Below are 288,358 nucleotides of genomic sequence, written 5' to 3'. Positions count from 1 at the left end.
TCAAAAAATACAAATGACTTATTTGGACTAAAATGCATATTTTCTGGGATTTGTGATGTCACAAATATCGACGAATGGGACGATACCTGGATGAGCTGCACTAGAAAAGGCATCACTATGTCGAAGACACGCTAGCTTTCCCAAGGCAGACAAGTTTACAGTGGTTGCAATCATCCGGGTTTAAATCATGCTCAAATTTATTTGATTTTGACGCAATATTTTTTACTGAAGCTGGCAGGCGGCGATGGTAAAGGGGCATGACATCTCCCGACCAGGCACAGAGTGGAGCCAATCACAACACAGACTGGCCTGGCTAAACAATCACAGAACATTTCGTATTTCAGAAGGTGGGCCTTCATTTGATACAGGAACTATTAGAGCCATTCATGCCAGACTGGGGAGAGAGGTTATGTAATAATGTAAAATATTTATTTCTATATTTTTCGAACAACCTAGTATGAGAACCTGTTTAAGTACACCCCCAAAACTAAATCAAAACTTTGTAAAACAGCAAAATAGGATCCCTTTAATTATATATGGCTGCATCTCTCTAGTAGTAGTAACGCTGTGGGATTTAGTTAAGAAACCTAGGCTTGAACTTTTCAGATTCTAAGTTATTTTGAGATCACAAAACAGTTTTGACAGTACATTTCCTCACTGAATGATTCTGTGCGCGTGTGATCTGTGCGTGACCTACCAGCTCTCTGTAGCCTATGTGTGTGCCTTAAAGTGAAGCAGCGAATTAGATTAGAACAGCAATTAACTTACTGGTACAATAAGCTGTTTAGAATGTGCATTCTCCCGTTCAATTTCGAGCATCCAGTACTAAAATCACACGTCTTGTGGAGGTTTCGGAGTAAACATTTATTTGTCATTTTAACTGTTTGGAAACGGAGCGTAAATGTGGAAGTCCTTCAAAAATGTATTATTCTGTTGCGCCCTACAGAGACTGGTTGAAGTTAAGCTTAAAGTGTCTTGGGAGCGCATTGAAGTCGATTGGTCTGTGCTACCTCTAGTGCAAACTAACAACCAAGGCTTATCATAAAGAAGCTATTAAATTATTATTATTGAACAAGTGTAACTAGAAACCTAATTTGCATGCGTTGTGCATATTTCTAGTCACCTTCCTCCAAGTCTCTACCAGCTGATGTGTGGCTTGGCTGGTTTCAATACTTACCATTTACTGTTTACAGTTTCAGTACTTACTATTTTTTGTGTGGTTTAGAGGAAAAGCATCTCTTTATGTCATTTAATCACTTTTTAATGTTGTCGAAATCGTAATTTCTCCTACTTCTAACCTCTCTTTCTTAGTGGTCCCCAGCTCCCAAAACACACGCTAGCATGTGGCTGCTTCTGCTAGCCATGCAGGCTGCACAGGCTCTTTAGCATTTTCCTCCAAATATCACAAGCCCCGTGGACTACAGCTACAGCAGCTGAAACAAGCGCAAAGCTGCTTACGCTTGCAACACATGCTCTCACATCTCAGTCTTTTCCTCCTGTTACTTTAAATCCTTTTCCTTTTCAGCGGCTTCCAGCTCCAATGGCAGATGCTAGCATGACGCAGGTACAAGACACAGCAGGCCGTCAGCAAGTTTGGGCCACGCCCCAGAGTCGGCTGCTCCTCACACTGCATTGCCTCACTCCTCTTTTCAACCAAACACTGTGGCCTTATCAGCTACAGCGCCACATGCAATGTTGCCCGCTGGCGTGGCTCCCTAAACTCCTATCCTTGCCACTCCCTTTCTTCTACCTCTGGCGGCAGACTTTAGTAGTTTCCTTCTCCCTCTTCCTATGAGCTTACCTAAGCACCAGATGCTAATCTGTGCACAGTGTTGTGCAAGTTACTTACAAACTGTAATACATTATAGATTACTTGTTACTGTCATTTAAAAGTAATTCCTTCCCTTACAATATTACTGTCTCAGAATTGTAATGCGTTACATGACTCCTTACTTTCACCAAAATACCTACAGCAGTAGAACTTAACATTTTGAAATGTACTGCAGAGCATTTTACATCCAAAAGAGGGTGATATGGTGTAGCATAATGACTGTGGGCTAACCAGGGCAGGCTACTAACAATATAGCTTATAATTGGCAAAGTGAAGGCTCAAGACAATGCAAGAAAAAATGACTAACTAATGAATCACAAACTATTCAAGTCTGTTAAAAGTATGGTAGAGGTAAAGCGATTTATCTGGCAATATCTGTAAATTGCTTGGGTCCATTCATATGAAAGACAACAGGACTATATGTAAACTCTAATGCCATAAGCTATTGTAAAATGACAAGATGTGCATACGTCCATCTCGCAAATGTACATTCTTCTGCCATCTTCACCCATTAGCCACTTTTATCGGGCGGAGCTAATAGCCTCGGACCTCAAGCACAGAGGCCGAAATCATGTCGCGTCATGCCAGTATCCCCGTGGCACTCCTGTAAAACCCACCCTAAACTCGCCTTCACTGGACTATATCACACAATACAAAGTTCCACCAGCGAGAGAAAAAAATCACAAAAAAATTATATCAGAGGTGGACACCACACGCAGCTATTGACTGACCACAAACAGGAAATACAACTTATTTGCTGCATTTTTTAATCATTAATGTCTTGCGGTCTTGCTGTTTTTTAATTTTCTTTGAACAATTATATTTTGGGCAAAAAATGTGTTGTAACGCAAGCTTTACTGAACATGTACAGAATAAAATATTACTGAAAATTGATTAGTATTGCCTTAAACTACTGCGTTACAGCAAAAAGTAATATGTTACTGTAATGCATTACTTTTGTAATGCGTTACTCCCAACACTGTCCGTGCGTGAGGCTGCCTCCCCAAAGTTTATGGCCCCTCCTTATCTTCCTTCTCTCTTCCTTTATGTGCTTGACAGCAGAACTATCTCCTATTTCATCAAACAAAGTAAATCAGATCAGGAAAAAGGTCACCTTGCTACATTTTTAAACTCCTGCCTCCAATCCAATCGTATCAGGCCCCTTGTTTCATTACCTCCAATTCAGAAGCGGAGCCCTCCCTCCTGCACGCCAAATATGCTACTTATTGTTCTACCATATTATATGTTAGTGATGTTTTATTCGGGAGGAGCACGATCAGATAATCAAACAGTCTGACCCAGCTAGGGATGGGTACCGAAACCAGGTATTAAAATGGCCCCGGGGCTAAATTATGAAAGACCGTAGTATCAGTAAGATCTGACGGTATCGGTTCTGCTTTCGTTACTGGAGGGAAAAAATTTAATGTACTATGTATTTTTGCTTAATAATGTTATCGTGCACATTTTATCTCACCAAACATTTCTAATGTGCGATCATATTAAGACGTTTGTCTGTGAGATCTGCGAGATCTCTCATGCGCGCCCTGGAGGCTGTCTGTCAGTCACACACACACAACAACGAGCGCGGCGCACGCACAGACATAACAGTATGAAAACTCCCGCTTAATAATAAAGAGTGATGATGGCGAAGAGATTTGCTTAATAATGTCATAGTGCACATTTTATCTTACCAAACATTTCTAATGTGCGATCATATTAAGATGTTTGTCTGTGAAATCTGCGAGATCTCTCATGCGCGCCGCGGAGGCTGTCTGTCAGTCACACACACACACAACAAGAACGAGTGTGGCGCACACACACGCATAAAGGGCCGTTCACATATTGTGTCCTTTGCGCACTCAAGTTCGTTATTTCAAATGTAGGCGTACGGTATGCGCGCTCATAATGGAAGCGACGCGGTCGCGATGCACACGCGGTGCTACGAGCTCGTTTTTTCCAGACGCGTCCGCACCGCATCAAGTTAAAAACATTTGAACTTTTCAGAATGCCGCAAGCGCACCGCAGGTCATGTTACTTCCTCACCTTTTCCGTAACGTTGAAAGCTCAGCCAAGATGAAGAAATAGCTGATAGATGTATGTGGATTTTTTAATTAATTTAGTAGCAGTGCTAATGCAAGCAGTTTTTAGTGCTGCAAATCCATTTATCCATTGCTGAAATTTCCGCGTCTTCATGGAGAGAGCAGGTCATGGTTGCTTAGCAACGGCAGACTCCTCAGGAGCGCAAGTGCCCGAAGGCTTTGGGGGAAAAAATCAGAAAGCGGCGTGCCTAGCGTTTTCCACGCATTTTTAGACGCAATATGTGAACGGCCCCTTACAGTACGAAAACTCCTGCTTAATACAAAGAGTGACGATGGGGGAGACAGTAAAACGTTCCAAAGTGCGGTTATACTTCACTAGAGTTGATGCAGACAATGCTGGTTGTCATAAGTGCAACAAAATTTTTGCATGTAAGGGCGGAAACACAAGCAATTTGCAAAGCATCTTTCAAAAGTGCATTATGTGCAGACAGAGAAATGCAAAGTTTTCTGCCTAACACAACACAAAGTAACACAACACAAAGTACCGATAAGAATACAGTTAAAGTACCAGACTGTTAAGCAGCATCGGTGAGAGTAGTAATACCGTTAAAACCTTAACGATACCCATCCCTAGACCCAGCTGAAGTCCGTCAGCTAAGTACCTTAACAAGCACAATGCGGGTACATATACAGCCAATTTACCTCTCTTCCACAACAGTCTTCCAACATCCTGCCTCCACCCGAATACCTCACTCTTAATCTAATTTCATCCCATTCTTGAGCTTCCATCCTAAGCTTGGAGCCCTCCCTCCGGACAGCATGCCAAATATGCTACTAATTGTTCTACCATATTATATGTTAGTGCGAACTCGTGAAACAATAGTCTGCACACCTAAAACTTGTTTGATGCGACTCACCGGGGACTTAACAGGAAAGGTTACAGTAACACCACAAAGGGACAACCACCTGAAGAAGAGAAGCTTATCTCAGACTGCCACAATCTACCCACATCTGCGTATCATCGCCCCAACTTAAGGTATCCCACCAGAACAGCATAAGGCTAGTTATTAAGCAGAGGTTCTGAGGGGAGAGATGCAGAGCAAATGGGTTAATCAGCGTTCCAGAAACTGAAGGGATATAGCTCCCGTAATGACTGCTCCTTCTGTGTCTTTCTGAGATTTGACGGATAATGACTTCGACAAAGACTGGCGGGAGACAGCTTTGAGGTTCGGGTGAGTGAGTCATAAGTAAGGAATAGCGTAGTGAACTCCAGAACAGACAAAGTGCAATTGCAGTGACTGGATATTTGAGCTAGTGTTGAATTTTTATTAACTTAAAACTAACGCAAACTAGTCCAGAGAATGAAGCTATGAAAAGAGTCAGTTAACCACCTGAGTAAAACCATCAGCGCCATTTATAACGGGGATCTATAGCTTATACTAAACCTCTGTTTTGTTTAGTTAAATGTATGATACTTGCATTTTGTTGGCCTGGAATGAGCGTCTGGATGCAAAGTCTTGATAGTTTGGAGGTTCGGTGGTATAGGAGTTGCGATCACGTTCTTCTGGTTTTGAAGAGTGATGAATTCCAAAGATGTTTTTCTATGAATTAATAATTAAGAGTCCATTTTTAGCAGTAATATAGCAGAGAACTATCCACATACTCTTAGGTCGTAAAAGTTATCTTGTCTTGCTGAGGTGTTGTGGTTGCTATGGTAATCAGGGGTCTGGAGTCATTCGCAGACATCCTGACACCTAGTATGTTTATTGGCTGAGGGTTCTGTGACCATTTGTTGATGTAATGAATAATTGATTTGTTAAATCGAATGAAAATGCTCTCGATGGCGCCGCACACGGCTGCTTCAGTGCTTGGCTCTCCAGTGTTTGTACTGTTTTTGTTCGTTTTTCCTTTTTTATGTTTAACAAACATGATCAGTTTCACCAGAGATGAAATGCTTAATATTCGGCAGAACACACCAGAAAATCTTTTACCGGATTTTAATTATTCTGACATTTTACTGAATGTAGTTGTCGCCGGAGCAGCGGCGTTGATCAAACGCTTCAAGATGCGCAGACGGGGGAATCAAGCCGGTGCGCTCGTCAGACTCAGGAAGCGTGGATTTCGAATGCTGTTGCCTAGCACCCATCTGGCAAATCTCCGCTCTCTACGCAACAAAATGGACAAACTCCTTTTGTTCTCTCATAACAATTAAGGATTTCTCACTCTCTGCTGCTCTGTGTTTCATTGAAACCTGGCTGAATGACGCCATTCCAGACAGCGCACTCCATCTACCGGAGCTGTTAAGAGCCGATCGCGATGCAGAATCAACAGGGAAATCGTTCAGCATTGGGACATGCTTTTACATCAATGAACAGTGGTGTACATATGTAACTGTGTTAAAGAAGATGTGCTGTTCAGATCTAGAGGTGCTCTTTGTTAACTGCAAGCCGTTCTATTCGCCGAGGGAGTTTCACTTGTTCATTCTGGTGAGTGTTTCCATTCCTCCGCAAGTGCACATAAGCCTGGCTTTACAGAAACTCGTTGATCAGATCACAGAGACAGAACAACAACACCCGGACTCTGTTTTAATCATTCTTGGGGACTTAATAAAGCCAATCTCTCCCATGAACCGCCAATAATACAGACACCATGTTACATGTCCCACCAGAGACAGTAATATATTGGATCACTGTTACACCACAATAAAGGATGCATATCACTCTGCTAAACCTTTAGTAAAGACTGTGAAGAGATGCACCAGCGAAACAGAGAAGGACTTACAAGCTTGTTTTGACCCCACTGATTGGAGTGTTTTTGAAGCTGATCTGATCTGGACGAACTCACAGAGACTGTGACATCCTATATTAGTTTTTTTGAGGATATATGCATTCCTACCAGGACTTATTTAACATTCAACAATGATAAGCCATGGTTTACAGCAAAATAAGCCATCTTCGTCAGGCCAAAGAGGATGCATACAGAAATGGGGACAGAGTCTTGTACAATGTAGCATATGAGCAGTTCATTCATTCATTGGTTCTGAATTAATGAATCATGGCTCGTTGAATCTAAAACAATGCACATTCCTTATGGAACCCAAAGCTTTAAGCCTCTGTACTCATGCATGTAAATCAAACTCTCAGCTATATGACTGGTCTGGTGCCAGCATGGCTGGGTTTTAATTGCTTATGACACCCCGGAGTGTTAACAGACATTCCACACGAGTCACGTGAGCAGCTCCAGAGAGATTACAAACTCTCTCTGCACCTTTACACACACACACACACACACACACACAACGTTCCTTTACACTCATCATGTAAGTCATTACTAAGATGTATTTGATAGGTTTGTGCGTTGCATGACTGGTTAGCCCTGTTATGCAATGGTTATGATTTTCTGATTTGTAACTTGGAAATGTTTCTCCTAATTAATGTTCTCAAATAGAGTCATGGTTTTGTAACCCTACCTATGACCAGGTCATAAAACTTTATGATCCAACTGGGAGAAATAGGAGAGCCCAGCTCGCTAGGAATCCTTGTAAGGAAAAAGGAAATTACCTTTTAAATGCATTAACTGTATTTCCTTTTTGTGCTTAGATGTCTTCCCATATCAAATTGGAGTATCTGCAATTTTATCGACGAAATCTGAATCATTTCTTTGGTAACTCCACGTTCGGTGAACGTTTAAAACTTTGCACGAATCTGCTCACCCCTGAAGACACGAGAGAACATGCCCAGCTCCAAAAGAACAACACACGCACGCTAGTCTTTTGCAGTCACAAAGAGAACCACATGCAAGTATTATTTTCTATAGAGATTTAAATGCTGCTTAAGGTTGTCTATTCCCTTTTTCAAGGTGATCTGATTCCTTGCTGTCTTTCAAAAGGTTATTGTCTTTGATTTTGCCATACTGGGCTATTCCACTTTCAATTCCTCTCGCTTACCCTTTTATCATCTCTCTCTCTCTTATCTGTATTGTTTTCACTGTTTTTATTGTTATACGCATATTTACTCTGTGTGAATCGTAGTTCGATGTATTATTAGTTCAGTTATTAAAATCCAATATATATTCCTGATTGCCTCTGTCTAAAATGCTCACATCACAAAGTCAATGAAATGTTTGATCTTAGCTACAAAGCTTATTTGTTACTTTTCAGTAACCTAAATTTTATAAGGACAGGAGAATGGTTTCATGGCAAGAAACAATTTTTCCTGGAATTATAAGAAGTGATAACTTTATTGAAAGTTGATAAGATAATCTTTCGGCCGCAGGACAAACCACTGTTCGATTTGCATTAATTCCCAGTAAAAGATATCACGATAATTGATATGAAGAATGGAATATTTTCATATTAATGAGTAAATTACAGTGCCTTGTAATGAGTTATTGATATATACAATTGACCTATTTTTCATCTTCAATCATTTTAATGTAACTTTAATATGCGATATATATATTAATCATATCCCTGTTTAATTATTCAAATTCCTTATATATCATTTGAGCTAACGTTAATGTACTGTCACGGTTGGTAAACCATGGCCTCGGGTTTTGCACTATGTGGTGGAGTGTGTGTGACTGATTGTTTCATGTGGGCATCTCCGTTAATTATTCATTATCACCAGCTGCTACTCATTACCCGATCCCTACATATTGCCCTGTCTTTCGTCTTGTGTTTGTCAGAGTGTTGAATGCAGTCCCAGTGTTATATCCTGATCTCTCGTTCCTGTTTCATGTTTCTTCTCGTCGCTGGATTGTCTTCATGCTCGGAACCCCATCCACTCCTCACCTTCCATGGACTTCACACTTCACGTTCACGGCTCGCTCACCGCATTTCCTGTGTCATGCTCTCCTGCTGCCTACACACCACCACGCCCTGCATCACCTTTGAACATTGTCACTCCCCGGAGCGCTACAAGACCTACAGCACTCACCCAGCTTCCTGTCTCCTTGTTATTTGTTTGTATGACTGTTTATTAAATATAATCTTTAACTCGCACTTGCTTCCTCCCATCCTTCCAGTAGTTACATGTACTACCCAGTGCGGTTACAACAATCAGGTCAGGAACACACTGAACAAAGAGATAAGAGTGGATAAAAGGACCTAAGCTAAAAAGTTGGAAGACCAGTTTACTTCCAATGACTCAACTTCAGTGTGGAAAGGGCTGAGAGCCATCACAAACTACAAGACACCATCCCCCTGCACTGAGGCAAATCAACAACTTGCTAACAACCTGAATGCGTTTTATTGTAGATTTGAAACCCCCCACACCCATTCTGACCATCTCCATACACAACCGTTAACACCTCCTGCAATCCCCCTCTCCCCCCTTCCTGCACTTCAAATCTGTGAGGATGATGTACGCCAGGTCTTCAGGAAGAACAAAAGAAGAAAAGTACCAGGTCCAGATGGCGTTACACCAGCTTGTCTGAGAACCTGTGCTGGCCAGCTGGCCCCAATCTTTTCACAGATCTTTAACAGATCTATGGAGTTGTGTGAAGTGCCTTCCTGCTTCAAATGCTCCACCATCATCCCCGTTCCAAAGAAACCCAAGATAACAGGACTCGACTACAGACCTGTGGCTCTAACATCTGTCATCATAAAGTCAGTTGAAAAATAATTCTGGCTTATCTGGACCCCCTGCAGTTTGCTTAATGAGCAAACAGGTCTGTGGATGATGCAATCAACATGGTATTGCACTTCATCCTGCAACATCTGGACAAAACAGGGACTTATGTTAGGATCCTGTTTGGCTTTCAACACCATCATCCCAACAGGCCTCCAGACCAAACTGACCCAGCTTTCTGTTCCTAGTTCTATCTGTCAGTGGATCACCAGCTTTCTGACAGATAGGCAACAGCTAGTGAGACTGGGGAAATGCATGTCCAACAGTTGCTCCACCAACACTGGTGCCCCCAGGGATGTGTTCTCTTCCTACTGCTCTTCTCCCTTTACAACAACAACTGCACCTCAAAAGACCCCTCTGTCAAGCTCTAAGAAGTTTAGACAACACTGGGGTCATTGGTCTCATCCAGGACGGTGACGAGTCTGCTTACAGACAAGAGGTTGAGCAGCTGGCTTTCTGGTGCAGTCTTAACAACCTGGAGCTGAACACTCTCAAAACAGTGGAGATGATAGTGGACTTCAGGAGAAACCTCCCTGCACTCCCCCCACTCACCATCATAGATAGCACTGTGGCTGTATTGGAGTCATTCAGATTCCTGGGAACCACCATCTCTGACTTGAAGGGGGACAATCACATTGACTCCATTGTTAAAAAAGCCCAACAAAGGTTGTACTTCCTTCACCAGCTTAGGAAGTTTAACCTGCCACAGGAGCTGCTGAAACAGTTCAATTCAGCCATCATTGAGTCTGTCCTGTGTACTTCAATAACTGTCTGGTTTAGTTCAGCTACGAAATTGGACATCAGAAGACTACAGAGAACGTTTCGGACTGCTGAAACGATCATTGGTGCTCCCCTGCCCACCCTTCAAAAACTGTATACATCCAGAGTGAGGAAAAGGGCTCAGAAAATCACTCTGGATCCCTCTTATCCAAGTTACCCCCAAGTTACAGCCAAGGAGGCTTGCAGGCAGCTGGCGGCTCTCATAACAGAGGTGGAGAATTCTTGCCCGGACTCTGTGGTTTTAATTTTAGGTGATTTTAATCACGTGGACTTAAAGAAATCACTACCTAAGTTCAAGCAGCAGATTCATACTACTACCAGGGGTGAAAAGACACTAGATGAATGCTATTGTGTAATTTCTAATGCATATCATTCTATTGCGTGGCCCCCTTTGGGGCGGTCAGATCATAACACTATCTTCCTCATCCCTCGATATCGTCAGAAACTGAAATATACTAAGCCGACAAAAAAAGTGATCAAACAATGGTCCATACAAGCACAAAACGAATTAAAAGAATGCCTTCATACTACTGACTGGTCTGTCTTCAGGGATGAGTTTACTACCCTGGACGAATACTGCGATGCTGTTACTTCATATATTCACTTTGCTGAAAATGTATGTTTTCCCTCTAAAACTGTGACTGTTTATAGCAATAACAAGCCATCGTTTAGTAAGGATATTAGAATATTGTATCTGGAGAGAAAAAGTGCTTTTCAGAGTGGAGATATCTGTCAGTATTCTCTGGCTAAATATGCATTTGAAAGAGCTGTTAGAAAGGCTAAAGCTGACTATACGGCCAAGCTTGAAGCTAAGCTTGGTGTCCATGATAACAGGGGTGTTTGGCAAAGCCTTCAACAGATTACTAATTATAAAAATAATCACACAGTTTTTGATGATGACCCTTCGCTACCTAATAAACTAAATGAATTTTATTGTAGATTTGAATGCAACTCTGAATGTTCAGTCAGTTCTAATTTTTTCAATGATATAGGCCCTCTCAAACAACCTTTTCTGATAGAAGAAACAGAAGTCAGATCTCTGTCGAGGAAACAGAATTGTAGGAAGGCATCAGGCCCCGACAAGGTCTCTGCTGCCACTATTAAATGGTGTGCCAATGAGTTGTCGTATGTCTTCACTGACATTTTTAATTGGTCCCTTAGATTATGTAAAGTCCCAGCATGTTCATGTTGTTTGACAAACTCCTGGGTCTGGGGGTTAAGGAGTCCATATGTAAGTGGATTCTTGATTTTTTAACTGATAGATCTCAAGTGGTTAGGGTTAATAACCTTTTTCAAAATCAATGTCCACCAGCATTGGCGCCCCCCAGGGGTGTGTTCTGTCTCCCCTTTTATACTCTTTTTATAACAATGACTGTTTTTCTCATCATGACTCAGTCAAAATTTTTAAATTTGCAGATGATAGCACTGTGGTAGGCCTCATTACTAACGATGATGAATCGGCCTACAGAACAGAAGTATCCTCTCTGGCTGAGTGGTGCACAATTAACAACTTGTCCCTTAACATCTCCACAACCAAGGAGATGGTTGCTACCTGGAAGAAGCTGAATATGACAACTGTGTGAGTATTTGTAGCCTGGGACTGCTCTTGATGCAGAATTGGTCCAAGCAGGGATAGAGAGGTGCGAAGTCTTGCAGATGCGTGCTGTGGAAGCAGGTGGGCTGGCTTCCATGGAAGCACAGGGGAGTACTCCAATTTGGCCCGGCTATTCTAAAGAGCAATTGGCCACATTTCACAGTCAAGATCCAGTGTTGAAGGAGTTCAGGATCTTTTGGGATCAGAAACGTAAACCTGCAGGCAGTGCTTTAAGTGGCCCAAAAGAGGTGCCGGGACTCTATTATAGCTTATATATATATATATATATATATATATATATATATATATATATATATATATATATATATATATTCAATTCAAGCTTCCTAATTCATCCCACCGAGAGCAGAGACTACATTACCCATACACCCTTGAGTTTTACAAGTAAAAAGCGAATGCGTCGTTTTTGCCGCTATCAGTAACAACTCAACGTGGCCGGAAAGGGTGTATGAAACGCGCACACTCTGCTCGGTAGAAATTCAAATACTGTGAACAACATTTATTATGCTCTCCTGGCTTCAGACTCTGAGTACTAAAACAACACGGTCAGGATCAGTTGACTCGCTGGCTGACACCCCACCAAGCCTGAATGATAACGCTACCAGTCAGACGCAAGCTAATAGAGATCGCTAATGTGTCGTCATCATGACATATTCCCAGTGGTGAACGCAAAGCATTTTGGGAATCCACGGCACAAACATTTGGCGCCAGACTTCTTTGCATGGAGGGAAGAACGCAGTGTTCAAGATGCCGTTTACTTGCTGTGTTATAAACTGCAATAGTCGTTCTCACGATAGAAGTGGCATAAAGCTTAAGAACGGAATATCCTTTTATCGTTTTCCAGTGTGGAAAAGTAATAGTACAAGCCATGTGTCAGAGGTGACAAAAAGGTGACGAATGGCATGGATAGCAGAGGTAAGGAGGCCAAGATTACCTTCGATAACACTCCACCACACATGATGGTGTGTTCAAAGCATTTTAACAAAGGTAAGTTACAATTACTCTCTGTAAATGTAAACTGTTAACTAGCATGAAATGGCTAGAAAATGAGCTTACGTTACCAATGTACTAAAGCGTAACGTTAATCAGTTTTAAATGTACAGTCATGGCCAAAAGTTTTGAGAATTACATAAATATTAGTTTTCAAAAGGTTTGCTGCTAAACTGCTTTTAGATCTTTGTTTCAGTTGTTTCTGTGATGTACTGAAATATACGTACTGAAATTCATACGTTTCAAAGGCTTTTATCGACAATTACATGAAATTTATGCAAAGAGTCAGTATTTGCAGTGTTGGCCCTTCTTTTTCAGGACCTCTGCAATTCGACTGGGCATGCTCTCAATCAACTTCTGGGCCAAATCCTGACTGATAGCAACCCATTCTTTCATAATCACTTCTTGGAGTTTGTCAGAATTAGTGGGTTTTTGTTTGTCCACCCGCCTCTTGAGGATTGACCACAAGTTCTCAATGGGATTAAGATCTGGGGAGTTTCCAGGCCATGGACCCAAAATTTCAACATTCTGGTCCCCGAGCCACTTAGTTATCACTTTTGCCTTATGGCACGGTGCTCCATCGTGCTGGAAAAAGCATTGTTCTTCACCAAACTGTTGTTGGATTGTTGGAAGAAGTTGCTGTTGGAGGGTGTTTTGGTACCATTCTTTATTCATGGCTGTGTTTTTGGGCAGAATTGTGAGTGAGCCCACTCCCTTGGATGAGAAGCAACCCCACACATGAATGGTGTCAGGATGCTTTACTGTTGGCATGACACAGGACTGATGGTAGCACTCACCTTTTCTTCTCCGGACAAGCCTTTTTCCAGATGCCCCAAACAATCGGAAAGGGGCTTCATCGGAGAATATGACTTTGCCCCAGTCCTCAGCAGTCCATTCACTATACTTTCTGCAGAAGATCAATCTGTCCCTGATGTTTTTTTTTGGAGAGAAGTGGCTTCTTTGCTGCCCTTTGTTGATTGTTGATTTAGGTGCAATCTTAGTCAAGTCAAGTCACCTTTATTTATATAGCGCTTTAAACAAAATACATTGCGTCAAAGCAACTGAACAACATTCATTAGGAAAACAGTGTGTCAATAATGCAAAATGATAGTTAAAGGCAGTTCATCATTGAATTCAGTGATGTCATCTCTGTTCAGTTAAATAGTGTCTGTGCATTTATTTGCAATCAAGTAAACGATATCGCTGTAGATGAAGTGACCCCACCTAAGCAAGCCAGAGGCGACAGCGGCAAGGAACCGAAACTCCATCGGTGACAGAATGGAGAAAAAAACCTTGGGAGAAACCAGGCTCAGTTGGGGGGCCAGTTCTCCTCTGACCAGACGAAACCAGTAGTTCAATTCCAGGCTGCAGCAAAGTCAGATTGTGCAGAAGAATCATCTGTTTCCTGTGGTCTTGTCCTGGTGGTCCTCTGAGACAAGGTCTTTACAGGGGATCTGTATCTGGGGCTCTAGTTGTCCTGGTCTCCGCTGTCTTTCAGGGCAAAGAGGTCCTTTCTAGGTGCTGATCCACCATCTGGTCTGGATACGTACTGGATCCGGGTGACTGCAGTGACCCTCTGATCTGGATACAGACTGGATCTGGTGGCTACGGTGACCTCGGAATAAGAGAGAAACAGACAAATATTAGTGTAGATGCCATTCTTCTAATGATGTAGCAAGTACATAGGGTGTTATGGGAGGTGTTTCCGGTTTACCTAATTAATGCAGCCTAAAAATCCTTTAACGGATTTGAATATTAAAAGCATATTAGTATGTTATGTGTAAGCCAGGTTAAAGAGATGGGTCTTTAATCTAGATTTAAACTGCAAGAGTGTGTCTGCCTCCCGAACAATGTTAGGTAGGTTATTCCAGAGTTTAGGCGCCAAATAGGAAAAGGATCTGCCGCCCGCAGTTGATTTTGATATTCTAGGTACAACCCGAAATCCGGAAAAGTTGGGACGATTTTTAAATTTTAATAAAATGAAAACTAAAGGAATTTCAAATCACATGAGCCAATATTTTATTCACAATAGAACATAGATAACGTAGCAAATGTTTAAACTGAGAAATTTTACACTTTTATCCACTTAATTAGCTCATTTAAAGTTTAATGCCTGCTACAGGTCTCAAAAAAGTTGGCACGGGGGCAACAAATGGCTAAAAAAGCAAGCAGTTTTGAAAAGATTCAGCTGGGAGAACATCTAGTGATTAATTAAGTTAATTGATATCAGGTCTGTAACATGATTAGCTATAAAAGCTTTGTCTTAGAGAAGCAGAGTCTCTCAGAAGTAAAGATGGGCAGAGGCTCTCCAATCTGTGAAAGACTGCGTAAAAAAATTGTGGAAAACTTTAAAAACAATGTTCCTCAACGTCAAATTGCAAAGGCTTTGCAAATCTCATCATCTACAGTGCATAACATCATCAAAAGATTCAGAGAAACTGGAGAAATCTCTGTGCGTAAGGGACAAGGCCGGAGACCTTTATTGGATGCCCGTGGTCTTCGGGCTCTCAGACGACACTGCATCACTCATAGGCATGATTGTGTCAATGACATTACTAAATGGGCCCAGGAATACTTTCAGATACCACTGTCGGTAAACACAATCCGCCGTGCCATCAGCAGATGCCAACTAAAGCTCTATCATGCAAAAAGGAAGACATATGTGAACATGGTCCAGAAGCGCCGTCGTGTCCTGTGGGCCAAGGCTCATTTGAAATTGACTATTTCAAAGTGGAATAGTGTTTTATGGTCAGACGAGTCCAAATTTGACATTCCTGTTGGAAATCACGGACGCCGTGTCCTCCGGGCTAAAGAGGAGGGAGACCTTCCAGCATGTTATCAGCGTTCAGTTCAAAAGCCAGCATCTCTGATGGTATGGGGGTGCATAAGTGCATACGGTATGGGCAGCTTGCATGTTTTGGAAGGCTCTGTGAATGCTGAAAGGTATATAAAGGTTTTAGAGCAACATATGCTTCCCTCCAAACAACGTCTATTTCAGGGAAGGCCTTGTTTATTTCAGCAGGACAATGCAAAACCACATACTGCAGCTATAACAACAGCATGGCTTCGTCGTAGAAGAGTCCGGGTGCTAACCTGGCCTGCCTGCAGTCCAGATCTTTCACCTATAGAGAACATTTGGCGCATCATTAAACGAAAAATACGTCAAAGACGACCACGAACTCTTCAGCAGCTGGAAATCTATATAAGGCAAGAATGGGACCAAATTCCAACAGCAAAACTCCAGCAACTCATAGCCTCAATGCCCAGACGTCTTCAAACTGTTTTGAAAAGAAAAGGAGATGCTACACCATGGTAAACATGCCCCGTCCCAACTATTTTGAGACCTGTAGCAGAAATCAAAATTGAAATGAGCTCATTTTGTGCATAAAATTGTAAACTTTCTCAGTTTAAACATTTGCTATGTTATCTATGTTCTATTGTGAATAAAATATTGACTCATGTGATTTGAAAGTCTTTTAGTTTTCATTTTATTAAAATTTAAAAAACTTCCCAACTTTTCCGGAATTCGGGTTGTATTATCAAATTGCCTGAGTTTTTAGAACGTAGCGGACATAGAGGATTATAATGTAAAAGGAGCTCATTCAAATACTGAGGTGCTAAACCATTCAGGGCTTTATAAGTAATAAGTAATATTTTAAAATCTATACTATGTTTGATAGGGAGCCAGTGCAGTGTTGACAGGACCGGGCTAATATGGTCATACTTCCTGGTTCTAGTAAGAACTCTTGCTGCTGCATTTTGGACTAGGTGTAGTTTGTTTACTAAGCGTGCAGAACAACCACCCAATAAAGCATTACAATAATCTAACCTTGAGGTCATAAATGCATGGATTAACATTTCTGCATTTGACATTGAGAGCATAGGCCGTAATTTAGATATATTTTTGAGATGGAAAAATGCAGTTTTACAAATGCTAGAAACGTGGCTTTCTAAGGAAAGATTGTGATCAAATAGCACACCTAGGTTCCTAACTGATGACATGACGAAGAATTGACAGAGCAACCATCAAGTCTTAGACAGTGTTCTAGGTTATTACAAGCGGAGTTTTTAGGTCCTATAATAAACACCTCTGTTTTTTCAGAATTTAGCAGTAAGAAATTACTCGTCATCCAGTTTTTTATATCGACTATGCATTCCATTAGTTTTTCAAATTGGTGTGTTTCACCGGGCCGCGAAGAAATATAGAGCTGAGTATCATCAGCATAACAGTGAAAGCTAACACCATGTTTCTTGATGATATCTCCCAAGGGTAACATATAAAGCGTGAAGAGTAGCGGCCCTAGTACTGAGCCTTGAGGTACTCCATACTGCACTTGTGATCGATATGATACATCTTCATTCACTGCTACGAACTGATGGCAGTCATATAAGTACGATTTAAACCATGCTAATGCACTTCCACTGATGCCAACAAAGTGTTCAAGTCTATGCAAAAGAATGTTGTGGTCAATTTGTTGACAAAGTTGTGTCAAACGCAGCATTAAGATCCAATAAAACTAATAGAGAGATACACCCACGATCAGATGATAAGAGCAGATCATTTGTAACTCTAAGGAGAGCAATCTCAGTACTATGATACGGTCTAAATCCTGACTGGAAATCCTCACATATACCATTTTTCTCTAAGAAGGAATATAATTGTAAGGATACCACCTTTTCTAGTATCTTGGACAGAAAAGGGAGATTCGAGATTGGTCTATAATTAACTAGTTCTTTGGGGTCAAGTTGTGGTTTTTTGATGAGAGGCTTAATAACAGCCAGTTTGAAGGTTTTGGGGACATATCCTAATGACAATGAGGAATTAATAATAGTCAGAAGAGGATCTATGACTTCTGGAAGCACCTCTTTTAGGAGCTTAGATGTTATAGGGTCTAAAATACATGTTGTTTTTTTATTTGATTTAACAAGTTTATACAATTCTTCCTCTCCTATAGTAGAGAATGAGTGGAACTGTTCCTCAGGGGGTCTATAGTGCACTGTCTGATGTGATACTGTAGCTGACGGCTGAATGGTTGCAATTTTATCTCTAATAGTATCGATTTCAAAAGTAAAGTAGTTCATAAAGTCATTACTGCTGTGGTGTTGGGAAATGTCAACACTTGTTGAGGCTTTATTTTTCGTTAATTTAGCCATTGTATTGCATAAATACCTGGGGTTATGTTTGTTTTCTTCTAAAAGAGAAGAAAAGTAATCGGATCTAGCAGTTTTTAATGCTTTTCTGTAGGATAGGTTACTTTCCCGCCAAGCAATACGAAATACCTCTAGTTTGATTTTCCTCCAGCTGCGCTCCATTTTTCGGGCTGCTCTCTTTAGGGTGCGAGTATGCTGATTATACCATGGTGTCAAACTGTTTTCCTTAACCTTCCTTAAGCGTAAAGGAGCAACTTTATTTAAAGTGCTAAAAAAGAGAGAGTCCATAGTTTCTGTTACATCATCAAGTTGTTCTGAGGTTTTGGATATGCTAAGGAATTTGGATACATCAGGAAGATAACTTAAGAAGCAGTCTTTTTGTGGTAGAAGTGATGGTTCTTCTATACTTGTAACAAGAAGTAGAATTTACAATTTTGGCTATATGAAGTTTGCACAGAACTAAATAATGATCTGAGATATCATCACTTGGCTGAATAATTTCAACACTATCAACATCAATTCCATGTGACAGTATTAAATCTAGAGTATGATTTCGACAATGAGTAGGTCCTGAAACATGTTGTCTAACACCAATAGAGTTCAGAATGTCTATAAATGCTGATCCCAATGCATCTTTTTCATTATCAACATGGATATTAAAATCACCAACTATTAAAACTTTATCTGCAGCCAGAACTAACTCGGATGTAAAATCACCAAACTCTTTAATAAAGTCTGTATGGTGCCCTGGTGGCCTGTATACAGTAGCCAGTACAAACATAACAGGGGATTTATCATTAACATTTTTTCTCTTGATAATGATATATGAAGCACCATTACTTCAAACGAGTTATACTTGAAGCCTGCCCTCTGAGAAATCCTGAAAACGTTGTTATAAATTGAAGCAACACCTCCACCTTTGCCTTTTAGACGCGGCTCATGTTTATAACAGTAATCTTGGGGGGTGGACTCATTTAAAATAATGTAATCATCAGGTTTTAGCCAGGTTTCTGTCAAACAGAGTACATCTATATTATGATCAGTGATCATATTATTTACAAAAAGTGTTTTCGTAGAAAGGGATCTGATATTCAATAAGCCAAGCTTTATCATTTGTTTATCCATATTGCCTCTGTTTTTTATTTGTTGAACCTCAATTAAATTGTTAATCTTAACTTGGTTTGGACGTTTTTTGTATTTTCTAGTTCGGGGAACAGACACAGTCTCTATAGTGTAATATCTATGTGAAAGAGTCTCTATGTGCTGAGAATTAACTGACCTCTGTGACGGGAGGCAGCTAGCAGACGGTCGGTTTAGCCAGTTTGTCTGCTTCCTGAACTTGGCCCCAGTTAGTCAAGTATAAACACTAAGACTATTTGCCATATTTCTAGAGAGAAGAGTGGCGCCACCCCAGGAGGGATGAAGACCATCTCTTTTCAACAGGTCAGGTCTGCCCCAAAAGCTCGTCCAATTGTCTATGAAACCTATGTAATTCTGTGGGCACCACTTAGACATCCAGCCAATGAGTGATGACAATCTGCTATGAATCTCGTCACCACGGTAAGCAGGGAGGGGACCAGAGCATATTACAGTGACTGACATTATGCTTGCAAGTTCACACACCTCTTTAATGTTATTTTTAGTGATCTCCGACTGGCGAAGTCGAACATCATTAGCGCCGGCATGAATAACAATCTTACTGTATTTACGTTTAGCATTAGCCAGCACTTTTAAATTTGCCAAGATGTCAGGCGCTCTGGCTCCCAGTAAACATTTGACTATGGTGGCTGATGTCTTTATATTCACGTTCCGTACAATAGAATCACCAATAACTAGAGCACTTTCATCAGGTTTCTCAGTGGGTGCATCACTGAGTGGGGAGAACCTGTTTAATGTTTTGATCGGAACAGAAGTGCGGTGTTTTGACCCACGACTACGCTGCCTCACCGTCACCCAATTGCCCTGCTGCAGGGGCTCTGTTTCCGGAACCGAACAATGTACAGGAATCCCTGAGCTAAATGCATCCAAAGCCGTATCTAGAGCCCTAACATTCTTACTGTCTTCAATAAAAGTTTGGATGCGTGTCTCTAATTCTGAAATCTTCTCTGTCAGCCTAACTATTTCCCTGCATTTATCTCATGTGAATCCCTCATCAGCGATGGAGATAGATAAACTGTACATGTGGCAAGAGGTGCAAATAACAATAGCAGGAGAAGCCATTACATTTACATTTACATTTAATCATTTAGCAGACGCTTTTATCCAAAGCGACTTACAAATGAGAACAATAGAAGCAGTCAGGTCAACAAGAGAACAACAACAGTATACAAGTGCCATGACAAGTCTCAGTTAGTCTAGTATAGAACGCATAGGTAGTTTTTTATTTTTAATTTTTTTTTATAAAATTAAAAGACAAGAAAAGGAAAAGTGCTAGTGTTAGTTGGTTAAGTGCAGGCGAAAAAGATGAGTTTTTAGCTGTTTCTTGAAAATGAGTAAAGACTCAGCTGTATGAATTGAGATTGGGAGGTCATTCCACCAGCTGGGCACAGTCCAGGAAAAGGTCCGTGAGAGTGATTTTGAACTTCTTTGGGATGGTACCACAAGGCGTCGATCACTTGCAGAGCGCAAACTTCTGGAGGGCACATAAGATTTAACTAATGAGTTTAGGTAAGTTGGTGCCGTGCCAGTGGTTGTCTTGTAGGCTAGCATCAGTACCTTGAATTTGACGCGAGCAGCTACTGGTAGCCAGTGTAACCTGATGAGGAGAGGAGTAACGTGAGCTTTTTTTGGCTCATTGAAGACAACCCTCGCTGCTGCATTCTGGATCAATTGCAGAGGCTTGACAGTACATGCAGGAAGGCCCGCCAGGAGAGCATTACAATAGTCCAGTCTGGAGAGAACAAGAGCTTGGACAAGAAGTTGGGTTGCTTGCTCTGACAGGAAGGGTCTAATCTTCCTAATGTTGTATAAGGCAAACCTGCAGGACCGGGTAGTTGTAGCAATGTGGTCGGTGAAGCTTAACTGATGATCCATCACAACTCCTAGGTTTCTAGCTGTCCTCGAAGGAGTAATGGTTAATGAGCCCAGCTGTATAGAGAAGTTGTGATGAAGCAATGGGTTGGCTGGAATCACCAGGAGTTCTGTCTTCGTAAGGTTAAGCTGAAGGTGATGGTCATTCATCCAGCTAGAGATGTCACTCAGACAGGCTGAAATGCGAGCAGCTACCGTCGGGTCATCTGGTTGGAATGAGAGGTAGAGTTGGGTGTCATCAGCGTAGCAGTGATAAGAAAAGCCATGCTTCTGAATGACAGATCCTAATGATGTCATGTAGATGGAGAAGAGAAGTGGTCCAAGTACTGAGCCTTGAGGAACCCCAGTAGCAAGGTGGTGTGACTTTGAAACATCACCCCTCCAAGACACACTGAAGGATCGGTCAGATAGGTAGGACTTAACCCACAGGAGTGCTGTTCCAGAGATGCCCATCTTTCTGAGGGTGGACAGGAGAATCTGGTGATTAACAGTGTCAAAAGCAGCAGAAAGGTCCAGTAAGATGAGTACAGAGGATTTTGAAGCTGCTCTTGCTAGTCGCAGGGCTTCAGTAACCAAGAGCAGAGCAGTCTCAGTTGAGTGGCCACTTTTGAAGCCAGATTGGTTGCTGTCCAGGAGGTTATTCTGTACAAGGAACATAGAAAACTGGTTGAACACAGCTCGCTCAAGTGTCTTTGCAATGAATGGAAGAAGGGATACCGGTCTGTAGTTTTGAAGAAGCGCTGGATTTAGAGATGGTTTCTTGAGCAGTGGGCTTACCCGAGCCTGCTTGAATGCTGAGGGAAATGTTCCAGACTGAAGAGAGGAGTTGATAATGTGAGTAAGCGAAGGTATGACTGAAGAAGAGATCGCTTGAAGGAGGTGAGTGGGGATCGGATCAAGCGGACAAGTAGTAGGATGATTGGACAGGAGAAGTTTGGAGACGTCCATCTCTGAGAGTGGGGAGAAGGAGGAGAAAGAGTGTGCGTCTGTCATTTTGAAGTTGTCCTCAGTCTGCGGTGTGGAGAATTGGTCACTGATGGATCTTGTCTTATTTTTGAAGAAAACTGCAAAGTCGTCCGCTGTAAGAGTCGATGGAGGAGGTGGTGGCGGCGGATTAAGAAGAGAAGAGTAAGTCTTGAAGAGTGTCCGAGCATCACAACAGCTGTTAATTTTGTTGTGGTAGTAGGATGTTTTAGCCGTGAAGACATTTGCAGAGAGTAATGTGCAGAGATTATAATTCGCTATTATAAAAACTGAAGCAGCAACTTTTCTAATTTCCAATATTTATGTAATTCTCAAAACTTTTGGCCACGACTGTACATCTAGGCTACATTGCAATTTATTTGGTGACTGTGTTTGCAGGCAAACCTGCCTATGAAATGTTAAAATATATTAAAATAGAAAAGTCATTTTAAATTGTCATAATATTTCACAATATTACTGTTTTTATTATTTATTTATTTTTATCAAATAAATGCAGCCTTGGTGAGCAGAAGATGCTTCTTTTAAAAACATTTTAAAAATCTCGCTGACCCCAAACTTTTGAACGGTAGTGTATGTTGTGTGTATCCTATGTATAGCTAATCTGGATTCCTTAGGAATAGAGGTTGTGATATGACACAATTTCTTTATATTGTTACCTTCAGACACTACACCTGCACCTGAGATGGAAGGTCCATACCACTCATGAGACTGAGCTGAAGACTTTGCTGGATAAAATTGTGGTTGTGTGCTGTGCTTTGACCAATGTGTCCAAGTATTGTTGTGAAGGCACCAAGTTAGAATTATACACCATGCTCACATCTAATATGTAAATGTTTTTTTGTTTTCCAAAAGATTTTGTAATGTCTCTTCTCACATGTAATGTTTTTTAGCTATGTCTGTAAATAAAATACACAAAGATTGAATGAAATTCTGCCTCTTTTATCTGTATTAAGGAAGAATTGTGCAAAATCAGTGTTCTTTGGTTGCAAACACAATTACATAACTTAAATAGTCGTAACAACCAACTTAATTTCAGTTTCTTTACATATTTAACATGTAAATACATTTAGATGAATACATTAACATTATAGAGTCCATAGAAATGATGAGAAACTGGAAATGTATGAGAAAGATAAGAACTGGAAATGCATGAGGTAGGTTTGTGGGTGATAAGTCATAGACATCTGCAAGCATCGCATTGCCATGACTCTTCTCTGGCTGGTGCGCTGCTGACAATGTTTTCTTTAGGATTATATTCTGTTTTTCACGCTAATTTTTCATTATTTTCATGCCAGAACACTAGCCTGCTATGCCAGACCCATAGACAGTAAAAGAAATGGACACAGCTACCCAATTGGATTCAACGGAGAAAAATAAAGTCAATTAGAAGCAAGAACTTCTTGGGGGTCGGGCGTACTGCGCAGACTCAAACTGAGCTTGATGACATAGATGTCACGTGAGCAACATGTAAGTCTTCTAATCGCTGTGCCAAGAGAAATCTGAATCACCCACCGAATCTTCAAGAGAAGGCGAGCGTGAACAGGAGCAAATTTTGGTAAGTATTCTGATTAATTATCTCCCTTGACTTTATACCTCCACGTCCCCCCTATAGCTTCATAGACAGTAAAAGATTGCCTGCGAGCTTCTCCTCCTGTCCATACGGTAATTTCTCTACTGTGCGTCAGAGAGTCGCTGGTTATGACTCAATCGTTAGCCTATTTTTTACAAAAACTGCTTCTACGGGAACATAACGTAAGGTAATGGAGCCTTTTATACATTTTCGTGTTTCTTTGGAAATAATTAATGGAAAATGGAGTCTTTAAACGCCTCAGATGCAAAGTTATTCGCTGTCAAAGTGACGCCAAAATGAATGGGAGTCAATGGAATGCTAATAGCAGGTGGGGGTCCGATAGCCAATGGCAGCGCCCAGGGGTGCTTCAATAAAATATGAAACCCTGCCCCCCTGGCCAGACCATGTTAACTGGCCAAACATACCCATGACTGTTTGCATTCTGATGACGTTGCCGCACAGCTGGTCACATGTGTTAGTGATCTCTATGAAGTAATGCAGTAGCTCTTTCAGGTAGGGTGACCAGACGTTCCGAAAAATTTGGGACAGTCCCGAAATCTAAACTGTTGTCCCGAATCTGGCCCTAATTGTCCCGAAAATTATACTAAAGGAAAATCTTGAGTAGTTATTGTCTGAAAAACATTAAAAACTGTCTGCGGAGGTTGAGTCGTCCTGCAATCAGCCCCGGCCGGTTGCTCATTGGCTGCAGCATCTTTTTTCTAAGTTCTAAAAAAATACCGTAAGCGGCTAGGCATGAATTTAGATATTCATTTATCAAATTAATCTATATGCACAAAGACAGTACGACATTTTGGCCCCTTTTTGTTATAAAGCTTGATGAAGCGAGCGCAAGTTGCTGCAGCTGCGAGGAGGACAGTGATGCACGCCTACAGGAGTGATTGACAGTTTGCGACACTGTGTACAAAAAAATAAGTTTAAGCTCATTAGCGTTAGCTTTACAGAAAGGTCTGATTTACGCACTGTTACAACAGTCATTGTTTTTTTTTGTTTTAGTTTTTTTTTACAATGACATTTGAGTTCATGATTTTAATGTTGTTGTTTCTTGTGGCAGACTAAAGAGTAATGACAGACGGTTGATCTGTGAATAAAAATGTGTTTAGTTAAGGTTTGAAAGTCTAATATCATAAGCCCCCATCCCGTCACCCAGGACCGCAGACACCCCCCTTACCCCCCACCCCTTCCCAAATTTAAGCCAATCTCATCTCGTCACCCTATTCTAAGGGTATTTTTTCAAAATACTTTTGCACATTTTATTTATGTTCAGTAGCTCTTTCTAGCTCAAGCAAATCCACAAACTAATAAAAGGATCTATTATTTTTTATAAGGTCGTCTGTTGAGTGCTGTATATAAAACCCCTTCAATAAAGTTGTTGTTACCTCAGGGGATGAGGGGAGTCATCAAAAAAAAAAAAAAAAAAAGAAAAAGCACTGGTAATTATATTCATACACTGACTTCCCATCGCCTATCATGTTTCCCAGGTGGACTGCTTTTGAGTCATGAAATGCTAATGCAGTTCTATTAACGGCTACAAAGCTTAGCCTGATGTGATGCACCTGGTGTTAAATATGAAGGGAGGCATGGTGATGAATAGACACACACACACACACCTAAACACTGAGGTGTTGTGACAAGAAAACACAGGTGTTTTTGTTTTGTATCAGGGTAAAGTCACCACTTGATGCAACAGTCAACTATGGATCAGTTACAGACGGAGCATTTTGAGCACCTGTACATTTAACCTGAAACCACACACCTGCTCAGGTGTGAAACGTCCACAATATGACTCCAGTCCATCAATTAACATCTTGTGAAGTGAAAAGCTGCGTGCGACATCTCATCTGAATCAGGAGAGACATAGGAACAGGTCAAGCACCGTTTCCAAGTGAAAACAGTCCAAAACAATTCTAAACAAATATGTTGATGGTTTCTTAATGTGGCTTTTCCACAAGATGAAGTTTATGGAATATGGCATTTTGGCCAGAAATGGCAGTTTAAAGAAAAAAGAAAAATATCTTGATGTTTTTTTAATTTTTTATTACAAGCTTTTCGCTTCACAAGATGTTAATTGATGGACTGGAGTCGTGTTGTGATGTTTTTATCAGCTATCTGGACTCTCATTCTGACGGCACCCATTCATCCACTGGGTCTTTTGGGTGAACTACTCCTTTAATGATGCATCCTCTAATAGACCTATAATGTAAAAAAAGAGATGTTTGTACAAATTGTCAGTTTGTCACATTTATTTGATGAGACAAATATAAACAATGACACTTGAGGTTGAGGGGTTAGAATAGAGAGAACATAAAATACAAAATACTGCAGAACATTTCTTCATCTGACGTCAGCCACAATCATATAACCTTGTATTTATAATGTTGCACATCCATACTGTAATACTATTAAACGTACAGTATGGCATTTTTGGCCACCAGCGGTCACTCAATCAAAATAATAACAAAAGACGTACTTTGATGACGTCGGGAAAGCGCGTAGGCTCATGGGAGTTGTTGTTCATTGGAACACGCGCTCTGTTGCTCCCCACATTCCTCACTCATTCTAACTTAGTATTTTGACAATCACGTCTTTTCGAACGGAGAGATATATGAATTATCAGACCCCTATCAAATCAATATTCCATCTAGCTAGTAGTGATATATGTTAAAAAAAACACAGTAGTCTTTCTTTAATAATTATAATTACGTTTATACTATGATATTGAACAAGATAGTGAACTGCATTTGAAGCTACTTTATCCAGCTAGATATAGAACAAATGTGGATTTACATTATACTATACATGAGAGCTAGTCCGTCTGCGTTTTACACAAGACATCATCATTTCACAAAATATACGGATAGATGCAGTTAGCTGAATGGATGCATACCTGTTTATTAGAATGCACGCGACTTCAGCATCTCTCTGTAGTTTCAGCTTGTCACGAAGCTCTCTCTATCTTGGAAATGCAACTCCAATATTTACCTGTGTCTTGTTTCTTCTCTTGTCCCAAAACCTTCTTGGGTCATTTATTTCACCCATACTTTGCACTTCACAGAACGTGCAGGCAAAGCATAATCATGATCCGTAACTAAGTTATTGATTGAGGTATAAATACTAATATAAACAATATAAATATAAAATATAATAGTCTCGATCAAGGCTAGCTACTACTTTTTCTTCTTCGTCTCTTCTTTGTAGTGATGTGTCGTTCGTGAACGAATCGTTCTTTTTGAATGAATCTTTTAGGTGAACGAATCGTTCTCGTTCACGTAATCCACTGACTCATATTTCTCGTTCACTGAAGTTCCTCCCTTCACAGCAGCGCGGCGCTATAAGCAGCGCATGCGCAGCTCAATGAACTAGGTAACAACCATTTCATCCTGTCAAAGAATTACTCAACCTCGAGCCAATAGCCTTCGAGTATGAGATGTATGAGTATTTGATTTGTTGAATGTAGTGAACGAATACGCCCTTCAATGAACGAGTTTCATATGAGTCTGAACTAGATCTAGAGATCTTATCGTTTGTGAACGAAATGACTGAACTGGTACCTATGTCATTCGTGCATGAGTTGAATGATTTAGTACATCTCATTTGTGAATGAAATGACTGAACTGATACAGATGTCATTCGTGAACGAGTTCAATGAACGGATACATGTCGTTCGTGAATGAAATGAACTGGTATAGCTTATCTTGTTCGTGAACGAAATGAATGAGAGTAAACCGGGTTAGTCTGCCATTTAGCATTTCAATCTCGCAAAATGCAAAGCGCAGTTACAGGTACTGTGCACATACGCTTGTTTTGATATTTAGCAACTCCACGTTTAATCCCCGATTTATGAATGTGAATATATAATATACAAACTGTCTGACCAAACAATTAAAATGCTAATTAGGAAAGAAAACCTTGTGCTTTGTTCATCTAAACGACTTAATTAGACTTTATATATTGAATGCGATTATACACACATTTTAATAAAGTCAGATCAGTTTTTGTAACCAATGAATACGTTCGTTGACTAAAGACATAACACATAATACACTCTTTTTTTGCCACCTGCTGGCATATTTTGTGTAATACGAAGAAATTATCACTGAACGAATCAGTGAACGATTCTGAACGAATCATTTTGGTGAACAAACTGAAAATGAACGAATCTCTAGAAAAAATCATAATTTCCACCACTACTTCTTTGCTTCTGTTCACCTTTGTATTTGGCGGTTCTGCCGGGTTCCGCAGGAAGTTAGATAAACTAGAGGGGTCAGAGGTTATATGACGCCATAGACGTCCGTGTCGTGTCTTCTAATTAAACTATAATTTTCTCTGGATTTGAAAGTTCGTGGAAACTGTTGGGATAATGTAAGTACACAACTAAAAAATATAAATAACATAGATATAGTGATTTCTGCTATTTTTAAAGCAGAAAAATTACATATTGTGCCTTTAAATAGGGATCATACAACAAATATACAATAAAATCAAACAGCGTGCTCAATAGTATGTCACAAGAAGTTCAAAACAGAATAAAGCTGAAAACAGTTTTGTTTAATGTTAAGATTTATACTGATCTGAAAGCAGCCATTTTCTGGAACTTGAATACAGCAAGAGACAATTGATTTGTGATTGAATGTGTTGTTTACTTTCAGTGACAAAGTGAACAGGACAAGACAGAGACACTGGAAAAGTCATAGCATTTATTGATACACACAATACTGAAACGGGAGGATTACAGACGCAAAGGTACAGTATAAATACACCTTGAATGCTGATGTTTTAATGTACATAAAAATAATAATAAAAAAACGGCACAATTAGGCACAGGTCGTTTCTGCCATTAGTTATGATTTGTTTTTTTCTTTTTTCTGAATGCCTTTATATTAGACACGTCTTGCCATGCTATGCAGAATGTTAAACAACCGAATAAACTGGACTAAACAACAAAATAAATAAATGTGCTCATAATGACTACAAAATAATTACATAAAATTATATTTTATTATAATTATATAATTATATCACTTTAATTATGTAAAACATCAAAACATGCATTAACACTTTACAATAAACAACAGACATTTTATTTACAGTTATTGTTTTTTTTTATTTAACCTTAACATCTGTTTATTATGAACAAACAAACAGTGGTATAATATATATAATACCAACATACTGTAAATATTTAGTACCATTGTTAGTACCCTACACCACAGAGAATAAGCTTCTTTCACAATAATCATCTGAATTAAAATATTTTCTGAAAGGTATATCAAATATAAACACCGAGATAGAGAATCAAACTCATTTTTCAAGCTTAAATACATATTAACTTAGCAGCATCCCGTTCAAACTAAATTATATGCAACACAATTTTATGCAATAATTTAACCTTCACTATTACTTGTTCTGCAGAAATTCAGTCATTAAAATTTTCACCCTTAAACAGAAATGAGCTGCATTTGAAAGTTTGAAACGACTACCGGTTTCAGATCTCTTTGTAGTATGATCTAGCAGTATGATTTAAGTGTATTAAACTCCACAGTGAGGCTGATGTGTGTCATTTATTTTGCAGATGTGCATTTGAGAGTACAATGACTGCTACAGTGACTTACCTAAAGATATAACAGGTTTGTTGTCACCAAAATAACCTGAAATGAAACAGTCAAAACATTTAGATTCAGATGATTCAGTATAGGAAAACAAATAATTTAGATAAAATAATTTATTGTGGTCAAAACAAATACAACTTAATGCACGATAACCTAAATGTATTAATTTAAAGACTTCATAGTGAATGTTTCACATGACAAAAAAATGTTCATAGACATTTAGGGCTCAATATTATAATTTTTTTAACTTTTTGTTATAGGCTGCATCCGAAAGCCTAGGCAGCTGACTTGATGCCTCGTTGCATTATGAGGCAATGATTTTGCAAGCAGCTTTTTTTCACGAAGGCACCTCATGTAACTGATTTCGGATAGGCTTCTGAGGCAGTGTAATGGTTTAACGATCTATGACAAAATAGAACGTATTTCGGTGATAACTAAAGAAATATTTTATTACTGTAATACTGATTTCTCGCAAGAAATAACATCAAAATATTTGTCAGAAAAATATCCTTCATGGAGTGGAACGCACAGGATTGTGGGATATAGAAGGCAGTGAAGAATACATCTATGCTGCCTTCAAAATTCAATCAGAAGAAGATACCTCCGGAGACAGGAAGTAAATCAGAATTTTGATCCGGATGTTCCTTGATGCTTTCCCGCCATGGAATGCTGCCTCAAAAGGCTTTTGGACGCAGCCATATTCTTTTAGCTATATATAGCTTTATAGCTGAATACATTTGTTTTTAATCTTCCTGACCCCAAACCTTTGATGTTGTTTAGATAAAAAATAGAAAGTAAACTTAGTTTTTTTTGTCTCTTTTGTTGACCTCCCTATTCCGTGTTTTAAATAAAGAGGCCACTGTCTATTTGTTAACACTGTTGAGACACTGTTGTTCATCTCATCCCACGTCTTTCTAACTTATACGGTTAACTCATCAAAGTCTGACACCTCAATCTCGCCCTCATGCTCTGTGGTTATTGCAGATGGGGTGCTGGTGGCCATACAGGTGAAGGCGTTAGTCTCTATACTGGCTGCGGTCTCTGCACTGGTTATTGTTCCAGTGCTGGTGCTCTCTATGCCCCCAGTGTGAACACAGCTGCCACAGTTTCCCCAGAAGCAAGGCAGAAATTGAGGCATATCCTTGTAGAGCTCTTTGCAGCGCAGGCCAAACACCACGGGGCTCAGGGACTGTGCAAAACTGAAGAGGATAAAAATCGACACTGCTATGGGGAGCGCCTCCTGATGTCGGGAAATGATGATGAGAGAGGGAAGAATGTGCAGACTCATCTGCAGGCTGTGGATGAGAATGGTGCGGCGGCCTTTACTGTTGGATTGTGTGAAATGGCCAGCACGTCTGCCTTCCATATAAATCACCACGTAGCTTATAATGATAAGCAGCACCAGCAATAACAGCAATGCTAAAGCGCTGGCGATGCATGCGGTGCCCTCCAAAGCCGTGGAGCACTCGGTGTCCAGCCCAACCACATAGTCCCACGGAAAGCGCACACAGGCTAGGACAGTGAACACTACGGGGTTGATTAAGGCGAGAATGCAAGCCACCAAAGCGACCCAGCGGTACAATCGCTGGACCAGAACGGGGTAGCGGAGTGGCATGCAAATGGACAGACAAGTGCTGATGGACATCAGTGTGAGGGTGATCATCAAACCTCGTGCCATTACCACCTGCAGGTCGAAGAGGATCCAACAGGTGATTCGAGAGATTGGCCAACGTAGGCTGCGAAGACCGTGTACAACTGTGCCCATAATGTTGAAGCCGGTCAGACAGATGCAGTGCTGACACAATAGGACATATCGAGGGTTCTGATGCAGCTCCTGGTTGTTCCGCACTGTTGCTATGATGAGGTAGGTAAAGAGACCAGTGACAATGAAAGCTCCAAAGTGAACAAATGATTTTATGGTCTCCAAAAGCCTATTGCTGTCAGCTAGATTGGAGCTGGTCACTTGAGAAAATGAAAAAGTAAAAAAAAAAAACAATGTGAGCTAGATGGAGATCAAGAACATGGAGTCACAAATCTACAGAAGCAGATGATCATGTTGTGTTCAAGAAAACACTAGAACGCTGACCAACACAACTTTTTGGATATTTTACAGTTTAGTGTGAGAAAACTAGAAATCCACTCACCTGTTTGAAGCACAAAAGCCAAATCCATTCGATCACTGGTGTTAGTCATTTTTGATCTGTCACTTGTTACTCGATTAATAAACTGTTCAATCTCAGAAACACCTTCTTCCTCAGCTTGTTTGGATCCTAAATGAACAACTTTGCCTTTCAGTATCCTTCCCTGTGATATTTGTCATGCTTATTCACAGATGTAAAGTGTCCGAGTCTCACCTGCAGCCAACTGTCTATTCACAGCATCTCAGGTTCCCAACATCCCCCCCACGCATGGTCTTTTACTGTGTAGTGACACATTGCCACACAACAGTAATCTACTGAGCGTATGAGGGGTGTGTTTTAACCACATGCCCATAAATAACTCAAGTCTTACTATCTCATGCATACAATTTAAAATGATCAAGGAGAAGTGAGGTGATAAATAGGCAATTCTGCAATAAGAATAATTGTGATATGATTGTTCTTGACAGGTTTAATGACTGTAAAAGCTCATTCTGAATTGCCATTGATCTAGTTATGGTTCAAAGGAATCCAGCAACAGATGAGCTTTGAAATAATTGGATTGGAAATATTTTTTTTTAAGAATATATTATTGAAATGTGCTATTTTTTTAATGAACAAAACAGGACCGTTTTTTTGCAACGACATAACATAAAAAAATTCTACGTTTTAGGTTTTTATTCACAAAAATTGGCATCTGACAGGACAATACTGTTATTATGTGTTATATAGAACTGTGTTATGTTTGGTAAAGTAGAGGAAACACATGCTGGCATAATCTCAGTCTTTGGATATGTATTAAAATAACCTCAAAGACTGCAATAACTATGCCAGAAAATCAGCTATTATGTGTTTATTTTACAAGTTGTGAAATACAGCATAAATATATATTTCACCTAAAACTGGTTCTTTGGCTCAAAAACATTTTAGATTTGAGCAATTTTCAGTTGGATTAGTTTTGAGTGAATCTTCAATACAAGCAAAAATAGTGTTTTGTGAAATAAAGTCTTAATCAGACTTAAAATAGGCTTTGTAAACAGTCTTCAGTCATTTACTCCAAAGGTACTGAAGAAGGACTTGGCTGGTTTTTATCCTCACAGGGCTGATTTTCCTTCTGCTTCCGGCGACTAATCTGCATCTGCAGCTGCAGCTTGTTGGTAAAGAAAATTGTCCTCCAGCCAACCTCCTCAGCTAAAGCCTCCACTGTTGGTGTCACAGTGTCACAATGTTTCCTCACTGTCTGCTCCCAGAAATCCTCAGAGTTACAAAGCTGGAGAGAAAAAAAGCCCACAACGGAGTTTCCATGTAACCATTTAACTCACAGCAAACTCCTAAAGTAATTATAAAATTGGAATAATGTCAAAATTTTAAGATTTCATGTGAAATGTTTTGCTTGAAATATGTGCTTGAGTTATTTTATTTAAAATAAAAGCCATTTGGATTTGTTAAACGACACATTTAAAAGCAAAGGGATTACAATAGGCCTTACCTCTTTAAACCTACGGCAGGTGTGTGAAACAACTGAAATGTCTTCAAGGTCCAGATGTGCCATGATGTTGAAAAGTAAAGCATTGGGGAGACGGACAATGTAATCATAGTGTCCCTGGCATAAATTTTGGGAGTATTGCAAGATGTGAGGACCAAATACCACTCTCACTTGATCTGGATGAGACAGATCAGATTGTTCGGTGAATGAGCCACAGTTTACATTACACTTCATTTGAAATTTAGCTTAAAAATATGAAGTGTATGCATGTCTGTAATAGTAAGAATAACAATGATATACAGGTGCATCTCAAAAAATTTGAATGTCATTGAAAAGTTCATTTCAGTAATTCAACTCAAATTGTGTAACTTGTGTATTAAATAAAATGTATTAAAAAGTGTTCCTGTAGCTATAGGTAGAGTGGTTGGTAGAGCGCAAGGTTGGGGGTTCGAATCCCAGGGAACACATGTTAGGAGAAAATTGTTAGCTTGAATGCAATATAAGTCGCTTTGGATAAAAGCATCTGCTAAATGCATACATTGAATTTAATTTTAATTAAAAAGAAATTCAGTGCACACAGACTTAAGTAGTTTAAGTCTTTGGTTTTTTTAAATGCGATGATTTTGGCTCACATTTAACAAAAACCAAACAAATCTCAACAAATTAGAATATGGTGACATTCCAACCACCTAATCAACTCAAAACACCTGCAAATGTTTCCTGAGCCTTCAAAATGGTCTCTCAGTTTGAGTCACTAGACTACACAATCATGGGGAAGACTGCTGATCTGACTGTTGTCCAGAAGACAATCATTGACACCCTTTACAAGGAGGGTAAGCCACAAACATTCATTCCCAAACAAGCTGGCTGTTCACAGAGGGCTGTATCCAAGCATGTTAACAGAAAGTTGAGTGGAAGGAAAAAGTGTGGAAGAAAAAGATGCACAACCAACCGAGAGAACGGCAGCCTTATGAGGACTTTCAAGCAAAACCGATTCAAGAATTTGAGTGAACTTCACAAGTGATAAAGGTCAAGGCCTGTCCGATCGCTACCATTTTGTTTACTTAAATGGGGTGTCATCTCATTTATCATCAGTAAAATATGGAGTGCCACAAGGATCCGTCCTAGGTCCCCTTCTATTTTCAATATACATGTTGCCCCTTGGTAATATTATTAGAAAATACGGAATAAGCTTCCACTGTTATGCTGATGATACTCAGCTATATATTTCAACGAGACCAGATGAAACTTCCCAATTATCTAAGCTAACAGAGTGTGTTAAAAATGTAAAAGATTGGATGACAAATAATTTTCTCCAATTAAATTCAGATAAGACAGAGATATTAATTATTGGACCAAAAAACACCACACAGAATCTTGTAGATTACAATCTGCAACTAGACGGATGTACTGTTACTTCCTCTACAGTCAGAAATCTGGGTGTTATATTAGACAGCAATTTGTCTTTTGAAAATCATATTTCCAATGTTACAAAAACTGCATTCTTCCATCTTAGAAACATTGCCAAGCTACGAAACATGTTATCTGTTTCTGATGCAGAAAAGCTAGTTCATGCATTCATGACCTCTAGACTGGACTATTGTAATGCACTTCTAGGTGGTTGTCCTGCTTCGTCAATAAACAAGCTACAGGTAGTCCAAAATGCAGCAGCTAGAGTCCTTACCAGGTCAAGAAAATATGATCATATTACCCCAATTTTACAGTCTCTGCACTGGCTACCTATTAAGTTCCGTATCTGTTACAAATTATCATTACTTACCTATAAGGCCCTAAATGGTTTAGCTCCTGCGTACCTAACTAGCCTTCTACCACGCTACAACCCATCACGCACCCTAAGGTCACAAAACGCTGGACTTTTGGTAGTTCCTAGGATAGCAAAGTCCACTAAAGGAGGTAGAGCTTTTTCACATTTGGCTCCCAAACTCTGGAATAGCCTTCCTGATAATGTTCGGGGTTCAGACACACTCTCTCTGTTTAAATCTAGATTAAAAACGCATCTCTTTCGCCAAGCATTCGAATAATGTATCTCTTAAATTGTGAGTGTAGTTGCATCTGCATTTTTATTCTTTAGCTTGGGTTAAACTAATTTTACTTTGTTGGATCAGCAGCTATGCTAATGATGTCTCTATCTTGTTTCTATGTTTTGCCACGGGATGTATTTACACAAGCTCCAGTCTGGATCCAGAACACCTGAGAAGAGATGATGCTGACCCTCAGAGGACCCCAGATGATCCTAACCTTGAATCAACAAACAGAACTAACAATTATTGCTACATGTGTGACTGCATCATATAATTACTATTAATTAATAATATTGATAGTTCATCATCTAGCTGACTACGTCTTGTATTATTATTATTATTTTTAATTTTCTGTAAAGTTGCTTTGTAACGATTTGTATTGTAAAAAGCGCTATACAAATAAACTTGAATTGAATTGAATTGAAGGCATACAGCCGTGTCAAGGAATTTGGCTACAGTTGTCGTATTCCTCTTGTTAAGCCACTCCTGACCACCTCAGCAGGGCCAAATGTTTTTTTTTTACTGGTCTTATGAAATATAATTGGTTGAGATAGTGAATTGGTTGGTTTTTGTTAAATGTGAGCCAAAATCATCACAATTAAAAGAACCAAAGACTTAAACTACTTCAGTCTGTATGCACCGAATTTATTTAATACATGAGTTTGTGAGTTGATTTACTTAAATAAATGAACTTTTCCACGACATTCAAATTTACTGAGATGCACTTGTATACTAACATGGACTGAATAACTCACTTTGCAGACGTTTGTCTTCTAAAAAGTCTTCATGTGATTCTCTCAGTTGTCCTGGTGGTGTGTTTCTGCAGTCTGACCTCAAAGAGATCTTCCACCAGCTCCAAATTACCTGCAGTTTGTAATTGTGATAAATAATATCGAACAATAAAGACCTGAACGTTCTTTTCCATATTATATCTTGTAGGATCTTAAGTAGAAATCAGTAACTAGCGTCTTTATGTAAAATATCTCCAATTTAAATTTTTACACTTCAGTGTGATAATTAAAGCTAGTAAAGTCTACAAGCCCAGACGTGATGAAGACACGCATGTATTAATCTCGTTCTCTATCACCAGGCTATTTGGTTACATTTGTGATTTGTAAATTACAATTTAGCATTGCGTTTGGAAGCTCTAGAAGAGAAGAGATAAACAAACAGCAAACTTTTGGTCATGTAACGTTGGCAGCCGCTAACTTGTGTTAACAATATAATCAACTCGACAAACCTGGGATTTTGTTATTGCAAAGTGGAAATAGTCCTTTATTGGTGCAGGACCTTGTCCACTGATCTCAAACAGAGTTTCTCCCAGTAAACTCGCCATTCCCGGATTCCGTTGACGCGTTACCAGGACAACAGAAACTCCACAGCCTGCGTCAGCCAAAGCATGGGCGTCGCCAGAGCCATTGTGTTTATAAGATTTTTTTTACAATTTTTTAAAACAATATAATTAGAAGAAGAATAAGACAAATAATAAGTTACTAGTCATATGAAATTAGTATTTTAGTGTAGATGTGAACAATTAAAATGTGAAAAAAGTAAACTGTTTGAATATATATAATTTTGAATTAATAAATATTGAATTTATGATTCTACTATTTAAACCATTAAAATAACCCCATATTTGGTAACAAAAAATAAAATGGATGATTTCATCTGGCAGCTTTAACAGAATAATAAATGTAGAAATCATCCACTTTTGGTCATAGGTAAATGCGTTAATTAAAATGTTCTAAAGAACATTTGATGAATGTTAATGCAAGATCAGAGGGGTTTAAGTAGTTGATGAAAAAAGAAAGAAAGAAAAAAAACAGCTGTCTCTCAGTCTGTTGGTCAATTTGATTAATTAGTTCCATCTGTTTTTTATTTGCTCCAGTAGTTATAAACGCAGCCTAAGATGAATCAAATTTTTCAGCATTAAATATTTCTCTTCTTTGCGATTATTTACATTCCTGATTGAAATAACACTGCCAGCTATAAGTTTACATTATATATTTTTTTACGTCATGCATGCTCACCACTGCATTTACTTAACAGAAATAAAGACAGTAATATTGTGAAATATTATTAAAATTCAATTTTCTATTTTAAAATATTTTAAAACATAATTTATTCCTGTTTGGCAAAGCTGTATTTTCAGCAGCCATTACTCCAGGCTTCAGTGTGACATAATCATTCTAATATGCTGATTGGGTGCTGAAGAAACATTTCATATTATCACTGTTAAAAACAGTAGTGCTGCCAAATAGTTCAAACCCTTTTTGTTTAAAACCATTAAAAATATTCGTAATTATTCCAATCTATTGTCCAGCAGGGTAAGTGGGAGATATTAACATTACAACCATGCATATCACATAGTTAGAACAAACTAAAAACTCAAGCAATGCTCCAGGAAGTACTAAAAAAAAAAAAAATTAAATAAGACACAAACAGATGCATGTAACACAGTAGTTAAAAATCATTTAATATTTTATACATATATTTATATATGTACACATTAACTTGTATACCTGTAATGGTAACTTTTGATGTTGTCAACAATCCATTAACGGAGATCACTGCAGGTCAGACCTGCCAATTTCCCAAGTTGCAGCAATAAAGACCCAGAGGGGAGATCATAGAAATGTGAAATCTACCACTTACATCTACTTCGGTCCTTTTGTGCTGTAGAAACCTGCTTTATCTACATAGCCACTTGTGCTGAGCTCCAATGCCCTTACAACAGATGTCAGGTTTTAATCCAAACCATATTTTCTTACCTCCTTGAGACGATTATTGGCATCTATTCCTCACATGTGTTTTGGCCTCAACAGAACGTAACATTTCTGCTAGAGCAGGTGCTAAGGACAAACTAAGTTGTTTGTAAAAGCTAATCACAGCATCCATAGACACCACTGTGTTCTGCTGTTCGGTCACAGTTCCTCTTTGTGAATAACATGGTTTTAAAAGGATTACAAATGCTGATATGCACAAGGAGCTTACTTTCTAGGCATAAAACATGAGTCGAAGGCATAAATGAGGAGGGACAAACGAGTTTGGAGTTTTGTCCAGAATACAGAGATGGGTGGGGAAGACCGTCACCTGTGTATCCTCAGCTCTTTCTCTTGAAATGTCGAAGACTCAGTGCAGTAAATATAAAATCTGAATACTTTCAGATTCTTGAAGACAATGTTTTAGAGCATTGGTGATGTGGAATGTGTGCATGACGCTGTGGAGATGTGGGGTAAAAAGCGCTTTAAAGAAAGGGGTTTGTGGAGGAACCTCCTGTGGGGTACGGTCCTGCTGGACCTCCGCCCTGAATAGAAGACAAGACGAGACAGTGTCACCATCAGAGTTGATGAAGAAACATTGTTCTGAAGGTGTCATTCATAGCTTCGGTGCAATGTGCAAATTAAAGGACAAATGAAAAATATAGTGAATGCACTACAGAATGCAACATCAATTTTTGTGGAATGTGGGACACATTTTAAGTTTAAGCACTGGCAACAAAATTATATCTAAAAAGTGCAGTGAAGATTAAAGTGTTTTCAGACCTGTAGTTTGTTTACTTTGCAGTTACTTTTGGGGACAGCATTGTTACATGGTTGCAAAAAAAAAGGGGGCTCCAGGGTTTAGTTCACAGAAGCATTTTTGCATTTCAAGATAACTTCTGTCATCTTTCGATTAATCGCCATTTCAGTTTTAAACAAAAATAGTTTTCTTATTTGTCCAATTAATTTCTTTACTCTTGAATATTTCCTTTATTTTAGGTTAGTAACTATAGATTTTACCACATTACAGACTACAGCTCTTACCAGTTTTAGAGCTCAACCACAACCGCTCAACTCTCTAAAGAAAAAAAGTTAACTAGCAACTTTGTCAAAATTACAGCTGAGGTAACAAGAAAACTTTATATTGGAAGGCCTTTAAAGGGCTCATGAACTGAGAAATAAATATTCCCTTGATCTTTTGACATGTAAGGGGACATTGTGCTATAAAAACCTTCTGTATGTTTCAGAAATCAGAACTTTGTCTCTAGTCTAAAAACAGCTTATTTTGAAGGCAGTCTGCTAAAAATCATGTAATAGTGTGGTTGAACCCCGCCTCCGCCGAAGATCAACACCTGCTTCTATATCACTGCCAGTTTAGCCCCACCCACCGATCCATGCACATAGTGGGTAAATAACAAGAGGCGCAAATGCAGGTCTACGCAGAAACCAAAAGGACAAAGATGTTCTGAAGACATTTGCATTGCGTTCCTTCTGATCCCAATGTTGAGAAAGAGTGGATGAACTTTGAAGATCCAGACCACATCAGTAAGAACTTGGTCCTTTGTTTACTTGGACTCGTTTACAAACAATGCACAATTCGACGCAGGATCTTCAGAAAGATTGAAACTAAAATACGATGCTGTGCCGACTATATTGAATCGGACAGTAATGTCGCACCACAAAAGTGCGAGTAAGTGTTTTTATTACATGGTCACTATTGGTTTGTCTCTTCTTACAGATCGATTGATATGTATTATGTATTTATGCGTTCCATCTATGAAGGATGTGGAATATTCCCAACTGTTAGCCTATCATAGCAATGGCCATTTACTTCAGTCTACAATCCACCAAGCCTAATAAAACAGATGAGGGGCATTAAATCAGGACAAGAAATAGCCTAGTACTTCTAAAATATGATTGTTTTTTATTGATGTCCACTTAAAAAAACAAGGCAGTTCATGACCCCTTTAAATATAATGTTGGATTATGCGGGGATGGGGCGCTTTGAATATTTTGTTGGACTATGAGGGGCCTTTGAATATTGTGTTGGATTATGGGGAATGAGTAAAAAGTTTGAGAACCATCGTTTTTAGAACAATTAATAAAGAATATCTATGATACTTCGTATTTACATTCTAGCCACTGGCTTGCTTACCATGAATGGGTTGCTGGAGATGCCAGGTCCTGTGACCGCCTGCCCATAGTTGCCCATAGGTTTGGCCTGTCCATAGGCTGGAAAGCCCCCTGAGGAGGACCATAAAAGAAGAACAGCTATGGAGCTTATGTATTACACTGAGAGACAATGCTAAAGCACTGAACCTGCTACTCCATCACATGCAACACCAAAAATCAAAGCACGGAAATCAAAAAGAGCTGATGCTTAATAAAATACAAACCAAGCTTTTCTCATGACTTATAGGAGTATGCATAAAAGAATAGAGAGTATGCATAAGCCACTGGGGGATTGGGCCACCTCACACTCACAAAGACACAAATATAGTCTCACATACCATTGGGCTGTTGGTGGTAGGCTGCAGGTGGGGGAAAGGGACCTTGGCCAGGGAATTGCTGCTGGAAGGTCCCACTAAAACTGGTTGGCAGGCAGTAACTGGATGTGTTCCCAAAGCCAGCTGGCATGCTCATAGAGCCAGAGCCAAATGAGGCTAAAGTAAATAAAAGGAGACCAGAGGAGGAGTAGCATGTTTCACCTGCTCATTCCTTAAATGGACACACACATAACGGGCATGCTGAGCTCGACCAAAGCTAGGTTTTACCCGAGACTGCTGCTCTTCCATTGGTTTGGAATGGATTTGTGGACATGGGCTCCTGAACCATCCCAGCAGCCACAAATGGGTTTGTGGAGGGGGCAGCTGCACAATAAAACAGTTGAGTTCAGTTAAAAAGATTAAATGTTAAAACTAACTTACTTAAAAGAATCTTAAAAGCTCCACCTGCAAAACTCTGTTGCATGTTGGGTAGTCCTGGCTGAGGTGGATGTGCAGGAGCTCCTGGGACGCCTCCAAACACACTTTGGTGCATACACACACAAAAAGATATACATGAGCACATAAAAAAGATTAAAGCCTAAAAAGTAAGGTGGATTGTGCAGCAAGTAATACAGTAATCTCTCACCCTTGTACGCTTGCACTTGTAGTGGTTGAACTGAGGGCACTGTCAAGCTCAGCCAGGGCAGCGTAACGGTCCTCTGCTGATAAACTGCTCTGAGGCGGGACAGGAGCCATACTGGGTAGTGGAGGAATGGACATGCCTCCACCTGAATGGGAAAAATTATCTTTAGCCTAAATTTATTAATAAACACATATGGGTCAACAACAAAACAGTTTTCACAAAAAAAAACAAAAAAACGATATATTGATAAAGGATGTACTCTTTGTATTCATGTTGGTTTGTTATCATGGCTTTTATGCCATTTTCAAGATAATGACGTGTTAAGTTTAGGGTATTGGGTAGGATTATGGATGTCATGAATTATATGTACTTTATAAGCACTAATAAACAGCCAATATGTTAATAATAGACATGCTAATAAGCAACTAGTTATTAGTGTGAATTTGACCCTATACTAAAGTGTTACCAAAGCTTTTACAAATTGTTGCCTGTGCAATTTACTAATATACTAAAATAACTTAAATACAAAGCAAAATAGAAATATAAAAACAAAATAATATAAAAGGAAAGCACATAACTAACATTCCTCAAATTAAAATGAGGACTGAAAACACAAATTTCATTCAAAATCTTAATACTGTAATAGTATATAAATAATACTGAAACAACACAATTTACTTTTAATGTGAGTTGCTCCACATGACATTAACAACCTGAATTTACCTTGCCTTGTCACACAGTTCTACAGGGGTCCTCTCTAGGATATATTTCCCTATTTTATGCTTAATTGATGTTAATTAATTAATTTTTTACTCATGTACTTTGGTCGCACCACATGACTTTTGCTTCTAACAAAGGTTTTTCAAATATTAATACACAGTTTTATTTAATTATTTTTCCCCTAGCAAACTTTAAGTTAAGATTATGTCCTTCTAAAACTTTTTACTACTTAAATTTTTTTTCAATAATGATTTTATTGATTTTTGAAAATGATAATTTCTTCATTATCAGGACAGTTGTATTAACCTGACATTTCTGACTTTATACCCCCCAAAAATGTAATTAAAAACCATGCTCATTACAGTAGATGTGTTTGAAGTCATTCTATGTATGAACTGCATTTTAAATGTATTATTAAATAAATCAATAAACAAAGATAATAAATAACTAAAAAAAGGAGTCAATTCACTGACTCATCCTCTTCCTTAAATGACAACAGCACAGATGTGACATTTAGCTAATTACATTCTGTAATAGCCATGACAGGAAATGGAAATAACCGTGAGCGTAACAAACAATGGATAGGGCAGGGCAGGGTACCTGTGTGGGGTTGTTGAAGGGAAGGCTTTGATGGGGGTGATGTGCCAAAATGTGATGGTACACTAGCATTTCCAAACGAATCAAAGTTGGCAAAGTCTGTGGTGGAATTATTTTGTGCTACAGATGGCACAGGGTGAACAAAATACATGAATGAACAGGACTGATGAGGAAAATTAAGTGACAGTGTGAAATCATGGTTCTGACATAAATTTAGACAACCAAAAGCAAAACGGTGTGGTGACTGACATAATATACAAATGGTTGAAGAGTAGGATAGTTGAAATCATTTAATAGGATTGTTCATCCAGAATGAAAATGCTGTTTTCATTTACTCAACCTCATCTCAACTGCTTTTATACCTATAATAATAAACAAAATTTCCCCCACATAATTTTTTGTGTAACTCAGAAGAACGCAAGCCATGCAGATTTGGAACAACACGAGAGTGAGCAAATGAACACTATTTTCATTTTTGGATGAACTTTACCTTTAAATGAATGACAGAAAGCTACAAAATGATTAATAGTGGCGAAACAATTAAAGGAACTTGTTATCAGCCACAGCATCTAAATAAGCTCTTCACCTTAAACACAAATTAGAGCTGTCAATCTATTAAAAAATTGTTACCTGAGGGCCTGTTAAAATGTGCAAAATTAGCAAAGTTTGAGGAGCTGGAAGTTTGAGCTTGAGGGGCAGCAAAAATATCTCCACCCAAGTCAGAGAGGAGGTCAAACTTCTTCTCCTGGCCTGCAGCCTGGGCCTGAACACGACTGGTCACTGGGGACTGAGAGACAAATGTGGGGGAGACATGAAGAGGAAAACAGGGCATAACCTGGTTTCGCGAAGAAAAACGTTCTGTGGTTCCAAATGAAGGTACAAATGTAAAGGAGGTTATACGTCGTTACCTGGTTGGATGGAGTCTTGGTAAGATGCAGGGTTTTGAGGGGCTGGGGAAGAACCTCTGGGGTGCTACTGGTACTGCTAGCAGATGAACCAGATATTGAGGCCTGCACAGTGGCGATCACCTTGGCTTGTTCTGGGGGAACATACCTGCAAGTAACAGAGCTGTCAATTAGTAGGCCAACCAGGAAAGCTAATTTGCCACGGGTGCCCTCGGGAGTTTTTAGAATAAAGATTTTTTTTTTTTAAACAAGGACTATGTCTTGTTAAGAAGACTTGAAGAGCTTTGTTTTATAACATAATTAGCACAATTTGCAGTCATACACTACCATTCAAAAGTTTGGGGTCAGTAAGACTTCTTTTTATGTTTTCCCTTATGCTCATCAAGGCTGCATTTAACTGTAATAAATACAGTTTATTACAAGGATGTTGGGGTTTCCATCAGAATTTACTAAATCATTTATTTGAAAACCTCTTTATAAATCTGAACAGCTTTATAGCACTACAATAACAATAATGCCAGCTAAAACGATGAAACTGCATAATTTCAGAAGCATCTGTCTCATCAGACACGTGTACAAAGTAGGGATGTACATTTTAATTTTAGAAATTAATCAGTTACAGTAAATGGTTTACTGTTTAAAAGTCATTTATTTATTTTCAGTAATTTATCAAAATATTTAAGTTTTGCTGCATTGTTAAAATAGGCTACACATAAATGTTGTTGTTTTTTAGAGAGAAAAAAAAACAAGTCGCGTAGCCTATTAATAAGTCGCATTTTATTATTACATTCAGAAATAAGCCTAATGCCGATGCAAACTGTTTACAAACATTATAACAAACACTGTAAACATAGGTATGCTATTTTAGTTACCCTCACTCCACAACAAATCCTTTCAATTAACAGTAGCATATTTAAAAAAGAACAATAAAAAGTAGCCTATAAGAACTTATAGTAACATATCATTCATCAATCATTCATATAGGCTAAAACGAAACTGAAACCAATTTTGGGTCTCTCATTCGACACAAAATCAAATGTTTCCATATTCGTGATGTATTTGAATGCTAAATTATTATTTATTATAGCCTACTTCACTCACGTTCCAATATTCCATGTAAAAGAAAAATAGGATGCCGCTTTCTGCCATCGGTTTCCTTTCATGCAGCACAAAAATGAATGTAATTTATTATTCAAGAAAAAATATATTTATTGTATAGGCCTATTTATTCGTAATATATAGCCTAGCTTTATTATGTTTTTCTCTGCTCGCAGAAGCGCTGCAAGTGCGTTATGTTATATGAAGAACGTGAATCCTCATGTTCTGTTTTTTGTTGCTTTTTGCGCATGTAAAATTAATCCCCAGGAAACAAATGTTAGTATTTTTAACGGGACCATTCTCCCTTCTTATTTAATTAAATTCTAATTTACAATACCGTATTTTTCGGACTATAAGTCGCACCTGAGTATAAGTCGCATCAGTCCAAAAATACGTCATGATGAGGAAAAAAACATAAGTCGCACTGGACTATAAGTCGCATTCATTTAGAACCAAGAGATTACGGTCTACAGCCGCGAGAGGGCGCTCTATGCTCTATAGACGGTATTGTTTTCTCTTGGTTCATTTCTCTCGGTTCATGTCAAATTAATTTTGATAAATAAGTCGCACCTGACTATAAGTCGCAGTACGAGCCAAACTATAAAAAAAAAGTGCGACTTATAGTCCGGAAAATACGGTAATCTTGTCTGTTAACGGTTAACGAGCATCGGTTGTCGGTTAGGAAAAATAACTGAGATGAACATCCTAGTACAAAGCAAAAAGCAACATGCTACACAAAAACACACAACACAAAAGAGGGATGGATCTGACCAGACTCCTTACCATCTTTTCTTCTCGTATTTCTCCTGAAGAAACTCTTTGACTTTCTGAGGTTCACGGAAATCTGGTATCACAGAGCTCTTGTCATCATACAATCCCAGCCAGATGTGCTTGCAGACCTGAGCACAAAAGAAAAAAAAGAAAAAGAGACTGAACCTCATTATGTGTATAAATTGTAATGTGCCCTTTGTGGAAACGCGGGTTGTACCTCATTGCTGTGTTTTTCTAAGAACTCGATTTCCTGTTGGGTGAAAGTTGTCATAGAGATGGACTTCACTCTGTGTGGAGGGTTGAGGCCTCGTCTGGGGTACAAATCAAATGACATAAGCATCACAGATTGGTCACGGCACAGACAATACTAAACTTCGAAAGCCCTACTTCTACCACTCATACATTATTAGTGGTGCTTATATTTGTTATTCTTCTAGACAAACTTTCTTCGCACTTTAAGCGCAAATGATACCTCAAAACATATTCTTTTTTTTTTCCAAGAGAGATTTTCTATAACGTTTCTAAATGATCAGACGTAAGTTTTTTGTTATAAGCCAATCATTATTATTTGTTGATTTTTGGCATTGTTAGTTAATAACTAAATTATACATACTATTAACATGTAAAATACATTTGAAATAATTTTAATTATGAATAAATTCTTTCTTACAAAAATGGGGACCCCATAAAATCAATATATCAACATGCCATGGCTGTATAAATGAACCACAAGGGTGGGCTCTGTTGACACGAGTGGTGTACTGAAGCACCGTTAAGACCCCTAAGGCTTTGTTTGTGGTCTCTTTCCTATATAGTATTATCTCAGCATCAGAATACAACCCGAATTCCGGAAAAGTTGGGACGTTTTTTAAATTTTAATAAAATGAAAACTCAAGGAATTTCAAATCACATGAGCCAATATTTTATTCACAATAGAACATAGATAACGTAGCAAATGTTTAAACTGAGAAATTTTACACTTTTATCCACTTAATTAGCTCATTTAAAATTTAATGCCTGCTACAGGTCTCAAAAAAGTTGGCACGGGGGCAACAAATGGCTAAAAAAGCAAGCAGTTTTGAAAAGATTCAGCTGGGAGAACATCTAGTGATTAATTAAGTTAATTGATATCAGGTCTGTAACATGATTAGCTATAAAAGCTTTGTCTTAGACTTAGAGAATCAGAGTCTCTCAGAAGTAAAGATGGGCAGAGGCTCTCCAATCTGTGAAAGACTGCGTAAAAAAATTGTGGAAAACTTTAAAAACAATGTTCCTCAACGTCAAATTGCAAAGGCTTTGCAAATCTCATCATCTACAGTGCATAACATCATCAAAAGATTCAGAGAAACTGGAGAAATCTCTGTGCGTAAGGGACAAGGCCGGAGACCTTTATTGGATGCCCGTGGTCTTCAGGCTCTCAGACGACACTGCATCACTCATCGGCATGATTGTGTCAATGACATTACTAAATGGGCCCAGGAATACTTTCAGAAACCACTGTCGGTAAACACAATCCGCCGTGCCATCAGCAGATGCCAACTAAAGCTCTATCATGCAAAAAGGAAGCCATATGTGAACATGGTCCAGAAGCGCCGTCGTGTCCTGTGGGCCAAGGCTCATTTAAAATGGACTATTTCAAAGTGGAATAGTGTTTTATGGTCAGAGTCCAAATTTGACATTCTTGTTGGAAATCACGGACGCCGTGTCCTCTGGGCTAAAGAGGAGGGAGACCTTCCAGCATGTTATCAGCGTTCAGTTCAAAACCCAGCATCTCTGATGGTATGGGGGTGCATAAGTGCATACGGTATGGGCAGCTTGCATGTTTTGGAAGGCTCTGTGAATGCTGAAAGGTATATAAAGGTTTTAGAGCAACATATGCTTCCCTCCAAACAACGTCTATTTCAGGGAAGGCCTTGTTTATTTCAGCAGGACAATGCAAAACCACATACTGCAACTATAACAACAGCATGGCTTCGTCGTAGAAGAGTCCGGGTGCTAACCTGGCCTGCCTGCAGTCCAGATCTTTCACCTATAGAGAACATTTGGCGCATCATTAAACGAAAAATAAGTCAAAGACGACCACGAATTCTTCAGCAGCTGGAAATCTATATAAGGCAAGAATGGGACCAAATTCCAACAGCAAAACTCCAGCAACTCATAGCCTCAATGCCCAGACGTCTTCAAACTGTTTTGAAAAGAAAAGGAGATGCTACACCATGGTAAACATGCCCCGTCCCAACTATTTTGAGACCTGTAGCAGAAATCAAAATTGAAAGGAGCTCATTTTGTGCATAAAATTGTAAACTTTCTCAGTTTAAACATTTGCTATGTTATCTATGTTCTATTGTGAATAAAATATTGGCTCATGTGATTTGAAAGTCTTTTAGTTTTCATTTTATTAAAATTTAAAAAACGTCCCAACTTTTCCGGAATTCGGGTTGTATAATAAAGACACTTAAAGCCCTTAAAGGCCCTTGTGGGTCCCGGTCATATTAAGTCATATCCCTGCACCAGAATACCATAAAGACACTGACCACAATGGTGGCTCTTTTGACGTAGGACACTAAACTGAGGCCCTGCATGGAGCCTCAAAGCCCTCTGGGGGCCCCTGTCTTACTTAGTCACATCACTGAACCAGAATTTCATGAAGAAATTGAGTTGAGGAGGGCTTTTTTGTCTTAGGACCCCAAATTGGGGCCCCAAACCCAGCACCACAATATCATACAGACATTTTCATATGTGGCACTGTCTGTAAGTTCAAAACCACTCACATTTTCTTCAATTCATCCAGTTATCGACATAATCTGTGCACAAGCGGCTGACGTGTTTAAACATGGGTGTGTCAAACGTTGATACAATACTTTCCGAACACACACAATTAACACCAACGTCACACGGCCTTATTTGAATAGGAGCCGGTCCTCTTTGAAAAGCTCGGCTCCCCCGGTGCTGAATCTCGTGCTATTTTTGTGAAAGCTGATGTTATGATGATGTTAGCAGCTGGGACACATTCTGCAGATGATCTCTCAGATGGGAGGGGTTGTTAGGCGTCTGCCCGTGCAGACTCTTGGGGAAAACAACAAGTTAATACGCCATCTGTGTGGATATGAGGGGCTTCGTTAAAAACTTACAGTATTCCGGAACAGGTGGTGCACACAAACGAGCCCACTGTCATGTTGGCGTAGGTCGGGCCGCGCTGATCGCAGTCAAAGCATTTCCTATTGGGAGGCTGGCTGGTCATCTCCCGAAGCATCTTCAAGTGTTTCTCCTCCTGTTTTCGTTTGGCACTCGCCGCCATCACGAAATAATAAAGCTGTCGAGTCTAGTGCAGGTGGAGCTGTGAGTTCTTGGTAAATCTAGTGCATAAACACGCCCGGCAGCGCTGGAAAATCGTTCCACATAGGACAGCCAGGAATAGCCATAAACGTCTGGTTCTTCACTGGACTGATGTGGAGCGCTAGAAGCTGTGCATGTCAATACTGCCACCTACTGCACCGGCGAGGAACGTCTCTGCTGGCACACGTTCAGAAACACCGGCGAAAGCGCCTTAAAGGGTTAGTTCACCCAAAAATCTAAATTATGTAATTAAAGAGTAACTAAACCCTAAACCAACTTTTTTTAGTTAATGATCTGTAAGAATGGGGTTTTATAAGTGCTGTTCATTGATTTGAGTAACTTTTTTGACATTTGAGTATAAAGTGTTTTATTTCTACAATATATGGTGTAAAAACATCTGAGTGCTGCCCTCTTCAGGTTGAACGGTGGCTCCTGCAGTTGATTTTTCCTATTGGATGTTGCGGTGACAAGTGACGTAAGCGGTGCCAGGTGACGTAAGCAGTTTCCAGCTCACCACGCCCCTTGGTACGAGCTACCACGCCTTGTTCCGCCTTGGCAGTATAAAACCATCTTGTTCCGTCAAAATTACTGTAGTGAGTCAGGAGTTGGAATTGCGAGTATTGAAAACGACCAGGATAGAGTATTATAGCATCTATTTAGCATACCATTTAAATAGTTATTTATATTATTTTGTGTAGCCTATCTAGATAATTAGCATAGTTGTTAGTGTAATGTATTGTTAGAAGCATAGTTAGTTAGTTGCATAGTATTGCATCAGTTAGGATAGCTTCAAGTTAGCGTAGATTTATTTACAGTGGTCAAGATGGTACGTGCTGGTTGCTGGTTGCAACAGCATGGACCGTATAGTTTTCCAGCAGACTTGAAAATTAGGCGCTGGAAGACCGCGAGTTCCCGCCTAAAGGTAGAGTGTGCAAACTGCATTTTTTTAGGAGGTAAGAGCGCAGTTTGAGCCAGCGGTTCGAATTAATATGGCTCAGGCCACAGACACCTCGACATCCTCCACTTCAGGTGAAGGTGGGGGAGAAAAGTCCTCTACTTCAAATGAACGTTCTGTTGCAAAGCTACTTGCGTCACTACAGTCATACCCACTACTCTCCATTTTAGCGACTCTGACATCAGCTGTCAATCAATCCGTCACTGCGGGTCTCAGATTCACGCCCCACGCGCTCAGCCCTGCCCTCGGTTCATCCCCTCTATCTCCGCTGTGCTCTGCCTGCTTTTCAGCATTTTTCAAATATTGCCAGTGGGTGGAGTCAGGCTCTGACCAGGGGTTTAGTTACCCTTTAATAACTCACCCTCATGTCGTTCCAAACCAGTGAGACTTTCCGTTCATTCCGTTTTACGTTTATCTTCGGAACACAGTTTAAGATATTTTAGATTTTGTCCGAGAGCTCTCAGTCCCTCCATTGAAACTGTGTGTACGGTATACTGTCCATGTCCAGAAAGGTAGGAAAAACATAATCAAAGTAGTCCATGTGACATCAAAGGGTTTGTTTGAACTCAGAGGGAGTGTCAAAATTTTTTAACTGACCCTCTGATGTCACATGGACTACTTTGATTATGTTTTTCTTACCTTTCTGGACATGGACAGTATACCGTACACACAGTCTAAGTCTAAAATATCTTAAACTGTGTTAAAGCATTAAAGATGTCTTTACAAACTATAAAAAAATGAACTATTTTGTTATCGATCATAATTTCTCAATTTGTTAAATAAAAGAAATATCACATGTGTTTGTGTAATAGCTTTGTGAAGAATTGTTCTAACTGTACTCTGTCTACAAGTGTTACTACTGTCTAATAAGTGTTACTGTTTCTCGATTATGGACTCATATTTTGGCCGGAAGCAATGGTTTAAAGTTAAAATGCTTTAGAGATGGCTTAGTTACGTGTAAATATTTAGCTTATCACTTCAAAAGATTGGTTAACTGGTATTGATTACTTGTAGGTTATTGTGATGTTTTTTTTTATCAGCTCTAATTCTGACGGCACCCATTCACTGCAGAGGATCCACTGATGAGCAACTGATGTAGTGCTACTGTAAATTCCTGTTGCGACAAGGAAACAAACTAAATCTTGGATAGCCCATGGGTGAGGAAATGTTCAGCTAATTTTCATCTTTGGCTGAACTATTAGTTTTAACACAAACCACACTACAACTGCAACAATGAAACACAGTATACTTTTAGAAATAAAAAGAAGTTTACTGTAATTTAATACAGGCTCCCAAACATTTTTTGTAGGCTACATGATACAAAAACATTAAAAATATATCTTTTCTTGGCACTGGTTTTACATTATGTGGCATTTGAGCAAAATAAAAACTTAGTAAAATAAGCATCTAAAACAGATCCATGCCATTACAACATCTGACTCTTCCACATGATGCTTTGATCAACACTTTTAGATTCATGATTCAAAAGGGTCCTTCTTATTTAATTTTTGATCGCTTTCTCCCACCGGATGCTTCCACAGCTGCAGACACAGCCTAGATACGGAAGATAAGATTGTTTGTAATAATTTTCAATCAAGCAATCAATTAACAAAACTTCTTCATTGATATCTGACCTTTCTCTTCCGTGTCGCAGCGAAAAATTCTTCAAGACGTGACTGTCTAGTTGGGCCTATTTTCTCATGCGCCTCCCTCTGCTTCCTTCTCTTTAAGAGAGACTCACGAAACTTCTTCATGCGTCCCCGCACCCTTTCTTCACTTAAAACAGCGAATAAGGTCACATACCCAAAGAAAGGTGCACAACAAATGCACAACAACGAAAAAAAAAGAATAATATTAAATAACGTCAGTTAACATCTCACTCTTGATCAAGTAATATGAGATATTATTAAATACTAGAACACAGATATGTACTTCACAGTCCTCTCTCTGCACAGGAACTGCACCAGACCCTCTTCATCAGGCTCACTCCAGGCCAGGACAGGGTCGTCGATTTTTGGAGTTTCAAAAAACAGCTTACGGGCATCCTTGTATTGCCAGTTTGGGGGGATGGGGTGTGTCTGGAAGAATTGAGAGCCAAAGTTCCCATTTATTTTGATGTATGAACAACCTGAACATTCTTTTGAACATCTATTTTTGTGTTCCACAGAAGAAAGAAAATACAGTTTTAAAAGCACTTTAGGATGAACAGATGATGTCAAAGCTATCAGAATGTTTCCTTCTACAGACTTCTAAAGCCATGATGAAATCAAAAAGGATAATTCAGATATACATCACAAAAGATGAAAACAATACCCGCCAACTTTAGCAGTGCTTGATTTCTTTGGCTTATATATTTTTTTTTCTGAAAAGCACCTTTCTGTTGACATGTTCCATCACACCCTCTATTGTACGATGTTGTTTAATAAGCTTCAGTGCTCGACTCGGCCCAAGACCCCCAATCTTATCGCAGTAGTCACAGCCCAGCAAGATACACAGGTCAACAAACTATGAAAGAGACACAGGAAGACGATTAAGCAAATCAAGACACATCATTAAAACTCTGGTTCTTTTGAGTTTTCAGCTATTTTAACAATAACAATCCAATTCTAATGGTACTCAAAATCTAAATTAATTTAAAACCACTACATTCAGAATTTATGCCAATTTCATCGAGACATTTCAGATTTAGCAGCTATTGACATTCAGGCACTGGGATTTGTTTCAAAAATACAGAACAAGTGTCAGCAATCTAGTAAAAAGAAAGCAAGTAAACACTGAAAATACCTCTTCATATGTCAGCTGTAGAGCTTCCAACAGCTTTGGTAAGGAGTACTCTGTGACCTCACTATGAAAGAAATTATTTAAGGACATAACAGTGATAGTTATTGGTGCAAATATTGCTGCAATAGACAATTAAACAGAAGGCAATTAATAAAAATCCTTTATCTCTATGTCAATTTAACATTCAGAGTAACCAAAGCATGTTTTATACTTTAATGTGGAAATTAAAACAATTTCATTGCTAATGTTCACCGGCAAGATCTCCAATCAGACTACTTTTTCACCTGTCTCTCTTTGCATTGAGCTGGCGGAGCAGAAAGGTCCCTCCAAACGCCAGCGTGTCCATATCCTCTGAAGCTACAGCATTAACTGTGCCACTTTTGACCAGGTGGGCACACAGCGCCTCTGCTTCACCTGGAGCCTGACATTCACGGTGATGAGAAAGTCCAAATAAATCAACCAAAATCCTCTCAAATTAATACGACTGAGGATTCATTTGTATACATGTAACTAAATTAAAATACCTTGATGCATGGCACACCCATGAGCTGCAGGAGACGCAGGCATTCCTGTTTAAAGTTGGACACTAAAGTACAAAACAGTAAACATAAAAAATGACATATTCACCAGCACACTAAAAATAATGATTAGCTGAGACGGTATGAAACAATACAATACAGAAAACTTCCAATGACAGAAAAGGCATTTATAATGTCGCAAAAGATTTCTACTTCAAATAAATGCTATTCTTTTGAACTTTCCCTTCAATAGTCATGAAAAAGTATCACTTCTCACAAAAATATGAACTGTTTTCGACACTGGTAATAATAAGAAATGTTTCATGAGCAGCATGTTAGAATGATTTCTGAGAGATCATGTGACGCTGACGTCTGGAGAAATGGCTGCTGAAAATTAAGCTTTACAATCAAAGTAATAAATTGCATATAAAATATTAAAATTATATATAATATAAAACATTACATATTATATCATATAAAATATATACATAACAAATATACACATAACACACATATATTATGTAAACCGCGATTAATCATTCAAAATAAAAGTTTTTGTTTACATAATATATGTGTGTTATGTGTATATTTGTTATGTATATATTTTATATGATATAATATGGAGTTAATGATTAGTGCTGTATGATTAACGGCGATTAATCATACAGCACTAATTAAAATAGAAAAAAAGTAAAATATTTCACAATTTTGTGAAACTGGATTTTTTTTTATCACATATTTACAATATAACTGCACACACCTGTGTTGGAGCTCTTTAAGCTGTTCCAGCCTGTGCTTTCAGCTCTTTTCTCCAGCTAGAGGGATTCAAATGAGAGATATATAATTATATACAAAAACAATTACACAATTAGTATACGTATATGATTACTAAATAATTGTATTATTCTCACCACAGCTCTCTTTTGATTAGGTGGTCTGCCATCAAGTACAAAGACAGGCTTGATGCCATGCTCCAGGAAAGTAAGAGTGCGGTAAAACAAGCCTGTGAAAGGGCTGCAACATCACATTCATATTATAAGGCAACACAACTATACCCGAAAACTCATCATATTTACAAAAGACACTGATTTTAATGTATTTGAAGAAGCTCTGTGAACTGACCTTAGCTGCAGATGACTGGGGAGAGCCGAGCGAAACTGATTCACCACAATAGATGTATCCAGTGCAATGATCTTTCCTGAATCACAGATTTATGACTATAAGTAGAGAATTAATCAAAAAAAAAAAGAAGATACTTACATTCATATTTAGTCATTTAACAGACGTTTTTTGTTCAAAGCGACATACAAATGAGGACAATAGAAGCAATCAAAACCAACAAAAAAGCAATAATATACAAGTGCTATGACAAGTCTACACACACACACACACACACACACACACATATAACAAAAAAAAGCAAGTAACAGTTAACGTTAGAATATACAAAGCATAAAGAAAGCTAAGTCATTGTTAGAGGTCTTTCTGAGTAACGTTGGATAAGTATTAATAACAATCTAACTCTGAAGAGTACGTTAGATTCGAGATTTTTATATAATTGGATGCATTATTTTACTTTAGCAATTAACTTAGCTGTTCTCTTACATTTTTAACAGTGATATATTGATCTTACCAGAATAATCGCCGATCTCTTTTTTGCGTATAGACTCTGACGCGTCATCATCAATTAGTTTCGCTAACTTTGTAATCCCCATATTGAATTAAAACCGACTTTAAATAGCGCATGTACGACTGTTGTTGTTCTCATTCATCACACAGCTTCGTTTCCGTGTTGTGTTACAGCTCTCGAGTGGTTGCCGCGGTAACAGAGCGCTGATAGGCCACCGCGACTCTCACGTCACCAACTCGTTTCGCCACTGCTGCAAACGTACGGCTAGCACTTTTTTCCAGGGATTTCAGAACAGCGAAACAAATATTGCGTCATCGGGCAGGCGTGGCCTATTTGATAATTTGCATAGGTCATGGAAGGAAAGCCGTTCGCTAAAATTGCTTCAAATAGCGTTACTTCTCCGAGATCGTGGGTGTTTTTCATATTATATTCATACTGTTACAACTAAAGGTAACCTTTCCGCGATCGAGGGTGTTTCATATGTCAAATTACATTCATACAGTTATGGCTTCAGATTCAGAACCCTGTCCTGATCTCAGGTGTTTCGTGTAAAATTACATTAATAGTTATAACTTCAGATATCTGTCCTGATCTCAGTTGTTTCATGTAAAATGTAATTTAATACAGTTATGGCTTCAGATCCCTATCCTGTTCTCAGTTGTTTCATGTAAAATGTAAATTAATACCATTATGGCTTCAGATACCTCTCCTGATCTCAGGTGTTTCGTGTAAAATGTAAATTAATACAGTTATGGCTTCAGATACCTGTCCTGATCTCAGGTGTTTCGTGTAAAATGTAAATTAATACAGTTATGGCTTCAGACCCCTGTCCTGATCTCAAGTGTTTCATGTCATATTACATTAATACAGATATAACTTCAGATACCTGTCCTGATCTGAGGTGTTTCGTGTAAAATGTAAATTAATACAGTTATGGCTTCAGATCCCTATCCTGTTCTCAGTTGTTTCATGTAAAATGTAAATTAATACAGTTATGGCTTCAGATACCTCTCCTGATCTCAGGTGTTTCGTGTAAAATGTAAATTAATACAGTTATGGCTTCAGATACCTGTCCTGATCTCAGGTGTTTCGTGTAAAATGTAAATTAATACAGTTATGGCTTCAGACCCCTGTCCTGATCTCAAGTGTTTCATGTCATATTACATTAATACAGATATAACTTCAGATACCTGTTCTGATCTGAGGTGTTTCGTGTAAAATGTAAATTAATACAGTTATGGCTTCAGATACCTGTCCTGATCTCAGGTGTTTCATGTCAAATTACATTAATACAGTTATGGCTTCAGATACCTGTCCTGATCTCAGGTGTTTCATGTCAAATTATATAAATACAGTTATAACTTCAGATCCCTGTCATGATCTCAGGTGTTTTGTGTAAAATGTAAATTAATACAGTTATGGCTTCAGATCCCTGTCCTGATCTCAGGTGTTTCATGTCAAATTACATTCATACAGTTATAACTTCAGATCCCTTTCCTGATCTCAGGTGTTTCATGTCAAATTATATAAATACAGTTATGACTTCAGATACCTGTCCTGATCTCAGGTGTTTCATGTCAAATTATGTAAATACAGTTTATAACTTCAGACCCCTGTCCTGATCGTTTCATGTTCACAATATACTATTCAGTTATGTTATACCTATTTCACTTCAATAAGTTTACTGACTTTACATCCATTCTATCATGATTTCTATCACACAAGACAAGTCTGCAGTTAAACCTCAGATTTTATTCATCTCAGTACTTTTCCAAAGCCCACTGCTTGTAAAGAAAACCCATGTAACTATTCATAATTCTGTCCTAAATTGAATTTACACAGAAAGAACATAAGATGTTTGAAAATGTTTGAAGGACTGGTTGGTTCAGGGCTTACAGGATCTTCTGATGTATTATCTCCCAAACCATCACTTTTCTGAAGAGTGGACTGTCACACTACAGAGAAAGAAATAAATGAAAAAAATAAAATGTTTGAGGGTTAAAATGTGAGAAAGGGAAAACTGTTGTACCTGTCTGATTGTGAGTGGCTTATCAAACACATGATTAAATATTTTGTGATTAGCATGAACTTCAATAACCATGTATGGTTTGTATTAAAACTTACAGTAAAACATAAGTAGAGTACTAACGTTACATTTTTTGGTTGTTTATTTGTTTTCGAAAATAGCTTAACTGATAATAAAACATAATAGATATGAAATACAGTATAATATCTACCTGTATGACTGTTTTCTCCATTGTAGGTATGATTTTATTTATCCTTCATTATCCATCTGTGTTGATCCTAGGATTAAAAAATGCCCGCTCAAAAAAAAAAAAAAAAAAAAAAGCCTCTTTTTGCGCATGATCGGTGACCTTTTCTTTTTTTTTTGTTTGAAAGAGGGCGTTTAACCAAGATCTGCAGAAACGCCCATTTTACGTCGTGGTAATGAAAACCCCTGTGTCCGGTTGCATGAAACTCCTTAAGCTAAGAAATCCCTTAGATATAAGGTTAAGGGTACCCTTAGTGAAACTTGGGTTGCAAGAAAAAAACCCTAAGGGTTTCCTTAAGGAACTTAAGGCTGTTGTTAAGTTTTTCCCCTTATTTATCTAAGTGTTCCCTTAAGCGTTGCTACAAAGTCCTTAGTGACCATTTCACCTTAATAAATTTAAGGGACCAAAACAGCTCCCTTAAGTCAACTTAAACTCAAAATAAGATGGCTGATTTAGTGTTAATTGAAGAGGAGGAAATACCAAGGCGTGTTTTTAAAGATCGTGATAATCCCTTGGAGACGATGAATAATACTATTATTAGTTATTGAGAGAGTATCGGTTTGACCGCCAGTCAATCCTTCGTCTCACCGCAACACTTGAACATGACTGTGTCGGATAGGTCTTGTGGCGGTGGCCCTCCTCCTTTACACAGCAAAATAATAACATTGTTTCATACCAAGAGCGATACCTTTTTGATACAATTTATCAGGCACGAGCATGAACGTTACTCTTTCCGGATTCTTTTTTATTGTTTGCTATTTCTTTTCTTGAACTCACCACTGTTTTCATACTTTTTCATAAATTCTTCTACTGTTCGCTTGACAGCAAGATTTCTTGAATTTATTTTTTCTGTTATCTCCTGCCAAGGTTTCGATTTGTGCGAATGAGTGACTGATGGGTTATAGCGGCTTTGGAGAATGTATTTTCTTTTTGTGAATTCTTCTAAAAGAATAGCCTTTTCGTCCTCTGTCCAGTTTGGTTTACGGTTTTTGTTTTCTGTTATATTTGTACTCTCCATAGCACAAATATATTATTACAAGTGTGATCTAAGCAAGGGTTTGGCTTTGTGGTTCGTTATGTTCTGTTTACTGTTAGAGGTAGTAACTATAGCAACCGCGGCGATCTTTGCCGTTTGTTGTCAGAAACTACTGTGAAACGCTTAGTATAAACACTTAGGTAAGGGTGACAGTTAAGAAGTTTCTTGCAACGCTCTTCATGAAATCCCTTACCTCAGGGATTTTTTCTCCCTCAGGGAAACCCTCACTTAAGGAGTTTCATGCAACCGGGCACAGGAATTTAGTGCATGCCGCAAACGGACTGACACAACTCGCTTGTCGTAGACAAACCTCTAGTGAGAAAAATACATTTGAAAGTGATACGCGTGTGAAAAACAGATGACAGACAGACAGACTTTGAGTCTGAACGTTTGTGTAAATGTTTTATTAGGTCAGTTCGGACTAAAAATATATTTTTCTGTATATAGTAAACGCAGATGTCAGCAATGATTCCTACATTGCAAGAACTGGCCAGGTAACACCAATGGCTGCTAATAACAATATGTTCTCTTGGAAAATCCTCAACATAAATATAAAAAAATAAAGCGCACACTAGGCCTTTCATTTCTTTTCCAGTGCAACGGGTGAGTAGGCTACAACCAGACTGTACAGAAACCTCGTCAGATAAGTGTGTCAGATACTGACAGATTGATGTCGGTTAGACACAATGGATTGTATCTTGGAGTTTGTCGAGGATATAAGTATTTTCAGGAGAAAATGTCACATTCTATCATTATTTACTCACCCCCATGCAGTTTCAACCATGCTATATAATTATAATGCTTGGTTGCTTGTTGACTTCACATTAAAAGAACAATCTACTGTGTACAGTACAAGCAAAGGTTTTAAGAATTATGATGAAAAAAATGTTCATGTAAAAGCCTCTAGAAAAGATTATGTATGAATATTGCATAAATGAAATTTAAGACATTCCTTTGAGATGAACATTCCTTTTTTTAACACCTGAACAAAAATAATACACTAGATGACAAAGTACATGATGCATAGTTTAAATGTTTAAATATTTAGTTCATAGTAGTGTGTCATGGGGTGCAATGTGATATTAAAACGAAAGTTCAGCCCAAAATATAAATTATGTCATTATTTACTTTCTATCATATCATTGTATGATGTTCTGCATAACACAAAATAATATATTTTGAAAAAACAAACAGTTTTTTGGGGACCATTGACTTCCGTTGTATGGAGGAAAAAAAAAAAGAGAGACATTTTTCAAAAAACCTTTATACCTTTTCCCGCCGAAACGGGTGTGGCCCAACCCTATAAAAGGAGCTCGAAAAGGCTGACTCACCTGATTTTTCATCTCTTCAGCGAAGTTCACGCATCGCTGGATCACGAAGGAAGCAAGCGCCGTCTGATAGGCATCTCAGCGGGACGAGCCATTCTGAAGCTGCTGGCCTTCGCCGCCTTCCACTGCCGTTCCTGCTGCGCTCTCCGGTGCCTATATCCTTTTATATATCCTTGTGTGTGTTCGCCCTGCGACGCACACTCGTAAAAGAGCTGCGTCTTTTTAAAGATGCCCTCGTGCGGCTTGTGCAGAGCCCCGCTCAGCGAAGGAGACCGTCACGTCATCTGTGTCTCCTGCCTGGGTGAGGACCATGCAGCGCTAGCGCTCGCTGATGGCGGCTGCCCTCACTGCGAGCTAATGCCGATGGTGACTCTGAGGACTCGCCGGGCGTTCTTCTCTAAGCCTGCATCCTCCGCTGCGCCGCAGCGCCATAAAATGCGCCGCTCTCAGCGTTTACCGGAACCGCCTCCAGCTCTACCGAGCTCGCCGGTTCCCTCCGCTTCACCGGCCTCCCCTGCATCGCTTCCCGATGGTCAGCGCCCGCTGTCTGCCGCCGCGTCCTCCGAGGAAGTGGATCTCAGGGCCGCGTCAGAAGAGGACACGTGCTCTCTGCTAGCTTCGGGCAGTGAGGGTTGGGTGAGCTCCGTGGATCTCGCGGCTTCTGCTCAGAGGCCCAGCAGACGAGCTGATATCGACAAGGAGCTGATGCGAGTGCTCACGCGAGCCTCGGCCTCGAGTGGTCTGCACCAGCGCCCCCTTCTCGTTCCCGGCTGGATGGTAGCTTTCTCCTGGATGAGCGTCTTTCTCCCAGCTCAAAGCACGCCCCTTTTCTTGCTGAGCTTCACAAAGAAGTGGTGAAAGCTTGGAACGCTCCATTCTCGGCGAGAGTTCGTTCATCTGTTTCACCAGCATTCTCCACACTGGACGATGCTAAAAACAGAGGCTACCTGTCACTTCAGCCGGTGGAACAGGCTATAGCAGCGCACCTTTGCCCGCCCTCTTGCCATCGAAAGCCTGCCGCATGACATCATCGCTGCTCGCACGGATCTTCTCTGCTGCTGGGCAGGCTGCGTCTGCGCTACACACCATGGCCACGCTGCAGATTTTCCAGGGCGATCTCCTCCGCAAGCTGGATGAGATGGGACCTGAAGCGATCTGTCTCGCGGATCTGTGGAGTGCTTCGGATCTCTCCCTCCGCGCTACTAAGTCCGCTGCACAGACCATGGGACGGGTTATGGCTTCCGCTACGGTGGCTGAGAGGCATTTGTGGCTGACGCTTTCCGGCATCGCGGAGTCTGAGCGCGCTGTGTTCCTCGACGTGCCGCTGACTCCTGCTGGCCTCTTCGGATCGTCTGTCAACGAGTTTGTAGAGAGATTCGTCGAGGACCAGAAAGCGTCACAGGCGTTCAAGCACTTCCTGCCAAAGCACTCCGGTTCTGCAGCGAGCCGCGCTAGACCGGCCCCACAAAGCTCTCAGTCACGCCCACCGCCTCCAGCTGCGTCATCGCGACAGCTTCAGCAACGCAGCTCGGGACCTCGTTCTCGCTCTTCCAGCCGTCGCCCCATGCCGCGGGAGCCGCGGCAGAGGATTACGGTGAAGCCGGAAGCCCCGAAGGCATCCTAGCACTGCTAAGAAAGCGCAGGTGTACGAGTTCCGCTGCGGCCGAGCTCTCACCCAAGTGCGCCGCTGTTGCAGTTCCAAGAATTGTGACTGTCTCAGCATCTTCTGCAACGCGCAAGCCTGAACGAGTGACCGCTTGCCTGCACACAAAAGCCGTTATCACGGCTACCCAGATATTTCCCGAAAAGAGTGTTATTTCTGGTGTTCCGGCCACGGCCGATGGTGCTATAAATGTAGTGACGTTGCCACTCCTCAGTGCCCATCTCCACATGTAAGCACAGCCCTGCACACAGGGCTCGCGCCTATAAGATCGACTCAGATCGGTCACGCGCACCACATAGTAAAAGTGCCCACTCCTCAGTGCCCACAAACATTATGTCACACACGGCGCGTGGTTTCTGTAAAAACGAAACCCGTGCACGTACGCTCTGCCCAGGCAGTCAGCGAGTCGAAAGCAGTAAATGTGCACACTTGCAGCCCACAGTTACTCGCAGACATCACGAGTCCCATGGGACCCGCTCAGCCCTCCCTCAATCAGTTAAGCTCCGGGACGGGGTCAAGGAGGAGCGATCTGCCCGCTGTGATCAGCGCGGTCCCCGTCTCAAATGCCACAGGCGTAACACCCATGTTACAGCACACCGAAGCGCCGCCGTTGCCCAGTCAACAGAGCGCGCTTCGCATCCAGCCCTTAGCCATTCATGCAGATGCATGGTCAGTGCTTCCAGGGGTTTCGGATTGGGTGCTAGGCATTATAAAGAGAGGCTACTCGCTACAGTTTTTTCGCCGCCCTCCGCGCTTTTAAGCGCGCGTCGAAACCACGGTCAAAACAGAAGTAGCACATATACTTCGGGCCGAAATGTCAAAACTGTTGAGCAAAGGGGCTGTAGAGCCTGTGTCTCAAGCTCAAAGCGAGGGGGGGCTGTACAGCAGATACTTTCTGGTGCCCAAGAGAGACAGGGGTCTCAGGCCCATACTGGATCTAAGACAGCTGAACAGGGCATTGGTGAAACGCAGTTTCAGAATGCTTACGACCAGGAAGCTCCTCGCGCATATTCGCAGAGGAGACTGGTTCATGTCAATAGATCTGAAGGACGCGTATTTTCAAATACAGATAGCGTAAAATCACAGGCGATATTTGAGATTCGCCTTCGAGGGCCAGGCATACCAGTTTACAGTCCTGCCGTTCGGCTTGTCCGTAGCTCCTCATACGTTTACGAGGTGCATGGACGCAGAGACTCAGACTCAAGACTCAGAGGCATGCGAGTGCTGAACTATTTGGACGACTGGCTGATTCTGGCTCAATCACGAGCGGAGCTCGTGGAGCACAGGGCCGTTTTACTCGATCACCTCGAGAAACTCGGTCTCAGTGTCAACTGGGCGAAGAGTTCGCTGAACCCCAGTCAGACGATACTGTTTTTTGGTTTAGCTCTGGACTCACGTTCCATGACGGCGCGGCTGTCACCAAAGCGCGCGTAGAGCATTCAGAGCGCGTCAAATTCTCTCTGCTGCGGCGCGACTGTTTCGCTCAGAGAATGTCAGAGGATGCTGGGTCTCATGGCCTCGGCATCTCCGGTTCTGCAGTTGGGCCTGCTCCGCATGCGCCCCCTGCAGTTCTGGCTGAAACCGCGGGTACCGCGCGGAGCGTGGGTATCTGGTCGACTGCGTCTCAAGGTCAATCAGGGCTGCGTTACAGCCCTGAAACCCTGGACAGCAAACGACTGGTACCAATCAGGTGTAAATCTGGGGACTTCCTCGAAAGTGAAGATGGTGTCGACGGATGCCTCCACTTCGGGATGGGGAGCGCTGCTCGAGGGTAGACCGTCCTTTGGCCTGTGGTCAGAACAGGAAAAGCTCCAACATATCAACTGTCTGGAAATGCTGGCAGTGGAGAACGCACTGACGCGCTTTTGTCCCCGAATCAAGGGCCGCCACGTCTTAGTCCGTTCGGACAACATGTCGGACATGTCTGTGGTGTCCTACATAAATCGCCAGGGCGGTCTCGGGTCCCGAAACCTGTACAGGCTGACGGAACGCCTCTTGGTTTGGGCTCAGCGCAACTTGCGCTCGCTGAGAGCAGTTCATGTGCCTGGGCTACAGAATCTGGGTCCAGACAGGCTGTCCAGAAACAACATTCCCACGGGCGAATGGTCTCTACACCCGCAAACAGTCCAGCTGTTGTGGGAGAGATTTGGCAGGGCGGAGGTGGACCTCTTCGTGTCCCACGAAAACGCTCACTGCCCCGCGTTCTTTTCCAAGAACGAAAGCGCGCTGTCACGGAGATGGCCGTGCTGCCCGCTTTATGCTTTCCCTCCCGTCTCCCTCCTTCCGCAGGTGATAGAACGGGTGAGAGAAACGAGATGTTCAATACTGCTTGTAGCACCTTTTTGGAAGAACCAACCATGGTTCCCAGATTTGATGCGGTTAGCAGACATCGCCCCGTGGCCAGTGCCGTTGAGGAGGGACCTTCTCTCGCAGGCCAGGGGCTCGATTTGGCACCCTCAACCGGAGTTGTGGTCCCTCCATGTGTGGGCGCTCAACGGTTACCCGCTGATCTCTCAGTGGGAGTGCTAAATACCATCACTCAGGCTAGAGCTCCGTTGACACGACGGCTGTATGCCTCGAAGTGGTCGGTGTTCTCCAGCTGGTGTACAGCTCGGGGATGTTCACCCCTTAGTTGTGAGGTGACGGAGGTTCTCTCCTTCCTACAGGAGCTGTTGGATAAGGGCAGGGCCCCATCCACACTCAAAGTTTATGTGGCGGCCATCGCGGCGTTTTCTGAAACAGCGCTCGGTCAGTCAATAGGAAGGAACGATTTGGTCATCCGCTTCCTTAGAGGAGCTAGGAGGCTGAATCCTCCCAGACCTCCGTCAGTCCCTATATGGGACCTCGCGGCGGTTTTGGAGGCCATGAAGGGTCCCCCTTTTGAGCCTATCCAATCGATTAGCCTCCAGCATCTGTCGTTCAAGACGGTATTCTTGTTGGCTCTCTCTTCAGTGAAGCGTGTGGGTGACCTGCACGCGCTCTCGGTGAGCCAGTCGTGCTTGGAGTTTGGGCCTAATGACTCAAGGGTCATACTCAAACCTTGGCACGGTTATGTGCCAAAGTCCCTCAACACACCGTTTCGGGCTCAGGTTACTGCCCTGTCTGCCCTGTCGGTGTCAGGAGAGGATGGAGACTCGAGTCTTCTTTGCCCTGTTAGGGTTTTAAGAGCTTATGTGTCTCGCTCCGCTGTCTTTCGACAGACTGAGCAGCTGTTTGTCTCATTCAGTGGACGTTCCAAGGGGATGGCTGTTTCGAGACAGACTCTATCCAGATGGATAGTTGACGCCATAGCGTTAGCTTACGCTTCCAGGGGCCTTCAGTGCCCACTGGGCGTCAGAGCACACTCCACGAGGGGCGTCGCCTCATCGTGGGCGTGGTCTACTGGGATCTCCTTGCAGGATATATGTATGGCGGCAGGTTGGGCCTCGCCGTCTACATTTATCAGGTTCTATAGGTTCCATTGCCGCATTGGTCAGGCCTTGCCTCGACTGTGTGATGTTGTATTGCCGCATCTACGGGTGCTGCTAGATATGGGACGGAGGGCTCCCCCCCTCTCCTGTCCTGGACTCTCTGTGAGTCCCTCGGGTGACTGTGCACTGTAAATCCTGGGCGTTGCTTCAGGTTTATTGGTGTGTGAACCCTGCGCGCACGGCGTTTTACATGGGGTTCCCGTAGCGTCTTAGCTAAGACGCAGTATGAGAGAACTCTCGTAAGAGAACGTACTCGGTTACTTACGTAACCTCGGTTCTCTCTAGAAGAGGGAACGAGTACTGCGTTCTCTGCCGTGCGTACGATTCACTCTGGTTCGCTTCGGCGATGAAATAAATCAGGTGAGTCAGCCTTTTCGCGCTCCTTTTATAGGGTTGGGCCACACCCATTTTGGCGGGAAGTGGTGTGATGGGCGCGAAGCGCCCTTATTGTTCTGATATTGCATCAGCCTGCGCTCGATAGGCTGTGCACTTGTTGCAGAGCAGCCAATGAGCGAGCGAGCCGTCTCGCCTATGGCTGTGTACTGCTGCAAATGCGCTTTACAAAAATTCAAAATTAAGGATAATTTTTTGCTAGTATTTTGTGAAAAGAGACTTTTCCCGTAGCGTCTTAACTAAGACGCAGTACTCGTTCCCTCTTCTAGAGATAACCGAGGTTACGTTAGTAACCGAGTACGTTTTACTAGTTATGTAAGAACACCGGCTCTGAGCCAGCGTGTGAGATTCTGTTGAATTTTGTGCAGCACATTATTAAATCTTCTTCGTTAATGTTCATAAACCCAGCGTGTCTTTCAGATCACTTCAAAAACTCAGAGAACAGCTGCTCTGGTAAATTCATCTAGTTTACATTAGATACCATACCAAAATTCTTGTCAAATACATCCAGTTTAGATAATCTGCCTCCATTCTCCCTTCACAGAGTTAAGTAAATGGACCATCAATCGCCTCTCGCGAATTGCTGCTTGCCCAGACTGTGAAGATCTTCACGTGAAGATTTTGTCAGTCATCTGTTCCTAGCTTAATCTTTTCAGAGCCAAAGGACCAGTCCTATTTGGCCTTTTTTCCACAGAGCTAATATGTTTAATGCAAGATCTAGTGCATATGAATCTCATGGTCAGACCATCACCACAGTGGCCAGTGAAACGCTTCTCCATCAGGTCTGGAGATTCTGCCGTTTACCTGACCCCCACCATCCTTAATTTGTCCTCATATGCCTCAGCTCAGGTGTTGTTAGTGACTTCATTAACAGTGCTGTCAGATATTATGCAAGGCCTTTTCTTCCCATGAGAAGTGGCCATTATATGGGACCCTACTTGCCTTATCATGTCTCCTGGGAGCCCAAGACTCAAGGCAGCATCCATGGTGCTTTAACTCGCATTGTGACTCTGGGAGGTTTCCCTGAAGACCATTCACAGCCATTTTTCTCTGCTTATTTGCATCTCCTGGACTCCTTGCCTACTTTTGAGGAGTCAGAGCTCAGTGTCTTTGGCAAGGAATTACAGAAGCTCTCCCAACGAGTTTTCTATCCCGAGGAAAGCACTCATGGCAGGTTTGAGAGAATTTGTTCCCCTCGGATACGAGTGTGCAGTGCAGATCCTTAAGAAGAGAGTTGCAGCAATTTGCAAAGCTCTGATTAAGACCATTGGATCCCAGGACCAGCAGGACGTAAAGGGTTAAAGGAGAAGTTTATTAAAAAAAGACAATTATAATTGAAGACAAAACAAAACTTATGTTTTCCCTATTCTTTTAAGTCTAGTAATCAAGTCTAGTCCAGTCTGTTCCTTACCATACAATGAAAATGCTTTTCAGAGCTTAAAAAAAAAAAAAAAAAAAAAAAAAAACAAGATAAAAACAGCCTAAAATTGGTTCAGATATCTTTGTGCTATATTCAAAGTGTTAAGTCCTGCAACATATTGGGGAAAAGACTGACTTTTAAAGGGAAGGTTCACCCAAAAAGGAAAATTCTGTTTCTATCAATTACTCACCTTCATGTTGTGTCAAACCCATAATACTTTGGTAAATAAATAAAACAAATAGTACAGTAATCAGGGATAACCAACTATTCTTGTTTGAAGCATGAAAACAAACCTAATTTGATCTTGTGCATCAAGCAAGGACCTTGAGCTTCTGTTTACCATATGTGATGAGCTCTATGGTTATGTGTTAAAGGCAGGGTAGGTAAAAAGTGTATAAAAAACTTTTTTTCCAAATTTGTTTAAACTTTATTTATATATCAATACATAATTAAAATGTAAGTACTCTGAAAAAGAAAGTATAAAAATCTAGTGTCTGTAGACCTCTCACGACTGTTTTAAAGACAGCTCATTATTTCCATTCACTCCATTCCTCCCTTCTGGGCTCCTTCCAAAGCCTCTACTACGGCTCGCTAAGTAATGTTATGTTAACTATATTACGCAGCTACGTGTGCTAATGACACATGCTTCATGAAAAAATAAACAAAAAAATATGTATGATCAAAATACAAAAAGAAAGATTTACCTGTCCAGCAGAAATAAAGCCATCAAGGAGTCACTTTTCAGCCCCTTGAGTTCCCTCAGTTCTTGCCATCGCTGGAAAGCCACGCCGATATTAACTCGCGTTTTATTTCTTTGTTTATCCAAAGACTTTTTGTTCATTGCCTTTTCTTGTACTGTTACTGTCTTCCTTTTGTTGCCTGGTTTGCCTTCACTAACTGCATAGGCCGGTACTGTGAATTTTGCTTGCTGTTTCTCTGCCATTGTTTTGGTATTCCTAGGATCCGTGCCTCTTGAATTCCTCAAATCAAACGTGCGCGCGCAAGTGGGCAGGTCATGTGTGGCAAAAGGGTGGTTGCCATGGTTGCGAGAGAGTGACAGTCGCCTAAGCCAATCCTATGTTTCGTCCCAAATGGAAATAATGAGCTGTGTTTAATACAGATTAAACGGTCTAGAGTCACTCGATTTTTATACTCTTTTTATCAGAGTACTTACATTTTAATTATGCATTGATATATATAGAAAGTTTAAACAAATTTGGAAGAAAGTTGTTTATACATTTTTTACCTACCCTGTCTTTAATCAAAAGAAGACTTGGATTAAACTACTTGATTCATATGGTTTCTATATGGTATCTCTTTATTAACTTTCTTCATAGTTTTGGTCAATTGGACTTTCAATTAAGAGAAATCAATTCATTTAAGGGACAGAAATCCTTAATTGTGTTTTGAAGATGAAAAAAAAGTATTTAAGGTTTGGATTATGGGTTTAGAATGCTAAGTGAGTAAATAATTTTTAGGTGAACTAACCCTTCGTATGGTTATTTACTGACAGCCTTGCCATACATTAGCTCTCAAGTCTTAAAGTGTTGATATGTTGCATAAAGTAACACATTTTCTGTTGTATGAGATCTAGCAAGTGTGGAAGGCTAGCTGTATGCAGCCCTTAAGACAGAAGCCATTGCTGCAGGTCAGGATATGCAGGCTGGTGTTTCTGACCATGCTGATCCAGCATGCATGAAGAGGAAGTTCCAGCCAAACGCCCAAATCTCTCTCTTCCAACACAGCTAAGGAGTGGGGAATAAGCTCAGCCAATGTATGCAATTCTCTTTCCCCACTCTCCAGATTGAAGACATTCCTTCAGTCTCTCTTGTCCACAATTAGGCAGGTGGATATAAAGAGCAGAAGTGAGGTGTGGGCAGCCGTAGACATCCGACTGGATGATACCCAGATGAAGGTCCCCAGAGCAAGCCATGAACACTGGGTATAAATACCTCAATGGACCATTTTATTTAACTGCATCTTGGTTATTTTTTTGGGATGCACTAATATTAAAATTCAAGCCAAAACTGAAAAGTTACAACTGATAACCCTAAAAAAAAAATAATAATACAAAAAATAAATTTTTATACCAAAAGTAAATATAGGGAACACAACATTGTAATGCATAATATGAAAAATGGACATTCATTTTGTTAAAGATTATGTTTAACATTAATTATGCTGATGATTTTTTGAGGGCTATTAGTTTTTGCTATTTGTATTGTCTGTTTACAGGTCAACCAGCATCTCACTGGTTCCCTTGACAAAAACCCATTTAGCTCTTTGAACAACAAAGGTTTGTGATTTTTATACAATTTGTTCCTGATGATAAAGTTTTGTTCAAATGAAAAATACTTTTATGAATCTTGAAGACTATAAGTGACGACAGTGGAGGGAGAGAGAACCAGGCCTGGGTCATTTTACATTTGGTCGGCCATGAGACGGCTGCCGCTTTTTTTGTTTGTTTATTTTTCATTTGTTCCTGAAGTGTATGTTTATTTTGAGCCAGTTCCCGCCTCCTTTTTCCTGCATCAATGAACCTTGCTACAGTTAGCTATAAATGAACTACACAGTTGCATGACTTCAATGTCACCACCATGAGTCTACTATTTTACTCTTGACTGAAGGACTTTTGTAGCTTTAATAAGAAACAAAGGAAGTTTAATTCTTACAGTGAAGACTGTTCTGTTTTATTTTACGTAAGGGATAATGTACATCCTGTTCTCACAGAATAAACCCCAACAGGGTGATCTGGATCCCGACGCGAAGCGCAGCTGCGTTTCTTTGAAACAAGACCAAGTCCGCAATACCAGGATGACATAATTAAACAATTTTACACCATTTTGAATCGCGTTTTAATATTTTATAAGCTAAACAAACGCAAAACTTCCACCAAGAAAAAAATAGCAAGAAAGAGTACAGCGCAGACTGCTGTTACCCGGATGAGCCTTTTACAGGTTGTTATCGAGGGATAACATACCTCGGAAAGTTGCGACTGACCAATCAGAATCAAGTATTCCACAGAGCCGTGTAATAAATTAGGTTATTCAATTTCTCTAGCAGGCTGTTAGCTAATTAGATACTTTAGACTTGCATTTAAAGGGTAACTAAACCCCTGGTCAAGGCCTGACTCCACCCACTGGCAATATTTGAAAAATGCTGAAAAGTGGGCAGATCACAGCGGAGATAGAGGGGACGAACCTAGGGCGGGTCTGAGCGAGTGCGGCGTGAACCTGAGACCCGCAGTGACGGATTGATTGACAGCTGCTGTCAGAGACGCTAAAATGGAGAGTGACTGTAATGACGCAAGTAGCTTTGCAACAGAGCGATCATTTGAAGTCCCCCACCTTCACCTTAAGTGGAGGATGTCGAGGTGTTTGTTCATATTAATTCGAGCCGCTGGCTCAAAATGCAGTCTTAACTCCCGCACCGCGTCGCTTTTCAGAGCGAGCTGTGTGGAGAAGCCCATTTCCACCTCCATTGCGTTGGAGAAGCAATCCCGCGTAAAATGCAGTTTGTGCACTCCAGCTCTAGGCGGGAACTCGCGGTCTTCCAGGCCAAGTGCATGCAACCAGCAACACTACACCTACGTACCATCCTGACCACTGTACTAAATACAGATAAATCTGCGCCAACTTGAAGCTATCCTAACTGATGCAATACTATGCTACTAACTTTTTTTTATTTTTTATACTATGCTACTAACTAACTGTGCTTCTAACAATACTAACATTACACTAAAAACTATGCTAATTAACTACATAGGCTACACAAAATAATCTAAATAACTATATAATTGCTATTCTAAATAGATGCTATAATAGTCTATCCTGGTCGATTTCAATAATCGCAATTCCAACTCCCGACTCACTACAGTGATTTTGACAGAAAAAGATGGTTTTATACTGCCAAGGGCATGGTAGCTTGTACCAAGGGGCGTGGTGAGCTGGAAACTGCTTACGTCACCTGCCACCGCTTACGTCACTTGCCACCGCAACATCCAATAGGAAAAATCAACTGCAGTAGCCACCGTTCAACCTGAAGAGGGCAGCACTCAGACGTTTTTACACCATATATTGTAGAATTAAAACACTTTATACTCAAATGTCCAAAAAGTTACTCGAATCAATGAACAGCACTAATAAAACCCCAGTCTTATAGATCATTAACTTAAAAAAAGTTGGTTTAGGGTTTAGTTACTCTTTAACAATCTTAAAGCACAGTTTGTTTCATTTGTATCTTTTTTTATTCTATTGTATTCTTTTGCTTTTTTATTACTGGCAGTTAAATTATTTTCAATAATTTTGAGGACCTTTTTTTAAACTAATAGTTACTCTGGTATTCTGCTGTGGTATTGAGAATTGTGACTGCTCTCTAAAATCTTCGCTGCTCTCTAAAATGTAGATGTCATAGCAACCTTATTTACAGAAAATATATATTTGAAAAAAAAAATATATTCACTATATTTAAATAAATAAATTTAGCTCATATGGCCCACTAATAATCGTTTTAAATAATCGTAATTACAGTATTGACCAAAATAGTCATGATTATTTTGTTATAATCGAGCAGCCCTACGCTAATTTGACTGAAGTAATGAGCTTTCTTTATCTCTTTGTTCACAGTGGACATTACAGGTCATTACTGCAGCCAAGGCCAGTGCTTCTGCCCTCATCCGCACTATTGCCAAGCAACTGAATGTCAACCACAGAGAAATGCTAATCAATTACTTCAAATATATATTCTCCAATCTTGTGTGTTCCTGTACCAAGGAGGAGCTGGAAAGAGCCTTCCACTACCTCAAGGAATTATGAAATCAGGAGAGTAGTGAGGAAAATATATATATATTTTTATATTATTATTATTTTTTTACAGAATGAGACAGAAATTTAATTGCTCAGTCTGCTGGGACAGAATTTCCAAGGTCTTCATAATGAGCGGTTCTTGCGTCTAGGCGAACAATACCAGCAGGTCTTTAATGGACTTGCTATTTTAGCTTCTTTCGCCTACAGTGACGACCCCTACCAGGGCCCAAGAGAAATCACCACCCCAGGACGCATGGTACAGCTGCTCTAATAATAATCATCTGATTAAGGCCCTTGAGTATCTAGCAAGTCTCTTACAAACTGATTCATGCACAGTTGAAAGCATTGGAGTCTGTTTTCAGTTTTCTGTTTTAGTCATTGTTCTCGAAATAATGCCACCTGTCATGTTACTCTGTGCAGACAGATTATCTGCAGCCCAAGCTCCTGGGCATTCTGGCTTTCTTCAACATGCAGCTATTTAGCTCTAGCGCTGGAGAGAAAGAGAAAAAGAAAATGGTAGGTGTTGAATACAATTCGTCTGGTTTTATTGAGAAACATTAGCTTTCAGTAGCTATGATCTGTTTTCCTGCATTATAAACTGATCATCCACCGCGTTCTAGGCACAGCATACTGTAATCGTTTATTTTTCTGTCCTCAAAATGCTGCAGAATCCACCTGTCAGAAAATATTAAGTGTTCAATATGCTGTTATATGCAGCTGTATTTTGAACCAATCAGATTTTTCTGAGCTTGGGGAAATATGTTCTGTTCATCATTGCTTGTCATGGCTGGTTAGGACAAAAGGGATAGTTCAGCCAAAAATGAAAATTCTTTCATTATTTACTTTATGTCATGTTCCAAATCCATGACGACTTTCTCTCCTACATGAAACAAAAAATAAATGTTTTGAATTGACCCAACCAATCCAGCAGCAGGCTATTAAGCATCAAAAATTAGAGTCAAGCACCAAAAAAGTTTTAGAAAATTAAATGTTTAGTCATACTTGTGAACTAAAGCAAACATTCTTTACAAATTCAAAAATTTTGTTCTCAGAGAAAAGTAAAATTAATACTTTTATCAAAGAAAATTGAAGAAATTGCTTTTTTTTTGTCATGTCACAAGACAAGTATAGATCACCATAAACTCAGGATTTTAAGTATGTAATCTTTATCAGTGTGTGAGTTATAGTACAAAGAGGCCAGAGCTGTAGCTCTTGAGAAAACTTAGTACTTGAAGTAGCAAGATTGTTTTTTTGACATTAGGTCAGTTAATGTATTTTTTCCCACTCTGAACATTTTAATGCCGCTGATGAAGCTAATGGGTCCAAAGCACATCAGCTCAGTCCGAGTGAAGATGATGACCACACTCAGAACTGACCTGAGGTACAAGGACGACTTCCCAGAGCTCTGCTGCAGGTGTGTTTCTCTCTGAGTGGTGTGAATGCACAGAAGCAGCTGTGCAAATAGATTACGAAAAGGATCAGAAGCACCACATGCATGAGAGTGCTGCTGATAAGATCCAGACTGTTATTTAATAACTGCAGGCAGCTCAGCAGGACACTAGATTTGCATTTATTTTTTAACGTTTAAGCTCAGTAAGAAGAATCTGTATCTAATATGCAGTCAGGCCAGAGGGTGAAATTCTAATTGCACTTTACCCACAAAATAACAAAGATATGGGTTTAGTTGTTATCTTGTTGGTTTAGAGGATGTGGGACTGTGTGCTGTCTTATCCGTCTTATCTGAGTCCGCTTCTGAGTCATGTAATCGTTGCTCTATTACCTCTCATCCATCAAGCCTAAAGAGACAGCCGTGCACTACCTCATAGCGGAGAACGTGTGTGTGTCATTCCTCCTTTTTCTTTTATGTCTTACATTAGATTTAGTTTATTTTCTCTAAAGGTTTTTGATGTTTTTTTTTTTAGATGTTTTTATTAGTGCTGTCAAATGATTAATTGCGATTAATCACATCCAAATTAAAATATTTTATGTACATTATGTGTGTGTGATTTGTATATTTACTATGTTAATATAAACACACAGTGTATGTTATGGTTACATATTAAAGGGATAGTTCACCCAAAAATAAAAATTAAGTCATTAATGACTCATGTCGTTCCAAACCTGTAAGACCTCTGTTTATCTTCGGAACACAGTTTAAGATATTTTATACTTAGTCCGAGAGCTCTCAGTCCCTCCATTGAAGCTGTGTGTACGGTATACTGTCCATGACCAGAAAGGTAAGAAAAACATCATCAAAGTAGTCCATGTGATATCAGAGGGTTAGTTAGAATATTTTGAAGTATTGAAAAATAATTTTTGGTCCAAATTAAAAAAAGTTAACAGCTTAAGTCATTTGTGGATTAATGCTTATGAGACACCAACACAGTCTCACTCTCTACTCGTCAAATGTCTGACGCATGGTCAAGGGATCTGGCGTCACTTTTTTGACGCACTGGGTATACCTTTGGCGTTATTTTTCAACATGCAGGTTAGTCTGATAGACTTCTATAGAACTCAGCCGCGTTTAAATTTGACGTCTTGGGTCAGCACACCGCAACGAGACTAAATAAATAAAAATAAAAATGAATAGGTTACAAAAAATTATATATGACAGAGATCGTTTTTATCTGGCCCTCCAACTTGTTTTTGAGGTTTAAAAATCCTCGCAATCTGATATCAAAGTGCTCTCTGTGCAAAGGCTTAGCGCGTTCATCAGTGGTGAGTTTAACAACACTCAACTGCGGGTAAAACAGCATTCAGCGGTGAGTTTAACAACACTCCACTGCAGGTAAAACAGCATTCACCGGTTAGTTTAACAACACTCAACTCCAGGTAAAACAGCATTCAGCGGTGAGTTTGACCAAAGCAACGCTCAACTGCAGGGAAAACGGCATTAAAAGGTGAGTTTAACAACGCTCCAAGGCGCGTGCAAGTAAGCAGTTGTACCGTTTTCTTACAACCCATTCTCGCTTATCGCTTATTCATAGTTTATCCATAGACAGTAAAAGAAATGGACACAGCGACCCCATTGGAACTCAATTGAGACAAGTGAAGCCCATTTTTAGCAATTTTTAGCCCTTCCGTTTCTGACGCACAGACTCAAACTAAGCTTGATGACGTCAGCATCCTGTCTGACAGATGTAAATCTTCTAGTAGCTGTGCATGCAAACTGCCATCGTTAATCTTGCAGAGACGGCGAGCTTGAGCGGGGAGTTCTTTGGCCTGAGTGAGCAGGAGTAAGTATTCTGATTAATTATTTTGTATAGTATTTAAAAAATGTAACGCCAGGGATTTTATCTATGGGCTTCTCTCTTAACGTCTCCCCGATTGCCTGCGAGCTTCTCCTCCTGTCTGTACGGTAATTTCTCTACTGTGCGACAGAGAGTCGAGTGGTTATGACGCAATCGTTAGCCTATTGAAATCACGTTCAAGAAGTCTCATTCAGCACACATCGCGATACTTGCCATCAGTTTACATGTGCCACAGGTTCGGTGAGTATATGTAAATACGCTCTTTTAATGCCTGTTATAAAATGTATTCTGTCCTCTTTATTAATCAGATTAGCGCCCGTATTGTTTACTCGCTGAATTATATCAGTCATCCGAGGCTGTCTTTGCGTTTAACTAAATGAACACACCTGCTAACTAGTGTGATTAAACTCTGTCGGTCACGTGACGTGCCATAGACTTTCAATATATTCATTTCAGGTTCAAAGATGTAAATTTGTAGTAAAATCATGGTAACCACGACACGTACAATAGTAACAAATTAAATTTGAAGTTAAAACCCAGGAACGAGACATTTACCAATACAACAATACAATAATCATCAAACTAACTATGCTTGTACAACTGTAATGGTCGTTTTTGATGTGCTTTTATATGACATATATCACACATTTACTGTACCATGCTTTTGATACCTTTTCATGTAAATCCAAAAAAAGTAAATAAATAAAAGGACAAATTTTTCCCCTCTTGCAGTTCATTCATATCAGTTTATATTTTAAATATTTTGCTCAAAAAACATTATTAAAATTCTGTTTATAATTCTATTTTATTCTACCCCCCCTTTCTTATTTTTATTATTATTATTATTTTTATTTTTAGCTGAAAAGATGTAAAGGAAGCAGTCAGCCCTGTGGTGTTTCTGGAGAGGTAATCCTACAGAAAGCTGCCGAGGCAGACATTTGCAGCAGTAAGTCTGTGAAAGTTTGACCTTTTTATCGAACTGTTTTCTTGCCTAAAAGCTGATGGTTATTATTTATTCATGTTTTGACATTATTGGGAATGATAATAGGCAATATGTATTTTGTTCTTTATTAAGTTTTACTTTACCAATTCCCTTTAAATATTATTATTTGTGACCCTGGACCACAAAACCAGTCATAGTAGCATGGGTATGTTTGTAGCAATAGCCAACAATACATTATATGGGTCAAAATGATAGATTTTTCTTTTATGCCAAAAATCATTAGGATATTAAGTAAAGATTATGTTCCATGAAATATTTTTTCATTTTTCTACCATAAATATATCAAAACTTACATATTTATTAGTAATATGCATTGTTAAGGAGTTAATTTGGACAACTTTAAAGGTGCCATCTGTCATATCTGGCAAAAAAATCAAGTCATACTCCACATTCCATACCAGATGGGGGCAGTATGCCTCAATAAAGTGAATTGGTCTACTCTAGAGTAACAAACGAGAAACGGCAGTCTCTATGCTCAGCCCCTACCTTCACAACAATCCTAGAGCATAGCTGAAGCCTATAAGACAGCGGTTCTCAATTGCAGTCCTCACGCCCCACTGCTCTGCACATTTTGAACGATTCTCTTAGAGCTTCAGACATTTGTTCTATTCGAACATAAGTGCCCTGCGAAGTGGACATCACAGGATATTCAGCCATGATTCCAGTTCGAAGTGAACATAGCTATATGTTCCAATCAAAGTGCATTGAAGTGTGCAAGACGTGAATTTAAATTGTATTGATTTACAGAGGTATATGATGTCACAGTTGTCCATGTTTAAAGATGCTGCACAGCACAAATCAGTGATTGAATGTTTCGATGTGAGGTAAACTTCAACAGATTTCCCCTGCTCAGAGAGTAGGGAGCAATGAACATTTGAAAAACAGTTCATGAACGGAGTTCATTTCTAACGAGCTGATTATCTGAATCAGGTGTGTTAACAAAGAGAAACGTGCAAAATATGCAGAGCAGTGGGGCGCGAGGACTGGAATTGAGAACCGCTGCCATAAGAGGACGTTTGGTTATGTCAAGTGATTTTGAAACATGACATCTTCAAGCTACTCCCCTTCACCTTTCCCAGTGAATATGTTCATATTCGTTTTGTTCATATTACATTGAGTTGTATATACACATTATTTGAATTAAATTAATTTGACAGACAGCATTCTGTCAACATCATTGGTCAACATCAGACAGCTAGCGCCAACCAACGTAACCAGAGCTGCCAACTCTCAAGCATTCACCGTGAGACATACGCAATTGACTCTTTTCACACGCTTTCACGCCACACATCAATTTTCTCACGTACAGAAAAACCATGAAGCAAAGAGGACACGGAGACCAACAGACTAGTTAGAGCAGGTTACTTATGATATAAAAAAATGGGTAAGTTATAGCTAGCTAATTATCAAACGCAGCTACGGTTAGCCATCGCTAACATTAGCACGTTTATAGAACAGCCTTCGGTACATTTCTATGTTATAACTTCCCGAAAAAAAATACACAAACATATAAAACAAACTTCTAGCGAAATACTAACAGCATCTAACTTACCAATCCAAAAGAAATGTTGCAAGTTCGGTGTCAAACCTCATTTCTTTCAGGTCCATCAGTTGTCTCCAGCGATTGAAAGCAGTGCCGATGTTTACTCTGGTTCGGCTCCTTTTCTACATTTTTTTAATGACATCATCGCCCTTATTTCTTCTCATACTTTTGATACGTGTAGGTAATTTTTTGAATATTTTTACCTCAATTTTTGCACATGGCACCTTTAAAGGTAATTTTCTCAATATTTTGAGTTTTTTGCACCCTCAGATTCCAGATTTTAAAATAGTTGTATCTCTGCCAAATATTGTCCTATCCTAACAAAGCATACATCAGAGGAAAGCTTATTTAGTCAGATTTCATTGATGTGACTCAATTCATTATGCTGTGAATTATTATTTTTCTATAATAACAATTTTTTATAAACAGTGCAACAGAAATAACATGTAAGTTATACTTTTCAGCTCTGTATCGTGTGTGTAACTCAAGTGAAACTGAAATAATTCTGGCTCTTTCTTCATCCTGATAGACCCAGATAGTAGTGAGCATCAAAGTGTTCAGCCTTTTCTAAACAGCATTCCTCAGGATGTGCTGGCTAAGGCATCCTTCCGCTCCAGAGCCTACACACGTGCTGTCATGTACTTTGAGTCTTTGATCCGTAAGAAGAAGCAGAACATTCAGGACCATCTTTCATTCCTCCAGGACTTAACAATCTACAGATTTTTTATTTTTTTTTGCATGTGTTTTTATGGTTACTGGTTATGGCTACTGACTAAATAAATAAATGAACATGAAATACATTTACATTTAGTCATTTAGCAGATGCTTTTATCCAAAGCGACAATAAGGACAATGGAAGCAATTAAAAAACAACAAAAGAGCAATGATCTATAAGTGCTATAACAAGTCTCAGTTAGCTTAAACGCAGTACATGTAGCACGTAAATATTGACTTGAGTCAAAATTACAAGAGAAAATATTCCATAAAGTGATTACTTTTATGTTAGAAATTGACAGAAGAATGATATGAAATAACTGAAACGAACACAGCCACACTTCTGTTAAAAAATTTGGTCATTAAGGTCATTAAGTTTTTTTGTTTTGTAATGTTTTTGAAGGCTCACTCATATGCTTTTATGCTCACTATTTATTAGATCAAGAATACAGTAAAAAGAGTAACATTGTGAAATATTATTACAATTTAAAATAGCTTTTTTATATTTTAATATATCTTAAAATGTAATTTATTTCTGTGATGATAAAGCTGATTTTTTAGCAACCATTATTCTAGTCTTAAGTGTCAACCATGAATAAATAAACTAGAATTTATACAATGTGACACACACCCATCAAACTTGAGCCAGACCAGGTGAGAACCACACACACTCTTATTCGTGTGGATACCTGCCAAATTCAGGTCAGTGTGCGCTTCCAGTGTCCAAACAGACCAGTGCCATTTAACCTAAGATAAACATAGTAACACCAGTGACATGTGTATTTCAACACTATATAATTTTGCACATTAAAAAAACTAAACAACAATAAATAAATAAATAAATAAATAAAATTTGTGCTAAATTATACAGTGTCTATGAAGGACCAAAGCTGTAAAAAATACCAACAAACAAATAAATAAAAAAAGGTTTGTTTATACAGCTGTTTATATTTATGGAAAATTGTAAATCGACATAATATGAAAAATAACTTGGTAAAAATAGCTTGGAACTCTCCCACTGATCTGCAGTTTCCTATAGAAGTTTGGATGGTGTGTAAAGTAAAACAAATACAGAAAATAATTAATAAAGGAAAAAGTATAACAAACAATTTAGGATGTAGAATTTCATTTAGGATTACATTTAATTTTTAATTCAATGTATTTGTTTTATCAAGTAAATTTTATTTTTTTCTCTACGTATGTATGGTGCCTTCCTGTGTTTTTTTGAAGGAAAGGAAGGAATTCATCAATGAGAGAGCGATCCAGGACGTCCCGGGAGGGAACCCAGCTTCTCTCCCCAGGACCGTAACCCTCCCAATCTACTAGGAACTGATGGCCACGACCGCGACGACGCATATCAAGAATCTTGCGCACAGTGTAGACTGACGTGCCTACGGCCTGAATAGGAGGAACGGAAATATGAGAAGGAACGCGAACGACTGACTTTATGCAGGAAACGTGAAAAACCTGGTGAATGCGCCAGAGCTTAGGAGGAAGCCTCAACTTTACCGTGACAGGATTAATGACCTTGGAAATCTGAAAAGGTCCGATAAAGCGGAGACGGTGCCTGGAAAGGCAAATTGATAGTGGAAAGCCACACCCTTTGACCACAAACGTACCTAGGACTCTTGACACGACATTTATTAGCATTTCTTAGAGCATGAACCCTTTTCAAAACCCCAGGGTTTTGAAACGCCAGGCTGCGCAAAAGTCGACCGATTATCTGGTTAGTGCGTTCCGCTTGCCCGTTGGTTTGGGGGTGAAAACCTGATGAGAGGCTGACCGACGCACCAATCAGACGACAGAATTCTTTCCAGAACTGAGACGCGAACTGGGGTCCCCTGTCAGAAACTACGTCAGAGGGAAGCCCCTGATTCTTGAAAACGTGAGATACCAGTACTTGAGCGGTCTCCATGGCAGAGGGGAGTTTAGGAAGCGGTATAAAGTGAGTGGACTTGGAAAACCGCTCTACCACCGAGAGAATAACAGTGTGCCTGGCGCGCATTAAGTCTCTTGGCAGAACGAATGTATTCCAGATTTCTATGATCTGTCCAGACTATAAACGGAACTGTAGAGCCCTCTAACCATTGTCTCCACTGGCCTAAAGCCAAACGGATGGCCAGGAGTTCACGATCCCCCACATCATAATTACGTTCCGCAGGCGAGAGGCGGCGAGAAAAAAATGCACACGGATGAATCTTATTATCTGAGTCTGAATGCTGGGAGAGAACGCCCCCAACGCCCTTCTCCGACGCATCAACCTCGACTATGAACTGTTTGGATACATCAGGAGTCATGAGAATGGGCGCGGAAGTAAATAGAAGTTTTAAACGATCAAAAGCCCGCTGAGCAGACTCGGTCCACCTAAAGCTTGACTTAACCGAAGTGAGAGCAGTGAGGGGCGCGGCTATTTAGCTGAAATTGCGTATAAAGCACCGATAGAAATTGGCGAACCCAAGAAAATGCTGCAACGCGACTCGAGACTCAGGAATGGGCCACTCGGTAACGGCTTGTACCTTAACGGGATCCATGCTTATCCCCCCCGCCAAGATTACGGAACCAAGAAAGGTGACGGAATGGGCATGAAACGTGCATTTCTCGGCTTTTACGAACAGACGGTTCTCCAGGAGGCACTGGAGAACACGGCAAACATGCTGGACATGAACGTGGAGAGACGGTGAGAAAATCAGAATATCGTCTAAATAAACGAAGACGAAAACGTTAAGCATATCTCTCAGAACATCGTTGATTAATGCTTGAAAGACTGCAGGTGCATTGACGGAAGAACCCGATATTCAAAGTGCCCAAGAGGGGTATTGAAAGCGGTCTTGAAAGGGGATTGTCCCCTTCCTTGATGCGGATCAGATGATACGCGTTACGCAAGTCTAACTTAGTGAAGACCCTTGCTCCCTGTAAAAGCTCGAACGCGGATGCCATAAGCTGCAAGGGATAACGATTCTTAACAGTAATCTTGTTTAGCCCCCGGTAATCGATACAGGGTCGTAGAGAGCCGTCTTTTTTCTTCACAAAGAAAAACCCCGCACCTGCAGGCGAAGATGATGCGACAATTGTTCCAGCGGCTAACGAGTCAGACAGATAACTCTCAAGAGCTTTGCGTTTAGGACCCGTTAGAGAATACAAACTACCTCGAGGGGGCGAAGTACTGGGTAACAGATCAATACTACAATCATAGGGTCGGTGTGGAGGAAGAGAAGTGGCACGGGACCGACTAAAGACGGCCCTCAGATCATGATACTCCTCCGGAACCCCAGTCAAATCGGCCGGCTCCTCCTGAAAGACAGAGACAGGAGAGACAGAAGGGTTAGCGGATAACAGACAGTTGACATGACAAGACAGGCTCCATTAAAGAATACTATTACTAGACCAATCGAAGTGGGAATTGTGTCTGGCTAACCAGGGGTGACCTAGAACTACCGGGGAGTATGGGGAGTGAAAAATTAGGAAGGAAAGGGTCTCATGATGGTTACCAGAAACAGTTAGAGCTAACAGGATAGACTGAAGATCGACACTGGGCAGGGGGCTACCATCTAAAGCAAAAAGGGGTGTGGTCTGTAAATGGTCTGCTCGCAGATATACACAGACCGCCAAGCTGCATTGGCTCTGGAACGGGAATGGAGATGGGAGGCGAAGACGCTGCAGCCGTAGAAAAGGAGGTGGAGTCAGCGCCTCTGACGCGGCGACGTTGATCAAACCTCTTCTCCACCCGGATAGCGAGATCAATGAGTGGGTCGAGACTCGTAGGTAGCTCGCGGGCTATGACTTCATCTTTGACATGAGCGCTAAGTCCCTCCAGAAAGCGAGCCGTAAGGGCGGTTTCGTTCCAACCGCAGGTGGTCGAGAGAGTACGGAACTCTATTGAGTAATCCACCACGGATCGCCCTCCCTGACGGAGTGAGGAAAGCAGGCGGGAAGCCTCCTCACCATGGGCCGAACGGTCGAATACCCGCAACATCTCACCCTTGAAAGTATCGAAGCGCATGGTATATTCCGCCCTTGCTTCCCACGCAGCTGCTCCCCAAGTGCTGGCACGCCCAGTCAGATGGGAGATGACATAGGCAGCCCGGGCTCGCTCATGGGCATAGGTAACTGGTTGGAGAGAAAAAACCACCACACATTGTGTGAGGAACGGACGACATTGAGTTGGCTCTCCACTATAGCACGGGGGATTATTCACACGCGGCTCCGGTGTGTCAGGAGACCCAGGAGAGGGCGGTGAAGCTCTCCGGAGCAACTGAACCTGGGTGGATAAATCAGATAGCTGAGCAGCCAGCGTCTCGACAACACGACGAGTAGCGGTAAGTTCCTCATCATGTCTTCCTAACATAGCTCCTTGCAGTTCGACAGCCATGTGAATGGTTCTTTCTTTAGCTGGATCCATCAGTCTGGTCGGATTTCTCTGTAGTAAGGAAGAGATAGGATCCAAATGCAAATGAAAGAGTTTATTGAGAGAGCGATGACACAAGTCTCTTCAAACGGGAACACAAGTAGCTGCAGGTTATGCAGAGATAATAAGTCACTCTTAACAGAAACACAGGCAGATTGCAAAAGGTCAAATGAAAGATCTCAGGATGGTCACTGAAGAGGGTCCTCTATGAATGGGTCAGTGGCTCTCTCGTGGTTCTTGTGAGCGGCTGGAATGCAGCAGGTTAACAGGGAGACCGGCTAGTGGAACTTAGACCTCTCGTCCCCATGTACTGAGCGGCCACAATGCACTGAGCGCAGCTCAGGGAGATCGTCGACAGCGGGAGGGCTGGACACAGTAGAAGAGAGGTTAATAGGCAGTGATATGGTGTAGCTGACCTGAACCTGATGGTAGACAGAACTGCGACAAGACTGTGACAAGACAAGACGGATACAGCAGGGTTTGTAGATAGCCACCAGCATCATACTCCGACGAAATAATCCGACAACTGGCAAGAAAACAGAGGACATTAAATAGCAAGCGGGTTAGAGGGGGAACAGGTGGAACGGATCAGCGAGAAAGCTACAATTGAGAAACAGCTGAAGAGGGAAAGTGAAAGAGTGAGGTAATGACCAGCAGAGGGAGAAAAAGGAAAGGAGAAGCCAGAAGGAAGAACCAGACTCATAACAGTATCAGTCTGGAAAGGGTTCTAAAGCCGTTTCTAAGGCTTTTGGACTCCAGCAAACCATGGTCAGAGCCATTATACACAAATGGAGAAAACTTGGAACAGTGCTGAACCTCCCCAGGAGTTGCTGGTCTACCAAAATTACTCCAAGAGTGCAAAAACGACTCATCCATGAGGTCATAAAAGAACCCAGAACAACATCTAAAGAACTGCAGGCCTCACTTGCCTTGATTAAGAAAAGTGATCATGCTTCAACAATAAGAAAGAGAATAGGCAAAAACGGCATCCATGGGAGATTTCCAAGGCAAAAAATATTTTGATTATCCCCAAGACTTTTGGCCAAATTTTCTGTGGACTGATGAGACAAAATTTTAACTTTATGGAAGGTGTGAGTCCCGTTACATCTTGTGTAAAACCAACACAGAATTTCATAAAAAGAAAATCATACAAACAGTCAAACATGATGATAGTAGTTTGATGGTCTGGGGCTGCTTTGGAGCTTCAGAACCTGGACGATTTGCCTTAATTGATCAGATAATCCTGAGGGAGAATGTCCGGCCGTCAGTTTGTGACCTCAAGCTCAAGCGCACTTAGGTTATGTAGCAGGACAATGATCCCAAACACACCAGCAACTCCACCTGTGAATGGCTCAAGAAAAACAAAATTAAGGTTTTGGAGTCGCCAGGTCAAAGTACAGGCTTAAATCCAACTGAATTGCTGTGGCATGACCTTAAACAGTCCATTCATTCTCAAAAACCTACCAATGTGGCTGAATTAAAACAATTCTGCAAAGAAGAGAGGGCCAAAATTCTTCCACAGCGATGTGAAAGACTCTTTGCCAGTTATCGCAAACGCTTGCACAACCAGTTATTAGATTTAGGGGGTAATTACTTTTTCACATAGAGCCAGGCATATTTGGACAGCTTTTTATCCTTTAATAAATGAAATCATCATTTCAAAACTGCATTTTGTATTTACTCGGGTTATCTTTGTTTAATATAAAATATGTTTGATAATCTGAATCTTTTAAGTATTACAAATATGCAAAAAATGTCAAAAACAGGAGGGGGCAAAAACCTTTTCATGGCACTGTGTATATATTACATTTAAATGTCATTCAGTCATTTAGCAGATGCTTTTATCCAAAGCGACTGACAAATGAGGACAATGGCAGCAATCAAAAAAAAAAAGAATACATTTTTAGTTCTTATCTTTTGAGCAAGATCATATTGGAAAAAATGATTTGATTGAGTTAAACTTGAGAGTGTTCTGTCACTGACATTTGCATGGTTAACCATTCATGTATTTTCTCATTTTTAGTATTATGGTAACTACTACTTTTCCTCTCACTTGCTTAACTTTGCATGCAGATTGTCCATTATCATAGTATTATGAACTCTATTTTGGGTCTTGGCCATCTCTCTACAATAATAACCCAGGTCAATGGAGTTCTGGTCAGCAGGTAGGTGTACTGATGTAGACACAGCCTTCTGACATGGTTTCATGCAGTCCCAGGCTTTGTGTTTTTAAACTGATGTAATTTCCTTTACAAAGACCATGATGAAAATCCGATCTGAATGCGTACCAGTTCGAGGCAGCATAGAATCTGTCAAAGTGGGACCTAGTTGAGGATTATCTTGCCTCTGGTAAAGGATTTTTGCAGTTTCTAAAAAATATACAAATGTTTTTCAGATTGTCATGTCTGTTTTATAAATTGTAAGTCCAGCACATGGGGTGTCAGACTTGGCCAAATGTTGCTGCCTGCCAAGAAGCAAGATTCTGAAGCATTCTATGAAAAACTTAAAATAGCCAGCAAAGAACAAGTCATCCCTATCAGCAGCCAGTTTTGAGTGTGGCACCTATCAGAGAACCTACAAGTATATTGTCAGGTTATCCAATGGTTGACCATTTTGGAAAAATGTAGATGATCTCTTCTCTTTGTAGATCATTTTAATTTATTAGGGTTACGTATTCTGTAACTACTCTGTTTGATGGGTGATATATTTAGATGTGAGAGTGTGTTTGTTATGCTGATGAAGACTTATTTGCAGTTCTTAATGTGAGGAGCAGGTTGGTGAGTGCTGGCTGCACTTTGCTCATGTGGCCTGAAGAGCTGGTCATCATCAAACAGCTTTCATTGCCCTGCTCAATGCTGAGAACTCCCAGAGAACTCCCATATGTGCTCTTCATCGAGAAAGCCAAATGGCTCTGGTCTAAGGTTTAAGATTTGAGCTAAATGTTGTTTATACCAATGCAGATCTCTTTGATGGAGGACTCATCCATCATTAAAATTGTCATAAGAATTTTCTTGTTTGTTTTTATAGGGTGATGATAGTCCTGTAGAAAGTTGTGCAGCAGTGTTTTTCAGATGACCAGCCACTCGCGGACCCAAAGAAAATCCGGATTAAAGGGAATGCCATACTGCTGGTGGGCAGATACATGGAAGATACAGCCAACTTTGAGAGCAATGCTATAATGAATACTTATAAGGTATTTCAGTTACTTACTGCCGAGGACAAATGCGACAGATATCAGATGAATTAGACTAGGGCTGGGTGATATGTGGAAACATCTTTTAACTAAATAACTTCAAAATATAATTACAATGAGATTCAGGTACTGTAACGCTCTCTTTATTAAACCACATGAAGTGGTCAGCATGGTGTAAATATAAAATAAATTCACTTTTCTATTGGACAAAAGGATGTTTATAGTGAAAAATGGTTCTTTAGATTATTAAAATGTTTTTTCACAATTAAATCTCTTCAGCCCTAGTTTAGACAATGACTTTCTCTTTCATAAATACAGGATGTCACAAATCTGTTACAAATCTTGACTACAAATCTTGCAGAATCATATGCATTGATCCTTTTATTCGCCTGCAAATGACTAGTCCAAATAATCCATCAAATCGATTAGCTGTAGTTTTAAAAATAAACAGTAAAAAGATTTACTCATTTTATCAATGCATTGATTATAAAATCGAGCAGATTCAAATGCATTGTTCTTGAAATATTGCAACCTTTTAAATCGTTTGTTGACCAGTTATTGAATTCTAATGATTAAAAATTGAAGGATTTGCTAAAAGAGTGTGCAGTATTACAAAACAGTGAAAATATTAATAGTATTTGTGATACTAGTTGTATTTATTAATAGTGTTGTTCTTCTTATTAATATTGTGAAGGTTTTTTTTCTTCTTGCTTCTTCACCCCAAAATGAAAATTCTGTCATTAATTACTAACCCTAATGTTGTTCCAAACCCATAAGACCTTTATTCATCTTCGGAACACAAATCTTAATATTTTTGATGAAACCGGAGAGCTATAGTATCTGACCCTCCATAGACAGCAACACAACTGGAATGTTCACAGGTCCAGAAACGCAGTAAATATATCGGTAAAACAGTCCATGTGACATCAGTTGCTCAACTTTAGTTTTGTGATGCTACGAGAAAACTAAGGGTGAACTAACCCTTTAATGGAACTGATTTTGTAGTGCAGTAGCCTAGTGATTAAAATCAATTTACTATCAAGCCATCTAGTCATCTCCGAATCTGCCACTCCAGCAACGATATCTTTGCTGTGCTGATGAAGATTGTGGCCAAAGTTTTCTTTGCTTAGCCTCAATGTGGATAATGATGGCCGTGTCAAAGGTCATACATCTCAGTCAGATCTACAATCATAAATAATGTATTTTCATGGAAATAAACTTTGTAATGTATACGCTTCTTTCATTTTTTTTAGTCCTCCTTTCCAACTCGAATGAACAGATGCAAGGAGACCTTGAAGAAGGCTGTCAGTCTGAATAAGTCATTTGGGAAATTTATAGGAGATGCCAACAGACTGACTGACAAGCTGGTGGAGCTTGGCAATAAACCAGTAGGACAGACTGTACCGCTAGCAAGAAAATAATTTTAGATTCCCAAGGAAACAGCTTTTATGCACATTTACATTTATTCATTTACAATAGATGACGCTTTTATCCAAAGCTACTTACAATTGCTATATATGTCAGAGGTCGCACACCTCTGGAGCAACTACACATTGGTGTCTCACAGTGGATTCGAACCCGGGTCTCTCATACCAAAGGCATGTGTCTTATCCACGGTTCCAACACCACCCCAATAAATAAATAAATATGCATTTATTATGAATCTTTAATATTCCTCAACTTTGCCCTTAGGCATTAATTTTAAAATCAGTTGGTTCTAAAATTACTCTTGGCTGTTTAATTGTGTAGGTGGATGGGAACAGCAGCACCCTCAGCATGAATGTACACTTCAAAATGCTTAAGAAACTGGTGTAAGAGCCCATCTTCAGTCAGATCCTCATCCCCTTGCAGTCTGTCCTTATACCCACCCTGTCTTCCACTGGAGGAGCAAATCCCAAACATTATGTGCCTTTCCAGGACACTCGGTCTACCTCGTTTGCTTCGATGACACGGACAGGCCCACTATACTCCAGTTTTTGAGCACATAATGAATCACTCATTTTCAACTATATTTCGTGAAATCATTATACGTTTCATTTCATGAAGGTAGAGATCTTGACATCCTTGCAGGGGTCTGATGGGAAGTTCAACACCATGATGTGCAAACCTAAAGATGACCTGAGGAAAGATTGCCGCCTGATGGAGTTCAACTGTCTCATTAATAAGGTACTAGAGTTGTGCGGTTCATGATATACTTGAACGATGAACTGCATTTTCCTGAGAACATTCCTAATCAAAATGTGCCTTTGTTAGACTTAGAAAGATGCGGAGTTTAGATGGAGGGTTTTGCACATGAAGCTGTATAAAGAGAAAGGTGGGTTGATTTCATAGCCTTTGTCACAGAGCTGCCCTCTGTTCCCTCTGCCTAGTTTTTTTAGCATTAATACATGAACACATACTTGGGTTTTAAAACTCTTTATTTACCTTGATGTGTCAGCGAGGTGTAGAGATTGATGATACACACACACAAGCACACACATTCACACACCAGTAACTAGATTTTTGTTCAGACTGGCCTCCTGAACACTAAAACCAATGGACATTTAAGTTTTTCTTATTAACTGTTGGCTATTACCTGGACCAGCATACATGAGGGCAGCCATCTTGAACTGTGTAAAAGACCTGAGTGGACTTTTGTCAGCCTTTTTATCAGGGGGGCAGGGTTTCATATTTTATTGAAGCACCCCTGGGCGCTGCCATTGGCTATCGGACCCCCACCTGCTGTTAGCATTCCATTAACTCCCATTCATTTTGGCATCACTTTGACAGCGAATAACTTTACATCTGAGGCATTTAAAGATTAATTTGTCCATTAATTATTTCTAAAGAAACACGGAAATGTATAAAAGGCTCCATTACCTTGTATCTTACGTTATGGCCCCGAAGAAGCTGTTTTTGTAAAAAATAGGCTAATGATTGCGTCATAACCTGCGACTCTCTGTCGCACAGTAGAGAAATTACCGTATGGACACGAGGAGAAGCTCGCAGGCAATCTTTTACTGTCTATAAGACAATCGAAGGGACGCGGAGGCATAAAGTCAAGGGAGATAATTAATCAGAATACTTACCAATATTTGCTCCTGTTCACGCTTGCCTTCTCTGCAAGATTCAGTGGGTGATTCAGATTTCTATTGGTACAGCTTTTAGAAGACGTACAAATGTCAGACAGGTTGCTCACGTGACATCTACATCATCAAGCTCAGTTTGAGTCTGCGCAGTTCGCTCGACCCCCAGGAAGTGCGTGCTTCTAATTGACTTCACTTGTCTCCATTGAATCCAATGGGGTCGCTGTGTCCATTTCTTTCACTGTCTATGCTTTTTATACCTTTGCTGTGTTGCATCATAGGGATTGGGAGATACCAAGTATGTGTGCAAAGGGGTGGAAACTGTTCATGAGTTTGTTTATCTGACTTTTTATAATTATTGTTGAATTGAAGTTATGGTATATTGTGTGACTGATATTTGATGGATTGAAGGAAATTGTGTTACTTGATTTTTAATCCTTTTTATGGGTCAGTATGTCATATGACGTTCAGGTGATTATGACCGCTTCTGAGAAATAGTTGAACCCATGTGTATAAATTCTCACGTAATGAAGCAGTCAGGGAGTTCTGGACTGGGGCAGTGAGTGCAGTAGCTATTGACAAGCACTCTGTTTGAGGCATTGTTATACCTGAACCAAGGTTGGTTGTTTTTGTTTTTTAATTTTTTTAATTTTGAAGTTGGATTTTTCCATATGGAACTTTTGCTATTTTTTCCACCTGTGAGCACTCTGCACTTTATTGGCTTTGGAGAATGAAATAAAAAGAAAAGCTGGCATTCAACGTCCTCCATTTATTGTTTGAAGAATTCTAGCTGGTACCCTTAGTGGATGGTGGAAAGCCTCTAGTTCTCTTCTTAAGGATATAAAGTGTATGTCGTAATGGAGTAATAATGTGTTGCATAATTTATCATAAATAAGTGGTTTATTTTGTAATAATCATCAGCTTACAGTTTTTATGGCCTACTGCCATTCAAATCTTTGGGGCAGTAAGTGTCAGGACTCGGGTGTGATCTGTCCTTTTTTTCCCCCTTTTTTACTACTGGTTTATTTTTTTTTGTTTCTACTAATTTTTCTACATTTTTATTCGTTTTCGTTTTTATTCGGTTCAATTTTTCCCTCTCTTTGATTTTAATCTATTTTCTCTGGTTTTTCTTCCCTTCGCTCTAGCGACGGCTGATCCTGCTCTGCAATCAGGGCTGTGGCTCGTCTGACGTACCTGTTCCCTCTATCTCATTACCCACCCTATTTATTCTGCTTGATTTTCTCTACTCTTTGTCAGTGTGTTCTGTGATGTATGGCGTTTTGGCTTCGGCTCCGTCCTGTTCCTCCTGTCTGGTCTGTGCGCTCTATTACTTGTCTGCCCAGTTGGTGTAACGTGTGCTTTGCCCTCAGAGCCTTTTGGACTGTTCTTCTGGTTCTCGACCCGGCCTGTTTTTGACCCTGTTGCTGCTCGCCGTTCTCAGCCCTGTCTGCACCTCGCTTGACCCCCATGTCTGCTCAACTACTCCCCTGCCTGCCGTCTCATACTCGACACAACACGCCGTGCTGTTGGAAGTCAAGACTGTGTTTTTTCCCGTATTGCTTTTTTCCCTGGACATTAGGCCTTTGCCTCCCCTCTGATAATAAAGTACTATTTTTTTCAGCCTCATCTGCTCTTGGGTCCTTACCTGTCCTGACAGTAAGTTTTTGTTTTTGTTTTTTTTGATAGGATGCATTAAAATGCTAATTAAGGGGGGGGGGGTTACATTCATCAAGGAATCATAGACAAATGTAACAAAATCTAATAAAATTAGGCAGCACTATTAATGATAAAAATAATAATGATTTATTGAGCAGCAAATCAGCATATTAGAATGATTTCTTAAGGTTCATGTGACACAGAAATAAAATACATTTTAAAGCATATTCAAATAGAAAACATTTATTTTAAATTATTATAGTGTTTCGCAACATTTCTGATTTAATACTTTAATATTGATATATAAATATTACATTAATACAATTTTATTTGAATGGTAATGCATTGTATATAGGCATGAAATATCGATTAACCAGTCAGAATGACTTTAACATAAGAATTTAACATGCTGTTATAATATTTAGTTGTTGTTTTTTTGTCAGACTGTTTTCACTTCCCATTTTTTTTATTGTGAAATTAGTGTCTGTTTTTGGACAGGGATCTATGTCAGGTACAGAGCTGTGAAAGCTGATTTTGCCCAGAACAGCCTCTTTTCAGGAGAAGCTGAAGCTGCACAAAGATGTGCTGTGTGCCAGACACCCACCAGTTTTTCATGAGTGGTTCCTACAGACATTTCCTGATCCCACCTCTCGGTATACTGTATATTACAGGCTCTGGAGTTTTATTCATATTCGTAGTATCTTTGCACAGAAATATGCTAAATATGTCTTGGTATTAGCTATTAAAGTGAGTTTTGAGTAATTCATTAGAAAAGCACTTATTCGAATCTCTTCGCACATGGCACAAATGTGGCATTTCACAAGTACAACAGCAGGTCTGCTTACTGTCGTTCTACTGCGGTCATGTCTATGGTGGGCTATAGTCTTGGCCTTGGTGAGCGCCATGGAGAGAACATTTTGGTTTGACTACACTACAGTTCAAAAGATTGGGGTTGAAAATATTTTCTGAAATGACTCTTTTATTCTCACCAAGGCTACATTTGTTTGATAAAAAATACAAGACTAACTGTAATATGGTGAAATGTTATATTTTAAAATGTAACTTATTCTCCTGATGACAGTTTTCAGCAGCCATTACTCCAGTCTTCAGTGTCACATGATCCATTAGAATTCATTCTGATATGCTAATTTGGTGCTCAAGGAACATTTATTATTATCAGTGTTAAAAAATGTTTAATATTTGTTATGGAAACCATGATGCATGTTTTTTTTTTCATTTCTGAAAGAAAAATTGATAAATGGAAGGTTAAAAATAACAGCCTTTATATGAAATACAAACCTTATAACCTTCTTTACTTTCACTTTTGATCAAATTTAATGTTAATGATATAAGTGAAGAGTTCAGATGCAAAAGCCTTTAAGTGCTGTATGAAATTTTCTTCTAAAATTTGCATTTTTCTCAGGCTCCTATGTTCACTTATTTCACTTAATAAAAATGCATGCACACTAGTAAAAATGCATGAATACTGAAAAATCTCTCAAACTAAATTGTGTTTGATTTGTGTAATGAGTTCTACATTTCATACAGTATTTATATAATAATTCAAATTTCATTATGTCTTTTTATTCCTTTTCACCAGTGTTTTAAAACATTCCTGCATGATCCTTTGGTAGAGTGGTCATAAACCTGTCAAGGGTTCCTCTAAGACACAAGTCAATGAATCTGGAGAGATCCTCAATAAATGCAGAAGGTACTTAGTAACTTCAGCTGAATGAAGATACTTACCTGATGTCCATCATATATGCGTTTATATTCAGCTAAACAGGCTTGATTATGAATAAACATAAGGTATTATGGTTAGAAATTATAATACACTTGCTTTGAGGACGTTAAGTGCCTCGTCTTTACATGCAATTTGAGCTGATTTTGCAATTTGATTTTGTTCCACTCCAGGCTAAGACTCATGTTCTGGACATAAGCATATATAACCAGAGTGGCTGGAGTGGAATCAGTGGGTTGTTGTGATACACCGGTTTTCTTTCATTTTTGGGGGGAAAAATTTGTTAATGTTCCTTGCTTTATATTTCTCAACCAGAAATGTTATGAAAGCCCTTCAGTGATATTTCAGTGTCCACAGAGCGTGAGAACGCTCATTGTATTCAGGCGTATGATCAGTGAGTGATGATGCTGCGTTGTGAGTGTAATTCTGTCTTCTGATTGGCTATCCTAATTATCTTCACACGCGCGCTGACAGCCAGAGAGAGCATCCCATCTTGTCACGCGCCTGTGAACCACCAGCTCCCACCAAACGCCTTCTGTCACAATCTGCTTCAGGTATGTATCGAAATGAACACTGAAATGACGTGCCATTCGAATTCGTTTATTTATTGTATTTCAGTGTACTTGATTTTAGGCAAAAACGTGTGTATCAAGGCGTTGCTCAAATGAAATCGAACGACGAACTGCAAGCAAGTAGGGCAGAGTACGTTACAAACAGAGGACTTATTCCTAAATATAAAATCAGTGGAATTTCGTTTTTGTCAGGCATTTACGATTGGCTCATTACTGTTAGTATGACCCGTTGTTTATAGGAAATTATAGAGCCACGCAATGTTCAATCTTGTCATAATATAGGTGTGTATATAATATAATGTGACCTATTTTATAAGGTACACAGACTATTGTGGTATCAAATTTGAGTTAACGTTACAGTTAAATGATATCAGAATTAACTAAGTGCAAAATAACATCCTTTTTTTTTCTTACTACAAATCAAGCTGTCATCTGCTTTAAAATATAGGCTACTGTAGCAATACGTAGTATAAATACTACTAGATGTAATACAAATTCCCTGATTACGTCAAATAATAGCATATATCAAAATAATATTGTCGCTGTACTGTTTAATTTTACTGAATCGTTTTCACATATGTATGGCAATTAATGTTTTAGCTGTCAGGAACAAAAACAAACAAACAAACACATAGCCGTTGTGGGACCTGCATGGCAATTATGTGAATGAGTTTAAAATCCTTTTAACATTATTTTAAAGCTGATAAGAGCAGTCTTCATCAATGTTTTTTTTCCCCTGAAATAATGTTAATTATTTGTTTTGAAGATTCATTTGTTATAAATTTCTGTTGCATATAGAAATTTATCTCTGAACACATAGTCAATTTGAAGTGTAGATTCAAAAGCATCAAAAGCTAAAAATATTAGACATAAAAATGATTTTTTTTTAAAGTTTCTTTTAAATGTTCATGATCTTGTTCAAATTTGAGTGATAAATGACGAGATAGCAAACACGTTTATAATTTAAGTACAATATAATATTAAAGGGGTCATAAGACGTTGCTAAAAAGAACATTATTTTGTGTATTTGTTGTAATGCAATGTGTTTATGTGGTTTAAGTTAAAAAAAACACATTAACTTCCTCATACTGTACATTATTGTTTCACTTCTGTGCCCCGCATTTCTGAAACATTTTTACAAAGCTCATCATTCTGAAAAAACGCGGTGTGCACTGATTTGCCAGCTATTCAGTGAGTTGTGATTGGCTGAATGCCTCAAGAGTGTGACGGAAATGTTACGCCCCTTAACACTGTGATGCCGTGTCCTGGTGCGATGAGACAAAACCAGTAAAACCCATTACGAACTAGGCATTTGTTGCATCCAGTGTGGACATAATTACTGATTATAATGACACGTTGTGTTGCATATCGCACTGCATAAATATTAAACCATGTCTGCATTTGTAATCGGAGAAAGGACAAACAACAAGCTCTAACAGTCACTCTACACTGCTCTAAACTCGCATTTGAATCATCAGTAGCAAATACTTTACATATTTACATACGTACATACGTACTTAGAATGTGTCAGAAGTGCCAAAATGTCCTTGCAAAGTTGGAATTGTGCCACTGTATAGAAACAGACACAGACATTGTAGTCTACTCTCACAGGAAACAGTCCTTGTCCTCTGCAAAATGCGCTGCACACATCTGAATATTTGGGTTGGACTGTTCTGAAACAAGTGTTGTAAATGCAACTTGACAACTGATTTCTAGTTGTGTCCTGTTTTGGAAGGTCAAAAAAGTAGCTTCGCTTTCACAATGAAACACAGCATCACCACAACAGCGAAAATAAAAGTTCTGCTTTCTTTCTTTGCATGAACATTTGGGCGTCATTATGCAAATATTCCCACATTGTGACGTAGACATGTGGGGGCGTGTTAGAATGAGCTGTTATAGGTAGGAGTAACTTTTACAAAAATAGCCCTTTGGATTTAAGACTTTAAGACTTCTTTTAAACTTTACAGATCTTTTTCATGCACCAAGAGCTTGTAACACTCCAGAAAGAAAGGACAAATTTAAATCGCATCATATGACCCCTTTAAAAAATATTTGAAAAATGGCCCTAGTTACAGTAAAATAAAAAACACAAATAATTCTTATATATTTACTATATCCTGTATTTGTCTCATGTCTAGTTACAGTATGTATATGAAAACATGGAGCTGTCAAAGAGCGAAGATTCTTCAGATGAACGGAAGAGGTCAAGTAAGGCACATGGCCGATGTAAAGGGGCTGAAGAGCACAAATCTCAAATCACCACGAATAATGGATTTGTGAATACACACAGTACTGATGAAAGCCCATCCTCACTGCCTGTGCCAGACACTCTCTCAGAAGGTCACAGATGGCTCCGTAGCTCTTTTAGAAGAAGCAGAACCCATGACTGTGTGAGAGGAACGGGACAGCAGCAAGCTGAGAGCCCTGGATACAAAGATGGGACTAACTGGCGCCATCACCATAAACTGGTGACTAGTGTCAGCTTTTCAGGGTTTGAGGCTCCTCTAAGGTTGATTTGTGAGAATCGGGAAGCATCTGGCAGCAGTCGTGAAATAATTGATTACCGTAACCTAACACCTCAAGTGCCCTTTGTGCCCTGCATAGCCAAATCCATTCCTAAAAAGAGGATCTCCCTGAGGAAACCTAGGAAGGCCATTAAGGACTTGTTTGTTCACAAAAGACACAAACACGAGAAAGCTATGTCACCAAGTACACCATGTCGTGTTGTAGGTGAAAATGTTCCATCATTGAAACAGACGAGGAAGGCGGTGAGGCACAAAGAACGTACCACTGCAGGAAGCAGATTTAATGACGAACTCAGTGAGACTCCATCTGATTCTTCCAGTGAATGCTGTCCTAATGTCTGTGAAGATGCTGCTTCATTAAAAAGCTTTGGATCTCAGGCTGGTTGTGGTGAGATATTTGCTGATGATCTTGTATCACCTGAGGGGGTTCTTAGCCCAGAGCGTGAACCTCCAAAGCAAAGCCCTACTACTGCAGGTTTCCAGGGAGGTAAGGAATGTCTGGCCTCTCCAGCTCACGCTGAGGTCCTGGACATGTTTGGGTTGTGGGAAACCCTAAACAGAACTTTGCTATTAGGGCAAAGTTCAAAAGTACCAGGACATGCAACAAAATCCACAACACCTATCACAAAATCTCCTTCCACAACCAAGTCTGAAGATGTAACGGCAAATACGACACAACCTGTAGAGTCCGAAATCAGGGAATTGAATACTGATGTGATAACACCCAAAAGTGACAACCAAGGGAACACCAGTGATGAGGGCTACTGTGATTATGTTTCTCCTGGTTTTGAGGACCAAAGCAGAAGTACCCTCACTCCAGTGCATTCCAGTAAGTTCCCTAGGGACACATACAGTGGAGATGCTCTTTATGAGCTATTCTGTGACCCCAGCGAGGCAGAGATGGATGATGAGCTCGATCTAACAGACAGCATTGTTGGCCAGTGCAGTGATCTTCCATTGTCCATGTACAGCTTCCATGTTGGAGCAGAGGAGAATCTTGCCCCGCCTTTGGCTCAGGACTTTGTTGGTCAAGAGCTTCTGCAAAGTAAATGGATGGGGAAGGATTGCTTACTAAAGCTTTGTGACACTGAGATATCTATGGCTATGGGTATAGTTAACTGGCTAAAGCATAGGACAGACAAAAACAACCCCACAGAATTGAGATCTTCAAAAATGAACAGTGAAGATACAAGAGATGTATGTCTGAGATGCGAAACCCAGTCAGCAAGGGTTAGAAAACCAACAAAAGGAGCAAGAACTGTTAACGGTAGAGGAGAAACTGTTCATTTCAAAGAGTCAATTCAAAAAAGTGTTGGTGTTCTGCCCTCAAAATATGATGCAAATACAGTGATGTCAACCTTGCCCTCTCCAGAGAGCCAGCCTAGGACCCCAATGAGTGGTGTGTGTTTCAGGATATTCAATATTGACTCTCCTACGACTGCGGGTGGAGATTTGCAGTCCCCAGTGGTAAGCTCCCCTGGCTCTGGGACAAGGTCTTTGTTTGTGTTGGCCATAAACAAGGATTCTCTTTGTGAATCTTGCAAAAATTCCCTGAAAAATGGAGCTAAAGAAATGCACCTGTGCCGTTCTTGTATGTCCCTCATTGAGCATATCAAGACTTCAGACCTTTGGGCTCATGCCAGTCTTCCCAGATCCACTCCAACTCCACAGCCATTAACCAGAGACCTACTCTCTCCAGCCAGCACTTGCGGGATAAAAAGTGACATCAGTATAGCTTCCCTTGTTGAGCAGTGTGCTGGTCAACTGTCTTTTATGAAAATCAATTTAACTCAAGCTCACTCAAGCTGTGAGATAAGAGATGCACTTGTGCTTGAGCAAGGGGCAAAAAGGAACAAAGAACAGTCTGAAAAATACTTAAAGTCAAAGCACAAGAAAAAGCCAATGACAACTACTGAGAGAGGCTTACAGGCTAGACATCGCTTGAGGAGGTCCAGCTTTTCTGAAGATGTGAAACCTTACCTTTTAGAGACTGAGGAACTTGTCACTACCAATGCTTCCAATGATTTGGTGTTGGAAACTCATGGTCCATTTGATGTTGAATCTGGTGATGCAGACGTATCTCAAGCTACCAGGCCTACATCTCTTCCTCTCATGTCCTCTGCCTTTTCAGAGGACCACCGTGATAAGGTGGAAGAGGGAAACCCATCCAAAAAGAAGCATAGATTACGGCATCACAGGAAGTCTGCTGTGAATAGTGAGGGATCATGCAGTGTCTTTCCAGGGGATAGGAAAGTAGAACGCAGATGCCGAATGAAGAAGTGAAACAGGTGCTGGATTTATCTAATTAAGACTTAGCACATATTTGCACAATTATGTTTTTTCAGTGCTGTCTCATCCATCCACTCATCCATCCAAATTCGGTTAGAATTATTTAAAATGTTTATGCTAAAATTCAAATTTTTTCATTAAAACATTTGACATTAAATATAATATAATAATGGCAATCTGCTGTCTAAAATATATTTAGACACTTGCCTCACTGCAGGACTATCCAGTTCATTATTATAATGTTTTTTTTTTTTTTTGTAAATTTTCTAAGCTCTAGATTTCAAGTGTTGACACTTATGGTTAAGGACAATCTGTCTTGTCCTGCATAAAGTATTGCACACACACACACACACACACACACACACACACACACACACACACACACACACACACACACACACACACACACACACACACACACACACACACACACACACACACACACATATATATATACCTGCATATGTAAGTTTACATTATGTATTTGCTTGATTTGTAGCTTTCCAAATCACTCCAGTTTTATTGCAAAATAAATAAATAAATAATGCTAAAAAAGTTTCATTATTAATGACTGTAGGGGTGCTTGACAAGCACCTGTGCTAGTGAGGCCTCAGAGGAAACATGTCACTTAGTTCCTCCTCCTGCTGTCAAATTCTCACATGCCTTGCAGGTATACTCACTTTCTCCTTTAGTTCAATAACAAACAATGGCAAGAAGTGAACAAATTGGCATTCTGTACTGTAACAGGCTGTCTGTTGCAGGAGGAGATCATTATGCAATAATAACAAAAAAACAATGGGAAAATTGGAACGGTTCAACAGCATAATACTTAATATTTTCTAATGTCTTCTTTAAAGCATTTTCAAAGCAGTTAATTTCTACACTTCCGGTAATTATAGCGCAGAAGCACATTTTGCAGATCAGGGCCTTTTAAAACCTCTTCTTTAATTACATCATAAGGGAGTCAGTGGCCACTGTTTTGTGCTTGTGTCAGGGGAAGTGTTTGTGTCTCAAAAGGCTTTCTGGGAATGATTTTGCTGTAGCTGTGTCAGCAGAGGTGCTTCGAAGACTCTGATCTATAGGTTGTTTGGTGTGTGAGTCACTAAGCTTTGATGGACTGAATGTGTAATTAGGATTTTAGGAGGAGGGAGGGTTTTAGTCGTTTGGTCTATTATTAGTAATCTCATGCAAACTATTCCACAAAAAAGATCTGAAATGGCTACACATTGTCTGCTGAAATACATTAATATGGATACATTGAAATCTACAATAAGCATTGTCTCTCTGAATTTGTTACTTTATAAATCACTTACTTGGCAGCTTTAGAATTATAGTTCTCCAGGCGAGAGTGTTTGGAGTAAATTAATGAGCACTAAGGATAGCAGAGCTGCATTTGATAGGGCTTCAAGGTCAGATATCCTCACTACATATCTGTCTTGTTCTATATTTCAGCTGATATCTTGAAACCATAGCAACAGCACTTACTGTAGATGGGAAAGCTCTCAGTATATTGGCAGTGTACCAGCATGAGTGTGGAAATGAAGTTAGTGTCGTAGGCTTCTGATTTAGGATTTGATGGTGCAGGTAATTCTTTCATGTAATTGTTTTATATTCTTTAGGTATATGGAGTTGTGTTTTATTTTGCTTAGATCTTTTTTAGTGATTAGGACTTTTTGTCTTAAAAGAACACATCTGACCTGGGGTCATTAATTATTTAAAATGGTAACGGTGGAACTGAAAGCAAATGGAATCTGAGGAGAATAGCTTGTTAATAATTTAACAAGGCTGTCTGGCCCTGTTGACAAAGAATTTGATTCAAAGTTAAAATGTCTAAACTTTTGATGGACATTTTACAGCCTTTTTGCAAATCTGCTTACGCCATTTCTGCTGCTAAAAGGGGCCCCAAAATGTGGGTACCACAAGAGCAGTGATTGCAGGTTGCTACATACTTATTTACTCTTAAGAAGCATTTATGTATGATTATCATGTGAACCCTGTGGTTCTCAACCTTTTTGACTTGAAGTCCCCTCCATTGTCCAACACGATATTGTCATACGATAATTATGACAATGCTGCTTGTTTTCAACCTGAGAGTGTTGATATATTAAATTAAGATAAAAAAAAATTCTGTATGTATCTTAAATAATATTTATTGAGAGAAAAAAAGTGTATATATATTTAATTTGACTACATTATATATTTTTAAGTCATCCTTTGGTCCCCTTTGAAGTGAACCAGTAGTCTAGGTGCAATGTTACTGTAGATAATGTGGAATTTTGGGAAATGGTAAAGAACCAAATCAGCCTAATGCTATTCTAAAGCCTTTTAACTATTACTTCGCCTGTGTACCAAAAAATGCTGAGCATAGATACTGAACTCATTTTGAGTTCCCTTTCACTCTAATCAGTCTGTGCCTGTTCTTAACAGAGCTGCTTTAGAAGATAAATTAGCAAATAAAACCAGGACAACATCCAAAGAGTGTGAGAAAGGACTTTCTCTCTATTTTTTTAGAGTTTGTATTTCTGATTGCAAAATCAGTGTACAATAAAAATGTGAAGCTTGTTTTCCTTAGCAAGAAATGTATTTGAATGTGGCCTGAGGTATATTGCTCGGCTTCTTTTGGATGGTTATATCATGGTCACAGGGTTCGACATGAGCAGTGAATGGTCTATTGACATGCTTTTATTTCCTGCTCAGCTCTCAGTGGATCTTCACACAACAGACAGCTGTTTGCTGCACATCTGGAAAATATGAAAGCGTGAATTCAGTCTAAGCCACCAGTGATTTGCCAGTATGGTGGGGGGCACAGTTCAGCCAAATATGTTTTATTATGTAGTGATAGATGCTGACATGTTTGTTTTTAATTAAATGTAGAGGTTTACAGATAAAAGTTTTTTTTTACACTGTAAAAGCGTAGTTTGGCCACTATGTGGCAGTATAGACATATCACAACCCTTTGCATGAGTTCTGAAAACACTGTGTGAGATTGAACAGAATGTATAAACCACCTGCATTTCTTCACCAGAATCAAACTAAGCCTGTCTGTATTTCCTCATACATTATTTTTCATCAGAGCAGGACATTTTCTATGCATGCTTGTCTCATCTGATGCTGCTCTCCAGCAGTTCGGCTTGCAGCCAGAGGGGAAGGGGTTCATGTTGGCTTTGACTGGTCTATAATCCATCAGTGTGCTCCTGGGAGTGTTCTTAGCAACCCCGGAGCCACTACAGAGCAGATGTATAGAGCTGGCAGACTGCTGCCTATTGAGAGAGGTGATGCTGAACAGGACTCTGTTCTGTTTTCTGGCTTAGGGAATAAGCCTCATGCTGTTAGTTTGGTTTCATGACTCTACGGACGATTTAGTCCAGTGACGTGGGACACAATGGGGGACTGTCAATATTGAGGGATGGAATTAGCTATTTGTGCAGGACACTAAGATAGAAAGGGAAACGACTGCACTGCTGGAACGCTAAAGCCTTGTTGAGCTGGTTGATGCTTAAAGGAAACAAACATTTGCCTCAAAGTAGAGTAATTTATCTGGTGCAGCTGCTTCAAATAACTGGCAATGACAGGAGTGAAATTTACTCACTTCCGATACTAAAAGACTTTGTGAACAATTATAGGATCACAGTATGCGTGAATGTCACAAGATCTGTCTAAACATCATAGTTTGCATTAACAAATTTTTTTTAGGACCATTATTATTATTGTTATTATTATTGTGACATTTAAGCACATTAAGCAACAATTCTTGTTGTTGACAGTCCAACCAATAAATAATTAAAAATAAATAAATAAATTGAATTCTCATTATTATAATAATTAAAAAAACTATACATAATTTACATTTAAAATTCAGTTCTAAGTGAAAAGTAAATTCTAAGTAAACAGGTACATCTTAATATTTGTTGTTTAATTTATGTTCATTAATATATATATATATATATATATATATATATATATATATATATATATATATATATATATATATATATTATTTTTTTTTTTTTTTTTTGACAGGAAGATTTTTATACCAGATTAATGGTATATCATTAGATTTAATATCAGATTAACGAGAATGCAATTTTTTTTAGAAATAATGTAAAAATACACATCTTTATCTATAAATGTATATTCTTATTTCTATTTTAAGTCTTATTCATGTGGGGGGGTTTTTTTTTGGGGGGGGGGGGGGGGATATGACATATTTCTTGGTGAGATTCAATTTTAGAGCACATTGAAACATTGAATCTTTTTCACAGTTTGTTTTTACAGATTCTGAATTTGTGGATCCTGACTGTCCCAAACTCATTTATTTCATCCAGTACCTCAGTCCTCCGGTCAGCTGACCTCTCGACCAGCTGTCAAAGTCTCTACCTTTCGTCTGCAAGAAATCTGACATGTTTGCTCATTTTACTGTCAACTCAGCATGCTACGCTGTCAGCCTGGAGCAACAACAGGTCTGTTGATCTGTTTGTTTGAAAAGTGTCATTTTTCTGAAACCTGTCATATCAGTGTTTTTTCTCTCCAAAGTGTTTCTGCAATCACTGCTATTTTTTATTGCAAGTTTATTGCTGGCGTTTTCAAGCCAAGGATCAGTGACAGTACATACTATTGCAATAACTACAGTAACACTTTATTAATGTCCAATGGACACATTTTAAACTGTTGTCCTAAAAATGTTATGGAATTTGACATTGTGGTAAGTTATACTTTAGCTTGTTTTTGTGTATCGAAACAATCTGACAAGCTTTTTGAAAAGCTCTATTCTGGAGTTTGGAAGACAAACAGCCAGTTTCTTGAAAGGATTGGGACAGCTGGAGATATAGCAATGGAATCAACTTTGCATTTTCATTTGTCCAATTAAAGTTCAAAACAGAGACGGTTAATTGTGTATCAGTGAATAAATGAGGTAAAGTAGCCCTTTGAAAGAACGCCTCTGATCTGGCTGATGTGACCAGAATTGATGAGAGCCCCCCAAAAAGGGTCCATTCATACATATAGTAGGCCTCTTCACAAAGCAGGCAGGTGGCACTTTTATTTGTCGTCTTTGTCCACTTTGAAATGTCAATTTGCCAATTCTGTCCCTTTTTCACTTGCTAAATACTTCAACTCAACCTAGACTGCAATAGTCCAGCTAGGGTTGTTATTGAACAGAATTCCCATAAATAAAACCCATGGTATGACTATTAATCTATACATGTCTTCACATCTATCTTTGAGCTCACAGTTACCTGCTTAAAAATAGAAGTCTGTACAACTATATTTTGGTGGTCAGTTAACACTGAACTTAACTTTGAGTCATTTATATATACGGTCTTAATGGTTATGTATGTATATATGAATTAGGGGTGGGATATATACCGGTTGACACTACTAACCTGTAGAAATGTGTCAATCTGTAGAGATATTGGACTATCATTTCTATTGCAGTGACGTGCTCATGTGATGTTGCTGTACTACATGGTCATTAAAACTTATCGTTTGCACGCATTGCAGTTTAAAAACAAGTGATAATAAGCACTCTCAGAAATGGGCACATGAAGATAATGCTCATAAAGTAAGTATTAAATGGAGTTATTTTTGCTATTTTATAGGCCTGGAACAGTTAAATACACACACTTGTATGTATCAAAATGCCGTCTTTGCAAGTATCCTCATTAACATAAACTGTAATTTAGTTCTTAAGTGAAAAGCAAACAGCTGAGAAAGAAAGCACATGTGTAACAGTATATTGGATCCGGGCAGCTCTTAAAGTGACAGCAGTCTAATATTCCCGCTGTCTGTCATTCATGTTAATCAAACAACAGGAGAGAAAATCTCTCTCTGATTTTGATTACATCACTTTTGTAACTTTAATAAGAAGAAATATATATTTAATTTACAATAGTGAAGAATATGCAGTGTTTTATTTATTTGATTATACAATGTAGCATTTTTATTCGATTGTTCTTCTGTAGTTTTTTTTTGTCCTTAATTTCTTATTTAATCACTGAGGTTGTTTTTTATTTTTATTTTTTTTTAATGTAGGTTAGTATTAGTTTTTTATATTGAAGTATAAATGAGATTTCTATGGTATATAAAAAAATTAGCTAAAGACCTCATTTAAAGCAAAAATAATTATAGTGTGATATATTGTTACCGTGCAATAAAATTACTCATACCGTGATATAAGATTTTGTTCATATCACCCACCCCTAATATGAATAAACCAAAATTTGAAAAGATAAAGTCAGGTACCAAAGAATTTGTACCTTTAGAAGTGGCCTATATACTGTATGCACGCAATCCTTGCTCTAAACAAATGTAAGCCAAAGGGTCATTTCGAAGAAGCCCTTTCTGCTATAACCTGAGCAGCTATTAGTAAAGTATTATATTTCAGGGCCTCAACCTGTTTTCCATTAGATCAGCATCAGCCATAACAACATCTGGTACAGAGTTGGTGTCAGTAATGAATGCAATGATAATCCTCAATAAAAGCACTCTAGTTTGACATTGACAGTTAAAAATGTAAGCACTGAGCAGAAGCTTTTCAGATAGCTTACTTTTTCCTCATATTATTTGATATAATTAGGGAAGTTGTTTTATCTGTGCTGTATTCAATGTACAAATGTAATTATATTACTTCTCAGGACAAGCTGTGTCAAAATCCAAGAATTCGATAACAGATAATAGCATGAAAGGCTTGAACCACTGACAATATCCTAATAATATGAATGACTATATTGCAAAACGAATGTGTTGCATGAATCTGTAGACAATATAAACTATGTAAAGTGTTGATTTTGTTGGAATGGAATAGTAATTAGGTTATTTTGTCACCTCTTAGTGCCATTATATTCTTTTCAAGACAGGGCAGCTGACAATTATCGTAGTTCTGTGCAATATATATATTGATGTACTTGCCTTTGTCACTGAGTATTAATAAAAACGTATTTATGAATCCATGTGCATTTAAATTACAGCTTTTTTTATTTGTGGTGTACTCATGGTTGATTTCACACTCAGGTCACTCTGAGCTGAGGTGTCAGCAATGTACGTATTGACTGTAGCTCAGACGTTGCTTAATCGACAGAACAATAGCAAAGCAAACAACAGAGTGACTGAATAGAGCCCTGTATCAGGCCTGGCGCCGCCTGTGCTTTAAGACAAAATCACGTCAACAAGTCTGTGATTGAATGTGGGTGTAAAAAATGACTCTCTCCTCACAGAGCAATTGATTTAAGGCTTTTTCTCTAAATGGATTACACAATAATGTCAATATAATACAATAAAGAGCTTAATGTTTTATGGCCAGGGGTTTCTACCAGGGGTCTGTGAAGATACATCAGGGGTCAGTATGACATGCAAGATAAAGGAATAGTTCACCCCCCAAAATTGAAAATTTAGTTTGTTTCTTCATATGGACAGATTTGGAGAGATTTGGCATTACATTACCAATGAATCCTCTGCAGTGAATGGGTGCCATCAGAAATAAAGTTCAAACAGCTGTTGAAAACATCACAATAATCCTTAAATAATCCACATGACTCCAGTCCATCAATAAAAATCTTATGAAGAGAAGAAAGATGCATGTTTGTAGCAAGCAAAACCATCATTAAGATGTTTTTACCTTCAAACAGTTTAATATGCTTTCTCCATTGGAAAAGTAATTTCATCTGAATCAGGAGATATATATGCACGGATCAAGTGATTTGGATTGAAAACAATCCAAAACAGTAAATATTTTGGTGTATTTTGATGTTAGAGGACAAAATGGGGTGGACATTTTCACTACAGGAAGCATTATTATGGACTGGTCTGGCATTTTGGGCAGTTCTACAGTTAAAACTCCTTAATGATAAATTTAATTATGAACACACAACTTGGTGCTTGAAATGCATTAACTGATCAGCTAGTTGTGTAGATTATTTGTGGATTATTGTGATTTTTGTATCAGCTGTTTGGAGTCAAATTCTGAAGGCATCCATTCACTGCAGAGGTTCTATTAGTAAGTAATGCAAAGCTAAAATTCTCCAAATCTATTTAGATGAAGAAACAATCTTATCTACATCATGTTGTACAACCTGAGGCCGGGTGAGTAAATTTCAGAGAATTTTCATATTCATGTGAACTATTCCTTTAACACAATGATTTTGATCTTATTAAACAATTTAATAATAATATTTATTGTTTTATAATCTGTTTTATATTGCTGGTCCCTGTCTGGATGAGGGTCCTTGGGTGTGTAAATCTGATACTGCATTTCTTGACCGTAATAAATGATCTAATATTAAAAGTAAATGCTTAAAATATGCAACTGACCTCATATAATTCACATCTGTGTCTACACTTAAGTTGTTTACAGTGCAAATGAACGTACATAGATAATTTCACTGATCTTAATGTGAGCGTTGTAGTTTGTCGCGTCGCGTTGCTCGCGTAAACAAACTTTTTGATTGGTACACTGGGCGTTGACGTCAGAATTCCAGCCACTACTCCGATAGCTCGACATGTACACAAATTCGCGACTTGGTTGGCGCGTTCAGGTTTGTCGCGTCGCGTCGCTCATATACTGTAGACGGAGGATGTGTTGGATGTGAAACTCTTACTCCTCTTCCCCCGACTGTCACCGACAAACAACGTGGGACGGAGGAATTTGTTATACCACACCACAAAGGCTTTTGCACTGCTTTTTATACACCGCCGCGTCACAAGTCAATCTCGCGTTTCGCGGAGCTGGAAAATATGCGTAAACTATTGACAGCGGTAAAATAAACGTTGCACTATCACCAGCGGTTGAGTACTCACAAATGTCATGCACTGTTCAAGAGCCTTTGCCTTTTGTGACATTCAGCGGACTTTATAACAACCAACATGAAGCAGACAGGTACAGTTAAAACGCTTGGCCTGTCCTAAAGGACTGATAAACTTGTTAAAATATTTGTAAACATGGAAGAGGCAGGCGATGGGAACGGTACTGGGACGCAGGGCTGTGAACCGGAGCGTTCTGGAGACGGAGGACTGGATGAGGTGCAGATGCACCTCGCCTGTTTACCGGAGAGATACATGAGAGCGAAGTTCTCCCTCTCCGCGTACATATTTTGTTGGACAGTAGTAAAGTTGTGTCAGGTAAGGCATATTACATTTGAAAGTACAACATGGAACGATGACCCACAAAATATAAATATTTTACTCGGAATATGTGTCATGTTTTCCAAAACAAATATCTGAACACTCTTAAAAAAAAAAAAGGAAAAACTTGTAAAGGAAAACAGCATAGATAGAATGTTAAGTCTTGTTTCCCGAAAAAAAATGTAAAATAAAAAATGAAATGACTTTATATATAAGATATGTTTTTTATTTTATTTAATTTTTTTACCGTTAGCATGTTTGTTTGTATATTTATCTATTCATCCATTCATGTAGAATGTTTATTTAAATTATATTAATTTAATTAATTAATTATTTTTAAAAGTACACATGTTAAAAGTAGAAATCATATAATATGTGGTCATAAAGAGTGTAGATATAATTATTATATAAGACATGGGTTTTCAGTCTTATCTAAGCATTTTAATTAAAACTATTTTAATTGAACTTATGATATACTGAGGCCCCCCTGGAAGTTTGCAGAGACCCCCTAGTGAGACTGGGCCCCCTGGTTGAGAACGACTGATTTAGAATATAGTCTTGTTCATAACAGATGGGGAAGGTTTGCTTCACTGTAGAGTCCCTCCCAGTCAGAAAGTTAAAAGTGCTTTGAGTGGAGTCAGACCCTCCACCTGCTCTAACCCAGGGGGTCTGTTAAGCTCATCAGTATTTAACTACCCAACCCTTTCCCTAAATCTCACCCTTTGTATACCCCAGTCATATTATGGTATGATGCAGTTGAAAGGTTTATCTCCCAAAAATTGTAAGGGGCAAATGTAATCATACTGATTACTGTCCTTGATTAAATCATAACTGGTTTGATCTCCTTCAGCCTGATTATAGGACAAAACAAGCAACTTCCAATTAAGTAACACTCACTTTTCAGTTCGATAAGACCCATTTCTTACATTATCTCAGTATTTGCCTGTTAAAATGCAGCCAAATCCTTGAACCTGTTCCAAAAGTGCTGTGTTTTTCTCAGGGCACTGAAACAATTGCGCAATCCCTCTACCAGCCTTTGAAAGGCTACCAATTTGCAGTTTATGACATGTAAGGGGTTTATCTGGGTTTTAGCATCTTTTATTCTAAGCAAGGTGTAGCTAGAACCTCTGCATGCCCAAACATCAGCAACAAAGTCATTTCTTGGACTATTTAGGGAATAAAAGACTGGAGTGTGTATTATTAGTTATTTTTTGGTAGGCACTATCATTTCAAAGACCTTCAGCGATCCTATTCATATGTGGCTTCAAAATGTATTAATGGTTTAGAATGGATCAAATCTGACAACTTAATCTGGTTTAGTAAAAGATGATATAAATAGTGTACCTTGTAATGAAACCAAACCGGCTGTCTGAGGTCACAGCACAACCTTGAACTGGTTTTAATTGTTTTGTTTGTAAAGAGTGAACACTGGCATTAAACATCAGCAGGAGTTTTTTTTAATGGTAGAGAACCATATGGCTGGCTAGTAGATCAAACAAAGTCATGTATTTATTAAGACATTTATGACCAAACAAAAATTGCACAAGAAACAGTAGCTTTAAACAAGCACCATGGGTTAGAGTTTTCTCTTTCATGTTTATTTGGTAGCATTACTTTTAACTAAAATACCTGTTTAACCTCATAAGAAGTCATGATATTAAAGGTGAGGGCCATGCGCTAAGAAAATCTTGTTTACCTCACCCTAATTAAACATTAAATATGATTGTTCCAGTAATACTGTACCAGTTCCCTGTTGTTTGCATTAATGTCAACAGTTTGCCGTAAGGCTAATGCCTCGGTTTTGTACAGAATTGTTGGTAGTTTAATTCACGACACACCTTGAAATGTTGTTGTATATGTTTCCTTTTTGTTTGTCTCCAGAGATTAAGACCGTCGCCAGTTCTTCCCCGGGTAAGCTCAGTCTCTCTTTTGAGTTTGATGAACCTGACTGTTCTCTTCAAATCTCATATCAACAGAAAAACACACATAGCAAAACCAAATGTTGCCATAATTCCCATTCAGTTCATTTAGATTATTTAACCACTGATGCAGTGAGAGCTTATTATCCAATACTCTTAGATCTGTCATTTTCCATTGAATGCAATGATTCATTAATTTGAATTGAATCCCACTAAGCGTCTTTCAGCCAAAGGGTTTGATGTAATCATCAGTGAGGAGCAAGCATGCACCATTGGGACATACTGTACTTCTCCTCACATGCTGCCAACAGCTTATCTGCATTCACCCCTCTAGAGACTGTGCCTTAACTTGTCGGTTGTTGCTAAGGAGTTGTGCAATGCATTGAAGTCTAGTGTCTGCAGATGGTTGGTGCACTTTCCTGACACCATGAACTGAAGATTTGCGGTGTGTTGTGTTGCTCTGATCAGGTCTGAACAGGCATGAAAATGATGTTGGTTTTAGGCAGTGTTGCCTCTTATTTAATAGAATGATTAGTCCTGATAGTTTATCACTCCTCCCTACAGCAGTAGCTGTTGATTCCTGTCATATAATTTGTTCACTTCCTTTCTTTTATTGAAATGTTAACTAATTATTGCATAATATTTTTCACTCATTATGAATTATATATTAATAGGAGACTCAGACAGTCATTGTGAATGTTTGCTTGCAGGTGCTTGTTAGTTTTTGCATTGACAAGGTTTTATAGGCACTGATGATCATTTTAAGTCTGAACTATGATTATGTTATGAGGTAAGTTAAAACATCCAGCAGAAGGGTTATTTTGATTGGCCCTTTTGTGTTCACTTCTTTACTAAAGTTATGCAAGGCAGAATAAGACAGAACTTGATGCATGGAATAGCCTTTGGATGAATTCAGACTGGATTACAGACATCTTGCATCATATTATTAGCATTAGGAAACCCCGTTTAGAGTCACATAAGACCCTTAATCCTCTCCAGAGTTATTATTTAAAAGAAACTCTAAAATATACTGCTAGTATTTAGTCCTCACATTTTGATATTAGATATTAGATTTTTGTTTTTAAAATGAACAGTTTATTGAGCTTTAAGACAAAAAAAAAGTTTGCATGTGTGTTTTTTGTTGTGTATTACATTTAATACTTCAGCTCATATAGCTCATAATAATATGATATATGAAAATATGAAACTCATACTTGAAGAGGAAAAAACACTGATCAAAATATGCAATTTAGTCTTTTTGATATATATATATATATATATGTATATATATGTATATGTATATGTTTATATATATATATATATATATATATATATATGTATATATATATATATATATATATATATGTGTGTATATATGTATATATATATATATATATATATGTGTATATATATGTGTGTGTATATATATATATAATTATTATTATTATTATTTTTTTTTACTTCGGGGGTCAAAACATAATGCAATGCAGAGATTTATAAATAAATGTTCCTCAAAAGCCTGTTGTATCATATTTGATACAGGTATTTACATTTAACAACAGAAGATAATCAAATTAAAGTTGCTTTAGTCCAAGTATTCATTATCATATTAAAAGACCTTTTACCTGCCAATTAGGTATAAATACTATATCATTCAGAGTGCATAAAGCAGACTGTGCACGGCAGGTTCTTCAGCAAAGTTTTGATCATGCTGGTAATTTAGATGCATTATAAATGTATGAATCAAATATGATGCATTAGGCTTTGTATGTTGGGATAAGCGTATATATCATTGCAGAACTGACAGGTGTGAATTTAACCCATTTATCCTGGCAGATTTGCTGTTCTTCTGGTTGGTTTAGTAGAGAAGGATTAGTCACACTTCTTGATGCTGTGTTGTGTAAAATCTGTGCAGCATATATTGATTTGATTGTTGTGTCATTTAACCATAAAATCTTACATTTTGAGCTCTGTTATAGTTAATGGTTCTCTTGAATGCCATAGACTATTTCAGTTATTTGAGTGATGGCCTCTATTGTGCCACCCACTTTTAAAGGCCAGTGTTATGCAGAGCTCTTGATATGGTTGACTGCTGCACCTTTACTACATTCCCCACTACTGCACTTTGTATATCTCACAAAAAGATCTTGGCCTTGCTGTGCTTCTCTCACAGATCTGCTTATTCACACTGAGAGTGTGAGGCACAACCTTTCAGTCATTGTCTGGGTGATTTATGTAGCTTTCTGTTGTTGATAGCTGAGCCAACAGTCCCTTTTGGAACATTCAGACTTGCTTTGGCTGTACCTCTGAATTTCTTTGGAATGAGGTTTCATCTAAACACCAATAAAGCAGTGAAGAAAAGAAAAACTTTAAGCAAGATCACAGAAACACCACCGTTCACAAGTTTGAGATTGGTATGATTTTGTAATGTTTATTAAAGAAGTCTCTTATGCTCAAGAAAGGCTGCATTCATTTGCTCAAAAATGCAGTAAATCAGTCATATATTATGAAATAGTATTACATTTGTCTATTTAATATATTTTAAAATATTTCATATTTAATTGATTATATTGGCTGAGCTGAATTTTCATTTATGATTATTATTATTATCAGTAATCACAACAATATATATATATGTAGGATTCTTTGATGCATATAAAAAAAACTGAATTTATTTGTTTATTTACAATAATATATATTAGCGGTGCATACAAATAAAAGTATCACAAGAAATACATTTGTAATTTAGTAAAATATGAAAATTAACTTCTAATTATACTATTATATATAGTTTTGTGTAATTACACATTTATGTCTTTTTTTAATGCATACTTAAATAATAAAACATACTATATAGAACAAATTAGGCAACTTTAAAGTGAAGGTAAAAGCAGTTGCCTTTAATGAAAAGGATTTTGCAGAGGATGAAATACTGGTAGAATTTCATGCTTTTCCAGCTCAGCTCTTATCATGTCTCAGCTTGTACCTATTTTACAGTAATAATAATGTCAGCTGTGTCACTTAAATCATCTTCTGGGTGTTTAGCCTTTATTACAGTTGAGACTTCCTTTGAAACTTCCTTTAAAATGTATCTGAGTGTATAAGATGTTGACGTTATTGCTTTAACTTTTTACAAATGCATGTTTGTATATTTATATATATCAGTCTAATGGTTCCATCTCCACACCGTTTGCTCTCATTTGAGATTTATGAAAATCAGGGTTATTTATAGTGTATGTAACAAAGTATTTGCATGCTTTAAACGGTGCACCATTATATTCAGCAAGCCTAGTGATGTATTCTTGGTTTTCTGGTCACATGCTCCTCTGAAGTATGCTTTGAAGGGTTGTGCCCTACAGGCAATGCAAGTTAGAGGCATGAGTTACAATGCCACAAACATGCAAATAATGCTACATCAGTCATAAACTCCCACATTAGTTCTAATAATAACAAATAATCTTCTTGTTTGTGGACCGGAGGAAAAATCTGTCACAACGATCATGACCCAGAGCTGAACCTCAGAGTTGGCTTTAGACTGTTGCATTGGCTGTGGTAAACTCTCTTGTGGTGAGCGTATGATAGCAGCGGACTGCCAGGGTAAACTTCACCCTGGGTAAAGTTCTCTGGATACACGCTCCATAATTACTCTACTTTAGACAATGGGTTAAACACTACTGTAATCACTAAAAATGTCTGGGAACCACAGAGATGTGAAAAGAGAGGCTAAAGAGAGTTGGCAGTACTTGTATTGTTTCTGTGCTTCGGATCTTTCTTCCGTGGATTAACTGTGTTTTTTCAGTGCATTTGAAGTTCAACTCATTTTTACGTTGCCCGTTAATCAGTCATGCATCGGAAAGAGCTCCTCATTATCATGTACCGCCCCGTTTGCATTGTGACCTCTTTCGGCTTCTGACTGACAACTTCCCTCTGTGCTCGCTCCCCCTCAACCCGCCCAACGCTGAATAACTGATTTTGATCACTCGCAGTAATAAAAGTCACATGCCTGCCTGGAACAATGGCCTTTCATTTGGTGGCTGCATTCATTATGACTATAATAAGTTAGTATTTAGCGCAAGATTGGTGCTTCATGCTAGGTGAGACAGAGGTAGAGTGAGAAAGAGAGAGAGCGACTATTATTCAGGGGTATTCGTTATGACTAAACAAAGAGATCTGGAAGTGCTTGCTTTTCTTTTCATTCCCTCTCCTCTTAGAATAAAGCGACTTCTCACGCACACTCTTCTTCTTTGGAGGTGGTTGCCGCAGGCGAAGGGCTGCAGGAGGTGTGCCAGATTTGTACTGGCAAGCTGTTTATTTATTTCCTTTCGCCTCAAAGCTCTAAAACCTGTTCAGGTGGACTACATAGAGTTCATTTATGAGTGCTGACCTGTGGATAAAGACTTTGTTGAGTCCTTATCAGATGAGTATAATTGGGCTTTAAAATGGCAATTGATGCTTCCTTCCTCTGATAATTGTTCGGTGATTCTCAGCCTGGGGGATAGTTGGAAAGATTTCAAATTTGTTAAACCTAGAAAACAGACAAAATTACTGAATTGCAAATGTAAACTTTAATAGTAATGATAATAATAATAACAAAAGACTGTCGGCCTGTGAATTAGTGGTGGGAATTTCTGCAGGTTATGTTGTTAGTGAATCAGTGAATCTTTCACCCAACCAATTCATTTAAAAAAATGCTTATTAATTCAGGAGCAAATTATGTAAACATCTTTATAGATGAGTCATTGAATTATTCATCTAACTGATTCATTTAAAACACTGATTATTTAAGCAACAAATCACTTAAATGTTTTTTTGAGTGAGTTATTGAATTATTCACTCAACCAGTTTGTTCAAATCTCTGATTCATTTTAGGAACGTCTCTACTGTGAACTGCTTGGAACAGTTGATTCTGCTTCGACTGGACTCTGGAAGTTAATCTATAGGAAAAAGTGGTTTGTCTTTGTTATTTTTAGTCAAAGTCTAAAAATTAGCTACCTCCACGATATGGAGTTTAGTATCGGATGATATGAGTTTGAGCAGAACCTTGAGTCTGCTGCGGACTAGAGTTGGTGTGGATGTGTGCAAAAATCAAGCCCCGCCCTCCATTTTTCTCACTTAATATTCATTTCACTTAAACTTCTGGGTGCAATTCCTGGATCACGCATACTTTAAAGGGAGAGGTCTGCCTAAAGGAAGCTTTGAGTTTGATTTTAGTTCAAAAGTAAATCATTGTACAGTGTGGATGAAAGGGAAATTTTGCATTAATGGGCTGTTGAGTTACCTAATAAGACAAAAACATCATTAATAAAACAGCAGATTTTTCTTTTTCTTTTATTTATTTCTTTAAAACATTCACTTGTTTGTGAAAATCTCATGAGGAAACGATGTCATGAAAACACACTGTTGTGAAAATAAAAGGAGCGCACCGACTTTACCTGTCAGACACTGAGAAATGATTAGCATCCTCTGGGCGAATAGGAGGAGGGAGTCCGCTCCCCTGTGATTGGTTCTCTCTCCCTCTCTTTATTCAGAAAGCCTCAATTTCTTAGCGGCATCAGGCTGTCCTGACTGGCCCTTTTCTCTTATTCCATTTTTCTTCCTCCCTCTTTCACTCTGTGTTTTGGGATGGGCTTCCTCCTCCTTTGTTTTCGTGTCACTGTTTGAGCCACAGGCTGTGGAGTGAGTGCACTGTGAGTCTCAGTGCTTGAGGAGCAGTCGGGGCGATGAATGGACTCTGGGAGCCAGTCTGGCTGAACTCAGATCAGCTTTCTGAGAAGAGTGGCTGTTAGGATGCCAAACAGAGGCTGTGGCCACAGAGACATGGCACAGGTATGTCTTGATGTAGATCTTGTTGTGGTCAGTTTAGCAGTCCATTATCTTTTTGAACATGAGATGACCTTATTGCAGTGTTTCTCTGGTTTCATTACTTTAAAAGTTCCACTGGTGCAGTCTTCGCAGTGCAGACACCTTCATAGGGGTCAAACACATAGTGCTTTGTTCAGCCATGTTATTTAACACCACACCGTAATGTAGCCACCAATGTGTTTCGTTTTACACTAATAGGTTGGGATTTATTTTGCCATTTTCTTTAGATGTTTTGATATAATACATCATATATAGAACCGTTATGGCAGTTGCGCTCTCCACTTTTATATTGTTAAGCCAATCATTTGTTGATGTATATGAGTATAGGCAATTTCACACTTGGATGGATAGTTTAGTAAAACTCCATTGTTTAGATGTGAAGCCTGTAATCTCAGGGATTCCATCACACAGCACTGATCTTGTGAACCCTTATTGTATACACTATTCAAACATTTTAGATTTAGTGTTTGTATTATCCTATACAATGCTGATGTTGTTCTGTGTTTTATACAATACTGACGTGGTTCTGTATTTACAAGTTGCATGCTACTTTTCTACATTTTTAAAAGTTTACTCTATTTGAATAAGAATTCAGCATGTGTTTTATCTAGGGAATTATAATGGAACACAATTAACTGGACAGTTAAGCATAATAAAATAAATGAGTGAATGCCACAAAAACATGGCCATTTCTTGCCAAAATCTGAAGAAAATAAAAAGTATTATATTTATTTCTGTTTTACATACTTTATGTAATATAAATATTTTTTATGTTTTTTTTGGGGGGTATTCTATAAAAAAGTTTCTGCATTGTGACATTATTTTTTATAACAATTACAAACATTTCCCCACCAAATCTTTATTATTATAATATGTGTATATTTTTAAAATGCATTACAATATTTATTTAGCATAAATTAAAATGTCAGCATGATTGTCACCAAAATTCCCAATTTAAGTAAGAAATTATGCATTTTTTAAATGCATTTTTTACATTACAGTAATAGTAATGAGCTATAGTATTTTTCATTACGGAAATGAGGAATTGACAGAAGTGAATCCAAAGGATGCGTTGCTGATGCTCTCCACGAGTTCCCTGTGATTGGCTGAATGCTGCACGTGTCACACGTTCAGGTGCATGCGCTCCAGAGTTAATCACAAACTCTGGTTCAAACTCTGTTTGAGTTGGTAGAGAAGGTTTATATCGAGCTTTGTGAGCCCAGTGAACCTGATCTTAAACATGTTGGCTTTATCAGGTTTTGTCAACTCAAAACTTACTCTGCAACTCTGAGTTTGTTCATCTCGCTTCGTCATGCTACAGGCCACAGGAATCTACTTAATAGTTCTAAACAGTCTACTTAATTGTGTTTATATATACAGTATATATTTTATTTTATTTGTATTTTTATTTGTTTTCATGAAATTCACCCAAAATATCTAAATATAGTAGCGATAGAACAAGCAGATTCAACAATATTTGTTACTTATTCTTGAAGCTGTTTTCTGCTTCATTTCTATTGGATTAGTTGGGTTGAAGCAGTAAATTAGAAATTCTTTATTTGTTCATGTCTTGCTGGGATGTCCTGATGGAGCCCCCTAGTTTTAGAATAATCTGTTGTGCCCCGTCACATGCTATTTTAAACTCCTGCCGAGTTCAGAGTTAAAGGGCAGTCAAACAAAGCAGCAGAAGTCACCATCCATCCATAAACCAACAGTCTCTATTAAATCACTGATTTAGTATCACAGCAGGTACAACTACAAGTGTTGAATAACACCGTTAGACAGTTTGAAAGTAAAACTGCATACTGATAGCTGGCACTTGTCAGAATCATAAACAAAGAAAGACAGAAGAGAGCAGAACAGCTTTTAGCCATAAATGTTTATAATGTCTTATACAGAACTTGTTTCAACATTTGTGTCTTCTCCGGTCCTTTGGGATGTAGCTGGATAGTGAGATATGAACAGCTCTGGAAAATATCTGTTGTGCTCATGCCGATGGAATTGTTGCTGTGTCAGGTACAGTAGTGTTCTGCAGCTGCTAGTGTCTGTCACGAAACAGCTGTTGTTTTTAGCATTGATATCATTTCTTCTTTTTCCTTTTTTTTGCAAATAGCCAATAATAAAAGTGCGTTGGGAGCGCGGTTCAGAATAACAAACAAGGCGTGGTATTGTGTGGGGGTCATGAATGTGTTTCATCTGTCCCAGAGGAAAAGAAATGTGGAACGTTCCGGTCTCGCCCTGTACTGCCTGCCAGCCCTCCGGCCCCCGTCTAGTCCTGACTTCTTCAGAGCCAGAGAAAAATCCTGGAGTGGGCCTGATTTACAGTAACAGTCCGTCAGGTTTTGCATAAGTTTGCTCACAAAAGCCTCTGTCCTCTGGTAGCCAACTGTCAACTGTGCTTTTCCCAGAGGAAAGGGGGAAAACAGCTCCTAAGGACACTGGAGATGAATGGTGCTGAATACTAAATAGTGTCCATAGTGTCCACAGTCTTGCCCAAGCATTCTCCCTGTCTTAAAATTGTAGGGTGGATGCTTTCCCATCCAGGATCTGAGGCTGAAGTATTTTTGCTTCTCCGGTCCATGCTGGTTTTTGCAACTTATACACATAGAGTAACTGGAATATGACATTGCCAGAAGCTTGTAGCTCATTTGTGGCTGCAGAAAGCTGGACAGGATGATTGGTTGCCTCAAACTTGCCTCTCCTTGCAGATCTGGACCACAAGCCTGGAGCGGCAGCCATGCCTTCTTTTGAGCCTTTATCCTGCTGTTGGTGTCCTGGTTGGACGGCTGTAATGGAGTTTGACCTTCTTTTCTGCAAAGTGTGTCAATCAGCCTTTCAATCGGTGATCAATATTATTAGATATTAATTTGCATTTGAACATATGTGTGGTATGTTTGTACAGTATTTTGATTCAGATTAATCTGTCACAAATTATACAATGACAGGTTGTGTGACTCTTACTGATGGCATCTTTAAAAACATGAAGAAAACTGCACTGGAAAAAAAAAAGGTGTACAGTAGAAATTCCTTTGAAACAATTATCCCTCATGAATCACTAAAGTTCACAATTAATTAAAGAAACAGCAAATAACACTGGATTAAACATGGAAATTTGAACTACTGACTGAAATACTCCAATTATGTTTGTTTTATTTACAACTTTTGTATAGTGTTTATACAGTAAAAACTACAGTATTCAATTCGAAACAATACTATAATAATACAATAAATAATACAAAATAATAATGTATTTATTTTTTACACAGTTTTATGTTTACATTTTTCCTTTAGCTGACTGGCTAACACTGGTACATTTACAGGAATGTTGATTCATGTGTGTTGTAAAAAAACAAAACAATACTGTAATTGTGATGTGAGTTACAGTACGTTCTGACTAGCGCATAACATCCCTTTGCAGTGATCATTGTCTTTGCAGATGTAAATTATAATGTTAAATTTATGTTGTGTATATATGAGTAATTTCATGTGTTTATATAGAGTGAATTTTAATCAGGCAGTTTCCTGATCTCAAAGCGGTTGCTGTGGGCCACATTATTTCAACAATATTCTTTATGGATTTTATTATTTTAAAGGATGTTGGTGCATTTTTAATGCCTTTTAAACCGTTTTTGTCTGCATGCTTTCATCAGCAGTGCTTTAATTAAAAATTGTCATATTTTAATCTATCAACAGCATTTTTGATGAGATTAATAATACGTGTGACCACAGTGTGTTTAGTGCAGTGGGTTATTGACTACAGAGATCAACAACACATCAACATTTCCTATTCTGCTTATGTGATGGTAATAATTGTACCTATTGTTTGACCTTATATGGTAATGCTACATTACAGTATTACATTTTAAGGACATTTTTGTTGCTTTTGTGTCGAGTTGCTGCTGGATGTGCAATGAAAGGTCCTGAAGCAAAACTGGTTGAGAGCCACTGCACTACACCCTAATGGCCTTAGAAAGTAAATAGTGGTGCTAGTTTGGTTTAATGTCAAGAATTCAAGTAATTTCCTGGGCTTTCCTTCTATATCAGCCTTCTGTCTGGAGTTATGCTAGCTTTTCATTGGTCCCTTGACCCTGTGTTCTTATTGGCAATCCTGCAGCTGTATGTAAGAGCGAGAACAGCACTTTTTCTAGTGTTCCAGACCTCTTGTCTTTTGTCCAACACTTTTGTTCAACAGTCTGATGGTTTGAGATCTTTCTTTCGTCGTTTCTTTATTCTCTTCTTCCCTCCCTGTGAGCTAACCATAGACTTGCACAGAAGTACACTCAGTACCTACATGACAGATATCATAGTACAACTAAAAAACGTGTCCAACTCCTTGGAGAGATTTCAGCCAACAAATGAAGCAGGGAATTGGTTGTCAGATGTTGCTGGGAGCTACTTTTGAGGGTTTCCAGAAATCCCATTTCTCATTCTGGACTTGTTTCTTTGTCTTGTCCTGTGTGTGTTAAGCCTGAAATGTTCTGTATGAAAATATGTTAAAAAGTTCACCCAAAAACTAAATTTCTAAAATTGTATTCTATTCTAAATTCTAAATTCTATTCTAAAACTGTAAGCAGGGGCGAAAATCTCCTCTAAATGTTTTTGGGGATAAACATAAAATTTCTCACGAGCAAGTTTTAAAGGGGACACCAATAAAATAGGCAAAATTGTACTTAAGGATATGTGTACAGAGAGGAAAGCCTTACTATTGCATGGAGACCGTTCCATGATCCTTCTTCTCAAAGTTTCTTTCTGGTTCAGTGAAAAAGCTGACTAAATTGACCAAAACATTCTTTAAAACATTTTTTGTTTTGTTTTTGAAGTTTACACAATCAAGCCACCAAAATACAATGGAATTTGAACCTAACTTCAACTTTTATTTATTTATATAGCACATTTAATAGCAATGTTGTTGCTTCACAGTTATAATTAAAACATGCATATATAAAAACATTTGCCATGCCTAGCAAAATGAAGGCATACACACTCTTAGACATACACCCTCACACAACTGTATAGTGAGATCGGTATAGACGTGAAAGAGAGGGGAAAAACAAAAAAATAATAATTTATTACGTCAATGACTGATTTGTTCAAAAAGTGGATTCACTCAGTTAGGAAACACCTTCTCCGTGTGTTTCTCAAAATTAGTGCCGTTACTGCTGTAGCTTAGTTTTCAACTTTTTTCGTTGGTGAAATAGTGCTAAAACAGGCAATATGGTGCCTAAAATGCACTAAATATTAACTTCTTCTTTATTAATTTTTTTATAAAAATCTAAATCACATTTGTTATGCTAATATCTGGAGAACAACTGAACTCTTAGTATGATGTTATATTAGATTAACTATATTAAATGAAATAAAGCGAGTAACCGACTAAATCAAAGTGAACGCGGGAAAATCTGAATGAGCACCCGCACTAATCTAATCTAACGTACAAGACTTGTATATGCATACACTATAGGTGTGTGTAAGATGTTATTAAACAAGCTAGGTAAACGCCTGTATAAAACAAGGGTAAACGTTATAATCGCTAATAGCGCAGACTACATCGGAGACAAAAGTAAATTGGTACACAATAATATTTTTTGGACACAATTTATTAATGACTCAGCATCATCTATATTAAAGAAAAATAATCACGTCATCCGATGTTTAAAGTAAATAAAGTAAGCTTGACTTATGGAGTTCCACAACTACTGAAACATGTTGTTTTCTCCCACCGGACGTTGTGTGTGTCGGTGGTGGTGAGATAAAAGGGGAGCAGGCAGTGGACCAAAGCAATGTGAGGCAAAGCAGGGGGAACTCGAGATGTTTAAAACTTTTTTTTGTTGTTGCTCCGTTTGCATTTGTATTGTTTTACTACTTGCACAATTAGTTTAACTATATATCATTATATTATTTACAATACACATATTTCAGTTATATTTTAGGGGGGGATAACCCTCAGATAGGGGGGGTCTGGACCCCCCCCCGACCACCCGGCGATTTCCGCCTATGACTGTAAGATATTTTTTTTGTTCTGCTGCACACGAAAGAAGGTATTTTGATAAAGGATATTTTTTTTTTATACATACAATAGATACATGATTTGAGGCAGAAAGAACAGTTAATTCAATAAAGCCCCTTTCACATTTTCACGTGATGATGCTAGTTATCGCGGGACTCTTTTACCCGCTGTTTTGAAGGAAGATCAACGTTCGCGACAAAAAAATATGTGCAAACTGTAATGAAGCAGAGATCAGTTAGTTCCTCACTCTCCGCGCTGACGCCGAGATTGTTCGCTTGCTTCAGTGAAAGTATAACGTGCCTAAAGTTTTCGCAGTGTGAAAGGGGCTTAAGTAGAGTTTTGGCAAGTGTAAAACAGCATTTTATGGGTATTTCTACACAGGTAAAAAGGAATGCATGAGCTAAATGACTTGATTTAATTCAATTTTCGGCATTACACCGGCTCAATATCTTGAGATCTGTCAGCCATCGGCGATGGAGGATGGCATCGTCTCTCGGCCTCACTCTAGATACAACTGAGGGTTTGGGTTTATATGAATGTATCTCTGAGTGGAACTGATCTTCAGAAAGGTTAAGATGGTATCTTTTTAGCTTGCCTCAGTAAAATGCATATTAAAGGGAATGTTGACCCAAAAATGTAAATTCTGTCATTCTGCCAGAAAGCGCTTGGATTTCATCAAAAATATCTTAATTTGTTTTACGGGTTTGGAACAACATGGGGGGGGGGGGGTGTTGGTAATTAATGACAGAATTTTTATTTTTTGGTGAACTATCCCTTTAATGTAGTATTTATAAGCACAACTACTTTTTTATTGTGGTAAGGAAGGAAACATGCTCCTCTCATTTTTACCTTAATTTCCCTTCCCCCTCTTCTCTAATGACCTGCACAGTGGCATGAGGGTGGGACAAAAACCTATTACTCAAATGAGATCACATCAATTAGCAACCGACAATGATCCAGTCAGTTGCCAGTTGACAAAATCAAGTCTCTCCCCACATTTTTTTATTGTTCGTGAAGCTATTTTACCTGGATTTACTTCTCGTTAGGGAAGAAAAGATGATTGCAATTTCTGTTTAATGCATATTTTAAGGGCAAGGATTATTCTGATGCCTAGACATCACAGCTTATGACAGTTGTTTTGTCAATCAGTGCCAATCAATCTTTTTTCTGGCTTACCGTAACTGACACACACAAGTATTATAGAAAGCCTAGGGGCCATCCTCTAATAAAAATGTGTTTGTCAGACTCATATATTACACAAGAATAACACGCTATCTTTCCAAAGCTGTTTCTAACCATGGCAACAATGGCCAAGCCAGAAATGCGCCAAGATTCCAAGAAGTCATGCCCTTCTATTGGCTCACCGCACCTTTGCCTTCCTGTGATGCAACAATTTACCTCACATGCTGACAATTAAAAAGCAAAAACATGCATGAACAAGTCTCTATCAACTTCAGATTCCCCCTCCAGCTCACCAGGAACTTTGTATGTCTAGAAGAATTGCACTTGTTGTTCAGGGCTGTTGGTGCAGGTGTTGTTGGCTTGTGGGTTTGTGAAACAGATACCCCATTTTCTCCCTTCTCTTTGTTTCTTTCACAGCAAAGCAGATTTATTTAAACGGAGCAGTGGGATAGTGCCAGCAATGCAAACCGATCTTGAGTCAGAGCTTCTCCTCCGCATGGGAACACGTTGATAAAGGATCTGGTTTCGCTCTCACCTCCTTTGTTCTGTTTGAGGTCGCTCAGTTCTGCTTGAACTCAGAGTGTGTGTTTTGAGATTGTTTTTGTTTTGTCAAGTACTGGATTGTATTGGACTGTTTTGTTGTTGTCAAATTTGATTTCTTTAATGTGTATAGCTCTTGTCTATAGTTTTTTAAGACATATTTTTAGATTCCGTTTTTTCTAAAATGAGGACAAACACATTAGCCTGATTAAAAGTTTAGTTCAGCAAAAATGAAAAATATGTAATTATTTTCTCAGCATTATTGACTTTCTTCCAAGAAACACAAGGAATGTCGAACCTGCTGTTTTAGATGCAATGAAAGTGAATGGTGACCATGGCTGCCAAGCAATTCTGTCATTATTTACTGTCAATGATTACTCACATTCATGTCTTTTATGACTTGATATGACTTGATATGACTTTCTTTATTCCAAGGAACATGAAATATGTGCGAAATGTGTAAGCTGCTGCTTTCCATTCAATTAAAATGAATGGTTACCACAGCTGTGAAGCAGTCAATGTTGACTTTGAATTTCAGTTTGTTTTTCACACAAAGCTATCATTTCTTCTGAAGAAGTAGCATGGACTACTTTTATTACGCTTCTGTGGAGCTTTTTTGGCCTTTTTAAGTCCCCATCCATTTTCATTTTATGGAAAAGAACAGCATGAACATTCTTTAAAACTTCTACTTTTGTGTTTCACTGAAAAAAGAAACATCAAATTGGTTTCGGTGAGCAAAAGATGGCAGAAGTATTCTTGTATGGGCAGATCAAGCCCATATAGAGTAGACAAATAGAGTGATTAAACTCACATGTGTGGCCTCTGCCCATGTGGGAGTCCCACAGGACTCAGTGGTGCTCCAGAAAGGCTAGATTCCATTTCCTGCACCTGCTAGTTGGTCCATCAATGGGATCATGTCCTTTCAACAGCATTCTGCCTTTCTGGTTTACTGTGGTTATGACTAGTATGATTCAGATGATCGACTGGCCTTTTTTGGATGAGCCATCTGGTCTGTAACGGGTCTAAATTTTTGTTAACCTAAAATATTCATCTCACATACTGAACAGTCAGTTGATATCCATTTAATGTGCACAAACCAACTGTCTTGAATGTATGCTGTGGAATATTAAAAGGAACATGTGACAAAGGTGAACTCATAGACAGGCGAGCCAGGATTTAAATGCAGAAAATTGCTTTAATTATGATAAATAAAAAAATGCAAAACAATAGGAGTACCAGAACCAAGAAAGAACACAAAGCAATCATGAATCAGAAGAGATAATACAAACTAATTGCTAGGGAAGACAACCAAACCTTAATAATGTACAAAGCAACACATGGGCTATTTACATTATACAACGGAAAGAAGGAAACATAACACACTTGAACATAATCACTGAATTAATCAACAAAGAAACTACAAACAGACTAGGGCAGGAAATGGGAAACCGCCTAACTGGAACTGCAACATAAATGTCCAAAACAAGACACAAAATGGAATTTTGTGACATAACAATATGCCTTTTTTTAAATTCACATATAGATGCATATTCTCATGAAATAATATTCTTTGTAAACAGTAGGTATTGCTAACATTTGTGGTGCTAGTCAGCCATTTGTGTTGTCATTAAATTATATTCTCCGTGGTTCCGTAATTAGTATCATGGACAAGATGATTTTCACATAATTTAGAAAGAAAAAGTCTAGGCTTCAAGCTCCAGTTCTCAAAAATCCCGGGAACCATTGTTCTGTATGTGGTTTTTTTTTTGCCTTATTCAAGTGTTTTAACATTTTTACTTTTTCACTAACCACGCATACATTTTTTTTTCTCAAAAACACAATCATGTACATACATGCATTTGACATATTATTATAGCCCAGTTTGTGCTGATTACAGTGAGATTAGACTTTACCCACTTAGATATTTATAAGAAACTGAAAAAAGAACAAATGTCAGGGCATGACAAAACTTCTCCAGGCCCCAAAAATAGACTCCAGAGGGTTAAGGGATTTCCTCAAAAACAGTGTACTGTCTGTATCCAAACTCAAGGAAATTCAGTTCTCTCAGTGGCCATATTTTGGCTATGTAATGCTACCTCCTAAATTCTTGATTGGGGAAACACAGGGGAAAAACTACTTGTCGAATTCACGTTTAAATGACATTTCAAATCAGCAACATAATCTGCCATGGACTGACCTATAAATGTTCCTTGTTATCCTTAAATAGTTTTTAAAAAGCATATATTTCAGTTTGGTGAAGCCAATGTGCATGCACAGCACCAATTATGCATCTCTATTTTACGGGAACAAGAGCTTCTAATGGCAGCTGCAGTGAAGACTTTGCCAATTTGTAATTGACTCTTTATTTAGAAGGTGGCACTTCCACCCTATTGCATATTGCTGTTTCTTGCATTCATAGAGTTACGATTGATTGTGTTGGTACATTGGATGTTCTGGATTTTCACCGTCACATTGATGCATTCTAAATCCATAGAATATGTATGCAAGTATGTATTTTGCTGTGATAAAGGAGTCATATAATGAGCAGTACATGTGTATAGCACTCAATTCTCTTAGGAGGAGGGATTGAAAACACTTGTGCCTCTAAATCACCACTTGTTTGCTATGTATCCACACTCTTAAAGCCATGTGTCATTATGGACTTACAAACGGTCACGTCACACAACTTGTGGAATGAAACAAAACAAATATAAAACTAACATGCACGGCCAGGAAGACTCATGTAGGAATCTATGGCTATGTTTAGGCTCTGTGCAAATGACCAGCACTGAGTCGTATAAACATGGATAAACACAGTCCAGTCTTATGCTCAGGTCTTGTTGCATACAGGTTGATGCATGAGTGTCTCAAATGACATTTAGCAACAGTGCTCGTAATTGAAGCATAGCGCTAAGAGTTGTTTTGGAAAAGCTCTAATCATTTGTGTCCTCTTTGAGTCTTTGTTTAATTTGATTCATGTTTTTCTGTAGAACTGGACACATTCAGAGTGGCTTATAAATGATGCATAACTGATTCTCTTCCTATAACCTTGTCAGGTGAGCAAGTATTTGCAGCTTAGAAGAGAATTTAAATTAAATCAGTCATTTAGCAGCTGCTGAAATGAAATTATGCCAGTGCTTTGTTGATTTTTTTTTAGCTGGTTATCAGATGTTTCAAGAAGATGATTAATTTGCTATAAATCTAGATGATATGATCAAGATTATATGATATATGATAAAAATGTTATTATTAAATATATCATCATTATATATAGATATATTTATTATTAATATTCATATTTAATTCATATATAATTTATTTATATAATATTTAAGTTACATGAAATAAATTATATTAAAAAGCATACCATAACATCCAAAATCATCTGTCTAAAAAGAAAATTGGCTAGAAAGATAGTTTTAAATGTAGTTTTAGTTTAAATGTCATATTATATCATTATTTTTAATGTATGAATTATTATAATGTCTAAAAACAATAGTCAAAAAAAAAAAGAGTGAATTTAGGCTTCACAGTATCAAAAATTGATATTCAAATATTGATATATTCAAATATTAATTTTGAGATTTGTTGAAGATTACATGTAATATTGTTATTAATTTAATAATATATGTTTTTAAAAAGTTAATTTTTACTGTTATCTCACACTTAATCTAAATTTACCCTAACAGGGTAAATGAGCATGCACAATTAATTAGATGACTGAATGATGTATTCAGTATGGACCAAATGCTATAAAAAATATATCAAAACAAATATATCAGTAATATCAAAACACCTATTATGGCACTGATATATTGTGCATCCCTTGTGTATAGTGATTGATACTGTATATCTTGCATATCAGAATCTCATATCCTTCGCTTAACCTAACATTTTTGGATCTCTAAGTGTAATGTTGTGTTCAGGCCAGGCAGATCTGCAAGTGTAAAATATCCTAGACTCTGATGATTGAGAGCTCAGTGTTGATCTTCCAAGTGTGAGTCCTGCGTGTTTTATGGTGAATGATTCATCTTCAGAATCCGTGCCATTTTCCTCACGGTTTCAAAAATGCAGCGATTTCAGAAGATTTCTGATTGACAGGCCCTGGAGACCATTGGCCTTCTCTTCTCCAAACAGTTGGTAGTAATAAGCGAAGGCAGTGAAAACTGAGAGGGTTTGTGCTCTAAAGGTGGGAATGGAGGTTCTTCTGAGAAGAACACTCTATAGAAGGCCTTTGATTTGACCCTCACAGTCTCAATGAGCCACTGTTGCCTGGACAGCAGTGTGTAATATGCACCAACAACTTAATTGTGTGTGTGCTTAAGTTGCCATGGGCAGCATGTTGCATTGTTCCTGTTTCTTTCTCACGCTCAGTGTCCTGGGAGGTTCTGTTGTCATGGGCTGGGTTATAGTCTGTCCGATGGGAATGACATCCCTCGCCTCAGGAACATGGACTCTACAAATCCAGAGCTCAAGAGCTATCAGTAAGATCTTTCTCCACCTAGACAGCTCCCTTGGATTAATAACCTCTGAGGTCACCTCACATGTGTCATTACAAACTCCACGGCTCCCTGGAATACTTTACTCTGATTGGTTGATTGTTGTGCTATGGCTGCTAAATTGTATAATTGACTGAATTCCTACGTACAGTAGATAGGCTGGTTGGAATATTAAACTTGAATCAATTTCATGAATATTTATTTATTGATTTGGATAAATTTGGACATGTAAAAAGTAGTATAATGTAACATTAGTTTTTTCATATGTAACATTATGTAACTGTTTATCAGAAAATAAATAAATCTAAAATAAAATGATTTATTATTATCATGACAATATATATGTGTATTATGTACATGTATACTACCGTTAAGGTCTGTAAGATTTATGTTCTTCAAAGAAGATTGCATTTATTTGATGAAAAGTAATACTGTGAAATATTATTACAATTTATATATATTTTCTATATATTTAAATAAGTGCTGACAAATTTCTTAATCGCGATTAATCGCATCCAAAGTAAAAGTTTTTCCTTACATAATATATGTGTATACTGTGCATATTTATTATGTATATAAATACACATGCATATTTATATTCATGAAATGTTATGTTTATATAATAAATATATAAATTATATGAATATAAATACATACATGTACATTTTTTCTTAGTATCTACTGTATGATGTGCATTTACATATATATATATATATATATATATATATATATATATATATATATATATATATATACAATACATACTGTATACACAGTACCCACACATATATTATGTAAAGAAAAACTTTTTTTAGGATGCGATTAATCATTTGACAGCACAGCACTACTTCTAATAATAATTTATTCCTATGATGGGAAAGCTGAATTTTTACCATCAATATTTCAGTTTTCAGTGTCAATTGATCCTTCAGAAATCATTCTAATTTGTTGATTTACTGCTCAAGAAACTTTTCTTATTGTTAAATTATTACTTTGTGGAAACTAGGGCTGCAACTAACGATTATTTTGATAATCGATTAATCTGTCGATTATTTTTTACGATTAATCGATTAATCGGTTTATATACTTATATTTTAGTTTTTTCCATTTTTTCCCCAAGTAAATTATTAATAAATGGTCTTTATCATTCAGCATAGATTTAAGAGATTTTAACCATTTTGCACTTTCATATCCTCATCAAAAATATACCTGGAGTTGTTTTATCGTGTTAGTAATCCTTTGTCAAACTCTTCTGCAATCAGAACACTGACCCATACTCTAGCAAATTTCACAAGGAGATTTCAAATAATGTTTTCACCATGGCAGTCCTTAGAGCTCCTAAAGTAGTTTAACATCCTGAACAAAGCTTATTAAGGAATCTTTCAGAACATATTTTCACGAAGAATAAGGATAAAACAGAATAAAATTGCAGTGCATTGTATTTTATTATTTACTGGGAAACAGCTTTATAGCTTTTGCTGTGAAATTGTAAACAATCCTTCAAAAAAAGTGCCAATGGCATGAAACCTGAATGGAACTCACAATTTAAAGTAAAATCCATCAGAAGGTTGTCCAGAAAAAAAAATAGGACACACACAAAAAAACCTGCTGTGTGAAAAAGAGCAGTGAATACTTAGAAAAAAAAAAAGTGCATTTCAAATATCTACATTTACCTCTCTCATTCAGTCATAATTAGGCTGCACGACTGAATTTTGAACTGGTAAACGACAAACTGATCACAGAACATGTTTGTAAAGCTTTAAATGTTAACTGTTAAAAAGCAATGTTATCAGCTTTTACGACTAAACATTTGCAAACAACATTGTACTGGAGAATCTGCACAAATGAAAGTCTTAGGGGCCGTTCACAAATCGCGCCTAAAAACGCGTGGAAAACGCTAGGCGCACCGCTTTCTCCTTCTTCCAAAGCGCTCGCGCAGAAGCGCCCCTGAGGCGTCTGCCTTTGCTAAGCAACCATGACGTGCTCTCTCCTTGAAGACGCGGAAATTTTAGCAAAGGATAAATGGATTTGCAGCTCAAAAAAATCGCTTGCAGTAGCTCTGCTACTAAATTTATTTCAAAATGGAAATCCATATACAGCTATGATCAGCTGTTCCTTTCATCTTGACTGAGCTTTTAACGTTGTTACGGGAAAGGATGAAGCTGATTGGTTAGTTCTTGTCACATGACCCGCGGTGCGGTTGCGGCATTCTGAAAAGTTTAAATGTTTTTAACTCGATGCGGTGCGGTGTTGGAAATAACGAACTTGAGCGCGCAAAAGACGCGATATGTGAACGTCCCCTTAAACAGTGCAGTAGTGCAGAGTTTACAGGTTACTCTTCTTTTTTAAAGGCTCAATGTAAAGTACTCCCACATCATGCTGAATACTGCAGACATAGACATCATATGATGTCTATGGCTGCAGAGACGCTGCTCGGGAAGCACGTGACATAAAACAAGGCCAGCTATTGGCTATTCGCTACTTCTCCTGTTGTACTGGCTGAGTAAAACCTCCGGTGGCTCATTACTGCCACACTTTGGTCACCGCAGATTTGAAATATGCACGAAATGAGCCGCTTACGGCAAATAAAAGTTATTTAGCAACGAATCGATGACTAAATTAGTTGACAACTATTTTAATAATCGATTTTAATCGATTAAATCGATTCGTTGTTTCAGCTCTAGTGGAAACCTTTTTCAGGATTCAGTCTGTTTTCTGGTTTGTGTCTGTTTATATATATATATATATATTTTAATAATGATTGTGTTTAGCTGAGGTTGCTGTTGTCCGAATGAGTGCATTAACCACTATTTCTGTTAAAAGTAGAGGACAGAATGAAACCATTTTGTGATGAAGGCCAGCTTACAGTAGCTTGAGAAAGCAAAGCAGACTGCAATATTTTCTAGTCCATTATGAGCACATCTATATTCAAAAGCAAGTATTGAATGTTGATTGTGAAAGAACGATGGTGGGATGAATGAACTCTGGATGAATGAATGCTGTGGTCTGATCTGTTTTTGCAGATTTTGCAGTCACTTAAGTGATCCTAAACCTGCTTCTCAACAATAACCAGAACATAAATAAATTATTTTCTGTAAAAAATAATAAGAATAAATCCCTATAAATAAAAAAATGCAGTCACTTAAGTGAGCCTAAACCTGCAGCTCGATCAAAAATATAATCAAAACATAATTTATGTAAAAAAAAAAACTGCAGCTCAACAAGGTGCTCACTTTCTACACATTCATCTTTTAGTCCAAGTTATGATGCAGGAATGTTCACCTTTCCTGGATTTAGTTTGGGGCGTGAGGTACGAGGATTTGTGCACATATATTCACATAAGGAAAGAGAGAGCGCAAGTGTCTCACATACACAAACACACACACGTTCTCTCTGTACAACACTCAAACAGTGGCAGAGTTTTTTTTATTTCAACACTGAAACAAATGGCGGGTGGATCTCTGTCTTGATCGTGGGTGAAAGAGGGAGAAATGAAGATGACACAGATATATAGTTTATATTCGACCTGGATGTATTTATTAAGCGATCTGCACTAAACGTCATCTGTACGGAACATCGTTGTGTATGGAACATGGTCAGCCTACGTTACCCGAAAAAATCTCATACGACAGACTTCATCTTCTTCAACAGGGGAAAAAGTTCCAGGGATTCACCTCCTTCGGCTATCTTACTCACAGGAGACTCTGACCGCTCTCATCAACCGGTGGAGGATGGAGTCAGTTGTGTGCTCTTTACTGCAAACAACTGAGGGAGTCCTGCACTTTTTGTCTTTGATGACACCAAGCGGCAACCTCCTGCTCTCTCTTGTGAAGCCAATAAGGAAGTGACTAAAACTGCAATTCATCGACTGGCTGCTTGAGGCTGGCTGCAAAAGGGAGTCAATCCCATTGACTCCCCATGTTAAAATGTCCAACTTTACAGCAGAAAAAACATGTTTAAAGCCTGGTGCGAAAAAAAGATTTTGGTCTATATAGCTAATTTTGCCCTTCATGACAACTTTGAGGGAGTGAATTTTTTTGTAACTCATCCGTTTAAATTATAGTAAGCCTTAAAGTTCTGCGTAATTAAGGGCGTGGCCACTTGACTGACAGGTGGATTGCCGCAGCTGTCACTGCTGTCGAGCTAGGTGGGCGTGGCTTCAGCAACCAGCTCGCTCTGCACACTTTGAGCTTCAAAAACACTCTTCAGGATTCTACGGGTGACGTCACGGACACTACGTCCATGTTTTTATACAGTCTATGGATGACACGTAAAAAAATTGCGCATACCGCAGGAACAGTGTAATGAAACATTTTAGTGGTTTTGAAACCGTGACTTTTCCAAACCGTGGTATACCTTGAAACTGGTCCCATGCCTAATCATCGGTGGTAAATTCTTTAAATATAAAACATGTACTTACAGGCTGTGAGTCAGAACAGCCGGCAGATCAGGAAATAGTCCTCCATAAAATGCGTTGCAAACATCTGAATATTTGGGTTGAACTGCTCTGAAACAGTGTTGTAAATACTTAACCACTGTTAGTCGTGTCCTCTTTTGGAAGACCAAACTAAGTAGTTTCGCTTTCACAACAAAACAGCGTCACACACGGCGGGCTAGAGTGAGTGGAGGATGGCTTGAGAACGCTGTGGCCGGTGGATTTGACAAAGGAGCTTGCAGCAACCACATGTGACGACCCCGGGCTGGATTCCACTTTGTCTAAGAGGAAAGCCAATCCGGCGATCCACAATGTGAAGTTGATCAGCTCTAGGCATGACGGAGCATATAATCGTCCTCTTCTGAAAGGCCAAACAAAGTAGTTTCGCTTTCACAATGAAACACACAGCATCTCCACGACATGGCGGTGTGGCAACAACAATACTACAGCGAGAATAAAAGCTACGCCTTCTTTCTTTGCATGTACATTTGGGCGGCGTTATGTAAATCTTCCCACATAGTGATGTAGACATGTGGGTGTTTAAATGAGGCGTTTTAGGAGGGTGTAGTTGACTCTTAACTTTTATAAAGAATATCTCTTTGGATTAAAGACTTTAGTCTTTGCAACTTTACAGATCTTCTTTATGCACCAAGAGCTTGTAACACTCCAAAGAGGAAGGAAAAATTTAAATCACATCATATGACTCCTTTAAGTTGATTGGGATGCTCAAAAGCTGATTTTGAATAAAATCCACAAAGCAACAGTGTTGCACTTTCCATGAAAAGCGGCCCGCAGGTGGCTTACTGATAGTCATCTCTGCATGTTGAGCTGAGATATGAGAAAGAATCTTATCGAAAAAAAAATGATACAATTTCACGTTAACATTTGAAAACATTCACTGCTGATAAAAAAAAATGCCATCACGGCACAGACTAAACATTTTGTTTTGGAGAAATTTAAATGATTAAATTAATCAATGTTCTTTCATGCAGAAACTCCTAAACAGACTATTATTATAATTTTTTTTTGTACTTGTTTGGAACAAATAAAAACACAACTGAGAACACATGTGACATGATACTAGTAGACGAGTTGTCACATCATGTGATTGGCCCACACAATGTTTGAGGGTCATGTTAAACATGTCATGTCAAGGTTTTGTGACCCTGGACACCTCAGGGTGTTCATGCTACAGGCTTTATAAATTTGTCTGGCAAGTGACTGCTGTGATGTTTGTTTGACATGAAGGTTACAGAACTTGTCAGTTCTAAAACATGAACCTGTGAAGATTCACAGGAACCTGTCATGCTTATGGGATTTTCCACAATATTACTTTTTTCAGGTAATTTAGTAGTGAAGGAAGGTGTCAAACTTTCATATTGTATAAAAATAAACTAAAAATTAAACCAACAGTGTATAAAATATAGTATCAAAAAATATTAGTTAAAAAAGTTAAAAAGATTAATTTTAAATAACTTTTTGCAATGAATCTATTAGCAGTTTGAAATACATTGAATTAATTATCTTTCAATCAATTTTTCTTTTATTTTAAGGACCTAGTTTTCCTTATGTATTAATTTGAAGATAATCATAGTTTATTAGACATATCTAATATTTCTTACTGCAAAAACTTTGGAATTGTGCCCAAGATCAAACTAATTTTTATATGAGCTGTTTTGTTATTATTGTTCTCCCAAAATGTGCAATGTCTTTAGCAATAAATGATAAATAAATAAGCACACAAAAGACTTTAATTTATAACTACGCTGCCATTCGAAATGGGTCGGAAAGATTTTGAATGTTTTTTATGCTCATTAAGGCTGTATCTATTTGATCAAAAATACTGAAAAAAAACTGTAATATTGTGAAATATTATTGTCATTTAAAATAGCAGTTTTCCATTTAATTTACTTTAAAATATAATTTATTTCTGTGAAGCAGAGCTGAATTTTCAGCATCATACCTCCAGTCTTCAGTGTCACATGACACTGTCAGGTAAGTACATTCTTTCTTTCTTTTTTCAGCATTTTTAAATGGATAGAAACTGATAGTAATGACTTATATTGTTAGAAAAGTTTTTTTATTGTTTCTTTATTGTTCTTTTTAACTTTTTATTCATCAAAGAATTATCACAGGTTCCAATAAAAATATTAAACAGCTCAACAGTTTCAACAGTGATAATAAATTAGCACATTAGAATGATTTCTAAAGAAAATGTGCAATGTATATATATATATATATATATATATATATATATATATATATATGAAGTATATAAAGTATATTAAAATAGGAAACCAATATTAGAAATTGCAATTATATTTCTCAATATTACTATTTTTATGTATTTTTGATCAAATAAATACCACCTTGATGAGCATAAGACACATCCATAAAAAAAAGAAGTATTTTTTGAAAATTCTTAAAAATATATTTTTGATTTTCTGCGTTCAGCAAAAGAACAAAATTCATAGAGGTTTGGAACAACATGAGGAAGAGTAAATGATGACAATTTCGGGTGAAAAATGCTTTTAATAATAGTTAAAATATAATGTATACAAGATATTTTATTTGTTATATAAGTACTGTAAACGTATAGTTTATGTATTTACTTTATTTGATAAAACGGTTCATTAAATATTAGATACAAAAGAAAACAAAACTGGATTTGTACCTCTGATGCTTTAAAAAAAGGCAGTGGGACATGTTGAAAGGAATGTTTAATTTGCAAGAATTAAATTCTAGCCTACTAATTTCCTCTAGAAGTTGAAAGTGGTTCCTGTATTGCTTATATAAATGTTGACCATTCACTGCAGCTTCCGTTTGGGACCATGTGCACACGGGCCGTTGTGTACATTTCAGTGTGGGTGTGTTTTCTTGAGTGCCTTTGCATCTATAGCGATGCTGAGTTGTCAGAATCGTGGTGGGAGGCCGCTGTGAGTGATCTGCTGGGTAGCTGAGTGCTCTCCGACTGCTTTTGTAATTATAATGCGTTTTGTGTTGATTCCCGTCATACTGCATTCCCTCCCCTTTGTCTCTGCGAAAGCCTCTTGACAGAGTTCATATCCATTATGAAAATATCATAAGCTTCTCCTCGGCCCACACAAAGCTTCTCGACAGAGTCCCGCCGTCTCACTCATGCTGTGGAAATCTTCATCTTCTAAAGTGCGGGAAATCAAAGAACGGACGTTTTCCTTCGTGACTGTCATTCAGTGGCTCTGTTCACAATGGCCTCATTCAAGAAAGGCCTCCGACTAAACAGTGCCAAACTAAATTAGAGAGAGAAAAGTGTGAGGGAGAGAGATAGAAGGGTACCGGTCACTAGAGCTACTGGTCCGTCGCCAACTGCCCCGACCGTCTACCTCCCAGAGAGAGCTGACACACTAAATAACCCCGAGGGAGGCTGCTGTCACCCAGGGAACAGCGGAGTCTACAGGCAGAGACACAGACGATGGGCTTGAGGGGTTTGGATGAATCGTCCGTTGTTGTGGGCAGCAGGCGGTGATTCGTGGTCACAGCAGACTGTGAACGAAGCCAAAAAGGTGTAGACAAAACAGAGAATAAAAGACGTTCTTTGATGTTTTTGTGTAAAATAATTTAACTATAGAACAAAGATACCAAGTAACTTGGATTTTTACAGTCTGGTTGTAACTTTTAACACTTGTCACTCTTTTCTTCATTTGGATACATTGCCTTTCTGTTTTTTTTTTTTTTTTAGCTGACGTGTGCAAAAATGGGTTCACATGCTTATAGAGATATCTTTATCGAAAGATAATAATTTTTTTAGCTTGCTTTTGATACTTGATAGTTTGATAAATCCCTACCCAGCAGTGATCTAGGCCTTTACTGCCCCTCGGTGGTATTTCCACATTTTTACAGCAGAGGGCGCCCTCTGTCAAGAACTACTACTCTATTTCACAGCTTGATTAATAAAGTGAAATGTGAATCTTGACACTGAAGTTTATTCACTTTCCTGCCAGCATTATGCTAGTGTCACACTGACATGATTTAACAGGCCCTTTTGTGTGTGAAATCTTTTGTGGCAGTAATACAGTGCTTTGGAATCACTGTCCTTCCTATATATTATTAAAATTGTGTCTTTCCTCATCCACTCAATTTACTTTGTAGCAAAGAGATGCTTTGAAATTCACAACAAGAAGTTCCCTCAGCTCATCCTGACCATCAGTGGAAATGATTCATTTTGATTCAGTAATTTGATTTGAGTGAGTTCTGTTAACACACTTTGATTCGGCCTAATTATTTCTAAAAATGCATTTATAGGAGGCTTTAAATACCTAACCTAACAGATCTTTGGCAAGAAAGACGCAAACTACACAACTATTCAAAAGATTTAATTAGAAAGAAATGAATACAGAGAGCATTCATTAAATTGATCAAAAGAGACAATAAAGACATTAAGGATGTTACAAAAGATTTTTTCAAATAAATTCTTAAAGTTAGACTTTTTCATTACAGGAAAAAATTAGATTTTCTAAATCTATTGAAATTTGGGGCGGGACTATCTGTTTCGTTAGCCAATGGCAGATGGAGAAAGTAATTTAGTTGTTTTTGGTGACACAAGTTACACACTTCAGGTTTAAGTACTGTATGCCTCTGCTATAAGACGAAAATCACTTTCCATTGCAGGTCTTCTCCTCATGGGTTCAACCTTCCTACAAAATGTTTCTCAGCCCTATCATAAACACGTGATAACACCAGGCCTTTGGAGAGCGTGTGCCCACTTGACCTCACTGCAGGGACGGCCAAGTGATGTTTACTTTTACTTCACACTCATAGTGTTTATATAAATCAAGACACCGCAGGTACAGTTGCTGGGCGGGAGGTTTCAGATTAAAGCATTAGCACAGACACAGGGCGTTTCACAGACATTCACCCAACAATATAAAAAATAAAATAAAATGACCTAATGCTTTCCCACCCACAACACCCTTTTTAATCCACCCCAGCCCGACTTGCACGCTGTTATTGTACCTCAGACTGGCCTCAGACAGTGTAATTAAATCTTTTTAAGATGCTGGTAGGATCAGAAGTGAAATGGTTAAATGATTCTCTGGCTAAGACGGTTGTTTTTACATAGCTGAGTTGAACGGAGGATTGCTCATTGTTAGGAAACTTAAACCATTGGCATGGCATGACAGGTTCATTCTGTCTCTCTCTGTGTGTCTCTCGCTCACTTTCTGTCTCTCTCTGGCTGTGTCATGAGTCTTAGAGCACTCCTAAATAGCAACAAGTAAGCATGTGCCCAGAACGGGCTGGAGAAACTCTCAACAGGACATGAGGATAGAGAGAGAGAGGGTTAGAGGGGGAGTGAAAGAGGACTGAAGCCGTCCCCTCCTCAACACACTAGCAATGTTGAGTGCTTTATACTTCATACGAAGCTTCTTTAAGGTAAGAGTGCTTTACTGTAGCTTGTTTCATAGCTTTGTGTTGGTTACGGGTTGTCGGAACAGATTAACATCACACTGTCATTGTGGTTAATTATGGCCTTCGGTTAATTTTCATTTAAAGCTGTTCTTAATAGGTTATCTTGCAACTTTGCTTCTTGGAAAGAGGACAGCCTTGAGTTCAAAAGAACATTTTTGACATATTTGCTTTGGTGAAAGGTATGCTTTAGAAGTTTTAGATTAAAAATGTCATAGCAGATAATATTAGCATGTCAGGATCTGATACATTTGCGTTTATTCAGTGTAATGATTTTAAGTTTGCACTTTTTGGATTATTGATTCTTTTAGTATCAAACAAAGATGTTTTGTGTGTGTGTGTGTGTGTGTGTGTGTGTCAAATGTCTGACAAATTTCCTATAATGGCAGTTTGGTTGTATCCTTTGGCTTGTTTCTTGAGATCACATATGTCTTTGATTAAATGAAGGATGGCTAGATCACCGCCTGGACTTTCTCCCACTGAGTCAGTGAAGCTTCACCAACGGCTGCTTTAGTGTGTGTGAGTGGACTCACGCAGTAAGGAGGCAGTATTGGCAGTGTCTACAGCGTTGTCATGGATTTGGGGAGGTGCTGGTTTAAAAAAATGGTTTTCAGGGGCACAACAAGGAAAGTAGTATTTCAGGTTGAGGAGGTTCAAACTTAACTTATATAAGAGAGAGAACAAGAGTGTCCAGCCAGCTGAATTAACAGTTATTGTCACTGCCGAGGCGGAAGCCTTTTGACTTGCTGCCATCGGCCTCCAGTGAGTCACTGTGTGCGGAAAACTTTGGTCACTTGCAGTGTTCCTTTTTTAAAATACACATTCATCCATACAAAATTCTTCAAAAATCTAAAGAAATATGTGCCAAGACATGTACTGTATGTTTGGTCACTTTATTTTAAGGTCCAATTCTAGCTATTAACAAACAATTAACTATGACTTTTGCCTCAATAAACTCCCAATTTGCTGCATATTAATAGTTAGCAATGTAGTTGTTAAGTTTAGGTATTGGGTAGGATTAGGAATGTAGAATATGGTTATGTAGAATATGTGCTTTATATATAATAAACAGCCAATATGTTAATTATAGACATGCTAATAAGCAACTAGTTAATAGTGAGAATTGGTCCCTATACTAAAGTGTTACGGTAACATTTTAGAATAGGGACCAAGTCTACAAATTCAGTTTGGAGCCACAATATGAAAAATGTGCTGAATTCAATGTATAAATGCCATTGCATTTGTTTTACAAAGTTTGAAACGTACTTTGCAAAATATTTTACAAAAACTTTAAATTCTAAAACATGGACTCATAAACAATTCTCAAATAAATAAATCTTAAAACAAATATTTAAATGAATTAATTATTTTCATTGTTTGGAATTTCATTGGATACAGTAATGGATGTCTAACATTTTGGAATAAAATTACAGACTCCTTAGATTCGTAGCTAGCATTTTATGTATCCTAAATCCACATAATTACTAAACACTTACTAAATAAATTATTGTCACAATTTAGAATTTTGGCATCTATCAATCAATAAATCTATAAATCAATCAGTCAGTAGATAGAAAAATGACAATATTGACAATATTCTGTTTACAAGTGATATTTATTTATTATTTTTTCTTTTTCTTCAAATCATAATTCTTATTTTAACTTTTATCTTAATTGTGATTTAGATACCATTCAAAATGACTTAACTTGACATTTGGATAACATTCCATTCAAAAATGAAAATTCTGTCATTTATTCACCTCTGTGATGTTGCAAACCTGTATGACCTTCTTGCTTCTGGTAAACACAATAGATATTTTGAAAAATGTCTCAGTGTTTTCTCCATACAAGTCAAATTGTAATGAAAACTGTTTGGCTCCCAACATTTTTCAAAATATCTTTCTTTGTGTTTCACAGAAGAAGGAACTTCATACAGGTTTAGAGCGAAATGACGGTGAAGAAATGATGAAAGAATCATAGTTAAATTTTTAGGTGAACTATCCCTTTAAGTGTTTAAATATTCTTGGGGCCACTGTATATCATGACTGCTATTTCTTAGACTGCTAGAAAAGCACACTAAGCTGGTTTCATGGAATGCTGAAATGTGCCATGTACAGTAGATCTAGCCATCTGACCCACAGGCCATACACTTACAGATGCATTCCCAGATAGCAAAATACCTGAGCCCCAGATCAGGCCCACACCTGACACCTTCATTTGGCCAACATATCATGTTGGCACTTGGGTGGTCCACTCCTGTTTGCCAGATTTGGGCCACAAGCAAGCCATAAGAAGGCCCAGTGTCAGTCATGAATAAACCAAATAAAGCAGAACTGGTTTAAATCTGGGCCACATTGATTTTAATTCTGGACCAGTTCCAACACCTTGCCCCAGCCCACATACTGTGAAGAATGATGACATTATCATTCTTCACAGTATGTGGGCTGTGCTTCAGGCCACTCCTGTTTGCCAGATTTGGGCCACAAGCAAGCCATAGGAAGGCCACATGTCAACCATGAAAATAAATAAATTAAATAAACCAGAACTTTCCCAGATACAGTTTAGGATAAGTGGGTCACATTTGTGGCATCATGTGAGGGCCACTTTAGGTTCACAGCTATGTTAGCCAGCGTTTACCGTGCCATATGTTTGCCACAACTGGAGCAGATATGTTTTAACGTACCTGGGTCACATTTGCTGTAACACATGTGGACCACATTTGGTTTACACCCTGATTAGCCTTTGTCGATAATGCCACATTTTTGCCAAAGTTGGCAAAGATTGGCACTATTTGGGCCATATTCACTGTTTACCACATGGACCACTTTAGGTTCACATTCAGAATACACATTGCCGTCAACACAGCAACTTTACCCCATGTGATTGGATACATTTGGGCCATTTTTGCTGTTTTACATATGGGCCACTTCAGGCTTTTATCCATTTTGCCCTGGCCATAAGAAGGCCACAGTGCCATATCATTGCCTTAAGTGCTATCTGGGTTGTAATGAAGTATGTGTGTCCTGAAGCAGGACTGCAGTTGCAGCTCAGTTTAAGCGCAGTGCTGTGTGTCTTACTCAGCTCTTCCAGCAGCCTCATCTGTGATGTAAGAACCTCTCGTCGAGGGGCATTGTCAAATTGCCATATGGCATGCACAGCATGAGTCAGATTATGGTTGTGAATTAATGCATCCTCACAGCCTGGCTCTCTCTGAAAGAGATTCTTTTGAATACATATTTTGTCTTTTTGGCAGTTTATGCATGTGCTCAGTTCAGCCATAATTTTGTCGACATAAGCAATCACAGGCTTAATCAATCAGTTGTCAAACTTCATGCTATGAACATAAACTGCCTTGACTTTTTGCCACCAGCTGAGACTAAAGCCGTGAAACAGCACTTTTCCCAAACAATACCGTTTTCAAGGGAAGAGCAATGTGACAGAGGATCCGTCCCAATCTGCTCTCCCACCAGGAATAACAGTGATCAGGTTGCACATGAATGGGAGTTGTTTTTCCCATCTGTGTTTTCTTGGGGCAGTTTGATTATCCAGTTTCTCTTTGAATCACAGTATTTTGGCATGTCAGAGCTAAACATGAGTAAATGTATGGGTGTGGATGCATGTGTTAGCACGCATGTTGTGTGTGTGTGTGTGTTTGTGTGAGAGAGAGAGAGAGTGTGCTCCAGGCCCCCAATCCCTCTGATACACAGGTTTGAGAATGCCGATTACATACCACACTCAGTTACTCAATACATCGGCTTCTATTACATTTGGCCTGACAGGGAAATAGACAGACAAATTAATTGAAGAAAAAACGGTGGAATAGTCCAAGACTTATGTGCTTCATTAAGCAAAACATTTAGTGAAATTTGAGTCTTGTGGCATGTGACAAGGAAACTCAGAAGAAGTGTCTTTAAATGCAAGCAGATGACATACCAAAAGATTTTACGTAGCATTTTTCAGTAGCTTATGTGGCCTTTCCAAACAATCTGATTTATAGTATAACATGACAGCAAGAACTTATAGTGAACATACAAAGAAAGTCACAGCTAAGGATTTTGTTATGTAAAGCCCTATAATGCTGTTTAATTGTCCCGCAATGAGGAATTTTCTGTATCTTCCTGAAGTCTCATAATGTTTATAATAGATGTGGACAGATTTTCTATTTCCCCAGAGAAGAGACAAGACCAGACCATTCAGACACAGAGAATGAGTGCGATAGCAGGACAGGAATGTAAACCTACTCCAAGAGGCTACGAGTTACCTAGTGTGAAGTAGAGGCGTTGTAGCCTCCCGTCTCGGACCCCAGCCTGTGCTTTTCTTAATAGATGGTCCATGATTTTTGTCCATAACATCTCTGTGGTCATATTAAACATTAAACAATAGCTTAGTCAGATTTTACATACATATATACAATTATTGAATGATTTGAAACAAGTATTGTGTGAAATCTGTTCAGTGGTTCTTGAGATCGTAGGTCATATACTCTCAGAAAAAAGGCACAAAACTGTCACTGGAGCATACAGTAAGTGTACACTTTAGGTACTAAAATGTACTTTTAAAATACTATTATATACATTTAAGGTACTAATATTTACCATTTAGGGGTAAGAAGGTACAAAATTGTATCTGTTATACCTGTGTTTTGTTTTACATATTGTATTTAGCATTTAGCAATGGTTCAATGGATGTGTTGTTGTGTGCAAGTTATGTCCCTTGTGTTTTGGCGATTGTGACTGTTTAGATTATGCAACCACTGATAAAGTATATATCATTCTGTTTGGTAAACAAACTTCTGCCGATTAGAATGGACAAGAGAGATTAGGGAGCCATGGCATGAGTTTATAGGGCAAAGGCTGTTTCCCTGTGTATTTTTCTTCTATGTCTCTTTGAGAGTTATCAGAGCAGGGCTTTAAATTCTGTCTCTCAGCAGGGGAGCATTGCATAAGATGCTCATCACCTCCTTTTTACAAACAAGAAACCACTTGTTATTTGGTCCTCTGATTCAACACGCAGTGCCCTTTATGTGGGATCCCTAATAGTTTAGAGAAATTGCGGGGATGAGGGTGTATTTAACTGCCTGTGCTTCAGTGCATCATGAGGGATTTCAGATAATATGATAATCAGATTGGGAAAGGAATAAACAGATTGGGAGATTACGTTCTGCTTTTAGACTCCTATGAGAAAAGTCTGACTTATAGGTAAATCAGGTGAAAAGCATTGGTTGTAAATCGCATGGTCTTCATGCATAGTGAATTCTACAAAAGAAAATAATTAATTAATTGATAATAAAAAAAAATTGGACAATATAAGTATTTTAAACATGTTTTGTGGTTGTCAAAATGCAAGCAGAGTTGAAAATGGCCGATCTCAGAAAAACAACATTCCTTAAGTCTCTGTTTTTTTGTTGTCACTGAAATCTCTGAATTAGATTTATCTCAACAGTAGCACTGACCTTCACTCTCTGTCAGACAGTGTGCACATCTTCTGAAAATGTATGCTTAGTATGCAAGTGTGATGTGCATGAGACTGATCTGATTTATGAAGCCAGTGTGTTGCATGCTGCTTCTGTAGGTCTTCATTCAGTAGATCAAGCTGAATTATATGCTTACTAATGATTAGAGTGTAAATGTGTAGTTGAAAAGCCTCAAATGCTCTACAATGAATATCTGATCTAGTCTTCTGATTTAGAGTGCCGACCATGTTTATAATACTTTGGCAATGAAATAAGGAACCTCATACCTAGAGATCCTGCACTTTAAAGATAAATATGCAATGCCTAATAGAAGATATAACCGTTGATGAAGATATAATTGCTCAAATTGGGTATCCCTAACCAAGTGAGCACATGACCTTAAAGATAGCTGAAAGATAATCTTCAAATAAACAAATAAAGTTAATTTCACTTAATTTGATTGTTTAATTGCAGGTCTAAGATGTTAACCAATGCAAATACAGTCTCAAGGCTGTTGGATACAGTGTTTTTGAATAAAAGAGTGTTTTTAAAACATTAAGAAGGATATTGTATGAAATAGCATGGCCTGTGGTGTTTTTGGAGAGAGCTTTGTTTATAGCTGTTTGTCTGATCTGAAGTCAGCTGATTTAGTTGGCACAGGGAGGATCTCAGTTGTGTGTGCACCTGCTCTAAATCACCACAACCACTTCTTATGCACAGCAGTGCTCATGAAGGCTCCACTAAACTTGGAAAACTAAAGCTCTTAAATATATCCACTGGGTTTTATTAAGATGCATTTCATTTAAAAGTATTTCTAAAGCAAACATTTATGCAAAGACATCTTACTATTTTACTATTACTTCAAATCCTGTCTGATGAGATCTAGAGAGCTGGTAGAAGGTATGGTCTTAGATGACCTCATCATTATACATAAAGTCTCACATACAGTGCCGTGAAAAGGCTTTTACCCCCTCCTGTTTTATTTATTTTTAAAATATATTTTTCATACTTAAAATAAATTGATCATTAAACAAATTTTAATATTATACAAAGATAATGCAAGTATTTACAAAATTCAGTTTTTAAATGATAATTTCATTTATTAAGGGAAAAAAGCTGTCCAAACCTACCTGGCCCTACGTGAAGAAGTAATTCCCCCCTACTGTTATATCATGGAAGAACTGTGATTAAGCACATTATTTTAGAAAGCTGAGTTATATTTCACTAGCCACACCCAGACCTGTTGAATAAAAAAAATCACTTATAGAATAGAACCGGTCTGACAAAGTGAAGCATGCTTAAAGAGCAACACATCATGCTGAGATCTAAAAAAATAAAAAAAACAACTGTGTACAGACGTATCAGTCTGGAAAGGGTTCTAAAGCCGTTTCTAAGGCTTCGGGACTCCAGCTAACCATGGTTAGAGCCATTATCCACAAATGGAGAACACTTGGAACAGTGTTGAATCTCCCCAGGAGTGGCTGGTCTACCAAAAATTACTCCAAGAGTGCAACAAAAACTCATCCAGGAGGACATAAAGAATTCCTAAAGAACTGCAGGCCTCACTTGCCTCGATTAAGGACAGTGTTCATGATTGAACAATAAGAAAGAGAATGGGCAAAAATGGCATCCATGGGAGATTTCCAAGGCAAAAGCCAATGCTGACCAAAAAGAACACAAAGGCTCGTCTCACAATTGTCAAAAAATATCTTGATTATCCCCAAGACTTTTGGGCAAATATTCTGTAGACTGATGAGACAAAAGTTTAACTTTATGGAAGGTGTGTGTCCCGTTACATCTGGTGTAAAACCAACACAACATTTCATAAAAAGAACATCATACAAAGAGTCAAACATGATGTTAGTAGTGTGATGGTCTGGGGCTGCTTTGCAGCTTCAGGACCTGGATGACTTGCCATAATTGATGGAACCATGAATTCTGAACTCTATCAGATAATCCTGAGGGAGAATGTCCGGCCGTCAGTTTGTGACCTCTAGCTCAAGCACACTTAGGTTATGCAGCAGGACAATTATCACAAACACACCAGTGAGTCCACCTCTAAATGTCTTAAAAAAAAAGTAAAAAAATAAATACATAAATATATTAAGGTTTTGAAGTGGCCAAGTCAACGTTTGGACTTAAATCCAACTGCGTTGAAAGACTCTTTGCCTGTTATCGTAAATGCTTGATTGCAATTGTTGCTTCAAATGGTGGCACAACCAGTTATTAGATTTAGGGGCAATTACTTCTTCACATAGTACCAGGCAGCTTTTTTTCTGTAATAAATGAAATAATGATTTACAAACTGCATTTTGTATTTACTTGCATTATCTTTGTGTAAAATAAAAGTTTTACATGAGGATCTGAATCTTTTAAGTTTGACAAATATTCAAAAAAAAAAAATGCAAAAGTGCAAAAACTACTACTACTACTCCAAAAACTTTTTTTATAGCAGCCTTTCATGGCATTCAAGGATATCTTACCAAAAAAGTCAGTAAAACACAATGTAAGATAAAGTAGACCTAGACCCAACAAGAACCAGACCCAACACTGACCCCTGTGGTACGCAGTGAGTGAAACTGGTTCAAATTGAACAAACTGTATTTTAATCACTTTAAATACGATGAAAATCAAAGAAGTACAACACAATAAAAGCCATCAATCTAATAATACTGAATGACAGTGTCGAATGTGTCACTAATGTCTAAAAGAATACATTTGATGGATTTGATGGCATATGACCTTCATTATGTTAAATCGGCTTCTGGTGCTCCTCGCCCTTAGAAATAAGAGCAACCCTCATGTGGGGCATGTGTAACTTACCCAAAATTATCACCTATTCTGAATATATTTAGTGGACAAATAACTTTCACTCAGAAATTGGTAATAAACTTCAAAATTATAATTTTTTTTTCAAGTAACGTTACATGTGAATTTTGAAGTAGACATCATCGCATGTGTGCAGATGTGTTTGTGTGTGTTTACCTCTCTGTGGTTGGCCTCTCTGATGGGATGAGCTCATGCTCATATTGGGATAGCAGCAGGATCCTGTGATTGCAGCACTTCAGTGTGGCAGAGTGATCTGATGCACCCTGTACTGTTCCTCCTGAACCTCAAACACCTCCTGACTTTAAAACCACCTTCCCCTGAAATCAAACCATTGCTCCTGAATCATCAGTCCTCATAAATCTAAACTGAGGAGGATTATAATGCCTGGAGAAAGACATTGTTAGCAATCTCAATGTTTTGGCTGATGTTTTTATTGTTGTATTCTAATGTACAATGCGTACATACTGTGAATAGATGCATAAATAAAACAATGACAAAGGGAGGATGTTGCTTCCAAAACTTTGTCAAAATCCAAAGCCAGTTTTCCCCTTTAATAATTATTCAAACACTGTTACATTGACACATGACTTTAACACTGCATGTGCAAGAGTAAACAGTATGTTGATGTTTTATTTGCATGTATTCAGGGTTAGAGGAAGCAGACACTCAGTCTGGACTGTTCCTGCACCCATGAGGAATGATGTAAGCAAAAGCACGTTGAGCTCACTGTGTATTCTCAGTGTATCTCATTAGCGAGCACTCTCTCTCTCTTTTATAGTGTTGTTCCAGTGACTTTTATAGGGATACTCCACCCCACAATTAAAATGTTGTCCTTAATCACTTAGCCCCATGTCATTCCAAACCCGTAAAAGCTTCGTTTGTCTTCGCAACACAATTTAAGATATTTTGGACGAAAACCGGGAGGCTTGTTACTTTCCCATTGCCTGCCAAGTAAAATACACTGTCAAGGTCCAGAAAAGTATGAAAGACATTGTCAGAATAGTCCATCTGCCATCAGCAAAAGGCTGTACGAAACATCTAGCCCAGGGGTGCCCAATCCTGCTCCTTGCGATAGACTGTCCTGCAAAGTTTAGCTCCAATCCTAATCAAACACACCTGAAGTAACTAATTAAGGTATTCAGGCTCACTTAAAAATTAAAGGCAGGTGTGTTTGATTAGGGTTGGAGGCAAACTTTGCAGGGTTGGGCACCCCTGATCTAGCCAATACAGCAGATGGTGGTGCAGCTTTTTTTGGTCCGACTAAATGACAATAAAGACTTCTATAAAAGATTTCTATTTCAAATAAATGCTGTTATTTCAAACTTCCTATTCAACAGAGTATCCAGAGAAATTATATCATGGTTTACACAAAAATATTAATTAGCACAACTGTTTTGACCGTTTATATAATAATACAATAATATTCGTTGACTACTACTAATACATGTTTTTGAGCACAAAGTCAGCATATTACAATAATTTCTGAAAGATTATGACATGCGACACTAAAGACTGGTGTGATGACTGCAGAAAATTTTGGCTTTGACAAAATAAAAGCAGTAAAAATGTCAATAATCACAGACTTTTAAATAGTGGTGTACTTGACTGAGAATTTCTGATGCTCAGTACTCTATATTTTGATCTCTAAAAAAGATTAGACATTATACTCAAGTAGCAGAAATGATGACTGGTCTCTTTAGCTCACTATCTGAGTTGAACATCTTTGCAAAATTGCTCAATCTTGCTGTTGAATTTGTGAACTTTGTGGTTCAAAATTGGTGGAGCTCTGGGATTTGCTCTGGGACTGCTTCAACTACATTCAGCTACATGGAGTACATTAATGTCTTTATTTTTTGAGAAATATTCTTAGATGGCTTTTGCTGTAATTTTCAGATTCTTCATGTTTCTAAATGCTTTGCTGGAAGAGAACTTTACAGATCATTGAATATTCATGACCTGTCATACATCATATGTCCATGAATTGTATGTAAGCTAGACAGTAACTTTACTGTAGTTTTGTAAAAGTCCTTTTCATTTTAATAGATCCTTTAGTTTTCTTGGATATACATGGGGTCGACAACTTTTTTGACATGAAGTTACTATATATAAATTGATGTGAAAAATATACCAAAGATCTGAAATTACCCCTATATATATTTAATTTTCTTGGTGAAAAAATATTAACCAAGCTGAAGGACTGTAAACATTTTTAACAGGCGTGACACCATGTAGTGGGTCAAGTGGCTATAAGTGTCATTAGCAGCATATACATGATCACGTGTGTTCTTTTTGGCTCTGTCTTTTCATTTTAACCTCATATGTCTACTGTATATACCGTATATTCATGCTTGAACACAAACCCAACCCTCCCATCCTCCTGCACAGCCTACGACGTAGTATTAAGATGTTAAGCCATTTAAAGAACTCAACTGTAATCAATTTGACAAAACAAGCTCTGGTTCCTGAATAGGGTCAGATGACGTTGTGTTGTTGGCTGAGGCCATTGCGGACAGGTTTTATTCTTTGCTAATGCTGAACCCCTATGTGCACTGTCACAGTTTGACACTGATATTTTGTTATTTGAGTATTTGGCTCTTTTTGATGCTTGTATGTTTACTCTAAGCTGGATGGCAGCACAAATGTCTGCTCTGGTGCAAGTTCCCATCCCTTTCCACATCCTGCTGACTAGGGCTGCACGATTAATCGCATGCGATTGTCATGCGTGTCTCGTCAGTAAAGCTGGTTCTGTGATTTGTACTAAATATCCATTACCTGCTTTCAAATGGAGCGGCATTTACTACACAGAGCCATAGTATGATTGAATGAATCGCATGCGGTTATGAATGCGATATTGCGTAGCTTGTAAGCGAACTACAGCTCTGTGTAGTTATTGCTGCTCCATTTGAAAGCAGGTGATGGACATTTACTGCTAATCACAGAACCGGCTTTACTGATGAGACACGCATGACAATGGCATGCGATTAATCGTGCAGCCCTACTACTGACTATGAGTGGAGCTCAAGGGGTCAAGTTTTTTCTCCTTAAGCATGGTCAGTTAGTCCCTAATGGTAGATTTTGTAACCACACTATCTGGCTACAAATGCATTTTTCTCTATTGACTGTGATATATTGTGTTTTTTACAGTATGTGCAGTCTGATGTATTGCTGTAATTTACTTTTTATTAGCTTTTTTGGTCAGTTGTCAATTTTTGTTCCCCTGTTGTTTGTGCTAATATGATGTTAATGGTTCATGCAGTCTGTTGTGCTCTCATGTGTTCGCTACATTTTCATCTGTTCATCATCATGTACAATTTTGTTTGTGGGAAAACGATTCCTTGAACAAATGAGCTAATGGATCAGATGCTTCATATAAGCAAATGCTTTCTAAAGAGCCTTGATTTGTAGCTGTATGAAGCAGGACATGGTTAAGTGACACATTAGTTCCAGGTGTGAGGGGAAAGAGTTCAAGAGTAATTGAATGATTATCATACCTCTGTGGGTACCTTCACAAACATATGTTCTTCTTTAGAGTTAAATCGATTGCAGACAAAAAAAAGAAGATTCAACAAATTGAGTAACATTTTTTAATTGCCTCAGATGTCAGTTATAAACTGTTTACTTTAAGAAAAATAAAGTCCTCTTTGTTAAGAACAGCAAAATAACTTACATACTATCTTTGTCCTTTTAGGCCCCAGCTTTAGAGGATTCTGGAAGTGAGGCAGCCTGTCTGGATGATGGGGAGTCTCCGCGGGAGGAGCATGGAGAGCAACGGGACCATCAGGAATGGTGTGAGCCAGTTTCTGAAGCAGCACAGGACACAAAAGAGGAATATTTTGACACACACTCACTGTACAGTGACACTTTCTCTGGCTTGAGTCATGAAACTGAGGACTGCTGCAGGACACCGCTCAACTCTGTGGGTCATCTGGACTCACACTCATCTTCGGTTAGAAGGAGAGATCCCTCTTCATCGAATCAGGCTGACATTCTCAGTAGAACAGAGGATAGAGAACAATTGCAAAAGCAGACTGAAAATATGGGGATCATGTACATGGCAGTTGATGGCACTGGAATGTCTGAAGCTAAGGGTGCTCCGGAATGTGAGGAGGTTTTCAGCAATTTTTCAGCGGGACCTGGAGTTGATTCTTCTTCAAGGAAGGACCAATCCTACATCGTAACACCCCTACTGGCATTAGAGAACGCTGTAGAACCACAAGCACTCGCAGAGCCATGTGCTAATGACTCATTATTGACCTTAACAGACTGTGATGGAGCCAAGTCTCAGTTTGCTGACACTTTTGAGGGAAGATCGAAATGGGATCAAATTAACAAAAATATCACAGACACTCAGTCAGGACACAATGAGCCACGCATACAGTTCATAACCTCAAGTGAGAAGAAATTACAGCAAAATGATATTCACAGTAGTAACACTGAAGTACAGTTGATTTCGAATGCATCTATTGCAAATATTAAAGATAACAAATGTTGTGAGCTGGATGTTGATGAAAATAAGATTAGTTTATCTGTATCACAGCATCTTTCTGTATATGAGTCTGTATCAGCTGAGAATCCTATTGAACAGGAATTTGAGGAGTCAACAAAACACAGCCAATCACAACCCTCATTAGAGCACAGCAAATCACAGCCCTCAATAGAGCACGGCAAATCACAGGCGTCAACAGAACATAACCAATCACAGGAACACAGTCAGTCACAGGATTCAGTAGAATGTAGGCAATCACAGAATTTAGTAGAAGACAGCCAATCACAAGACTCAGTAGAACATAGTCAGTCAAAGGATTTTGTAGAATGCAGTCAATCACTGTGTTCAGTAGAACATAGGCAATCACAAGACTCAACAGAACAAAGCCAGTCACAGAGTTCAGAAGACATGCCATCCCAAAATTTCATCAAACACAGCCAATCACAGACTCCAGTAAAACACACCAAATCACAGGATTCTGTAAAATGCAGTCAATCACAGAATTCAGTAGAACACAACCAATCACAGGACTCAGTAGAACACAACCAGTCACAGAGCTCAGTAGAAGACATGCTATCCCAAAATTTCATCAAACACAGCCAATCACAGACTCCAGTAGAACACACCAAATCACAGGATTCTGTAAAATGCAGTCAATCACAGAATTCAGTAGAACACAGCCAATCACAAACTTCAGTGGAACACAGCCAATCACAAACTTCAGTGGAACACAGCCAATCACAAACTTCAGTGGAACACAGCCAATCTCAAACTTCAGTGGAACACAGCCAATCACAAACTTCAGTGGAACACAGCCAATCACAAACTTCAGTGGAACACAGCCAATCTCAAACTTCAGTGGAACACAGCCAATCACAAACTTCAATGGAACACAGCCAATCACAGGTTGATTCCATTAAGGCAAATTCTATGAACACCCAGTGGACTGTGACAGTGACTGAGTCAGACTCTGGTTTAATTTCAAACACAGCGGCTCTTTATGAAAGGGGACAATTAAAACAGGACTGTGTGGACGTATGCATAAATTGTGAAGTCAGTCAATCATTGAAAACATCTGGAAGGCTTTCATTATACGATAGTGACAAAGAACTCGATTTGAACTTCGAAAAGAATAACAGTCTAAATTTTAAAAAGCAGAATTTAAATGACACCCCACCTGTTGTTTCTGAATGCGAGTCTTTTGCAGCTGAGAGAATTTTCTCAAATGTGCCTAATACAACTTCTGCTGGAGTGTCAGATTCCCTGAATCAGCATGTGATCAATGACCGGACTTCCCAACAATCAGATCTGCAGGCCAGACATCATTACGGTCAACATAATTTCCCAGTTTTACAAATGCACACTGAAAAAAAAGATTACTCAGATAGTAGTTTTCACATGGACAGTCATTGCTTAGAGGACATTGTTTCAGGGGGACATAAGCCTGAGGCAGATTTTTATGAAACTAGCATAATTAACTGTAACACACAGGGTGAATTCACTGAAGCACAAGTGTATGTTAACAGTAAAACATTTGAAACCAATGATGGTGACGTTTTAGAAGGAACAATGAAGAATAGCAATACACATCACATTATTAAAGGGTACCAGAAAGAATGCACAATAGTTCCCTCGATAGAACAGTCAGTAATTTACTCTGATAGTTCGGGATGCATAGAATACACTAGGCCTAAGTCACCAAGTGTCGTGTGTCCTGACATTAAGACAGCTGAATCTGAAGGGTGTCCTGTAGACAGTCCTGTCGAATCTCTGGCTAGTCTGTTCGAGATTTCGTATGACAAATCTCAAGTTAGCCCCACAGATGTTTGCCTTGAGCTCAGTGATGGCCTTCATATGAACTGTAAACAAGTAGCACATTGCGTTATAGAATATAAAGAGACCTCCAAACAATTTAATCGACCCGACACCCTGTCTGACAAACAAGCAAGACAAAACAAGTCAGTTGAAACAATTGAGCCATTTGTTGATATTTTGCCTAGTGCATGCACTGATCCGTTCACAAATACACAATCCCCTTTTGATTATTCCCAGCTGAACATTAGAAACAATGAATACAGCTCAGACACAAATAATAATATTAAAGCCATTAATTTTGAAGAGTGTGCCTCAGGTGAACAGATCTCTTTGCCTAATTCTTTGCAAAAATACAGCAGGTTTAGTATAAATGCTGGATCTTTAGTCTCAAAAGGTGGTGATCGCAAAGACAATGCCATTCCTTTTCAGGCTACTCCCTTTAAAGTACCTGAAATGAGGTCTGCAATTGACAGAAAAGATAATGTTGCTAAACCTTCTGAATTCAACGAATTCAGCAGCCATAGAGATCCTATGCTAAAGCAGCTCTGTGATTGCTGTGGTGGAAAGGAGTGCCAGCTGCATTCGTCTGCAGTGGAAGGAGACCAGACAGCAGGAGGATTTCAGTTCAAGGGCACAGACGGCATCAGTCAGAACAGATCTGCAGTGTTGCAAACCTTGAGTCCCTCACACACAGATGACAAATGCAACACACATGGAGAGGTTAATGCAGACTCTACAAACTGTGAATTTTCACATATTGGCCATTTGCTTGCACACAAACATCCGGAGCCCGTCCAAGAGAAAAGCATATTACCACTGAGTGGCTCAGTTAAGGTCGATGATACTTATTCATTGGAAAACATGGAGAGAAAGCTTGAAACTTTCACGGCTAGCTCTCCTGAAAGCACTGATTCAATATGTGAAACTTCTGATCCTCTTTGTAAGCAATCTTTGCAACTGTGCAACTCTGAGATCGAAGGCGCATTTGTTACATGTTGCCGTATTTTACCCATCACTAATTTAGAGGCCATTTTAGAGTCAGACCGTTCACCAGAGAGCTCATTTGTGATCGAAAATGGACTGGGGGAGCAACAGGGAGGAAGTCCATCATCAGAAGGTGGATTTAGTGAGGAATGGAGCTCTTGTGATGACATCACAAACCGCCCACATGCGAACATTTCTGCCATGTGTACAAAAGCCAACATAGCCACTGTCATGAATGAACAATATGCTGGAGAAACAATTAGCTCTTTATCAAATGGTTTTGATAGCAGTGATGGTAATAGTGTTTCCAGTTTTGTGTCACAAGACCTTGACTCCAGTACCAACAGTGAAGAGACAGAGGACAGCACTCAGTCATCATCTAGTCTTCACAGTTTGGCAAGAAATAAGAGAACCCAGTCAGGAAAGGGATCTGTGTTTTCTGTTTTTTCTCGAATGCCCTCATTCCGCAAGATTAAACGAGAACACAAAGCCAATAGCAAGGTTGATCCAGAAATTAAGGAATCCAATGAGGATGGAGATGAACAGGGTGAGTTCAAAAGGTTACCTACACATAACAATTCCATCCCTTCACTGTACAAGAACTCTATTTCTCAAAGTACAGATCATCTTACAGACATTACAGAGTTTGTTGACAACTCCAATGATGATATTTTTGAAAAAGCTTTTGCTTTAAATATGCAGAATAGAGAGAAACATACACAATCCCAAAAATTGTATCAGCAGCACAAAGATGGAGATGCACTGAATTTTAGAGTGTCCGCAATGCCAGAGGGATTGCAACAAAAAAGAAGCAAGAGTACCGATAACTTAAACTTGCGCATGAAGCTGGCAATGGCTCACAAGTCTCTGTCTAGCCTGTTTGAGTCCAGATATCCTGAGAGGGACAATCAGGAGCAGATTGCACAGTCAGAAAACGAGGAGGTAAAAACCAAGCAGTCCTGGAGGAAGTCGAAACGGTCCAAGGAAGCAGAACTTTTCAAAAGAACTCTATCGGTTCCTGGGATGGTCCGTGACAAGTCCATACATCAGAGCCATATTGATTGTGCCTTCTGTGCTCCTCAGAACAGGTCCAGACTCAATAGCTCACCAGCTTCCCAAAAGAGTTTGAGGAACACGTGTCATTCTGATTCACAGAGTTTGAAATCTGGTCCTCAGGAACAGTCTGAAGACAGAAAATACATAGAAGGAGGTGAGCTGCCTTGTGCTTCTTACTTAGATTCTGACCAGATCTCAGAAGATGGCTTCGAGTCCAGTGTAGACGATAGGTCGCAATCACCCGTACACCCAACTGTTTTTGCACTTGCAAACCAGATGTCACCTACCTGGACCAGATCTTTAAGCTGTTTTGAGACCACTGATACACCAACGAGGCCCATGAGCCCTAAACCTCACAGTCCTGGCCTGGGCTGGACACAACGGAGAAGCTTCCGTTATCCCTCGAGATCTGTTGCATCCTCTCTCTGCTCGCTCAGTCAAGGAGTGAACACTGATGGTATCTCCGATCCACCTCAGAGACCGACGTCTCTGAAACCAAGGACAGCGCAACTCACAACAACCCACTCTTTTGATTCTGAATCCTTACTAGAGGACAGCAGTTCAGACAGCCAGTCTCAAAATAGCCTGAATTCAGCATCTCTGATCAACAAACCAGAGGTAAGTCAAAGTCAATTGAAGTTTATGATGTTAGGAGAGCATTAATGTGTCCTTTGAACATTTTGAACAGGATTGCTATGTGATTTTTAACTTTTTATATTTAGCTTTGCTGTTTGTATAATAAGTCTACTTAAGTTTGATTTTTCCCAAGGCTGTTCATACGTCAAAGCAAAAGTGGATTGTTAAGGTGCTTTCTGGAATTGATCTGGATTAGCTAGCATATTACAAGGGATGTTATATGTTTAAATCACAATATTTCTCAAAGGTAGTGCCATCTAGTGGCTAACAAGGAGCATTTATGATCACATTGTCTACCCTTTCAAAAAGTGTGGCCTACAGTGGAAAAAATATTTAATTATTTTTTTGTTCTCCTAAAGTAACACATAATTTTAAGGGTTGTTTTCATAGATTTAATCTTGAATATAAGTGCATTTTGCATTGGTAGATATTTTCCATTAAAAGTTAAGGGTTGGTAAGATTGTAAAATGTTTTTTGAAATAAGTATCTTAAACTCACTGCATTTATTTGATAAAAAATACAGTTCATACAGTGATATTGTGAAATATCATTACAATTTCTACTTTAAGGTATTTTAAAATGTAGTAATTTATTCATGTGATGGCAAAGCTCAATTTGTAGCAACCATTACTCCAGTCTTCAATTTCAGACGATCCTAGTAATTATTCTAATATGCAGATTTAGTGCTTATGAAATGTTTCTTATTATGGTCAGTGTTAAAAACATTTGGGCTGTTAATATTTTTGTAAAAACGATGATACATTGTTTTTCAGGATTCTTAGCAAAAAGAACACCATTTATATGAAAGAGAAATCATGTTTTTAAAGCATCTTTGCTGAATAAAAGTATTTTTTTTCCCTAAAAGGTCTTACTGACCCCAAACATTTGTTATTTTATGTACTAATCTGCAAGTGCAGACAAAATACACATGTATTAGGCATATATTCAACAGACTAATAATGTAAAAAAAATGCAGTGTAAATATCTTGCTAATGTTTACTTTTAAATTCTTAACGCTATTAAAAGTCAACATATGACAAAATTCATCCCTTAGTGGCAATCCATCGAAAGACATATACGTGTACTGTACAATAACCACCTAAATTTGCACTCAAAGCATGTACAGCACAGTACTGAGCCAGCCATCCAGTCAGAAGAGAGAAGACAACAGGGAAGTGCATGTGTGCTTCGGATGAAGTCCAGACAACAGGGTAAAGCTGCACCCAGACCCATCTCAGACCTCTACGGCTGGACCGTGTCTCTTCAGGGCATCAGGGAGGTGGCGCTTGATCTGGAGAGGAAGAGCAATTCGACTAAAATACGTCGGCGTTCATGCTCATATGAAACATTGACTGATGTGGAGAACATCCATAAAAAGAAGCTTAACATGCGGCGAAGTTTGCGTCAGCTTAGCACACCAACATCTCAGAAGCACGAGAAAGTAAGGAACTTTTCAAAATGGAGAACAGCCTGACCATCAGAATCTCCCACTGCACCCTTTCTTCTCTTCTTCTTCTTTCTTTCTGTTTTGTGCTCCTGGAGTCATTCCCTTGTAGTGCCTTTAGGATTTCCAGTTTTCTGTTCCGTTTCTTGTAATTTGCCTGAATGCACAAACATCTGGCTGAACACTTTCACCATTTACGATGCCTTTTAGAAATATCATTGAATTTGAGTAATTTAAAAGGATTAAAACAATTGTATTAATTTAGAGGTTTTCCTTAATACATGTATATAGTATGTAGAAGAGTTAAAAAGTACATATAGCAAATATTATTTACCTATTATTATTATTCATGATATATACTTTTATCTCATCCATAGGTGCGAGCTAGACTTTCCCTCACTTCTCCAGAGCAGTTCCCCTCTGTTCCTCTCAAAGACCACTTTTTCTCCCAGAGCACACCTGTTGGACTGGATTTTTTGGGCTGGCCTCACCGTGCATCATTTTCAGGTATGGAACATTGGCATTTAAACCTTCTATATATGCACCACAATCTTTTATTGTAGTACAAAGTACGTATATTGACTTCCTAAATCTTTCCCTTAAGTCTTGGTGTACTTTATTGTCCTCCAGGGGGCAATGGTTACCTTAATTTTGCAACCTTTGATAACCCTCTGAGAGTTGTTTATAGTTCTGTTTGTGACAGTCAAAGCCCAGAGACTCACAGACGTCTTTGATGCAAATTTATAGTCTTTCATCTTCAAACACTAACCCATTTGCGTTAAGATACCTGAGCATAAACCTGAGGAGTTCCTTGCTCAGCTGCAGTCACAAACAAACAGTACATCTGTGCTGAGAGATGAATTCCACCTACAGCGTGTGAATTCTTAAGAAGAAGCTGTATTCAGTCTTGTGTGCACGTAGCGGGAGCACAGAGGCTATCTTTGTGCAGTAATGCATGGAGCTCAAAGGCCCCCAGTGCTGATCCTCTCTCTTTCTGCCAAACAATCCTGCTGATTATTTCTCACCCACTCACTGGCACCAGGCCTTCTCTCGCTCGCTCTCTGAGTGTAGAGGTAGACCTGGCATGGGTTTATAACCCCTACTCTTACATATGCTCACATACGCACACTTTTAAAAGGAGACTTTGATTTAGGAAATTGAGTAGAGTGTCTCAATAGAAGTGTAAGCTACTATGAAATGGGCTTTGGCTGACCTTGAGTTGGCTGTTTTGTTTGCCTGCTGTTATGAGCATTATGTTTCTAAGATCATCATGAAACCCTGACTAAATCTGAGCCAGTTATACAATAAAGTGTGCATTTTCTTTTTCCAGAATCTCTGATCTGAACTGAAGTTCTTGATCTTTTTTTACTGTTGTTCTGTTTCATTTATATTCATATTCCTCCCACTGTTAATGTTTTATTGCTGTGACATGCTCTGTATTTTTCAAGACCTCTGTAAATGCCTTGCCTTATTCTTATTATATATGGATTCCTATGAGGAGAAAGAAACAATGACCTCATTTTGCCCCTTGCTGACATCATGCCCACTCTACGACCTTTCTGTACGCCGCATGACAAGCCAATGCAGCATTCCTATTGAGGTTATGCTAATGTAGAACTTGAGTCTTAGTTTGTAGTTTTGTTCAGGAGTGCTTCATGAGAGAAACTAACACCGATACATGCTTCTCTCCACAGAATTGAATCTCAGCACACCAGCACAAGAGGAACATGGACAGGTACCCCCTCTGGGTGAGTTTACTCCTTCTGAACCACAGTATGAGCTGGAAAATGCTTGGAGATATTGAAGGGACATTTAAACCTGTTTGTTTGACCTGTTTGCATCCGTGGCTGTTGGGTTGAACGTATTTTCTCAGCTTGTGCGTTTTTATGAATTCTAATATGGGGATTATATAGTGCTATTTTATTCTGCTGGCTAATAGTCCAATTGGATTTTTAAGTGTGTGTGATTTAAACTGGGGGTTTGATGTCATATTTGATCTCTGAATATGAAGATCTCCTTGCAATGATCTCTGAATATGAAGATCTCCTTGCAAGAGTGTCTTTTTTCTATAAATACAGCTATGTATTTGCTTCTCTTATAAATACTTTATATTTATAAGAGAAAAATAGTTACCATGATGTTGTTGTTATTTACAATGGTTGTGTCAATATTTTCTTTCTCTATATTAAATATTAAATATTATTATTTATAATAATATAATTCATATAATAATAAATGTTATAGTAAAATGTTTCATATTACTACTACTATTCATAATAATACTACTACTACTACTACTACTAATAATAAATGTAATAATACAAATAATAATAAATAATAATAGTAAAATATTACTGCTGCTACTTCTACTAATAATTATAATAATTGTGAGGGAACCTTTTCAAATAAATAAATAAACAAATAATAAATAATAGTGTTTATTATTATTTTTCCAATTTTCAGTGTTTTGCATTTGTATATTTAATTATATAATAATTTATGTACTTTAATACTACTACTACTTACAATAGTTACTATTTTCCAAATGTAATTTTTTTAAAATTAATTTTAGTTTTATTTTTTACTGAAGTTTTCCACCGATCCCCTTGGGGCCCCTGGGGATCCCCCGACCCAAGTTTTAAAAACCCTGATCTTAACCAGTGGCTGTTCTGACCTGTCATATGCAAGAATGTGAGGAATGATCCGCTGAGTTTTATCTTTGTTTCGGATCCAGCTCCCATGTTATGTAAAGTGTGGTCACAGCTGCAAAGTTTCGCGCAAATCAACATTCTCAAGTTTGAGTCTGATGAGGAAGGCTTCACACCAGCCACATTCTTTTCTATTCTTAGTTTCCAGAGATCCTGACCATTTCTGTGGAAATCACGTCCTTTGGTATCACATCAGCATACTGCGCAAGCATGCTTGGGCTTTTGTTGTGATAAATTGCAAACATTTTTTGTCTTGTCATTATTGTCATCTCAGCTAATTATGGGTTAAATCCTTAGAAGGTGTTTGCAGCTCTCAACATCGCTAGTGCTCTCTCCAGGCGCTGTCTTTTGGTTTACTAACAGCTTGGCTTTAACAGTGGAGGAAGGGAGCTCAAGGGGGGACTGGAGCGGAGGGGGAAGGCGGTCCGTTTCAGCGCCAGAATGAGCGTTTCGCATTGAGCAGTGTGAGTCGTATGAGTCCTCCTCCCCTTAAAGGATCCCCAGTGATGCCAGCCTGTGACTGTATGCGTGTACGAGAGAGAGAGAGAGAGAGAGAAGGCTGATTGTGTGTCTGGGCGTCTGTTTTGAGCTGTGAGCTCTTTGATACTGTGCATCCAAGAGTGAAAGTAAAAGAGCAGGAGAGCAAGTGAGGAATGACAGAGAAAGGCTGAGACTACGTTGCACACTCGAGTCTCGGAAACGCGCTTTGGACCCAACACCTGCCCAAGTGACACCACCCTTTTTCCTCTCGCTGTGCATCCACATGCGCACCCAGCACAGTGCCGGTGAGGTGGGCGTCCCGCTGGCAGGAGGTGGCTGCAGTGGTGGCAGCTCAGAGCAGTCACCAGGCTCCGACTCAGACTGTAGCCCTGCTCTAGGATTGGCCGGAGGGGTTAGAGCAGTGCGAGGGGTCATGTCCCATTACTGGAGTCTGGAGAGCCTTCACTCCACCAACGGTAAGACTCTCTCTCACCTTTGGAGCTCAAATGTTTTGAGCTGCGTTTCGAGCTTGACGTCAGTTGACACTCATGCAACGGGTGACGTTCTGCCTCTGTGAGGTTCTTGTGACAGCTCTTGTTCATTGTACTGCAGTCTTTCGGTCAATGTGATGGCATTGTCTTGAGCCCTTGATGGGCAAAAAGAGGTAGCTGAAAGAGCCACTGTCTCTATGCAAATGTAAACACATAGCGTAGCTGTCGCTAATGCGATTTGAGTGTCAAAGCAACAGGAGTTTGCCTTCCGACCAATCGACATGTATAGAAGCAACATGAGTTGGAAATTGAGGTGGTGATGTGGGAATCGAGATGCCTTGCTGTTGAATGAAGATGCCACTCTCTGTACCGTCTGCATCTTGCTTAGATTATTGCATTACTGTCACGGATGTCATCTATTGATCTATGTTCCTGCTGGTTCGTAATTGGTTAAGTGGTAATGTTGTGGAAGCCTCTGTCAAGTGAGCCAATGTGTATGGTAGATGTAGATGGATTGCTTAGGAGCAAAGTGACAGCTTTCCCTTCGTTGCCTGCATTTCTTGCGTTCGGCAGCAACACGTATTCCCTCACAAGATATTAATGTGCAAAGTTAACATGCATTGAGCTTTTCCACACATGTGTGATATTAAACACTGTGGCAGTGTCATGTCAGTGTTTGTGCAAAAATGCAGTGTTGTATTCAGCACGGCATGAGTGAAAGCACAGGCTTTGTTAAAAATATTTGAGGGGTAACCAACACTGCCCCTTTTGCCTCTGTGAACAGAGCCGATATATAGATTAACGCAAGTTCTTCAGGTTTAGAATCTCCATAGAGCAACTCTTTCTCTGTGCTGGCACTACCCATAGCCGTATAGAGAGACTGTGCAAAACGAATGATGTGAAATGAGATGAAATTCCAGTTTGAGCAGTATTTTGGTCTCATTATCTTCACTCAGGGTTGGCATGGTGACAGACAAGCCAATGACCGTCAGCCAAGGTAGCACTGATGTCACAAACGGCCACAGCTACCCACGTCAGCTGCAATTTGGATGTTTTTTCTCATTTTCTGCTTTGTCCTAAGAGAGATGGGATGTGACTTTTCCTGTGATGGAGAGAAATAAATGGTGCACAGTGAGCCGGGGGCATTAGCTACAGACATTTCAAACAGCGCTGTCACCTCGTCACGGTCCACTGACCACATTACAGCGCTCATATAGCTGATCGCAGAACAGTCAGAAGAACAAAAATCAGAGTGACACGTGAGAAATGTGTTGAACTGTAACGTTTGTAAGTTTGAACATTACAAGTGTTTGATGAGAGTTTGTCTACGCACAAATCCCAAGGCTCTTTCTTGGCATCTCTAGACAGAAAGAGATGGTTTGGGTTCAAGCCAGACTGGACCCGCAGAGCTCATTCACTAAACTGGGAGACTCTCTACCCTTGTGCTGTGCAACAAGAACTGTTTTTAGTGTAACTAATTACTAACTGGGATGTCTACAGTATGTACTGTAATATCTGGTCATTTGCCTTTAATACAGTTTAAACCATCTTAGAATAGATTCATAGAACCTTTGAATAGTCTCCAGTCGAATGTGGTTTGTCAGAACATCTGCCAGTTGCTTAGAGATGTTGGAGGAGGGAACTGGCTACTTACTTTTCTTTCTAAAACTGCCCACAGTGTTTGACAATATTCAAGTCAGGTGATTGAGCTGGAGAAGCCTGATGTTGAAGGTTTTCTTGGTGCTCAATATGGTTTATGATCATGACACCATATTTTTCAAATTTTTCATATCACTGGTTTCTGGGATAAAAGTTTTAGCAATTGCTGCTCTGTCATGGATGTTGTTTTTGTGAAGTTCTCTGTGGTCTTTTTTTAAGGAATCACGGTCTTGAGGTTGATTATAAAAAGTTCAGTCACTCCTCAAAGTAGTTATTAATATAGTTCATTCTTGTTTGATGGGCCCTATCATTCACTTTCGGTTTTTGCCCCTTATTCTTCTTCACTTATTAAGTCTTGCCATGATTTGCGTGTGCATTCATAATCATAAACCTTGTTGTACTGAAAACACCAAACAATTTGGCCGTTAAAATTTGAAACATTCCTGCAAAATGGACTTCAATGATTTGCCCTTTTTGGAAGTCTGATAAATCAACATTTAACCCACGGCTTGTACTAAACACAACACAACTATTCTAAAATGATTTATAAACTACAGAATATAAACAACAAAAAGATATAATAGAAAACAATCACAATATTTGTCTATTCACTGTAGTCTGCACATATGTTATTAACCTCTTATAATAATGGGTTTTCACATGATTTCTTCCAGCTCCTGTATTTGTGGACATTTAAAGACATTTATAATGTTACAAAAGATTTCTATTTCAAATGAATGCTGTTCTTCTGAACTTTCTATTCATTAAAGAATCCTTGAATATATGTAGCAGAGTTTCCACACAAATATTAAGCAGCACAACTGTTGTCAACATTGATAATATAAAAAAAATCTTTTTAATGACCAAATCAGCATATCAGAATGATTTCTGAATGATCATGTGACACTGAAGACAGGAGTAAAGGCTGTTGGAAATTCAGCTGTGCCATCACAGGAATAAATAACATTTTAAAATATACTAACAGTTATTATAGTAATATAAATTCTGAAAACTGTAGCACTTTACAGAGTAGCAGATTTGGGAGGAAGACAAAGGTGAGAAAATTGTAATAATATATCAGATTGTTTGTTTTTACTGTATTTTTGTTAAAGCATAAGCATGAGATGCTTCTTTCAAGAACATCTTGCTGAGCCCAAGCTTTTGAACAGTACTTTCTGCATGCACCCTGACACATTGAATACCATAAATGGCTTTTCCTGCATATACACATCAAGGATGCCTGCAAGTACAGGTGTGGTATAGAAAAGGTGACACGCAGTAGAAATAGTCTCAAAGGATGTGTCACCACCACCACTCATCAACATATCATGCTTCTATAAATCCTCTTCTCTTCTGCTTTCATTATTTGTGTGAAATGTACGACCACTTCTCCCTTGTCTGAGTGCCAGAAATAGAAAGTCTCAGTTCTTCTCAAAAGCACTTTCATTAAAGTCTTGAGTTTCCACGCTGGAAGACTAGGAGATGTGTTGCTGTCCGTATTTTCCCTGTGGGGTATTTTGTCTTGAATGCAGAATCTTGTGATCGCCCAGTGTGAGCCGGGTCAAGTGATAGCGAACGAGTCTAAAGTTTGTTTCTAAAATGAACACTCATTGCTTAATCCTCATAAATGATCATTCCTCAAGAAACTGAATGACATGCCATTCGATGTTTAATTTAACCAAATTAATTACACTATGCCTTTGCTTTTCATAGTCCAACAATTGCTCTGCTAATCTGTTTAGTGTGTAGACTGTACGGGGGTCTACAGCCCCTCAGGCCCTATCACGAATGACAGCAGTAAGACAGATGGTGTTTCATTCACACCTTTATACATAAACCGCATCCGTACAGCTTTACGGTATGATAGCCTACTTCAGGCACAGAACACTCTTTCTCCATATACTTTAGTGTCTTTTTCTGGTTTCTGTTATGCAGAAAAGAAGTGAAGGGATTGAAAGTGTTTGACAAGAGCTGTTATGAATGTTAAGTCTCTAAATAGATATTCAAATGAGGGCTACATCTCTACAGGATTTCAGCATTTTAGGTTCTTCGATGGTTCTTTGTAACATTTTAGGTTCAGTGAAGAACACTTGAATTTTTAAGATTGCTGTATTGTTCTTCGGAGAAAAGGTTTAAATGAAATGAATGATACTTGCTAAATCATTATTAATCATTATTATAAATACTGCCCATATTTATCGCTTTGCCTCATACCATTTGTGCTGCTCACAAGAATAAAAGCTCAGATCATGTGACCTATTGAAAAGAGGCGAAGAATTCATAGAATTCAGACTTAGGATTGTAACTTGGCAGGAAATAAATCATGAGAAAATCCCATATACTTGTGATGTAGGAGGAACCCGAGCCACAGAAAAACACCCTAGCAACCACATAGCAACACAGTTAAACCCATTCCTCTATAGAGTAAACTGCATACCATAATTTTTGGGGGATAAATATAATGCATTATAAAAGTAGTTTATATAATGCACCTTATAATAGATTGTATGATATTGTGAGTAACTGTACTGTAACCACAGTTATAATGCATTATAATACTTATCTATTCATTTGTTACATCATTAGAAAGTATGATGCAATAAAACACATGACAAACAAACCTTCAAATATTGTAATGCATTTTAACTTTGGTTACAGATATGGAAAGATATAATGCATTAAAATGTACATTATACTTTTAAAATGCATTACACATAAAGTGTTACAAAGATTTCCTATATGGCATCAGGCTGTACTGTATCAGCTTTGTTTCATCACTGTTACTATACACAGTGTTTGTTTGCAGTATCCACTGTGACTCAGTTGCTTCGCTCTTTGAGGTATTTAGCTCAGTCTGTGGGTGAAATGGCACTGCAGTGTGATGCTACATCCACAGTCACAATGAGCAGAGGCCCACACGGCCACAGTGTACCGCAGCACTGACCGGGGGAATTCTCACCATTGTGTGAACGCCTCAGCTCGGCTCTCAAACAGATCACACTTTGTTGAACCAGACGGCTCAAAGGCAACTTTTTATGGCTATGTTCTACCGTATTATTATGATAGCAATTCTTAAAACTGCAGCTGTTTTAGAGTAGCAGATTAAATAGGAAGACACAGGTGAGAAAATCTCAGCCTTATTTTCACTGCGGTCAGGATGTCATGTTCCCAGCCTAATTCCACCCCCTCATAGCCACAGCACGGAGGGAGACATCATCACTGCTGTGAAATCATTGTGGCATATTTTCATTCTCTGCGAGTTCATGGAGAGATTCCAGACACTCCTCCTTCTGTTTGGATCATTTAATAAACTTTGATCCTGTTTTTCAGGGTTAGTAATAATCTGCAGTCTACACAGATTACTGTTCCAGACTTCTGTTGCATTGACATCAGTCTGCCAGGAAGTCGAATGAGGGTAAAAGCTGAAGTTTGCTGGTTGAGGGGGAAAAAGACAGGAAGTAAGATTAAAAGATAAATAAAGAAAAGAAGAAGAACGAAAAAGACCAGAACAGGATTGGTGCATTGACGTAGTGAAGAACATAATTCATATGGCCCTTACAGTTCAAGTCTAAGTTCAATAGTTTGCATATTATTGTTATATATTAGCTAAACTGGTAATGTTTGCAGTTACTAATAAATGTAGTGGCTTGAGGCTTGTAGTCTATATTAAATTTACATTTATGCATTTATCCAAAGCGACTTACAGTGCATTATTACAGTGCATTACTTACAGACATCATGTGTTCCTCGGGAATCAAACCCCCAACCTTGCGCTTGATATCGCAATGCTCTACCAATTGAGCTACAGGAACACAGTCTATGTGTGTTAGATTTGAAGTCATACATATGCTAGTGTACTCCTAAACATTGACAAAATTATCTTTTTGAAGAATTTGGTTTAATTGATGTTTTCAGTTACCAATAAAATTAGACCCACATTATTGCACTTAAAATTAAATCATGTGGTTTTTAATCCATGTATATATTTTTTTTATGCACAAACAGCTTGTAACACTCCAAAGTGAGAGGAAAACTTGAAATCGCATCATATGACCCCTTTAAACTTGATGATCTGTATACGAAACAATGAGAAGACAAAACCAGATGAAGGTTCTTTGCTCTCCATGTTCACCTCAGCCCTCTGTTTACCGTCTGAGCAACAATTTACCCAGAATTCCACAGCCATCGTCACTCTGCCTGGAGTCCATCAAACTGTCCTGGCATCTCAAGTGCTCATCAGTAATCTCGCCACAGACATGTTTAGCTTAAAGTGAGGAATATCATGCAGCTTTAATTTGTCAGTTAATGATGTGCGCCTGTCTATTATAGTGAGTACAGCTTATCAGTTCCTCAAGTCTGTTGTCAGGCAGGCACCAGCAGGACCGCCTGGCTGAGCTGTGCTAGGCACAGGCTGCTCCTCTCTAGGCTCTAACGGCTGCCTCCTCTCAGGAAATGAGTTCCAAGTCACTTTTACGGCTTGTTTTATACAAACTAAATTAGCATGTGTATCGTATCTGATACAGAATAAGAGAAGCGTTCTTTGGAACATCGTTTACACTGTTTTACATGCAGTACACTACTGTTTAAAAGTTTGGCATCAGTTTGTTTGGTTACATTTTTTAAATGAAGTTAATTCTTTAATGGCAAATTGCAGCAGCCATTACTCCAGTCTTCAGTGTGTCACATGATCCTTCAAAGATCATTCTTGTATAACGATTTGGTTAAATAATAAATAGATCTTATTATTGTAAATGTTAAGAACATTAGTGCTGCTTAATAATTTGTGAAGTTTTTAATTAATAATAAATAAATGTACACATTTTTAGCTTAATAAACATCTTTACGGACACTTTTGATTTAATGTGTATTACCTGAACAATAAAACAAACTAACTTTTGAACGGTAGTATTTATAATATATAATTCTGTAATTCAGTTGATGTTTGCTCACAGGTGTGAATAGAACCTGTTTTAGAAATGTCTTTAGTGGCAAATCCAGTCAGTTATACTTGCTAAATCAACTAATAGGATAAATTGACCCATTATTGTACAAGGCTCTTATTTTGAATGTCAGGTTTACAGCAGACTTTTGTCAGATGACTCTGGCGTGGATTGAGTGTAATACTCTTTGACTGGATGTGACGTGGAGATACCTCACAGGGCCGGCTGTCTCTTCTCTGATACACAGGGAATGTCAGACTCCACTGGGCTGAATGTTTACCAGTCAGGATCTTATCTGTGACTCACAAGCTATCTTTCTTTGGTCAGGCGCTCTTAGCATAACTCTTCATCAAGAGTGCTTATCTGTGGCGAACTGATTAGCTAGCTTCAATTTTCCCTTTTAATGTAAAGTCTTTGTCAGTCCAAACATAAGTTTAAGCTGTAATGTTCTTTCATCGTAACTTGATTGTAAGATTTTTAAATGTTTTTGAAATTAGTATTTTATGCTCACCAAAGCTGCATTTATTTAATCCAAAATCCCAAAAAAATAAAAAATACTGAGAAATATTATTTTAGCTGCCATTACTTCAGTATTAAATGTCATGTGATCCTTCAGGAATCTTTCTAATTTGCTCATTTGGTGCTGAAGAAACATTCCTTATTATTATCAATGCTGAAGAAGTCTGTGTTAATATTTTTATGGAAAGCGTATACTTTTTTTTCAGGATTCTTTGAATATTGCATTTTTTATTTTATAGATTTAACATAGCAATTGTTTGAATCACTGGGTATCTATATGCATATACCATGATATTTACGTTTTGTGCGTTATGAATGTAGGTTTATTGACTTCAGCTGGTTACTCATTTAAATTCACACAAAAAATGATATGCTTATTGATAGTAAGTAAGGTATTGTTTGTAGGAGTTATGTTTAGGTATTGGAAAGGGTTAAGGGATCTAGAATATGGTCATGCAGTATAAGCCATGTGCTTTATAAGTTCTAGTAAACAGCCAATATGCTAGTAATATCCATGCAAATATGGTTAATAATGAATAGTATTCCTTAATCTAAAGTGTTAATGACTTACTTTCTTCAGTTGAACACAAAAGACATTTCAAAAAATGTTTGTACCTAAACAGTTGCTGGTAGCCATTGACTTCCATAGTACAGAAAAAAATTAAATAAAATACTATGTAAGTCATGAGGGTGAGTAAATGACATTTTGGGTGAACTATCTCTTTAAACTCTCCATGCTGATGAAGACTCTCTCTGGTTTCACAACAGAACTGCTGCATTTGTCCATGCTAGCCTCATACTGTGGTGTGTGCAAATATCAGCACATTTTTGCTCCATCTGTGTTGTTGCCTGCCGTGCCGTACAATCATTTCACCCATTTACATTGGTCAGGCTGAGTCGTGTGCTTTATTTTGATTTGAGAATTAGCCATGAGCTGCTAGCTTTCAGAGAAACTCTCATTAAAGCCATTTCACGAAAGTAGGCTACATGTGCAAATGGACTCTGTGATTTGCCTCGGGTCCTGCAGCTCTGATTTCAACAATATGTGGGTAGTAAGACCAGTGGTAATGTGTTCGGTTTACTTAAACATGGCATCATTACTCCTGGCAGGCTTTGACAGCTCTGGGACATTTTGCTGCTCAGAGCTCTGATCTGAATTTGAATCAGACACATGTTGCTGTTTTAGAGGCGGAGCTCCATGTCTCACACATTTGTTTCAGATGCTGCAGTGCACCTACACATATGGTTTATCAAAGTTAAATAAAGACATTTACAATGACAAGGAAGTATAGCACTCATCTGATGGATTTGATGCTGTCTGTTGTTTAAAGTAAATGTAGGACACCTTTTGTAAAACACATGAGCTGATGATTTTTTTTCTAGAAGAACCCTTTGGGCTTATAGATCTACATTGATCTCTGTGCCACTCAAAGCCAGCTTCTAAACCAGCTCTTTAAAGTCTATTTCACTGAGTTCGCCTGCTTTGTGAACTCTGTCGCACTCACATGCAAAAAAAAAAAAAATATATATATAAAAGACATGGTGGTGCATTGATTGAACTCTGTTAGGAAGAGTGTGCAATCAATAGGAGTTAAAATCTTTATTTATTGCTATATGTATATGTTGTATATATTAGCAGCTCAAGGACTGCTGGGATACATAAAAAGGGACAGTTCACCCAAAAATTATTCTGTGTCAATTAATCACTCTCATGTTGTTCCAAAATGTAAGACTGACTAGTTTTAGTCATTTTAACACTTAAACATAACTTCACATAATTTTATTTCATTTTTTCCCCATTATCTTAGTTTAGTTAGTGATTTTACTAGCTTAACAGAATTGCATTGTAGTATGGACGACAGCTGTAACATTCTTTAAAATATCTTTTTGTTGTTGTTGTTGTTGTTGTTGCATTCCATAGAAAACTAAAAACTTATGAGGGTTAAAAAGGGCAGGGAACAGATTTATATATTTTGAGTGAACTATACTTTTAAGTAGGTACTTTATACATTGGTGTTATCACAAATCATGCGCCTTTGTCCCCCTCTGAATACACATTTTAATGATGTAATGCCATAGAGTGTTGAGTAGCTATCCTTTGTGAAATCCCAGTGTGGACATTGCATTATGGCCACAGAGGGGGTGCTCGTGAGCAGCCATTTAAACCATAAAATCATTAATGGGACACCCTGCGGTATTGTTGGACTTTGCGGATGGACATAAGCAAAGGTTACAAGACCACAACTCCACATAAAGTGAGCCATTAGGGACAGGGCCATAATGTACATTATACATCTATCATCCATCAGTATGGCTGCTTTTATTCTTAGAGCAAACCTCTCCTCTAAATGCACGCATTGGGTAAATTACAGAAAGAAAAAAAAACTTGCCTATAAGTTGTTCAGTGTTTTTTTCCTTTTTTCTTAAGGTGAATGACCCCTTTTTTGCTGACTTAGCGGGTAATGAACGTATTTTTATTCGGTGTTTGCCGCTAACTTATGTACTTCATAGGTTTTGTTGGCTGTTATAATGGAAGATAGTGTCATTTTAGAACTAGGGCTTAATCTTTAAAGAGCATGTGGGTTAGGCTGAGTGGAAGTGTTTGTGTGCATGGCTCAGAGGTGAATTTGTGTGGTCGGGTGACTTTATCTGAGGATATGGACTCATAAGGAAGCAGGTCAGTGCGCATTCACAGTCCTGCCTATTTGATCAACTCCTTATACTACCCTCAGTAGATCATGAATCACACATAAAGATATACATGTGTGTGTGTTTTCATGCATGGGGCCTTAACATGGTAAACTGGATAAAACATGCATGAGTTAACATTACATTACATTTATTCATTTAGCTGACGCTTTTATCCAAAGCGACTTACAATTGCTATACTGTATATGTCAGAGGTCACACGCCTCTGGAGCAACTAGGGGTTAAGTGTCTTGCTCAGGGAGACATTGGTGTCTCACAGTGGATTCAAACCCGGGTCTCTCACACCAAAGGCATGTGTCTTATCCACTGCGCCAACACCACCCCATTAACATGCTCAGGTGTGTAGATGGTTACAGTCTTTGTGCTTTTCAGGGACTGATTCTAGACTACATACAGTACTAGAGTTTTTATGTACTGTACTCATAGAGCAGTGTTTTATTACAGGAATATTTCAGGATCAAAACAGGTTATCCTCAATAGACAGCATTTATAGCCTTGTGTTAGACATGTCTTTTGTTTTCTTTAAAAAAGTCAAGGTGATGGTAAGATATTTACAATGGAATACAATAAATTATGTTGTTAAGATGTATTTTTTTGGACTATAAATCAGTTAACCTTATCATTTTAGTCCTTTTAAAGTTTTATGCATTATGTTGTCATTTTAAATATTGGATATTTTGTCAAGAAGTTATTTTTCACACTAAACTCTTAATGAACACAAATCTTGTAGCTATATTTTTTGAAATAGTGTATATTTTAATGGATTGGCCCCATTTACTTTCATAGTGCTTCACTTTATCACAGATTTTAAATTTTTATTTTTAAGAAAAGGAGGGATAATTCAAAATGTATTTTGTGGTAATCAACATTATTCAACAAATGCTGTTGATTGAGCTTAACGTACTGAATCCCGAATATTTCTTTAACTCCACACGGCAATGTAAATGCAATATACATTTATACAAATAAGGCTTTTAAGTTCTAAAAATGTCAAGTATTGGCATCAGTTTGTATTGAGAAAGTCTCATGTTTATGCAGTAAATGAGATTCCAAAGTCTCCTCCCTGATTCTCCATCTAATACCTCCTCCAGATCTGTGCAACAACATCCTCCAAAGGCCTGACAACAAAACCCAAACCCTGTTCTGTTCTGTTTTAAATCCAAAGGCAATATTACAATCAAAACATTCCCTTGTTGCACATGAACGCAGTTATGGGGGCTGTCCTAGACAGGATTGTTTGGGTTACCCCACTGTGACCGTCTGACTTCAGGCTCTGAGTGAACTATATTTGATATCATCAGCCCATGTGGAGGCTGTGGAAATGCTGAACTCTGCTGACATGTGCCGTTGCATTGCTCTATGCTTTGAGCCATACTTAACAGCCTATAAACAAATCAGGATCAGATCTGATGCGCTTGTCTGTCTCGCTAATCAATCCACGGCACCACAATTAACCTACATAGAAGATCATAACAGGATTACCAGATGAATTTTCACACGTACAGACAGCTTTTGTTGTAATGACTGAAAATCTGCTGTGTTTTTAGGGTTGTTTCCCCCCCCCCCCCAAAGATCCATTTCAACAGACGGGAAGCCACTCTCACTACAGTTTCAATGCCAATTACATTTTCTATTATATCTTCAAGATTTAAAGCACTAGTCCCATTTACCCTGATTTCACGGACCGTCCTCTCATGCATCACCAGAACAATGGATCTTTCAGAGGGTGTAGATTTCTCTCCTATCCATTTATTATGAATGAGACAGGAAGAGAGATGCTTGGCCAGGTCTACTTTTCCTCACTGGTTTACTGCACACTAATAAATAATAGCAGTCCTGTCAGAAGAGATGCCAGCCAGCTATAGCAGCAGAGAGTGTTCCCAATGTTTCAAACAGCAAACACATGAAAGGGCACGTTAATGTACCACTGTGGAGCCAATAAACATCTCACCAGAGTTTTATTTGAGCATTTTGGTCACACAGTTGGCTCAAAAGTGAAAGGAAACGCTAACTGCAAGCTTGTTGTTATGGCTCCCTTGAGTGTCTGCTAACAATCTTAAAACCACTGGTTTGTTAAGAAAGCTTTGTTTTGATGCTAGATCTGTTAGCAATTCTGTTGACAAGTGCTTTGGTTACTTTCTAAAAGAAAGTTTAGCAAAATACTAAGTAGATGTGAACCAGAGGCTGGCAAAGAACAGTACTTTGTTTTTATTAAAGAGTCACATGATGCAGGAGACTTTTTCTGTTGCTCTTCATTATTGGTTTTCGTGTTTGTCATGTTTTTGGATGTACTGTTACTGGGACAGTGCAGATTTTGCTTCAAGCTAGTGTTGCTACAAAAGACACAAATCTAGCTTGACCGTAAAGCATTTATAAAAGGACAACAACAAACTGTAGGACAGATGTTTATGTGTGAGTCTGGATAGTGGATAAAAAAAGAAATTGTGTGCCATTCGGTGTGATGGTATGTTGATCTTTGTGGTGTGTGAGCCATCTTCTCTCAATATGTATCCTTCAAATCAAATATTAATTGCTATTTAGTGGATTAATGCTCTTATCAAGTGTGGTCATACAAGTGAGGTCATTAAATTTCCTGGCTGGGGAAATGGTTGGTAACCTCAAGCTCCCGGTGCTAAATTCTGGGAGATTGGTTACATGCTAAATGATTTTGAAAAAAAAATAAAAATAATAATAAATAAACATACAGTAAATCTGCATAATTAAAATATTGCTCTTGAACTAATGAATAGTACATCTGACATGTTTAAAATGATCATATCAGGGTCACAGAGCAGGATGTTTTATTGTTATTTATATCAAAGACTCCCAAATATGACGAAAGCCCCAGAAGAAACCACTTTCCTTAAATGTATTTAATATATGTACTATTATAAATACACACAGTGTTTGCTTAAATAACTAGCTTTTATATTGTCGTTGTGCTAAAGCAAAATATTTCACAAATATCTGCTAAATATTTAAATATTTGCTGTTTGCCTCTTGAAGAAGAATCACTTAATGTGTTCCCCAGTTGTAAGTCGCTTTGGATAAAAGCGGCTGCAAAATGACTAAATGTAAATATTAACTTTGTGTTCATCTGAAAAATTATATGGACCCTCTATCACCCCCTTGTGGCCTCCTGTGGGTCCCACCTGGCCTAGAAAAAGCCATTTTATTCCACATAGAGTGGGTCACAAAGTCAGAGAAGGCACCATTTTGGAATCACATGACCAGTCAAATACTATTGCATTTAAAGTATTTTTTAAGACATTTGGTTCATTCATAGGCCATTACTTCACTATAAGACCACTGTCATATTGGCCAGAAAAACATAAACAAAAATGACTTATCTACTTTTAAACACCTGTAAAAATATTATATACTGCTTAAGTGTTGCAAAAGGACTATTTTGTTGTGAACCAACGTGAGGATTTATAAACCTTTTTGTATCTTTTAAATACATTCCATTTGCCATATCAACAAACACAATATTATTGCAAAAAAAATGTTGAATATGCATTTAGTCTAGACCACAAATGTTGCAGTACTGACAGTTTTGTGCTTTACTTTTCAGCCTTGGTGATAACTGATGGACCGCAGGATAAGTCTGGCCTTGCGGATGAGGTGGGGAGTGAAGATGACCTGTACAATGAGTTTCGCAGCTCCTCCAACCGATTCGGACACCCAGGAGGAGGAGGAGAACAGCTGGCCATAAATGAGGTAGAGCATACACAGGCTGTCTATGTGCTACTGTTTGTGTTCACAGATTGTCCTTACAGTGCCAAAACGAACTGTGTTTTTGCTTGAAGACAACTGGTTACAGACAGGCTTTCAAGGCACCACTGTAGTATAGTATGTAACTGTGCTCTTGATTCAGTGTTTAAACATGTTGGAATTCAGTCACTGTTTTATAATAGTCTTCTAGCCATCTGTTCCTCTCCTGAGGCCTGAGACCAGCAGAATGACCTGCTGCCACTGTACTTCTCCCATCATCTTCAGCATGACTGAAGATGAATCCGTGTTGTTGGAAGATGCTGTTATCTACAAGAAAATTCAGAGAATATGCAGAGTGTCGGAGTTTGATTTATGACTGTTTGGTACCATTTTCGAATGCTGCTCAGTAACTCCATTCAGAATTTTAGTTAGAAACAGCAGAAAAATCGAATTAACAGCCGGGCCTCTGGGAGCTTGGTGTGCACTGAGCTGCGCAAAAACCCTGTGCTGATGCTGTTGTTATTGTTTTTAGCCCTTCTGTCCTGGTATAGTATCCAGTAAATAATAAACAGGCAAAATTAAAGTGTCACTGTTTTAATAGGGAGCTACAGACATGATTGATACAGTACCTCGAATCATGGTCATAATCATTTCCCCCCCCCGAGATCTAAGCGTGCATTATAGAAGGGACCTGAGGCATATTTAGCCACCAGAATATAACCCCTTAGCAGTTCCTGGTTCGAAACCAGCAAGCTTTTATGGGCGTGTTTAGTCTGTTTTTCCAGCCTTAAATAATAGTTTCCTTCAGATTCAATACCAGTTTTGGTGGAAAAACACTAGTAGAGATTTAGGCCACTTAGCAAACACCCACAGTAGCCTAGTTTACCACAAAACATATATGGTAACACTTTAGTATAGGGACCAATTCTCACTATTTAACTACTTGCTTATTAGCATGCTTATTATTAACATATTGGCTGTTTATTGTTCTGCATGACCATATGCTACATCCATAATCAATAACTTAACTTAACAAGTACCTTATTAAATAGTAACAAGCTGCAAATTGGGATATTATATATATCCCAATTAAAAAAGCTATATATATATATATATATATATATATATATATATATATATATATATATATATATATATATAAAACATTGTCATATGCATTACCATGCTAAAATCACATGATGAGAGTTGTCATGATAGAAATATATTCTCCATGGAAAATATATAAAAATCTAGTTTTAGTGTTAATTTCTTGTGATGGGGGGAACAGCTTGTTTCAGTGTTGGGGAGAGGGAGTGATTATTTCACTTGTGTGTGTGTGTCAAAAAGGCACAGCTGCTGATTTAAAGGGAAGTATCGTGCTGTGTGACACTGTGACTGGGGATGGGGCTTTGCGGCCGAGAGAGAGAGTGAGAGAGAACAGCAGGTTAGTGGAATCAGAGGCCCTTCACTAATCCCATTAGCTGTGCACAAATTGATGCACGGGAACAAGACGAGTGAGGATGACTGAGTTAATCCTACCTCACTGACATCGGCCCGGGTGAGGAAATGAAAGCTTGAGAGATATTTGGCACCTCATGCATTCTTTAATTAATATCTCCAGCAGCATTTCTGTCATCGTAGCACTGCCTCAAGAAGACGAGCACGACGTGCTTGCTTTTACACTGGAAGTGCGGCTGACGGGCGGCCGGCTCGGCCAATGGAGAAGCGCCAGGATAGAAAGGATGTACTGTGCTGCATTCTCTCGCATTCCTTCCCCCACCGCTACCTCCCTCCTGCTGCTGCTAAGGCCGGCCTCCTGTACTCTGGTATCCTGGATACGCTTCACAGCACCGCCAGCCGATTGGCTGGGAAGGATGAGAGGAAAAAAAAACAGGAGCAAAAACAGAAGTCAATTCAGGGAGATGGATGGATGGTTTTTGCTAGAGCCGCTAAGCACAGATGCAGCAACCATTTCCGCCCCTCAGCTTTGCATTTTGCAAAAGAGACAGTGAAAAGAGAAGGGATTTCAAGCGCGTTAATCAGATCCAAGGGAATTAGCACGGCCGTGTGTTTAAGCAGAGCAGGAGGACGAGGGACGGGAATGAGGGGGAGGCAGCTAAGGGGAGCATAGGACGAGAAAAACAGACAGGAAGGGGCACAAAATAGCACAGAAGAAGAAGAATACATGGAGGCGGAGAGACACATCCACCCCTGCTCCTGACATCAGAAGTGTGCGGGGAGAGATCCGAGGGGAGTCAGGGACGAGGAGGAGGAAGAGAGAAAAAACGAGAAGGGAACGGAAAGGAAGTGAGCAGGTAACTGTGGACGTGGAGGCTCTTCCCCCTCCCTCTCACGTTTCACCGAGAACACTGAGCGGATCCGGCCGGCAAACCGTGTGCCGTCGAGCGTTCGCACGCAGACCTCTAGCCGAGGGGGTTTCCGACGCCATGGCTCGCGGAGGCCAGCGAACGACGTCTCGGCAGGGCATGGCTCACTTCCTGTTGCGGTGCAACCTCAGCCCGGAGGCCCAGAAGTTGGTGGTGTTCGTCATCATGATGTTGCTGGTCATCATCAACGTAGTGCTGATGTTCCTGCTGGCCTTCCAGTAGGGCGCAGCCGCAGTGAGGAGAAAGAGCGAAGGGAGGGGTGGAGAGGAAGACAAGGAGGAGGAGGAGGGAAAGTTGGTCCCTCTTGCTCACTCGTGGATGGGTTTTCAGGATGCAGACATCACAGTGCAGGTAACAGGAATGGGTGTGACTGTGTGTGAGGTTGGCGGCGTTCAGCCAGAAGTAATATGCTGGGACGGCAGCGTGTTAATTATTCACCAAACCGTAAGCACTCTTGAGTGGCTTCTAGGGGTCAGGCTTAAATCTGAGGGCGTATTTAGACGTTTTGTCTGCTTCTGAAGGTAGGTTTGGGTGTTTATGTGTAACAGCCTTTGATTGACTGTGCTTGTTTTGTTGTGTACCTGTCAACTTATGGATCTATATGCTTTGATTTTGACTAGTGAGCACAAAAACATGGTGTTTTTGGCCCATGTGAGGCTTTCTTTTATGCCAGATTTTATCCCAGAGGGATCTGCGCAGGCCTTTCACTGGTGAGCAAAAAAAGAATGTGGTCAGCTTGATATTTATAGTGAGGTTATAGTTTAGCAGAGCAGCATGGTGTCTTGGTGAGGAATAAACATCCAGAAGGAAACAAATTAGAAAATCAACCAATTTTTTTTTTGCATGGTTTGGTTCAGCAAAAATGGTATTCTGGAAATATTTGGATATTAGAGCATCCAGACTAGATTTAAAAACCTTGTTCATTCACATTCATTCATAACATTCATTCGTTTTTTGTATGTTTGTGCAATATGTGCCAGGGCTGTTTCTGATCATCTTTGAACAAACCAAGAAGCTGTAACTCACAAGCCGTGAAGAGGAGGCACATGGGAAAGTATGTGGGTGTGTCGCTAGGCAACAGGGTACATAGGCAAAGCTGTGGTGATGAGAATGCTGGGCTCTGGATTCAGGGGGTGTATATTCAGCCTTCGAGTCCTTCGGTGCTGTGAGCACAAAGTATGGGCAGAGAACAGAGTGCGATTATTACATCAGCACCGATAGATCACGTTTAGCTGTGCAGCAGAGATGGTTTGATGGAGGCTGTTAAGTTTGCCAGGATTTCACTTCATTTTCTCTGTAGCCAAGCTGAACAGAGTAGCAATATATTACCCAGCTTTTTGTTTTCTTTGCCAAATCAATCCTTGCAAGCAGAAAGCGGAAACTTAAAATGACCACTCAGGGAAAAAGCAGACTTCAGACAGAAAAGCCTTAATTTGGTAATTCTTTCTCCAGTGATACATTGCATTTTGGTTTTGGTTAAGTGCATAGAATAAAGGGTTGTATATCATTGCATGATAACACATTATGCCACTGAGATACTAAAACAGGCAGTGAAACTGAATGCTCTGTGTTGTTACAAAGTATTTAAAAAAAACGTATTTATTTATTTTTTGCAGCCTAGTAAGGCAAAAATCCTTTAAATAGCATATATATATGATGAGTAATTATAGCCATCCAACATTTCAGTATAATTGAAAACCAGGCCTAAAACTTCACATTATCACATCGTTTTTATTTATCATGTATTAACAATAAAACAAAAACAATAAAAAAAAATACTAATATTAAAACCCTCACAATAATGTTGTATATTTTTTATTACCTGTAAAATCCTAACAAATAAATTGTATATATTCAATACATTTCTCAGCTCCAGTGTAAATGGCATGTTGCTGTACAGTGTGTATTAAACAGGAAGAACAAACAAGTGTAAGAATTTCCATATACTAGTCACAGAAATGAAATTAAGCAATGAAATGAAATGCAACCATGATTAAATGCTTAATACTTGTCATTTACACACACATTTGCTATTGTACTCATGTTAAAGTACCGTATTTTTCGGACTACAAGTCGCACCTGAGTATAAGTCGCATCAGTCCAAAAACACGTCATGATGAGAAAAAAAAAAACATATATAAGTCGCACTGGACTATAAGTCGCATTTATTTAGAACCAAGAACCAAGAGAAAGCATTACCGTCTACAGCCTCTCGCAGCTGGAGACGGTAATGTTTTCTATTGGTTCATTCCTCTTGGTTCATTTCTCTCGGTTCATGTCAAATTAATTTTGATAAATAAGTCGCACCTGACTATAAGTCGCAGGACCAGTCAAACTATGAAAAAAAGTGCGACTTACAGTCCGGAAAATACGGTAGTTTCTGTTTTAACATGATCAGTTAAATTATACAGGCAATGTTTTGCCTTTCTGTTTTGCCTCAATAGCTGATCAGTGATGGCAGCGTGTGCGCGGAGGCTCTATGGGACCACGTCACCATGGACGACCAGGAGCTGGGCTTCAAAGCTGGAGATGTCATTGAAGTAGTGGACGCCACTAACAAGGAGTGGTGGTGGGGCCGGGTGCTGGACAGCGAGGGCTGGTTCCCTGCCAGCTTTGTTCGGGTAAAGGAGAGCAGATTTCCCGCTCATAACAAAAATTTTTATTACTGTCACGTTATGTCATAACTATTATACTAGGCTAGAATAAGGGGTCATGAGGATGCACCAGGGTTCTTTTTGTCAAGTACATTGTGAACATTTAGGAACAGATTAACATGCTTGAGACAGCAATCCCATAAGAGAGCCGACGGGAGTGGAAAGTTCTGAAGGTGATCTGATGACAATGTGGAAATTAACACAGACGCAGTCAGATCATTTCTATAATGACCAACGCAATCAACCAAGAGCAGTGCAAGTTACTGCAGTGATTTTAAGCACAAAATAGGTTAAGACATGCTTTTCAAATACCAGTAAATTGACTACTGCAGACCTAAATCACACTGCATGATTTATTCAAATACTCTCCTCCCATACATTTTCAACCTGCAAATTCATATGCAGTGAGGTCATCCGCAAAAATAACTGTCAGTACCTTTTCATCGCTTTAGTAAATCCTGACGGTATTAACCTATTTGTTATTGGTAGTTACGGGTGAACCAAGATGAACCCATGGAGGAATACTTAGCCCATCTGGACGGGGCCTCGGAGGGGGGTGGGGCCAGCATGGGGGGTCCCTTAGGGCCCGGTCTGCCCTGCAAGGAGCAGATGAGAGCCAACGTCATCAATGAGATCATGAGCACAGAGAGGGATTACATCAAACACCTGAAGGACATCTGTGAGGTCAGTTTGCCACATGGCTCCGATCGATCGGTTCTACTTCAGCATGTGGATCTTGTTTCAGAGCATTACAGTGTCTGTAGAGTCACTCGGCTCTCTGTTTACATGCAGCTGATTCATATCAACAGCTCCATAATCCAACTAGCTGTGCCATAGCATCAGACCTTTGACATACTCACTTTGGCTTCCAGGGCTATATAAAACAGTGTCGGAAGAGGACAGATATGTTTACTGAGGAGCAACTGCGCACTATCTTTGGAAACATCGATGAGCTCTATCGTTTTCAGAAGAAGTTCCTCAAAGCCTTGGAGAAGAAATTCAACAAAGACCATCCTCACCTCAGCGAGATTGGCTCCTGCTTCTTAGAGCACGTAAGCTGACTTGCATGTACTGTACTGTAGGGGGTGATGTAGGATGCAGTTTTTAGGTTTGGATTTTTATCCTGTTCTCATCACTTCTTTTCCATCCAGCAAACAAACTTTCAGATCTACTCTGAATATTGCAACAACCACCCCAATGCCTGCGTGCAGCTCTCCAAACTGATGAAGATCAAGAAGTATGTGTTCTTCTTTGAGGCCTGTCGTCTGCTCCAGAAGATGATCGACATTTCCTTGGATGGATTCCTGCTTACTCCTGTTCAGAAGATCTGCAAGTATCCTCTGCAGCTGGCTGAACTGCTGAAGTACACCAACCCACAGCACAGGTAATGAGGTCTACACAACTGCCTGCTGTTACACAATTACTACACTCTCATGCTATAATTGGGTACCCAACAATACTGTATAAATAAATAAACATATACTAATATAAAGGTGTGCCTTTTGAAAGGGTAGCAACCTTTCCACTGTTGTTCTGAGAGTGGATTGTACGTCTGCATTGATGTGTAATTTAGCTATAAGATATAAATAATTTTTTGTCAAGCATTTAGTCTTTATTTAATAAAGATCTTGAAATTAAGCACACATGAGCACATTTAGCTCTCTTTTAAATAAATGAAATGTGAAATATTTGTGTAGAAAGTCTTCATATCTAGAGAAGTAGATTTGTGCTTCAGTGAGGCTGAGCATCAGAGATAATCAAGTGTCTTCATATGTTAATTAAAAATACAGATACATATACTAGTGTTCTTTTGAACGGTCTATTCATCCTGAAATAAAATATAAGAAATGAAGAATGTATAAGAAATAAAAATATTATAATTTATTTAATAATAATTTCATTCTGTTTTTTTATTTAAAAATATTTTAAATGTAATTTATTCCTGTTATGGCAAAGCTGCTTTCTCAAAATATTTGGTCCAGATGGACATTGTTGCCCAGAAGATAAAGAATGTCAATGCAGTAACTTAAAGGAAAAAGATCTATAATTCATGAGCGCTAATGGACGATGGCGAATTGCTAAATCAGTGTTTTGAATGATTTGATTCACAATTTACTAATTCCAATCTCATTTATTTTGCTTTTCAGAGATTATAAGGATGTGGAAGCTGCTTTAAATGCAATGAAAAATGTGGCCCGACTGATCAATGAGAGAAAACGGCGTCTGGAGAATATTGACAAAATTGCTCAGTGGCAAAGCTCCATAGAAGACTGGGAGGTAAATTACACAAGCATCTTGGATAATATTCACACACTGATTCACTCCAGAACTGTGTGGTCTCACAGGCTTTTTTCCCCTTCATTAGGGTGAAGACATCTTGAGCAGAAGCTCTGATCTGATTTTCTCAGGAGACCTGACAAAGATCTCCCAGCCGCAGGCCAAAGGCCAGCAGCGAATGTTCTTTCTCTTTGACCACCAACTGGTTTTCTGTAAGAAGGTCAGTTGCTTACCATCCCAGTGAGAGCAGAATTATGTCATTTATAGCAAATGGTTTTTATGTGTGTTAAAGTAGTTATTTTATATACCCCACAGGATCTGCTTCGGAGGGACATCCTGTACTATAAGGGTCGGTTAGACATGGATCAGATGCAAGTTGTGGATGTGGAGGATGGGAAGGATAAGGACTTTAACATGAGTGTGAAGAATGCCTTGAAATTATGTTCTCCTGGGGGAGAGGAGGTCCACCTTCTGTGTGCCAAGAAACCCGAGCAGAAGCAGCGCTGGCTGCGAGCCTTTGCGGATGAACGGGAACAGGTCCAGCACGACCTCGAAACAGGTGAACAAGGTCTTAAAAGTGCAAATAAAAGCGCTGATTTGATCGTCCAGTCTTTAAATGCATCATTTGTTCTCCAGCAACAAAAATGGACGTAAATCACTACGTGAAATCATTTGATGATTGAATATACAATTTCCACCTATCAGACGATAAAACAAAAGTCATCTAGAATTACATCTTCAGTCATATCTAGGGAGCAGAAAGGCTTGGGCTCTTTTAAATTAAACCAGTAAGCAACAACCTATCATACCCTGGCAGTCAGAGTTATTTTAGGATTAATGATATATTAATATTTTGAATTTGTTTGTTTATATTCATACATCATTTATGTATATATATTTATATTTTCAGTTTTCCTTTGAATTTTATTCACACTTCAGTCATTTTAAGTAATTTCTGTATATTATTTTAAAATATTACTATTTTTTATTTCAGTTTTAGTTTTTGTTTATAGCAGTCGGTTATTTTATTACTTAAGCTTTGTTAACTATAGTAACCCAGAGGCAGCTATCACTAATGTACATTCAAACTGTTAGCAGTGCCATGCAATATTTGAAATATATTTTCTTATGTACTTTATTATTCATATTTGCTGATCTGTTTAGTTTTATATGTTTGTATGTGACAGAAGTGTTGGTCTGTTCCCCACAATTTATTCATTGTATTAATGTCTTTGTTTTGTCCTCCAAACAGGTTTTACGATCACAGAGGTCCAGAAGAAGCAGGCCATGTTGAATGCATCTAAAAGTCACCCAACAGGGAAGCCCAAAGGTGAATTTCAGCTATTTTGTCAAGTTGGCTTGTATCTTTTGGAGATCCATGATATAGTGTGGAGACTAGCATGTAGTGAATGGGTTGTGTCGTGTGTGGTCACTGTTCATTTGTTCACAAGCACGTGTTTGACCATGTTTGTGTTGTGTTTCATTATTACCTCGCTGCACTGGAACAGCTTTAGCTTTACAGCATCTTTTGGCTCTCAGATCTCCACTTCTTCACCCAAAAACTTCCAAGTGCCTACGTTTTTCTGAACCTTCAGGACCTCTGGCTCCCAGGGCCACCTTAACTTCACCTCTTCTCCCTGAAGGCCCTGAGCGTAGGCAGGGGCGGGGGGTTAGGGTGCCCCCTGGGGTCCTGCGCAGGGCAATATCTTGGGTGTCCTCTCAAAGTAGAGAGCCGATCGAGTAGTCCAGGGTAATTCCACAGTGTGTTAGTGTGACTTATCTGCTTATATAACTGAGGCTGGGTCAAAATATAGATTTTCTGATTAATCATGATCAATATCTCAATCATCATTTACCAGAGGTTGGAGTCTGAATTGAATAAAATAAAATAAAATAAAATATGAAATGAGTTTTTTTTTTTTTTTTTTTTCAAACAGGAGTCAGAATGACTGGTGTAGTCTGATTCATGAACAAAACACCAGATATTTTAACATACAAAGAAACTAATTTAGTCCAATTAGCTACAACTAATGAACCTTTTAACCAGAACCATAGAGTAACCAGTGTGATTCACAAACAACTGGCTCTTTAAAACTAGTTATTTATAGTGAATAACAACATGCAATGTAGTTTTATTCACAAAAAAAAGGCTCTTTTTAATTGGATCTTTTTAGTGAATCCAAAAATTACCGTGCAACCAGTGTCGACCAACCCACAAACAAATTAATCTTTTAAATGGTTGTTTTTAGTGAATCAAAAACATGCAGAACAAACAATGTAGTCTTGTTCACAAACAAATGACTCTTTTAAACTGGATCTTTTTAGTGAATTAAAAGTGCACTTTGCAAACAGTGTGTGCCAATTCACAATTCATATGAATCATCAAATGAAATCAAATCAGAAAATCTGTATCCATACCCCAGCCTTTTTTACAGTAACTGATCTAGTTTCTGTAATTCACTGGCAACCCATCCTTCCCTAACAAGTACACACTTAACCCATTTACAGCATAACATTCAATAATGTCAGCATACTCTAAACTGGTCTGACTCAAACATGCAGAATCAACGGCCAAAACATGCTCGTCTACTAAACCCATGTGTATACCTGTGTCCCATTCACTAATGACCGAAATCTCTCGGGTCCTGACCCTTTGTTTATGTCCTCTTCCCCGCAGCTGTGACCAGGCCCTACTATGACTTCCTGCTGCGTCAGAAGCACCCCACTCTTCCCACCTCCCTGCCCCAGCAGCAGGTCATCATGTTGGCCGAACCCAAACGCAAGACCTCCAATTTCTGGCACAACATCGGACGCTTGACACCGTTCAAAAAATGAGAGACTCGGTACATTCGCAGTTGCGCCTGAACTCATGTTTTTATCCCAGTGTAACATGTTTATTTTTATTGTCTGATTGCGAAAGCACTTTATGGGTTGGTTACAATCACGGCATCCCTCCCAGAGGTTGTGGAACATCGTGGGAGGGCGTCCCTGCTATGTTATTATTATTAACGTCGAAAAAGACGGCTACTACTGCTCAACCGCTCCACTCTCCGGCACTAACACGACTACTGCTGCAAGTCATCGTACAGACACGCTTCATCGAAAGAGCCCTGCTTGAAGAGAGGACTTCTTTATTTGTTGGTTAATTTATTTTCAAGTTTTCAATGTATGCCAGCTATCCACAGTGCCCAACTACTAGCTTTTATATGTAATTTGATACTTTTGTGTAACCCATGATGATGTTTGAAGTTTCAAAGGGTTCCGCACAAGATAAAAGTAGACCGTGTTGAGATTTATTACCGTATTAACTTCCTGGAGGTCCGTCGATATCATGTCAGTCTGTGTATGCAACTATCAACTCCTCCCAACTTTCTCCTCATGAAGCCTCAAATGAAACGTAGACGGCGTCCCTTCGGTACTCACCGTTTCAGACGAGTGTTTCATGTATGTGCTCATTTGAATCTGCTGCCTAATGACTCCTCTGTAACCCACTTCTCTCTGAAGTGCCATTCCAAACGTATTGTGATGGGGGTTGCATGAATTTGCTGTGAAACTCGACATTTTCAACCCAAATAAAATTGTCAATATTCTGTCATTCTGATAGATAATGGTACTATTAAATTAAATAATAATGTCTGACAGTTGTCAAATATGTATGATAATCTTTGACTACAGAAAAGCGTATGTTAATAAAAAGCATTTGTAAGTGTTATGAATCTGACATTTGGGGAAAGGAAAACTGACGGTTAACATTTTTAATGTTTAAATACTTAATATTTCAGCTTAATGGGCAAAAGACAACTATAAGTAAAACACCTGTAGTTTGTATTTCAGCAAAGAGCAGCAAAACCCTGACAATTCATAAGCATCGATCTTGACTATTTGGTTACCAACATTCTTCAAAATATCTTCTTTTGTGTTCAATAGGATTTTCATCTTTGGCTGAACTATCCCTTAAAAGGGACAGTCCTCATGACCTTTGTCTCATGACATTAAGTATTGGGCAGACCAAAAGCACGTTTCACCATCAAGTGTATTCACAACTTGGTCATGCCTAGATTTAAATTAATAATTATATATTATTCCTAAAACAGAATTTGTTTCAAAAAGTTTGTTATTTTGACATTCTTCCCATTCCGCTTGCCATTTTTTCAGCTTTAGCTCAGTGAATACTTTTAATAGATTTATTTTTAATTAACAATAATAAAGCTTTTGTCCAGGGAGTGTTTGGACACCATTTCCACACACTATCACTATTTTTTTTCACTATGTTCTGTTTGGTGCCGCTACAGTGAAATAACATACTGCCCCAGTAATAAGAGGCATGTTGGTAGATTTTAGCTGCAGTGATTACATTTTCATTTACACAAGTTGAAAATACTGCCACCCAGTGGTCAAAATTCAGGTCAGCATATTTGTTCACTGTTTTTTTTTTTATTTTTTTTATTAGAATCCATTGTGTGCATCTTGGTCTTTGACCTTGAAACAAGGCAATATGATTAAAAAATGTTATTTTCTAAAAATTATAATAATGAAAGATCACTTTAAACCACACCAACCAGGTTGATATAATATTTATTACAGCATCACAGCACATTATAGCACAATCAATTAGTTTAGCAGTAAAAAAAAATCAGTTGGCACATAAATCTGATGAATAGTTAGCAGTCTCTGACTGCTTTTCGTTACTCTAAGGCTACTATGACACCCCTCGAATTGCAGACGAGACGTTCACACAACAGGACATGGCAGTGTACAGTAGAAGACTTTTATATTGCTTTGCGCTACATTAAACTAATCTTTCTCTGATCACATCTGGAGTGTTACTCTTGTCAAATCACATCTACAATGTGATTTTTATTTGTTGCACTTCTCGCTGACCTTAATTGAGCAGCTCCAAGTAGGTAATTGGCACTTTGCCTTTCTGGTTCCCCCTTTGCCCCATCAGCCAATCAGAGTCCATGTCTGGCACACTGCTCACGGTGATCACCTGATGGAAATATTTGACAATTAAGAATTCTAAATCATTTTATGATAATCTAAAATGATGTGACGAAGGCCCACCTCATCTGAGAGTAGAGAGAGCTCACTGCTGCTGGCAGCGTCGTAGTCATAGAGCACACGAGCCTTGCGGGTGCCTGAGGTGCTGCGGAGCTCGTTGAGTGCAGGTGAGGTCTGGCTGGGCGGCGGAGCGGGCAGTGAGGCGGCCGGTTGTGCCGGCGGAACCCAGATGCTGGAGGAGGAGCTGCCAGCCGTCTGATTGTTATTAGAGAACGTGGATGGAAAGCTGGAGGAAATACGGAAAAAGTTAATAAAGGTGGGTTTAAATATAGAAATAACTGAATGTACATAAACTTGTTAATTAATAAAAAAAGCATTGCTTGCATTGCAATTTGACTGTTTGAGAGAACAGAGGATTCCATTGTGGATGCATTTAGCATAAAACAGGATTTGGTGTAAAAAAACAACAACACTTATTGCATAACTATTACAAACAAATGCACAGAGATATAAAATTGAGCCAACCTTCCCAGCTGTTTCTGAAGATTGACCATGTACTGGTAACACTGGGCATAATATACAGCTTGAGCGTCCACAAAATCACTCAGACAGCGCAAGTGATGAGCCTGATCACAAAGAGGAGAGCACTGCCATTAGCACATACTACATACATGGATATACACCGCAGTTTCCCACAGAATCTATAATGAATCATCAATCCACAGTAATCCTAACATATTTAAAGCGCTTTTAAATGTTTGTATTTCAAACCAGTCGGATCTGTTCTGACAAATTCATTGAGTAATTAATTTAGACGGATTCATTAAAATGAGTCATTAAGGCTGACTGAAAGAATGATCCTTTTGACTGGTTTATTAAAAATGGTCCCATAAATCATTCATGAAGATTGATTTAAAGAACAAGTCTTTTGATTGATTCATTAAATGACAGGCTGGTAGAAGTCATTCATTAAGACGGATTCAAAAACGAGCCTTTTGACTGGTATATTAAAAGAACAGGCTCATAAGAGTCATTCATTAAAAGAGATTCAAAGAGTCCTTTAACGGATTCTTTAAACGACCAACAATTTATTAAAAGAACAGGCTCTTAAGAGCAATTCGTTAGGACTGATTCAATAAATGAATCTTTAGACTGAATCATTGAATATGTGATTCATTAAAAGAATAATTGAAGAAAAGTGCTTGTTGATGATTTTGTCATTTTGCAAAACCAGTCACATTCAATTGACCAAAATTTTGTCATTTGCTCAATCTCATTTAATTCTGAACCTGTATGACTTTCTTTTTTTCTGTATTTTTAAGGAAGATACTGTATTTTAAAGAATTTTGGTAGCAAACTTTCTTGGTAATCAAAAAAGGACATATAGGTTTGGAACAACATGAGGTTTTGAGTAAATGACGCCAGAATTATCCCTTTAACTTTGGTAACGCATCATTTCATTTGCTGTGGTGCTGCAGGAGGAAACACTGACACATATAAAGGATGTGTGAGCGTACATGAGTGCTGCCGATACCCTCCAGCAGAAGTCTGGTGATCTCAGCCTGCCGGTCAAACTCGCTCTGTGCTATCCTCAGTTCTGTCTCTGCCTGAGGGAAACACAAACATATACATATAAAAATATCCACTGTGGCAGACATGCACATATAGCCCCATCAACAGGCTCAGAATCATATGACACAGTGGCAGGTGGGAATATAAACTTTGTAGCTCCCTCTGCTGGACACAAGAATGTGTTCGAGTTGTATGTAAGAGCAGTTCTTCATTCATGTGGCAGGGTGAGTTTATATCAGACAGCACTATCAGGGCAAGGCAGAGCAGGCGTTTCAGTTTCCCTGAAAAAAAAAGGCGTTTTTTTTCCAACAGGCTTAGGGGAGGAGAGACTCGATCACACTCACCTGCTGCACCTCCTCAGTCCACAGCTGGCCAGCATTCAGAAACAGTGACAAACTCGTCAGGTCAAGCAAAAACATCAACTTAAACCACACAAATTCGATCACTACTCACTAGCCGTTATGCAACTTGAATGGTTTCACCATTCATAAACAGACACATTCACTGGGAGGAACTCAAACGGGGAGCTGATCACTGTCTACAAGCAATAATGTGAAGCATGCAACAAAGAGAAGAAGACTTGAATCATGCAGCGTCACAGCAGGTGTGAGCTCACACACACAACAGTTAAACATCAGCCGAACACACTCTCCTCATCGTGAAATGTTTTCTAAGTTCACCAAAGTAATGAATCTTGCATTCTAAAGTATTTTATACCATTTTGAAACGCATCCTAATGCATATTTATAAAAAAGTATGAATATAAAATCGATACTATTTTGTTTTGATAAATAAAGAACAAAACACTAAAATCAAGCATTTTAAATACAATTTCATTTAAGCATCACAATATTAAGAAAGGAATAATAATAATAGATAATCTTTTTTTTTTTTTCCTCTATACATTTTACAGTGTTATAAGTGAATGCTGGATGATGGTATTATGATCTAAATTTAAAATGAGCATCACAATTAAATACCCAATATTGGCTAATATTAAACAATAAAAAATTTTTTTTTTAAATTCTTATAATGAATGGTAAGCAACTTGAATCTTAAATACAAAATAAAAAACAAAAATCACACCAAACTGCATTCTGTTGCCCTCAAAGTTAAATAATAGCACAAATATCTCACAAATTACGATGTACCAAATATGATGTTATGAATGAACACAAACACGTGCTGAATTGACAGCTGTTTCTGTTCAGCTGGGGCCTGTACCATGATGGTAGATGAACAAATTCAGAGTTACAGGATTAGTTTCTAGTTGACAAAACCAAACCCCTTTAATCGGAGTTTGTTGGTACCATGATGGTGATCATCAACTTTCTTTGTCAACTCAAGCTATGATCCTGAGATTGTGGAGCATGTGCACACTGCACACGAATGTGTGACATCACGGGTGAAAAGCAAATCACGAACCTTGGTTAAAGATTTAGCTGAAGGTTAAGAGATTGAAGAATGTGATGAATTTAGGTGCATTTACAATGAAAAAAGTACTTGTTTATGAAAGAGGACAAATAACAGAAATTATCTTCCTTTATTGGTGCAGTCACAAGTGAAACTTCTACAGCGATAGAGACTCTGATTGGTCCAATTTCAGTTTGAGATCTCTAACTCGGAACATAACCTGCCTCGGAGTAGGTTAGCTGTGGAGCGAAAGTACTCCATATTATGAATACAGCTAAACTGCCACTTTCATGGTACCTAAAACCCAGTACTGGTGCAAACTAAACTGATACTACTCCGGCTTCATGGTACAAGCCCCTGGACAGAAATACAAGCATGTGTTTATCAAAATGTGCTTTTGAACATAAAACATTCCGCTCACAGAAGCTTTTTTGACTTCTCCCCAACGATTTGTGAAGGGCAAAAGAGGGCAGATGTTTTATTGGACACAGCAGACAAACCTTTAGCCACCTGACATGCAAGAAGCTGAGCATGTAAGAAAAGTGAGCCACATACTCCTTTCCCAGTGGAGGGCTTGAGTTCAGCTCCTTCAGATGGAGGCAGGCAAGCAGACAGAGAGAGACATAATGAGAGAGAACTGGGGAAAATAAGAGAGGTTATAGATCCAAAGACAGCAGCACACACGTAAAAGATCATTTAACACAAGCATCTTCTCTGTTAGTTAAACTGCACTAAGAGCATAAGACAGCCGGCAGCTAGCTTGGGGAAAGATGAAAGACAGCCTTCACTATTCAAGCTTCTCTTTCTGAAATTCATATCTCATTTTAACAAGCTGTAAAAGCTGAGGGTATGGTTAAGCTGAAAATGCCACTTGAAGAATAAAACTGCTGATTATTACATTCTCTCTCTGTGTGTGTGTGTGTGTAATACTAACTGCAGAGCGAGCATCAGCCACTCTGGCCTTCTTCAGTCTGTTTTTGGCTGCATCCAGATCTAGACGCTTATTCTGAAGCAGTTTGCGTTCTTTCTGTGAAAAAAACCCCACAACAACATAAATCTAACAAATTAGAAGATACAATATAATATAATATAAGGTTAATAAAGGCATGTTCCGTGGTATACTGATGCTCACCGATATGGTTTTAAAATCTCCCTCAATGAAGTTCCTAAAGGGAGTGAGGAAATTAATGGCGGAGCTCTGAATGAACTCTTTTTCTGCACTGCCTAACAGCTTCTCAGTCTCCCCACATTTAATGAGAGCACTACCTGCAGCACATCAGAGGATGAGAGGACATTCATCTAAACCCACACACATTAGGAAGTTAGGAACATTTGTCAGCTGAAAAATTATATATACAGTATATGGATGTAACAAAAGGTTTATTAACAGCCACACTTCTCAGTTCTTTCAACCTATATACATTATCCTATATAAAAGACATATAATATGTTACAAAAGATTTCTATTTGAAATAAAAGCTGTTTTTTTTTCCATTCATCAAATAATCCTTAATAAGAAAATGTATGTTATAAACATGAGCCGCATCCAAAAGGTAAAGGGGGAGGCGCTGCTTCCATTTATAACAATATTTTCAGTATTTCTCAGAGGGCAGGCTTCAATTATAACTCGTTTGAAGTAATGGTACTTCATATATCATTATCCAAAGAAACTAGTGTTAATGATAAATCCCCTGTGATGTCTGTAACTGTCTACTGTATACAGGCCACCATACAGACTTTATTAAAGAATGTGCTGATTTTCTATCAGAGTTAATGCTGGCTGCAGATAAAGTCTTAATTGTTGGTGATTTTAATATCCATGTTGATAATGATAAAATGCATTTGGATCAGCATTTATAGACATGCTCAGCTCTACTGGGGTTAGACAACATGGGTCAGGTCCTACTCATTGTCAAAATCATACTTTAGATATAATACTGTCACATGGAGTTGATGTTAACTGTGTTGAAATTCTGCAGCAAAGCGATGACATCTCAGATCATTATCTAGTCTTGTGTAAACTCCAGTTAGCTGAAAATGTAAATTTGACTCCTTGTTACAAGTATAGTAGAACCATCACTTCTACCACAAAAGAGTGCTTTGTAAGCAATCTTTCTGATGTATCTATTCCTCGGCATATCCAATAGCTCAGAAAAACTTTATGCAACAGAAACTATGGACTCTCTCTTTTCTAGCATTTTAGAATACAGTTGCTCCTTTACACTTAAGGAAAACTTAGGAAAGCAGTCTGACAGTGGTATAAATGGCACACTCGTTCCCTAAAGAGAGCAGCCCTGAAAATGGAGTGCAGCTGGAGGAAAACAAAACTAGAGGTATTTTGTGTTGCATGGCAGGATAGTACCCTATCCTACAGAAAATTATTAAAAACTGCTAGATCTGATTACTATTTATAGTAAAAGTAAAGCACCAACAGGCATTGACATTTCCCAACAGCACAGCAGTGATGATTTTATGAGCTACTTTATATCTAAGATTGATACTATTAGAAATAAAATTGTAACCATGCAGCCGTCAGCTACAGTATCACATCATATCAGATCGTTATAGATCCCCTGAGGAACAATTCCACTCATTCTCTACTATAGGAGAGGAAGAATTGTATAAACTTGTTAAATCATCTAAACCAACAACATGTATGCTAGCCCCTATTCCATCTAAGGTCCTAAAAGGGGTGCTTCCAGAAGTCATAGATCCTCTTCTGACTATTATTAATTCATCATTGATAAGCACTTCATACGTTTCAAAGGCTTTTATCGACAATTACATGACATTTATGCGAAGAGTCAGTATTTGCAGTGTTGGCCCTTCTTTTTCAGGACCTCTGCAATTCGACTGGGCATGCTCTCAATCAACTTCTGGGCCAAATCCTGACTGATAGCAACCCATTCTTTCATAATCACTTCTTGGAGTTTGTCAGAATTAGTGGGTTTTTGTTTGCCAACCCGTTATCACTTTTGCCTTATGGCACGGTGCTCCATCGTGCTGGAACATGCATTGTTCTTCACCAAACTGTTGTTGGATTGTTGGAAGAAGTTGCTGTTGGAGGGTCTTTTGGTACCATTCTTTATTCATGGCTGTGTTTTTGGGCAGAATTGTGAGTGAGCCCACTCCCTTGGATGAGAAGCAACCCCACACATGAATGGTGTCAGGATGCTTTACTGTTGGCATGACACAGGACTGATGGTAGCGCTCACCTTTTCTTTTCCAGACAAGCCTTTTTCCAGATGCCCCAAACAATCGGAAAGGGGCTTCATCCGAGAATATGACTTTGCCCCAGTCCTCAGCAGTCTATTCACTATACTTTCTGCAGAAGATCAATTTGTCCCTGATGTTTTTTTTTGGAGAGAAGTGGCTTCTTTGCTGCCCTTCTTGACACCAGGCCATCTTCCAAAAGTCTTCACCTCACTGTGCGTGCAGATGCGCTCACACCTGCTTGCTGCCATTCCTGAGCAAGCTCTGCACTGGTGGCACTCCGATCCCGCAGCTGAATCCTCTTTAGGAGACGATCCTGGCGCTTGCTGGACTTTCTTGGATGCCCTGAAGCCTTCTTTACAAGAATTGAACCTCTTTCATTGAAGTTCTTGATGGTCCTATAAATTGTTGATTTAGGTGCAATCTTAGTAGCCACAATATCCTTGCCTGTGAAGCCATTTTTATGCAATGCAATGATGGCTGCACGCGTTTCTTTGCAGGTCACCATGGTTAACAATGGAAGAACAATGATTTCAAGCATCACCCTCCTTTTAACATGTCAAGTCTGCCATTCTAACCCAATCAGCCTGACATAATGATCTCCAGCCTTGTGCTCGTCAACATTCTCACCTGAGTTAACAAGACGATTACTGAAATGATCTCAGCAGGTCCTTTAATGACAGCAATGAAATGCAGTGGAAAGGTTTTTTTGGGATTAAGTTAATTTTCATGGCAAAGAAGGACTATGCAATTCATCTGATCACTCTTCATAACATTCTGGAGTATATGCAAATTGCTATTATAAAAACTTCAGCAGCAACTTTTCCAATTTCCAATATTTCTGTAATTCTCAAAACTTTTGGCCACGACTATATATATTTCTTCACAGCCCGGCGAAACAATTCGAAAAATAGAATGCATAGCCTATTAAAAAAACTGGATGACGAGTAATTTCTTAATGCTAAATTCCAAAAAAAACCACAAAAAAAACAAAACAGATGTGTTAATTATAGGACCTAAAACCCCCACATGCAATAACCTGTCATACACTTGATGGCTGCTCTGTCAATTCTTCGTCTTCAGTTAGGAACTTAGATTTGCTATTTGATGAGCTATCTTTCCTTCAAAAGCCATGTTTCCAGCACTTGTAAAACTGCATTTTTCCATCTCAAAAATACATCTAAACTGCAATCTATATCCTCAATGTCAAATGCAGAAACGTTAATTCATGGATTCATGACCTTAAGGTTAGATCATTGTAATGCTTTTTTGAATGGTTGTTCTTAATAAACAAACTCCAGCTGGTCCAAAATGCAGCAGGTAGTTCTTACTAGAACCAGGAAGTATGACCATATTTGCCGGGTTCTGTCAACACTGCACTGGCTCCCTATTAAACATTGTATAGATTTTAAAATCCTGCTAATTACCTATCAAGCCCTGAACGGTTTAACACCTCAGTACTTATCGTATTATAGTCCTCCATGTCCACTGCGCTCTCAAAACTCAATTTGATAATATCTAGAATTTCTAAATCAGCTGTGGGAGGCAAATCCTTTTCCTATTTTGCCGCCAAACTCTGGAACAATCTACCTAACATTGTTCGGGAGGCAGAAACACTCTTGCAGTTTAAATCTAGATTAAATTAAATTAAATTTAAATTTTATGCATTTAGCAGACGCCTTTATCCAAAGCGACTTACAGTGCATTCAGGCTATCAATTTTTACATATCATATCATGTGTTCCCAAGGGAATCGAACCCCCTAACCCTGCGCTTGATAACGCAGTGCTCTACCAATTGAGCTACAGAAACACTTTAAAGACACAGATTAAAGACTCTTTTTTTATCTTTAACACAGATTAAAGACCTATCTCTTTAACCTGGCTTACAAATAACACACTTACACATTTCTATTATTCAAACACATTAAAGGATTGTTAGGCTGCATTAATTAGGTCAACCAGAAATGGGAGCACTTCCAATAACACACAATATACTTATTACATCGTAAGCAGAATGGCATCTACGCTAATATTAGGATGTTTCTTTCTTATTCCTAGGTCACAGTAGCCATCAGATCCAGTCTGTATCCAGCCCAGATGGTGGATCAGCACCTAGAGATAACCTCTACAGGCCAGAATTTTAACAGAATTAGTGAATACCTGGTCTCCTAAACGGCCATCAGAACAAGACCACAGAACCAGATGAGCCCTCTGCACAATCTAACTTTGCTGCAGCATGGATGAACCTGCTGCTTAATGTTGCTGGACTTGCACTTGAAAAATGGTGTGTACTTACATCTTTCTACTGAAACAAGATACTCTGATGTTCCTTCATGTTTATTTTGTACTATGACTAGTAAAGAGGAAGAGATGATTGGTTAACCACTTCAGCTGTTATTTTGATTTTTTGAGAATTAGGCATATGCAATATTGGACCCACCGGTGGGTCCCCAGAGTTGATGTGGTTAATATGCTACTTGAACTGAGGTGCTATCGGTCACAACATATAAAAGAGCCACAAAACAGTAGCCTATTTATTGTTTGAATTTATTACAAAATGACAAAATTTCAAAGCTGAGACTTTGTTTTATACCAAAAGTAACCTACTCTGTCTTATCTGTCAGTGTGTTGTCAGTTTCCTCTTTGCTCCATTATGTATTTTTCATTGTGAGAACATGTCGGCTTGTCAGACTGTGACGATTGGGGCGGGGCCGAGGGACGTGGGAGCGAGGCCGGTGGAGTGATTGGAGATGAGCTACACCTGTTCGACCCACCGGTCTCGAGGCCTACGGAGGAGATGGAAGGATATAAAACTGGAGCGACGACAGTGAAGGACGAGAGAGGACCAGGCCTGGGCTTTTAGTTGTATTTTGGTTTTTATTTGAGCTGTTTTGTGTTTATTTTGTATTATTAAAATGTTATTTGAGTGTCCGCCGGTTCCCGCCTCCTTCTTGCCGATGACTAGGAAGTTTTAAATCATTACACAGACATAGCCACAGTTGTATGTGTGTGTGTGTTGGTCAACTTGGGAGCTGCACAAAATATCACTATAAGTTGCTTATCTGCAGAAGCAGAAGCATGGTTGGTTTTTGTGATATAACAATAATTTCATCTTCATAGCTCCAAACACTAGCTGATACTGGTGGGGTTTAGTGTTAGTAGGCTGATATTATGCAATGAGTTTACCGTATGCTGTTCCAGGTCCAAACTCGTGTCCAGAGTCAATCATGCACTCCCCCAGTAACTCGTGGTTGTTGGCACGCATAGGGACTTTTTTGTCCAGTATCTCGTAAAGAAAATCCTCCATCCGGACATCTACAATCATCAGACAAATTCAATTAAGAGCAGTGAGAGTCAGATGGGACCACATGCATCCTCTTAAGCAAGGCCTATTAACCATTACTGTTGCTGAACATCACAAATATCTTACAAAGTGTTACTGTGAATCATGAGCTTTCACCTTTATGATTGCATGAGGTGCTTGGAAGATAAAGCAAAGTGTTGAAAAAACACCAATATGTCATCAAAAACGGGAATAAAGACAGGATATGTTCCTTTCTTACTGTAAGAAAATCTAAGATCATAAATGTAAGATATAACCCACACTGTTTTGACTTCCTGGCTAAACAGCTAAAAATACTCATCATTAGGGCTGGGTCTTAATCCCATTGCAAGAACACATGGAGAACTTCACACTCTTCTCTTGCAATTAGGTTTACTGCAATAGTGAGATGATTTCACCAGTTGTGCCCCTGAGTTCACTTCCTCTGTACTGGTAATACAAATGAGCATGTATTTTTTATTGTAACTTGCAGTAATGCTAAACTACAGTCTTGTTTGATCAAGCATTTCTTCTTACTAGGGTTCGGCTGCAGCAAAACTTCTGTCTGTTTCATGATCTTCTCAGTCCAATGTTTGGTGGATTCTGCCCGACTCAGAAGGGTCTCTAGATGGGCGTCCAGCTCAGTCCTCTCCGCCTGCCCAAACTTCTCCTCTGTGAACTACACAGATTGCAAACAGTCTGTTGACTGTTCTAACATATGACATTTCAGCAATGCAGTTTATATATTAAAGTTTACATATTACATTTGACATTTTACAGTTGGCTTATTAATGTTCACACATACAGCTGTGGTCTTAAGCCTAGTGAGCTGCTGACCTAGATTGTATTTCTGGCCAACATTGAGATTTTTCCACAGTTTACATTAATGTTAGTAACAATTATAATATATATATTTTTATTTTGTATAGTGCCTTTAAACGTTGTTTTCTCAAATCAATTTACAACAAATCCAAAACAGCAGAACAAAACAATCTAAACAAATACAAAAGTAAAAAATAGGTTAAAATAATAATAATAAAACATATAAATATTATATATATAAAAGTGTACGAAAACGAAAAAGTGTATTAAAAAAATAAAATAAAATAAAAAACACGAAGTAAAAGCTTTATTTACATACATTTTTAAAGATGAGATGTAAAAATACCACATGATTGCTTTGGTATATTATTGCAGTTGACATACTTTACTAACTTACATAGCTGATAAACTGACTTACCAGTCAGTAATTAATATATTTAACACAAAATTGTTATTAAAATTGTTGTAACATATGAAAAACTTTTAATTGCTACAAATAATAAAACTTTTTTTATTACTACTTCTTAAAGAGACAGTGAACTACTTTTTTTTATTATTCAAATGTTGTCTCCACCCTCTTATGTTCTAAACGAAAAATTGAATGAATGTGCCTTTTTTTCTGTTACGTGCAGCACAGCACAGCACATATACACTATTAGGCAGAAGTACAGTCTTGGTCACCATACACTTTGATTGTATGGGTTAAAACAAGTGATGAAAGTGAATGGTGACTTCGGCTGTCGGACCATAATAACAATATGCCTTTGTGCTACCCGTCATACAAAGATGAGGGTGGGTAAATTATGACAGATCATTCAATTTGTCAGAAACGGCCCGTTAAGTAAAGAAAATACAACGTGTTTAAAAACAAATACAAGTTAAAACACGAGACACCTTTAAGGTCACTGGAAAGAAATTCACCTGCACAGCACGACTGAGGAAAGTGCCCGCGTCCGCTGCTAGTCGTCTAACGTTGAACTCCATGACTGTGTTTATAAAATACTGAGGTTTCAAACGATCAGTGTGAGCTGAACTGAAGCCTGTTAGCAAGCACAGATTAGCCTGCTATAACCTCTCCGCCCGGCCAAAACACTTATGAATTCAGCTCGCTTTGTCGTAATAAGCGTATAGTCCATGTAAAATCGCCACTGAGACGATAACCAATAAAAAATAAACGCTTAAGGCTGTCTGGTATAGGTAATGCGGTGTATCTTATTAGTTGTGTAGCTGCTAACGCAGTGCTGTTAGAATTGAGGGAGTGTTGAAAGGAAGGACAAACTCAACGATAGCCAACGTATGTGTCTCAAACCCTAATGTGCGCAGCCTGCTTAGACAGCAGTTTGACCATCAACTATATAATTAATAATTAATAATAATATTTATAGTCAATATTATTTTAATATATTATTATTAATAATTATTATTATATGTTTCAATAAATCCACCGAAATCGATCAACAAATGATAGGAAATAAAATATGTATAGTTTAGAAATAATACAACTAATAACATAATTAATAGGAAAGTATAATATATTGGTGTGTTTTGGGAACTTGAAAAATCTCTAATAAAACATATAAACTCGTATTAATTGTTATATTTACATATAAAACTGCTGAGGTTTTCGTTAAGTCCACTAGATGGCGCTAACAACCAGAACAGGGCAGGCTGTCTCTGAACTCTTGAGAAGTTGATCTCTTACATTTTAAAGGAGTAGTTCACTTCCAGAACAAAAATGCACAGATAAATGAACTCACCCTCTTTCTTTTTTTCATTCGTAAATAAATTATGTTTTTTGAGCAGAACATTTCAGGATTTCTCTCCATATAATGGACTTTTATGGTGCCCCTGAGTTTGAACTACCAAAATGCAGTTTAAATGCAGTTCTAAATGATCCCAGCCTAGGAAGAAGGGTCTTATCTAGCGAAACGAAAGGTTATTTAAAAAAATTAATTAATAAAAACCTTTCAATTTATATACTGTTTAACCTCTGCTCTGCGTGACCTCTGTCTTTCCCTGGTTCATGACAGTTAGGGTATGTCGAAAAACTCCCATCTCATTTTCTCCTTTGACTTTAAAATCTTCCAACAAAAATGAGAAAGTTTTTAGTTTTTAGACCTACTTTAACTGTCATGATCCGGAAAAAAATATAAATAATTTCTTGTTTTTTTTTTATAAAAGAACTGATCGTTTCGGTAGATAAGACCCTTCTTCCTCGGCTGGGATCATTTAGAACCCTTTGAAGCTGCATGTAAACTGCATTTTGACAGTTAAAACTCAGGGGCACCATACAAGTCCATTATATGGAGAGATATCCTGAAATGTTTTGCTCAGAAAAAAAATTCTTTATGACTGAAGAAAGAAATGAAAATTTTAGATGACGAAGGTGTGAGTACATTATTTGTAAATTTTTGTTTTGGAAATGAACTACTCCTTTAATAGAGCAATGACAAGACGAATACAAAAGGCATTCATTGAACATGAGTTTAATGCCACAGTGTATGTGAATTTCTGCATGCAATGTTGTGATTTAATAAAACAAAGTTATCCAGTTTTAACTTCATAATATTTCAAGCTAAAACGTTCATTAATTGTCTCATCAATCACAACAGCCATGAAATATGATCTGAAGGGAAAACTCAGAAGAACTTGGGTGATTACGTAAATATATCCAGGCAGTTTTTATCCACTTATTTACTTTGCATACTATAAAGTTTAAAGCTGTTGGAGAGTAACAACTTTCTTTGCGAGAACCAACAAAGTGTCGTGTCGCAAAGTCTCGCTTTTCCAGGAACTTGGGATTCCTTCAAGTCCAACCTGAAAAAAACAAGCGTCGTAGTATTAGAACCATTACAAAACTGCAAGAGTAACTTGCATTATCGCTCTGTAATTAATGTATGACATAATCATCCGATGAAAGATAAGCTTTCAATAGATAGCACAAAAAGAATTTGACCTTAATTACATAAAGCCTACTTTTTTTATGGATAGAACAATGCAGTCAAACAGATCACAAGGTCATGATTTTTGGCAGTACCTGAGCGCCAATGCAGGCACCGATGAAGGAGCTCCTGCTACAGGTGCATCCACCGCAGCTCATAGTGTCCCGAATAGCCTGTTCATAGCCACTGGCTGTCAGAACCCCATGCAGTGCTGCCTGGAATGCACCCGGCAAACCTGAGAGACATGAAAATGCTGCTGAAATACCCGTGACTAACTGTATTGGGTGCAAAGGATAGGCATAAGAGAATAATAAAAGGTTATCAGCTGCAGGGAACTAACCTCAAGTATTTGGAAACACAGTGGGAATGAGCTCTTTGGGTTTCTTGCTCAAATTGTCCTTTACTTGATGAATGTGTCCTTAATTAGAAAATTAAAACCAAAATAAGTTTGATTTCTTATCTGATATTAAAGTGTGTATTTGTGATATATGCAAAGTTTGACATGAATCCTTGATTAAGATGATGTATTGGCGAGAGACAAGAGAAACAGTATATCCTGCTTCATCTGTGACCAAGAGTGTGTTAAAAACTTGTAGTTTGGTTCTTTTTTACATTATAGATTTAGCGTTCACACTGTCAAAGTTATTTTTAATCAAACCAAAGCTGCCAAATGTAGACACGGCCTAAGTATCCAGCTCACAATACTAACAACAATTTAAAGCTGTGTATACCAATTATAGCTTTGTCCAACTCCTGAGGGTTTTTTCTGTTTGGGTCACTGAGCTGTTTCAGAACTGCATCCAATGCCTTGGGATCTGGACCATTCAGGATGAAATGCTCCAAGAACCTGAAGAAAAAATTAATTTAACACTGATATTTCCTATTATATTATTGGAATCAGCTCCTTTACCAGTTCCACACACATTCTAATTTGTGATTTGCCACCATTATGTGTTGCAAACCAAAATAAAGAGCCCCAGTTTCTGAAGCGAGCTGTGCTAAGTTGTATGTAAACATCTCATATCAATCATATATTACCAACCTAGCAGCAGCGAGAGTTACTGCCACACATATGTCATTGTTTTGCGTGACACGGGTGGCTTCCTCAACTCTCTCCAACATCTCTAGTTTTCCAGCATAGCATGCAACGATGGGAGCCAGCTTTGCCACTCCATCTATTTGGTTATCAGTTTCACAACCTGAAAAGTGTCACAATAAAGATTTTATATATTATATTGCTCTATTATCTCCTTCCAAATTACTGAAAATGATATTACAATCATATATTTGAAAAAACATTCAAATGAATTAGTATCTATTAGCAATAATGTGGCTACACAAAATATTTGTGATGTTTATCTCACTTCATTTTCAGCAACATAACTGACCGTACCTGTCTCTGGCTTGCATGCATCCACATTTTTAATAAAGCTCTTAAGGCTTGCTTGTCTCCAGGGTCCTTCAATAGGTAGTTGAGGCCTGGGAGCTTGAAAAAAAAAAAAGTAAAAGTCATAAATAATTCAAGAAAACTCATATCTGAAAACAAAACAAACACCGTCTGTCTAGGGCTATGAGTCAAAATGACAGGTAAATGTGCAAATGGTTATGCTGTTATACCTCCTTTGTCTCTGTAAGGATCATTGACCGGTGTGTCATATTCAGATCCGGGTCCAAAGAATTTGTAGGTGCGCTGCTTCAAATCTTCCTCATTCAGACCTGTTTGAACCAACAAACAAACTCAATATTCAACATCCTATTAACCACAACATGGTTAACTAATATGGTGATATTCACACCATCCTAGTCAGATTTTCAAAGACGCAAGTTTTGCCTTTCTTACATACTGGAATGTATCTATGGTATCTTGTATTTTTCACCTTCACACTCAGACAGGGACTCCAGGAGGACGAATGCTTGATCTCCATAGCAGCTCTGCTGTCCAGTGTTCCTCCTGTAGAATGGGTTTGCAGACTCAGGGCGGAATTCAGGCTCAGGACTTTGAGAGAGCAAGATGCTCAGCTTCTGCAGGTCATAGACCCAATGGAGCGGTTGTGCTGCAGAACGTACAGTATCAACAAAAATCTGCATTTGTCAGCATTTGATTCTAGGATAATACTAGTTTGCATGTTTCACACATTAGCTGCTATAATTAATTACTACAGTAATGACAAAAAATGATGTATGATTACATTGCATCTCCATAAAATAATGTCAGTTTATAAATGTGCATGTCCTTGTAAATGCTTATGTAAATACAGAGCATTGTGTACTGTAACACTGTTTGCGTCAATTAAGTTGATATTTTAGATATGTGTATGTGTTATATAAATATATTTTGTTGTATATATAAGGCTTTTTGGTATATTTTGTTACTAGTATTCGCAAGTAACGCAAACCTGCAGCATCGGCAACAGCTGATCCAATGATTGCTCCGATAACCCTGTCAGCCAGGGAAAGAGCCATCTGTGACCGCAAGATAAAACGCACGTATTAAACAGAACCCGAGTAAATAAAAGAGAAACTGTAGTACTTCACTTATATAGCTTAGAATAAATACATCGTCGGTAATATAGACACACGAAACTCGTATTAATGGTTAATACAGTTTAAAACGAAACTGTTTCTCACCTAGAAATCTTAAATTCTTCAAGTGCAGTCTGAAGCGGACAAGTTACACAATGCATTTAAAGTGAAAGCGCTTGTGTTATGGAACTGCGTTTTTTCATGCTGCTGATTGGATGGAATTAAGCACGTGACAACACAACGTCGCAATGCACGTGCAATATTGTATTTGTTTGTTTGTCAAATCGAATGGTTATTATTTTATACTGTTTTTAAATATAGGCAATGCCTGATTTAACTAACTAAATAAAAAAAGGAAAAAAACATAACATTTATTTTTATACATTTACTACTGGCCGATTCATTCGTTTTTATTATTATTAGGTAAAAATTGATAGCCTGAATGCACTGTAAGTCGCTTTGGATAAAAGCGTCTGTTAAATGCATACATTTAATTGAATTTAATTTATTAACTGAAGCACACGAAATATTACAAATTTTGCATTTATAAAATTACCTGAAGTGTCTAATAATAATAATAATAATAATAATAATAATAATAATAATAATAATAATAATAATAATAAATAATAATCGTTTAACTAAAATACTCATTTTTTAAGATAAGATCTTAAATATGCACATCTGCATTACACTTTTTTATTTTTTTTTATTTTTTACAGTTTTAACCGAGTAATACAAATGTCTACATCTGATAGTCAAAACTAACGGAAAAGGAAGCACATTTGATAGGGTGGGGGTGACATTATCCTACTATGGTGAAGACTTGGTCCTTAATATTCATGATATGAATCTTCGCCACTGGAAGATCAACAACGCAGCGTCAACAATATTAATGAATATTCATTAGCCTACATCATCATTGGAAGATTGCGATGCAACGCCGTGCTCTGCACTTATTATAAAACCTTTGCCGTACTAGAATTCGTAACTCCGCTGATGGGGATTTATAGTTTTGGTAGACCGCGGATAAACACAAATTAGTGCGCACAAGTCTCAGTTTTGGCAACTAAGAGCGCAAGCTCAAAAATAAGAAGAAGGAGGAAAAAGAAGAAAAAAAATACACGGATGACAAATCTAACGCAAGGTGTGCGCTCTGCTTCGGGTGTTTCTACATCTTAGCTTCATTCAGCTGTGTCAGATTTATTTAACAGTTGCTGGCTTTAATTTTATACGCGCATTATGGAGTACTGGAGGCAGTGCAGCTTGTGGCTGATCGATTGTAAAGTTTTGCCCCGGAGTCATCGGGTCACGGCCGACTCGGCGCAGGTTTTTGATTTGGCCCAAACTCTTCGGGATGGGGTGCTTCTGTGCCAGCTGCTGAACAATCTCAGACCCGACACCATTAACTTGAAAGAGATCAATCTCAGACCACAGATGTCACAGGTGAGCGCAAATAGACAGTTTAACCTTATTTTTTTATTGCTTATGATTTTTTATAACATAACGTTTCTTCAGTTAGGGAAACACTAACCTCCACACACAACTTTGGACTCAGTGTCATGTTCAATATGTGAACATCTGTTTCAGTGCATTTCTTTTTAACCTGCATATTATATATTTAGTATATTTTGACATTTTTTTTTAAGTTAAAGTCATTTAAGGCTTTATAGTAGGTACTAACCAGTGCCATAGTAGTACAAGTGGCCCCAGTGTAAGCGGTAACAGACTTCTCTTCACAAAGGGCCCAGTGGTAGATGTACACATATCTCTTTATATACTGTATAAGGCATAATTTAGTCAGTCTGCAAAACTCTCAACAAACTGGGTAAACATTGACCTAATGAAGCATCAATTTTATATGTACATCGTGTTTTGGGAGGGACCCAAAAGGCATCCAGATGAATGTTCTGTCTGTGTAAGTAAGTGTTTAGGGCTGAGAAGTCTCAGGCAGTCTGCCCGGGCTCAAACAACTCCTCCCAGATGCCCCTGTTTCACTCCAGTGACCTGATAAAATCCAACTTTGATCGGACTGATTTTTAAATGTACAAATCCACCCTTCTGGATTGACGAGACGCAGTCAGTCTCCATCAGACAACGGAAAAGAGCAATTTTCAACAACATCCCTTGTTGCGTTAGTCGGCATTCCTGTTACTTTTTTGACTCATGCAAATGGTGTATTTTGAGAAGTGTGGTTTTAGTGCTTTGGAATTGGTTCACATTCATTTAAATACACAATTGTGAACTAATGGCATTAAAATGTTTAAATTAAATTAATTTATCATGGCAATAGACTGATAGTAGTGGGAAGCTAAAAGCAACCTCATATGTCATTTTCAGAGTTGTTTTTTTGTGGTCTTTGAATAGTAAGAAAATGCAGAAGCTGAAATATTTTTAATAGCACCTATTAGGCAAGAGAGTCTGTTAGTGATTAGTTGGAAATCTAATTTCCTCATCTATAGTAGGGAAAAGCTGTAATGATTTCACTAATTCATCTATTTCAAAGCCACATTTTCTTCAAACCCCAACGATATCCTCAAAATGCTCTGTCCTGGCATTTGCATTTACATTTGTAACCCCCCCACCCCCCAATAAAAAATAAAATAAAAATAAAGTTCAAATCTATTAACATGACATGTCGCTCGAGACTTAATGATTTAAAAATATTCATAACTTTATTTGGAGTACTACTATGCACATTACTATTAAGCCTAAAATGTGTTTTAGTGTCACTACTGATGAGGATTGTATGATTTTTGAATAGTTTTCTTTTTTAAATGCGAGATATTTAAAGTGAAACTGAAGTATTGCAGTAGCCTAGTTCCACTTTAGCACAATCAAATATACTTCAGTATATCTTTAGTTGTACTTCAGTACCACTTCAGCACAATTAAAGTGCATCAAGTACCAAAACAGTTTTTCCAATTTAGCAAAAATGAAGTATACCCATTTAGTATATATTAAAAGCAGAATTGCAGGTTATTTATATTAAGTACTGTACCTAAATATGTAAATGTATTTGTAGTAGACTTAGCATGAAATAAATGTACTTAAAATAAATTTTAGTATATTTATTTTTCACTAGGTGTGCAAAAACCAAACCTTTAAAAATGTTAACAGAATCTTGTTTATTGGCTTTATCAGTTCCTCTGCCTGAAGAATATTCGGACGTTCTTGTCTGCATGCCGCGATGCATTTGGGATGAAGAAGAGTGAACTGTTTGATGCTTTCGATCTCTTTGATGTCCGAGATTTTGGAAAGGTAATCAAAAATCTTTTTTCAATAATTTCTTATTAGTAATTTTTTTTTTGAAGGAGACAAGTAACCAATAGCAAATTGTTACTTAAATCAATTTTAAGATTTGTTTTTTTAAACATCATAACAATAATGTGCACCATGAGCTAAAATCATCATTAATATATGAATGGATGTAAATACTAAATATTAGTAATTTGCTGTTTAAGGTGATTTTGATATCACAAATCATACTATCAGAATTACTTGTGAATAATGCTGGACTGTTAATGAGACTGAAAAACATATTTTTCCTGAATATGGGTCAGACAGTATATTGATTGAGGGTGGGGGGGGGGGTGTAATGTAGGGATAATCTCTATCCCTACATAAACATTTCCTTGTTCATTCACATTTCCTGTGCAATGAACATAATGCGTTTAATTTTCCTCTGAAATTGTAGCTGTCTCTTCTTGTACTCGCACACACTTGTAATTGCCTGCCTGATGTGGTTGTGCTCTGGCCTCTGAAGGTCACCTGTAATCAATAGCTCATTTATTTCCCAAACCTTCCCATGTACAACCTCTTCCTGAATTTTTGGACTGTCTTTGTCTGGCAGTGTAATACAATAATTCCCTGAGCCACAGGAGTAACCAACTCCAGTAGCTTCCTCCTGGCATTTCTCTTCCTAGCAAGTGCAGTGGCTGAGGATCTGGCCTCATGCAGGGTTAAACATATAGTAAAGCGTCCTTTGTGCTGTGAGGGACTGCACTGTTTTCACAGAGGGGTTCAGCCATTGTTTATCTATACTCATAGGACACATCTGCAGCCATGCAGAATCATCAGCACAGCCCTGTAGGGCTGAACTACACTGCTGAAAGAACTGACTAATGTAGGGGACAGAAAAGCCATTCAAACACTCCCAGTGCACAGTTTTTGATGGCTTATGACTGAGGGCATGTGTGTATGTTGTTAATCTTTCTGAGGAGTGTCATGTGTTCAGTATATGTCTGGATAACCTGGTGTTTTATGCAGTCATAAAGTAAAATGCAGGTTTATTTGATGTTGAAGTTGATTAAAATGATGCATTTCAGGGTAACTAACTAATAGTACAAAGTTAGAAACGCTACTAATTTAACAACATCTTTCAATAGCATGACATTGTCAATAATGAGGGTTAATCCATTTGATAAAGGACCTTAGAGTAGGCTACCTCAGTAGTCCTCCTTTACAGATTAAAAAAAAAAAGATTTTTATTCAGCAAGGATTAAAATGATCATATTAAATGTTGTAGATGTAGTTGGTGTTATTATTATCATTAATAAAGTTTATTTTTTATTTTTATTAGCACTAGTCATGGCAATTTTCCATTTCAATTAAAGGTATAAGACAAAAGTCGTTTGAATATTTATTTTCCTGCAGGAAAAGGTCTACATTCATCCAGTCATTCAGGGTTGGCTGTAGATTGCAATGGAGAGGCAACAACCAAATGTAACATTTATACCTTCTAATCATAATGCTTATTGAACATATATGTCCATTTAATGTGCATAACTATGATGTGTTTCTAAAAAAATATATATATATTTTTTTAATGTTCTAAGGAGCCAGGACGTCAAAGAAACTAAAATAACATTTCTGTTTCACACACTTTTCTTGCATGCATACTCAAATAGATTTCCTGTTATCTCTGAGCTCATCAAAAACTCAAGCATACTGAGGCAAACTGAGACAATCTAAAGAATACTCTTTACTACAGTGAAGCAAATCGTATTATTTCAAACAGAAAAAAAATCTAATATATAATGTATTATGTAGAATATTAAAATGTAGTTAAGATATTAAGATTGTTAAGCTCCAGATCAACATATTAATGATTTCTTTAGTATCATTTGACACTGAAGACTGGAGTTAAGGCTGCTGAAAATCCAGCTTTTCCATCACATGAATAAATTACATTTTAAAATATATTAAAATATATAACAGTTATTTAAAAATGAAAATAATATGTCACAGTGTGTTTTTACTGTGTTTTTTTCAAATGCATGCAGCCTTGGAGAGATTTAAAAAAAAATCCCAAACACATAACAAAATCTGTATTGCCTGTACATACAGATAACAAATATTAAATACTTTTTTTTGTGTAGTAACTTTGAAGATATTTTGGAGTAAGCTTTATTACTACTGCTAGCTAACTATATGTGCACTTAACACTGACCAACAAAGTGAAGAATTGACATCATTGCAAGAAGTGTTAACATTACTTCACACCACAATTTTCCACTGCAGTTATTATGTTTTGCCCCATTTATAGGTCTCTGTGTGTTCTCAAGGGTTAAGTTAATCCTACTTATAATCTTTGCCAAGCAGCAATCATCTAACATGAGTTTGCCTTGTAAGTACGCATGTTACATCCACATCCATTAAATCTACTTTAAACTAAATTATGAAGTAATGATATAAAACACAGGTCAGATTTGCCACAGAATTTGGAATTATGTTCTTATTTTACTGTTGAGTAAAATAATATTAACTGATGGTTCAGACTCTGATTGGATAATTTGCTATTTAAAGCCTTTGTAAAAGATTGAAAAAACGCATGCCAAGTTGCATACTTTGCCAAACAACCACACATAGCCTAATATTAGAATAAAGAAGTATATTACTTAAATGGAATAAAATTCCAATAATTGTCGCTCTTTATTGAACTTAAGTGTGTTTTTTTCTTCATTATTTTGATGTTTTAAGTCAATAAGTCGCATGAGTCTCTGTGCTACTGTGATTTTACCATGTAAGAGTGTTGTAGGTACTCCACTTTATGCGGCGCTTTGTAGTACATGGCCTTTCACTGCTTATTGTTTTCTTATAATAGTTTCTCGTGGAGTCACACAGGTGTTAATGTTGTTAAACTCTGCTCATGGTTGCTTGTGTGCTCATGAAGACCACACATCTGTTTGGAGGTTGTTTGGTTTTAAGCTTTTCTCACCTTTCATCTTCCTGTGCTGTTTCCTTAGAGACTCCACGGCGCATGCAGTTTTATGAACATGTACAGAAGTTGTTTCAGTCACTTCATTTGACAATAGAGGTATGGATTTACTACATGCCTTCCAGGCACTTTCTTATATTAGGTTACTGGGGTAGCATATTGGCACAACTACATCCAATCAATAGGTGGTGGGAGTTTTGTCTTCAAAAAGCAGTAGGGATTTACTGACATGGTTTATAAACTGCTTTATTTGCATCACATATGATGTGAATATTTGTAATTTATTTATTTCTTAATTTGTTGTGTCTAATCAATATGCATATAGTGCATTGAATGATCACTTTGTGAATGATTATTTTTTACCGTATTATTTAGCTGACATTTAAAATCACAGTCCTGTCCCTGATTTCTAAATTTCCCAAATCAATCGGGCATATTCAAGCCACGCGCTTCAGTGAAACATTACAATCTAAATAGTGCGTTCAGCGCGGGGGCGTGGTCACATTAGAAGATAATGAAGGGAGACGTGAAAAACAGACATCGCGTTGTTTTCATATGATGTGACATTCAGCCAAGCATGGTGACCCATACTCAGAATTTGTGCTCTGCATTTAACTCATCCAAAGTGCACACACACAGAGCAGTGAACACACACACACACACACACACACACTGTGAACACACACCCGGAGCAGTGGGCAGCCATTTATGCTGCCGTGCCCGGGGAACAGTTGGGGGTTCAGTGCCTTGCTCAAGTCGTGGTATTGCTGGCCCGAGAATCAAACCCACAACCCTAGGGTTAGGAGTCAAACTCTCTAACCACTAGGCCACGACTTCCATATGGATTACTTTATCACAGAATATCTGTTTTCGGCAGAACTTATTTAGTTTAAAAGTAGACATGTCAGGCTTTCTATAGATATTTCTCTCATGTCTCTTCATTGAGTATTCATGGAGTTACAGTTCATTTTAATGACGTGTTTGTAAATGAAGATCAGCGCAGACAAAGGCTGCAGACAGAACACCTTGTTTGCTATCTTTATTTTATAACAATATGCACAAAGTTCTGTTGTTATTATGTCTGTATACAAAAAAAGTAGACCCTTTACAGATTCGATTGATGTATTGCTCTTATCTGTAGGATCAAAACTGAAAGTGTAATTTAAGTTCTTTTCGGGGTTATCAGCAGAAAATGACTCATAACGTGTATATGCGTTAATCGACTCCAGAGGGTTAAAGTTAACTGCAAGTAAGCAAACCTTTAACCAGCTGTAGCATTATGCCGGTTCTCAACGGTTCTATGCTATTTGTTTTTTATTTCACTAACTGAAGCAACATGTCATGGTTTACTAGTAATATATAGTAAATATATGTCCATAGGACTTTGAATTATCAGAATTTAAGCCTTACCTGTTGTTGAATCATCCAAAAGTTTTGGCTTGGGGTCCTTCACATGCGGCAGCAGCACTTTCCACTACACCAATAACACGGGGCTGCCCGTGGACGTGCCTGACTTTAAATCACCGCTACTAAACACGGATATCAACCGATGCCGATATATAAAAAAATGACAAATATCTGCCTGATATATCGGTCGACCTCTACTTTGCTATTGCATACAAAACTGAACCATTTTAAAAGCTGAAACAGTAGTATAAGCTGTTTTGGGACTGTTTAGCTGTTCAAATCAGACACTAGAGCATTCCTTCATTCAGACACAGTAAAGGACCTGATAAGAATCAGTGCAGACTAGAGGGACCAAGTCAGGAAGATTTTGATGCTAGAGACAGTGTGGCCAGCTGGTTTAGCCAAGGCCAAAGATCAAGAAGGCTACAGGAGTTGGCCATCCGAGGGGCATGTGACTGTAATGGGTGATAGTCCATAAGACATTGAGCCATGAGATGTTCAGTTTGAAGCCCTTAAAACACTTAATTTAGATTTTCTTTTTATTTCATTTATCTTTAGATTTTTTAAGTTTAAATTTCAGCTCAGTGAATCACTTTAAGCACCAAGACTTTTTCAGTAAGTTACCTTTCTTGTAGAATTGTGCTTCAAATAAAGAACTTTGTCGACCAAATTGTTAGTTAATCATTTACAACTCAATATTGCCTATATGGACAGTGATTTTTTTAAAAAAAAAAGTGAACTTGTAAAACTGCAGTGTTAAATGTGATGCAGTCAAAAATTGGGTGCACCTAACTTTTGTGCTGGGTGCACCTAAAAAAAAGGTTAGGCGCACTAGTGCAACCAGTGCAAAAAGTCAGTCTAGAGCCCTGCTTCGTGACTGGTTCATTATACTGAGAGAAAGTACAACTAAACTAAAGAAAGTCTTACCTTCTACACACTCACACTTGCTTTCAGAACTGAAATGTATGAATGTGCAGTATATCAAGATTCAGTATGAAAAGCTCACCTCTGCTGCACTGCTTAATGGTGGAATTGAAATTCTGTTGCGGTCTGACTGTAAAGCTGCAAAAGCTTCGACCTGCAGCTGGCATCTGAGCTTTATACTGTATAGGTGACCTATTTTAATGTTTTTGTACAGAGCTTCAAACATTTTATTCCTAAATGTAGGTTAAAATAACTAATAAGGAAAATCATTAGATTTTACTCCTTCATGTAATTTGTGGAACAGATACTAGGGAAATGTATAGGTGTACAGAATGCTGCTGTTCCCATCTCCACAGAATGTTGCCTGTGAAAAGAGTAAAACATTCATGCAGTTTAGGATGCATGAAGTAAGAATGAAAGTAGATGACAACACCTCTTATCAGTGGCGTGAACAAAAATAACTTTCTAAAGGAAGCAGGGTTGGTTTTCAACAGGTGTTCTGTGTAGCACGATTCAATGACCCAAATGGTGTTATCATCAAGATCTGTCTATTGTAAGTGTGTTTGTGCTGCATGCTTGTGTGTTACCATATGTCAATCTGTATACGTCTGTGTGTGTGCATGAGTGTACATGTGAGAAAGCAAGCCTACATCTAACAAGCTTGGCATTGCAAGACCACTTCCTTTCCAGATAGAGCGATGTCTCTCTAATAACAGCTTTTCATAGGTAGATTATAACAGCGATCACTTCTTCTTTTCAGATGAAATAATAGATTAAATAGTAGATAGTATTCATCCTATTAGTTACTTAGAACTAGTTTTATAGAACTATTTAATAGTTGAACCATTTGCTATATCTCAAGTTAAATGCAGCAAAGTGCTGTTGCTGATTTCACATGTGAAGAGGGTGTTTACAAAGGACAGTCAATTTAATTGGACCCCTTTTTGCCTTCAGAAGTGCCTTAATTCTTTGTGACGTAGATTCCAGTAGATTGACGTAGATGTGTTGGAAACATCCCTGAAAGATTTACATATTGACATGATAGCATCATACAGTTGCTGCAGATTTGTCCTCTGCACATCCATGATGCAGATCTCCCATTCCACCACATCCCAAAGGTGCTTTATTGGACTGAGATGTGGTCATGTTCAAGAAACCAGTCTGAGATTATTTGAGCTTTGTGACATGGTGCATTATCTACTGTCATCAGTAGATGTAGTCATAAAGGGATGGACATGGTCAGCAACAATACTCAGGTAGGCTGTGGCATTTAAATGATACTCAATTGGTATTAAGGGGCCCAAAGTGTGCCAAGAAAATATCCCCCATATCTTCTATTGTTCAATTTTGGTGAGCCTGTGCGAATTGTAGCCTCCATTTTCTGTTCTTAGCTGACAGGAGTGGCACCCGGTGCACCCTGCACCCTGCTGTAGCCCATCTGCTTCAGAGTTCGACATGTTTTGTATATATACATACACTCACTGGTTACTGACGAGTTATTTTGTTTACTGTGTGGAGACGTGCTGAAATAGCATTTGGTCTCATACTGTATTGTGTACCTTGTCAGTCTAGTGCGTTTTGCTTGACCATTTGTTGTGATAAAAAGAAAAGTGTGTCCAGCTGAATTCAATTTGAGTTTTGTTAGACGTATATAAAAAGGTTAGTATACCGTGGTCGTGGCAGCCCTCCTGTTAAGTCCTCGTCGTATGAAGACCAAAGAATATAAAGACCATCGACTTCATCGAACAGGGACACTGGAAAGGGACATAAGTATTGCTTTTGAATCATTCTCTTTCCTACTACTTGTTCCCCTTCAGTTTCCAGTTTTTATTAACAAATCTTACTATGTGTTTCCAGATACCTACTATCACTACCACTCTCAAACCATGCATCACACATTGTAGGCAGTGCAATCCTAACAACCTGCAGATTTTATTACTTCTGTTACAAGTCATTCAAGACTAAACCTCATGGCCCTGACAGAGACGTGGATCAAACCAGAGGACAATGCTACACCTGCAGCAATCTCCAATAATTTCTCATTTTCCCACACTCCCCGTCTGACTTGAAGAGGTGGAGGTACTGGTCTGTTTATCTGTAATGATTAGAAATTTAATCATCTGAGTATCAACAGCTCCTTTGAATCACATTCAGCCACTATTACCCACCCTCTTAAAATCCATTTTTATAGTTGTTTATTGACCCCCAGGACCACTAGATAACTTCATTGAAGAATTATCTGTGCTGCTCTCAAACGTTCCTGAGGATGATACTCCCTTAGTTATGCTTTGAGACTTCAACATCCACCTAGATAAACCTCAGACTGCAGACATCCACACTCTCCTTGCTCTCTTTTGATCTCAAGCGAGTGTTAACTATGGCTGCTCACAAATCAGGCATGCAACTGGACCATATTTACACACGACACTGCACCTCTGATCATGTATAGTTTACTCTACTGGACACCTCGGATCACTTCCTCCTCACTCTTAACCTCAACGTGGTTCCTAACACAACACATACCTCTCCACATGTCATCTTTCGACATAACCTACGCTCACTCTCACCCACTCATATATGCTGATGACACTCAACTCTACCTTTCATTCCATCCTGATGATCCGACGATAGCTGCTTGCATCTCAGCATGTCTAGCAGAGATCTCTTGTTGGACGACGGACCATCACCTTTAACTGAACCGGGCTAAGAAAGAACTGCTTGTGGTTTCAGCAGACTCATCGCTTTTTAAAAATTTCATCATCCAGTTAGGCCCATCAACCATAACTCGTTCAAAAACAGCTAGAAACCTTGGAGTTGTCATTGATGATAAGCTGAATTTCTCAGACCATATTGCTATAACTGCTCAGTCCTGCAGATTTGCTTTATACAACATTAGGAAGATCAGGCCTTTTCTTTTAGAAAATGCAATACAACTTGTTCAAGCTCTTGTTTTGTCCAGGCTGGACTATTGCAATGCTCTTTTGGCAGGTCTTCCAGCCACTTCTTTCAATAACTCTTCAATTATTTCAAAATGCCCATGCAAGATTAATCTTTAATGAGCCGAAAAGAACACATGGCACACCTCTGTTCATCAATTTACGCTGGCTACAAGTAGCTGCTCGCATAAAATTCAAGGCATTAATGTTTGTCTTCAAAACCAGCACTGGCTATGCACCCATTTACTGTACCTAAATTAATTTCTTCAGCCCTCTTGAAGCTTGTGTTCTGCAGGCAAACAACATATTATTGTACCATCTCAAATAGGCACAAAATCACTTTCACAGAATTTTTCATTAACTGTTCCCACCTGGTGGAATGACCTGCCCAACTCAGTCCGAGCAGCTGAGTCCTTAGCCATCTTCAGGAAATGACTTAAAACACATCTGTTCCATCTTTATTTGAACCTCTAACTCTAGCACTTCCAATTCTATTTTAATTCTACTTTATCTTTTTTTAAATAGCTTTTTATTTGTTTCTATACTATCTACCTTTTTTTCTTTTGTGTGTGTGTGTGTGTATACGAAGCGCCGCACATGGCATGCAGGAAAAAAAAATAGGCTAAATTGTGTGCATGATTTGCTAATTAATTCCCTTGATTTGCTAAATCGTGTACACGATTTCTAAATCGAGAATGAAATAGTAAATTGTGCGCACGATTTAGCAAATCGAGGGAACGAAATAGTAATTGTGTGCACGTTTTAGTACATGGAGGGAAAGAATTAGTAATTTGTGCTCATTATTTATTTATTTTTTCTTGAATGTGATGTGCGGGGCTCCATAGTGTGTATGTATACTGTATGTGTGTATAATATATACAGTATATATAAATATATCTATCTATCTACACACACACACACACACACACACTATATATTAGTGGTGGGCATAGATAAATTTTTTTAATCTAGATTAATCTCACTGTAATCTTGGAATTAATCTAGATTAAAATGGCTCATTTGAATTCTGCCTAAGGCATTCAGAATATTTTTGCTACCCAAAAAAAATTATGACTAAAAGTAACGTTAAGTCTTTGAGAACGGGTTTCTCAAGCCAGGTTGTGCATTAGACCATGGTCTCATCTCCTGTTTCCAAAATGCATCACAAACTGCTTGAGAAAGCTGTAAACGAATTCCACATTGGACAAGGTGCAAACAACCTTGAGTCATGTTGAGGTTTCCATTGGGAAGCTTCTTTAAAAAAAAAAAAATTCCCTGAAGCAAACCCGGCAGCATCTTAGCTGCATCCATTTTAGCACTTCACGTTTGATGTGGTAATTTCACAGTAGGCATACACACAGGTCTAAAGACTTGTTCTCGTCCCCTACAGATTCAGCTAGGTATACATCCGCGCTAAAATATCAAGGTGAAAGTCATCAACGCTCGCGTAGTATAGACCCAGCTCTCATCCCAACTTTGAGAATAGATTAACAGCGATATTTTTTTTTATATTAGTGGTGGGCCGATATCGGCGTTAACGTGCTGCGTTAACGGGAGACTCTTATCGGGCGATAAAAAAAAATATCGCTGTTAATCTATTCTCAAAGTTGGGATGGGAGCTGGGTCTATACTACACGAGTATACACTGAACAAAATTTTAAACACAACACTTTTGTTTTTGCCCCCATTTTTCATGAGCTGAACTCAAAGATCTAAGACTTTTTCTATGTACAGTCGTGGCCAAAAGTTTTGAGAATTACATAAATATTAGTTTTCAAAAAGTTTGCTGCTAAACTGCTTTTAGATCTTTGTTTCAGTTGTTTCTGTGATGAACTGAAATATAATTACAAGCACTTCATACGTTTCAAAGGCTTTTAACGACAATTACATGACATTTATGCAAAGAGTCAGTATTTGCAGTGTTGGCCCTTCTTTTTCAGGACCTCTGCAATTCGACTGGGCATGCTCTCAATCAACTTCTGGGCCAAATCCTGACTGATAGCAACCCATTCTTTCATAATCACTTCTTGGAGTTTGTCAGAATTAGTGGGTTTTTGTTTGTCCACCCGCCTCTTGAGGATTGACCACAAGTTCTCAATGGGATTAAGATCTGGGGAGTTTCCAGGCCATGGACCCAAAATTTCAACATTCTGGTCCCCGAGCCACTTAGTTATCACTTTTGCCTTATGGCACGGGTGTGAGATGCGCTCACACCTGCCTGCTGCCATTCCTGAGCAAGCTCTGCACTGGTGGCACTCCGATCCCGCAGCTGAATCCTTTTTAGGAGACGATCCTGGCGCTTGCTGGACTTTCTTGGACGCCCTGAAGCCTTCTGCAGATGGAGTATGTGTGAAACAGGCGTAAGGTTGTTTGCACCTTGTCCAATGTGGAATTCGTTTACAGCTTTCTCAAGCAGTTTGTGATGCATTTTGGAAACAGGAGATGAGCCCCTGGTCTAATGCACCACCTGTCTTGAGAAACCCGTTCTCAAAGACTTAATGTTACTTTTAGTCATTATTTTATTTGGGTAGCACACATATTCTGAATGTTTTCGGCAGAATTCAAATGAGCCATTTTAATCTAGATTAATCTAGATTAATTCCAAGATTACAGTGAGATTAATCTAGATTAAAAAAGTTAATCTATGCTCACCACTAATGTATATATATATACATACACATATATGTGTGTGTGTGTGTGTGTGAGTATATATATATATATATATATATATATATATATATATATATATATATATATATATGTATATATATGTATGTATATGTTTGTCTGTGTGTGTGTGTGTGTATATTAGTATGTGTGTATATATTAACTAAAATAAATAAATATAAAGTATGTTTTCTTCCATCTAACTAACTCTTACAATTAAACTATTTTGTACATTTAAAACTCACATTTTAAAACTCACTTTTAAACTCAGTGTTCTCGTTTTGCAGCATTTTTCTAGAGCTGCAGGTTTTTTTTGTTATGTATTTAATCAACAGAAATTCCACCAACTTGCATTGCATCACAAAACTATTTAAAATGGGACAAAAACTGTGAAGGTCAGAACAGAAATGATCAATGATCTTGTTAAAAGTAAAAACAAATGTTCTTACAGTATGTCTATATGTTGCTATCTGACATCTTTTAAAACAGGCTGCTTTGGCTGGCTTTTTTCACTAATTACATAATACATATTTTTCTCAAAAGACCGGAGAAACATGCTTAGAAACAGGGACTACAGACAAACTGAAGGTCTAAAGTGCAGATAAACCAATAACTGAAACCGACAGACTAGACACTTTCTTATTTGCAAACAAACTTGCTTTTGTCTTTCCAGGTCATTGACACCCTATCAAAACTGTCTCATATGCCTTTTGCACAGCAGATAAGAATCAGGTGAGTTTGCATTTACAGTGCAAGAAAATAATCAGTTGTACACATGAAAAATCATCTTATTCTCTGAGCTAAAACAAAGAATTCTTTACCGATTTCACAGGTCATTTCCCACAGAGGAAAGCACTGAAAATGAAGACATGTATATCCATTTGGCAGATCAGATTGATAAGTATGAAGCTCTCTTAACCTAATTGGGCAGTTGTTTTGACTGGAAGCAATGATATATAAGTTTTTGACTGAAACTCATTAGCACTTGTGGTTTTAGACACCAACGTTTCGAAAGAACAATTCATATTTTCAGTATTATATGAGATCCATAACCTATTTAGGCATTGTGTGGGAGGAATGTAAATGGCTGATTAATAGTATATGTGAAAACAGGAAGTTACACTGGAATTTTCTGTAGAATCACACCCATACATACAGCAGTGCACTGATCTATTCCATTTAAAAACCAGTAGCCGCAAAGTCTGAGAGTTTTGACCAAAACTGCTGTGTAATCATACTGTGTTCATAATTTTATAGCAATTTTGAAGTCCTAATGTGTTTGAGTGAACAGTGAGGATCTGGAGGAAGATATTTATGACCCTGTGTATGGAGATGTGGAGGGAGGAGAGGTGTATGAAGATCTGATGAGGACAGAGGCTGCTGCGTCTGAAGCGGTACTCAAATGACTCAATACCACACACACACACTCTCCTAATGCATTAGTGTTGATTTCCTTTGTAAAACACCTACTACTTCTCATACCCTAAATATGGTCACTTTTTCATAAGTATCTCTATGAGTAAATTCACTGTAAACGAAAAGCACCAGAAAAAACAAACAAACTTAAACTGGACGGATGCACTGTTACCATTTAAAACTTTATTAGGTTGTGTTTTTGAAGCTGTTTTTTTGGATGGCTGCCTGTAGTCTGAATAAGTGAGCTGTGTTGACAGAAACAGGCCGAGGTGGATATCAGGAGCTGCTGTCTTCTCGAGATCAAACAGACAGAAGCCAAATACACTGAGACCCTGGAGACCATCGAGAAGGTGAGATTCACATTCGCAGGATGGAGAGTTTTATCATAATATGCCTTACATCTAGTGATGGACAGCTGCTCCGCTGTTGCCTTACAATGGAGGATATAACTTTCCTACATGGAGCTAAAAAACCTTTTATTTCTGTCATAACAGTACTTTATGATTCCACTGATAAAATTCATCTCCGCAATAGAAATCGACAAGATTTTCATCAATATACCAGTGAGTAAAGCTGACCACAATGTTTCTACATTTTTTGTTTTGAATTTGGTCTGACATTGCCAATAGATTTCAATTATGTTGATATGTATATTTGTGCTTCACAGGACCTGGTTAAAGTTCACAAAAACCTACTGACTGAGATTCAAGACTCGGTTCAAAATAAAAATGCAGAAAACCTCCACCAAATCTTCATTCTTTACAAAGACAGGTAAAACTGTATACAGTTTGTTATTTTCCAGTAAAAACATCTAAACATTACTAAAACAAGATACAAGTGATAAATAAATAATAACAATCTATCTATCTATCTATCTATCTATCTATCTATCTATCTATCTATCTATCTATATATATATATATATATATAGATGTAACATAATTGTATATAGCAATATACTGTATACTGTATATATATATATATATATATATATATATATATATATATATACACACAGTATACAGTATATTGTACACACACACACACACAATGTATTCTTATTACATGTATTTTCTCATTTAATTATTTAGTAAATTTTATGTGAAATGTTCAGTGTTTAAAAAAAAGTAGTTATATTGAGGAAAAATGAATTAAACGTGTGTGTGTGTGTGTGTGTGTGGGGGGGGGGGTGACAGATATCGAAATTGTTTAGAATCAAATTTTGTGGAAATCTGCAGAGCTCTCATTGAATTTCTGCAGGCCTAGTCAAAATTTAATATTTCTAGAATGATATTACTAAGCACTGCTGATGTGTGTGTGTTTTTTGCTAACATTTACCCTGTCTGCTTTAGGCTTCTGCTTTATGGAAAATACTGCAGTCATGTAGAACGTGCCATCTCTCTGTTAGACTTCATCTGTAAGGAAAAAGAGGGTGTTCGACTGAAACTAGAGGTTCAAAACACAGTTTGATTTTCTGTCATAATTACAATATTCAGTCTCATTTTATAATCATGACCCAGATAATATTTTTTATTTTTTACTTTTTTATGTGCTTTTCACATTATCAAATCACTAAGTAATACTTTTATTTTGAGGTTTTGTAGAGCCTTCTGTTTTCCAGATTCAGTTTATTTTGTGTTGCAGGAATGTTCAAAGAGAGCCAACAATGGGAAATTCACTTTGAGAGACTTGCTTGTGGTTCCCATGCAGCGAGTGCTTAAATATCCACTACTGCTTCAGGTACAGTAACATACACGCTATTAGCATTGTCCTCTCTTAACACTTTGAATTAACGCTAGAGCAATGCATATGACACTTTTTGATGAGCTTTTCTGTGTACAGCACTATCAGAATGGCTGTGTTTATTTGTCCTACTGATATATACCACATGGTGGAGCTCTCTGGCTAGTTTTCTCTTATTTTCTGACCAAGATACTTCATGAGCTTACAGAATTTCTTACTGCTGTAGAAAAGTTTTATTCCCGTGTTTTTAGATGAAGTACACCTTGTTCAAATCAATACAAGAGGTCATTATATTAAAGTCAATGTGAAACTTTAGTCAAAATCCGTTTTACATCAATAACTTCTGAGCATCACATATCCAAAGAAATCTAGGAGGGACTTGATTTTATCCATTGGGAACTTTTTTGCAATGTTTTTCAAACTGACAGACGATGAGTGACTTAGTTTATGAGGTATAAATGCTGTTAAATAGTGAAGGTATGAAATCTGGCAGGATAGGGTTGATTCTGAAGTCATCTGATCAACTTTGAAGACAATCTCTCAAACCCTCTAGCAGCAGCAGCATACATTTGAACCGTATTGAACAGAATGGTCTTGAATAAAATGTTTTTTTTTTTTTCTGTCTTTCCTTGAGAATTAGCAAGATCAATGTACCAGGTGGATTTCATTTCCATCCAGCTAGATTTAGAACGGAAAGTGAGTCTGCATCTTGGTATATGGATAGATTTTAAAGGGAAACCTGTATGGCTTGATTTTCTTTTGTGGAACAAAAAATTTATATTTAATTTATTATTATTATTATTATTATTATTATTTCTCCATTTAATGAAATTCACTGAGACCTAATGGTGTTTAGACTTTTTTGACTTTCAAAATATATTGTTTTGCTACAGAACATTTTTGTACATTTTGAGGTGGCTATATTTGCTGATAAACTTTGAACTACTTTTCCTAAAATGACCACTAGAGGTGCTATGACCAAAAAAATCTACTCAGTCTTACTATGTTTTTATGTTAAATGTGGAGACGGCATATCTGTGTGTAAATAAAATAATCATCACAGTTGTTACATTAGTCCATGCAAAGGTTTTGTACAAGAGAGGTCCTTCACCACAGGACAGAGATGGCATAAGAACAGAAGTGAGTGAACAAGTGTTAGAGACGTGTGTAGCCACACACCTGCCAGCCTGACACACACACACACACACACACACACACACACACACACACACACACACACACACACACACACACACACACACACACACACACACACACACACAAAAGCAGGGACAGGTAGCAGTGTATCTGACACTCTGCCCCATATATCCTGTTCTCAAGCACATTGTGTCCACTTCATCTGGAATGACGCAAACATACTTTTTAATATCCTATTGCAGCATATTTGATTTTTTTTTATATAATAGAGCCTCCAAATCACATGAAATCTAATTTTTACAAACCCAGTATTAACTACATAAATATGTTGTTTCATATCTGATACCCCACGATACCAATTCAAAATATTTTTCTTAATATTTTTTAATTGTTAATTTGTTTTAAATACATGTCTATATGGTTTTTATTTTATTGTATTTTATTTCCGTTAATTTTATTTTTTATTAAGTAACAAAAATATACACAGTCGGCACAAAAGAATCAGATTTCATAATTTGAAAAAGATAGTGTAGATAAAAAAAACAAAAAAAAAAACGAATACAGATCACCAGTCTAGGACGTTATGAAAGTCTAGGTGCACGTCCTCACACACACATTCCCAAACACACACACACTTGAGCTTCCATCAAAGTCACAGCAGCGGTCTGGGTCAGAATGTAAATCTGGAGAGAGTCCTGAACTTTCTAATCACCTTGTTTACTCGCTGCGATTGGGCTGTTTGTCTCTCTCCAGAAGAATTCGATTGCTCTCTGAAAACAAATGCATGTTTCTGATGAGCTGCACAGATTTCACACTTGGAACAACACCATTTCTCTCCCAGCGTGTTTGTGTGCTCACAAGGCTGTTTGCTCACAAATCCAAAGGCCAGATTTGTTTATCAAGTTAATTAGTTACGTTATAGTGTGGATCTCGAAAGGTTCTGTTGACGTTCTTCTCCATATCGTGGAATAAATCTGGTTCAAATCAAATTGTCTGGCATTCCCTCAAAACTGACCTGGCGTGCTCATTGGAAACTTGGCACCGTGGTCACTTTCTGTCCTGGGGTTTTTCAGACGTTTTTAGTGAAGCAGTCTAGTCTTAACTCTTCAGAGTTTTCGTGATGATGTTGTGTCTTCATTTCATGACAGAACAGGGAATGAACTATTTTTTCCAAAGAAAAATGTGTGTTCATGGTAAAGAAACAAAAGGATAAGTTACTGAAAATTCTTAGAGATATGCTTTAAATAGTTTTCAAAAACTTTTTTACATTTGCACAAAAATATTTAATTTGTTCCATTTATTTTAAATATCAATAAGCACTTTTGTACAGAGCCACACACGTGAGAACAAGATATTGTGGCCACAAACTAAACCAAAATGAGGGACCTTATTAGTACAGCATGGCCATGATTTACCCAAAATGATGGAGAGAATTAATCAAATGTGTGATATCTCTTTTTTCCTCACGTCATGTGCGTAGGTCTGTTTCTAATTCATTGTTTCATGGTTTTCTAATAAGAAATATTAAAATACTATGCCAAACTACTTCTTTCATTTCAAGAATTTCACTGTTAATATATATATATATATAAATATATATATATATATATATATATATATATATATATATATTATTTGTGATATCTGGACAGTATTATCACAGCATCATGACTCCAAAATTTATTAAAAAAAATTAAAAACATGCTCATCTCAAAAAAGTGAATTCAACAAATTTTTCCTCCTAATTTTTTTAATATAGGAATTGGTGAAATATACTAATGACAACACAGAAAAGAGCAACCTGCGATTAGCCCTTGATGCCATGAGAGTAAGTATAAATTTCTTATGGAATCTACAGCAAAATCTTTCAGAAAATACAGATTTAAAGATTTTTAGACTTTATAAGAGATTATTAAATGCTCAAAAAACACATTAAATGTCTTTAAAAGTGCAATTTAATGTATTTCCTACTGAACCTGAATGTTTGGCAGAGCTTTTCCCTTTAAAAGTTGCCAATAGACTTTAATTTTGTCGCATTCATGCACCACGAATGGCTACTTGCTAGCTGGTTGCAAGTTGTATGTAGATTTTAAGAAGATTCATATAGGCTAAAAGCCACAAAACTTTCATCATTACCAGCCATGATTTCTCTTTAGCTTTTCCATCAGTATAAGATCATTCCTGCGTGTAGCCTACTTGGTAATGTTTTCTTTAATATCGATGAGATTCTAGTATGTGAAGTGATGTCAACAGCTCATTTCAGTCTCACTGGAAGAGTAGGTGGAAAGCAGATTAATGGCTATGTGAGACGCCGTAATGGAACAGAGGCCTGCAATGATTTAATTTGTTGGAATTATAATTTCAGTGGTGATTGGTTTAGCTGGATGGGAGCTGTGAGAGTTGCTCAGACAGGGACTGAACTCATCTACCTGCTTGCCTGTAAAATGGTGTGTTTAATTGAGATTCATAAGTGAGAGTTTGAGCAGAGGCTGCCTTTTAAAAATGGAAATCAGCCGAGATCCACGTCATCCAAGTGGGGTCCTTTGAAAGACCTCTTTCAGTATTTGGAGATGTTTGTAAAACTTGATATTTTTGATTAATTTTCATAATTATTTAATTATGGTACAATGGGGCTAAGGGCACCCCGGGGTAAATGGTGCCATTGATATTATTTTCATCTAAACCACTAGATGGCACAAAAACGTGGCATAGCATTTTTCAAAACATCCTCTTTTCAAGATGCACCTGCAAATTTGGCTGATCCTTGACTCGATCGACTGATTTTGTGTTTACTTGATCTAATATTTTATGTTTTTTAAAATGTTGTAGATTTAAGCAGAAAATTATAATTGCTAAAATTAATGGATATATTCAGATGGTAACCTTCACATATTATTTTGGGTGTCAATTTTCCATGAAATAAACATATTTAAAAGCAAGATATTAATTATATCATGTAATAAAATATCATGTTGTTACTACTGTAAATCTATATTCAATTATTATGGGATCTCCTTCAATGCTTTCAGAATCTTTACTTTTTAAAATGATTTGTTTTCTGTATATAAAAAAAATTATATATATATATATATATATATATATATATATATATATATATATATATATATATATATATATATATATATATATATATAAAAGCATGTTATAAGCATGAAGCATGTTATAAGCATGTTGGTGAACAAGTCATATGATCAATGTCACACATTTACTAATCTGATTAGTAACATAGATATATAGTGCAGAAATTGAATTATTTCACACACACACACACACACACACACACACACACACACACACATATTACTTTTGATAAAGTGAATTCCTCCATGCTAAAATGTTTTCTTTTTATTTAGTGTGGATGCATTAAAATTATTCAGAAATGGCTATAAAAACATTTATAATGTTATAAATGCTGTTCTGTTAAATCTTCTATTCATTAAACAATCCTGAAAAAAAAATGTATATCATGGTTTGCACCAAAATACACTATGTTGCCAAAAATATTGGGACACCCCCTTCACTTCCAAGCACTTCCATAACATTTAAAGTCACACCAGAGGTGTTCAGCTGCAAGACTTGCTTTATGCAGACCAGTCAAGTTCTTGGGAATTATGTTAAAAAAATGTTTATTGAGCAGCAAATCAGCATATTAGAATTATTTCTAAAGGATCTTGTGACAATGAAGACTAGAGTAATGGCTACCCCCCCCCCCTTCCCTAAATTAGTATATATATAATATGTGCATAAATCAAGGTCAGTTTTCTTTTCCTTCATTAAACAGGACTTAGCCCAGTATGTAAATGAGGTGAAAAGAGACGTTGAGACTCTGAGGGAGATTGATCAGTATCAGAGATCCATTGATAATATGGTAAGTTGTACATAATAAACATGACCTCTGCTTTAAAAAGCATAGTTTACTCATGTCATCATTGTTTTCCGGTTTCTTCACAGAACCAGTGCTTACTTTCTTATGGAAGACCGAAGGGGGACGGTGAAGTCCGTTTGGTGTCAAATGTGGACAAGCGCAGACAGGACAGGTGAGGCTTAAGGCAAAAACCTTTACTGCAATCCTCTCTTGTTTTTACTTTCATGCCATTTCATGATGCGTGAATGTTGCAGACATATTTTTTTGTTCGACATCGCTGTAATTGTCTGCAAGAGGCGCGGGGACAACTATGAGATGAAGGAAGTAATCGACCTCAACCATTTCAAGATCACCAATAACCCCACTACTGATAAGGACTGCAGAAAGGTCAGGCTCAGAAAACTGCACCCAAACATCAAACAGTCATATTTTTCTCATGATCCCAGCATCTGCTATTCATCATATTGTTCCATTCTGAAGGGTTTTATAGGGATCGGACTAGCACAATTCAAGTGTTCTGTAGAATAAAAATCACTCTGATACTTGCCTTCTCCACAGATGGCTCCAGTAACTCTCCTTTAGATCTCATTTGAGCTGTTGGAGTGTCATAGAATAAAGTCTTGCTGATTTTTTCCCACTCTGTTAAATGTTTATGTCCTTTAGTTTGCCGTAGGATAGTCCAGTAATATCCAAACCATTTTAAGGGCAGTGTGACTTACCAAAGTGCATTTTTATGTAAATTAGTTGTGCTGTTGTAAGCTCTTTAAAACCGCTCAAGTCAGTAAAATGTTCACATGCAGAACATAGGAAAGGTTGAGGTCTTTATCATTTCTGATCAAATACATGCTTTTAAAATGATCTTGTAAATAATCTTGTAATAATAATAAAAGAGTAAATAATGCTAAAAAAAAACAACAACAAACAAATGTTTGAACAACTTTCAGGTACTACTGCTTCTCAATGCAGCTTTTCATTTACAATGTAATCTTTTGTTTCCTCATTTTTTTAGCCAACAGATATTGCAGCTGAGTTGGATAAATGCATTTCTCCATTTAAATAGGCTTATACTAAAAAAGATTTTGTAAGCGTTGTCTCCTGAGATGAGCAATCATGCAATGCCCTTTTGTTGTTGTCTTTGCTCTCCATATACATTTCTTACAGAGATGAATATTATAATACTGAACTATTTAAAACCATGTACATAAAGAAAACAACTTTCAGATGACTATTTGTGGTGTTATTCCAATAAATCTTTTTTTTTTTTTTATGTGTTTTAAGTATTTTAAATATTTCTCACACTTATTTGGAATACATTTATATAATTTTAAATATATTTAAAATAGAATAAATAATATGATAATACAATTATTATACAATTTTGCATAGCATGTACTTAATTTTATATATAGATATGTGACCCTGGACCACAAAAACAGTCGTAAGTCGCCGGGGTATATTTTTAGCAATAGCCAAAAAAACATTGTATGGGTCAAAATTATCGATTTTTCTTTTATGCCAAAAATCATTAGGGTATTAAGTACAGATCATGTTCCATGAACATATTTTGTAATTTTCCTACTATAAATATATCAAAACTTTATTTTTGATTAATAATATGCATTGCTAATAATTAATTTGGACAACTTTAAAGGCGATTTTCTCAGTATTTAGATTTTTTGCACCCTCAGATTCCAGATTTTCAAATAGTTGTATCTCGGCCAAATATTGTCAGATTCTAATAGCATATTTATTTAGCTCTCAGATGATGTATAAATCTCAGTTTCAAAAAATGGACACTTAAGATTAGTTTTGTGGTCCAGGGTCTCACACACACACACACACACACACACACACACACACACACCCACACACACACACATATATATGCATGTGTGTGTGTATGTGTGTGTGAACTGTGAGTCAACATATGAGTCACTTGTCATTTATCAACCTGAGATTTTAACAGCCAGGCCTTAAAAAAAAAAGAAAAAAGCAGCCTGTCCCTTGGACTGTAATGGTGAATGTAACTAAGATCAGGCTGAGGAGCACATCGCAGACTGTGCTAGACAGATGTTACTGCTCTTTATGAGGGTTGATGGATGGTGACGGATTGCTGCAGCATGTCAAGTCAAATTCTGCATGCTGAACCAACAGCTGTGGAAAGACTTGGTTGCTTTTGACGATAAACAGTCTAAATTCTGTGTTCATTGTGCAGAGTTTTCCATGTCATGTGAATCAGAAGTGGCCTTAGTAAGTGTAGTTTGTATAGAGGTTGCAGAGCTGTGTACTCAGATCGATGGGTTTTTTCAGTTTGTAAAGGTGGACAGCTCAACCTCAGGTTACTTTTAGTTTCTGATGTTCTTTTGGAGCTTGGCAATAGTGACACAGATGTACAAATAATGTAGATATGTCTTTAAACTTTTGATATTTTTTTCTCTTTTATGCCTTTCACCAAAAGGAAGGTTTCTTCTGAACAGATGGTCTGGTGAAATCTGTCTCAAGGAGACCTTGGGCAGGCAAAGCCCCGCTGGCTTTTCTGTTTGAAGTGCCTTTCTGCCCCTCCTCAGGACACATACACATACTTAATACACTGAAGGATCTTATTCCTTTACATCTTTGACAAGACCTGTACACAACTGCAGACTGTCTGCAAACACATGCACATGGACATACTATATAAAAATATAGCTAAACTTCACAACAACCATCATTGATAACATTTATAAATATTACATAATGCTCAACTGTAGTTTGAGGAAAGAAAAGTTACTGATGCCACAATCTTTGGTTTGCTTGTTTATATTGCAAACATATTAGGGCTTGAACATTAAAAAAGAAAAAACCTGGTGTGCAGTTTCATTGACTGCAGTGACTTTAACCAGAAATCTTGTGTGGATTTTATTTAAAAAATTACAATTATAAATTATAAATGTTTTTTTTTCCAGATTAGCTGAAAGATGAGGATTTTGTTTTAGTATTTATTCATATTTTGAATTAGCTTAAAGGTCCCATTCTTCGTGATCCCATGTTTTAAACTTTAGTTAGTGTGTAATGTTGTTGTTAGAGTATAAATAATATCTGTAATATTCTAAAGCTCAAAGTTCAATGCCAAGCGAAATATTTTATTTAACAGAATTCGCCTATAACGAACGACCCGTTTGTATGGAAGCACATGGGTAGCGATATTCAATTTGCAATGTAATATGCAAAATGACAATGCAATATGTAAAATGGCAATGCATTTCTGTATTTACATTTTCATTTTCCAATACATTTGTGCAACGTTTGGTGCAAAATGAAAATGAAAATGAAATTACATAATTTTCATTTGCCATTTCATACACCAGTTTTAATATGTAAAATGAAAAATAATTTTAACGCTTTATAAGTTGCAAAATTAAAATGAAAATGTATTACAGAAATGATTAGATATGTATAACATGTTCAAGCAAAAACTGTGGCAAAATTATCATTTAAATGCTATTTTTCTTAAATGCATTAACACTCACAGTCAAGACACTTACGATTGCATTTTCATTCAGTGTCCCGCAATGAATGTAGCAAAACTCAATGTGCACATTGAAAATGCATTCCGAGCCGATCACGTGTCCGCCCCCTCGCGCCATGTCAATCACTGCGTGAACAAGGCGGGGCTTGCAGAAGGTCAGAGACTCAAATCTCAAGAAGTGGATTCAAGTGAGAGAACATGGACAAGACCGTTGGTCCGTGTACGTTTTGATCATTTCGGTTTATGGCTTTAATATTTCATTCGCACTGGCTGAAACGCTGCTTTCATCTGATTGGTCGAATCGCTCCACCTTCAGCTCGGTCTTTTCATTCTTTCAGGCAGAATAAGAGTCAGTGCGAGTGAAGCACTGTAATGTCTGAAACCACCGCTCACTGTTAATTAGCATAATATTTGAATCAGATGTAGCTGGGCACATAATTCGTGCTGCTGAGACCTGCAAATTATTTCTAGGTTGTAGTATTGTATGAATATTGTCCCACTGATAAATACAGTGCAAATAGTTCTGTCTCTTTGGAAAAAAGTGAAGTGGAAATAAAAATCAATAATAGACTGAACAGTTCCATGTCTGTAACATTTACCACTCTCATCTTTTAAGTCATAAGGCACTAGGTATGTGTGTGTGACATTAATAAATAATTGTAAAAATGAATATTGTTACATTTCTGAAATAAAAATAGTAAAATTAGCTCTATGCTGCTCATTGCTCCTGTAGCCTACCCCAGAGCGCCCTCTCGCGGCTGTAGACGGTAATGTTTTCTCTTGGTTCGTCTGACTCTGACTCGTATTGCTGTATAACTGGCCAGACTTACCTTCCCAAAAAATCCTATTTAATTTTATTTCATAAATTTAACTATATTTATTTCCACTTCACTGTTATCCAAGGAGACAGAACTATTTGCACTGTTTTTATCAGTGGGACAATATTTATACAATACTATAACCTAGAAATAATTTAACAGGGTCTCTTGCAAGTCGCAGCAGCACGAATTATGTGGCCAGCATCATCTGATTCAAATATTATGCTAATTAACAGTGAGCGGTGGTTTCAGACATTACAGTGCTTCACTCGCACTGACTCTTATTCTGTGATTCGACCAATCAGATGAAAGGAGCGTTTCAGCACCGCCCACAAGTGCGAATGTAATATTGAAGCCATAACCGAAATGATCAAAACGTACACGGACCAACGGTCTTGTCCATGTTCTCTCACTTGAATCCTCTTCTTGAGATTTGAGTCTCTGACCTTCTGCAAGCCCCGCCTTGTTCACGCAGTGATTGACATGGCGCGAGGGGGCGGACACGTGATCGGCTCGGAATGCATTTTCAATGTGCACATTGAGTTTTGCTACATTCATTGCGGGACACTGAATGAAAATGCAATCGTAAGTGTCTTGACTATGAGTGTTAATGCATTTAAGAAAAATAGCATTTAAATGATAATTTTGCCACAGTTTTTGCTTGAACATGTTATACATATCTAATAATTTCTGTAATACATTTTCATTTTCATTTTGCAACTTATAAAGCGTTAAAATTAGTATTCATTTTACATATAAAAACTGGTGTATGAAATGGCAAATGAAAATTATGTAATTTAATTTTCATTTTCATTTTGCACCAAACGTTGCACAAATGTATTGGAAAATGTAAATGTAAATACAGAAATGCATTGCCATTTTACATATTGCATTGTCATTTTGAATATTACATTGCAAATTGAATATCGCTACCCATGTGCTTCCATACGTTTGGACTACATTCCTCTAGTTCCTGCAGTAATGACGTCAGTAAAACCATTTTTTGACCAACCTCCTCCCACATGAATAGACAAAAAGGGGGCGTGGTCTTGTTGTGCTCCGACGGAGAAGAGGAAGAGCTGCGTTTGTGTTTGTCGCCATGTCGTCGAAACGCTGTTATTTTCATCTCTGAGTTCAATCACCTTTGTTTGGCCTTCCCAGGGATGCTGTACTTAGAGATCAATGGTTACAATTTATGTTTAACTCAGTTCCCGAAAATTATAATCCACATGTAAAACTATGTGCAGCACATTTTGCTGAGGACAGCGATCTTCCTTAATCTCAATCAGTTTAATTCCGGATTCGCACAAAGATATTTCTTGAAAGATGGAGCAGTTCCCTCTTTGTCTGGAGAAGGTGTTGTTTATGGACCACAACCCGTAAGTGTATTTTATTATTTAAGTTGGTGAGTTTAACAGTTTCTGTAACTTATTACACAAAGGGCAACGCTGTTTAGCTTTGTTAACTAGATGGTAGGACTGTGCAAAAAAATCGAATGCGATTTTCATGCGCATCTCGTCAGTAAAAACGCTCCTGTGATTAGAAGTACATCTCCAGCGTTCAGATCAGCATTGCCAGGTTTTCAAAACAAATCCTGCCCACTTGCTTCTCAAAACTAGTCCAAAACTAGCCCAATCGCGTTTCCAGGAGGGCACCGTGCTCTAAGCTGGTGTCGAATCACAACACAGGAACCGCTGGCCCAATCAAAACTCGTTACGTATTTCTGAAGGAACTACTTCATAGAGCAAGGAAGTCATTAGCCCGTTTTTATGACAGTGAAAACAGCGGTATACAGATAGGTGAATTGTGTGAAAAATACTGTTTTTTTTTACACGCGAAACATGAACACATGTTATATTGCACACTGTAAACACAATCAAAGCTTCAAAAAAGCACGAAAAACTGGACCTTTATACAGTTTTATTCAAATACAGTTTAGTAAAAGTTTAAATAATTCTATGTTTTCGTCATTTTTATTACTTTTTAAAATATTTCTCTTTAGGTTCAATTTATTTGTATAGCAGTTTTAAAAATTCTTATTCAATCATATGACTTATTTCAGCTAGGTGCTTGAAAACACTTAATTTTAAGTTTTTAATCTAATATTTTAATTTATTTGCAATTGCTGAAAAATAAATGGTTTATAGTTTTAGCTTTATTTTACAATAGCACACTGGACTGGTTAGCGGCTAGGGTGGGATGCTGCAACATAACCCTCAGTAGTGTGCATAAATGCTACACCACACAAACCTACACACATGAAAACACACACACACACACACACACACTCACACACACACACACACACACACACACACACACACACACACACACACACACACACACACACACACACACACACACTAGTTCGTGACGAATGTGTCCACTCCCCCAAGGTTGCCTCTGGCTGTCTATTGCTGTGTAAAATAAAATGAGCATATATATATATATATATATATATAATTTTTTTTTTTTAGGTATATCCATATTGAAAAGCTAGATCTTTACATGTAAGTCAAATTTTTATTTTGAAGCAGTTATTTTTCTATTTGTCTTGTCCTCTGGCAGTGGTGCTATGGGTTCTACCTCACTCACCAACAGGGGCAGAATGGGTTTGAGTTCCTGTTCAAGACAAAAGAGCTGAAGAAGAAATGGCTGGACCAGTTTGAGATGGCCATGTGAGTTTCAAACCCCAAATCACAATTCCCAAACCTGAACTTTTTGTGTTTAAAAAAAACACAGAAGGTATTGGGTGGTATAAATGTATAAATTTTAAGTTCAGTGCTGTACATTTGGTACTGTTCTGTGACGTTTGACAAACTCAGAATCCCAGGAAAGCAGGATGTAATTGCAAGGGGTACTTTATTGAACTAAACTAACAATGACATTAAGTGGCATGGTTAGTTTACTGGGGTTTATATACACACAGGGGAAGACCATCAAGGGAACCAATCAACAAAAAGACTACAAAGGGACAAAGACCAGACACCAAAAACTGAAACACAACTTTAACATGAAAGTCCAATACAATTTCTTACAAACGCACAGTTTTTCACTTCACAAGATATTAACTGATGGACTGAAGTTGTGTCAATTACTTGGGGATTATTTTTTATAATTGTTTTTATCATTCATTTGAACTCTCATTTTGATTGCACCCATTCACTGCAGTTAATCCACTGCTGAGCAAGTTATGTAATGCTAAATTTCCCCACATGTATTTTTTGATCTGTTCTGGTTTACAATATGTCATAATGGACCACATTTATGAGGGTGAGTAAATGACAAAAATATACATTTTAAATGAAATAAATCTGAGGTGCCCTGTCACACTGCATTCAAATGCTCCCTGGAACTTTTGTCAATGCAATTTCAGAGTAGTGCACATGACAATATGAATCTACTTTTTTAAGTTAAGAAAGAGGATCTTACTTTCAATAAGGCATTCAACATTTTTATAATGATGTCATTTGATGTTAAGCATCTTACTTAGTTCTAGTACATTGTGACATCCTGTGCCTGAGATGTTGAGATTTGATAGCACAATGTATTTAATGTGGAAGAAATTAAAAGAGAGACGGAGAGGAAAACTAAAAAGAGTTCTGGTTTAGAAATTGTGTAGGTTAAAGAGGATATGCCATCCCTTGTGCCGAGAGTCTGTAATGATGTCTCCTCTCTCGCTTGATTTATATGTCAGCCTTTAAAAATGTGTCCCTGTACATGCACGTATGCATGTGGTTGACTGCATGATGATCTGAAGGGTGCATTCAAACAACAAATTACATCTGCCGCATGCACACAGCTCTCTTGATGCAAGAATCAATCTTATAGTCGTTCAGGAAAAGAGCTTCCCCACTGCTCTGATTCATGCCTAGGTCTGGGTCTGGCTTCGTGGGCCACAACATTTACCAGCGCTTAGCCCCCGTTCACTCTGTCCTCTTAAACAAGCAGTTTGTCTCATGCTTATTTTTCCAATCAGCCAACTTTGCACCATTGCTTTACTGTATTTCTGATTTTCCATTTCAGATCTAATATTCGACCTGAGAATGCCACATTTAACTCTCACAACTTCAGGATGCACACTTTCGAGAGGGCCACCAGCTGCAGCTCTTGTCATATGCTTCTCAGGTGAGCTGACTTTGCATTTTGTGTGCTGAAATAAGTTAAAGGGGTCATGAACTAAGAATCAAAAATTCCCTTGATCTTTTGACAGATAAGAAGTAATTTTACAATATAAAAACATCATACAAGTTTTAGAACTCAAAACTTTGTTTTTAGTCTAAAAACAGCTTATATTGAAGGCGATCTGCCAAAACGACAGCTTTTGGAATATTCTACTCTATGTTGCTACTCTGTGATGCTAGAGGACGCAGTGTCTCGTTCCCTACTAAGGAAACCAGGGTTGCATATGTAACTTGAGACATTCCCTTCTGAGGGAACATCGAACTGCATCCTCTAGTGGTCGCTATGGGGAATGGTATACCCATGCTTCCATGCTGAGGAGCGTGCATGCCAAACACCAAGACAAGCACTAAGTACCAACTCTACCAAGGTTTTGGGATTTGCCTCTACGACGCGTTGACGGATGTCAATGACACAATCTCCTTTGGCCAAAGGCCTGAGCTGTTTACCCAAAGAACTTACCTGTTAAGGGCTGGGCTTGAGGAAGCCTGAACCTAGGGCAGAGCTCAAAGACTTCGTCTAGGGACAATATAACTAGATCCTGGCCTGTCACCCAGGGGTTACCACCAGCTCTCTCAAGAGTTTGCTCAAAGGAACTGACACAAATTATCCTTGGTAGTATACACCCTTCTTAAGAAAGGTATCACCAAGGATACATCAGTAGAGTGGATCCCAAGGTGAGAACCGGGGCCTGAGCCAACTCAGAAAAAGTGTTTAAAGCTGGTAGCACGTAACCCTTACCATAAACAATTTTAGAAAGTGCACAGGATGCTTGGCGTGCACACTTGCCACAATGTGGATTTTAGAAAGTGCACAGAAGCTCAGCGTGTGCATTTACCATAACCTTTTTTAGAATTACTGTTGCTAAGGGGTTACCAAGGCCTAACAATGACTGTGACATGCTTAAAGTAGAAGTTACTTAGTGCAGCGGAAAGCCTGCGTACTCAGAGCGCATGTGGACTGGAAATGGTGAGCTCATGGAAATACCCTCCAATTGAGGGGAGCATCACCAACTAAACCATAGTAATCACAGGATAGGCTCCATAGAATTATACCCATACATTAAAGGGGTGAAGCACCCAACTCTCAGAATGAGGGGGGACACAGATGCTTGAGTTGGGAACAGTGTACTCATAGATGACCGTCTAGTGTGAGGGGAGCACTACAAGCTCAACCACTGAAGCAGCCTGTCAGGGAGGCAGAAAAGGGCCTAACAAGCTGATATTGCTGTCTCACAGAGCTCTGGGGAGGTTGAGGGGGAAATTCAGATGCTCAGGAGGGAGCGGTGTGCTCATAGGTGACCCTCTAAAGCAGGGGTTCTCAAAGTCTATATTAAAAAGGTCCAAATCTGAATTTTCATCAATGTCAAAGGTCTGTAACAATTGGTTATAAACAAATTTCAATCAAAACATGTTTTTAATAAACATGCATAACAAATCAACACAAGATTTTGGAAATAAAATTTGCATTCAATATACATTAATAACAAGTACAAAAGTGGCAAAACAAGTTATTTAAGTGTCAGCAATAGAGGTCGACCAAAATGGGTATTTCTCTGGTCGATGCCAATATTTAGAAACTCAGGGCAGCTAATATATGATGCTGATTTTTGGCATCATTTGGCAATATGTTTGGCCATTTTTTTCCCCTTCTTCTCATAAAAAAAGTTTGAGTAAATGTTTATTGCAGGGTACAAGATATAATAGTAATAGTAGTTGTACTAGTATCCTAATTCATGGTAATACATGGCTCAAAACTTTTTAGGGTTACTCCAACCCAAACTTAAAAAGGTTGTCATTAATCACCTACCCCCAAGTCATTCCAAACACGTTAAAGCTCAGTTCATCTTAGGAACACAATTTAAGATATTTTGGATGAAAACCTGGAGGCTTGAGACTGTCCCATAGACTGTCAAGTAAATAACAGTGTCAAGGTCCATAAAAGGTATGAAAAGATGGCATCAGAATAATGCAATCAGACATCAGACTTGCAATCTGTGTTATATGAAGCAATTGGCACACTTTTTTTAAGCAAAGAAAACAAAAATAATGACTTTATTCAATAATTCCTTTGTCAACGGTCTCCTCTGTGTCACTCAGTATCACTGTGCTGCGTGTGCTCTTCTGTGGGGACCGTTGACAAAGGAATTATTGAATAAAGTCGTTATTGTACGATTGCAGCTAGTAAATTAGGCACAGTCACTTTAAGAGACAATACATCAAATATTATGATACACATCTGATTTCTCACCTGTTTACGTTGACTTGAGACATAACCGACAGTTTTTCGAGGATACTCACCAAGACGGGCATGCCAACATCATTTTGTATATATTTATTGGTTCAAGAGCAAGAAGAGGCAAAACTCATTTTGGTGTTCACGTGCTGTGAGATGCGCATAGGACACAGCATGCGGGTGCTGAATTATTACCACCACTTTTCACTCAACTAGCAATGACCCTGGCTACATACTGTACATTGTTTAATTAATCAAATGTACAAAAGAAACAGTGCATATTCTTCATTTTGCAAATTAAATATATTTCTTCTTATTAAAGTTACAAAAGTGACTTAGCTGTCACTTTTAGAGCTGCCCGGATTTAATATAGCCTACTGTTACACGTTTTCTTTTTCATCTCTTTGCTTCCACTTAAGACCTAAATTACTGTGTTTACAAGGATGGGCATTTTGACACGTATAAGCGTGTGTATTTAACAGTTCTTGGCCTATAAAGCAGTTAATAATGTTCAATTCCCTTACGCTTAATGAGCACTGTATTAACGTGCGTGCATGCCTCTCTGATTTGTTCCCTTTTTTTTTCAACTGCAATTCTTTAAAAACACATGCAAATGTTTTTGTGACCACATAGCACAGCAACGTCATGTGAGCGTGTAACTGCAATAGAGACGATAGTCCAAAATTTCTACCAGTTAATGGTGTCTACCATTATCGCCCACCCTTAAAACTCCATGTATGTGCATTGATCAGTGTTTATATGTAAATAAAATCCTTAATTCAATCTGTTCATCATACAGTGTGGTCGTGTCTTTTCAGAAGACTTGGGTTAAATGTGAGTCATTACTCATTTTGTTTACATTAACTTTCCATGGAGGGGGATGGGGAAATCTTCTAGGCTTTATTTGTTTGTGTTTCGAAAGTTTAACAAAAGTTTTATGAAGTTGGAACAACATGATGATGAGTAACCTGTAAAGATGTCTGAATTGTCATTTTTGTGTGAACTATGCCTTTTAAGCTAAATGACATAAACTGAAAGCCAGAAAACTTTGTATTTCACAAGGTCTGTAATAGCCATTTATGCTATATTTATGCTATATGTAACTGAATGAAGCCAGTGCTGACCCCATGGTCCTTCTGCTCTTCAGGGGAATTTTTAATCAAGGCTACCTTTGTCCTAAATGCGGAAACGGGGCTCATAAGGGTTGTCTTGGAAAACTAGGAGCCTGTGGAAGGGCAGGTAATGGTCAGTAAAGAGCCTCTGCATTAACCAAGTTGGCCTTTTATTGTTCAATGAATTATATGTATTCCTGGAATTTATACCCAGATAATTTCAGATTCTCTTTCATATCAGAGGTTTATGAGTTTTGAGACATACCATAAATATTTCAGTGAGTGTTGTAATGTAACTGTCATACCACAGTTTGAAGGTAACAGAGCTTGAATATACATTTACTATATGAATAACAGCTATATATATATATATATATAGGGTACAATGGGGCTAAAGGTGACCTGGAGTAAAAGGCGACTTTGATATTATTTTCATCTAAACCACTAGATGGCATAAAAAGTGATGTAGCATTTTCTAAAACATCAGATTTTCAAGATGAACGTGCATATTTGTCTGATCCTTGACGCACCAGTGCACAACACTGCAAACTTGTGCTTACTTGATCTAATATTTTATGTTTTTAACATGTTGTAGATTTAAGTAGCAAATTAGAATCGCTAAATGTCTTCTAAACAATTTTCAGTTTTGCTTAAGATAATCAAAGCAACAGTTTTTAAAAAACTAAAGAATATGTAAAAGTAAGGTATTTGGGGTTGGGGCTAAAGGCAAAGTAATTAACATGATAATTAAAAGATAGCTGACTTTTTCATTTGTTGACATGATATGGTTCGATTCAGATGGTAGATATCATATATTAGGTTGGGTGTCCATATTAGAGATAATCACCATATTTAGAATGAAACCATAATATTTAAAAACATGATATTAAAGGGTTGGTTCACCCAAAAATAAAAATTAGACCACAAATTACTCAGCCTCAAGGCATCCTAGGTGTATATGACTTTCTTCTTTCAGATGAATCCAGTAAGAGTTATAATAAAAATTGTCTTTGATCTTTCAAGCTGTTTAATGCCACTCAGCGGGTGTTGCATGCATCAGTCCAAAAGAAGTTAAATTAAAAGTTCCCATCCATAAAAGAAGTGTCTCACACGGCTCTGGTGGGTGAAAAAAGGCCTCCTGTAGCGAATCAATGCTTGTACAAACAGTTGTAAATGGAAGCAGCTCTGGGCGCATGACGTATGAGGTCAACATTGTGCATGCGCCAGTGAGTCTCGTTAACAGGATCAAAGAAATTTACATTGAAGTGATTATTGCAAGCTACATTAAAGTGATTACTACGTTTTGAATATGGATATTTTTCTTACAAAAATGCATCCATTCGCTACAGGAGGACTGCAACACTCACTGAGTGGCATTAAACAGCTTGAAAGATCAAAGACAATTTTAATATCTCTCTGACTGTATTCATATGAAAGAATTTGTATGAATAATTTTGGGGTGAACTAACCCTTTAATCATATCATATAATAAAATATAATTTGTTGTTACTATTGTAAATATATATTATGGGATCTTTACTTATTAAAATGATTTTGTTTCTGTATTTTAAAATATATATATATTTTTTCTATTAACATATTTCAATTACAGTATATTTATTGAACAAGAGTTAATTATTTTAGCTATTTTTCAAAATAAGCAGAAAATAGTACAAATTAGACATTATTTGAAAAACAAAAACAAAACAAACAAATAAAAACATTATTTTAGCTGAGGTATTTGTATCAATACTGTGTGCTTTTACCCCGTGTGTGGGTACATTCATACATTTATAAGATTTTTTTAAACAAAATAAACAACTTGAATTGTTTATTTTCACACAAAATCTGTTGCTCCATTAATGTTCAATACAAACATATACATTTTCAGCATTTATACATTTTAGGCACAGTGAATATAAAATTTTTTCTAAAGGTGTGCCTTTAGCCCTGTTGCACCCAACACACACAAACACCCAAATCAGTGTGAATGTCTCCTTAGTATGGCTCTTTAGATATAAAGCAAAAAATTCTACTATATTTACTTGCTGAAGAGGTCATTAATAGTCTAAACTTTAGTTCTAGATCTGTTTAAACTTAATCCACTGATTTGTAATTTGAACTTGTACAGCCTTTTTGATCCTTTACAATTTTTCTTTTCCTCTTTCATCATGTTTTCAGGTGCTGCTGTTCAAAAACCACAGGTGAAACCACAGACAAATTCATCTAAATCTAAATAGTTTGTCCATATAATACACTTCAAAGATGGTATTTCCAGACTGCAATATAAAATGATCATCCTTTATGGATATTTGGAAGAAAGAGGAAAATGATTGCATATTGCTGCCTGAAGTATGTTTTATTTTCATTTAAATGTATGATCATTCTACTGACAGAATGCAGTCTTAAACAGAATCGATGTTAGATTGTTTCTTTGTGCCAGTGTGTAAATTCATCCTGACAATATTTTTACCAGTGTTGCAAAAAGCAGAAAATTATAGCAGTGTGTGTTCATATTGAAGAGAATCTGTTAATGATTTTCTCTCCCTTCTCTTATTTCACAGAGAAAGACAACACCTAGGAAACAAGAAGACCAAGGCAAGTGTCTTTTTCTTCAGCATGCTTCTGTATATAGACTATGATGTTGTCAAGATTGGTCTAAAACTCTCTTATGTATTATTTGTTTAATGTGATACACACAGTCTTTTGTTCCACATCATCAGCCTTATTGTTGTTCATATGAGGAGGTTAAATCAGGTGCTAATTGCTGGGAGCTCAGTGAGTTAATTCTTTGAATTCAGATCCATGTGGCCTTCCCAATACACTGTATCATCAGAATGATGATGAGGATGATGGTTATCTCCATTATAATGCAATAATACTTGGGTAGTTGAAATACTTCTGGGAATGTTTGTAGAGTGTGTAACTCACTCCATCCAAAACTATAAACAGCAATTATGATGCACTCACTTCTATGATCTCACATTAATTCATCATTTGTAGTTTTTCAAATTCATTTGTCACACCGCAGGACTGTTTAAAAGAAACAAGCAAAGGCTAAATAGTTATAAAAATGGCAAGAAACTTAACAGAAAGTGCATTCATCTAAACTGTATAGTGTTGGGAAAAAAAGCCCAAGGATTGATTGTTTGCCAACTACACATTATTGGCAGTGTACAGCAGCTCCTTTCTGCACCTGTTTAAATAATTTATTTTATAACAAATAGTTTTCAGTCCATAGAGCAACAGTTTAGCATGGTGTGTGAGATCTTTTTACTGTCTAGTCAAGGCAATAATTACATACAGGTGCATCTCAATAAATAAGAATGTCATGGAAATTTTCATTTATTTCAGTAATTCAACTCAAATTGTGAAACTTGTGTATTAGTGCACAATTCAGTGCACACAGACTGAAGTAGTTTAAGTCTTTGGTACTTTTAGTTGTGATGATTTTGGCTCAACAAAAACACACCAATTCACTCTCTCAACAAATTAGAATACTTCATAAGACCAATTAAAAAAAAAAAAATGTTAGTGAATTGTAATTTCTATGAATTCTAATTGATTGAGATGCATCTGTATTTTATCTAAAAAATAGAAGATTTTTAAATTATATATTGTTTATAAAATACGAGTGATAACCGATTGTAATATTTAATTTAATAAAAAGAAAATTGTCATTGTTTTGTGTGAGCTATGAAATCAACATACAGCCTATACATTTTGTTGAAATTATTTACCGTATTTTCCGGACTATAAGAGGACTTTTACACTGGGCTCGTTTGCTGTGGTCCGAGCCCGAGCGCGATTGTTCCCGGCGCCGCCCGCAGCGTTGGTCTGCTTTCACACTCAATAGTTGTATCGAACCCAGGTGCGTTTGCAGTCACCTTACATCATCGCAAACGCAGATGGAAAATGCATTGAGAACACAACGCGAATGACCATAGTTGTATTTTTTTTTTGTTACTTTGGTGCTTTTATGCGCAGCATAATAAATAATTTTAATTATATAATTTTAATTAATTTAATTTTGACTTTTAGGAGTGTGTGGAATCAACCTCGACTCTCTCGTGTGTTGAGGGAACAATGATATCGACACTGTTACACATGCGCAGGATACTTTACTTCCTGAACAAGTGCGCACCCGAGTCTGTGTTGTTTGCACATTCACGCGAATTGTGCCACAGCTCGGGAGCAACCAAACTCAGACTACTCTCGGATTCGGTACCCCAGTGCGCACCAGGGTCCGACGACAGCATTCATATTACCGTGCCCTATTCCGCACTAAACTGCCAGTGTGAAAGCCCCCTAATTCGCATTTCTTTTCATAGTTTGGCTGGTCCTGCGACTTATAGTCAGGTGCGCTTTATTTATCAAAATTAATTTGACATGAACCAAGAGAAATGAACCAAGAGAAAACAGGCCGCGAGAGGGCGGTTTATACTGCTCAGTTCTCCTGTAGTCTACACTGAAAACATAGAGCGCCCTCTCGCGGCTGTAGATGGTAATGTTTTCTCTTGGTTCTTGGTTCTAAATAAATGCGATTTATAGTCCAGTGCGACTTGTATATGTTTTTTTTCCTCTTCATGATGTATTTTTGGACTGATGCGACTTATACTTAGGTGCGACTTATAATCCGCAAAATATGGGTACCAAAAAAAAAACAAAAAAAAAACATTTTCTATTGAATTGCATTACGGGATATTTTGTTTATCACCAGCCATAATGATTCTCAGAACCATGTCATGATCATATGCACAATAAAAACCAAAATGAGCAATCAGCTCGAAAAACATCATGTTTCTGGTAAGAAAACGATTGAAGTAGTTTGAAAGTAAAGTTAGATGGCAACTGTGTAGCGACCTTGTTATGCGTTCTGTCATTCTCAGAAGAATTACTTGTAAACAGTCAGGAGAGTGTCCCATTTTCCTCCAAAAACACTACCACATCATTTTATTTTCAGAATGGTGAAACTTCGTGCTCAGCTTAAACAAGTGCTGATTTTCAAAATTGCTGCTGTTTGGTTTTGCTCTTCTGGTACTAAAAACAATCCTGAGTGCTGAAGAGACTTTCACATGCCGTTGAGGTTGGCAGGGGTATCGTTATGTTGATGGGAAGTAGAAGTGGTCAAAACAGTATATTATAGAAACGGAACAAAATTACCTCGCTTATTTTATTACTGTATAATTTGAATGATAAATGTCTGATTTAACAGAGAGTTTTGACCAGTGTGATAGTTTTAAATAAGCTTGTGTGGAGTGTGCTGACAACTGAAGTGATAGAAGCTCAGAGTTGAAGTCATTTTATTATCTTCATTACTTACACAGTTCTCTGTAGTGTTTTGAAGAAGAAAAAAACCCCCAGCTCTGGCACATTGGTGTTAATTGGACCATTCGCTTCTACGACGTTGTACTTCTCAGTAACTGCAGTGGATTAAGTGCTTGTATTGAGAAAGTCTGATTTGTTAATATATTCTTTCTTCCGGATGTCTAATGTTCACAACAGTTTCAGCAGGTTGAACATCTCCTTGATTCAGGTAGTTGATAAACTGAGGAAGTTAAGTTATAAGTTATCTAAAAACACAACTCTTCTTCCTCTTCAATATCTTCTTCCTCTTGTGGATAGGTGGTTTCAGGATTACTATCTGGAACACTTTTCTCTTCCATAGATCTGCTTTGAGAAAACTGTAATTGTATGTTATGATTTAAGAATTTCGTCACAAATTTGACACTCCTGCTGAACACCACATAAAACACCTAGGATGTCAAATATGTGTGATCCTTTATGTTAGCTGAAGGCAAGGGCTGCTGAGTCAATTGAGTGGTCTGTAGTGGCAGGAAAATTCCTCCTCTGTGCTGTATCATATTATTGCTCCTGATTCAGAAGACCTCAGCCGGAATAGCCTAGCTTAAATATAAAATGATCATTTTAAATTCTAATAATAATGTACAATATTGCAGTTTTTACTGTTTCAAATAAATGCAGCCTTGGAAAGCATAAGAGACTTCAGCTACACATACATACACATACATGCATACACATGCCACTAAAATGTAAATCACTACCAGATACATGCCTTGGCTGTTACAAAATCAATTACTGGTTGTAAAATTCACTGTAACTGTAATATTTAAATTAACTATAATAATTATGTCAAAAGGCTTAATGATCACATAGTATTTAGCTTTTATACTGTAGAGTTTATAAAAGCAAAGGCAAGAAGCTTAGTTTAGTAACAGAGGATGCAGTTTAGTCTAGAGGAACAGATCTCCATTAACCTCTCCAATAGATGTAAAACAACAGTTTTTACTGTCTACTTTAAGACCCAAGCACCTGACAGTATTAAAAACAGCAAGTTTATAGACTGAATAGTAAGGAGCTGTTTAATGCTAGGAGAAACCCCCAGCCTCAGTCCAGAGACTTCAGGGGAAGTTTATGTTGTTCCCCAGCCTTATTAACTGCCATACACAGAGGCTCTAGTGTAAGAAACCGCCTCAGATGATCTCCTTCTCGCTCATTGGTTAGTGTCACTGCCTCTGATTTAGTGGATAGGGTTGCGGAAACAACAATTGCTGCTGTGCATCACTTTATTTGTCCTTTGTGAAAGAGAAAATGGACACTCGCTTTGTTTGGAAGGGCCACCCACTGAGCTCCAGCTCAATGTTGGTGTGGAGCAAAAACAACGATGGTTTAGTTCATTTTATAAACTGTCTCTAAAAGGCCACTAAGAATAGTTGTTAAATGTATCATAAGCTTAAGCTTTCTGACTTATATATATATATATATAATTTTCTTCTCCTTTATTTGTACTTTATTTTGCCTAATTGCTCTCTGTTCTATCAGTTTCATAAGACACATCACCTGTAAACTTTTACATAGTTTTTTTTATTGCACTGTATTCAATGTAAACTTGTTCTTAAGCCATTTGACACTTGTAATCTGATGCATTCAATTAGACAATGAGTTGGACTTGATTGTTTCCATTGTTTATTATTTGCTGTGAAGATTGAAGACTGAAAATTGGCTTTTAAACACCAAAATGGAGTCAAGTGGTTGAGAAATGAGAGGGCTGGTGATGTCAGCTAAAATTTTAAGAAAAATCTTTTTTTTTTTTAAATTATGTACAGAAATGCAACATGCAAAATAAGACCAGGAAGATGTTTTAGGAATAGTGCCAATATTGCTTTTATGTCACATTTTATTTTTACAGGTTTGCCAAAAATGATGGTAATCAGAGACTATTTTGGGGTTCCCAGTCCTTCGGGTGGACCGCCGCTGAATGCTCAGATTGGTGATGTCATAGAGGTCATCTGTGCCGATCCTCACAGCTCCTGGTGGGAGGTCAGATAAAGTATTGAGTATTTAAACACCAAATAGTGGAATTGTGTTCTGTGGTGTCATGGGACCCTAAAGCTTGATCACAACATATATCAAAGCAAACAGGGCACATATAACCTTTTCTACAAATATGTCTTATGACATTGCAACCAAATGATAAATGCAGTAGCCAGTATTTCCATAGCCAATGGACTTTCGACCCATTTACGGTTAATTATGAATTTTGATTTAATAAATTTTTTTATATTTAACTTTTTTATTTTGAAAACGAATACAGTTATTCTGCAAGGATTCATTAAATTGATAAAAAAAAATGTATATGCAGTGGTGGCCAAAGTTAATAGAACATTAGAATTTTCTCCATCTAAAAAATGGTTTTAAGTTAGTTATTTCTATATTTTGCTGTATTGTGTCAGTAGGAAATATCTTGTAATGTCTTGTAATGTATTGTTTACATTTCCAAACATTAATTTTGCCATTAATTGTAATAATCCAGTGAGATTTTTGTTTGCACAAGGAGTCTGACAGCAGCCAGTTCTCCACACAGAGACCTGATCTCACCATCATCCGAACTGTCTGGAATTACATGGAGAAACAGAACGAGCTGAGAAAGACTAAATACAGAAGAACTGTGGAAACTTCTTCAAGATGCTTCAAGAGACAAACCTGCAAACCAATGTGCAAATGCATTCTAGGGCAAAAGATGCTTTAAACGGAAAAGCAAATGTTGATTTAATTTAGTTAATTGAAGATAACTGATAATTTTTTTTTTATTTATTACATTATTTTTGACAGCATCCTCATTTAACAGTACTGTAGCTTTGCAGGTAGTTTGAAGCATCTTGGAGAGATTGCCACAGTTCTTCAGGATTTAGTCTCTCAGTTTGTTCTGTTTCTTCATGTTATTCCAGACAGACTGGATGATGATGAGAGCAGATGTGGAGCACTGGCTGCTGTCAGACAAAAATCTCACTGGATTGTTACAATTAATAGCAAAATTAAGTTTGGAAATGTAAACTGATATTTCCTACTGACATACTACAGCAAAATATAGAAATAACTGGCTTAAAACCATTTTTAGATGGTGACAATACAGTGTTGTAATAATTTTGGCCACCACTGTATTTATGGGTTGTAGTTGTCTTCTTAATTTGTTCAGTTAATTAATATTACTCAGTACTCACAGTGCTATAATGTTTTTAAAATTGTAATTTAAAATTTTTTTTTTTAGCAGATTTGCTACTGTAAATACAAACACATCTGTATATAGTACTTTAGTACAATATACGAAAATGTAAACTATAAATAATATCCGAAAAAGGTAAATTTTTTTCACATTGCTTTTTAATATGAACTGATACCTAAAAGAGCCATCAGATGTAGTAAGTACAGAGTCTTTACAGAATCAGTACAGAGTCTTTGTTCAGGCATGTTTCGGCATTGCTGTTTTGTCTCTAGCTTATTGTCACAGACTGTTCCTGTGTTATTTATTTCTGGCTCGTGCCAGGCTGCTGTGGTTCTTTTTCTCTATGGTTTATGGTGGCACTAAAACCTCATCTTCCTCCTGGTGTTGCTCCAATCTGGCCGACGTGTCTCAAACAGCTCGGCAGGGAATAGACACTTAGCGAGATTTCCCATGCTTTATGCTGGGCCATTTCTGCCTGATTGCACACACCGAGGCAGAAAAAATCTTACAGCTCAAAAATAGATGCCAAGAGATTCACCGAGCCAACAGACTGAGACAGGCAGCGGCTAGACGTGCGTGTCAGCCGTGGTTCTCCGTGCACCAGGCAGGTCAAAGAGGGGAGCGAGAAGCGCTGCTGTTGAATGATAATGCACATCACTGGTTTATTTTATCTTGTGTGAAACGACACTTAACTCTTAATAAGGCTACTAAATCTTCAGGATCCCATGACACCAAAGAATGGAATTACAGCGCACTAAGCATCCATCTCCCATGTTACTGGAAGACAATTATCTCTGTCCCATTGCCAGAGCAGTGCAATCGATCACTGTAATTTAATTTGATCCTTTAGGCTGCCAACTGTTTACTCTAATAGGGTAATAAGTTTAATCTTTATCATACGCTTATCTGTGGCGTAACAAATATAAAGGGCTTTCAAAAGCTACGGCGAAACATTATTAAACCAAATAAATCATGAATAGAGTTCCAGTTTGGGGCTCCAATCTAATTTGGGGTAGAGGTGCATTTTTCTGAAATTCATTTCATACTTGTTAAAGATGGTTTTAAAGGGAGCCAGGAAAGAAAAATATATATTTAGCAGTATAGTTGTTTGAGAAGAGGCTCATTACACCCTCAGTCAAACCTTCAGCCAAACTCACAATCAATCATAGGCTGCAAAATTTTGGCATCTGGTTCCACCGCATTCACAGCACATTATAACCTCCCAGCTGTTGTTTCATACCAAGTCGGGGGGAATTGTCAGTTTTTATCCAAAAATATACAGATAATTGTGGCTGAAGCCATGCTAGAAATGAGACTATTTTAAAACTGGCATTGGGCCTGCGATTGCTCAATACAATCTATTGCACGAGGTCTAATGTAATTCATAAATCCAAATATACTTAGAGCAGCAATATCAAACAATGGCTTATTGCCGAATGTCGTAATTCACAAGGTTCCGCTGTGGAAGCTGTATGATTATTCAGCATTAGTTGATGCTTTCATTCTGATGCGTAACGGAGTTTAACCGTGGGTAGGGGCTGAACAGTAATTAACTGTGGCTCTAAATTAGATTCACTGCTTGTTGTGAGCTAATTGTCTTAGATTTATTAAAGCAAAGGGGAGGGGGAGCATCGCCTCAAGGCAAATATAATGCAATTAACAACCACACGTCTTGGCAGGGCAAAATCCTGACAACGCAAGAGACCGGCTTCTTTCCAAGTGATGCAGTCAAACCCTGCCCATGTGTATGTATATTTGTATGACTTGCATAATCATTTTAATGCTGTTGATTTCTATTTGTGTGAACTATGTACAGTACATCAGCGGCAAAATGTTTTGAATAATTATGATTATTAAATGTGTTTGAAAGAAGTCTCTTATGCTCACCAAGGCTGCATTTATTTGTTCAAAAATACAGTAAAACGTTTTAATTTTTTTAAATAAGTATTAGTACAATTTAAAATAACTGTTTCTATTTGAACATATTTGACAATGTAAAATATTCCTATGTTGGTAAAGCTGATTTTTCAGCAGCCATTATTCCAGTCTATAGTGACATAAGGTTCTTCAGAAATCATTCTAATATGCTGATTTGGTTCTCAATTAATTTTTAATAATGGTTTGTATTATTAATGTTGAAAATGTTTATATATATATAATGAAAAACTTAAATGGGTATAACTTGTAGTGTATTTAATTATGACAGTGTTTATAATGTTTCTTATCCTCAGGTACCGAGGACAGTCGACTATTCAGCTCAACCCTGGTATGTCTCAACAGTAAATGTTTAATAACATTTATTCCAATGTCCACATGAAACAAAATAACCTGCATGACTGCATATGCTGGGTGTTGAAGTTTTGGTTTTAACCACGTGCATGTTGGCTTGTATGATCAGGTTTGCCGGGCCCATGGAGAGGCACCACGCAGAGTCTGAGCTCATGGAGAGAGAGAACAGCACCTTCCTGGTGCGAAACAGGAGCCGGGAGAGCAGAGAGTACGCTATCAGCATCAAGTACGTGTAGATATTATTCCACTTCATATTTGAGCCAGCGTGTTTTTATTGCGCATAAAATTGGCATGACAGATAGTTGTGAGGTCCTTGCACAAACGTCTTTTTGCATGCAAAGCTTAGATTTCTTCATGCATTTCCCTCCCTGCAACCCAATGCATTATGCATCATAGAATTTGTATACAGCCACTAATGTGTAGCATAGATTTGGTCAGTGAGTGATCACGCACATACTCACTGTTGGCTTTATTACCTCAGAACATTAAATAGTTGCGTGTCTCATGCTTAAACCAATCACAAGGTCTTTATCAAAATATTTTATCATCTGAATGTGTTTACCTGCGGTCAGGGACAGACAAAACTATTTCACATCCTTACAACCCGAATTCCGGAAAAGTTGGGACGTTTTTTAAATTTTAATAAAATGAAAACTAAAGGAATTTCAAATCACATGAGCCAATATTTTATTCACAATAGAACATAGATAACGTAGCAAATGTTTAAACTGAGAAATTTTACACTTTTATCCACTTAATTAGCTCATTTAAAATTTAATGCCTGCTACAGGTCTCAAAAAAGTTGGCACGGGGGCAACAAATGGCTAAAAAAGCAAGCAGTTTTGAAAAGATTCAGCTGGGAGAACATCTAGTGATTAATTAAGTTAATTGATATCAGGTCTGTAACATGATTAGCTATAAAAGTTTTGTCTTAGAGAAGCAGAGTCTCTCAGAAGTAAAGATGGACAGAGGCTCTCCAATATGTGAAATAGTGCGTAAAAAAATTGTGGAAAACTTTAAAAACAATGTTCCTCAACGTCAAATTGCAAAGGCTTTGCAAATCTCATCATCTACAGTGCATAACATCATCAAAAGATTCAGAGAAACTGGAGAAATCTCTGTGCTTAAGGGACAAGGCCGGAGACCTTTATTGGATGCCCGTGGTCTTCGGGCTCTCAGACGACACTGCATCACTCATCGGCATGATTGTGTCAATGACATTACTAAATTGGCCCAGGAATACTTTCAGAAACCACTGTCGGTAAACACAATCCGCCGTGCCATCAGCAGATGCCAACTAAAGCTCTATCATGCAAAAAGGAAGCCATATGTGAACATGGTCCAGAAGCGCCGTCGTGTCCTGTGGGCCAAGGCTCATTTAAAATGGACTATTTCAAAGTGGAATAGTGTTTTATGGTCAGACGAGTCCAAATTTGACATTCTTGTTGGAAATCACGGACGCCGTTTCCTCCGGGCTAAAGAGGAGGGAGACCTTCCAGCATGTTATCAGCGTTCAGTTCAAAAGCCAGCATCTCTGATGGTATGGGGGTGCATAAGTGCATACGGTATGGGCAGCTTGCATGTTTTGGAAGGCTCTGTGAATGCTGAAAGGTATATAAAGGTTTTAGAGCAACATATGCTTCCCTCCAAACAACGTCTATTTCAGGGAAGGCCTTGTTTATTTCAGCAGGACAATGCAAAACCACATACTGCAGCTATAACAACAGCATGGCTTCGTCGTAGAAGAGTCCGGGTGCTAACCTGGCCTGCCTGCAGTCCAGATCTTTCACCTATAGAGAACATTTGGCGCATCATTAAACGAAAAATACGTCAAAGACGACCACGAACTCTTCAGCAGCTGGAAATCTATATAAGGCAAGAATGGGACCAAATTCCAACAGCAAAACTCCAGCAACTCATAGCCTCAATGCCCAGACGTCTTCAAACTGTTTTGAAAAGAAAAGGAGATGCTACACCATGGTAAACATGCCCCGTCCCAACTATTTTGAGACCTGTAGCAGAAATCAAAATTGAAATGAGCTCATTTTGTGCATAAAATTGTAAACTTTCTCAGTTTAAACATTTGCTATGTTATCTATGTTCTATTGTGAATAAAATATTGGCTCATGTGATTTGAAAGTCTTTTAGTTTTCATTTTATTAAAATTTAAAAAACGTCCCAACTTTTCCGGAATTCGGGTTGTAGGTTATAGTTAACTCTCCACAACAAGCTCACATTTAAAGTTTAAAGGGGATTGTGGATTTTGGTTAAAGGTTATGGAAAAACCTACGACTGAACATTAGATCTTCTCATTCTCATGACATCATTAGATTAAGTATTTATAGGAATAGTTGGAAATTCATTCACTTACTTCACTTTTTAGGTGACCTGTCCCTTTAACGCTCACTTATTGCTCATCTTAGGATCTTAAAATGGTTTTAATTGCCCATTTAGTATGCACTTAAATGTGCACTTTAATGTGCTCCATAAATAAATGTATTTGTTAAAACTACTTTGTTGAAGATGACATTATAGACTAAGTTTACATGGACATCATAATCGAATTGTTTGACCACAAAACCATAAAGGGTCAATCTCTCGAAATTTAGATTTTTACATCATCTGGAATATTTGGCCGAGATACAGCTATTTGAATATCTGAAATATGAGGGTGCAAAAAAAAAAAAAATTTAGAAAATCATCTTTAAAGTTTTCTAAATTAAGTCCTTAGCAATGCATATTACTAATAAAAACTTAAGCTATGATATATTTATGGTAGGAAATTCCCAAAATATCTTCATGGAGCATGATATTTACTTAATATCCTAATGATTTTTGACATAAAAGAAAAATGGATAATTTTGACCCATACAATGTTTTTTTTTGGCTATTGCTAAAAATATACCCCAGCAACTTAAGACTGGTTTTGTCTTCCAGTTTCACAATTATTTACCTTATCCTGAATAAGACAATATTATGATTAAGATTATATGAGTTGCTTTTAGAATACTCCTTTCATGTTCTACTACACATGTTCTGACTACACCTCCCAGCCCCGAGCTCTCGCGGCTGGATGATTGGTTTCTCGGTGCGGAGCGTGGCTCACAACCTCGTTCTGCCCTGGTTCCTTTCTTCCCGGAGGTGCATGAAGAGGTGACGAAGTCGTGGACGGCTCCTTTCACGGCCAGAAACCGCTCGTCTCCCTCTTCCATCCTCACCACCCTCGATGGCGGGGCAGCCAGAGGGTACGTGGACATTCTCCAGGTGGAGAGAGCGGTTGCTGTGCACCTGTGCCCACAAAACACCGCCACTTGGAGGAATCGTCCGCATCTCCCGTCCAAGGCCTGTAAGCTGTCGGCCGCTCTGGCTGCCAAGGCTTACAGTGCTGCGGGCCAAGCTGCCTCTGCCCTGCATGCCATGGCTATCCTGCAGGTACATCAAAGGCACTGAAATCAATGCACGAGGGTGGTACCGACCCGAGGTTGATGCAGGAACTGCGCACGGAGACTGACTTCGCCTTACGGGCGACTAAGGTCACGGCGCTGTCCCTCGGGAAGGCGATGTCCACGCTGGTGGTCCAGGAGCGCCATCTCTGGCTGACCCTGGCCGAGATGAGAGACGTCGACAAAGCCCACTTTCTCGATGCTCCCGTCTCCCAGGCAGGCTTGTTCGGCGACACGGTCGAGGACTTTGCCCAGCAGTTCTCGGTGGTGCAAAAGCAGACTGAGGCCATCCAGCACATCTTGCCCCGACGTGATCCTCCGGTGGCCACCATTCTGTCGCGGGCAGCGCCTCAGCCTGCTCGTCGCCGTGGACGCCCCCCTGCGTCCTCCACACCAGCTCCGCCCCGTGCTGAGAGTTCTTCGAGGCCGGTGCGTCGAGCCCCGCGTAGGAGAGCGGCGCCCCCCGTGTCACTCCCGGCTACGAAGTCCTCTAAAAAGATGACTAAGCGGCCCTGACACGGGCAACTCGGAGATGTGGGAGACTGCTCTTCAGGAGCTGGCGGAGACAGCGCCACTCCTTCCCCCGGAGGAGGGCCGGGTGGAGAATCCTCAGTTTTTGTTTCTTTCTGTTCCGCCGCTGGTCCAATGGCCGGCGGCACCCATTTTGTCAATAAAAGAGCAATTTCCCTTTCCTCCGAGTTGCAAGGCTCGTGGGTTGACGATGAGCAACGCACTGCCTCCTCATTCTCACCTACGATGCCCCCTTCGCCAACGGTCAAGAGGTCGCGGTTCGGAGACACAACGCCTCTCCACGCGTCTCTGGCCAGTTCCTCCGGGAACACGAGGAGTGTGGCTGTGATGACTTGGAACGCGATGCCTTCTGGGCCATCCGACACAACTCCCCGTCGCTGCACCACTGCAGGTATGTTGACTGTCCCTTTGGTGCCACTTGTACGGAGTTTGGGAGCGTGGCTTGCGCTGCCCAACCCGTCACGCTGGCTCATTCGGACGGTCCGACTCGGTTACGCGATTCAGTTCGCCCGGCGACCTCCCAAGTTCAATGGCATCCTCGAGACTTCGGTGGCAGTCCGGGACGCCTCTGTCTTGCGCGAAGAGATTGCTGTCCTGCTGGCGAAGGATGCAATCGAACCAGTCCCTCCAGCCGAGATGAGGACGGGGTTTTACAGCCCTTACTTCATCGTACCCAAGAAAAGCGGTGGCCTTCGGCCTATCCTGGATCTGCGAGTCTTGAATCGGGCCCTGCACAAGCTCCCGTTCAAGATGCTGACGCAGAAACGCATTCTCAAATGCGTTCAGCCCCAGGACTGGTTTGCAGCGATCGACCTGAAAGACGCGTACTTTCATGTCTCGATCCTCCCTCGCCACAGACCGTTTCTGCGGTTTGCATTCGAGGGTCAGGCATGGCAGTACAAGGTCCTCCCCTTCGGGCTCTCCCTGTCCCCCCGAGTCTTCACGCAGCTCGCGGAGGGCGCCCTTGCCCCACTCTGGGAAGTTGGCGTCAGGATCCTCAACTATCTCGATGACTGGCTCATTATGGCCCCGTCCCGAGAGCAGTTGTGCGATCACAGGGACTTGGCCCTGGTCGGACCTTGCCTTTCTACGGGCCGACGTGCCCCTAGAACAAGTGTCCCGGCATGTTGTTGTCACAATAGATGCCTCCAACACGGGCTGGGGCGCGACATGCAACCGGCAGGCAGCTTCAGGGTCCTGGACAGGACCTCGACTGCTTTGGCATATCAACTGTCTGGAGTTTCTGGCAGTGCATCTAGCCTAGACAGGCACGTGTTGGTCCGCACGGACAACACTGCGGCTGTTTCGTGAATCAACCGACAGGGCGGTCTACGATCACGTCGCATGTCTCAACTCCATCCCCAGATGGTCCAGCTGATCTGGAGTCAATTTGGGGAAGCCCAGGTAGACCTGTTTGCTTCCTACGAGTCCTCCCACTGCCAGCTGTACTATTCCCTGTCCCAGGCCCCCCTGGGCATGGATGCACTGGCACACAGCAGGCCTCGGGCTCTACGCAAGTATGCGTTTCCCCCAGTGAGCCTGCTCGCACAGATGCTGTGCAAGGTCAGGGAGGACGAGGAACAGGTCCTGTTGGTTGCTCCTTACTGGCCCACCCGGACCTGGTTTTCGGAACTCATGCTCCTCCTGACAGCCCCTCCCTGGCGCATCCCCCTGAGGAGGGACTTCCTCTCTCAGGGGTTTTGGCACCATTTGGCACCCGCGTCCAGATCATTGGTGTTCTTCTCACCGAGAAGACCCCCGGAGATGCCCGGTCAGAGTCATGCTTTCTTTCCTGCAAGAAAGGTTGGAGCGTGGGCTGTCACCCTCCACCCTGAAAGTGTATGTGGCTGCCATTGCAGCCCATCACGATGCAGTAGACGGCCGGTCCCTGGGGAGGCATGACCTGATCGTTAGGTTCCTGGGGGTTGCCAGAAGGTTACATCCTCCTAGGACACCCCTGGTTCCCTCCTGGGACCTCTCTATTGTCCTGGCGGGACTTCAGAGGGGTCCCTTTGAGCCGCTTGATTCAGTCGAGCTTAAGTTCTTGTCTCTCAAGACAGCGCTCCTGATCGCGCTCACTTCCATCAAGAGGGTCGGGGACCTCCAAGCATTTTCGGTAAGTGAAGAGTGCCTTGTGTTTTGGCCGGCCTACTCTCACGTTGTCCTGAGACCCCGGCCGGGATACGTGCCCAAGGTTCCCACCACTCCCTTCCGAGACCAGGTGGTGAACCTGCAAGCGCTGCCCCTGGAGGAGGCAGATCCAGCCTTGCCGTTGCTGTGTCCCTTAAGAGCGCTTTGCATATACGTGGACCGCACCCAGAGCTTCAGAAGCTCTGAGCAGCTCCTGGTCTGCTTTGGAGGTCAGCAGAAGGGGAAGGCTGTCTCCATTCCCAAGGTGAGCCGTTTCCCCTGGGGGTGAGGGCCCACTCCACACGGAGTGTGGCCTCCTCCTGTGTGCTGGCGCACGGCGCCTCTCTGGCAGACATCTGTCGAGCTTCGGGCTGGGCGACATCCAACACCTTTGCGAGGTTTTACAACCTCCGTGTAGAGCCAGTTTCTTCCTGTGTGTTGGGTAACAGGTAATTGGCGGGAAGGACTGGCTGGGTGTCAAGCTTGCTGCGCCATTCCCCCTAACACGGGGATGTGAGCGCCTTTCTTCTTCCAGTAGAGTTCCCCGGTTGGCGTACCCTGGTCGAGCATCCTCCAGCAACCTCGGCAGTCAGACTTGGCGGAGCAGTCTGTCGCCAGGCCCAGTACTGGTGTTAGCATGCCCGGAGTTCCGGTCAGCCCCTGTACTGGGCTAGGTGTTCATATGGTTTGATTCCCTACGAGTACGAGTAAAAGGTTTCCCTCGTGGCAAACCCGTGTCTTCCCTTGACAGACCAGCTCTGTCAGTCTCTTCTGGCAGCTGTTCCATCCCTACTCTAAGGTAGGACCTGCCTCAGAGATCCAATCCATATGTAGTACTGCCCCCCGGGCCAGTTCATATCAGTATCTCCACATGTCACCTCCCTACGGGTAGGATGTGGTCTCCGTAGCGACCTTTTCCTAAGGCTCGCTTCCCCATCATCTTGCCAAGCTGTAAGAACAAATAGGGAAGATTTGAAGCAATCTTTCTCCAAAGGTTGAAATCCCTTCCACTAACTTTGTGTGGGTTGAACAGCAGCGTGGCCTTCTCCAGCAGCGATGTACTCTCCCTTTGGCCCCTTCGGTTCCAAGGTCAGTGAATTTGCGCTGGGGCTTTGGGAAGGTTACAACCTTGAGCGTAGCTTTTGTGGCATGCCAGGGCTTGTCGACAATTGCAACGCCACAGGGTTGTGACGGTGTTCAGGTTGTGGCGTTTTCCTTTAGGACCCCATATGTCGTTCGACATAACTCGTAGTGACCGACAGATAGGGAACGTCTCGGTTACGTACGTAACCCTCGTTCCCTGATGGAGGGAACGGAGACGTTATGTCACCATGCCACAACCTTGAACCGGTCTCTGTTGCCGGAACACGTTCTCAGCTCCTCAGCGTAAAACCTAATGAGTGGATGCACCTGTCGCCCTATTTATACCCGTTGGCACGGGGAGTGGCTCAGGTATGTTAAATCCACTAGCCAATTTTCATTGCCGTTTTCTCTTAAACTCAGAGATGATTGGCCTCCCAAGTGAGACCCCATATGTCGTTCGACATAACGTCTCCGTTCCCTCCATCAGGGAACGAGGGTTACGTACGTAACCGAGACGTTCATCTTTGTTATGATTCCATATATAGTTTCATTTTTTATTTACTGAAAGCTTTGAGTGCATTTAAAGGGTTAGTTCACCTAATAATCAAAATTATGTCATTAATAACTCACCCTCATGTCGTTCCAAACCCGTAAGACCTCCGTTTATCTTCAGAACACAGTTTAAGATATTTTAGATTTAGTCCGAGAGCTCTCAGTCCCTCCATTGAAACTGTGTGCACGGTATACTGTCCATGTCCAGAAAGGTAAGAAAAACATCATCAAAATAGTCCATGTGACATCAGAGGGTCAGTTAGAATTTTTTGAAACATCGAAAATAAATTTTGGTCCAAAAAAAGCAAAAACTACGACTTTATTCAGCATTGTCTTCTCTTCCGGTCTGTTGTGAACAGATTTCAAAACACAACAGTTTAAGTGATATCCGGTTCACGAACGAATCATTCGATGTAACCAGATCTTCTTGAACCAGTTCACCAAATCGAACTGAATCGTTTTTAACGGTTTGCGTCTCCAATAAGCATTAATCCGCAATTGACTTAAGCTGTTAACTTTGTAGCTGACACTCCCTCTTAGTCAAAACAAACCAATATCCCAGAGTAATTAATGTACTCAAACAGAACACAGACTGAACTGCTGTGAAGAGAGAACTGAAGATGAACACCGAGCCGAGCCAGATAACGAACAAAAGAATGACTCGTTCTCGAGTCAAGAACCATTTCTGTCAGACGCATCCGATTCGAGAACCGAGGAGCTGATTATACTACGCATGTGTGATTCAGCGTGAAGCAGACTGACACATAGAACGTCTGAACCGAACTGATTCTTTTGATGATTGATTCTGAACTGATTCTGTGCTAATGTTATGAGCCCAGGTAAACAGAAGGCTTGAATAAAGGGCAATCATCGCAAATGAAGTCATTAGGTCGAGCGCAAAAGAACCGGTGAACCATTTTCTTCAACCGGTTTATTGAATCGAACTGTCCGAAAGAACTACTGGTGATCCGAAAACCAATGCAACCGGTTCTAGACTCAAGAACGAGTCAATCTTTCGTTCATTATCTGGCTCGGCTCGGTGTTCATCTTCAGTTCTCTCTTCACAGCAGTTCAGTCAGTGTACTGTTTGAGTACATTAATTAAATATTGAATATTCAATATATGAATATGAATATTGGTTTGTTTTAACTTAGAGGGAGTGTCAGCCAAATGAAAAAAGTTAACAGCTTAAGTCATTTGTGGATTAATGTGTATTGGAGACGCGAACCGTTTAAAACGATTCAGTTCGATTTGGTGAGCTGGTTCAAGAAGATCCGGTTACATCGAATGATTCGTTCGCGAACCGGATATCACTTAAACTGCTGTGTTTTGAACTCTCTCACAACAGACACGGAAGAGAAGACAATGATGAATAAAGTCGTAGTTTTTGGACAAAAATTTATTTTCGATGCTTGAAAAAATTCTAACTGACCCTTTGATGTCACATGGACTACTTTCATGATGTTTTTATTACCTTTCTAGACATGGACAGTATACCGTGCACACAGTTTCAATGGAGGAACAGAAAGCTCTCGGAGTAAATCTAAAATATCTTAAACTGTGTTCCGAAGATAAACGGAGGTCTCACGGGTTTGGAATGACATGAGAGTGAGTTATTAATGACATAATTTTGATTATTGGGTGAACTAACCCTTTAATTATTTGTCATGCTTTATGTTAAAACAGATGTGTTTTGTTTGCTGTCAAACGGTTTACTACATCCGTGCGTGTATCCTGTCGCAAAATGTGGCTACATGAAGGAAATTGAATACATGAAGGCTACATGAAGGAATATTGTTGTCCATGTAAAGTACAAATTATAAAAAAAATGATATGTTTATACATTAAATTCTGAAGGAGACGTTGGATGGCACTGCGTGGTGACATAATGACATGTGCCATGAAAGGAATATTCTAAAAGCAACAACTGTAAACACCTTAATCATAATATAAGTGAGTGACAGTGACCTACAGCCAAGTATGGTGACCCATACTCAGAATTCGTGATCTGCATTTAACCCATCCAAAGTGCACACACACAGCACACACGCACCCGGAGCAGAGGGCAGCCATTTATGCTGCGGTGCCCAGGGAGCAGTTGGGGGTTCAGTTCCTTGCTCAAGGGCACCCAAGTCATGGTATTGCTGGCCCGAGACTCGAACCCACAACCCTAAGGTCAGGAGTCAAACTCTCTAACCACTAGGCCACGACTTCTGAATATTGTCTTATTCAGAATAAGGTAAATAATTATATTACTGATGTCCATGTAAACTATCAAAGTTGACATTGTTGAAGTGGAAATATTGACAATTTTGCATTAGTTACAGTAATTCTCTGCCATCTGCAGGTACAACAGTGATGTGAAACACATTAAGATCCTCACCAAGGAGGGCTGCTTCTACATTGCTGAAAGCAGGACATTCAAGACTGTGTTAGTAAGTGGGTTTGAGTTGCACAGAAGCAATGGTCTTCATCATCATTTGCTTTATCTATCATCACCGTATGAATACATATGTAGGGTGCTATAATTTAGTGTTGCTAGCTGTGCTGCAGAGACCTGAGCTTTTTTTATCGAAAAACCAGGACATGTGCTGATCTGCATATTTCTGTATTTCATTAGCATAATTAATAATGGGAGTCCAGCTATTAATCCATCAGAGTCATCAATACTACTGCAGACTTATGTTTCTTCTACATGGTTTAAGTTTTCCTAATAAAGTACACTGTGCTGACAGTATGTACTGTAAGAAGGAAACGAAACTTTAATGTACACAATAGTGCTGAATGATTATTATTTCATATATCATGGTACTCCAGGGTGTGTCAAAGAATAGTATTACTATGGTGCACATCCATAATTACAGGGGTACTTAAAGTAAATATTTTAGGTCACAGAGGTTCAGCTGGCAAGAAATTTTAGGAATCCCTGCAATAAGTGTGTAAACTTGAGACGTTTTTTTTTCTGTCCAGGAACTGGTCGAGTATTACAAACAGCACTCTTTGAAAGAGGGTTTCCGTTCTCTGGACATTTCTCTGCGGGTGCCCTATAAGGAGCTTGGTAGTGGACTCGCACCTGCTGGTGAGTATCGTATACCTTGTTTAAATTCACAATGACTATATGATGACATTAGTTCAGACTGTCAGCATAAAAACACATAAAATCTGATTTTTTTCTTTCAAATTTTATTAAAAACCCCATATTGAGATGATTTGAAGTGCATTCCAATCAAATTTTAACTGATGCATCACAGTCTGGATGATCTGGCTGCTTTAATCGGATTTCAAATTGTCTGTTGCAAACCTCTATTTTTCCTGCATTTGTTGAAAGTCCATCAAAAATTGGGTATGCTTGTGTTGTGCCATGCAGATAAGTTGGTTATGTCTAGACACACAAATCAGATTTGATCTCTTGCTATTAATAGTCAGGCTGAAAAGATCTGATTTGCCTGCAGTCTTGGGATATTTGGACTTGAAACTTAGACTCTGACTTTGACTCAGACTGCAATTATGAATGAACTTGGACTCAGAAGGGCTTAGGTGGACTCAGACTTGGATTTGTCTGAACTCTGAAAAGTGTCCAAAATGTCCATGTCATGTGTAACATAAAAGACAAGTAACAACATACAATGAAAAAACTAATATCTCCCACTCAAGCTCGATTAAAAACTAGGACTCAACCCTGACTCGACAAGGCGGACTCAGACCCAACACTAACATTAGCCTCTTCAGCACCTCAAGAAAGTTGAAAAAAGTTTAACTTTTTCATATGGTGATCAAGGTTTTTATAGTTTTGCATTTTTAAATTAGTTTTATTTTAATATAGTTTTGTTTTAGTTTAGTTTTTATTTTGTGAACATATTTCTATTTCGTTTTTAAATAGTTTAGTTTCAGTGATTAAAAAATCACTTCCAGAGCACTGACCAAAGAAAGACTTAATTTAACCTTTGTGACACAATTAAATCATGCTGAGATTGATTTGGGTAAAAGTATACAAATATAATTTGTTTACATTAGATATCTTTTATCTTATTTTACCATAATCATGATTCTGAAGCCTGTCGTGTATTGCTTTCACGCATAAATCATAACTGGGGATAATAAAATTCAGCATTCGATTTGCAGCGTTGCACATCATTGGATTGGAGTGCTCATTGTTTGCTTTTTTGTAGCCTATATAATTTATAAGTTTTAATGCTTCTATAAAGGACAAATGGCCACATATACAGTGGGGCTCGAAAGTTTGGGCACCCCTTGCAGAATCTGTGAAAATGTGAGTAATTTTCAAAAAATAAGAGAGATCATACTAAATGCATGTTATATTTTATTTAGTACTGTCCTGAGTAAGATATTGTACATAAAAGATGTTAACATTTAGTCCACAAGACAAAAAAAAAGCTGAAATTATTAAAATAACCCCACTCAAAAGTTTGGGAACCCTTGGTTCTTAATACTGTGTGCTGTTACCTGATGATCCACGACTGTCTTTCTGTTTTCTGATGGTTGTGCATGAGTCCCTTGTTTGTTCTGAACAGTTAAACTGAGCAGCGTTCTTCAGAAAAATCTTTAAGGTCGTGCAGATTCTTCAGTTTTCCAGCATCTTTGCATATTTGAACCCTTTCCAGCAGTGACTTTATGATTTTGAGATACATCTTTTCACACTAAGGACAATTGAGGCACTCCAACACAATTATTAAAAAAGATTCAAACATTCACTGATGCTCCAGAAGGAAACAAGATGCATTAAGATTTGGGGGGTGAAAACTTTTGAACATGATGAAGATGGCCAAATTTGTCTTATTTTGTTGAAATATGATTTTTTTTCCATTTAGTTCTGCCCTTCGTAAGCAACAGAAGATACTTGTATGTTTCCGGGTACACAAATTAAGTACAATTTACCTTGATCTTCAAATTCCAAAAGTTTCCACCCCCAGCTCTTAATGCATCGTGTTTCCTTCTGGAGCATCAGCGAATGTTTGAATCTTTTTAAATAGTTGTGTTTGAGTGCCTAAAATGTCCTCAGTGTGAAAATATGTATCTCAAAATCATACAGTCACTGTGTAGCCGCACTGGGTTGTACATTATAATTAACTCAAATGATATATAGGGAATTTTAATAATTAATCAGGAATATGATTAATATATATGTAATTTACTCATTAATATGTCAATATTCCATTCTTCATATCAATTATAGTCAGTGTTGGGGAGTAACTAGTTACATGTAACGGCGTTACGTAATTTAATTACAAAATTATTGTAACTGTAATTAGTTACAGTTACTAAGAAACAATGAGTAATTAAATTACAGTTACTTATGAAATTTTTTACGATTACAAAGGGGATTACATTTGAATATTTACACACATCCACATACAGATTTAACTGATTTCTTTACCAAATTGCACTGACTATTCTGAGACATACCGCCCTAATAATTTCCGGGATGCGGAAATACAGTCTGGTTCGTAGAATCCAGTCATAAAAATGGAATGCCTAACGCGGACGGAATATCCCACATTTTGGATGACTAAATCAAAAGTAGGTCAGTACACTTGAATCAAAACATGACATCGACTAGTGTCTGTTAATATAAAGCCCCAAAAATGCAATATATGACTCCTGCACGTTCTGCGTGTCTGTGGAAATCAGGCGCGGACTGGACACCGGGAGAACCGGGACAATTCCCGGTGGCCTGACAGCCGATTTTGCCCCACTATTTAATATCATTATTGTATAATTGCCTGCCGAATGTACTAAAGCGATCATTTGCGAATCCGCCATTTGATAATTTTTTTTTTTTTTTTGCCATTTGATAATTAAATCTCTAATAAATCATGAATTGTTAGTCATGACGCGCGCGCTCTCCGCGCCTCCGCCAAACGGTTTGGATCAGACTCAGAGTAATCAATGCGAGAGAGAGAGAGAGAGAGAGAGAGAGAGAGAGAGAGAGAGAGAGAGAGAGAGAGAGAGAGAGAGAGGATGAGAGAGGATTGCTGGAGCAGGGAAGCTGAACTACTGTTCAGGGTTTCAGGTCAGTTTCATCTGTAAAGATGCCTTTTTGTCTTTGTTTTTTTATTTATTTAATCAAGCAGCAGCACGTTGCTCATCAGTCATCACTCAAAATACTATATAAAGGACATCATTATTATCTGTTGTGATGTTACAGTAGTAATTTAGCTAAAAAAAAAATCAGATTTTTTTTATAGGTTTAGGGGGGGCTACGACAGGCAACAACACAACCCTTACGAAAATTAACATTTTAATATTTAACTATAAATCCAGAGAAAATGGTTACTATTGTTTAACTGTGATAACCAAAAATGTAAAATTATTTTACAAATGTATTTATTTATCCATTTGCAAAAAAAACAAAAAATAAAACAAGGTTATTTTACTTTTATATAGGCTAATAAAAGCATGGCAATTTTTTGTAAGGGAAAAACATGACTCCTGTACAGTATTAGGATTTTTTCCTATAAAGATATTGTAGCATTGTAGAGTATTGTATTGTAAAGTATAGTTTTGTTCAATCTTGAGTATTAAAGTCATGAGAGAGATGGATAACAGGGCAAAATAAAGAGACTGAAGAGAAAAATGGAAGTGAAGGTGCAGTTCAGGAGATAACTTTTAATTATTTTGCATGTCCCCAAATTAAAGATTTAAACCTTTTTTATGTCAGGTCCACACAAAAAATAGTTTTGTCCATGAATTTGTTTGCATGAGTTTGAATTTTCCATTCTGAATTTTTTTCCCAATCCGCCCCTCCTGTAAATTAATGGCAAAGACATGGTTTCATTTACTACAGATAGGCCTACTGAAGCTCGCAGTGTTTTCAACCTCTGCCATCTCAATATAGGAGTACACGAGCACATAAACATAATTTCTAGAACTGCTTTGTGTCACTTAATGTGCATTTTACTTATTTTGAGAAAACTATCATCATATACAGAGACAGCAGTTTCAAAAAAACACCAATGTTTCAGGAGTTTATTACACAGAATACGTCACATGCTTATTAGATAACTGTATTTAAGTTGATGTATATGCTTTTATTTATTATTCTTTAATTTTCACAAATTTAGAAAAGTAATCAAAAAGTACTCAAAAGTAATTAGTTACATTACTTTAATAAAGTAATTGAAAAAGTTACACTACTATTACATTTTAAACAGGGTAACTTGTAATCTGTAACCTATTACATTTCCAAAGTAACCTTCCCAACACTGATTATAGTGATATCTCTTACTGTAAATTACCGCAAATCATGGTTTGTCCAGCAAATGGCCGTAAGATTAACTTATCAACTTTCAATAAAGTTATCACTTCTTATAATTCAAGGAAAAATATTCTCTGGCCATGAAAACATTATCCTATCATTATGAAATTTCGGTTACTAAAAAGTAAAGAGCTTGTAGCTAAAGATCAGACATTTCATTGACTCGTGAGGTGAGCGTTTCAGAAAGAGGCAATCATGAATATATATTGGTTTTTAATAATTGAACTAATAATACATCAAACTACAAATCACACAGAGTAAATACGCGTACGACAATACAGACAGTAACTTTGTACAAGACATAACGGAATCCAAATGAGGGAGAGAGAGAGAGAGAATGAGTGAGAGAGGATGAGAGAGAGAGGTAAGAAAATTAGGCGCGATCACAGAATTACGCTCAGTTATGCAAACTCACAGACAGTAACCCTTGAAAGACAACAACGAATCAAATCACCTTGAAAAGGTAATAGACAAACTTTAAGCAGCATTTAAATCTCCATAGAGAATGATACTGGCATGAGGTCACTTTGTGACTCGCCAGACCAGCGTGCGTGTGAGCGTGGTCCTTTGTAGCTAGGCGTATTCTTTCGTGTCTTCCGGGGCTGCTGCGGAATCACGCGATATTTGAAAGGTCCAACAAACTTAATGATTCAGAATTAGTCTTCCTCGTGTAGAGAAGAACTTAGTAAGTAAAAGAAATGAAAACAACGGAGATGAAAGCTCCCGAAGGAGCCATGAGAACAGGCTGTTCTCTCAGCCGCTGTGCTGAGATCAACGACAATAGAAGAGCGGACCAAGAGCGCGAAGAAGAGCAAGAAGACAAGCAGAAAACAGGGAGGAACTTCCTGGGTCAGTTCTTATGGCTTGCCTGGTTCATGTCTCTGTTTGCGTGAACAACCAATGAACGTCCGTGATCTGAAATGGGAAAAACGTTCCTTTGTCTCTGGGGAACCACCCACTCTAATAAGTTATGGCTTATCAGATTTCAGCAGTGATATTCTAGCAAGTTCGTAATTCCAGATTAATACATTTTTCATTAATTTCCTTTATATAAGTGAGTCCGTCAAAGCATGACGATTAAACAGATATCAAAAATAACATGTATAACTGATAGAAACACGACGTTACATTCATATGCAGAATTACACACATTTAAAGTTTGATTAACACACGATAAAACTGCAGATACTCCAATTTATATGGGGAAAACATCTAATGCACCAAAAAGCAATACATTTAGAATACATTGAGAAAAGGTACCAGTTTAGAATACAATGAGAAAAGGTACCAGTGATCTGGCTTTGCTGTTCTGTCGGTTAGGTCATAAAGTTTTATGACCTGGTCGGGGGGTAGGTTTACAGAATCATGACTCTTTGTGAGAACATTCATTCCAAAAACATTTCCCATTTACAAGTCAGCAAATTATAATCCTCGCATAACAGGATTAACCACTTTAAGCAACACACAAACCTATTCACAATACATATTATTAAGGACTTACATAAAGAGTGTAAAGAAAAGTTTGTGTGTGTGTTTAGGAATGTGGGGTTTTGTTTCTTCTTTGAGGCTCGCGCGGGTATCCCTGGACAGTCTCAATAGGTGTAATAACTGTCACCCATGCCAGGATGTTGCCGACATCGCGGCGCCCCAAATGGTGAATTATGTTGGAAGATGTTGTAAAACGAAGGTCCTTGTTTACTCACGTTCTGGTCTTTGAGTGCAGAATGTGTTAGAGAGTCATGATTCATTAATACGGAAAAGATGGCTGAAATACCATCAGCTCATTAGTGTTACAACTGCTGGAAAGGGTTCAAATATGCAAAGATGCTGGAAAACTGAAGAATCTGCATGACCTTTAAAGATTTTTCTGAAGAACAGTTCTCAGTTTAACTGTTCAGAACAAACAAGGGACTCATGCACAACCATCAGAAAACAGAAAGACAGTCGTGGATCATCAGGTAACAGCACACAGTATTGAGAACCAAGGGTTCCCAAACTTTTGAGTGGGGTTATTTGAATAATTTCAGCAATTTTTTTGTATGGTGGACTAAATGTTAACATCTTTTATGTACAATATCTTACTCAGGACAGTACTAAATAAAAAATAACATGCATTTAGTATGATCTCTCTTATTTTTTGAAAATTACTCACATTTTCACACATTCCGCAATGGGTGCCCAAACTTTCGAGCCCCACTGTACACTACAGAGTTTAAGGAAAGACAATCACATTTAACAGTAAATTCATATTTAAACGTTCTTTTCATTTATGAAGAATTGTAAGCATGTAATTTATGCACATTTGTTAAAAATAGCTTGGTAGATTGTTCACAAGATGTAGGCAAAATTTTTGTATTGTTTACAGAAAGGATGCATGTTCTCAACTTTGTTCTGTTTTCTGCATCTTGTCTATTTTTCTTCAAAGCTGCAACTTAGAAGGCCTAAGTTTGGTTAGCTTTTTTGTTTTATGAGAAAATAAATAATTTTCGCATACTGATGCAGTAGATTTAATGCAGGTGCGGTTCAGGTTACAGTCTATGTATATGTCAAACGGGTCGGGTGCATAAATTAAAATAGTCGTGCTGTCGGATAACGGGTTGGGTATTCTGTTAAAGGTGGGGAGTGATTTCTGGTAGCCAATGTTGATATTTCAAATCACCAAAACAAGAACGCCCCTACCCCAAAAGAGTCTCACCCCTATTTTAATTGCTCCACATACCCATATGTACACAACCCAGTCAACGATTATGGTGGAATCTGTATTATTATCTGCTGTATTAAACATATTATCTTACTTTTTGGATACACTTTGGGAGCTGACACTTGAAACAGACAGTGGAGGGAGGTTTAGACACTCCAGACTTATAGGGTGTGGAAATTAATGTGTCTTTATCTTAGCTGAAGGGAACGATACTATTGCAGATGATCAAAAAAGCAAACATGACAGAAGAGCATATTCAAGCAAAAGCCAGCAAATATTAGTTCTGTGAGACAAAGGAAAACGTCTCTAGGTTACGTATGTAACCCTAGTTCCTTGAGGGAACGAGACGCTGCGTCGAAACACTTTTTTCGCGTTTAGCGTGAGCGACTCTGAATATCATATCTAATCTGTCTCACAGAAGAGCGCGACGTCACGGGCGGGGTGACGTAAGCAACCAGGAAGCTATAAAGGCACGAGCCGCGCAGCTGACTTCAGCTTCGAGTACCAGCAAGCGCCGGCAGGGGTGCCGGGGGTATGGCCTCGAGACGCAGCGTCTCGTTCCCTCGAGGAACTAGGGTTATATACGTAACCTAGAGACGTTCCTCTTCAGGAACTCGAGCTGCGTCGAAACGCTTTGGGGAACAAGTACCAACACTGCCAGACTACCAAACCCCTGCCTAGTGTGTATCCGAAGAGCACAGCTTAGGATGAGAGGACTGAAGTGCCTTGAGTGACTGGCATGTCTAAGCCATAGAATCTTGCAAAAGTAGAAGGCGTGGACCACCCTGTAGCATTGCAGATGTCCAGCATGGACGCACCTGCTAGAAAGGCCTTGGAGGCCGCCATACCCGGGGGACGACCAGAGGTCTCATAGGTGGCGTCTCAACTATCCAACGACTAATAGTCTGCTTAGAAGCAGAGAAACCGCTCTTGGAGGAGCCGCAGCATACAAGCAATTGGTCCGTTTTTCTCCACAGGGCAGCTCTGCGGACGTATGCATCCAGCGCTCGAGGTGGACACACACAATTTAGCTTCTCTTGGTCGGGCTCCCGAAAGGGAGGAGGACAGAAGGCCTGCAGCACTACCGGTCGTGGTGTGATGGAGGGAACCTTAGGAACATATCCCGCTCGAGGGTATATGAATGCTTTGGTCATGCCAGGTGCAAAATCAAGATAAGTAGGGGCCACTGAAAGGGCCTGCAGATCTCCTACTCTCCTCAGAGAGGTAATAGCCAACAGAAAGGTGGTTTTGAGCGTCAAATGTCTGTCTGAGATATCTTGAATAGGTTCAAACGGAGGTTTGCACATTGCCTCTAACACAACAACCAAGTCCCACAGGGGAATACGGGACCGTACTGGAGGTCTCAGCCTCAGTGCACAGCGGAGGAAACGTGTAACTAAGGGGTGTCTTCCCAAAGACTGGCCATCGAGAAGGGCGTGGTAGGCCGCGATGGCCGCCACGTAAACCTTCAATGTGGAGTGGGTCAACCCTGCAGAGAGCCTGGCCTGTAGGAACTCCAGAACTGTACCAACTGGGCAGTTTACTGGGTCTAGCTGGCGGTTTCTGCACCATGAGGTGAAGAGTTTCCACCTCAAGGCATACAGTTTCCTCATTGAGGGAGCTCTGGATTGGAGGAGGGTCTCAACAACCTCGGTTGAGAGACCAGCTTCTTATAGTTGTGCCCCCACAGGGGCCACACCCACAGCTTCCACAACTCCGGGCGAGGGTGAATTATCGTGCCCTGCGCCTGTGAGAGTAGGTCTGTCCTAATCGGTATCTCCCATGGAGAGCCGTCGAGGAGCGAGACCAGGTCTGCCAACCATACTCGGCCCGGCCAGAATGGGGCTACTAATAACAGATGGACCCCGTCCCGGCGTACTCTCGCCAGAACTCCCGGGAGCAGAGCAATAGGGGATAGGCGTACAGACGAAGCCTCGGCCAGGTCTGTACCATAGCATCCAGTCCCAGAGCAGCTGGATGAACTAGAGAGAACCAAAGGGGACATTGTGATGTCTCTTGAGTCGCAAAGAGGTCTACTTGAGCTCTGCCAAAAACTCTCCATATCTGCTTCACCACCTCGGGATGAAGCCTCCATTCACCGGGCCTCTGCGCCTGCCTCGACAGTATGTCTGCTCCCATATTTAGTTTCCCAGGAATATATACTGCGCTTAACGAGAGGAGTTTGCTCTGGGACCACACAAAGATCTGGTGCGCCAGCTTGTACAAGGGGCGTGAACGCAGACCTCCCTGGTGGTTGATGTAAGAGACCACCGATGTGTTGTCGGTGCGCACCAACACATGGTGACCCCTTAGTTCTGGGAGGAAGTGCTTAGGTGCACAATAAACTGCTAGCATTTCTAGACAATTGATATGCCATGTCAGATGGCGACCGCTCCACAGACCACGTGCAGGGTAGCCACTCATGACTGCACCCCAGCCAGTGAGGGATGCATCTGATGCTAGTATTACACGGCGAAAAGGAGCTCCCAGCACCGGGCCCTGATTCAAGAACCAAGGTTTCTTCCACATGTCTAAGGCACGGAGGCAGCGCCATGTGACCTTGATAGTAAAAAGTGGATTGCCCCTCAGGGAAAATCCCTTGGTCTTGAGCCACCACTGTAGGGGTCTCATGTACAGCAGGCCAAGAGGTATTACATTGGACGCAGCTGCCATCAGACCCAACAATCTCTGAAATTGTTTGACAGTGAGTGACTGGCCTTCTTTGACTCTCTCGACTGAGATGAGGATTGACTCGATACGAGCAGGGGACAATCGTGCCTGCATCGTGGTCGAATCCCATACTACGCCTAGATCTCTGAACCGGAGAAAGTACACTCTTCTTGGCGTTCAGTCTCAAACCCAGCTCCCCCATATGTGCGAGAATGACATCTTGATGCCGAGCTGCAACCTGCTCTCACTGAGCTAAAATCAACCAATCGTCAATATAGTAGCTCTTTTATTGGTGCTGAAGCACTCAGGGGAACACGGGAGCTGAAGGCAGGAAGCTCTAGATGAACCAACACAAGCTGACTCACTTTGTAAAGACTCCGGTGAAACCAGCAGGAGATGAGCTCGGCTCCGAAGTGAAAGCTTGAAAGCAAGTTGCTTGTGCTGCTCCTTTATATACACACAAAGCGGGGTGGAGCTCGCAATGCAAATCCCACAGACCAAGGTACACTGTACCAATGGCTCGTTTTGTTACCACTTGAAGGTGATTGTGCTCTCGGGCGTTCAACAGTTATTGAAATACTAACAAAAAAAAAAAGGTTTTCGTTACCATTATGTTCTCACTCCATAGCGTTAAAATATACAAGCTTTGTGGCAGTTTATGGAAATACCTGTTGCATCACAGTGCTTACGCACACATCCGGAGGCACGTACACATTCACAAAAATGAAAAAGGAAAACTCCCACTGTGAGTAGAAAGGTTAACAGTTTATGATGAGTGCCTCTAAGTTAGGACAGCATACCTTTTTCAGCGTTGTTGCATCTGAACACCAACTTTCGTTGATATAGAAACACAGTCCACCACCTCTCATTTTCCCCGTTAACTCCGCGATGCAGTCATCTCTGAATAGCTGGTAGCCCAGCAAGATATTGAGCCTGTTGTTCAGAATGGCTTCACTGAGCCAGCTTTCAGTAAAGCACAGTGCAGCAGAGTTTGAAAAGTCCTTATTGGTCCGGGTGAGGGGAAGTTATTCATCCATTTTGTTAGGAAGGGAACAGACATTTGCGAGATGAATGCTTGGAAGCTCAGTCCGAAAGCCACAAAACAGAGCTTCACCAGGGCGCCGGCGTGTTTCCCTCTTCTGCATCTGTACGTACGTTTGAACAACACAGCTGTACCTCCAACTAGAATGTCCAACAAAACGTCTAAATAATCAAAAACTAAAAATATTGTTGGATGTGTTGCTTAATGTTAAGGAGTTTATAGAAGAAGAAGAATAACAAAACAAAAACATCCTGGTTGTCATTTTGCGGTGCCACATGAGTTACATGGTGCAGCTGATTGGTTGCTCTGCACATCAGCAACCAATGAGATTTACTGCTCAACTTTTAAATACTTGAGTAGTGCTTTCTGTAGCAGTTGCAGCAAATTTTAAGAAACCCTCCACCTTCCACAGCTCCACCTGTAGCTACTACAGCTACTACAGGGTAATTTCATTTATGTTTCAACTGGATTATTTCAGATATGTTATATGTGCATCTGCAGTATTCATTACATGCTCACAGCAGCTGTGGATGTATTGTCAGTAGCAAGTCTCTGTACTTGCTCTGCCACAGCAGAGTAGCAGATCTATTCTGCCCAGACCAAACCATTAACATTGCTATGTATATTACCATGCTAAACTCTCTGAGAATTTTCATGACAGAACCGTTTATGAAATGTAATGAAGTAAAAATTACTGGTCGACCGATATTGTTTTTTTGACAGCCGATGCCGACATCTTAGAGAGCAGGGTGGCCGAGGGCCTATATAAAGCCAATATACTCTATATAAGTATATATATTTTTATAGTATATATATATTTAAGTATCGTTTTTATTTATTTTAAATAATGTTTGAAATTTTTTCAATAAATTATATCGCAAATAAATGTGTAAGATAAACATACTTTAGATGACAATTTCCTGATTCTATAATTCTATTACAGTATTTTTCACAAATAAATATTTTAAAATATATAAACAAAAAGAAAGTAAACATTATAACCAACAGGGCACTCTGTAATCTGGTAACTTTGTATGCATTGGGAATCATATTTTTTCAACTAAAGCCAAGGTAACAATCATTTTACTTGCAGCACGCAGTGAAAATGACATGAATATGATAGTGCGCTAATGCATAAATCAGCATAGTTTAAAATCTCCAGTTTAAAGTTTGCATGTCTCCAGTGAAGCTGATCTCTCCTCCTGTCTGGATTCAATATGCATGGATCTACTGTCAAGCAGAGCACACACGATGAGATGATATACAAATGCACACTTCACAAGATCTCACAGCTGGATTCGACTGCAAGATTTGTGAAATTAAATTTTCATTAGTCATTTAAAGGGTTGTTTAAATGATTATGTGTATTTGCTGAATGCTGACAGCAAACGAAAAAGTATTATGTTTGCCTTTCTGTAACTAATAATATAAAAGCAATATTGTAATAATACTTTTTTTATAATATCTTTTTATTCATTTGTTCAGCAGTTCTATCTGATTATTAGACAGACTTCTATCTGTATTAGGCAGAACTGAATAAGGACAGTGAACAAGTGGGAGAATGTGAGCACTATGTGCTGTGGCGCTGCCATTGTCAGTGCTGTCAAAAGCACAAAAACTTATTGGCCGATGCAGATATTAAAAATACACCAAATATCATCCGATATATCGGCCAAGGTGATATATCGGTCAACCACTAATAAAAATTATGATATTATGCTTTGGAATGTAACAAGTAAACATTTTCCAAAATAAAACTATTCAGATAAAGTACATATACGTGACTACTGCCAACCCCTGATGTGATATAATGCATTACAGTACGCACTGCTGTAATTTATATCCAATCAAAAACTGTCCCCTGCAGATTGTGAATTTTTTGCAAAACTGATTTGTTGGCAAAAAAAAATAATAAAAAAAACATTAATTTGCACTGACTATACAGTTGGAAGGTTACAGCCAGTTGCGAATGCAGTAACACTAGGGCATCCAGCAGCAGGAATGTCTGCTAGCGGACAACAGTACAGTGAACTGTCGACCTTCAGCGATTAAAATCACAGTCAGTGCGAATGGGTCTTCAGACAGGTCCTCTTTTAATGCCAGGAGGCATTGCTGGCTCTCACGATGTGTTTTTAGCTGGTGACTTTCTTATGCGACCCGACACCTCTCAGGCTCTTTTGATTAAATATAAAGGTTGAGTGAAAACAGAGTGTGCATATACACGTTGCTTTCATAGTGAATATGCGTACGTGTTTACTTCAGCTCTCTTTTGCCCAAGATGGCTCCTCAAAGAGACAGACAGATGCTGTGAAGCGAGTCATACGCACTCGGCACCTGGCAGCAGGAAAATGGCTGTTTGTGTCTGGCGACACGGCGAGAGAGAGAACTCGGCTAAACAAGTCGCTGGCGCTGCACTCAAGTAGCACAGGCAATCCTTCTGACATGACATGACAGTTTGCTTTGAGTTACAGGAAAAAGCCATGATGGATGCTAAGCTCCCCCTCACCTGCAGGGACTCGGCTGCTTTTCACTCTCCCAGCTAAGAGAAAAAACAGTCCCTGCACTGAGAAATGAAAGGGCAACTAGTGAAGATACGGAAAGTCAGCTTTATTGAACAGAGAGAGACGTGTCACATAGAAGAAGCCTTAGCGAAACGAATACGGCTCTTTTGATAGAAAGGGGAATATTGGGGATTGTGAATTGGGGATTTCGCTGTTCTATTTGTCCTTTTTTCTTCAGCATATTCGTCTTGGTAGAGGTGTTTATGTTCGACTGCCACTCTCAGTGATGCATCCTTTCACAAACCTCGGCAGAAAATCCGGGCCCTCGATGCATCCTGGGACAGCGCTCTCGCTGATGTGCCCCAAAACAAACTCAAATACTGCGACAGATCATTCGGCGTGTGGGCGCTGACACGTCTGCAGGCATTGAGTGTTTGGTAAACATGTTGAACACAGGGAGATATCAGGGTTGTGTTTGATAAGCTAATGTGAGGAATATTATTTACTAGACTGATAGCACATCGGTTTCAATTCTGACTATTGATATCCAAAGTGTAATTGGCTGCACGATTTCTGCAGGTGGTTTCTCAGTGACAGTGTCACAGGTAAAAGTAGTTGGCTCATCGCCCACTGCTTCGTTCTCCCCAAAGGAGATGCAAAGCAGGCAGGCAAACATATTGTGGATGTGACGTTTGCTAGTTTACATATTAGAAAGTCCTGGATGCTCAGATGGGCGTTCAGATGGTAACAGGACTCACGCTCTGTATGAACGCTATCACAGCTGCGACAGTGACAGGGCCAGAAGCACACACTCAAGCGTTTTTGGCAAAAGCCACCAGAACACCTAGAGAAAATGGTTTAAAAAAAATCGACACTTACAGGAATGTGTTGCCTATGTAATTTTTAAACCTGTATTAAGGTTTTTATTTGTATTTTTATTTTTTTATAAATTTTATCCTAGCTTCTTCTGCCCAAATAATGCAGTATGTGGTTCGTAAAAGTAGACCATATGGCTGAAGTAGTCTAAATTTTGGTCTTTTCTGTCAACATTTATTATGTCGTTCTAAAACTGCATGACTTTCTTCTGTGGAACATGAAAGAAGGTATTTTGAAAAATGTGTTTTGTCCATATAATAAGAGTCAATGGTGTCCAAAATAGGGCTGTGCAATAAATATATGTCTAAATTTATTTGAAAAAATAAATCCAATGGTACCGGGTGTAATCTAAATCTCAATATCTTTCCAGTATTTTTTAGACAAACAGATGTGTGTCGCTAAAAAGTATGCATATTCTGCATTTTCTCTTTGTGAAAGAGGACAGCAGTTAATAATAATATTGCTACATCATTAAACATGACATTGGTAATTCATTATTATTATTATTGTTAATTTTTTTAAAGAAATATCATTTTTTTGTCCACATTATAATTTATTCAGAATACAAGTTGTTTTGCAATATATATATATATATATATATATATATATATATATATATATATATTGCAAAACAACTTGTATTCTGAATAAATTATAATACATATATATATATATATATACATATATATATATGTATTAAACTGACTAATTATACTGTTTATGTTTTATGAATTAATTTCAGACAATATTTCTGATAAATTTGTACATAATTATCATCATAACAGAATAAAAAAAATAAAAAGGAAAATGAATGATTTCATGAATGATTTCCCTAAATTAAAAAGTATCTTAATATATGTTATTTATATCTTAAGCAATGTTTATATTCATTCTTGAGGTCTTACAAACATGTGGGATGCATTTACTTCCCCATTTATTATATTATATACTGAATAATATATTTTTGGCAGTATTATTGCACAGCCCTAGTCGAAAACAACAATGGACCTTACTGACTTATTTTATGGACTTATTGAGTCATTTTATGTTCATTAACACATTTTTCATTGAGACATCTTGTGTGAAACTCAAGACTGGCATATTTCAAGGAGAGTGCTCATTCTCCCAGTGCTGTGTGCAGTTCTTTATATCAGCTTGTTTATGTTTGTTTTGTTGAAAATGTTAAGATCTCTGGGTTTTTGTGTTCTTGTTTTCTTTGCTCTGCCTCGGCTTGGATCCTAAGCTCCAGTGCTGTGTGGGCTTTCCGTTTTGAGTCCCACCAGCTACAGTTTTGTTCCTCCCTCCCCCTCACCCTTCTGGTCAGGTACAGCTATCAGCCACCTGTCTTATTAATTTCCCTCTCCAGCCATCTCATTCTCTGCTCCCTGTGTTTGCTTCAGCTCTCTATGTAGTGAATCTGTGCTTTCCACAAACTGTGGAGAGAATGGATCTGTGTCCACATTTTGTGTGTGAAAATGCCTATGCATGATGCAATGTTTTTTTTGCCAAAATCTCCAATCATCTTGTTGCACATTCACATGTTTTGTCCTACTTGGAATGTCTTGTGGAAACATGGGTGTCTCGCTCTTTTTGTCTTTTTACTAACAACTTGTTTTTGTCCCCTTCTCCCTCAGTGTTGACCCCGAGAGTGCTTGGCATTGCACTTGCACGATATGATTTCAGCTCCAGAGATACACGGGAACTCTCTCTGCAGGTGGGCAACCTGGTGAAGATATATATCAAATGCACCAATGGATGGTGGAAAGGTGAAGTCAATGGCCAGGTGAGGAAAAACACTTGTACACCATTATTCACTTGAAGCTGAAGTATGAAAACAGTTCTCTAGAGGTTTTGGTGCTTTTATGTTTGTTTAGATAGTGTGAAGCTTTTCTTCCAACCTCACACATCATTGAAATGAACTCTTGCCCTTCTATGCCAATCACAGTTCATGGTTTCACAAAAAGGCTTAGCTCACTGTAGCAAAAAACTGGTTGTCAAAGTGCTAAATCCAGTTCTGATCACACACAGTCCGATATGAACAATTGACAACAGAATTGTATAACCAGCATAGTATTGAAGAATCCTATTACTGGCCAGTGGTCAGTTATCAGACAGAATTTTAATACCTTCCAATAATAAATACTGTAAGAATGTTGATCATGATACATAATGTACTTGATGTAAAGTGTTACCAACATCTCTGTATTCCGTTACAGTTACACATTAAATCATTAGTCAAATTTGTTCAAAAATAGAACTTTGAAATATTGTCTGTTATTTAATTTAATATTTTTATTTTTTTATATTTTATGTTGACAGTACTGTTTAAAAGTCGTAACGATTTTTTAAAGAAATGAATTTTATTCAGCAAGGATGCATTCAGTTGATCAAAAGTGAGAGTAAATGCATTTATAACGGTACAAAATATTTCTTATTTCAAATAAACACCGTTCTTTTGAACTTTATTAAAAAAAGGTACCATGGTTTTCACAAAAATAAAATGCAACACTACTGATTTCATCAGTGATAATAATTAGAAATGTTTCTTAAACACTAAATACTGGAGTAATAGTTGTTGGAAATTCAGCTTTACCATCACAGGAATAAATAATAAAATGAAAATGTATTTAAATAGAAAAAAATATATTTATATATTTTGCAATATTACTATTTTACTGTCGTTTTAAAGTATGTATGTAAATGATATTTTAACTAATTATATACATATTAATGATGCAGTTATGTATACGGTCATGTGTTTCAGGCCTATTGATTTACATGTTATAATATATCAGTCGTACTCATGTTCATGGTATATATATATATATATTAAACATACCCAGATCCATGAAATAGCAATATAGATGTGTGAGACTGTGTCTGACATTTGAGATTGAAATTAGATTTTTGCACAGCATTTCCCTGCAATATAGCTGATCTTAACCCTCCAAGACACCTGAATCTTACCTCAAGCCTTGTTACATTCGCTTTCCTTCATTTCATATGCTCAAGTGCATTTCTACGAGAGATGATTAACTGGAAGTGATGACAGAAGATGGCAGAATGACTCTTAATGATTCTTCTGCATGTCATTATCAGATCTGACCCACAAGTCACGAAGAAGAAGAGATACGCTCCGTTAGTCTTCAGTAATGTTTACTGATATTGTTTTTATCACAGGTGGGATGGTTCCCTTCAAGTTATGTGGAGGAAGAGGAGTGATCAGCGCAGGACGTTATCCTCTCTATGCTGTGACATTGATAGGCCACTTGTTGGCTTTGGACAAGAAACGTAATAGCGAACAGTGCACCCTTATTTAAGCGAAGCACCACAAACACAGCAATTATCAGCCTCCTCTAATGGGATCTGGTGGACTGCGGTTGAGAACTGCAGCGTGATGCATCCGAGGCCCCGTCGGCTTTGACTGTTTAATTAGTTATGAATGTCCCTCGCTGCTCCACATTCAATCCAGACATCTCTTTCTCTCACTCTTTTCCTCCCTCTCACCCTGTCACCTCCTGAAATCTTCACACAGGGCCTGGGGCCCCCCTCTTTGTGCCTGTTTAAAATTTAAACTCCATTTCTGTGCTGTGCCGGACCTCCCATAAACTCAGGAGTGGCACGCAGAGAGAAAAGCCCTGAGCTGGCCATTTTTCCCCTCACTCGGCGACCTTTACGTGGTGCTTTCAGCTCACCTTGTGCTATAATTGATGATTTCATTTGCCCGTCTGACTCGGCAAAGTTTGGCCTGGGTGAGACGGAGCGCAGTGCTGTCACGAAGCCTTCCTCCCTGCCTCCTCCTCTTCAGGCCTGATAACACTTAGCGGCGCTGCTCTCTCAGGGTGCTCAGGGCACTGCGTGGTGACAGGAGGCCTGTCGTTCAGTGCGATATCCATCTTAGCCGGCCTAACGTGCTGCGCTTTGATCAGTCATTGCTCAGTCTGTTCCTGAACCTCAGGTGCTCCCAAGCAGAATGCTGGCACTGATTTTGGACTGAAGTCAATTCCTTCTCTTGTCATGCAATGGAACGACTTGTTAATGCTGTGGTGTTTGGGGCACTAAGGCTCCCAGACACTGCAAAAAAATTATTTGGCGAGGTTTATGTCTCTTACAAAAAAATCTGCTAATGGAAAAAAACAAAATTCAATACCGTTCAAAAGTTTGGGGTCAGTACGATTTTAATTTTTAAAGAAATTAATACTTCATGAATACTTCATCAGGGACATATTCATTTGAGTGGCAATATGTTATGAAAGATTTGTATTTCAAATAAATCCGGTTTTTGTTTTACTTTCTATTCATTTAAGAGTCCTGAAAAAAATGAAGTGAAGTATTTTTACTCTGCTGTAAAAGTACTTTTCGAGTGTCTGAACTTTATCAGTGTTTTTCATTAGAAAACTTTACTTCAAAACATTCCAAACCATAATATTGTTCTTTTTACTGCACTACATTTCATATTAAATATCAGTTATATATAGATACTTTTTAATTTACTTGAGTAAAGTAAAAATACTTCACTACTCTGTGCCTGTGATTACAGTTTAAACAAAAATATTAAGAAGCGCAACTGTTTTCATCATTGATAATAATTAGAAATGTTACATCCAGCAAACAAGCATAATAATTTCAGAAGGATCACATGACACTGTAAACTAGAGTATTGACTGCTGACAATTCAGGTTTGCCATCACAGGAATAAATCACATTGTCAGGTATATTCAAATATAAAACGGATATAAATCTTTTAGAAATTCTTACATACCCCAAACTTTCCAATGGTAGTATATGTTAAAGATACTGTAGTTTCTCTGAAAATAAGTATTAATATTCTGTGTCATTTTACTTCTCAGGTAATGTTTATCTTGTTATGAGGATTTTTACTGGAAAACAAGACAAAAACACTGATATAGAATAGGATTTTTGCACTGTAATAGATACATCAGTTCCCCTTGAATTTGGCAGAGAATTTTTCTCTCGTTTAAAATAGTTCTGTAAGTTGTTTGTAAAGGAAGTTGCTCTCTAAATGCACTGGATACACATTTAATAAAAGCTGCTTTTTTCTCTAAAATCTAGTTCATATGGTTTTCTTAGTATAGATATTTACAAACATTTAATTTTCACTGCTGTTTTAATTGTTAAAGCACATTCTATGCATTCATGTCGTCTTGCTTTCTTCAGAATAAATTTAAATTATCACTTGTTTCACACTGTTAAGAGAGTGAGTTTTGTATGGCTGTGTACAGTACAGGGTCTAAAACGTAAGTTTTTGCCATGCTTGCCAATGTTGTGAGAAAATTTACTGGATATAAATGTATTTCTTACTGACCATGAAACTATTTTGTACTACTTTTATTATTTTTTTTCTACCCATTACAGTGGCATTATTATTGCTTATATTATTGTTTTTTTCCTTGTATATTAGTTTTTTCTTGTCCTAATATTTTTCCTCACATTTTTTTTGTGAGAGAGATATTCTAGCAAATGTACTTCTCGTGACAGAAATAAACTTCTGATGGTAAATATTTTAAAATATGCAATATGTTGCAGTTCCTAATCAAGTTATGGCCAACTTTACATTTTACTTCTGGTGCTCAGCAAATTATCATTTTGGGCATTGGCTCTATATCTATATATTGGCTCTATAACATACAATAACATTTTCCTCCATATCCTTTCCATCCAGTTAGTTGTTTGTTTACCTTTACTAGTCCCTTTAAGCCACTTCCTCAGTGACATCATCCACCCGGAAGTGACATCATTCTGGAGAGACAACAGCAGCAAAACATGAGTAAGTATTAGTGATGGATTTATGACCTTTTGTTTGATTTAACATTTTTATGTTTTGTTGGCTTAGTTGGTTTATCTCACTCTGAATTATTCTGTCCTGTCTGATAATTTTTAAAAATTGAAATTACTTTGAAGTTTAATTCTTAATGTAAGCTAAGTAAGCTCAGTAAAAGCAAAAACTAACCCTGTAAAACTTGTCAGTTCTCCTACATTTCCACAAATAATGTAAGTGGTAGTTTTATTTCCATGTCATATATCTCCTGTGTTTCAATGTTTCCAAACAAACTGTTTGGGGTGTAGTTTTGATTATTTTGTTCTCTATTCAGAATTCCTGTGTTTTTGTCACGTATTCCCGGTAATGCTCTTAAATCATCTTCGACAGTAGGAGCTGAGTAGGAACAGTAGTTGAGATTTAACCTGAGGCATGTTCAGAAAAAGCCATGAGGGCTGCGCTGTAGCGCAGCAGTGATTGATGGCCAGCCTTGTTTGCCAGAGGATGGAAGCAGGTCTATCTCTCTCCACTTCAGAGAGGTGTGAACTGACAGCAGGAGACTTCAGAGAAAAAGGGAGAGAGCGAGAGAGCATCCCTCAATCCTATGACCTGAAAGTGTCACCTCTTGGTGTTGAATACGAGACAGGAACGGGTGAAGAGTTATGTGTTATATGGGTGTGACTTACCTCACCACACTGCCTTTACCAATTCAGCAACTGTAGATGGGAAGAGTGGGAGGGAAACTCAATAAAGCCCTGTACTGTATGTCTGATAGGACTGAGATTGAGCGCCTCAAGGACTTCATCAGCACTATTGAGTAATTAAACACTTGCAGATCAAAGCTGTTGAAGGGAACAAATCCTGAGTGGACCACAATGAATCCCCCTCAATCCAACCTTGGACTCATGCACTCATTGGCCCTTTGGGCTTTGCACTTTGTAATACATCTGCCATTAAGCCCACAAACAGAAGTTGCAATGCATTGCAAGTGCATAGTGCAGTTTTACATACTTGCGGGAACAAACCTCAGTGCTCAAGAGGGTTCTGACTACTATACTCAACTGCTGCTCCACTGTAGTTAAAAAAATTAAAATAATCAGTTAACAGTTCAGAAAACAAAACCTTTATATTTAATAACGTATAAAGAGTTGTACAGGTGGGAGATTTCGAAACTTTGAAACCTTTGCAAACCCTTTGTTTCAAATCAGAGGTTCGGAGCACATAGTAAATGATTTCAGCAAACAGGGCTTCATTACTTCAACTGACAGTGGAACAACACACTGACAGTGTCAACCTGTTTGCACATTTGCCTCTTGAACATTCCTGTGTATCTTAATGTTTAAGACTACAGTTTACTTTCATGCACATTATTTTGCGTTCTATATTTAATTCTACAATATACATCTTTTTTATATTTTATTCTTATATTTTTTTTGTTTACTTTTATTTCATTCTTTCATAGCTATATTTATGTATATTTTCATCTGTGTTGTTTTCTTTAATAATTGCACTGTCCATGGAGCGGACCTGACTCACATTTCACTGCTGGTTATATATGCTTTATATAATTGTGTATGTGACGAATAAACAATCTTGAATCTTGAAAACTGTTTCAAACCTTGGTTTTGAAATTTTGGTTCTCTGCTAGAGAGCAGTGCCTAACCAATGAACCATGGCCTAATACATTGTTTTAGCAGATTTCTGGTCAGCTTTATGATGTGGGTTCACTTTAAATGAATTTTAGTAAACATGCAAGTATGAAGGGAGAGGGATGAGTAATAGTTTCTGATTAGCCTAATTAGACAAATCAGGTCAATAAATACATCAAACAAAAACTACAAATGACAGAACAAATTAAGATACAATATATTTAATGGTAGTTTTGATTTGTAGATTCGATTGCGAGTCCAATTCTCTAACCATTAGGCCACGACTTCCCCACGACTTCTGTCTCATACTGTTAGCCAAACTTGACAGGATGTCCCTCCATCAAGAAAGTGTAATTTCTCGCCATCCGGTTTTATTGATTCTGTCTTCACACTTTCTTTTTTACACCCTGATATTTCCTCCAGGCTGCTTCCTCTCACTCTCCAAACATAGCAAGTCAGACACACTTGTGTTTAAGTTATTTGTATGTTGTTGTTGTTTTTTTCCCCCGTATGATTCAGCCCTTGTTGGACTTACAGAAAGTCTCCCTTGCGCTCTGATACCACTACATGTTTTCAAAAGAGGATAAATGCTTTCATTCTAGACACAGGGATCTGGGGCGCAATATATTATTTATAGTCTCAGTTGGTGTGATACATAAATAATTTGTTCCAGAGGGCTGGTGGGGGTGGGCTTGGGGGAGGTGATTTGCAATTTAAGTCCAGAGATGCTTCTTATGCCATTGAGCTACTATTTAAAATACAAACCAGAGCTATGATATGTCATGCTAGCAAATCAGAGGGTGGTTGCAGTGCACCGTTTAAAGAGATTCAAGGTTGGAGACACTAAATGATTCACAATATGCAAAACGGATTTCATAAGAATGCAAGAGTGCTTATGATTGGTTAAGTAGTTTGGCAGGCAATTAGCGATCTTGTAAAGGTGCATTTGTATAGCAGGTTTAAAGGGACAGTTCACCCAAGAATGAAAATTAGATGTTTATCTGCTTACCCCAAGGGCATCCAAGATGTAGGTGACTTTGTTTCTTCAGTAGAATACAAATACAGAATACAGCTTCAGTCGTGGCAGGCTCTCATTTGTACAATGCATGGAAAATGGCAACAGAATCTATAAGAGTAAAAAAAAAAAAACATGCACAGACAAATCCATATTAAACCCTGCCGCTTGTGACGATCGGTCTGTGCGAAGAACTAGTATTTATATTTTTATTTGTATTATTTTTTTCTCTGATTCACGCAATGTCTGAACTGTTAGAACTCTTGTGAACACATTTCACAGTGGCAAGCACATGAGGCATTTTTCTTCTTCTTCTTGCATCTCGATTACCGCTACCTACTGTATCTCTCAAATGGACCATTGACACTCTATATCTGCAATTTGTGGGCTTTTGTTAAATGTGAGCCAAAATCATCACAATTAAAAGAACCAAAGACTTCCAAAAACTACTTCAGTCTGTGTGCACTGAATTTATTTAATACCTGAGTTTCATAATTTGAGTTGAATTACTGAAATTAACTTTTCCACAGCATTCTAATTTATTGAGATGCACTTATATATACAATCATTCAATTATATGTTTGCAAAACAACTGCTAGAGGAAAAAGACATTGTGTAATTGGATTTGACTCAAAACCTTCAGTCAAGTTTCGGAGAATTTGCAACAGCTAGCCCTGGACTCTCCTGTACACATCTTTCCAATTTAAAACAGCAGAAATTCAGCTAAATCATTTTTGAAATCCATTTCAGGAGTGATGAGGCTTGTAACTCTGGTGTCGCTTGACAACTGGAATCGAAGTTTGATCTAAGCAGTGCGGCTTTCTGTGATTATACCCTCAAGTGTATACATAAATGTGAACAAAATGTATTCATATTCGGTCTCCACATAACACAAAAGTTCAATTAGAACCTAATGCATGTTTTCGTGACACTCACGTCTAAGTGCTTGTGTTAACTGCTGAATATTTGATGACTGACTGACCTAAGCGCTCTACATTATGCATTAATTATGCCATGTCCATCAAACTGTCTTTGTGAAGCCCATTTGATGAATCATCGCTAAATACAACCCCACATGTCTCTGTTCACCACAGGTATTCTTCTGAACCAATGGCACAGAGCTCATTGTAGGAAGAAATGCATTGATTTATGTTTTTTCATTCATGATACTTAGTACTTAGATGTGTTAACTCTGCCTGTTCAAATTAAGGCAACTTGTGTCCCCTTTCTAAAATGTGTTCATCTACAATTTGACTTTGTTTACACTGATAAATAAGTAGAATGTGTGCTACATATGGAACCCTACAATCTTCATTAATACTCTTCACAATGGCTCCATTCGCTTTTCCTTTTTCTTCATTGTAATTTTGCAGTCTCCATCAACAAGCTACAAGTGAGATAAAGGTTATATGCAAATGCACTCATTATATCTGATAAGGCAGATGTTGATGAAGAAAGTAGTCTCGTCCTCATTTTTAAGACCGAATCTTTCGGCGTTCTTTCATCCTTACGGTTTCTAACCATATGGCTATTTTAGTTCAGCAGCATTTTTATATGCAATAGTGCTTAGCTGCAGTTGAAAGTGGATTACTTGTACATTGTGTCTAACTAACAAGATCATTGCATTACAGCCTTCCATCCTGGGCTCTTGCATAATCCCTGTGATGTGCGGCCACATGGCATTTACAACTTTTGATGTTTTTAAAGAAAACTTTAATTAAAAACAGAATTAATAATTTCCAGATTTTAAGAGATTGAGAATACAATTCCTTTCAAATGAACAGCATAGGGATAGTCTACTGAAACAACTGTATTTAAACTGTTTTAATTGGTCTGTTGTGTACTAATCTAAATTGGCAATCAATCAGTAAAACTGATGGTGTTCTGACCCCATGAAACAAGAAAGTTGTTTAATACAGTAATCAGGCATCACAGCTGACAAAGAAGCATGTCTGACTGTGACATGGCTATTATTATTATAGTTTGTAATCCAAAAAATATTAATTGTTGTTGGTCTTCAGTGACAACTGCAAGTTACGCAAAAAAAATAATTATTCTGATAATTTCCAAACTTTTTTAGTCCACTCTATATCTATGTTTAAATCTTGTTTTCTCTAGCCCCATTGGGAAATTAAGTGTGTCTGTTTAATGCATATAATCCATCAAATGAAAGTAGTGAAGCTTTTGTTTAAAACAAGAAAAAAGTGGGATCAGAAAAAACAAACAAAAAACAAGATGTATTTTGTATTTTTGAAAAATATGCAGTCCTATGGCATGCTACAGTTCAAAGGTTTGGGGTCAGTAAGATTTTTATTTTTCTTCTTTTAAAGATGTATCTTACTGCTAAACGTACTGGATCAAAAATTCATTCAACTATAAATATTTTGAAAAAATAAAATTATATATATATATAGTACATTCCAATAGTTTGGAAACATTACTATTTTTAATGTTTTTGAAAGAAGTTTCTTCTGCTCTTCAAGCCTGCATTTATTTACATTACATTACATTACATTTATTCATTTAGCAGACGCTTTTATCCAAAGCGACTTACAGATGAGCACAGTGGAAGCAATCAAAAACAACAAAAAGAGCAATGATATATAAGTGCTATAACAAGTCTCAGTTTGGTTAACACAGTACACATAGCATGGGATTTTAAATAATATAATATAAAGAAAACCGATAGAATTAAAAAAGAATAGAATTTACACATACACACACACACACATATTGCATAATTAATGAAAAGAAAATAGAATACAAAAAGATTAGAAAGGTAGTTAGATTTTTTTAAAGAATAGAATTAGAATAGTGAGTGTTAAGTTAGAGGGTCAAATAAAGATGGAAGAGATGTGTTTTAAGCCGATTCTTGAAGATGGCTAAGGACTCAGCTGCTCGGATTGAGTTGGGGAGGTCATTCCACCAGGAGGGAACATTTAATTAAAAGTCCGTAAAAGTGACTTTGTGCTTCTTTGGGATGGCACAATCAAGCGACGTTCACTTGCAGAACGCAAGCTTCTAGAGGGCACATAAGTCTGAAGTAACAAATTTAGGTAAATGGGTGCAGAGCCAGTGTTAGTTTTGTAGGCAAACATCAATGCCTTGAATTTTATACGAGCAGCTATTGGAAGCCACTGCAAATTTATTTAAATTTATTTGATCAAAAATACAGAAAAAAATTTATATTGTGATTATATTGTTACAATTTAAAATAATTGTTTTAAAATTTATTATACTTTAAATTATCATTTATTTCTGTGATGCAAAGATGAATTTTTAGGATCATTATCACATGATCCTTTAGAAATTATTCTAATATGATGATTCATTATCAAAGTTGGAAACAGTTCTGCTGCTTAATATTTTTTCAGAACATGTGATACTTTTTTAGGATACTTTGATGAATAAAAAGTAAAAAAAAAAAAAAAAGGAAGCTATGTTTTTAAAATATTAATATTTTGTAATAACAATATACACTACTGGTCAGTAATTTGGGGTCAGTATTTTTTTTTTTTTTTAAATAAAATCAATACTTTTATTCAGCAAGGATGTGTTAAATTGTTAAAAAGTCATAGTAAAGAATATATATTATTAGAATTTTTTTTTTTGAATAAATGCAGTTCTTTTTAACCTTTTATTCATTAAATATATTAGACAGCAGAACTGTTTCCAACACTCATAATAATTCTGAATATTAGAATGATTTCTAAATGATCATGTGATAGACTGGATGTTACATGTGACACTGAAGGCTGGAGTAATGATGCTGAAAATTCAGCTTTGCATCACAGGAATAAATTATTTTTTTTAAGTATATTCAAATACAACCTGAATTCCGGAAAAGTTGGGACGTTTTTTAAAATTTTAATAAAATGAAAACTAAAAGACTTTCAAATCACATGAGCCAATATTTTATTCACAATAGAACATAGATAACATAGCAAATGTTTAAACTGAGAAAGTTTACAATTTTATGCACAAAATGAGCTCATTTCAATTTTGATTTCTGCTACAGGTCTCAAAATAGTTGGGACGGGGCATGTTTACCATGGTGTAGCATCTCCTTTTCTTTTCAAAACAGTTTGAAGATGTCTGGGCATTGAGGCTATGAGTTGCTGGAGTTTTGCTGTTGGAATTTGGTCCCATTCTTGCCTTATATAGATTTCCAGCTGCTGAAGAGTTCGTGGTCGTCTTTGACGTATTTTTCGTTTAATGATGCGCCAAATGTTCTCTATAGGTGAAAGATCTGGACTCCAGGCAGGCCAGGTTAGCACCCGGACTCTTCTACGACGAAGCCATGCTGTTGTTATAGCTGCAGTATGTGGTTTTGCATTGTCCTGCTGAAATAAACAAGGCCTTCCCTGAAATAGACGTTGTTTGAAGGGAAGCATATGTTGCTCTAAAACCTTTATATACCTTTCAGCATTCACAGAGCCTTCCAAAACATGCAAGCTGCCCATACCGTATGCACTTATGCACCCCCATACCATCAGAGATGCTGGCTTTTGAACTGAACGCTGATAACATGCTGGAAGGTCTCCCTCCTCTTTAGCCCGGAGGAAACGGCGTCCGTGATTTCCAACAAGAATGTCAAATTTGGACTCGTCTGACCATAAAACACTATTCCACTTTGAAATAGTCCATTTTAAATGAGCCTTGGCCCACAGGACACGACGGCGCTTCTGGACCATGTTCACATATGGCTTCCTTTTTGCATGATAGAGCTTTAGTTGGCATCTGCTGATGGCACGGCGGATTGTGTTTGCCGACAGTGGTTTCTGAAAGTATTCCTGGGCCCATTTAGTAATGTCATTGACACAATCATGCCGATGAGTGATGCAGTGTCGTCTGAGAGCCCGAAGACCACGGGCATCAAATAAAGGTCTCCAGCCTTGTCCCTTACGCACAGAGATTTCTCCAGTTTCTCTGAATCTTTTGATGATGTTATGCACTGTAGATGATGACATTTGCAAAGCCTTTGCAATTTGACGTTGAGGAACATTGTTTTTAAAGTTTTCCACAATTTTTTCACGCAGTCTTTCACAGATTGGAGAGCCTCTGCCCATCTTTACTTCTGAGAGACTCTGATTCTCTAAGACAAAGCTTTTATAGCTAATCATGTTACAGACCTGATATCAATTAACTTAATTAATCACTAGATGTTCTCCCAGCTGAATCTTTTCAAAACTGCTTGCTTTTTTAGCCATTTGTTGCCCCCGTGCCAACTTTTTTGAGACCTGTAGCAGGCATAAAATTTTAAATGAGCTAATTAAGTGGATAAAAGTGTAAAATTTCTCAGTTTAAACATTTGCTACGTTATCTATGTTCTATTGTGAATAAAATATTGGCTCATGTGATTTGAAATTCCTTTAGTTTTCATTTTATTAAAATTTAAAAAACGTCCCAACTTTTCCGGAATTCGGGTTGTAGAAAACTATTATTTTAAGTTGTAATAATATTTCACAATATTACTGTTTTTTCTGTATTTTTGATCAAATAAATGCAGGCTTGATGAGCAGAAGAAACTTCTTTCAAAAACATTAAAAATAGTAATGTATAATAGTAATGTACTGTATGTATATATTGCAATTTCAATAGCATATTTTTATTAACCTAAAAAATGTATCAATGTATCAATCAATGTTGAAAACAATTGTATATATTTTGTAGAAACCATGATACTTAATAACATTTATTTGATGCAGAAATCTTTTGTATTATTATAAATGTCATTGTTTTCATATTTTTGACCCTGTCTGTTAAATCCAGGCTAAAGTCTACAAGCATCAAAATTTGATTTCAACCAATCATTTCACTATTATATAAATATTTGACATGGCCTTATCCAAGCCAAGTCAATATTAAAAATATACAATTTTTAATATTAAAGATATAAATTTTTCACAGAATGTTCTACATCTTTATGAAGGATGATTTTACATTGAAAACAGTAAATAATTAATAATAACAAAGACTTTAGCTGGGTTTACACAGGCAGGGTCACATTTGTTAAACTTAATCAGTCTTTGCTGAATGAAAGAAAAACAAAATCTTACTGACGCACAGTTTTAGAGTTTGGCTCATTAAATAAATGGATTTTGTTTTACTGATCTTTAGATTTATTTTCCCCACTGCAAAACAAGTAAAACATGACTGATTAGGTATTAATGCTGACCCAGTTGAACCCCTGATTATAAACATTTGAATCCCAATTTAGTATTTTTGTATTAATGCATCCCTGTACGCCCTTCACTTAAACACAGAGGAGAGCCAGAAAAACACAGTATAGCTGACCTCACAACAACAGCTGCAATCTGATTATATATCCCTTATTGCAGAAGAGAAGGTTCCAACAACTGAAATATACAGTGCAAGAGATGGGGAAAAAAGATCTCAGATGCTAGCTAATGGCTTTGACCCTGAGGAGAGTGCTTATAAAACCCTAAAACTGTCTCCTAAATGGAAAATGTATAACGGTGTCACATCTCCCTCACCTCACATACAACTACAACATTCGGAGTTAATCCTTTTTAGATTTACACTTTATTGATTTACCAGGATGGGAAGTAACCTGATTAAATGAAACCTAACCAAATCACTGAAACAGAAAAAAAAATAATGTGTGCATTGTTATGGCTGCTATTTAAAGAATCACAACCAGGGTGTGGCCATTTACTGAATACATTTTTAGCAAGACAGGAAGTTATTGTTGCTCCCTAGATAATGCCTATATAGCTCATCTACAGTATTTGCTCATGGAAAACGAACTGCAGGTCTCCAATTATGGATTAATCATGTTTTAATTAAATATTGTATAATGCTGATTGGCAGGATCCAAGAATCCATTGACTAAATATGTCCCACCCTTTAGTCCTTGAATAGAATTGAAAGGCTTGGCACACACTGGGCCAGACAACCAAAGCGAAGCTCCTTGTGGTTAATATCCAGCACGGAAGCCTCCTTGTCTTGGCAGGTCATGATAGCGCTTAGCTCCCATTAAGATACTCAGCAATGATCTTTTCATAAACACACACACATATACAACTGATGAGCAGTCAGGACAATACTATAGGCCTATATTCACTTTTACAGGACTAAATTGATAAAAAAAAATGTCTGTAAATACATTTGTACTTTCTGTTTGTTTAAAAATTCTAAATAAGAAATCCATCACAGTTTTGACAAAAATTGTAACCACCACAACTGTTTTCAGCATTGATAATAATAAAAATAAGAAATATTTCTTGAGAACTAAATCAGCATATTAGAATGATTTCTTAAGGATCACGTGACATGCTGAACATTCAGCCTTGAATATATTAAATTATTTGACTATATTACTGTTTTTGCTGTGTTTTTGATGTCAATGTCAATGTCACCTTTATTTATATAGCGCTTTAAACAAAATACATTGCGTCAAAGCAACTGAACAACATTCATTAGGAAAACAGTGTCAATAATGCAAAAATGATAGTTAAAGGCAGTTCATCATTGGATTCAGTTATGTCATCTCTGTTCAGTTAAATAGTGTCTGTGCATTTATTTGCAATCAAGTCAACGATATCGCTGTAGATGAAGTGTCCCCAACAAAGCAAGCCAGAGGCGACAGCGGCAAGGAACCGAAACTCCATCGGTGACAGAATGGAGAAAAAAACCTTGGGAGAAACCAGGCTCAGTTGGGGGGCCAGTTCTCCTCTGACCAGACGAAACCAGTAGTTCAATTCCAGGCTGCAGCAAAGTCAGATTGTGCAGAAGAATCATCTGTTTCCTGTGGTCTTGTCCTGGTGCTCCTCTGAGACAAGGTCTTTACAGGGGATCTGTATCTGGGGCTCTAGTTGTCCTGGTCTCCGCTGTCTTTCAGGGATGTAGAGGTCCTTTCTAGGTGCTGATCCACCATCTGGTCTGGATACGTACTGGATCCGGGTGACTGCAGTGACCCTCTGATCTGGACACAGACTGGATCTGGTGGCCACGGTGACCTCGGAACAAGAGAGAAACAGACAAATATTAGCGTAGATGCCATTCTTCTAATGATGTAGCAAGTACATAGGTTGTTATGGGAAGTGTTTCCGGTTCCGGTTTACCTAATTAATGCAGCCTAAAAATCCTTTAACGGATTTGGATAATAAAAGCATATTAGTATGTTATGTGTATGCCAGGTTAAAGAGATGGGTCTTTAATCTAGATTTAAACTGCAAGAGTGTGTCTGCCTCCCGAACAATGTTAGGTAGGTTATTCCAGAGTTTGGGCGCCAAATAGGAAAAGGATCTGCCGCCTGCAGTTGATTTTGATATTCTAGGTATTATCAAATTGCCTGAATTTTGAGAACGTAGCGGACGTAGAGGATTATAATGTAAAAGGAGCTCATTCAAATACTGAGGTGCTAAACCATTCAGGGCTTTATAAGTAATAAGCAATATTTTAAAATCTATGCGATGCTTGATAGGGAGCCAGTGCAGTGTTGACAGGACCGGGCTAATATGGTCATACTTCCTGGTTCTAGTAAGAACTCTTGCTGCTGCATTTTGGACTAGCTGTAGTTTGTTTACTAAGCGTGCAGAACAACCACCCAATAAAGCATTACAATAATCTAACCTTGAGGTCATAAATGCATGGATTAACATTTCTGCATTTGACATTGAGAGCATAGGCCGTAATTTAGATATATTTTTGAGATGGAAAAATGCAGTTTTACAAATGCTAGAAACGTGGCTTTCTAAGGAAAGATTGCGATCAAATAGCACACCTAGGTTCCTAACTGATGACGAAGAATTGACAGAGCAACCATCAAGTCTTAGACAGTGTTCTAGGTTATTACAAGCAGAGTTTTTAGGTCCTATAATTAACACCTCTGTTTTTTCAGAATTTAGCAGTAAGAAATTACTCGTCATCCAGTTTTTTATATCGACTATGCAATCCATTAGTTTTTCAAATTGGTGTGTTTCACCGGGCTGCGAAGAAATATAGAGCTGAGTATCATCAGCATAACAGTGAAAGCTAACACCATGTTTCCTGATGATATCTCCCAAGGGTAACATATAAAGCATGAAGAGTAGCGGCCCTAGTACTGAGCCTTGAGGTTCTCCATACTGCACTTGTGATCGATAGGATACATCTTCATTCACTGCTACGAACTGATGGCGGTCATATAAGTACGATTTAAACCATGCTAATGCACTTCCTGTGACGCTAACAATGGAGGACAGGAGGCAGATGCAAGTAAAGGTAGTTTATTGACAGAAGTATGATGGATGAATGCTGGTGAGTGACGCAGGAACCACGATGGCAGCACAGACAGGTGGGTAGGTGGTTGGAGTGCGTTGGTAGCGATAGCGGTGATGGTAGATCGGTGATCGGCGGTGATAATCCGTGAATGACTGTGAATATCCGATGAAGACTGAAGCAGGACACAGAGCAAAGACAGGAACCTCAAACAACGATCTGACAAACAGGAGACGAAAGACAGGGCGTTAAATAGGCGGTGGAATGAGATGCACCTGCCGCTGATCAGGCGATCAGTGGCAACACCCACAAGAACCAATCAACATGACATAACATGACTACAGCTGGAGACGGTGCATTCGCGAACCGTGACAGTACCCCTCCTCCTAAGGACGCCTCCTGGCGTCCCCAGAATCTCTTACCTGTCGATTGTAATCATCGATAAGGGAGTGATCCAGGATGTCCCTAGCAGGTACCCAACTTCTCTCCTCCGGACCGTAACCCTCCCAGTCCACCAAGTACTGAAATCCGCGTCCCCTCCTTCTAGAGTCCAGAATACGATTTACCAAATAGGTGGTCTCCCCATCTACGAGACGCGGCGGGGGAGGGACCGGGGTAGGCGGATTAATGGGAGAATGAAATACGGGCTTGATTTTGGACACATGAAAAGCGGGATGAATTCTCCTGTACGTAGGAGGGAGTTTAAGGCGGACTGCCACCGGACTAATGATCTTGGTGACAGTAAACGGGCCAATAAATTTGGGAGCCAACTTATTAGATACGGACCGGAGAGGAATATTTTTGGTTGAAAGCCACACCTTTTGACCCACGACGTATACGGGAGGCCTAGACCGGTGGCGATCGGCCTTGGCCTTGGTGCGCGCCCCCACTTGGAGTAGAGTCTCACGGGCTCTGGTCCAAGTGCGGTGGCACCTCTGGACGAAGGCGTGAGCGGAGGGGACCGCAACTTCGGATTCCATACTAGGAAAAATAGGTGGCTGGTAACCTACACTACACTCAAAAGGAGATAGGCCCGTAGCTGATACTGGTAAGGTATTGTGGGCGTACTCCACCATAGACAATTGTTGGCTCCAGGAGGAAGGATTCTTGGAGACCAAACATCGCAACACCCTTTCCAAATCTTGGTTGGCTCTCTCGGTTTGACCATTGCTCTGGGGGTGAAACCCGGAGGACAGACTTACAGTCGCTCCCAGTAGTCTACAGAATTCTTGCCAAAATTTAGCCACAAATTGGGGTCCCCTGTCGGAAACCACATCTATCGGGAGGCCATGTAAACGAAAGATGTGGTCTACGACAGTCACCGCTGTCTCCTTGGCTAAAGGTAATTTGG

The 288,358-nt window shown here is 38.5% G+C and overlaps 11 protein-coding genes across 26 annotated transcripts; 5 read left to right on the top strand and 6 right to left on the bottom strand.

Annotated features, from left to right (window-relative positions):
• Positions 1-29,761: 29,761 nt before the first annotated feature.
• Positions 29,762-31,855, bottom strand: LOC132095837 (odorant receptor 131-2). Its single transcript, XM_059500923.1, has 2 exons — positions 31,377-31,855; positions 29,762-31,209 (listed from the first exon to the last, which is right to left on the bottom strand). Exons 1-2 carry the CDS (start codon positions 31,438-31,440, stop codon positions 30,167-30,169), a joined length of 1,107 nt encoding a protein of 368 aa, XP_059356906.1. The 5' UTR covers positions 31,441-31,855; the 3' UTR covers positions 29,762-30,166.
• Positions 31,856-32,031: 176 nt separating this feature from the next.
• Positions 32,032-36,282, bottom strand: fbxo36b (F-box protein 36b). Its single transcript, XM_059500922.1, has 4 exons — positions 36,154-36,282; positions 35,669-35,777; positions 32,875-33,047; positions 32,032-32,655 (listed from the first exon to the last, which is right to left on the bottom strand). Exons 1-4 carry the CDS (start codon positions 36,247-36,249, stop codon positions 32,437-32,439), a joined length of 597 nt encoding a protein of 198 aa, XP_059356905.1. The 5' UTR covers positions 36,250-36,282; the 3' UTR covers positions 32,032-32,436.
• Positions 36,283-37,365: 1,083 nt separating this feature from the next.
• On the bottom strand, positions 37,366-48,364 carry LOC132096651 (arf-GAP domain and FG repeat-containing protein 1-like). 2 transcript variants are annotated; one of them, XM_059502141.1, is made up of 12 exons: positions 48,027-48,364; positions 45,113-45,206; positions 44,908-45,023; positions 43,030-43,174; positions 42,752-42,908; positions 42,125-42,241; positions 40,808-40,949; positions 40,627-40,703; positions 40,450-40,545; positions 40,186-40,338; positions 39,831-39,919; positions 37,366-38,220 (listed from the first exon to the last, which is right to left on the bottom strand). In XM_059502141.1, the coding sequence occupies exons 1-12, from the start codon at positions 48,191-48,193 to the stop codon at positions 38,161-38,163; spliced, it is 1,413 nt and encodes a 470-aa protein (XP_059358124.1). In that variant the 5' UTR covers positions 48,194-48,364; the 3' UTR covers positions 37,366-38,160. The 2 variants fall into 2 exon arrangements, with proteins under 2 accessions (XP_059358124.1, XP_059358125.1); XM_059502142.1 differs by lacking the exon at positions 42,125-42,241.
• A 2,068-nt stretch (positions 48,365-50,432) lies between these two features.
• Positions 50,433-54,275, bottom strand: zgc:110269 (probable flap endonuclease 1 homolog). Its single transcript, XM_059500920.1, has 11 exons — positions 54,119-54,275; positions 53,608-53,683; positions 53,397-53,499; positions 53,246-53,300; positions 52,492-52,553; positions 52,252-52,388; positions 51,971-52,031; positions 51,560-51,691; positions 51,119-51,264; positions 50,821-50,962; positions 50,433-50,740 (listed from the first exon to the last, which is right to left on the bottom strand). Exons 1-11 carry the CDS (start codon positions 54,198-54,200, stop codon positions 50,684-50,686), a joined length of 1,053 nt encoding a protein of 350 aa, XP_059356903.1. The 5' UTR covers positions 54,201-54,275; the 3' UTR covers positions 50,433-50,683.
• Positions 54,276-65,004: 10,729 nt separating this feature from the next.
• On the top strand, positions 65,005-86,802 carry atr (ATR serine/threonine kinase). The gene is given in 22 exon segments (XM_059502681.1): positions 65,005-65,132; positions 67,502-67,640; positions 70,324-70,496; positions 70,567-70,759; positions 70,924-71,020; positions 71,788-71,917; positions 72,210-72,290; positions 72,292-72,337; positions 83,493-83,584; positions 83,677-83,768; positions 83,815-83,956; positions 83,958-84,013; positions 84,016-84,097; positions 84,162-84,303; positions 84,305-84,340; positions 84,424-84,612; positions 85,656-85,743; positions 85,746-85,774; positions 85,866-86,000; positions 86,362-86,515; positions 86,518-86,563; positions 86,658-86,802. Coding segments are annotated over 22 exon segments (2,415 nt in total).
• A 7,171-nt stretch (positions 86,803-93,973) lies between these two features.
• amer3 (APC membrane recruitment protein 3) lies at positions 93,974-101,109 on the top strand (the record flags this gene model as incomplete). Its single annotated transcript, XM_059502679.1, has 2 exons — positions 93,974-96,459; positions 100,723-101,109. A coding segment is annotated over one exon (2,481 nt), but the record flags the coding sequence as incomplete, so codon positions are not given.
• Positions 101,110-104,983: 3,874 nt separating this feature from the next.
• LOC132097017 (uncharacterized) lies at positions 104,984-148,684 on the top strand. Its single transcript, XM_059502678.1, has 4 exons — positions 104,984-105,571; positions 107,456-107,485; positions 147,430-148,467; positions 148,580-148,684. The coding sequence occupies exons 1-4, from the start codon at positions 105,392-105,394 to the stop codon at positions 148,682-148,684; spliced, it is 1,353 nt and encodes a 450-aa protein (XP_059358661.1). The 5' UTR covers positions 104,984-105,391.
• A 319-nt stretch (positions 148,685-149,003) lies between these two features.
• Positions 149,004-182,412, top strand: arhgef4 (Rho guanine nucleotide exchange factor (GEF) 4). Of its 11 annotated transcripts, XM_059502129.1 has the most exons (15): positions 149,014-152,700; positions 153,836-154,159; positions 154,540-154,669; positions 155,857-155,910; positions 171,243-171,388; positions 176,214-176,390; positions 176,913-177,107; positions 177,296-177,475; positions 177,575-177,807; positions 178,571-178,700; positions 178,789-178,920; positions 179,016-179,259; positions 179,953-180,030; positions 180,209-180,450; positions 181,378-181,513. In XM_059502129.1, the coding sequence occupies exons 1-14, from the start codon at positions 149,113-149,115 to the stop codon at positions 180,442-180,444; spliced, it is 5,847 nt and encodes a 1,948-aa protein (XP_059358112.1). In that variant the 5' UTR covers positions 149,014-149,112; the 3' UTR covers positions 180,445-180,450; positions 181,378-181,513. The 11 variants fall into 11 exon arrangements, with proteins under 11 accessions (XP_059358113.1, XP_059358112.1, XP_059358114.1 ...); XM_059502130.1 differs by lacking the exon at positions 180,209-180,450 and having other exon boundaries at positions 149,004-152,700; positions 181,378-182,412; XM_059502131.1 differs by lacking the exon at positions 153,836-154,159.
• An 846-nt stretch (positions 182,413-183,258) lies between these two features.
• Positions 183,259-195,340, bottom strand: sh3glb1b (SH3-domain GRB2-like endophilin B1b). Of its 3 annotated transcripts, XM_059502126.1 has the most exons (11): positions 194,966-195,340; positions 193,760-193,901; positions 193,087-193,215; positions 187,819-187,952; positions 187,621-187,713; positions 187,187-187,273; positions 185,618-185,641; positions 185,219-185,308; positions 184,227-184,327; positions 183,765-183,987; positions 183,259-183,690 (listed from the first exon to the last, which is right to left on the bottom strand). In XM_059502126.1, the coding sequence occupies exons 1-11, from the start codon at positions 195,026-195,028 to the stop codon at positions 183,583-183,585; spliced, it is 1,194 nt and encodes a 397-aa protein (XP_059358109.1). In that variant the 5' UTR covers positions 195,029-195,340; the 3' UTR covers positions 183,259-183,582. The 3 variants fall into 3 exon arrangements, with proteins under 3 accessions (XP_059358109.1, XP_059358110.1, XP_059358111.1); XM_059502127.1 differs by lacking the exon at positions 185,618-185,641 and having other exon boundaries at positions 194,966-195,339; XM_059502128.1 differs by lacking the exons at positions 185,618-185,641; positions 187,187-187,273 and having other exon boundaries at positions 194,966-195,337.
• A 1,174-nt stretch (positions 195,341-196,514) lies between these two features.
• On the bottom strand, positions 196,515-199,735 carry selenoj (selenoprotein J). Its single transcript, XM_059500919.1, has 10 exons — positions 199,615-199,735; positions 199,383-199,449; positions 198,864-199,040; positions 198,604-198,702; positions 198,380-198,472; positions 198,029-198,185; positions 197,718-197,833; positions 197,327-197,404; positions 197,082-197,221; positions 196,515-196,861 (listed from the first exon to the last, which is right to left on the bottom strand). The coding sequence occupies exons 2-10, from the start codon at positions 199,447-199,449 to the stop codon at positions 196,760-196,762; spliced, it is 1,029 nt and encodes a 342-aa protein (XP_059356902.1). The 5' UTR covers positions 199,615-199,735; the 3' UTR covers positions 196,515-196,759.
• A 579-nt stretch (positions 199,736-200,314) lies between these two features.
• vav3b (vav 3 guanine nucleotide exchange factor b) lies at positions 200,315-273,654 on the top strand. 3 transcript variants are annotated; one of them, XM_059502122.1, is made up of 28 exons: positions 200,315-200,955; positions 202,654-202,770; positions 214,337-214,395; positions 214,496-214,564; positions 214,955-215,057; positions 215,337-215,429; positions 215,574-215,642; positions 215,747-215,850; positions 216,432-216,531; positions 216,724-216,819; positions 219,740-219,808; positions 221,783-221,869; positions 221,953-222,038; positions 222,121-222,253; positions 228,761-228,870; positions 230,219-230,320; positions 233,757-233,848; positions 235,903-235,925; positions 236,286-236,319; positions 240,932-241,062; positions 243,925-243,990; positions 244,477-244,511; positions 244,644-244,760; positions 254,621-254,708; positions 255,244-255,352; positions 270,583-270,663; positions 270,974-271,122; positions 272,520-273,654. In XM_059502122.1, the coding sequence occupies exons 1-28, from the start codon at positions 200,752-200,754 to the stop codon at positions 272,559-272,561; spliced, it is 2,568 nt and encodes an 855-aa protein (XP_059358105.1). In that variant the 5' UTR covers positions 200,315-200,751; the 3' UTR covers positions 272,562-273,654. The 3 variants fall into 3 exon arrangements, with proteins under 3 accessions (XP_059358105.1, XP_059358104.1, XP_059358106.1); XM_059502121.1 differs by having other exon boundaries at positions 233,757-233,854; XM_059502123.1 differs by lacking the exon at positions 270,583-270,663.
• The last annotated feature ends 14,704 nt before the right edge of the window (positions 273,655-288,358 follow it).

Source organism: Carassius carassius, chromosome 20 (genome assembly GCF_963082965.1).
Source record: "Carassius carassius chromosome 20, fCarCar2.1, whole genome shotgun sequence".
Taxonomy (NCBI): Eukaryota; Metazoa; Chordata; class Actinopteri; order Cypriniformes; family Cyprinidae; genus Carassius; species Carassius carassius.
The sequence above is the reverse complement of the archived record's forward strand: the minus strand, read 5'-3'. Positions and strand labels throughout refer to the sequence as shown.

Coding starts and splice junctions, on each gene's coding strand:
- fbxo36b (XM_059500922.1), bottom strand. CDS start 36,249: ATGGCGAGTTTACTGGGAGAAACTCTGTTTGAGATCAGTGGACAAGGT. Junction 35,778..36,153: donor TTGCAATAACAAAATCCCAG/GTTTGTCGAGTT, acceptor TACAAACTGCAG/GTAATTTGGAGCTGGTGGAA. Junction 32,656..32,874: donor CCTGCCGTAGGTTTAAAGAG/GTAAGGCCTATT, acceptor TTTTCTCTCCAG/CTTTGTAACTCTGAGGATTT.
- LOC132097017 (XM_059502678.1), top strand. CDS start 105,392: ATGGAAGAGGCAGGCGATGGGAACGGTACTGGGACGCAGGGCTGTGAA. Junction 105,572..107,455: donor CAGTAGTAAAGTTGTGTCAG/GTAAGGCATATT, acceptor GTTTGTCTCCAG/AGATTAAGACCGTCGCCAGT. Junction 148,468..148,579: donor ACAGTCAGTCACAGGATTCA/GTAGAATGTAGG, acceptor TGTGTTCAGTAG/AACATAGGCAATCACAAGAC.
- LOC132095837 (XM_059500923.1), bottom strand. CDS start 31,440: ATGACTAACACCAGTGATCGAATGGATTTGGCTTTTGTGCTTCAAACA. Junction 31,210..31,376: donor AACAGGTGAGTGGATTTCTA/GTTTTCTCACAC, acceptor CATTTTCTCAAG/TGACCAGCTCCAATCTAGCT.
- LOC132096651 (XM_059502141.1), bottom strand. CDS start 48,193: ATGGCGGCGAGTGCCAAACGAAAACAGGAGGAGAAACACTTGAAGATG. Junction 40,950..42,124: donor CCTTCAACAACCCCACACAG/GTACCCTGCCCT, acceptor TTTCCCATTCAG/GTGGAGGCATGTCCATTCCT. Junction 38,221..39,830: donor TCTCCAGCAACCCATTCATG/GTAAGCAAGCCA, acceptor TCTTCTATTCAG/GGCGGAGGTCCAGCAGGACC.
- arhgef4 (XM_059502129.1), top strand. CDS start 149,113: ATGGAACACAGCCAATCACAGGTTGATTCCATTAAGGCAAATTCTATG. Junction 152,701..153,835: donor CTCTGATCAACAAACCAGAG/GTAAGTCAAAGT, acceptor TTGCACTCAAAG/CATGTACAGCACAGTACTGA. Junction 154,160..154,539: donor CATCTCAGAAGCACGAGAAA/GTAAGGAACTTT, acceptor TCTCATCCATAG/GTGCGAGCTAGACTTTCCCT.
- sh3glb1b (XM_059502126.1), bottom strand. CDS start 195,028: ATGGAGTTCAACGTTAGACGACTAGCAGCGGACGCGGGCACTTTCCTC. Junction 187,274..187,620: donor TGGCTGATGCTCGCTCTGCA/GTTAGTATTACA, acceptor CTCCATCTGAAG/GAGCTGAACTCAAGCCCTCC. Junction 183,691..183,764: donor TCTCTCTACTCTCAGATGAG/GTGGGCCTTCGT, acceptor TATTTCCATCAG/GTGATCACCGTGAGCAGTGT.
- zgc:110269 (XM_059500920.1), bottom strand. CDS start 54,200: ATGGGGATTACAAAGTTAGCGAAACTAATTGATGATGACGCGTCAGAG. Junction 52,389..52,491: donor TGGGTGTGCCATGCATCAAG/GTATTTTAATTT, acceptor CGTGAATGTCAG/GCTCCAGGTGAAGCAGAGGC. Junction 51,265..51,559: donor TGGAACATGTCAACAGAAAG/GTGCTTTTCAGA, acceptor CAATTCTTCCAG/ACACACCCCATCCCCCCAAA.
- vav3b (XM_059502121.1), top strand. CDS start 200,752: ATGGAGTACTGGAGGCAGTGCAGCTTGTGGCTGATCGATTGTAAAGTT. Junction 222,039..222,120: donor GACAAGCGCAGACAGGACAG/GTGAGGCTTAAG, acceptor TGAATGTTGCAG/ACATATTTTTTTGTTCGACA. Junction 243,991..244,476: donor CAGTCAAACCCTGCCCATGT/GTATGTATATTT, acceptor TCTTATCCTCAG/GTACCGAGGACAGTCGACTA.